The 270,564-nt window shown below is 39.3% G+C and overlaps 1 protein-coding gene across 4 annotated transcripts; it reads right to left on the reverse strand.

The window, feature by feature from the left end:
- Nucleotides 1-3,313: 3,313 nt before the first annotated feature.
- MGAT5 (alpha-1,6-mannosylglycoprotein 6-beta-N-acetylglucosaminyltransferase) lies at nt 3,314-139,739 on the reverse strand. Of its 4 annotated transcripts, none has more exons than XM_064514625.1 (17): nt 139,441-139,739; nt 88,294-88,682; nt 82,359-82,526; nt 68,371-68,447; nt 66,926-67,015; nt 55,943-56,014; nt 55,228-55,389; nt 53,286-53,455; nt 52,285-52,419; nt 45,510-45,643; nt 41,427-41,560; nt 29,653-29,802; nt 21,576-21,722; nt 17,584-17,700; nt 16,674-16,748; nt 12,313-12,470; nt 3,314-10,780 (listed from the first exon to the last, which is right to left on the reverse strand). In XM_064514625.1, exons 2-17 carry the CDS (start codon nt 88,529-88,531, stop codon nt 10,582-10,584), a joined length of 2,226 nt encoding a protein of 741 aa, XP_064370695.1. In that variant the 5' UTR covers nt 88,532-88,682; nt 139,441-139,739; the 3' UTR covers nt 3,314-10,581. The 4 variants fall into 4 exon arrangements, with proteins under 4 accessions (XP_064370695.1, XP_064370696.1, XP_064370698.1 ...); XM_064514626.1 differs by lacking the exon at nt 139,441-139,739 and adding an exon at nt 138,887-139,132; XM_064514628.1 differs by lacking the exon at nt 139,441-139,739 and adding an exon at nt 138,763-138,783.
- Between the last annotated feature and the right edge of the window lie 130,825 nt (nt 139,740-270,564).

The following is a 270,564-nucleotide window of genomic DNA, read 5'->3' on the forward strand; positions in this document are numbered from 1 at the left end:
TTATTGAGTACCGGTAACTAAGCAGGAGTAGCACACACAAACACATTCCTGCGGCCTGGCATGTGGGGCGAGGGGGTTATGCAACTGAAGAGCATAATTAAATAGCAGACAACCAAGGGATATTTCCCTCCCACATTTGGGAGCTGGATGTTTTATTTTTCCTTTCAGCCACAATATCAGTATTTGAGGAAGCACTTAGCAGTTCTTGAATTTCACCCATTTGGTGCTGCTGCTTACCCGCTCTGGTCAGCAGAGGTGCTCCTCCAGCAGCCTCCAGCCCGCTCGCTGGGAGCACAGGAGACGTGAACAGCTCACGTGCAGCAAGCACAGAAGTGGGCACCAACAAAGGCAATCAAAAGTAGGAAGCCTAAAAGTATATTCCATATAAAGCCTTACATAAAGGCTGCTACTCTTCTAAACTTGTTTTGCAAGTAGCTAAAAAAAAAAAAACCATTTTGTCGGCTAACACTGTTGCCACTAACACCAGTATTTTTCTGAACTTGAGTCTTTAAATGCCAAGACTGTACAGGATTGTCACCCTTCCCCTCACCATGCAGCAAGTAGTAAAGTGACACTTGTCTAAATTGGTCAAGTGACAGGAAATAGCCACCTTTCTTTTACAAGGCCTGATTGATATGGATGGCAATGAGAATTGAAGTCTGCAGCGTGGCCCTGGGCCAGTCACATTCAGTCCTCCCAGCTATAGGGTGGGGACAGAGCTAAAGGGGGGGAGGGGTGTTGAAGTGACTTAGCTCTGGGTTTTACTTCAGAGATACGCTGTACGGATTACTTACAGTGCAAGCAACAGTTGTTACTTGCTGAAAGGCTCATACCTTGCTCCATTTGCTTTAAAGACGGTGTTACTGTTGCAGCATTTGTCCACCAGTTTTTGCATTGAAAGTTCCCGTCACAGATGTGCGTGAGGCAGAGGCCTGCAGTTAGCCAGCATGTCTGTGAGGACCTGCAACATATCTGGAGATCATAGACCTCCAAGTCCAGGTCCGCAAGACAAAGCAGGACATACAAGTGAGACTTTCAGTCTGGAGCCTGTTCAGTGCAAACAGTATCTGATTTTTTGGCAATAAAGATTTCCTAAGAGGATTTAAGTCAAATGCAACACTCATAATCAGTCAAATAATACAATATGCAAGGCCAGGCAGATATCACCCTAAACAACAAGCATCATCAAGTAGTACGCTGGGATGCTCCATTGGTTGCCCAGGGAAGAGGAAGCTGTCAAGTTGAGGTGAGGCTTGTAAGAGTGGCACAAAGGAGTTACAACAGAGGTGTCCAGCTGTGGATTTCCTACCAGACGGAGTTTGGCTGAAACTAGTCTGTGTGTGCGAGTGTTGAAGTATTCAGTATTTAAGCTCCACCCCCCCCCCAATGATTTTCTTTCCAATACAGCTGTATGCTGTGTGTATTTTTTTATTCCAAGTTCCAGTTCCTGTACATTTTTTTCCCATTATGTGACTGCAGCACAGCCCACATCTGACTTCAGCTGCTCACCATTTCACTGAATTCTCCTTATAATGTCAAAGCTGCACAATAGCTATGGGGACGAAGCTGGAAAGAAAACGTTTCCAAAAATAACCAGAACAAGGCACTGAACAAGTAGTGTCCTCTGATAATTTGTTCTGATGCTAGAAAACACTTCAGACTCCTGGTTTGTTGAATGGCAACACTGAACTAACTAGTTTTTCACCCGTTTTAATCTGAGGTGAAGCATGCCAAAGAAAGGTCCATAAAAGGGGTGAGTGGCGAGGAATATTCACATACTTTGCTTTACTGAATTGGTAATAAAAGGCTCTTTGAGTAGCACAGGCAGAATGCTGCAGCAAAAAAAACCCCGCCTATGTAGCCATGATGCAGTGCACTCAATCCTAGCTAGTGAATAGAGCGTGCAACTGGACATCCAAGCCCAAACGGCAGTCCCTCTCCTGACTTGCAGGCCTTTCACATTCCTACTTCAGTTTTACATTTTTAGCTTATTTATGCTTTTGCTTACTAGTGTTGTGTGTCATTAATCAGAATGGAAAAGAAGAAACCCAAGTCAGTATTTACTGATTTTTGTAATATTCTGGATTCTCCATTACTCACTCATGTACAACCAAATTAAAAATAAAAACCGAAACATGTACGAGCTTGGAAAAAGGTGTTAGTTGTTACAAAATGACCAGTTGCTTCTCTCCCATGTAGCATTAAAGAGGATACAGCAGATGTGTTACAGATGGACATTTTTTTACCAGATAAAAAAGGGCCTTTGCTTTAACCACCCATTTTAATACACAATAATGCTGCCACGTAGATGGCTCTATTGCTTTTGGACACCTCCACCAAACCTGTCAACATTCACAAGTGGAAGCTGACAACAAAGGGCCTATTCCTCCACCTCAGCTGGGATGAGAAAAAACCAAATGGACAGAAATGGCCTTTCAGCAGAATGGGTGCAACTGCAACAAATTGCAAGTTTAGTGTAAGAAATTTCACTTTGTAGACATTTATAGTGTATCTGCTTTTTAGATGCTTTGGCTTAAAACCTCCAAGGTGATTTAATGTGGCACCTATCAAATGCATTGAATTCACATTTCAACCCCCTTAAGACATAAGTTACTCTCTCATACACAGATCTGGGCAAAATGCTCTCGGCACCTCCTGGGCGGTCACTGCTGCCGTCCCAGCTGCTGGTGGCTGCAGAAACTCCAGGCGGGCCTCAGGGGCGATGCCAAGAGAAGCAATGCAGATGCGCAAAGTTTCATGCTTGATCTCTTGTTCCACATGAGGATATTTCATAAACACTCAAGCTCTTTGCATTTAAGCTTGGATCTTAAAAGATAACGTTCCTTACAGCTGCTATTTTAACATGACATAGTTTTATTTTGGACTACATGGTGTATTGTGCCGGTAAGTCTTGTGTATCAGTGTCTCACTGTGCAATTCCAATGTCTTGCTTGTGTGTCCAGAATCCAAGAATCCCTAACTGTTGCTGTAGCAAAACTGCCCCCCTAAAATGAAGCTCGATATTTTCCCCATTTGTTTTTTTATCTTGTTTTGCAGGGATTAAAACTGCTAGATTTTCTATCATTAAATCAGCATAACCCACCTACATTAAAACAAAACAAAGTAAAATCACTTGCCTGTTTTCTTTATGGCCAAGATGTGGGTACATGGGCCTGTTTGTGCCATGGTTTACTCACCTCTAGAGAGAGGCACTGGTGACAGAAATGTTCTGCAGCTGGGCAAGCCGCACTAATACAATTTTTGATAAATGGCAGCTCATGAACTTCCCATTTAAGCACAAAGCAATCATAAATCCAAATCACACAAGAAAAAAGTTTATTGAAAAATAAAGTTCTCCCTAGTTTTTTCTACAACAGTGAAAACAAAGCATTGTTCTATGCCATTAAAGTACAGACATTTACTTTTCTAAAAAAAACAAAACAAAAAAAAATCAACCCCCATTCTGTTGAACCCCAGTAACTTGACGATGTATGAACCACTGTGTTCTGTTCTTTCTGAATCAAACTGCTTGAACTTAATATAGTGGAACACAACCATTTAAATAAAACAAAGACTCAAACTTCAGGAGAGATTTCAAACCAAACACATACAGTCCGAGCCTGACCCTGAAGTTCTCACGTACATATAAAACCTCCTATTGAGTTCAAATTTTAATCTGCAAAAAGAGGCAATTTTTTAAACCCTCTTTCCCCCCGCCCCCAAATTTACAGTTACAGGGAGTATTCACAGAGTTTGATCCCTCTTGCCCATGGAGGGAGAGGCTCCTCTAGGGAATGGTTCAGACCAGAAACCTACATTAAATTGCCCTCTGGAGGACCTCCCCTGCATGGGCAACCAAGCAAGCTTGGGGAGATAAAAAATCCTCTAGCTCAAACTGGCCTAGTGAATATTCCTCTATTTTTAGTCTTCTAGTTCTCTTGGAATCTTCAGGGCAACTTTCCTGTTCTTACAGAAATTACTCTTTTTTTCCTGTGGTAAAAAACTGCCATTTCCTCCTCCTCTGCTGTATTCCTTTATTCCTTTGGGAAAACAAAATGAATTGTGACTTCTTAAAAATATTCTTCACTGTTGCTGCATTGCAACAGACTTGCTAATGAACGTAACAGATTAGTTAAGGGTACGACCCTATTAAAATTAACTGCCTTCAGACAACAATTTAGCTTGATTTATTTTGCATCTATTTGATATTTCAAAATACTTGAAACTGCTGGAATCGGAGCCAAGAAGCATAGCAAGCACTTTGCCAAGTGCTCCAGTAAATGCAATGGGGCTATTTACACGCTCGCCTTAAAGCCAAGGGCTGGGCCAGCTCCTGCAGGACTCTGCCTTTACGGTGTGACCAGGCATGAGTGGATCAGCCCTGACTTAGGGCTAGTATTTTTTATTTTATTCTGTTTTTTTAAACAAGGCTGACAGTGTGGTACAGATGCACTTGCCTATTGCAGAGACCCAGCAGCGCATTATTGTTAGTGTGAAACCTGAAGACAGCAGGGTCCACGGCGCTTCAGTTCTGCAAGCGCATAGGCAACGCGACAAACTGCATTCCCACAAATAACGTGCCTTAATAAAATGGACACAGAGTTTCGGTGCAAGACATCTGTACTGATCTCCCCAGCAGACAGCAGAGAAGGCCATGACTTTACTACAATTGAGTTTTTTTAAAAGCAGTTTCTGTGTGTGGAAGGTGGAGTTTTATTACCCATCACCAAAACTTTGAGGACCTGCCTTTATTTATCCATTTAACAAACAGGTGGCTTCATGCTGTTGAGAGTCCTATTGAATTAAAACATACTACCGTTCTTAACTGTATGACTATGTAAAGGATTAAACTAAAAGCAAGGCATTTTTTAAAAGATGCATTGGCAATGGTTGCAGTTTGTCAGGTTCTTTTGCTCTGGAAGCAAGAGCGATACCTCAGATCGGAGGCATCCTGGGGTTCAGCCGCTGGTATTTTCACCACATTCCTATAGTAAACATTTCACACTTGATACATGGAGCTTGCTGTTTACACATTCTGTTTATATATAATATTCAGAAATTACAAACTAACTTAAAAAACTATATACTGCTTAAAAATATGAAGACAAGATTTAAGTCACTGCCCATAAAACGACATTTCCATGTTACATTTACAGCAATATTATTAAAGCATGTCTAAATGAAACTGTATCTGTCCCCGGCCTTTTTAGCCTGAATGAAAGCATACATCTGTCAGTGCATTATTCTCCTTGACTTTACAGTGGTCCCTAAAATGACAGGGCCAAAGGAGAACTACAAATGAAAACAGATAACAAGTCAAAAGTTGAAGGCATAGCAGCGGTAGGGCAAACATCACAACAAAACAGCCATGCCAGAAAAGTTAGCACCCCTTTAAAAAAAAAAAAAAAAAAAAAAAAAAAAAAAAGACTGAAATTGGGAAGTGATAACTAATACTCTCTTAAAAAAAAAAGTTCAGAGCAGACATATTTATTCAAGATTTCAGCTGACACTTTTATAGTAAGTTACATCAGTTCAGTGAGTGATGACATGCTATAGCAGCAAGCAAACCTGGTTACTGGTATGTGCTCAATATAACCTGTGAGTGTTTGGTCTTTATCCTGCAAGATACAGTGCTTTATATTTATTAAAAAGGGAGAGCTGCTTTTTTAAATTTCAACAAAAATTAATGCAGGAGCTCTATCATCACGGAAGCCAGTGGGAGTCATGAAGTTAATTAGACTTGGATGGGATTGTTCCCAGCCTGATTCATCCCATTTAATTTATTTTACTAGGAGCAAAATCTGGTCCTGAAATGTACTTTGAGCAAAATATGTACCTGAGAAAGCAATTTGGATTTTGTTTATGTTAAAAGAAAAAGTGCTGCAAGCTTGTAAATCATCCTTCTAATTTAGAGGAGCCAGTCATTTTTGAAAGGGGAGGGCATGTCTTTAATATCAAGGATAAACTAAGGACGCTGAGTAGGATTCTGAAGGATAGTAGCAAAACAGCATGATTATGTGAGGAAAAAAGACATTGCCTAACAACCTGATTTGCAGCTGAAGTCAACAGCAACTTTCGCAGCTCTGCAAGCTTGGCAATAAGCAACTTTCAAAGTTGGATACTCGTGGTCGGGGGGAGCTCAACGGGCACCGCGGAGGATCCTGGCTCCCTGCACAACACCGTTGTGCCATCTCCCACTGAACCCTGAGCAACAGGTAGTAAGCCGAGTAGTTTTCTTGCAGAAAAGTAGTATCATTAAAAACAAAAACCTGCACTATGCTGAATATCCAGATTTCCCTCTCCACTGGGAGTCATCAATTCAGATATCATAAAAGGATTGTATTCCTCTAGTAATCGCCCAGCGCACTTCCACGCACAGACATCTATCTGCAAAACTGAGCATCTCACAAACGTTAATGTGTATCTTCCGTTTCCCTGCTGATCACACAAGATCTGGCTACGTCTCCCTGTGGAATATAGCGGGGTTATCCTGGGTTGCTCTGCTCGTTAAACTGACACTCCATCCCAACCGGAGCCCTTGCGTTAAATTACAGTTATTCAGTAAAGGGCATTTTGCTTACAGAAACGACCTTTTGCAAGGATCATTCATGTTGCAGTATCTTGTATGTTCTTAACCCTCACCTTATATTTTTAGAACAGATTTCCCCACTATTTAAAAACATTCAAAATTCACACTGTTAATATAGGTAGCCATGAGGTGTTATTTTTACCTGGAATTAGTGTTCCATTATACTTGTTCAGACAGTGTTCATATTCCAGACACCCATCCAACACACCAAAAGAAAGTGAAAAAGGCACATAAACATTAAATATTTGTAGGAGGAACATTAATCTGATATTAACAAGCAAACACACAACTGCAACTATAAATTACAAAAAGAAACAAAGAAACTAAGCAAAAAATGCAAAAAGCAACTCTATTTATACATGTGCAAATCAACTTGCATATATGAAATAAATGAGGTTTTTATTGGCATTTTTAAACAGTGTGTATTTACCAACTTTACCTTTCAAAGGCAAGCCTTTTATGTTAGTTTTAATAAATATGTAAATGTTTCTCTCAAGTTTTCTAATCTCGTAGGAACAAGACTTTTGAAAAAACTAGGTCACATACAAAAATACAAAATTTTAAAACAAAGAATGTCTTGATATGAGAGATACGTTTAAAAGCTTGTAAAATGTTTTTACGCTCAACTTTTGCCATTTTTTCCCGTAATCACTGATCAATGTATTCAAATGCAAGTCTTGCAAAAACCTGAATTCTGAAGCTGCAAGCTATACTGTTAGACTGAAAAAAACATACAGTAACACAGTCCCATCTCTAATATCCTTGTTTAAGTGCAATATTTGGACTACATGATTATGCTTTAATTAGGAAGGAAAATAGTTACGGAACTTGGACAGAAGGCTAATCTCTATCCTGAAATGTGGATATAATACAGGTTGTAGTAAATCATTCAAACTTTTAAATAGCCCACACAGATTTGCCTGAATGTTTATCTGTGGAAGGATTCACTCGTTCATAAATGCACGAAAAATTACTGCTTTAGGATGGGGGCGGGGTGCTCTCTCCGAGGCAATGAGTAACGTTTACAATGTTGACCCACTTACAGGTCTCATATGATATTTTCCTTTTACAGAAATTTAGGCTGAAGCTATATTTCATAAAAAGTATTATTCCTTCTGCAAGGAGAGCCAAGCTACTAAGTTCAAAATTAATAACACAAGACGATGAAGTCACAGGGTTTGATCCTTTTTCTTTAAGGTTAATGACTCATTTCCTATAGATTTCAGTTGAAATAGGATCAGACCCAACCGATTTGGAAGCCAATTTACATGCTCTGTCCCTGGCTGAAATGCAAGTGGAGTTGGTGCTCGTTGCTTCACCTTTGCCAGTGTGCAGTAATTCAGTTCAGTAGACTAAAAAGAAACAATGCTGCAGCATGAAAAGAAACAGAGCTTATAATAGACTCTCCCCGCTGTCGTAAAGGCAGACTTACCATTGAGCAAAGCGCTAGACCATAAAATGTTAAAATAACAAATATCACCCCCCTCCCATCTTTAAAGTTTTAGAGGCAAAACAAAAGGCAGTATATGCCAGGTGGTCCATATAGTAGTGGTAGCTAACAAGCAAGTATCTATTTACAGCGAAGGATTACACTACAGCAAAAACTACGTGTTTTGCATTCTTTAAGTGCACACACACAAATCTTTGTTGCCAATGCAATTCTGTAATATCTCATTCTAAATTATTAAATTCCTGCCTGAAGAGCCTCAGGCTGAATTGTCAAAGATAAGTTCTGTTGTTGCCTTTACTTCCAGCACCAGGCAGAAGTGTAAATACTTTCTTTAAAACACAGGATTTTCCAGTTGCACAAATATGCACAAGTAGGTGGGAAACACTTTAAATAAATAAAAAATGAACTGTTGTGCCTGCTCACCTCCATTTCCAAGCCTCCTCCCCCAGCTCCTCCTGGATATTAAAACTATTACAAACTGCATTTGTGCTGACTGAAGAAAATGCCTAGATATGCTGACAGCAAGGGCATCGTACTAGCCGGTGTTTGTTTTCTTGTTGCACAGAAAGTTCGCTTCCCACTAAATAACCCAACTGTTCTGTTTTTGGAAAATTACTCTTAAAATACAGCAGATTTTATTCTTATCACAACCTGGTCACTGGTGACAACCCTGCTGTTCAATGTTCCTATATATTCTTTTTGGATGCTGAAAAAAATCTTTCAGGAGGAAGTTTCTGTGCAGCTCCCCGGACTGTTGGGGCTGTTACAGTATAACACCATCAGGAACGGTGAGGCAGGAAACAAGCAAACTTGAAAAAGCAAATTCATTGCTTTTAAATTGAAATTTTAAATTTCTACTTTTCTTTTATCTTGTCTTGAGGATTGATCCAGAATTCAGTAGCATTTCGCTTGTTTGGTTTTTGTTGGTCACGAGATGCAGCAATACGCACACACAGGTAATGAATGCCGGTTATGAGAAAAACATGAACCAATCAGATATATCCAAGAAAAAAAAATTTAAAGTTTGTGTTTTTCATTAGTCAAAATACCTAGCAACTTTCTTTAATTGTCATGAAAAAACCCTTCATGCCAATTTGAGTTTTCTTCCAGTTTGATCACAGTACATACAAATTCTCTGCTTTCGAAATACACTGCAGATTTCTCTCTCACCCGTTCGTTTCCTGACTACAAAGGGTGCTGTCATGCATGCCTCCTCATACTGAAAAAAACCCAAATCACCCCGATAAAAAGAGAAGGCATTTCAGAAGATCTAACTTGCTGTGCTAAGTAAGAGCTGTTTCAAGGTCCAAACTCCTGAACTGTTTTTTCTAAACAAGTAACTGGCATGCCGGTTAAAAACCACCCTGGCCCCCAAAACAAAGAACCACCAGAGACCCCATAAGGCTCACCAATACTCTTCCGAGCAGTGGTTTGTCTTAACTGCTCTTCAGAACAGATTTGTCTTTAAAAACCTAGCTAGTTACGAAGACATTTTACATTTCTACCATACAATAACTATAGTTAGCTTAGTTCAACCTTTCTATGTCATTCAGCAACACTTTAACTACTGGAAGGCGTAGCAAACTGAGGCTCTAACGACAATATTGCTCCAACGATGCTGAACACTTTTTGCTTCACACAGTATTTCTAGTAGACAGACTACAACAGAAGCACGGGCAAATCCCAAGGATTACTCTCTACTTGGGTCCAGTAAACTGTGACAAGTCCATTCGGAAAATGGCAGTATGTTTCTGTAGCTTTTCCATAGCGAAAAGTGCCACAACCCTAGTCAGCTGTCAAATTATCAAGATGTGTCAAACACTGTCAACTGCCTATCTGCTCATTCAGGATACTCTGTTGAGACTGCTCTGGTAGAGCAGCTGTGATGCAGACAATACTCGTTGTATACAAAGTTTAAAAAAAAGAAAAGGAAAGGAAAGGAAAAAGAAAAGAACTGGGCCCAGATAACCCAGTAGCAAGATATAGAGCTACCGTATGAGTCCAAGTGCTTGTGAAGTAAACCGCTTCATAGCCATTCAAGCTAAAGCAGTACCCAAAACAGTGCACCTATACTGAATTTTAGTCCTCCCCCCGTAGTCCCCTCCCTCAAACACACTTTTTTCAGTTTTCTACTGGAATGAAGTTGAGATCCTTTAGCTAACCATGATGGGGGATGTTCTAACTCATTAAAAAATAGAAAACGCTCGCTTCACCCAAACAATAAGAGAAGTTTGGTGGGTCTGGGAAATCCCTACAACTATTCTGTGCAGTCATCTTCAAATCGCCGTAGAACACGAAACTCATCTCTCTTCTCAAACAGATGAAGGGATTTGAAGAGTTACACTGTGAATGTTCTCGTAGGGAAAAAAAAAAATGAGTTAGCTGTTCATTATGAATCCCTCCTCTCTTAGTAGGTAATTCTGCCCAGCAATGATAGCTCTGCCTGCAGCAAGAAACCTGGACAAAAGTGCAGGAAGTAATAAGTAGCTTCTCTCAAAACTACTTACATTTTGTCCCCAACTGAAAAGGAGCTCTGCGGCTGCTATAGGCAGTCTTTACAAAGCGCAACCTGTCCTTTAATATAGTCTCTGCAGGGGCAGATCCTTCTGTGCGTTGGGTGGGATCCGGCACAGCTGAACAGCAGGAGGTCACCTTGGAAAACACAGTGCTTCCTTCTTCCATCAAAAGAGGGGACCACAATATCATTTGCAGACTCGACGGTATGACATTCAATATTATACCTAAAAAGCAAAGCGCACAATCTAAATCACAGCGGAGTTTATAGGAGTTCAGTACAGTTTTTATCTTCCTCACTAAAAGTACAATAAAATGCTATATTACATGCTAAATCAAGTACATTTAGAACTGCACTTTCTCAGAATACTCACCTCATTTCTTTTTACCTGTGCAGAGTCTGCAGAAGGCAGCACAGCCTTTTTAGCCTTATTCTGTTTGCTAAAGATTAATAAGGGAAATTAAAAAGAAAAAATGCTTCCGACTGCTCCCCAAAGCCTAATATTTTAATATAATCTGGATTTCTAGCAAGACAAAACCCAAAGAACCTGAGATCAAAAGAGAGTCTCGCCCAGCAGCAAAAATCTCTCCCAGGCAACCCCACGGGGCTGGGCGTCTCCGGGCAGCCCGGTGCGGGGCCAGCTGAGCCACGAGGCTGAGGCCACGGTGCTCTCCTGCACCGGAGCCACATCCCTCACCGGCGCTCAGTATTCAAAGGAAGCAGCTAGCCCCAGCCAGCTGAAAAAGGAAAAAAAAAATCAAATTGCCATTTCCTGACCACAAAGCTCAAGCATGGAGGCAGCGATTCCAACCAAGATTTGTTTGTTTGTTTGTTTTTAACAACTTATTCTGGAAACATTGCTAGCTTTCAGAATTCAGCAAATTTTTCCCCCAGAAATGTAACTTTGTTTGGACAGCTAAAAAAGCTAAAAGCCTGAAAAAATTATATTTATGAGAGCTGCTTCTGAATTCCACTGGAAATTACAGTATTTATAACCAAAGATGAAAACTCCAAACCCAACCTTTATAGATTTGTTTGTTTGTTTCTTTCACTAAAAGTTAGAAAACCTAGAAAACAGGTTCCCTAGCAGTCATTTGTTGGTGCCTAGCTTTCAAGTGCTTTATTTTCCTACTGAAATGAACACAGACATATTCTGAAAGAAGCAGCACCTAGAAGCAACATTAATTTCCTTAATGCGTAGCTAGTAAGCATTATAAATAGGTGCTAACACAGCCAATGCAAAAGGCTTTAGGAATCTGTATCTAGGACACTACTTAGACAAAAGGTCTGCAGAAACTGACTGCCAATTGCCAATGAATTGCCACGCAAGTTCACGAACGCTTGGGAAGGCACGGCGAAAGCTACGGAACAGCCAAGGCAGCAAAGTGCCTCCAGTTTTACATGTCCATCCAAACAGTTATAGTCCGGGCAGCTCCGACCCTCCAGCCCAAGCACCTTGATAGGTGCAAGCGACCCCCTGTCAAAGGGCCCCGCGTAGGAGGAGGAGCGGGAAGGAACGGTGGTAATTTTTGCACCCCTCGCTGCGCAAACACGCGCCAAGTGGAACAGAGCTTCCCGCACAGCGGCGACTTCTGTCATCCGTCGCTGCAAGGGGCCGAGCGCCGAGCTCGCAGCTGCCAAAGCAGGCAGCATTTCCCCCCGCACCGCCCCTGCTCGCAGCATTCCTACGTGAAACCTTGTGTGTGCGCGACAAAAACCAGTGTAACACAAAGAGACCAAACTCTTTTAAGTACTTACTTAAGCAGAGCTTTGTCCTTGTTAAGATGCTGGAAGAAGGAAGGCTCACAGATGAGCTGGTTTTCCTGACAAACTTGTTTACAGGATTTTCCAGGTTCAGCAATTTTTACTTGAAGGGCACTTAATGGGGGCCACATCACCTGCCCGTGACAGAAATCCTACAGTGACAGAACAGATTTTGTTACGATGCATCCAGTCCTTGCTAGCAACTTTTCCCATTGCTAAAATAACAGTGATGACCATCAACCCAAGCACTCATCCTGCAACTCGTCTTGCTTATATTAAAATAACTTAAGCACAATATTTTTTATTATGTTTTTAGCACAGGGGAATTATCACCTTTGATGACCAGTTCAAATATGGTATTGTCTTTATTCACAAAGAAGGTTCTTCCCCACTTCTGACTTTTTTCAATACATAATTAGCAACTCTAGAAACTCTCATTACCCACAAACATCCAGCCCTGTTTTGGTTTCCTCAGTGACATCCTGTTTCACTAATTCACTGCCACAGGGACTATTTCTGTCACAGCACGAATCTCACGAGGAGGTTGTGGGAGGAGGAGGATGCCAGAGGCCAGTCACCCTGCGGGAGGAAACGTCGCCCGCGGCCCCTGCAGCAGTCATCTGCAAAGGACCAGGGCACCCAGCGCGCTCCAGAGCGAGCTGCCCTCGTAAAAGACTCAGGATCTGTACAAAGCAAGGGGGATTCAGAAGAGCGTGTCTGCTCTTTCTGGTTGAGCTGCTAGTAAAAGGCCTCTGTCTACACTGGAAAGAAATACAACTAGTCAAGCATTGCATGCGACAGGAGGGAGGAAGGAAGGAACAGTATCTAAACACACCTGCTAGCGAAAACTATTCAAATACAATTTCTTACTGTCTTGACATTTAAAATGAGAAAAATTGAACCTAAAATATGAATCAGTGGCTTTATTTAACATCCCATGATACTCAACCAGTACTTTCATATTCTGCAATTCGCCTCAAAAGCTAACAAAAAATGTGGGCCCAGTCCAGCATGGTTTCCTTTTGTCTGACAAAACCAATATTTGTATCATATAGGTCCTAAAATGTGACCTAAAGCAAAAAAAGACTGAACTACTTGAAATTTTAATGAAGCTGAGATCCAAAATCGTTTAGCAATTCTCATTATTATTTTTTTCCTCCGTTTGGATTTTCTCTGCCAAAGGAAATTTTTGTACTCCCAGGTCTAACCATAAATTTAATACTCAAATTTAATTTTTGATAGCACACAGCAGAAGTTCGCGGTTAAATCCTATTAATCTACAACGTTTTATGGATATGAGTATTGCTCAGATAAACACTTTTCATATAATGACAAAACATGAACTACTACTTTGTTGAGTTGCTTTCTCAGTATAATAGCAGTTTGATTAACCAAAGTAATATGATACATACATATAGATAATCTAAATATGAATGTCACAGAAACAAAAGTGCTTCAGGCATAAACTGCAAAGAAAAATTCAGAGAGATAATAAACTGGCTTTTCACAAAGTCACAATGCAAATGAATTCATTCTTTAATCACACACATTTTCATTAATAGGTGGCATTGATTTATTAGGGTTAGCACGTTCTGTAACAAAAAAGAAACAATTTCAGATTTGAAAAAAGAAACGAGTAATTTATGACAGTATTTATGGTAAAGTACTTTTTAACAGCACCTACAAAGACAGGTTAACAATAGATGGTTAGAGGTTTTTTTAATGAGGTTGTTTCAATAGGTTGCTTTGCTAGTTGGAGTTAGGCGCCCTGCTTACTATGCACTTTTATAAATCAATATTTAAAATACTACTTGGGGGAGGAAATCCATCAGTGTTCAAACATTACTCCACCGCGAATCTTTAAAAAGATTTCAATTTCAGAGGCACACTGCATCCATTTAACAGATACCAAAGAACAGATGATGGTCAATTATTAAACCAATACTGCAGTTCTGAATTAATATGCTCATCTGTTACTAGCATGCTATCAGCATGTTGGGGGTCTCGGCTTTTTTATAGTTCTTTTGAAATGCCCCAAATTGGGCACGAGGTAACAAGGCCTCCCATTTCTGGTCCGTGGCTTGGTGGGAGCCTCCCTCGGCATTTGGTGCCTTTAAGGACGCCCCAGAGCGCATCGCCTTCGCGGGCACCAGCACGCAGCACCGTGCTCCAGTTTGCTGTTGCACGCTGGTTTTGCTACCAATCACTAAAGGCAACCTGAATTTGGTAACTTCACTCCAAATCTATCCTGCCCCACATTATATGCTGCAAGTATAACGTAAAGATCTTATGTAAAACCGAAGATTAAGCTTCACCCAAGACTGGGTTTATGTTTGTCTTACCTACAACCTCAACTTCAGGGCGAGACAGGCTGAGCCCATTTAACAGCTTGCTGCTGAGAAAGGAGGTGTCCTGCCCTGCCCTTCCCTCCGGCTTTCCCTGCTCAGCTGAGCGTCCTGCCCCCAGGCCCTCTCCTGGCGGCACCCAAGTCCCTCTGCTGACCCCGCAGAGCCCAGGCTACACTGGTTTCTGCTGGGGTGGGGAAACCACAGCTCACGGCAACTCCCGTACTTCAGACCCCAAAGATCTGAAGTTTAGCCCAGCTGTTGGATCTGAAGATCCAGGGCGCTCACTCGACACTGCCCTCCATGCTGATCTGGAGCCCAGGCACCCGGACAGGGAGCTCCGGACAACTCCCTTACACCCCGCCGTTTCACCATCCCACAGGATGAGGTCTGCGCTAGCACATCTGCCCCATCCTCTTCACATTCAGAGTCCCCTGGGGGACCACGCTCGCTTGGTTAATGCACCCCGCAGCCTCCGAATAACACGATCAGCTCCAGTCATCTTTGCTCCTGGTCCAAACTTGTGCTCCTCTCTCCCTTCCGCCTGCCTCCAACTGCAAACTCTTCAAAGCAAGCTCTGAATCTTTGTTTTCTGCCTCATCCAGGGTACCGGGCACAGCGCTAAGCAAATGGAGCTAATAATAATACTCCAGCATCCTGGTGGCTGTGAAACAATAACGGCTTTTGACAATTAGTCAAAACAATGAACAAAATTATGCTCTATTTATTTCTGAGAAGCGCTCAGTAGAGTCTGGCACTCTTGGGGAGGAGGAAGGAACAGTTTTGCCCCAAAGACACTATCTCTGTATTGTTACTTTGTCTCCCTTATACTGAGCTCCATTTCTTCCTGTATTGACAAAAACTCTCAATTACAGCTAATGCAGAAGACTCAAAAGGAGCAGAGATACTTTTACAGGCTGTGTTATCAACACAGCAGCAAGAAGCATGAAGGTCTATTGGCAGGAAATTGGAAATAGCTGTGTTATGTTAACTACACTTTTGAACTGAAGCTATTTATTCTTTATTACTGTCTGTAATACTGTCAGCTTTCAAAAATACAGGCTCAGGAGCCCATCCAGTGCTTTGGAAAGCTATCCTGGAAGTCAATCAGCACGAAAGAGAAACAGATTATTCCTGCTTTTCTGCAGAAGCCAGAACAAAAGGTGAAAAACAGGCCTTTGCAACAGCTCTGGCCTTGGGCAGAAGGCCAAGCAAACATATAGCTTCCAGAAATCAGGATCCCATTCAAATCTCTCCAGTTTATTACTCCAACTCAATACCCTCTGCTGAGCTGTGGTAATAACGCATGGGGACCAACAGTCTTTTAAATAACTGGTTTCCAAACCATGTAAAGCTTTATTGATAGAAGCTAAATACTTGAAAATCCACCCAGAGGCTTTAGTTTAAGTGCAGTTTTACAACGCAAGTATCTCTGTATTTACGTGATATTTCATGATCCAAATATTTTGTATGAAAACATAAAAAAGTCCACCGAGAAATTAGTTGGCCTTTCTGTTTTGACATAACATTAGAAGAAGGAAGGTTCTTTGCAAAAAGAAAAAAAAAATCCTAAAGCTCCTGAAATACAGATGAGTATATCCATTTTTGCAAAGAAGGATGATGACTCACAAGCTCACGGATGAATCGGAATCCAGAGTCAAAATGAGCAGCGGAACCAGAATGAATATTCTGGCACTCAGCGCTATATTTTAACTGCTAGACAGTGTCCAGTGAATTTTTATCACATGCACTGAAACACCCCCCACCAGAGCAGTCCCTGGTAGGAGGCTCATGAGCCCCACGTTGTCCAGTCCACAGAAGTGACTCTCTGCGTGCACACAGGTCACCAGCTGGACTTGCTCTGAGCAAACAGCAGCCTCGCCAGGGACCGCACAGTTTAGTTATTTCTATTTAAGCAGCAACAATATCAAGAAGCTTTAAAGCGGAGGGAGTCCTCCCTTCTCAACATAGCACAAAAAACGCATCAACACCCTCGCTAGAAGTTCATACCTGTCTTTCGATAAATGCGTTCATCCTCTGCAGCATTCCCTCACATGTAAATTCATAGGGTAAGTAAGGGTCAATCTGTTGAAACAACGTGTGCTTAGGTTAGATGGCTTTTGTTTAAACAAACTTTGTGGTGCACTGTAGTAGCAGCTCGTATAGAATATAACACATAATAGCCTAAGCAGCAAAAATAAATGCAAATATAGTCATTAGAAATCACTATTTTACAAAGCCAACAGTGTAAGCTGATTTCTTCTCCTTTGCAGAGGCAATGAAAAAATTGCTCAGTGATTATCTTTGAGGAGATGTTAAATGATGGAAATTTATGGTTTACTCCAAAGTAACAAAGCTAGCCTGAGACACTACTGGATCCAAAAACCTCCGTTTTAACTAAGTGCCAATTCTGGATTTGAAATAAAAACATTATGACAAAAAAAAATCTGATACCTTTGAAAATGCTTTCAAGCTGGTTTCCAAAATTTTTTTCCTTTTTAAAGTGTATTCATTAGAATTGCATGCCATAAGTGCATGAGCACTTAAGTGGCGGTTATGTTAAGGCTAGAAAATCAGTCAAAAGAGTTGAGCATATATTTGGACAGCGTGCAGTGCTCTGGAATCAACAAGGAAACTTCCTCACTGAATGCACAGAAAATACAGATTGCTCTATAATTTACATATGAAATTCCCATTTCTTTATATATCCACAGATTCTTTTTTCATGTAAAAATTTGACATATCCAGTAGTAAATCATGACAATCAGATCCAGAGAGATGAAACAGCAAAATTTTTTTCTAATAACCTTCCGAAGCGCAGCACTCTGCTCTAATTAGACTAACGCTATCAGGTACTTTACATCCAGTACACGACACACTCTCAAGTGTTGATTGCAGATTGAGAGAACACTTTTCTCACCTTTTGATTCAAAATGGCTTTCACTGCTTTCTCGACTTCCGAATGATCATTGATGTCTACAGTCCAGACGTGAGGCTTCCCAATGTAAACTTCGGCATAGGGATGCTGAGATGTCAGCTGAAAGGAAGAAATGATATCAGTAAAAATAAGTGGCAAGATATCCTTCCCTGTCTCTCTCTCCACCAGATTTGTTGGATGAAGTACACAAAGATAATGCAGGAATTCAGCATCATTCCTCCTAAGCTATCTTTCAGATTTTCTGTGTCTAGAGAGTGAATTTAGTCAGCAAAGTGGAAATCAGAAAATAACGCAGATCACAAGTAACATTTGTGTTACTTTGTGGCTTTGATCTTCACCGCGGCAAACCCAGCACAGTATTTGCTGCTTACTGGAATTACTTTTACAGTGTGGCCCTGCTTCCTCACAGAGCTGGACTGAAACGCATTCACGGAGCAACCCTCAGTTTCCACAGCTTGTAATTGCTGCCAGTCCTGGTTAGACCTGTACGAGAGATGTAAAGGGAAGTCATCCTTGCCCTGTGTCACCTTCACCTTGCCCCATCTCTGCTTCAAAATTCAAACCTTTCTAAACTTCTACAAAGAGAAGTGCGTAAAGCACCGTTTCCAACACTTTGGATGAATTCTGATTCTCACTGCTGACAGCAAGAGAGTGATCTGACCTCAATGACAGCTCTAAAACTTAACCAATAACTTGCTCACTGCTTTGTCAGAAAACAGTTTCAATAATCAATCAATTAGATTAACTGAGAGCAAGTTATATCAGAGACTGCTTGCTAGAAACTCTGTAACTAACAGAACAATACTGAAAACAAGATTTTGTGACAGCTGTCACAGAAATAAAAGAAATATGCAAATGGACACACTAAAAGGAAGCAAAAACTGCAGGAGAGAAGTACATTTCACACTGACCTCAGAAGAAAACTGCTTTTTAAATAAATAAAAAGATAGGAAAATCACTTTTTTTTTTTTTAATGCAGCTGTCTCTTTATGCATGAGTTAAAAAAAACTAGACAGTAGAAAAGCTCTGAGGCAGAAAACTGCATGTGCTGGAAAGACTCTTCTCTTGAACTAGGTATATACCATACTTGCTCTCTTGTGTAAAGGAATGCAAACCTAAAGTGCAAGAACTATTTAAATAAAAAATTGCCTGTCCTATTTTGTTTACGGACAGAAGCAGCCTGTCCTGTAATTGCGCGTGGGATCAGCTAGCGCGAATCTGCACAGCGGCACAGGCAGCCCGGGAGGCTGCGGCCGCCGCGCCCTACATTCGGGGCAGCCCACGCAGCTGCCTACGCTCACCGGCAGCCCACCGCGCTGTGCCTGCCTCTGCGGGTTTTAAATTCCTCCAAAAAGGCCAATCCTTCCATGAGACCTACACACTTTAACCCTTTTTGATAGTACTTCTGCCACCATTAAATCTCTACATACTTAAAAATCTGGGTTGCCAAGACCGTCCGAGTTCAAGGGTGCAAGGTCTGAACTTTAGATTACAGAAGCTACAGCCCTAATGCTTTGCAGAGCAACAAAAAACTTCTCCAGCACCTTAAAAATATGAACGTAGGTGGCATTTTAAATTCCACAAGGAATTATGCTTTAGACCAGACTTTCTCTGACCATCTCAGACAGCAACACTAAAGCCAGATTTGGAGGGTGAACAATTCAACCTCTCAGGCTATTAGCTGCTTAAGTATTAAGGGTAATTAGCAATGTATTTTTATTGCACCAGCTATTCTGCACATATACTCTCAAAAAACATTAGGACTCTTCCCTCATACTGAAACGCTTTAATTAGCCAGAGCTTAATATTTTAAATACTCGTGAGACACTCCCTCGGTCTATAATTAAAGCCTATAAAAATTCCTATAAATTTTGAACTAATTTATAATTTCAAGTCTTTTTCTTCCTAAAAGCAGAAAATAATTTCTGTGGGAAAAGACACCCACATGTTTTAACTAGATTTAGCACACACTGTTTTATTTCATTTTTTTAAGAAGTGGAGATGAAACACCAGTACAAAACAAGCTGTTTGATGGTGATTAGTTTCCTTTTTTCTACTTGTCTCTTTCCCCAGCAGAATGATGCTCCAAGACAAAACAACTGTTGATCTAAAATGAAAATTTGCAATTTTCCTGCAGAGTTTTTGCTGGAGGATCTACCTTGAGGGTAGGGGGGGAAAAACAGTTAACTTTTTTTTTTTTTTTTCCCTCTCTCTCTCTCTCTCTCTCTCTCTCTCTAAACAAGAGAGAAATAGCGACTTACTTACAAAGGCTACTTTGCAGAAGTTGCAAACTTGGCAGACTTTATCCTCAAACTGATCTTTGGATAATCAATCAATTCTCAGAACTGCACAAACTTTTGTGCTCCTTTTCCACTTGAAGCAAATTGACAGGGGGGTTTCAGAACTTTCTTAATTCCAAGGAACCAGCGCCTGGTAATGGGATCTAAATGCAGTTGTGGGAACCAGTTACAGAAAAGGCTGCTCTTAGGAGTAGGTCAACTAAGCACATTAACAGAGCAAACAGCATTCATGGTGAATGCCCATGACATTGTATTAAGCAGTCAATAGTGGTTATTTCTCCCTGGCAGCCAGGTGCACAGTATTTCTGCTAGTGCTGACACATGCCAGCAGGATTTAGCCTGGCACTCCCCACGCTAATATTCCCAGGGAAGAGTTGGGGGGTGATTTACTGAGCCCAACTGGTTACTGCGCCAGGGCACAGAGGAACTGGAGAAGGGACAAACGAGCGAGCAGCCCAGAGAAGAAAAGCTACAAAAGATGCCAAGCCCAAGCTTAAACTGGCTCGTTTTTTTTTCATTGCTCTCTGTTGTTACTAATGTCAAACTATGAGAAAGGGCAAGTCTGGACTCAGCAACCTGTACCTACCGTTTGTGTAACAAGCTGAAAGGCAATTACAGGCATGGCTCGCCAAATCCTAACTAATTTATACTCGTGGTTTAAAATGGGAAACTGTCCTTTGCTTATCAACTAGCTGGAGCTGCTCCATACACAATTCGGACAGCTGAAGCATCTCCGCAATGGGGAAATACTGCTGTGCAAGATTCCCTTTCTCCAAATATTACCACAGAGCTTTCCTTCAGGGAGGTAAGAAAATATATATAAGCATTCAGTAATATACATGTGCAATAATAATACGTGCACACATACCCCTATGAACAAGTCACGGTTATCAGCAAAAGTGTTCATGTCAAAAATGACTACATGCCTGCTAAATACCTACAAGTGTTGCAGGCCCAATTTTATTACCTCCAGTGAAGATAAATATTCCCAAGTCAGTGCCAGGATGAGGGGCTAGTTTACTTAGCCTCATTTTTCTCTTAACAGAGTCTAAATGTCCTGGCTGTTTGGAAACCTTGAGTTTTGGTTTTCCTGTTCTCTTAAAAAGTCAGTTCTCCAAATGTATTTAGTATTCAACCACACACACAGTGGGTTGTTAGCATTAATACCAGAGCTCAACAGTGCCTGGAGCAGATCTTTTCCAGAGGGGGAAAAACTAAAAACATACACAAAAACCCACAGACAACTTTTTTTATAATTTACTTAAACACCTCTTCACTTATCGCACAGTACACAGTAATGTTTGTTTCTTCAACAAAATAAAAAATCCTTTCAAACTGACAAATCATGTATGTATAACATGGCACGATCTGTTCCTGGGCAGAATATCAGGTTTTCAAGTGAAACCTAAGTATATGATCTGTCAATAAGAACTAGCAGAATGTACATACAGATATGTAGAGCTAAAGCTTAACAGTATGTGAATGAAAAGTTTTGCTTGTCCTATAAAAATAAGGATTGAAAATCCCATCAAGAGCTAAAGGAAATAACAGTTTCGCACTCTTTGCAATGAACTGTGAGCTATACGTTGGTTTTTTTGGTACCTTTATACCAACACAAAAAAGAAATCCATAATTGTATGTAATACAAAAATAATCAACATTAGTAAAGCTTACCTCTCGGAGTGTAGGCTTGCCTTTGAAAAATTCTGTATTCTTGCTACTTTTTGGTGGGCTGAATCTTAAATTTAGAAAAGCACAGCCATTAGCAATAGCCTCTAAAGGAGCAGGCCCTTCATACGGGAATCCGAGACCAACAAACAGCTGAAAAATAGAAAATTACCACTGTCTTAATTTTTGTTCTTTACAAAAATTGAAAGCTAAGAGCTAACCTCAAATAAACAACGACGCATTTCTAGAGGTACAAGCCTACAAAATGTAACATTAGGAAGAAAAGGACTCAGTAATGTTCTATTATATTCTATAACAAAATCATTAAGAAAATCATCATGCTCAATGCTGTGAGGGATTCGGCTGCTGCCCCCTCCTTCCCCTCACCTCCAGCCCAAGCAGCACTGGAATGTCCTGTAAAACAGATTTGACAATAATCTTCTGTAATGAGCTGAGAAGGTTTTTCATGTAGCTGAGGCAACAACAGACCCTTTCAGGTCCTTTTTGGGGAAAATCTCATTCAGTGGTTTGATTGCCGTTCAAACGAAATTGCTGGGGCTTTCTTGTCGGCGAGCAGGTACAGGTTTTCCAGCAGTTACCTCCCGGAACAGCTACACCACTGTACTCCGCTCTCCCCCACATCAGTTAATTTGTTGGTTTTGCCAATATGAACACGTTCCTGCCAAATTGCTTAAGCCTTCTAATTAAAACGGCAGATGGCAGCAAACATCAGCTGAAGACACTGTACCTCCTCAGCAAGAGCTTGCACAAGATTAAGCGGATTCAATGCCTCCAAGGGAAATTGAAGGAGAAAAAAATGCATCACGAAGCTATTCTTGTTACCAGCTGAGATTACAGGTGCTCTAGAAAAGGCAGTGGTTTTTTTCCAATGTAAAGAAATTTCATATTTTGTCACAGTTGCACAGCAATTATTTAGATCTCTGCCTCTTTCCTACCCTAGCACAATTAAAAACACTGAATTAAATGCAGGGTTCTTTATTTTTACCTTAAAATCTGAGTATAACGAGAGAATGAAGAGCTCTGATTCATAACAGCTATGACTGCCACAAATTTCTCAGCACCTCTTCAAATAAATATATATAGCTACTACTTTTTTTCCCCCAGAAAATAAAGAGCAAGCTTCATAACGATTAGGATCATGTATTCAGGACATATGTAGCTGAGGAGGCCAAACTGTACTATTTAACATTAAGTTTTCCACAACATGGAAGTGAATCCTAGTAACGAGAAATCAAAAACCAATGTTTTTTTTTCCCCAGTAGCTTAGGTAAGGCTGCATAAAAATTAAAATAATCTTAATGTTGATGCATAAAATGGTAGTCAATCTTGTTGAGTACAGGTGTTGCAGCATTAATCCTCTGACTGATGGCAACAGTGAGCTGTGAGTTGGCTGACTTCAAAGAGAACGGTGGAAACCTCTGAAGGGTTAAAACCTCTCAGCTTATTTGAGGACATACAATTTACTGCATGAAGATAAATATTAATATTTATACGAAAACAAATCTTCAGGTTAAAAAAAGAGTCACCTATTTGCAGAACGTATCTCAGTTATCTTACAGATTTAAATCTTACAGGAAACTCTCCAGTGCCTAATAGAAAAAGATCTGAAACACTATCTCAACAAAAGATTAACTGCATTTGCTAGATATGGCTAAAGATACATTATCTTCTAATCAGAACAAGTACATATTAATTCTCATCTTGAAAGAAGCTTAATTTCAAGAAATGTAATCTCTTGAAAGCAATGACTTACGGACATGAAATCGTTTCATACAATTTGCACACGGGATGCTACTTTTTTAAAATGCCCCTTAGTTCAGGCAGAAAACCAGCAGAGAACCAGCAGTTAAAGACATCTGAGGTATCAATTCTCCTATGATCTTGGGGTGTCTGTTATGTAGAGAGTGCTAGTTTCTTTGTTTTGTTTTTCCCTTTTCTTTTTTAATAAACCGCTGCTGTGCACTGCCAAACAGGTTTTTGTCTGTTCTGACTGGTGCATTTATTTAGGAGGAAGCTCCATGGGGAAAGGAACGGGTTTCTGGGTAGCGACAGCACAGAGCACACCATCAGCTCTTAATCTACAATAAATAGCCTGCACCTGCTTCGCATCCATTTTAAAACCTTACCTCTAAGCAGCACCATACCTTTGAAGAAAGAAAGAGCGGTGCATGCGATTCCTACAACAGTGCGTTGGCCCGCAGTGCCTGCCGGGCCCTGGCCCGCGGTTGTGGCCCGGCTCGCGCTCAGCTCCTTCCTCCCGCAGCCTCCCATCGCTCTCCACCACACCACCATCACCGGCCCAGCCAGCACCCCCCAGCGCAATCCTGACCCTGCTCCCCAAAGCTGCCCTTGTAAAAGTTTCTTGGCTAAGGAGCTAGTATTTTTTTATGGCCTAAACAGCAAAACTGAGGAGTATCTTGATTGACTCGAGACAGTCACATTCACTACGATTTGAAAGCAAAGCATCAGCGAATGCAGGACATATCTGTTAATCTAGCCACAGGATGCTCTAATTTACTAATCCTTTGAATTACGTGCAGCTTGTTATTTCTCAAAAGGGTAAAACAATCTGTTCCTAAAAGTGTAAGATGGAAACACTGAATGTCACTAATTGAAAAAGAAAGAAAAAAATCAAAATAGAAACGATAAAGGATAGAAAACTGACAACTATTTTCAAGTAGCACTGAATCAAACACCCTTCCCCGGGGTAGTCCCAGGCTCTGTGGAAGGCAGCTCCCTCCCACAAAACACGAGAGGTCAAGCACAGACTGCTTCTCAACTATTTAGTGATATAAAAATGCACACTTAGCACGCGTGCTGCCTCCACGATGGCTTTTAGGGTGTTCTCTTAGTCGATGTTGTGCCGGACACCACAGTCTGTAGCTGCTGCTACAGTACAGTTTAAGACCTACGTTGCAAAACTCCAACTGTGAACGTGCCGACAACATAACCGCGGTACCCACGGTTCAAAACGTTAGCCCTTATCTCGCACCATTAGCCGCAGTGGTATCGCTATGCAGGGCAGCAATCCTTTATACTCTACTGGCAGATGACTGCTTGCAACTGTTCCGTTCAGTATGTGAGCACTTTGCTCAACTTAAAAGTGTTTCTGAAAGCCAGAGCCATTATTTTTCATACAGTGTTTTAAGTGTGCACACGCCACAGTAGCTTCTGCATGCTAAAGCCACATATAGCAACATTGCTGCCAGGAGGAGCTTAGAGTATAAAAGTGTATCTACAGTAGATAACAGCAAATACATACAGATGTAAAATGGTTATTGGTAACAGCCTTGCTTTTTAAAGCCACTTTCCTGTTTGTATGGTCTACTACCCTGGTGTCTTTGCGTCTGCAGGTCTGCACGAACCAAAAAAGGGTTTTCACATCAGCAGTCTCACATGCCTAACTTAAATAAATAAATAAAGCTGGTATTGAAACCCATAAGCAGGAATACTTCAGTTTTCATAAGAAAGGTTCCTGGGAACCTTTTCTACCTTGACAGTGAACTGAACCCCTGCTATGGAAGTGCAGGTTTTAGAGGTGGCCACCCAGCATCGCACCAGCGAAACGGAAATGTCTCTGAAACGACAACCGCTTTACCACCACGTTTTGGGGCTGTGTTTCCCCCCCCCGGAAAACCACCGACTTTCAGCCAACACTAAGCAATTTATTTGTGGAATTTGTGGCACCAGATCAGGCTGCTAATAAAAATGAGTACTTGAACAAATAGTCTTTACAAATTACAGCCAAAAGTACAAAATAAGGAGTAAAAGTTTTACTTCACCGATGGAATAGTTCTTACTGGCTGAATATTCAAGAGGAAGTTTCACATTCCAGAGACTGTTCGAAGCGCTATTGTCCCCTAAACTCCTGGGTTTATCTTTTCATCTGGCCTTTCTTACATTAGTGCACTTTATCTAATTTATTCTTTAGGGTTGGTAGTTTTATCATCATTTTTGTATGCCTCCTTACTGAACTATTTTATATATTCTTTTCCTAACTACAGAAAGAAGAGGGTGGCAAAGACTATTGGGAACAATTTTGATAGATTTTCCTCATGAATATAAAATGTTTTTTGAAAAAGTCAATCCTTTCGTGACTGAAACATCTGTAGAATAGATTCACTCCAGTTAAATGACTATTCAGCTGCTCTTGTGAAGTGTGTGGAATTAAAAAGTATATTACTTTATAAAAGACAATATGAAAAAAATTCAGAAGTTCATTTTCCTATTTCTGCTTATCCAGCATTGGAATAGGATTTGTGTGAAACTACCTAATCCAGATATTGCACCTAGTTTTATTAACCGCCATCCAGAAACTGTAAATTCCATTTACTAGCAAAAAATAGACTCCCTCAAAAATTGACTGTGAATTGAAGTAAAAAGCTCTACCTGAACTTTCTCTAAAGAAGGAGTATTTCTCGAAAGTTCAGAACCAGTGTTTCCAAGGTAGCCTGGTGCAAGTCCTCCAGCTGCCCTCCCGGCAAGAAGCCAAGGAGGATGGCCGGAGGGCTGCCAGCTTGCCAACCCTATTTGCCTCTCCTGCGATGAACGGGTTCACATCTCCTCATTGGGAACTGTTCACATGTCCAGTCTCTGTCACGCACTACCCAGCTGAACTAGCCGTGATGAATATAAAACAGCCCCCTCCTGTTCGGAAAACACACGTACTCCGAAACGCACTGCTTCATATATACACGAGGACAAAATTGCGCCTCCACGGTTTTGAGATTAATTGTGCCCAGTATCAACTGCTTCAGGGAGATCAAAGGCATTTTGGCAGTGCAAAGCTCTGATGAAGAATCACCGTTTAGCTGTTACCTATGGCTATTTTGCTGTCTTAGGGCAAAACAGAGCAGCGTAAGGTAAACCAATGCCTGGGAGCACCTCGCAATGGGTGAGCTGGTAACCACCATTTAGCTCCGACTTTCTAAGAACGAGATATCCCTTGTCAGCTGACCTGGCAAAAGCTTGCTGATACAATGCTGAAATCACAGGCAATGGAAGACAATCCCTGCCCTTGAGTCTGAAAACATTTGTTTAGAAAAAGAAAAATCTGAACGTTTCTGGAAGCTTAAAGACACGGTTTGTTGCTTAGAGACAGCAAACAGCAGGCCCGGATGGTTCAAGGGAGCCCTGCAGACACAGATGTTACCATCAGGGAGCTGCGGCTCCTACTATCCACATACTTTCATCAGGACACCGATTGTCTAGTGACCAAAAAACCCCATAACTAAATTCATTAAAGGGATCTGATCATGTTGCCTAGTGATTAAAGTGATTATGATTAAAAAAAAGTTATCTTTTTAAAATTTTCTACCAGTGTCCTTGAACATCACGGATGTATGTGTGCACACACACAAAGCTGCTCTGGCTACAAAGCTCCCATTCAAGCCAGCTTGATTCTTGTGGAAAATTGCATTTATTTTTGCAGTTCAATCTCAGGAATTGTTCTTTCATGATTGACTCAGTATAAACACAATCAATCCACACATGCGCCAGCTGTCTAAGGGAGACAGGTGAATGATAAAGAGGTGGTGTTTTATGCTCAGCTATGTTAAAATATTCTCCCTTAAAGGACACCAGAACCAAAAACTGTGAATGCACAGGCAACAAGAATACTTAGAGCAAGTATGTGCATGAAACGAGATTAACACTGAGAGTCAATCATATGGCTAAGGCAGAACAGCCACTGTACCTATGAGATACTAAGCATCAACTCAGTAAAATAAAAAATATTCAGTTCCAAATGAAAAAAAAAGCCAATATTAATTAGATGGTAAGTCTCAGTTTCCCCTTTCAATCTTGGGATGCTGCGGTTTTAATTTTTCTGTTAAATTAAATATACCGGAACAATTAGGCATTAGACAGTAAAAATAACTCACGGTGCAACAAGCCATATTTCATTTCATTTGGTTGCAACATCAGAAATACATTTCACTCTGATCTGCCTGACAATGAAAGACAACAAAATATTAGAAGGGGACGGACTCTTAGCTGCTTATCATGAGGTTATAATTTTGTTAGCCTGACTGCATCATAATTGAATACATAAAGGAAGCAACTTTGGTCATTTGCAAATCTGCTAAAAAAATTCAAAAAAGCTATATGAAAATATTATTTATAAATCTATTGTAAAATAATAAAAAGAAGGCTTATTAAGAAAGTGCATCAAAGAGGTTATTTGATAAAAACACTAGCTTTCTGATATGGGGGTCTGAAACACATTGACGTGTTTCTTAGTGCCATCTGCTAAGAAATACAGCAAGTTCTAAAAGGATTTTCCCCAGTGTTAGAAAGAAAAAAAATATATATAAACGATGCACAGCAGTAGTACGGAAAATTACTAAAAATCACAAATGTTTTTAGGACACTGAGTGCAGCAGAGCAGAGATTCATGTTTTTTACAAAAATACAAACTATGGAAAATATAGCAACTTTCTGATCTCATGAATACTTCACCATCACAAGCTAGTATCTTCTATCTGTCATTGAAAGACTGGGTTTATTAGTGCAAGTGTGGCGTTAAACTAGTATGGCTGCTTGCTCTGTCATAAAATCCACGCAACTCTGCAAGCACTGTGCTGAGCTGCATAATGTGTACGTATCAACTTCTACTTGTCCTAAACTAAGTACATCTGTACACTGCATCCTGGAGCACAGCAAATATGACCAACAACCACCACATGAGCTAGCTACTTAATACGGAAAACCAAGATGTTTGGTATAATAAGAGAGCTGATAAAGAATTAGAGATGAAGAATGTTATTCAAACATAACCAGTATTACAAGCCATACTTTGCAAATTATAAAGGCGTCAGCAATTTTATAGGAAGTTCATCAGCTTATTTTACTATTCCAGTGAATAAAATGCATTTTCTCAGAAAGTAGTCACTGTTTGTACTAGGGGTTCTTACAATGTCAATATTCTACCCACGTCAGTACTAAGATTAACACAGTGATTTCATTCTCCACAAAGGCAAAAGCTGGGTAGTCTCAGTTATTATCTATGATAAAAGTAAATGTTGACCTTTTTAATCTGCAACATTATGTGCACCTGTATGTGTCAAGTACATACACACCGTGGTCGCCTTTAAAAAGTCATAATTTGCCAACAGCTGTCACACAGACTTCAAATTACCATTTTTCCCCCAAATATTAAAAAAAAAAAAAATCTCTGCAGCAGTGTTGGATAAGTGGGAGGTGCTTCCTTTCTTCTTCTTTTTTTTTTAATAGGTTCTTATATAGAAGTGCACAGCAAGAAATCCATCAACAACAGGGAGTAAGTGGTAAGGTTCCATACATTTTGCTAATTTTAAACACGCAAACCATTTATTTCACCAACTGGAAATTAAACATTTTATTTAAATGCAATCTACTGAAATGTTTCAATGCTGTAAATTGTTCCACAAAGGTTAGGGAATGGCACAGAAAAGCCCACAAAGCATTCTAACTACAGGAACAAAAGTTCATTTATTTAAACGTACATGCTGCCCCTTATCTTGAGTTCCCTTGACTATGGGGCTACAGGCAAAGTGCTCTTTCTCTGTCCCTTGCTGCACAACTGGAGCAGAGGAAGGAGATGAACAGAGAATGAAGTGCCTGCCTTTCATCTTTTCTCTCCTTGAGAGTAGGGTCACTCTAGGTTAAAGTCATCAGTAGGGCAGAGCAAGCATACCCATTGAACAGCTGTCAGACAACACCTAACCTCCAATTTATGGAGCTAAAACAAAAGCACATTCTCAGATGGCAATCTCTGAGCTGAGTATCACATCTAGGAAAAGAAAAAAAGCATTTATTTATGCTTTTCAAGCTGGTTGTAAAATGTCTCTCCTAGATTGTAGGTTGTGGTCTCAATTTTCTAGGAATAGCTGTCAATCCACAAAACATGGACATGGTGAAGAATGCATTCTCAGTACTCAGAAGCAATTTAAACTCCTTTTTATTTGGCTGTTTTTCCAATGTATTAAAATTAGGAACTCAATCATAGGTGGTGAAATGCATGCATTTCAGATACTATCTGTTTTTAGCTATTTTAACCATTTCTCTGTCTTGCCAAACTTACTTTGGTCTCTCTCAGTAGAAACTGCAAATCACGCCCACTGAGTATACCATGGTTTTTTACGTAGCCGGGCATATGAATAGTGCTGGTCGCATGAACAGTTCCATGGACTTCCATATAGGTGTGAATGATGTCCAGATAAGCCTTCTTATCCTGTAATAGCAACAACAAATTAAGTTTGTTTCAGTCTTTACACATTTCAAGTAGTAGTGTTTTATCAGAACTGGTTTTCATCTCCTCTACCAGAGATACCTCCTGTGCCAGAAAGGGAAGATGTTCACTGGTTCTTCTATTTTATTTTTTTGATTCCTATAGTACTTGATCTCTTATTACACTATTAGTTTTGCTTTTTACTAGATTGGAAGAAAGCTGCAGCTTGCTTTATTTATAGCAGATGCAGAAATAAATCAGTATCAAAAGTACCATTAATTTCTAATGGGACAGAAAAAACAGGCTCTCGGATAGCTGCAATCTCAGCACTGCTTAAACATACTTCTCCTAAAAATACTAAAAAACTCATTCTGAAACATCAAATGCATAACTGTATGAGCATTATTAAAGGTGACAGGCATATACACCACTTCAATGCTATTACTTATGCAAATTCTCAGTACTTATATAGAGCTGGGCAAATAAGTGCATAGTTAGTCCTTAAAAAAAGTTTTCTGCACGCTAGCTAGAGTTGTCACTCTGTTTTTGTCAGGGATGCAACATAATTATTGCTTACTTTGTTTGGGAAGAAAAGGCTTAATCTCACCTTAATAGAGCTGTGCTCTTGCCAACTGAATACACATCTTTACCTAAATACCTGACAAGTCCCGTATGAATATTTCACTTACCTGAAATTTCAAAAGGATTTGGAAAAGATTAGTAAAGACAATCAGAAAAGAATAGTAATGGATTTTGTTTTGCCATTAAAAAAAAAAAGTACACCATCCTAGTATGCAAACAAGAATTACCTCAATTTTCAATGCCATATGGGGTTTTTTTTTTGAGTTTTGAAAACTACTGACACTCCAAAACCAATTAGCTAAAGATTGTATTTACAGCCAGTATGCAGCACCGATCAGAGACTTTCCCTCAATATTTGCACATAGTCTCAGTAATAACTCTAAAATCAGGCAACAAGTTTCTTTACTTTTTGGCAGGAAGAGAGTTTTTAAGAATTCTACTTTCAGTCACTATTTTTGTCCCATAATTCTGTACTGCTCCCTCACAGCCTTATGTGAAAACTGGCCAACAATTTTAATGAAGTTCATTCAAAGGGCAAGTAGACTGGCAAAATCCTGTTGTTTCAGATCTTGCAGCAGTAAGATACCAGGCCTAGGTAAATAAATGTTTCTTTGCTAAATGGACTGTTGATACACATTTGCACATGCAGGGTATTTAATGACAGATACAACTGGCTTTTAGCTTTAGCTTCCTCTGCTGGTGATAACGTTTGTGATGAAGTGGATTGCCTGCTCCATTATTAAATCGCTCTGTTCTGGAAGCTATGCCCAAGATTACACTACACAGAGAACGTCCCGGCCTAAACACTATATAAAATAGCCAACAAATGGAGACAAATGTGCTTTCCTGTTTGACGAGAGTATCTGCTATCCGGCATGTCCATGTACAGGCTGCAGAGTAAAAGAAGCTTTTTCTAGCCTGGAGGAGGTAAAAGGACAAGGATGAGGGAGCTATCTCATTGGTTCAACAAAACCTTTAATCCACAGAAAACAAAAATTTATTGACTAAGACAATGATTTTGGAGTCTGTCTCAGGAATTAGTATAACTTTCACACAGTTAAATATTATTTCTTCTCACCCCCTCAACTCAAACACATTTTCTGCGGGTGGAAGGTGCAAAAAGGCAAGGCACAAACAAGCTTTTGCACCTTGTACTTCAATGGCTGCAGTACAGTGGAGCTGATATCCTGGAAAATAGGTGAGAGAGCTCTAAGAGGCTGTGTATGAACGCAGCTGTCTGCAAAGTGAGTTTTCACATCTGACAGCCGCTTGTAGCTGCTGATGCAATTTTCATTTTATCAAATTGCCTAAATACCTGAACCATCACCTCTCATATCTAAATAGAATAAACCAAGCATAAAGAGGTGAAGTGATTTTTCTCTCTCTCATGATCTTTTAGCAAACTAATCAGAGAGATCCTGAATCCAAAGTCAACTGTTCTCAGAGCGTGCAGTCCTAAACTCAGCACACTAAGACCAACTCAAAATTTGGTTATGAAACCAGGAAAAGCAGTTAGGAGGTCAACTCATCATTACATGTAAATAAAAAATGAAGTCAAGCCTAATACAAATGGCTGCTTGAAATGATGGGGGATTAGAATACATGATCCACAAGATTGTTCTCCATCCTATTTTTTTTTTTAAGTGAAATATTAACCCTGCAAATAAAGAATGAAAAACAGTCTCTCTACAAATGCCACACTATCGCCCTTTTACTTTCCTATTTTTATCTTTAATTTAGAGCACCATATTTTTTATAGCTCATGTTATGTGTCGTCTCCAGAAATGGTGGCTTTGGGTAAATTGTGTCTTTTACATAGGGGTCTCCAGCCACAGTTTGCCAAAACAATTAATTGGATCAATAGCATCTTGCTGGCCACCTCCTTTCCTGGAAAAGAAAATGCTGTGAAAGCTAGAGGATTCATGCTGGTAACTGCAGATTGCTCTGAACTAATGTCTTTCATGAAGGCCACTGATAAACGTGAAGGACATACCTGTGTACATGCCACGTGCAGAGCAAGAGCCAAACATCTCCAGCAACTGAGAGAGAGACTGCTCTTGCGCAAACCTATTGTGCATGTGCTGTAGGCACCGTGGCAGGGCAGAGGAGAGGCTGCACAACTCGGCTTTCCCCTGCCACCAGAAAAATCTTTACGGGATGCACTCCTCAGGAGAAATAGTGCGTCACTGCTTTAAAGTACTGTAAATGACAGCCGCTTCAATTAGACACAAAAACACCACCTTCGGATACACACACACCTAGAGCTGCCAGACTATTCGGAGGCCGTGGAAAGGATATTTCTTCCTTCCAATTGTAGGTGCTTTACAAACTTCACCAAACCTGCATGGGAGAGATATGGCCCTCACTGCCTCTATTCAGAGACAAAAAATGTTAGGGGGCTTGCTGGAGACCACGTAGTAAGCCAAAGGAAAATATAAAGCAGACATTGTTGCTGTTATTGTTATTTAATATAGATTACTTTAGAAAGGAAAAGCTTGTCCAATTTTTTATTTTTCTTTTTACTTCAGATTTGAATGACTGAAAAAGCTTTCTCCTAGCATTTGTACAGCAACATAATTAGAAACTGCGGAGAAGCTCTTGTTTTGTTACCATTGCAGCCTTTTTTTCCTTATGAGAGTTCGGGAGAAATATAAACGGGGCAGCCTGCTCTTGTTTCCAGCATGCAGCCGTGGTCTACTGCTAGAGGCGTACCATCACGCTGCCTGCCAAAGCCGATGGGTCACGCTCCAGCCTTCTACATGTGAAAACAGAGAAGGCTCGGAAGCACAGGTACCAACGACAATGTGATCTGCCTACCCTAAGAACTATAAAACACCACCTTGAACCTTAGCGGCTAATGGCACACACCCTGATAGCACAAATGCACTTTAACTCAAGAAAAATGAGAAGCAAGGAACTAGACAGAATAAAATCAGGATTACATACAATTGCAACTACTTATTTTAATGATTTAAATGTCAAAATTACTAACCTCTGTTATAAAAAATTAAGCAGTTTTAAAATAAAATTATTATAAAACTTATTATAAAAATTATCCAGTCTTCACCAGCTTTCTGACGGTTCCTGTGGAACTGCACTTCTGGGCATATCACTCTTCAAAAGTCACTCAGATTCAAAAGGCAATTTTGGAAGAAAAATCCATGAATCACTACTGAATACAGAGACATTCCCTTTGGCCCAAGAAGCCCATGAACCGCTTGTCTCCAGTGGCTGCAAAGTGTCCCTGATTTTGCATTCTTCCTTGCACATCAAGTCTCGGCTACTGATGGAGTCAGAACACTGGACTTGGTAAGTTTTTGATTTGACCTGGCCTTGCTGCTGCCTTATCATCTTAAGTATTGTCTTAGTTTCAAAGATGAACATATATATACACCATCTTGTCCTCTACACTACCACTTGTTTTCCACAAAATAGGGGATACTTAATTAAAAAAGAATGAAGCAGCATACCAAGATATGGTAGATAGATATAGACTTCTATTCTTTACTTATAGCAGCACTTCTGGAGGCAGAGGGAGGGTTTAGGTAACAAAACCATGTAAGAAATATTTCATAATAAATTCAAATTATATGAGCAGCTGCATGAACTATATTCAAAATTCAACATACAATCAATCAACACAATTTAGGAAAACACAGCAAAAGCAGTGACAAAATGGTACATTTTAAGCATTTCTGCAAGCACATGCAAAACAATAAATTAACTATCCATAACCACGACTGAGAACATTATTTAAGCATGCAACTGATTTCTTTCCTGATTCATAGTCTGAAACCACAGATTAAAAAAATCAGTATCCAAAGTAGCATCGATTTTTCCATCCATAATATTTAGAACAATAATGGGACATTTACATGGTGTAGCTGTGTTTCCATCTCCATAAGAGAGGGGAACTACCGCAGAAGACTGCACTATAAAGGCTTTTTCCTCACACAGAAGAGAAGATAAACAGGGAGAAGATAAACAGGTGTAAGCAAGGGAACCTATTTGTAAAAATTTTATGAATTGATTTTGAAGCCACAGAATAACAATAACAACAAAAATGCACAAAAGCTGAGAAAAATCTCTTATCCCCAAAAGAGCAACCCTCTTTCTTTTAATCAAATGAAAATTTTAAAGAACAGTTGGTACCAATAGCAGTCTTTCCTTTGTTCGCTGCATGCAAAAAAGTCTTTAATTTCTTCACAAATCTTCCTTTCTCACACAAAAAACTCAGAAAGCACAATCCCTTCTTTATCCTCTTTTTTACTTAGTGAAAAACTATTGCTTTCATAATCATCTATAAAGTACCATAAAAACAACATTGCCATTTTATACCTGACAGAAATCTCACTAAAATGTGTCCTTTTGCATTTCAAAAGATCTTGAATTGGCAATTCTGTCTAGAAAAGAGTAATTTCAGCTCATAAAAGTATATATTGTAATAAACCAGTTCACAAGAATAATCGTGGTAAATTTTTCCACTCCAAACATTACAAAATTTGAATTAAAAACTTGACAGAATCTAAATACAGCATTTATAAATAGAAAGGCTACAAGTAAGCAAATCAAGAAATGTGCTTTGAAAACAAATGTTTTATCAACACTCCTTCAACTCCGTCTCCTGAGCTTACTTGCTTGGGTGGGGTATAAATAGAAAGGCTACAAGTAAGCAAATCAAGAAATGTGCTTTGAAAACAAATGTTTTATCAACACTCCTTCAACTCCGTCTCCTGAGCTTACTTGCTTGGGTGGGGTATAAATATTCCTTATTCTAAATCATTTGACATTATGTCCCAAATTTTTAGTTTCTCCAAAATGAATTCAAAGAGAAAAGATTATGGGCTACAAGCTAGTAATACAAAATCAACAGAGTTTGGACCAGACCATGCCACTCACCCCGTATCTGCTGTCCATAGTGCAAATCGAGACTTAGAGCATGAAAGTTCACCACATCAAAGATGAGCCAATTACTTCTCAGACTCAAAATGAAAGAGTAACAGCAACAGTCATACAAGTCTTTTCTGAAGCATTTTTCCAGCAGCAAAAATAAGCTTGCCATTCAAGAAAGACATTTCTGTTGATCACTGACTGCAGAACTGTTATTACTGTATGTCAATTATTTCCACCTACTTTTAAAAGCTTCACTATTAGGCCTTTCTCATCAAAGACATCAAATGACAACAGTCTGACAAGTCTTTCCCTAAGACAATGTTGACAGGAAGGCACAGCCTGAAGTGCTGAAGTTTTAAGTTCAGTAGATGTAAGTGTAAGAAGTATAAATGCTACAATAATACATGGCAGAAAAGCATGATGCGCGAAGAACTGAACTCTGCTTTTACTTTTCTTGATGTGGTACAGGGTGGGCACCAACAACTTTGCTTTAACCTCAGACTGCCAAACTGCTGGGTTACATATTTTTGCAATTTTAGACCAGATACCTTCAAGAACACCAGATATTCAGCAGAGGAGGAAACCACATGTGCAGAGCTACAGGCCAATGACATTACAGAAGAGTCTGAGTCTCAAGCTGGTTTATGGGGCTGAAGCTCAAACTGCAAAGTACACGTAAAACAGCTCATATACGCAGTCTCACCTCACACTAAAAGAGTCAAAACACAATGATTGTATAAAGCCTGACGAATGTTTTTCAGAAAAATAAGAACTACTGCTATAGACCTTTGTGTATTTCCTAAACAGGCAGTGTTCAGTCTAGAAGTCCTAACACCTGGAGGATTATTTGTCAAAACATCAAGGCCAAAGTAAGCCAAAGTCCAGTGGTATATAGTATACAACAACTGTAACTCTAAAATGAGATTATGACACAAATATTGCGTAAACTTGGAAAATCTCTCTTTTCAAGAAGTGTCATGCTCTCAAAGACTTTTCAAGACATCCTTGAATAATGGAGTTCCTGTTCTACAGGGGAAGCTGAACGAGCGCACAAGTGCTGGGAAATTCAGTGTAAAACAGTATTAATAGAGCTAAATGTATAGTGATAAGTCACTAAGAACAGACGATGTCTCTTGGAGCTCAAATATAAAACTGTCCAACTGTTAACCATGGAGCACTTAATGCAGAACACTGAATTAAAAATGGATTTGGTGAAGATTCAGTAATTATAGACTAGCAGTTATTTTACAGTCAACAAATTAGCTGAAACGTAGAACACAGAATTCTGTCTATATAACCATATTAAAAATAATAGAATAAGAATACGCAGTTCTTTTTGCAGAAGGAAATTCTCTCTCAGATTGTTAGAGTTCTCTGAGGAAGCCAATCAGTGTATAGAAAAGGGTGATTCGGTTTGTGTAGTATACTTGATCTTCAAAAAAAAATTTGTTTTTAAGGTTCTTAAAAACTAAGTCTTATTGGGACAGAAGGGAATCACTCTCTTGAGCGAATACTCAGTATGTAAATGGGAATAGGGAAGTGATATACACCACTCTGAGTAGTAATGTAGTAGTAAAATAAAACCAACTTCAAAACACAGCATGCAGAAGGACATCAACGCTGAATGCTTGGGGTTCCCAAGCTCTTGAAGAAGACCCCTCAGTGGGAGACTTCTTCAGTAGAAGTAGCAACTTCCCAAGAAGTTACCAACAAGAAGTACTCCCTTCAGTAACCTAAGAGACTGAGTGACTAGGAAATAAAACAGCAGACAAATTCAGTGTAAATAAATGTAGAGTGATGCATGTGAGGAAAAACAATCCTAGCTTCACAAAGGAATGATGAACCTGAGCTGACTACTACTACTCAGGAATGAAGATTTTTCATTATGATACAGCGCTCAATGGAAAAAATCAGTCCAATAGTCTAAAGAGAATATCATTGCACCTTTCTATAAATGCACAGTCCTCTCTGTCCTTGAATACTGCATACGTTTCTGGTCCTTCTCAAAAAGAACCCAAGAGACCCAAAAGAGGGGCAACAAGAATCCAAGCTAGAGAATGGCTTCTATTGTTAACTCCAGAAATCTGTAACTAATTAAGCCAGGATTCTTCAGCTTGGAAAAGGCAACTTAGCAGAATATAAAAGAGGTTTACAAAACCACGACGTACATAAAGCACGTGGATAGAGACGAATTATTCCTAATCTCTTCCAACACAAGAGAGGCCCAAACAAAGCTAGCAGGAGGCAGGTTTGGAAAAAACAAAAGTTAATGGCTTTTCCTGCAACAGGTCAGAGGCTTGTGGGACTCCATGACAAAGCATGCTGTGGAGGCAAGAAAGTTTGCACAGGTCCCAGATTAGACAAGTCCTTTGAAGAGCCCTCTAATTGAGCTCTCAAAAGTTTGTCAACAGAGAGTTTGTCAATAGACAACTAGACTCAGGAAATTCCCTATAGTAAAAACAGCTGGAAGGAGAGAGAATATGCAAGGGAAGTATTAGGTAAACTTGACATGCTCTTGCTCTTTCCTGAATGTCCATTTATGACCTTTTTGTTACATACCTACCAAATACATTTGTACAAAATATACCTTAGCATATACATAGTATTTATTTGCACAAAAATAATCTTTGTCTATAAAAAGAATAAAATGTCTCAATAAAGACTAGTGTTCTTCACAATCTGCTGGAATTCCTGCTCATTCAGTTCCCTCTCCTCATCTTTAGCTATTTGAACACTTCTTGCAGTTTTTCCACCCACGAAGCTTTCTCCAGTGCTTTGTCCGAACTATGGTTTTTGAAAGCTTTAACAATTTCATTTATATCGAATGCTCGCTAATGTACATATACGGTAGAAAAGGCCACAGTGCTGCTGAAAATTTGGAGGAAGATGAAATGAGAAGACGCCAAGACAAGTTTGTGTGCGCACTGACTGTACAGGGGAGAAACAGTGAGGATTTTTTCTCCCCTCCCTTCTGTATCTTCTGGCTTCAAACAGGAAAGGAAATGTTTAAAGCACGTTGCTAATGATGAGCTGCAAAACCCAGTCAGAAGGAAGGGAAAGGTAACACTGCAGGTAATCATCTTATGACTGTGTATTACATATTCAGGGCTATTTTCTGATACAGGCAAAATCCTGTCTTCTCTCCTGGCATTCCGCAAAACAAAACACAGCAAATAATTTAAAATGAATCCTGACTCACTCTTCTATCAAGGACTGAGGGTAGAAATAACAGAATAGTATGATGTGGAGTTGCACAAAGAAGAACAAAGAAAAGACTTCTACCTAAACAGGAGTGAAGACAACATGAAAGGCTTCAAACATTTCCTTTTAATTGAAATGTTCTGTAATTAAAGCCAATTTTGATAATGGAGAGTATTATGGGTTTCACTCGCATTTTATTCATTCCATTTCATTCAGGCAGAGAGAGGTCACTAGTCATTAGTACTGCCAGAAATCCCAGACAAAAACTCAAACCTTTGATTACAACAAACACATTCAAAGCTTGGCAAATGTTGTCTTTGATAGCTTACCTGTAAGGACAACCTTTAGAAATGTACTTAGTGCCTCCTGTTTGTACTCCCCAACCCACTTAAGACCAATTTAGTTAACAGAGCAAAATGATCAAGACAATCTAGGTTTCTTGCAGTCTCTGCAGCATACATGCTTCATGATTTCCATCAAAACTTATCTGGGCATCCCCTTGGTAAAATGGGGTTAATGCCACTAGTCTCAGGCCATGGGCTGACATCTTTTTCTGTATCCAGAACCGTCAGAAGAGCTCCCTGTATTCCTCTGCCCATTACTCATCACCTTCACATCAGAGCTTAACTCCCCTCAAATGACGTGCCAAGGCAGAATGTTGCCTGTAAGCAATCCATAATTCTCTTTAGCTCTTAGTTTAAACAATTTAAACAGGTGGTACAAGCTAGCCCAGTTTGTCCAGTCATGCAGCCTATCATCAGAGCTGGGGACAAGAGGATTTCTAGCAAAGGTAAAATGACAAGCAATTTGGGACCTTTTTTCTACAGGCCGAGCTGGATGCAGAAAAAGAGACAGGTCCATAATTATAAGAATCCTTGATGGCAGTTAGCTATTCTGGTCCCCCCTCAGGGGGGAAAACAAAATCACTCTGAACTGACAGTCTGGTATCCTGTGTGTATCTCAGTTCCATTTCAGATCCGATTGGTTTAAAATTAAATGAGTTACTTGCAAGTGATATTCCTAAAAAGCCCCTCAGTCTGGGATTCAGAACATCCTCCCTTCCACATTGTGCTTCTCTTAATGACTGACTAGAAGCAGCAGTGACACACGTATTCTGTGAAGATTACACTTTTGTTAATTGGCCATATCCAACATAAAGAAAAGTAGCAGGATAAATAGATTAGTCTGGGTTCAGTACAAGCCATAGTGGCAGATGAAAAGAGCATTAAACTGGGGAAATGAAGGAAACATGAAATAAGCAAATTATACAGACACAAGATTAGTTCAAGCTTTCTGTTGATCAGAAGAATTGCATTTTTATCACTCTCAGTAAGACTTTCCACATTGTCACTCTTGCAAACCCTATCTGCAGTGATCATACCGGTGCACAGGAAACATGGGCAAGCCAGACTGCAAGCTGCAGTTATGATGTGCTTGATGTTACAAGCATACAACATATATTTTAATATGGCTAAATATTAAGTCATACATCTCAGAAGAAAAAAAGATAGGCAATATTTACAAAATGGAGCACTGTCTTGAAGAGCAGCAGCTCCAAAAAAGGACAGAAGAGTCTTGGTTGAGAAGTCATCTTAATATAAGTTCCCACTGGTGTAAAGGGGATATATGTAATAATGTATATAGTGCTACTTTTTCATTTGGTGCTGGTATGGCCAATGCGCCCCTTGCTAGTATTCACTTTTCAAGAAGAAAGCAAACAATCTTGAGAAGGTTCAGAGAAAAACACAAATACATGAGAATAAAGATTAGAAAGCACAAAGCTTTCAGTAGTTCAGTACAGGCTTTTCAGAAAGACAACTTTGACCTCAACCTATATATTCCTACAAGGTAACAGAAATGTTATCAGTCCTGTAGACAAAGTTTATAATTGATACAAAGCTTGGAAATTAAAGGTTTGGGAATTTGAATCAGAAATAATGCAGAAGTTTAAGAGAGAGGGCAGTTACTTAAGGAATTTACCAGGGGAAGTAGTGGGGTTTCCATTGTGTGCTATTTAAAAATCAACATTAGATATTCTTTCCCAAAAAGCCATGTTCTTGTCTGAATCAGCTCATGAATATCCTGTGTGTCATACAAAACCTCAGGCTAGACAATTACAAGGCTCTCCTCCAGGCATATAAGCTATTAATACATATTGCTGAATTAATGCAGACAGAATAAACTGGTAAAGATATATAATGTCAGCTAAAAAATCCTGGTGACTAAGCAACAACATTGTTCTCATATCCAACTACTACTCAACAGGTTGTTCTGCTGATATGTACTTCCTACCAACCAGGTCAGGAAATATAGATGATCATTACATCCAACTGTTCCTAAGAGACTGATAATGAGATCAGGAACTGAAAGTACCAGGGCCTCAACCACACGAAGACTTGGATTAAGGATCCCAGCTCTACTCCAGCATTCAGCAGACAGAGGAACAGACTGCAAATGGGGAGATACTAAGTCATTCTACAACATGAGCCAAACATGTACTCCTTCAAATTCCCATTACTTTAAACAGCTTCTGCATTTTCCAAAATTCTTCTGATATCAGCACTGTAAAAACTTGTATTATTTTATGGAGACAAAATAAGCATCCTAATTATCTGTACGCAAATCAAGCCCTTTGTCAAAGAAGGGAAATGGTACTCAACTCTCAAAATACCATGCATCTATACACAGCTACATACACTAGAAGCTTTTGTAGTTTTTCTTCTGTCAGTGAAGAGTGCATAAAAAACAGCAAAGGATCCATCTCGATTGAGGCAGGCAGATGTTTCCTCATCAGAAAAGCTCCAAACTGTGTAACTCAATTCTTTAAATGTTTATTTTCAAAAAAAAAAACTTCCTAGATTTTGAGAGCAGGGATGCTTTCAGTTATGAGTTATGCCTTATTATCTTGATCAAAGTAAATTTGACCACACAAACGAGGATGGAACACTCACCTTCCAGAAGCTATCCACTTTGCCATAAACTAGAGACTGATTCTGCCTTTTGATGTCATTAATGTGTTTAATGTCACTGGAATTCAGATGCTGCTCTACCACAAATCCAAGAAAGCTGTTATCCGGAGTATGAGCTGTAAGAAATAGAGCATATTCAAAGTCTTTTAAAGTATCACTTAATGTTATAAAAGCGTGGCCATTGTCAGAAAAGTAGTTGTAAGAAACATATTATTCAACAGATCGCTTCTTAACATACATACTGAAATACACATTTGCTTGCTGTATTATTATTAATAATTCTTATTAACTTTAAGTCCTGCTGCACACATCTACTGAAGTAAGCAGTTATTTTCTGGCTCATTTCCTGCCTGCAATAAAAATTCTGTATCTGGACCTAGGCCAACGATAATGATTTTCTGTGTGCTCAGCTTTATTATTGGAGATAAGAGAACCATAAGGAATCCAGCTTGACAGTCTCAGAGAGCACAGCAGCAACAGCTTAAAAACCACCAATGTTTCTATGCTTGAAAACAAAGCTGTAAGTTGCTGAACAGCATAAATAAACTTTAGTAACTTTTTTGGGTTCATCTCATATATTGGAAGGGCTAACCCCAAACATCCAACTCACTACACATTACACATCCACCCTAATTATTAGCCTATAAAGCCATACAAAACAAGAAATCAAAATACAGTTTTCACTGCTTAATTCACTCACAGATATCTATCATAAAATACTAAAAGGCAACAGCTAAAGAGGTTAGCAGAAGTTCTGCATTAATCTAGTTCCCAGACAAATAAAGCGCATGCAAAGGATATGCAGTTTACTCTGTCTACTGGTCTTTTTTCGGCAGTGACATCCAGTAATGCTAGCCACTGCTTTCCTCCTATGAGGAGGAGCTGTAGGCTCAGCACATAGCTGTAGGCTCAGTACAACTAAGTTTCCTTTTCTTTTTTTTGGACAGTGTGTTTAATTCTAGGGATGGTCCCCAGTGTTCAAGGCTTCAGTTAAGAGCCGTACCTACTGTAGGAAATCTGTCCCAAAATGGGGGGGGTTTTACAGATATCTAAAGAGTGTTATAGCCTCACAAGGCTACATAGAAATATGCTGCAATAAACTTTAGGAGCTCCTACATAAGCCTCCCCTTTTTCATTCTGGCACACAAGTCGAAAACTTTTTAGTAAGCACACTTGGCAAAGTAAAAAACAAAAGCAAAAAACAAAAGCAAAAGACCACCACCGCCACCACGCCCTCGGGCAGACATGACACATGCCATGTTGAACCTATATTCAAAGGTCTAAACGAAAAAAATCTGTTGAGATTATGATTTTTTTTTCTTGTTGATTCTTGAAAATCAGCCAACTGGAAAATGCAGTAGAACAGAGAAATCATACACAGCATACATTTTCCTCCGACATTAAATTTTGTCTTTCTAATGACAATTACTCTTTTTCACAAAAAATTGCTCAGCAACAGCCAGGCACTCACTCAGATCCAAGGACTTGTTAGAATTTAGCATAACGAATGGCACAGTGCAAATATGCCTCAGAAGAGCATTTTTCCATCCTTTCATGTTTTTGGATAACAGACTGCATTCAAAGGAGAAGCAAGGCAGTACATACTCAAAAGAAAAACAAACCTTTGTTAAGGTTAGCACTTATGATCAACTGGTGGTATTCACTGCCTCAAAGATCATTGACAGGAAGCATTCAGAAGGATATTTAAGCAAGATCATGCACTTTTAAAAGCACTAGTGCTGTTATTTTGCATAAAAGAACATAAACAAAAAACATGAAAAGGGAAAAAATTTGTGCTTCAGGAAGACTCAGAGAACATGCTGAAGCACTTTGCTAATATACCACAAGTTCGAATATGGTTTGCTTGTTGTTCACTAATAATCTTCAGCCATTATAACCAGAGTCCTCAAGACATGATAAGAGCCTGTGGATTTTGGGAAGCGGTTCAGGGTTCCAATCTAGGATAAAATCCTTACTGATGCATAAACAACTTTTTAACCCAATACAGACTGTGCTACCTCTGCAACAGAGAAAAACATCCCCAAACTTTAGACATCACAAAACATGCTGACTCTTTTGCACCTAGTACAAAAAGAAGAAAAACCCTTGAAAAAAATCTATTGCTCTGTAATCACTCTTGCTTCAGAATGAGTTTGCTTGTAATCTACTTACCACTTTTCCTGCAGGGGGAAAAATAGCAGTCATTTCTAGTATTAAAAACCTGAAATGGTTATTTCTTCAAGTTCCAACTTGAAGAAGTCCAGTCTTACTATTCTGATAATTCATGATGATCTGATTTGCTCTGAACAAGGGGATGTAACAGTCACCTATTACGGAGGCGACATAACAGAGAATTTCTCTATTGGAAAAGTTTACCTTCTTCCACATATCATGGAGGGGGGGTAGAGGAGAGCACACTCAGAGCACACACTTGGACCACAAGTAGTCATGCAACTACTTTTCTCAAGCGCACCATCACCTTGGGCACTATCTCGAGCAGAACCTCACACACAAGTTTCTGAACAACTGGACTACTTAAACACAGCACAATCGAGCCTAGGGCTCATCTTCCATTTAGGTCATAAACCAACAAATATCAGCTAAAGTCTCAGGAAGCAAAGAGCAAATTCTGTGGATGTGGAACACATTCTGTGGATGGTCTATTACCATCCAGGCAAAAACTCTGTAACCACTTCCAAGCCACATTTCCTCACCCTGCTTTTTGTTACTTCCTTTTAAACAAGTGTGAATGCAGTCTTTTATCTGCTGAACAACCTTCATTTATATTTCTCTGGAAAAACTTGCACAGAAAATATTGACAGACAAAATATGCCTCTTCCAAGAATTTTACAGGGCAACTAAATTCAAAGGTGTGTCAACCAGACATCCGTGTGTATGCTTCTGTTACGAAGAGTGAAAAGTTTGAAAGACTTGTGAGGTCTCTTCAGAGAGAACTGTACTTGCCTCACCCTGGTTTTAGATATGGAATCCCACCAAACCTCATGGGTCATGCTGGGCACTATCAAGAGTTTCTTTATAGACTTGGCCTGAGAGGCAGCTGCAGAAAACATGCTCTTTCCTTTTCCCTAAGCCTCACTCCCCTCAAGCTGGCTGGGCATGGTGAATCTTTTTGCACTTTCCAGAGAAAACAAACTTGAATAACCACTACTACTACATGCAGAGAAAGATCCTTCAATTCTAGAACCTAATCCCATAAAGTTAAAGACTAGGGCCAGAGTAGGTCACTGAAAACATTTAATCAGACCCAATTCATACACAATCCACAGAGTGTTTTTGTTGCATTTCTGTTTTAGTTCTTTTATTTGGAAGATGTTTAATGATGTTTCAAAAATGTACAGCAATAGTGAAATACACTAATCTACTTTTGAATTGATCAAGTATTTAGTTACTCTCACATTCTAATTTTTCAATAGCTTTGTACATCACTCGGATAAAAATCTGAATCAGTTCATCTCAGGATGAATACTCACAAAAGGAAAACAAGATAGATGATAATCTTGACAGTATCTGCCAAAAAACTACTGAGACAAAAATCATTTTTGCTGAGTAACAGTTTATAAATCTTGAAAGTAAAGAAATGGAAAAGGAAGCATGCTGCTTAGTTGTTGGGGAAAAAGGCAGAAATACAACAACGCAGTCATGATCTTCACTTTAATATGACTATAAATAAAGAACAATGAAGTTTATAAAAATGCAATCACTCTAGCAAGTACCTCAAAAACCTGTCACACTGCAGCAGGATTTGAGAAGCCAAAAGAAAGAAAAGCCGAACTCAGAGACACTTCAAAAAAAAGCCAGTCACCACTTTCTGCAGGGATCCTGAGATAAAACTTCCCTCCTATTACTTATATTAATCTCATATTGTGCTTTTCTGATCTCTGGATGAAAGTACTGTAGAGACTTTGCAGTCTACAGGCAATTACAAATCAACCCATCTCCCTACATTTTTTTAAACCAGGAACTGGCCTTCAATAATACAAAAAAACTCCTCAATGAGAACATTACTTTACGTACCAAATTATTTTTGAATCCAGGGATACTTACGGAACATTGTATAAAACTGCTGTGGATTAAGGTTCCATTTTCCCCATGGTGTCTTGTGGCCTTTAGATTGGGCATAATGGGCATGGTTAAACTCTGGTTCAGTTCCAAAGGAATCCAGAACTCTTAACATGCACCTGAAAGAAAAGAAAAAAATTCTCTAGGTATATATACATATGTATACAAATGAATAAGTGTAGTTACAATTATTAGTAAAATTTGTTTTGTTTGGGTTTGCAACTATGTATGATGTATAAACAAGTTACTTTTTAATTTCAAATCTTTCTGTTCATATTACATTCACAAAGACATTATAAAGATCAGAAAATTCAAAGATATATCAGACATTCAAATAGCAACCCTGGGGCTTATTTTGGGTTTCTTTGTTCCTACAGAAAGCAGTCATGCTTGAACACCTGAGTAGATGTTATGGGAACGCTACAGTGATCATCCGTGTTTCTGAAGCTCTGCAAGAGAATTTAGGCAGGAAAAGGAGGACTCGCCTTCATCCGTTTCCTACTGTTCTCATGCAGTACTACAAAACCAGTGCAACAGCCAAGGGTCATGTGCCAGGAAGATCACAGCAGAATAGTACTGTCTTTAGACAACTGTATTTTGTCTCCTGATTCTGACCTTTGGGTCAGTTAGACCTACTGCAGAAGCACTGAGGAGTTTAATTTGCTGAACACTTGCAGTCAGATAGGGCATTTATTTGTTTATAGATCATTTTATCACATTTCTGAAGAAACAATACAGAAGCCAAATGTCTACAACAAGCTGACCGAAAAACAGAAAGCTTGGCAGTGGATTATGAAGAGTCTAGATAAGAAACTCAAATTAAATCCTTTACTTAAATCCTATTAATTCCTTGAAAAAAAAAAAGAAAGTTTACTTCATTTATGATTTGTTCCTTTCAGAAAGGGCCAGAAGACATAAAAGGTGACAAAATTCTCAACATGCGAAAGAGGGCACACTGCAGCAGACAGGCTCTAGAACTGATGTTCCAAAAATGCAGCCCCCTAAACTTTTGATATTGCTTAGACGGGAACTTTTTTTGTGGCTGTCATACTGACCATTAGCTCCACTGCAAGTGATCTATATTGTGTGGATCCAAAGTTGTTGTTCCTACCATTTTTCAGCCCTCCACAAACAAAATTCTGGAAAGATATATATATATATATAGGATGTATAGGGTCATGTGTCACATTGCATTACGCCATGAAGACATGAACTCTATTACTGTGCATTGTGTCACAGGGCTTGTATATGCTAAGAAAGAGATACAACCACATGGGTGACAGGGAAGGGAGAGAGTTGCAGAAGTTTCTTTTAAAAATGGCTTTATTTCCCAGTCTTCAAAATTTCCCATATCTCAAGCCTATATACATTCTCTTAAGTAAAACACTATTTTTGTGGCTTCAAAATGTGAAAGAACTTAGTCCCAAAGATACATTTACAGTCTTCTTATATATTGTTGATCTTTTTTTTTTTTTTTCAATTTAACTGATACTTAAGTGAAAGGAACAGCAACTTTCAAACTTTAATATGAAATACCACCTTTGTGTTTGAGAATACAGAATAGAGCAAGTTTATTTTTTTAAATCTTTATGAAGATCTTTCAAGAAGAAAGAAAGTCAAAATACACAACACATTATGATTCACCAAACAAAGCTGACAGATCAGTTTCTGTGTTGTGTAATGCAATGTTTTATGTCAACTGTTCTCAGTGAAAATATTTTACAACAGTGGCAATTATCTCTGCATCATACAAAATACTCCAGCAAGACCAAAACAACTTCTGCAGTGATGAATCAGACAGTAATAAAAGTCCTCTTATTTCTTGGCTGGCCTTAAAACAGAAATCTTATCAAATACACAGCTTTTGGCCAGGTGCATGAGTGCAGACCAATGAGAAAATGGGCAAAGGCTACTGAAAAACTGCAACACTACTGGGTTTCTTAAATCATGTATATAAGAAGCATTAAGTTGCATGCTATCATCTCCACGTGCTTTGTTTCCTCTCTAATTTTTCCCCTGCATTGAGATGTAAGGTATGTAAAACTAACTGTTCCTAGCAATACGGGTAGCTACATCCAATACGCACTGGGTCTCCGAAGCAGCAGGACAGGAAACGTGGGGGAAGCTGCAACAGACAGTAAGCTAAAGCAGGAAGCAGGTAAAACAAAGCATGTGTTTAAGTGATTAGGGCATCAAGAAAGTCAGAAAGACAAGAGAAAAAGATCACAGCAGAAAGCATGTGTGCAGAAGTGGTATGAGACGTCAAAAGTTTAAAGCAATGAACCTAACTCCTGAAAAGCACAAGAACTGGGAAAGTAAAAACTAAACAAATAAGAAGTGAACATAAATGCCAGTTTGCTGAACTGACATTTTTAATGTACATAGGAGAGCCTCAACTGTCTGACCAAGTACCATATTCTCTTTTTGTTTCACTTAGCTGTTTAAATCTCTTTAAATTTAACACATATTTTAGTATTTCTGAAGTGAAATAATTCTTATTTCAAAAAAGAAAAGGCAGTGAAATATTTTAAATCCAAATGCAAATTCAGTGTAATTTTTACTTCAGTTTTTCCCTCAATTTCCCCTTCCTTCCCAAAATGTCACCCTGCTTTAGTAAGGAAGTTGCAGAGAATTACAGCGTGCCTTGGAACTGGTGTCAGACTGGTAAGACTATTCAGTAACATGCTTGATTGACTCAAAATAGATTTAACTTAAAAACCAGACAGTCACATACCTCCTCTTTAAAAAAATGCTTAACTGAACCATTCTTAAATTAACTAAAATGCTGAGAACTAATGTGTGTGTATATGTATATAAATATATATATATATATTTTGCTTAATCCACTAAAGCCAGGCAGTATTTAAAACTGAATGTGGAATCTCTCTCACACTCAACAGCTTGGAAGCCAGAGACTTCACCGTCACAGAATAGCGAGAGCTGCTCTTGGCCTCACATCACACTACACTGTGTGTACCAGAAAGCACTCTTCCCATCTACAAAAGATCTCTATAAACCATATGTGATTTCTTAAAAAATAATGGTAATAAAAAAAGATCATACGTAGCAAACTGCTTATAGAAACATCCACATTACTGTTCATCCACGTTATTTATTCTAACATTATAAGTGAAAATATTGGGGCCCATAAGAAGAAAAGGACGAAAGTAACCCAGGATTAGCACTGTTCTTGGAAGTAACTGATTTTCCATAAATGTTGGACATAAGCACAATCTTAATGGGCAGCCCTAGGGGAAGTACCTATACACATTCATTCATCTCCTCCTGCGGTTACAATTCTTCTCTACTTCTACATCCTCTCCACCTGCGCTAGCAACGCCATCCAGCCGCACTCGTCACTGTCAGCAACTAGCAGCTCTGCCAGGGTAAACCATAAAACAAAGGGTACGCGTATGCCAGGGGCTGCAGCAGGCCCAAGACATGTGCCTGGCAGCAAGTTGGTCAAACCCCAGCCAGCACCACGCTAGAAGCGCTGCGGCTGCACTGAGCGGAGGCACAGCACCGTGCCAGCACGGACACGCAGGCTCCAGGCTGTTCTGGCTTACGTCCAGCCCGTTCAGATCACGAGCAGCTCGCGTCTGCCGACGGCAATCTCCATGGACACGCACATTAACTTTCAGGCAACTCCGCACTTGAATTTCAAATACAAAACCTTAGTCAGAAAGCGTCCCTCTTAAAACAGATATATTCTACAGAACATATACGAAGCAGGAATGTTGCTCATTTTTCATGATACCTGTCATGTTAATTTATTTCAAAAATAAAGCCAGTTAGATTTTTGGCATATGGGAATGAGTCATTGCTAGAGAGACTGTAAAAAAATGAAAGAATGCCAGATTCTTATGTGCTGTATGGAGGATGCGGGTGCTAAGAAAGGCGATGAGCTGTACTTCTCAAACTATATTAAGCCACTAATTTTTATATTTCCTTGACAAGATCCTTCAGCATTTTTATAGGCCTGTTGCTTCATTGCACATAAATTGCTTTCAAATATCCAGACTTCAGAACTGCAGCCACGCATTCTTCTGTTTGAAAGCAAAGTGCACTCAAAAAATAAGGTCTGTTTTGGTGCACTCATGCTATTGACAGCACCAGTGATACCACAGATAAAGTACATACTACCCAGAGTCATCGGTGCTACAAACTTCAAATGTATAAAACAGTATTTTGGTCATTCAGAAATATTCACCTCTCTCAGCAGCTGGGTCATTCTTTCTGAGCTAGCATTTCTAAAAACCTGACTTGCAATCCCCAGCAATTTCCTCAGGGTTCAAGTTCTCCCATTAAGAATATATGGTACTTAATACCACAGAGACTGTTTTGAAGGCATAATTTTATTCTACCACTCTATTCCAGTATGAAGTGAATAAACAACAAGTTTTAATTTATTTACATTTGAGTCTGGCTTGCATAAAACTGACTGAGCTAAGCAGCACATTTGCTGAAAAAGTATATGGCATACAGGAAAGCACTTCTATCAGGAACAAAAGAATTATTCCTATTGATATTAAACATTACTGAGTGAAGCAAAGTTTGTAAAGAACAAAGGCTAGAAGGCAGCTATATTTATGATACTGTTTATTTTCCTGGAATGAAATCAACAAAATATGTAAACATGTTTTCTATGCTGGACTTCCTCATTCTAACTTGCAAATTCTTATTATTATGACGAAGTTCATGAGGTAACTCATGATGCTGAGAGGAAGATCACTGCAACAGGATCCTTAAATAGGAGATGGCTCGCACGAATCTAGGAGTTAGTTCTTGTGCTCTAATTGATTTTGGTAAAGTCTCTGCAAGAATACTGGACCCAGTTTTGCACCCTGAACTTCAAGAACGGTATCAGCTAATTAGAGAGAAGCCCTGTAAGTGCAACAAGTGTGATCAGAGGTCTACAAAACATGAAGCACAGGCAGCGATCCAAGACCCTGAATTTGTTTATTTTGAAGAAAATTAAGTTGAAAGAGAGGTACAACAGAAAACATTCTAAGGGTTGGTAGAGAAAGGGAATAATTTTTTCTTCAGACACCTGTGGGGGATGGAGAAAGTAAAAATGGGCTTAAACTGCAGTTTGCAAGAAATCAGGCCAAGAAAAACATTTTAAAGAAAAGTTTAACAGTGCAAAACAATGACCGGGGGATCTTTTGAAGTCTTCAACAAAAGATTCAGCAAACATCTCAATAAGGACAAAAACAGCTGATGCTACCTTTCAGCAGGGGTATGGGCTAGATGAGGTCCTTTCAACCCCTAGAAATCTAATGCTGTGGAGAAAAGGCATTAAGTCATTTTTTTTCCTTCTTCAAAAGCATAACAAAAACCCCTATACTACATAAAGTATTTGTTTACAGCTAAATTTAATTTTACTCTCTTAAACCAGAAAAAAGTCAGTCATTACTACAAATTAGAAATCAATGAAAACTACATTGACAGTTTAAGATTTAATGATTCATGAGATAAGCAAGAAAAATTGAACAACTAATCTAATAGTGTCAGGTCATGGCATTTTTCCATATCTTCATTACAGAATATACCAAACAGGAAACAAAGCAAAAGGGAAGAAACATTTTTAATTTATAAATATATTTTATATCCTTTCCACAGTACCGCATGTGGTCACCTACTGACAATTATATCTGGCAGACAGAAAACCAATTGTAGCTCAGTAGAAAATAGGATTAGATTTATTAGAAGGCTGCTAAAAACAGAATATCCATTTATTTCTCTGTTTCAAAAAAGAGACTAAGAGTAATCTCATCTGCAATGTCTATCATAGTAGTCCCATGTAAAATTACACTGAAAAGATGCAATGCTCTAGAAAATCCTGAGGCAGGGACAAAATAATTTTTCTGCCTTCACAGAACACCTTTCAATACCCTCCATCAAGCAGGATTTACTGGACTGTATGGGTCTCGGAACATCACTAATTTGATTATGTACAGAAAAATCAAAGCCAGTGAGCTAGATTTGTTTTCATTTGATATAGATGTATGTTAGAACAACATGTGAGGCTTGCTGATTTACAGTTACTAACAAAAAAAATGTGCCTGGAAAACTGCATTCAGTAAGAAGGCTATACAAACTAATTTCTACTGACCTCCATCTTTCATTCCTAATGAAAGGATGCTTAAAGATTATAGAAGCAACAACAACTGCAAATACCAGCAGGTTTATTTTTTAGACCTACCCCTGAAGATGAGCCCCTCTCAGCATTATATGGGAAGGGACAGAAAAAAATCACATTGTTACAGTTATTTAGTACCCATTATAATAGATACATCTCCACAGCCATCAATTTGTATTTCAGTATGGCTACAAGCACTGACAGATAAGCAAACATACATGTAGTATTTCAACTAAAAAAACTACATCTAATCATCTTTCAGCTCATCTATTAAATCAGGGAAAAAAAACCTGTGTGTGGGGGTGTAGTAAAGAAGTGAGGGAAAGAAAACAATGATGATGATTCAACAAGATAATGTAAAACAATAATATTAAAAATGCTTGAAAATACTATAGTGTCACCGGGCCACTGTCTTCCAAACTTGGCAGAGGGAGAGAAAGACGGTATGCAACAAAGAGAGCCCCTTTATTCCCGAGACTGAAGGACAACAGAGAGCTACATTTTTACTTTCAAATAAATTCGGATGTACTCACCTCAGTATTTTCTATACTTACACGTGTCATTCAAGAAAAGCTCTTTAACAAAGCAGTTAAGAGGTCAGATGAGTGTCATACTTACTGGTAATGTACCCATGATGGGCCAAGAGTTTTCTTAAACTGGGTAAGTCCCACGATATCAATGTAAATGAGTTCTACGACTTTATCCCCCTGGGTAGGGCAGCCAGATCTGTTACCTACAACCTTCTTCATAATTCTAAACAAAAACAGAGGAATATGTAAAAGTGTTACTTTCCAAATACCTTGAATTCATGCTATAACACTATTTACAGTGATAAATCACCTTTCAGAAAAAGCCTTATTCTAATTTTTTTTTTTAAATCAGGACCCCCTGTAAGAACATTCAAATGCTAAAGACCCTCAGCATTTATTAAAGAACTGTTTATGCATGAATACGATAATAATTTTCACTAAAAACCTCATCCAGTCTAAACAAGAGCATAATGTAGTTGGGATGCTTAAAAAGAATATATTTGGGAATAATCTGAAATAATCTCTGACTTCTATTGACAGCTCTATGATGTAAGTGCTCTCTATAAGATGATGCTGTCACATTTTTTGTTACAGAAAAAGGTGTATGTGCTCAAGCTTAAAACAGATATATTCTGCTGAACTAATAAGGAAGCAAGACAAAGACAACTGAGGTGGTAATTTGACCAAACATAAACAAATAAGTGTGTCAAAAGTAATGTGCTTAAAGGATTTACATTTTTAATTTAAAACTAGATACTGAGTGAAGAATAGCAGAAACTGAAGAAGAGGACACAGAATTAGGCTACCCTGTAATATCTCTTACTGCAGCTGCTTAAGCACCTGGTACGTTGCTTAGTTTGAATTTTACAGCATTCATTTACAAAGTCTCAGGAGCCTGAAGCTACAGTGAAAACATATGATCCTTTTCATACCTATATATTTAGCTCATGAAAATAATCTCATTGTCTTTTTAGTGAACTATCACTTTCATGTTATGCTTTAAGAAATTATATCCTGGGCTAATAGAGGCTTCAAGAGTTTACAATTTCTTTTGTACTCCAGTTTCAAAATTGAAAATAATCTCCTTACTCCTTGAGCTCTGCCAGGGAAGCTGAAATCCTGATGTCATGTCCCAGTAAGTAGAGAGATGTAATTAAATCACTCCACTGGACCAGTTCACCAAGTGGGCCACCACTAAATGCATTCTCTGCAATCTTGAACCCAGATTCTTTTGTCAAAAGTCCCAAATGAACAAGAATCTGAAAAAGAAAGTTGTACATGAGAGTTATTGACATTAAACATGCAACTAGTATACCTCACAGCATTTTCTCTCAAGTTTCAACTGTGGCCAGGCTCCCTTCTCCACCAAAAAAAACCCCACACCCAAAAACCCCTTTAAATGTGAGACCTTGTAATTTAATTGTGTGACAGATTTCTAGAACAGTAATTATAAGAACGTTTTCACATTGTTTTGGACTATTATATATCACTAGATCAGTAAGTAAACCAAAAAAACACAAAAAATGGAGTTATTAACAAAATGAATTGTTATGCTGCACAGAAAGTGATGGCTGATATTAGCTTATTCTGATATAATAACCACTTATATTCTCACATAGGATATACTTGCTCATGCAACAAGACAGAGCAGTTAAGGTTATGCTGTTGTGAACAAGCCATTATGAACTCAGAAAGACTAGAAAAGAGTACTGGGGCTTTCCCAACTTCTTCTCTTCGCTGCCAGGGGAGGAGGGTTTTTTCTGAGGTCCTTGAAGTCTGTGCTTGCCTTTGTAACACAACACACAAGCTGGGTTCCAAACACTTCACTACATACCTGGACCGTTATATATTAGAGTCGATACATATAGTGCCAAGCACAAAAAAAAAAACCAAAAAAAACCCACAAAAAAACACATACACCTTTTTCTTTCACTCTAAAGAAGAGACATCCAAAAAACATTTTATTCTAACCTTGTGCAGCTCCCAGGATAGAATTGGCCACTGGAAAATGAAATTACACTTTACAGAGCAACGTTAAATGGCTTTAAACAAAACCCAGTAAGTATTAGAGCATCCCTTCAAAACTGCCTGTGCAGGACAGTGCTGCTTCTCTTTATTCTTGAGTTCATTCATTCTCAGATATTACATTCCTTTAATAAGAAAAGGTTGGATGGCTGCTTGGATGTGGAGGGTTGCTCACTGAGAGGGGTTGAGCCTGCTCAAGGACAAAGTGTGGTATGTGATGAACACGACAGCACCAACCCAGGGCACAGATCTCCTGCAGGAGCTGAGAATTGAGCTGGGAGCCAAGCAGCAGCCAGCCAGGCTTAAGAAAAGGTGGAAACATGACTGTGCTCAGATTTGGCTCCTGTTAAGCACAAGGCAGGAAGAGAAACAGTTGTGTTTACAACTTTTGCTTTTGTTTTTATCTTACCTAGTTGAGGTTACTTAAAAAAAAAAAAAAAAAAAAAAAAAAAGGAAAAAAAAGAAAAGATTTTAAAAATTCAAATAAAACCGGACTTTTGAGTTCAAGGGTCTTAGGGTCTTTAAATTGGACTCATTACAGGAGAAGGTCTTCAAATAGATCCAACACAAAATTGTAGCCAACTTTTAAGTCTACTCAAAACAAAAAGAGAAAGACACTAACATATCAATTTTGAACATAGGAGATGTACAATTGTCATCTTTTATGAGTACATAAAACAGTCCACTTTCATCAGCTTGTAGTCGATTCTGAGACAAGTTTCTCCCTTTAGAAACTTCTGTATAGTCTCCCTTTTATGTGAAAATATGGAGGTTAGGAAACATTCAAAAATCGACTCTCTGAAAGTATATACAACTATTTATAAAGCAAGAGCCCATCGAAAGTGTTTTTAAATAGTAAAATGCTTCTTGAAAAGTGGCACAAGTACAAACACGAGCCTTTTAGACATATTTGATATTTCCACTCCAAAGTTACTTTTGGAAAAAGACACTTAAAGGAGTCTGAATAATTGCATGTGCCAGGAGTGAAAACAATGTTTTAACTTACCTTTTTTCGTTTTCTCTTCTCTAAATTTTGTTTTTCTGCAAGTGATTTAATTGATTCAATCCAGGCATCAGCCATCCGTCTGATGCGTAACATCATCCACCTGAATTCCTCATGCCTTGACATCATTTTGTAGAGATAATCGAAGTTTATACGAATTTCAGCCTTCAAGTAAAGCATTAAAGTTTATTGTTTAAATAGTGTACTTTCCGGAAGTGACAAAGCTTCCCAAATGAGAACTCTGTGCTTCACATTCCTCAATTTAAAAAATGAGGAAAAAGATAGGTTCCTTATGCTAAATTCGAGATTTCAGTGCAATTATTTAAGAAACCCTTGGCTAGAAATTTCTAAGCTCATTAATTACAGTTATTTTTATCATTAGCATGTGGTAGCGCCAGAATACATTTACATTGTTTTGTAAGAGATTTCTTTCTACAATATAAGATTTGGTTTTGGTCATATGTTTGCAAAATAAGGTTAAAGTATCTCTGAAACACAATATAAATTCAGAAAAATACACTGCAGACATCATACATATCATGAATCTTCATGAGTCTGCTACAATACCATTAAGAAAAAAAAACTTAAGAGAGTATAACTTTTAAAAGAAATGTCCCTTTAAAGCTAGACTGATCTAAGAACAATAGGTTCTACGAGATAAGATAGCCTGTATCTAAATTAGATAAGTAATGTTCAAATATGTTTTAATGCTGTTTACCATTGTTTTTTGATCAGCTTCTTCATTAGGATTTTTTGCTCTCCAAGGTAAACGAGGACACCAATTTTCAACCTGTAAAACAATGAAAGGAAAATCAACCATTCTGTTCTACTTTCAGTTGATCTATCAAACTCTCTTACTGCCTTTATGTTTCATCTTTTTATGCCTTGAATAAGGCACCAGATTAGCAAGTCACTGCAAGCAGAAGATAAAATCATTTTTTGCCATCTGTCTTCTAAGAAAAGTGTAAGAGACTTTTTGCAGTTCAGTACAATTTTGACCTTACAATTTGCAACCAAAAGTAGAATTTAGATATTCATTCATGACAATGAGTACAGGAGATAAACGCCTTTCAAGACATCAGTCAGCTGTTAAATGCCATAAATATGGTTTCTAAATGGTCTTGTTTTCAAAATGCAGTGAGCTTTTTATGCTTCCAGTTATTAAAAAATAATATATATTTTGCAACATTTCCTAGCTCCCTTTATAAGATACCTTTATAAAAAGGCAAAGACTAATGAAAACTAAGGATCAGAGTTCTACTTTGTAGATTTGATTTCTCTTTTTAGAAATCTAGACAAAAAGTTGAAAGAAGGAAGGCAAAAGCGTCAAAAAATCCTCTCTGGAAGGTTCTTATAAATAGCAGAATCCACAAGAACGAACAACAATAATTCTTAGAGACATATATTTGGTGCTACTGCAATATTTCTAATATTGCCTGCTACAAAAAACTACAATAACTAGTTAGGGTAGAAATAGCATATGACGCAAGTCCCAGAAAGTTCCTGCACTCTCCCTTCCTCTCCCTAGGAATCTCATTGTTCTCGCAGAAACTTAATTACTCATCTGCCTCAAGGAATTGGTCCATTCAATATTGGAAAGATGGAATCTCACTGTTAGAGGCCAGCGCATGCAAGCACAACACAAACACAAGTGGAAAGGGAGAAAAGCAAAAATCTATAGGTCAGCTAAGATATCCCATTGCTACCAATTAAGTTCACAACTTTCAGAGAATCAGGACTCAAGAATTGCTGTTACGGTCCCTCCAATCACAGACATGTCAAAACATAATTTTAGCTTAATTACGCTACAATAAGCCTAAGATATTAGACATTAAATGCTTAAGCATACCAACTGATTGCCTAGAAGACCAAACCCATGAGAAAAAAAATAGAAAACATAACTTCATTAAAGAGAAGCACCAAGCTTAGTTAGGTTCTTCAGACAAGTTGTATACAAGACATTAATTTGAATGCTAGGACTTAAGTTATCCAGCATATTTAATGCAACATTTGAAAGCAGTGACCTGATCAACCCCATTTGAAATGGGGCTCTTCACTGGTCTCCAACTCTTGAAAGACACTAGAAATTGCAGCAATTAATATGCATAATTAACTAGTATGAATCAAAAAATCACTAGTAGAAAAGAGCTGCAAGCTCCATACTACAAATCATGCACAGTCCCAGTCTTCATATTTTTTTTTAAATAGTATGAATAATGTTGAGTCTACAGGAAAGTGTTCTGAGCATTAAAATTGATCTGTATTAAGACATGACATTTCAAGCACTGCTGTACATCCCTCTTTTCTGGCTTCACATATTTCATATTGCACAATCATGGATCCTAAAGGAATAGGATATTTCTCAGAGCTACCAAGGACGGCCAACAGCATGTCTCACTGACAGAAAAACAAATAAAGTCTTTTGGTGCTTTCAGAAATATTCCCTATAGTCTAAATTAAATTACAGTAATTCTACCCACAAATAAAAACTTCAGGAGTGACTTGAAAGTAATAACATTGTACATAGTTGGTCTAGAATTCACTTTTCCTTATTGATGTATTAGTCAATTCCTCTTTTCATTTGCAAGACCAACAATAACTCACCAGAGGATTTTTAAACACATTCTCCAAAGTATGCTAGTTGTTTTATAATTTTCAGGACTGATAAATACAATAGGAAGGATGCATATGGTATTTGCTTATGGAAGAAGAAAAAAACTGCTCATCTGTATGAGCCAATGGCTCTCAATCTGAGAAGAGTTAAATGTGGAGATAACAATCAACATGAGCACCTGGAAAGCAAAGCTGAAGAATACAGGTCCAACATACAATGGGGAGGGGGGAAGATGACAAAAATCCTATTAAATTAACTTAGTGACTCAAAGGAAAATAGGGATGGAGAAGCAGAATACTGACTAACTAGCCAAACAGGGATTATTTTAATAGTGAACTTCAGGTACTCTTGAGCAATAAAGTTCAGGGACATGCATGCCTCCAGAAAGGAGAGGGTAGAAGGGAGAGGGGATTTCAAGCTTACAATTACACGATTTACCTAAGATTTCAGAGGTAGCTTTTGCCGAACTACTGAAAAAAGGAAGTGACAGAATCCAGAGCTTCCTCTATAGAATTAAAAAGCTTGTTGATTTGATCTTACTTACACAAGAGATCTAGCACGCCACTAAATTTTACAGCTGCTCCCCTCCAAAAACACAATTGTATTTTTATATATATTTCAATCATGGATGTTCTAAGTTGTAAAAATCATTCAGTTAACAGGCTTTTTGCACTGCATCGTGTAAAATTATGGTCTACAGCAGTATATAATAGATGTACAAAGCCTCAATGAAGACTGCCGTCTTAAAGAGCCTGTAAAGAAACTGCACTTAACATTTGGTGCCAGAGTTAGAGGTAACAGTTAACACTAACCCCAATGAGTAGCAAGCTGAACACCTCGGCATTCCTCTCTATTTAGCCTCATGTAATGATGTAGAGTAGTGCAATACACATACTCATTTTACTGCATCATCTCTGGAAGACAGGTAAAAATAACCTAAACAATCCTATCATTGGCCTGTGTCAAGAAAACCACTTTCTGTTCCTTCACTGCTTTGCCTCCCTCTCTTGCCCCGCTCCTTAACTCAGGCTGAACACATCAGCACTTCCTAGCCAGGACATGCAATCTCCCATCTCGGACCCTAGGAACTACGTCTAATTGCAGCTCTTGGCAGGGGCCACGAGACCTTCCTATGACCTAGGAAGTAGTCTTTTTCTTTTTTCTTAAAATCTGCATATTACCACTTATTCTTATGGCTTCAGGGTTTCTCATATAGAGCACCATGAGGATTCCCGTAACTAAACATGAAACCTAAGTGGTTAAGTTACGTCCCTGATTGCCTTGCATGGTCAAATACGGCCCATAGCAGGCACTGTAACTGTACTCATCATTTCTAAACAGCAAGTCCCATAGTAGTAGTTCTCAGATTTAGACTTTTGACCACTGTCATGGAAACTTCCTTGAAAGCAAAGGTGGGTGCTGTAGTTATTGAAAAAATACACGAGAACACTCATGAAATGACCTTTCTCCTAGCAAACATCAATGATAACTTAATTCATTTTACTTTGTTTTGCATTGATGCAAGACAAGTACAGGTTAGTGTTTATTTCAGCAGGTACTAACTTCCAACTACAGATATGGTGAAAAACGTGAGGAACTTCTAAAACTGCTAGGATATGCTTGAAGGGAGGTCTTCAAACAGTCTCCTTGGCCTTATGTGATAAAGCAGCACTAACAGTAACGCATGCTCTGTGAAAACACCTCCTGCTTGGAGCTTGCCTCCCTCCCTTGCTCCCAAAGTGCTTAAAAAGCTTGATCTGCTGGGCCTATCAGCTTCTGTTGAACCTCTAAGGGATGAGCTAAGGACATGGCAGGGAAGGTGAGGGGCAGAAAAGGGCACAGAAAAAATGTATACTGCCGATTTTATGTTGTACCATCCAATTAGTGACAAAACAGTTTGCAGGCAATGTGACAGCATTAGAGCATACCTTGCCCTGGATGCCAGGCATACTTATGATTAAATAAAATACACAGAGGAAAAAGGGTGTGCATATATATATGTGTGTGTATATGGTGATACACAGAAAGATGATATAGCATGGGCTTTAGGCTACAGTATGAAGTTACAAACATGGTGTTGCTCCATACTGTTATGGATGTTTTCCTTGTCATTGGCAATGATGACAGAAAGGATTATTTTAACAGTGAAGTGTGTCAGGATGAAATCTCTATAAGAAATGTAGAAATACTTCAGCCTTGTATTTGTCTAGGTAAGGAATATTCACACAGCAATGTCACAAGTTTGAGCAAGAGAGAGGACGAGAGCAGTGTTCATTTAGATCCTGCCCTTTAATTTGATTATGCATTTTATCTGAGGATTTAAGACAAAAGAGAGAACAGTCCCTGAAAAAGGAACCAGGACTCCTCTCCCCCCTTTCCAGGGGAACCTCCCTCCCCCTGGGTTAGCATCAGTTCTTTCCCTAGCAACCAACCATTATGCTGTTATCTGCATGATTTAACGTGAAGGATAGAGTACCCCATATGATTCTAGACTACAGACCAGCAGTTAACGAAGACTCTGACACAGCAGCAACTGCAGATTTGAAGACTGTCCATTTTTTGGAAGAGGGATCTAAAGGCTAAGCTATTATTCAGGATAGACTATATTTATCTTCCTCCTGCCATATTTTTGACTAAAGGCAGCCATGCCTGCTGTACCTAGTGTTGAATTCAATGGTAATCAAACACGAGGTAGGCTTTGATCACGCTCAAGAGCCTAGGTCCACGTGGAGACTCAGGTCTTCCCTGCCAGTTTTTTAATCACAGTAGACAGAGTGCTGTCTAGAGTATAGGTAGCAAAGGCCAGGTTGCATCGTACTTTGGAAGTCCAGAATTTAAGTGCTACATAACTCCAGATATTAGTGGAAAAGCAGAGGTACAGAGCTGCTTTGGCGTTCTGCCTACACTGAAATTAGCGTTCCTCTAGCCCCACACCAGAGACAAGCCACTCTCACAGCGCATTCACCTTTATGTAGCTTGCTGGTAAGTCAATTCACAACAGAAGAAAAACAAACAAAGAAAAACCCTCAACATCCACAAACAACCCCCCAAAACAAATGAATTAGAAGAGTATGGTTTATACAGGATTTGCAGCTTTTATCTGTTACAATAATTCTTTCTCAGAAATGCAGTAATAAAGATATTGCAAAAGCTGAAGGATACTGTCTCCTGTGACAGCCTTCATTTTGGCCTCTTTTGCCAGGCAGGTGCAGATCATACACAGAGAAACTGAAGCAACCTCCTTTGCACACCAGGTGAGCGGTGTTACTGGAGCAGCGGAATTTATCCATGGTGAAGTGCTGCTTTTAGGTATCCAATATCAACCCCAGAGTGGGAATTAAAAAACAAGGCTGTAACATCTTGTGAAAGAAGGTACAACCTTAAATTTATTAGGCAGCATGAAGGTACACAGAGAAGAGAACTAATGTTCACCTAGAAAATCCATTCAAGAAAGAATGAACTGCTTCCCTTAGGAAGGTGATTTTCTCAGTTCCTCCAGATGCTGGAATAATTTTGTGTAGCATTTGACCAGTGACAGGTACTCATTTTGATATGCAAGATGACTACCTGCCTGTTCAGTGAAATAAAGTGTGTACACGTAACTTTGGACTGCTTTTTTCCACAGGCAACCCCAAACATTGGGTGTTATGCACCCACAGTCTCAGCCACGGCGCAACATCAAATTTTATACATAATCATCATTCAACAGTCTAACTTCAGCATGAGAATCTATGCATTTCCCAATGAGATGGAAAAAAACCTAACTCCCTGTTTAGTGTCTGAGCTTAAAAAGAAAAAGAAGAGAGAGAAAGAGAGAGAACTGAGCCTTGACCTCTCAAATACAGGCCAATATGCTAACGGGAAGGAACAATGATTTGATGACAAAGTACTGAATATGGTTATCATTTCAATTTCTCAGGGACACACATTGAATGACTGAAGAATTTATGGTTCCAGCTTCCACTGCTTTATATTTCAGACAAAAACACTGCTTTTGTCGATTTGAGTAACTGTGTAGCATTCAAGGAAGCTGGTTTGATATGACATTACACTGAAGAAATGCAAATCACTAACTCATCTCAGTGCTAGCAATTAGCTTACACATGCAGAAGTAGTGCTGGAAATGGGACTTCCACATAAAAAACAAGTAAGCTGCAGCAAGCTAGCCATATTTCAAGGATTTGGGGAACCTATATAATTGTGATTTCCAGGCCTTTCTTTTTTTTATTTAAAAAAAAACAAAAAACAACTCTGCCCCAAACTACAGCCTATACTCTGAAAACAGAACGCGCTCAGAATTGTCTTCAGGTTGTATTTTTCTGCTTGATCCCTTCAGAATTGTCTTCAGGTTGTATTTTTCTGCTGGATCCCTCATAGAGAGAGTAACAGTGTAAAGAAAAATACTGCTGCAACCAAAGCATGCATTCTGCTTCCTTCAAGTCAGCAGAACTGAAAACACGAATTTTGTCCAGCAGTAGCCTAGGGAATATGCAAAAGCTACAGGAGCCTGGGAAGACTTGGCTCTAAAACAGTTTTAGTCCTCTGAAGTGTTATATCCACTTTCAAGACGGGTACCAACTGTTATGCTTGCATCTGAAATAGGAGCCAGGAGACCCAAACCCTGGGGTTTTAGTGAAATCTGCCCAGCTCCAGTGTTCACATAGCAATGTAATGGCCCGCGAGTGCAGCAGCGAGGGAGCTCCCGGCTGGCCTTGGAGCCCGGCAGCAGTCCTGCTCCTCTCGGAGAGAGCGAGCACACAGATGCAGAGAAAGGGAGCTGTAAGAACTTTTCTTTTTGGTTAAGCTAGGAAACAGCATGCAAATTAACATTTATTTTCCAGACGATATTTTTAAAAACATCATTTTTTGGCTGAAAACTGACATTTTGAAATGAAATAAATTTGGCCAGTCTAGAAATTCATTTATTCACGTTTCTCTCCCCAGAGGCAATGCCATCGATGAAAATAACTATGCCAATGGCAGTACAGTGTTAAGCAGCTGGCTTTTTCATAACTAAAAGTAAGTTAAAAAGAAAATAATTCTTCTCAACAGATAAATTTGTATCACAACTAAACGGTAACAAAGTCCCAACTACCTAGAAACTTCAGAGATAGTTTAACTTGCTTTTCGAATTTCCCCATGTCTCATCGCTGCCTTGCTCTGCCGTTTGAGAGCATGCAAGGCTGGTTTTGCTGTTCAGGGTATTTGTGTCTCCTCCAGTCTTTCAAAGGCTCCAGCACAGTTACAGTGCTGTGGAGGACTGCACAGCTGCGCATCATCCACCAGAAGCGATCTGGTGCCTGCAGCAAAGCAGCAGGATACAGCTGTGCGGATTTTGCACATCTGCAAGTCTGTACAGGTCACAGCTTTAATTTAAACTGCTCCTTGCTTTCCTTCTCCTGCCATGCTTGCCTCCCATTCTGCCCAAGCAGACAAGCTGCAAGGAGAAAGAGCAGAAAAGAGCTGTTCAGCTAGCTGTCATTGATCGTTATGCTCCTGCAAGGGTGCCATCAAACGCAAACCAGAGGCGGCAGAACTGCTAATGCTCATGCTGGTGCAGGGTCTGCAGAAAAGACCACCTGGGGCAGCCTCGATTTTGACTGTGCTGTTTCTATTCTGCAGACACACACGGCAACGATGCAAAGTAAAGAGGACATACGACAGACACGCAAAGATTGTTTTTTATTCCTAGCTTTGTTTCTAATGCTTTGCATAAACCTTGGGCAAATTATTTTGCCTCTCTGGAGTACTGCCACATTCTCTAAGATAATATGTGTTATTTTGGCTTTGTTGCTTACAAGTTTGAATTTGCTTGACAAAGAGTGCTAAACGAGTGTAACAAATACTATTTTAATTGAACGGCTTCTGGAAAAAAGTACATCCCAAAAGAGCATGGAAGAGCACAGGTGCTTGTCGCACTAGACTGTAGAAGTGATTTTAACAACAAAGGTAGATATAAGCATAAATTGCTTAATGCACACTTTATATTTTCAAACTGAGGATGTGTACACCATCATCTCATTACTATATTTTAATCTTAAAGTAAAATAGAAAAGTCTTAAACATTAATATCCTTCCTGTACCCAGATGCACTTTAATATTTTAAGCCATCGGTTTTCACTTGAGAGCTCTGTAGGCACATTTATCATTCAGCTGTGCAACCATACCATAAACTGTCAATTCTTCATCACTGTCCGCCCTGACAAATTACTCTTGAAACAGCATTTCCAAGCTACCCTTAGCAGCCAACACACCTCATAAATCCACATCATTGTAGTGTTATTAGAATTTCATTTCATGCTTGCATTGGCAAACATTTAAGCTTTCCAACCTCTGCTGCTGGGCATTAATCATGGCATTAATCACAGGATTAAGAACGCTGAATTTAAACTCAGGGTTAATAACATGCTCAACCAATATTAGTTTTACGTTCTGTCATGGGAGAACATTAAAAAAAGGCACAAGACCTTTGTTTGCAGTTCCCAAATATATGCATAGATGAAGTATTGTACCTTTGTTCCATCAAGAAACAAGAAATGGCACAAAGTCAGCATTGCTGCTTAAAGAAAAATTTCAAACCCCTAAACCCTTGAGTAATCAACCATTGCGTTTCTGTAAATTGAGGCAGCACTTACAATGGAAAAACAACCTTTTCTTTAATTAATGCATTAGATATTTTATCTGGTACAAGATATCCTGGCTTTGAGTTTAAAGAAATACTAATCTTCCAAAATATTTCACGTAATATATTAGACTACAAGGATAGACTGAAAAATTAAAAACATATTCTACAATATTTATGAAGATACTTGATACTGTCTTATTCAGAGTAGGCAATTTAAAAAAAATTACTCCAATAAAGACAAGCTTATTTCATAGCATTCTAAAAATGAAGCAGCCTAGTGAATCCTCCTATAACATTTAAGAATTACAAATATACTTCATTCACCAACAAGATGAAAATAAAGCTTCTTCACACTACTTCCTGCTAGTTGTAAACTTACAGTAGCAACCCCCACCCCCCCCAAACCTACGGCATTTCCTGAAAGGATAGCCGAATTGTTAAAATGCCAGTTTATTAAAATAGTTTTTTGTAAACTGTTGTGCAACTGACATATATGATATAGTATTTGAAGTTACTATGTAATAAAATTAGTCAACATAGAGCTTTTAATAGTAATTTTTCCCTGCTTCACCAAGATGCTGAAAAGTTTGATCAAAAATCCTCCTAAAAGCCTTTTAGTTGAACAAAAGAATTCGAACGCGATGCCTGTGCTCTGAGTTCCAGCCTAATAAAGTACTCAAATTATTCTGTATAAATATGAAGAAAGTTTAGAGCAGAATCTATCACTACACTTTAAAACTGGATCCCTTTCTCAAACAGATGAGAGTCCTTTGTCAATGCATAGAGTTTTGGTATTTCAGAAACTGCCTGCCCTCAGTTTTGGACTGGGAGAACATTATGTTATAACTGATGCACCTAAAAGGTGGTTATCAGTATCTACATTATCGACATCTGCATTCTGAAATACCAGACACATTAGGAGCAAGATCTGCTCGCATTTCACTAAGAGGTTGAACTGAAAAAATCAATTATGAAAAAACTAGTGGCATTTACCAAGTTTTCAAAATTAGTGATCAAATGCAGAAGGTTGTCACAGAAAACTGTGATTTAATAGCAACACAAAATAATAAGTGTATGTCACTTAAGAACAGTAAATTTTCACCTTCAGCTGACACTCCTCTGCATATAAATATCTGCATAAAAAAAGCTAGGGAACCAACTGCTTGACAGAATACTTCAGCACAAATATAACTGCACTGATGCCAAAACATAACTTTTTAGTAGAAACTGAGATCAACATCAAATGATCATGAAACCACATATCCAACTTCTATGACAAACAAGAGGGTAAATGGTATAGTCATCCTGTATTTTTTTTCCTTCCCAGCATTTTAGTCCATAAATAAATCAACACTAAGTGCTAGCAATGTAATGAGTCAAATTCATGATTAAAAATCTAATTTTCTATTTCTTCAGCTATGTATTATGGATATGCATTTAACTATTACTGCTTCTTAAAGCAATGCCCTGAAAAGTTTGACTAGTGCTAACTGAGTAAATTTTCTTTCATTACAACTGAGTTACCTAAGTAACAGACTTACTGTTTTAATCTCAAATATATAACTAAGAAACCCAGCTCCTCCCCCTAAATCATGTAAAAACTACAATTAGTATGACTTTGCAATTCTGCAACCTCTTTAGTTCTCAAAGCTCTTTGCAAGCAGTAAGTCATTAGTTACCGATACTGCTTCCAATATTGATTGCCATAAGTTATCACAATTTTACTAATAAGAAACAATAGGTCATATGTATAACCTTTCCTGGCACGCACCAGAAGCCAGTAGAAAAGCTCATAATGAAATCTGATTGACAAAATCTATTCCTGAAAAACAAGTGTTACTCAGGAAGCAGGAAAGCTGTACAAGAAAGGGCAAGCACTTGAGCTGCTTACAAATCTGGGCTTTGGTTCTGAGAGGTACCAGTAACTCTAGCCAATTTATCTGCAACTCCACTCAAAAAGGTGACTTTTGGGTGATATATTTATTTTGATAAGAGACCATACAACTCATGAACGGTCTCCAAGCAGGAAGTGGCCGTGCTTCCTAGGAGGACGTAGCAGCTAGCTTCACATTCTAACTACTTCCCAAACTTCCAACCACCTCCCCTAAAATTCCTCCTTCCTGCTGCTTCAGGAGTTGCACAGAAAGCAATCAAAAAAGTACCCCCAGAAAAGGATCTATGACTAAACATTGGCTTCACATTTAGAACAAACAGGATTTCTAATGTGGATTCACTGGTCAGTTGCTGTTCACATCAATTCAGTAACTAACATCAGAATTCCCCAGGCTGGAAATACCTGGGTAATTATAGCAAAACACTTGAGAACAATTCTGTTTAACAGTTTCTCCTCTTTACTGAATTCTAAGAAAATTATGATTTCTTCTGAGAAATGCTTGCAAGTAGCTGCCGATAAATACGGAGCACTATGATGTTCCCGTTTCGCAGATGAAAAGATTACTGACCTCACTGAGGTAAATAAAAAAGGAGCACGTGGACCCATCTACACCGTAACTTGCATAACAGGGATCTGATCGCCACATATCTTTCATCCACTGAAAGAAAACAAGAATGCAGTCTGTTAGGTTTAAGTACTAAAATACTATTTCACAATGAACTCAGGAATAACAGGGAAAAGCTGCAAGTCACCGTGTCTAACCAGCAAAAAACCCACAAATGACACAGAATTTTATGAACATTTTGCAGCATACTGCATCTCTGCATTCAGCTACACTGGGGATGTACAGAGCACAATTTACACAAACTGATAGCCAGGCTAATATCAAAAGGCAAATGTGATCAGGAATCACACATATGGGTGCAGCTGGAGTTGACTTCACTGTCTGCTCCCCCCACCCCCCAATTATTACAGTTGCTCTATTTTAGCAGATCATTTCAGTTACCAAGACTGTTAATTTGCCATTTCTGCAGAAACAAATAATTCACTTAAATTCATATCTTAACAGTCAAGTGATGTATTATGTAACCATTATGCAGTTTATCAAAACTGGTCAAAACACACACTAGAGATTTAACACTTGCAAGTTTGTTAAAATGCTTATTTCCAAGCACTTTAAAAAAAAGAATTCACATATATCTTAATACTTCAGTTATTTGTTTCCATGTTCAGAAATAAATCTTAATATTTGATAATCATGATATTTAAGTATCCAGCAATTTTAATTTTGTCCCCAACTACTGATGCAGTCTTATATACCTTGAAAAATAGTTCTCCATTTCTGCAAGTTTTTTTCCTTTCCAAACAAAATTTGACAGCTTTCAATGCTTAGCCTTTCCAATTGCATTATTAATAAATTATTTATATACAATAATTATTAATAAAATATAAAATTTATGTAGAATCAACTGTGAACATCAAATCCAAAGTTCTGGTTGCACACTTATTCACAGGTATAGAAGGGAAGGAGACAAAGCTGTTAACTAAGGAGGGGAAGGAAGCGTCCAGCGAAAGCAGAGACAGGGTTGGAGTGGACTGCACATAGAATCCCAGTTCTGGTGTAGGGGAACATCAAATGACTCATAGTGGGTAAGAAAGGAGACTGCACTTTTTGAAAATGAGGGAAACCCCCCCCCCCCCAAGTGTCTAGATAATGACAGCAAAATAATACTAAGGCATTTCTTCTATAATATAGCATTTATATGTATACACATTTAATATGATATGGTGTGTTATATCTGTCTTAATAGGATGCAACTATGTTTCTCTGCAGCAGGTGTATTATAAAGGCTTGAAGTGGGGAGTGCTGTAGTTACACACGCTCTCCAATACCCTCTTTTCGTCACCCAGTTGTTCTTATTCTACACCATTGTTTGACTAGTGACTTCTTGCAACCCTTACTCAATTTTTAACAGAATACATGTAACGAGATTAAGAACAGATTACGCTTACCTTTATTTTCCCTTCACAGTGAGGAAAACCATCCATAGGAGGCAATTCGCACTGTTCTTGGGCTCCATTTATAAGATCTAAAGAAAAACAGACCATAATTGAGTCCTGTCCTACAGTTCTGACAGATCGCCTAACGAATCCTTCCTCTTATTTTTGTGAATCCACATGCAGATTCCCTAGAGTCCTACTGTGTAACATTTGTTACAACATTTAAAACTGTGCTTTTTTTTTTTTGACTATAGAAGAAAAAGGTTGTAGAGCTTTCAACTCCGACTTGCAGTAGAAGTGCTGAATTATAAAAAGTGGTCTATGCAGACTGAAATAAAAATTAAGCTAACTCATACCGAAAATAATATTAGGCAAAATACTTTCCTGATCTAAGTGTGCTTAAAACTACTAAATTGCAATAATTCGTTTCTGATTGACAAACATTTCTAAGAGGTAAGCTGTTCTTAAATATGAACACTAGATTTTCAAGGGTTATCATTTTATCAAATGCACATCACTAGCAACTTGGCACCAGGTATGTGACCTAATTAATAAACACTGTAATCTGATCTAAATTTAAAACGCTACATCCCATCTCATTAGAAAAACTTCTTATGGTCTCTCAAGAATTTTTGTAAGTGATTCACGTTATTTTTGCATATTTTGTTAAGATTTCATCATGTCAGGTTTTTAAAACATGCTAAGAATATAAAATGGAACAAGAACCCTTCTAGCCCATGAGCCAAGCAAAAACGCTAGGAGCAGTTTTAGAGGTCATTACCACACCAGTCCCAGGATGGGCCTGTCTTCTGAGAACTCTCTAACACAAACCTTTAGGCAGGAAAATTGACTGATGTGGTAGAGAGATTCTTGCTACAAGCAGTAGAGGTTTTTAATTTAGGTAGTCTGTCCCAGAGTTATCTAAATTATACCTGCACTATTCTGGCTTTTCCCATAGGCAAAAATCAAGATTATTAAAACCAAGGAGCATGTCATGCTATGGCATTTTTGCAGTTATAGTACAAAACTTTTTACTGAGATCTGAAATCCTGGGTAAAGAGCTGCAGCATTAGGACAGTGTAGGGATACAAGACCAGTGGTTTGGAGTTGGAACATTTCGTTATATACAAAACTCTTCCTGATTTAGCTGAATATTTTCCATTCTTCTCCAAATAGCTTCTTTTAAAACTTGAAATGTGAGACACTGCAAAATAGAGTTGATGGGAAAGTAGTATGCCAGGAGGAAGACGCTGATTTGGCAGTCACTGCATCAGCAGCAGTAATTTGACAAACTGAGCTTTACTGCCAATGACAATATGCTGAAGCAAAGTAGTTTTTAAGATGACTTTGAAATCAGTAAGCACTTTCAAAATATTCTCTCTTCCTATCCTTTTTCCTCCTTTTCTATCCTCTCTTCTTATCAATGATAGATATTCTGTCACTTACTAAATTACCAACTCATGAGCCTGAATAGAAAGCAAGTACAGAGCTTTTCATAAAGCATGTCAAATTGGGATCTTCCTAAAACGTAAAAGATTTCCTAAATGTATTAGAAAAACATCAGAGATGCAGTAGGAGGCACACTTCCTTTTAATTCAAAAATTGGTTCAGTGATGCAACTAAATCTTATAGATGACAAATCAAGTGAAAAAAAACCCCACAAAAATCTTACGTTGACCATTTGCAACTTCTGGATAAAGTAGCATCTCAAAAAGACAGACAAGGATCAACTTTTGACATCCTACTGAAAACAGGGTTGAAAACACTGAATGTTTGGGCAATTATGTTCAATACAAAAGTCTTCCTATCAAATTCAGATGCATCTGGACAAGTTACATTTGTCTTACCCAAAGTTTCCTGTTTTTGTAGCTGCAAAATCTATAGACCATCTGACTCTAACGATTAATTTTCAGAAAGATTTTCAGAAAGGACCATTAGACATTAAGCTCTTGAAGAGAAGGGATTATTAATGGTATTCAGCATGAATTCCAAATACCTTTTCCTCTGCAACAGGGCTTTGTTAAGAAGCATCCTTCCTCAGCCACTATCACCTCACTGTGCCAGCACTACCGTTCACTTGACCCTTGGTTAGATCATTGATACATCAGTTAAAAATAGTCCTTGCCCAGCAGAAATACTTGCAAAAACCAGAAACAATTTGTTGATCGGCACTAGTGAGGAAGAAAAGCAGAAGTGGGAATGGCAGTGCCTCCAGTGGCTACAGCTGCCAGGGGTGCCACTGGCAGAGCCCACCATGGCTGCTGAAGAAAACGTAACACTCAACAACAGTGTTTCCTCTGGGCTAAACAATCCTTCTCTGCAAGACAGTCGTTCCTGCTTAGACTTGGTGCTTACTCCTTCAGTTCCTCATCTGTCTCGAACAGGAGAGTACTCAAAAGCTGCTAGTCATCCTGCTGATTGGAAGGTATGGCTAACCTCGCCATTACAAACTGCAGAGATAGAACACGAATGATCCACGAACTTCACTGTTTAAAAAAAGAACAGTCTATCTCACACTTCTGTATGCTGCTATATGATTGCTTCCCACTTCACAGAGGGTTAGTTGAGGAAAACTTCTCTTCTTGTGAAGTCCCTTGAAGTACAGGGTAGTACATAAACACAAAACGTAATTATTTTACAGCATAAGCTTTCAGCATGCCAGGTTGATCACTTGCATCATATTGTATTTAAATGGGTATGTTGAAGCGCCAAAGAATGGGAAGAAAGGAGAGGAACACAAGATATAGAGAAATGACTCTGGTACATACACAACTGTAGTCTAGATATTTGTTTGCTTTTGTCACAAGTAAACATTTTCTGAACACAGAGTATGTCTTCATGAACAGGCTGTGATCTGAACAGAGATGACAATGAAGACTACTTAGAAAGAGGTCATAGCACACCAATCCCATTTGCAAACATTGCAACTGTCCTTTGTCCCAGAGGTGTTCCAGGGTTCCTGTAAAAGACTATTTGCGAGAATGAAAGCTGCCTTTATCTAACTGTTGCATATTTTGTATGCATCATACACTTCAACAGCTCAAATCAGCTTTGGCAATACTACATGCAGATACTTTCCAAGCAGCACGCCAGCCCTCCCAGCTCTCTGTTCCTGCCCCAAGCCAACCAGGAGAAAGGACGAGAGGCACGTACATCAGCACGCGCCACGGATTCGCAGGCTTCCGCTCTCCCCTGCAGCCAGCTGCACCAAAGCTTTTCCAGAGCAGCTCCCACACCTGCTCTTCCACTGCGATGATTTACATCCATATTGCACACTGTACTATGGTGTCCCCAGGATAATCTACACACGTAGGACACTAACACCCACAGTTATCACCTCTAACCACCTAAAAATGCTTGAAGTATTAGTGTCTCTACTAGAATTTCCAAGAACGGGTGGCATCATTTTCCCTCCTTGCCAGCAACAAGCTACACTTCACTTCCACCTAAGCTAGGATTTATTTTCCTCAATATTTAACACCTTTTCCCACCCTCCACTACAGACTCAGATGAGGCTTAACTTACCTGCCAGCTTCTCATTCAGTATCCAGTTCCCCTTACACCGTGGATCACCAGACACCTATATCAAGTTTCACTTCGCTTCATTCACAACTCCTAACCACGTAAGGGTGTAGTGACAGCAATTCCATGAAGCTTAGATAAAAACTGTCCCATGAAGCCATTTACATAAAATACTATCCAGAGCAGAACAAAATGTAGCAATATATGCATACATGATGGAATGAGTGTGAAAGAAGAGGAGCAATAATACAGAAAAGCAACTCAGTTCCATCTAGACACTCCCTAGACAAGCTACAGCTTCCCTTCTTTTCTGCAAACAGGAAACTAGATAACAGACTGGAAATACATATATATCAAGGAAGGCTGTATGAAGTGACACAGTGCCAGCAGAAATGGTTAGGTTTTGAACACGCTGGTTTCCAAACACATACCTGAGAATTAAATATAAAAGGCTGAATACATTTGTGAAAAATAAAATTTTAAGGTTCAGGTCAACTATTACTTGCACTGAAGCAATACCCTGTCACCTTCCCCACAGTCAGTGCAAGTTCTAGCGTGAAAAACATCCCTTGTCAACTTCGTTGCTTCTTACTGTCCAGAATCTATATGAAGAATCATATTTCAGCTCTAGCTGCGCACTATGCACAGAGGGTTTGCTAAAGCCTGTATTAGAGCTATTAGCCTGTGGCAACAGAAAGGCTCCTTTCCCCATCCTTGACCAAGCTAGCAGTACTAAACTATATAGCTCTGAGCAGAGGAGACATTCTTGTAAAATCTCTGAAGTCGAGGAAGCTGTCACCAATGAACCTTTTCAAATATGAAGATTCATGTTAAAACACCCAGACAGAACTATTATGCTCTTACCAAATTCACACTGGATAGTTCTTTCTTGGAGGGGAAGAATACGTTACTAGGCCAGACATTAAAGTTACTTTTGTTGGAAAACAGTATTTCAGAACTATTTAGATTTTTTTAAATCCTTAATTAGGGTTTATGTCTTTTTAAATGTAAGTAGAGATCTCTTCTCCCAGCCAAAACATCGTACTTTAAAGCCAAAAAAGCTAAAAATATAGTAACTGTCAAGTCAGTACAAAGCAACATTAGCTCACACACACTCACTCTCCTTTTTCTCTATGAGCACTCTATGAGTAATGATACTATTTTCTATTCTACAGATACCTAAGTGTTTTTGAAGTTAGGCACAACTTTCATTTTGAATGCTATTATATGAATATGACCACATTATAAACCTAAGAGCACACAGGGCTTACAGGTTATCCCATGGAAGTAGAAAATCCTGACAAAACTAACGAATTCAAGATTTTAAAAACCTTTTTAAATGCAGTGTTTCATTTGTGAGGTCCGGGACATTCAATATAAAAATAACTAAAATTAAATCCCCATGTTTAGAAAGCACTCATGCTTTGTAAGTGCCTTTAGCTGTTTAAAGATGTTACAGCTCTGCATCAGAAATCTTTAGAGCACAGCAGAGCAGGTGAAATCGAGGTTGCGAACAATCATCAGCTATTTCAGTGCGAAGTCTGGCACATCAGCATGAATGACTTGGCACACAGGATTAAGCCAAGCCACCTGACCTTGCACTGGAACAGATACACATACACAGCAACAAAGGAGAAGAACAAACAGATTGGGTAAAGTCACATGTCTTTGACCATGCACTCCTTAAACACCTTTTCAGAGACACAGCTCCTGCAATTAAACAGTGTCAGGAGCTTTTCTGTTTGTTTGTTTTAGCAAAGCTCTATAAACCCCAGGAGAGAACTATGTAGTCCAAAGCATAACCTGTGATAGGGATTTTTTTTTTTTTGCTTGCTTCCAAGTTACTCATTAACAAAACAGTTAAATATTAGCAAGTGCTATATGCATATTTTGCCCTTTGCTTTATGCACATCCTTCAAATGTGCTTCATGACAGACTCCAACATTCTGCTTCAACTCTTCCCCATCAGACAGTTACAAACTCTAGAAATAATCCACTACAAAAGACAGTAAGCTGAATAACAGTTATAACTACAGACAAGAGACGCTATTGCATAACCATTCAATAGTGGTGGTGGTTCAATAGGTATTCTATTTGTCATAGAACTTTTAAAATAGCAATATTGGTTAAAGCCATGATACTATGGAAATAGCACACTTTGACATACATTAGCAGCCTTTGCAGTCTGCCAAGGACCAACTCTTATTTCTTCAGAAAATGTAAGCATCTTGCAGAGTTTAACATTACCTAAAAGGTCATACAATCTTGAACCTTGAGGCTAAAAAGCATAGATTTTTAGACTGAGGCAAAAAATTATATTAGAATACCTTGCAATGACATATAGGACAGATAACAGCCCAATTCAAAGTGTTTCCTATGGGCAGGTCCTATAACATCAGGAACCTCCTTAATGTCAATAGGATGAAGTAAACATATCTGACTGATCTATATAATAGCTTTATCTCTATCTGTTCTCTCACTGGCTGTGATTGTTAAATAAAAGGAATATTCCTACTTTAATTCATGGAACCCTTTGCTTGTTGTTTCTATTTCAGTTCTGAAATCAGGTAGCTAAGGTTAGACACAACATTCTAGCTAAGGCTATTTTAGTTTCTGTAAGGGCTCCTTTCTCTTCCCCCACTTATTAATACATCTGCAATTTAATTCACATTTTTCCTCTCCAGCAGGTAATACTTCTTTAAAGACAGAATTTGCAGTGTGAGCTGAAAGCACTATCAACATATTCGAAGAAGTGAGCTGAAGGTTAAAAGATTTTAAATGCAGAGGACAAAATACTTTCTGCTAATGTTTTAGAAACTTCAGTAGCAAACCATTAATATGATTTAGAGAAAATGAACTTTGCTGCTGCTGGTCCATCTTCACACCAGCTGTGCTGCTGTGTTCCATTAACACTGCTGAGATCAGTGCAATGTTAGGAGGATTCAAGTAGTAGTTACGTGGTTAATCAAAATGCAGCCCAGGGGACCACTTACAGCCCCCTTCAGCATTCCTAATACAACTCAGCACTGCAGTGGAAAATGTTCACATGCAGTCTTCTGCACCATCGTTATGCTGTGCCGCAACAAGAGGCTTGGAAACACCCGATTCTCCTCAGCTCCACACTACTACCTTTACAGGAGGCAGAGAGAGCAAAATAGAAAAAGCTGCTTGATATTACATAGTGTGGAAACAAATACACTGGATAAGTAACAATAAATATGAGTCAAAGCAAAGCACTACCCTGAGAAAATTTTAATCTGGGCTATCAGAATCAGCACGGTCCTCATCCTGCTGTATCACAGTGATGTTCTGCTAGGACAATTAGTTTGTCTTTTAAGGCATGACCATAGAGCAGATCGCACATACTATTTTAACTGAATAAAAACCAGCTGCAGTACTCCTAGGACAGGAGAACAGCTCTGGAAGTCCTAAATAATCTGCAATTGTTTCACTTTTTGTCAAGCAAACCTTACCCTGCAAGTACTGAAAGAGCAAGGTAAACTATACTGAAGACTCTTTAACAAGTCTGTTACACATATAACAAAGTTCATGGGAAAGACAGCCACAGAAACAAATCAACTGATGGTGAAGTTACCTTAGTCTTCCTCTCCACCTAAGAGGTTTCAGCAAGTCAGCTTAACCTCTGCAGGAAGCAGTACATGGACAAAGGTCCTTCTTATCATAGTAACATTAAAATAAACGCCTGTTTGCTGCATTGCCAAAGCCAATTTGTCAACCTGCCTTGGTACATATCCCTGAAGGATGCCAAATACCAGACAGTAATCCAAGCCATCATCTCCTAGATGACAAATAAATATCTAAGTCTGCATCATAACGAGTGACTTTTAAAGTGTGGGGTTTTTGGGTTTTTTTGTTTTTTGTTTTTTTTTTTTTGGAAGTCTGTTCATTGTAGTTTAGATCTACTGAAGGAAACAACCCAAAAGCAATTTTTTAAAAATGCAAATATTATTAAAACATGTTAAAACCAAAGTCATTACACGAAAAGACAGCTCAACATCCAATACAGCAGAACAAGCTAATATATGAAGTAGAAAAGCTATGGATGCTATGAATAGTTATGCCCAAAATATCCCCCCTTTCTGAGTAGTACTAAATACAGCATCCTGATATTTAACTGTTCTTAGTCTTTGAAAAAAGGAGTTCTTCAAGTACCAAGTACGTATGGGCAGGGGGGAAGGAGGGGAGGGAAATCACCTGACATGCCTTCATTTGCTCACTTTTATGGGATCAAAGGTATGCAATTAAAATCTTCCCAAGTGACACTTTGAGGTAAAAGAACATTTTTGTAAACAACCAGTCTGGCAGTTTTCAGTGCAATTTTACTATCTAAAAATGTTAGATAGTTATGTTCATCAAAAATTTAGTTTTTCATTCAAAAAGCACAGAAGTACAGTGATGACAATGGCTTCTGAGTATCTTGGGCCTTGCTTTAAATCAACTTTTTTATCAGGAAATACTGTTTGGCAACATGCATATTCATAATTTTAACAACACTATTGTTGAGGAGTGTGTTAAAGACAGAGGAATTGCAACAGTTCCCTTCGGTTTCATTAAATCAAGTTTTCCCATAGCTGCCTGAAGAACACAGCAACAGTGAGTGATTAAAAAACAAACAAAAAACCTGCTTATCAAATAATCATGTGAATCAAACAGAAGGCAGATTCTTGGATTATTTTTTGTGCAAGAGACTGTCCTATCTGATGAACTATGCTTAGTGGAATACTGCCCCACAAAAATCAGCATGGACTTCTTCTACGGTTATCTTAGAAAAACATAACTTTTAAAAGCCAAGCTGCCTAAATTAAGCCAATCTCATGCCTGTCACATGGAGCCAAAGATTCAGCTGCAACAGAAGCAGCACTGTAGACAAAATCTGCCTGAAAGTGCCATGGTTTCAAGTTTCCCAAATCCTGCCTAATCCTCCCCAAAACAGCAAGTTAAGATTTACCTCGTGTGTTACTAGTGGCAATGGCTTGAAACTTTCTTTTCTAAAAGAAGTTTCCTTATCTGCCGGACACTCAAGGCTCAGATTAGTCCTTTCTTGTGTGTATTAGTGTGCTATTTCTCACAAATCCAGAGAAGATGGCTACTGAACCTCTTAAGATCTTTTAAAATACAACTTGGACAAGTAAAAACAGAGGAAAGACTTTCAAACCAGCTAGCTGAAGCTCTATAAGCACCTTTATTAAGAATTTACTCTTTCACAAACCAAATGGAGGTTCTGAAAAAGCAGTTGAAAATATCATCAATATCACAAAAGGGTTGTTCAAGGTTTTTGAGAAGGAAAGAGAGGAGAGTAAGTTTTATAATTTTACTCATGCCTTCTAAAGAAAAAAAATAAGAAAAGAAAAAAAAGAATATCTGGTGTCCTACTCAAGCTATCCAAGGCGCTTCTTGGCTTTGATTCTTAACGCAACCTACACAGTCCATTAGCTCACCTCATCCTTCAGGGGTCCCATCCTCTACTTCAGTGGGATTGGGGTTAGAGATATTTGTTACACTAAAAGCCCATGCTCTCTTATCCTTTCATAGTATCCAAAAGGAGAGAAGCTATTTTTAGGCTTCTCAGTGAAAGATCCTGCAGAACTAAATTCAGAGGAAGAAACCAGGTATAGCAACACATTGCAAATGTTAAACTTAAACACAATGGGGATATGAATACATGTTACAGTCTGCAAATAAACCAACAGTGTTAGTTGTCTGAGTGTCTGATGAGCAATAAACAGATTTCTGGTCTCAAAATGGAAAGTAAAAAATGAATCAATTAAAAGTTTTAGTTTACATACTTCAAGGAGAGTTGAGTCACAGTCCTTGCTAAATCCTCAACATCTCCTCCTACCAACTGTTATCACCTTCTTATCATGAATGAGCTTAATCCAGATGGATTTTCTTCAGATCCCTTTATCTGCCAAAGGCTCTATACACCACTAGAGTGATATATTCCCATACATATATCACCAGCGCTGTCTCAATTCTATACCATGTTTGACAGCCAGATGGCATAACTAAAAAAATGCCATTTTTATCCATGTCCTGCCAAATGAGGAGCATAACTGATGAAGAGACCATTGGAAAACAATGAATAACTTTAGTCTAACATGGCCCCTAAATTTTATGTAAGAATTTAATAGTGAACATTTGTACTCCAGCTCCAAATACGATTCTATTCTAAGTCTTGGCCAAAGAACGCTTTTCACTTATTCTAGGGAGACCTCAAATAGCAGCATATCTTAGGTTGCAGTAGATAATGAAGAGGCTACTCTACCAAAAGAAAAAAAAAATGTCACGGGCTCTGTAACAAGAGATACGTATCAGACATAAACCGCTTGTGCCCTTTAGGCTACTGTGTTCAAAGCACAGACTAAGGGATTGATCAGAACCGGTTTTAAGACGCCATAAACATTTCTATTAGGCTGTTATAAGAAGTAGATATAAATAGTCATGAGAGCTATTGGCATCCCCTAAGTTTATTCAACTTACGGGTGTATTAATAATCCTAAAAGAAAGGTAGATAAAATTTTCCAAATTATCAAGACAGTTTGATTATTTCCCATGCCAGTGCCTGCTTTTTCCCTTCATTAAGAGGCTCTTCTAGAGAGAGTACTGCTCATTCCTTTATGATATAATTTATAAAGGATTATTTTAGCACAGCAGTACAGGTTATAAAACCTCCCATCCAACACTCATCTGGATCTTCCCAAACTTTGTGGCTCACCTTACCTAACTGCTGTTGAACACCATCTTAAAAGAAAATCTTTGACAGCCAGGAACCTCCCAGAGGGGTTTTTATTTTCCTCACGAAACTTAATCTTTCTGCCACTGATTTATTCATCAAGAAATCCTACAGAAGTTATTGATTAAGGTTTTGGATGACATTGGATAATCTTCCAAATGACATTCTGACTGCAAGCAGTAGTTGATGGTTTCGCAGCTCCTTTTAATAAAGAGCGTTAGGTCTTTCCTCATTCATAAGGTACAGAGGAAATTCTGCATCTGCTTTCACATTGTGAAGACTGTAAAGGCTGTGTATCCCTTCATTAGCGCTGTCATTGAGTTACAGGCAACTGCTGCCCACTAACACACACAGAATATAGGTCTGTTCCTTAGGGAGACATGAACTACTTGATTTGCCTAGGCAGCTGCAATGACCATTCTCAAAGTTTGGATACATATGTCCATAAAAGAGTAGGCAAACAGGACTGGGCTGGTCATGGAAGAGAGGGTATTTTGGGTAGCAAAAAGTACACAGAAGATTTTTGTTGTTATTTTTCCTTTATTAAGGAAAAAGGATGATAGGTTCCATGTTGTGGTATCAAGGGAAAGTGGTAACTGAAATTTATCTTAGCTTGTATGCACATTCGAAGATGTGATCTTACAAGTTTATTACAAATAAGAGCTTGCTTAGACTAGCAGATATTTTACTATAAAAATGTATACGGGGCAAAACTTATATACCTCTAACCTTGGTTTATTGAGAAACATGTCAGCATTTTTAAACATACTGGCCTGTTAATTTTTCATCACTTTTTCAGCAACTGGAGTTGACAACCATTTCTCAAAATACACTCTCTGCATTATTTCCTGGATTACTTCTGCAGTCAAACGTGATCTCACACCTGGGCCATGCTGAAATGCAATGTATATATGACTTATGAAACCATCCTTAGATTCTAATATTATAAATGCTCCTCTTTCACTGTAGTATTTTAATTGTCTAGGCAGACAAGGTGAGCAGAAGCAAACAAAACAACAAAACACTCCGTGTCTGCTCCAATGGCCAGTGTCCTTAATCTCACAGATGGGAATTTTGCAATCCATGAGTTTTAGTCACGGATACATCAATTGTGCTCATTAAGTCTGATAGAAACCATGCAGATCATGACCTGGATTGAATTCACCAGCTTGACCTCTAGGATCAGTCCAGGGTTCCTGAATTACTGTGATCCTCCACCTGTGACATATGGATACTGTTCTTGGGATTACTTTCCGAGTACAGTAATGTACCTAATAAAAAAAAATCCCATTTGCAGAGAGGCTTTTGAAGTTGAAATGCTGAGATCATAATAATGTTGACATCATAATCATAATCATTTTGGTTTCTCCTAGATTGCAGATTAACTGTATTTTTCTTTTAATGAAAAATGTTACTAATACTGAAAATAAGCAATGAAGAAAAACTCATGGCACATTCAAACTGACAAATCTGGCCTAATACGATACTCGGTTTCAAACTGTAACAAAAATGTTTTGCTCTTGAGCAACACATCTTGAGCTACGGCTCAACACTACAGCTGCTACTGTAATCACAAGGTTTGCTCACCTGACTTACTTTCTGAACAACAGAGAGAATGTTTATGTCATGATTTTACCTCAATAACTATATGGCTTCCAGAGTTTGCTACTGTCAGGAAAATGCCACGAAGGCAGGAGCAGAAACAAGTTTTTCACTTCCATTTGATCATTTCTGCTAAGATGAATCTCCACCTGATTGCTTCAAATGGAAGAATAGTAGGCATTTTAACTAGCAAGTATGTGAGCATTATTACCATACATTATTACCATCCCACCTGGATACCTGAACATTTACATCCCCCAAACAGGGACCTGGCAAACTCCAAGAACAAGCAAAATTCATTTACCCTAAGAACTGAAAAAGAGATGTTTCCTGGCCAGGTTAAATTGTCTGAACAATGGCCCTTTGCCTCTAAAGATAATATGCAAGTACATGAGTTTACTTTTTTGTTCTAGGGGATCTTGGTTTTTGTCCCAAGATTTTTTTTAATCAAGAGAAAAGCTAATTTTGACAACTGCTTCTTTCAATTGATCTGCAAATCTATTGAAATTACAGCATCAAGTCTCCTTTTTCTTCAGCTATAAAAGGAAAACATACAGGACTGTTTTTAATTTTAAAGCTAACCCAGAAACTGTAAAATACTATACTAGCTCACCTTCCACCTGCAACTAAGATGTCACGTTGCATCCTTTCTGGAAGTAATATGGCCCACTAGACTGCAAGTGCTATATATCTACAGTAACTCATTTCTAATCTGCTTTCAATCTAAGGCCAGAAATACGATGAAAAAAAAGTTACCACAAGGTGAGCAGTAGTATATCACATGAGCAAAACACTGTGGTACCTGCCTATGAGTACACTTTTATTATGGGGTAAAAGAGGGACAAACATCCCTCTCGGCAAGAGATAATACACTTCAGATTTCCTTATATGGATAAATACAGTTACTACAGAGCAGCTGACATACAGTAACTCAGTTGTTACGCTGTAATCAGGTAATCACATGCATACCACACTCCCCGCTTCCTTTCATTGGCATCAGTTTACCAAAGGTTGCATCTGCTTCTTTATCTTGACCTATTTATTAAAAACATAATATTCGCAGAGATACTGATTTTGCTAGAAACCGAAGCACATGCAAGACTCAGGAGTACAGCTATACTCCTATTTAATCAGCTTGGCCTAGATATGCTGCTTTGCTCCCTTTTTGAGGGCTGCAGAGATCAGCTGCAGGGCACAGGCAGACTTTCCTCTGGGTCAGAGCAGTCAGTATCTTTTTGACTCGGTGGCAGAGAAAGGGGCAGGGCAAAAGACAAGGCAGTGCAAATGGCAAGATCTATTCAGAGCACACAACATTTGGAATAATAAAGGACCGAGACACGCAGGTAAAGAGGTCAGTGAGGCATTCTGCCACCACTAGGTGATAACTCAAACGCTTTGAGAGGCTGTAAGGATAGCAAACAGTCGATTCACTGAAAACAAAATTACACATGATGATTTCAAGTGACATTTTAAAAAAACGCATCTACTTAAGCTGAGGATACCAGTTAGATCATCTCTATGTATTGAATTGTAAGAGCTACAGGGCAGAAGAGGCAAGGAAATTTTTACATGGTAATTACGGTTGCACTACTAAGTGCTTTCTTTGGGCAGAGGAAAGGACATTTTTACATCATAACTAGTAATATAATAAAAATTAATAAACATTTTCTTTCGGGTAACAACAAAAAAAATTGCATATGCAATCTAAATATCTGCAGAGAGTGGATTCTTACTGACCAAGTGATTAGGCTTAGAGAGAAAGTATCTGCCTAAGCTTCACCTTTCTAACGTGTGACCACTAAAAGTATGAAACATATACTAAATTAGTAGATGTAGAAAGATGTAAAAATATCTAAAACACATGCAAGGTGGACTATTCCCCTTTGGCAGAGGATGCTTTCTTCAACATGTTCAAGTTGCCATAGTAGAAAGACTTCCTTTGAGCTTGTAAAAGACCAATGGACTTATAATTGCTATTGATATAGGTTAGCCTTTCAATTTTGTTTTCAAAGACATTTCAATCTTTGCAACTGTAAAACCACATTATGGCATAGAAAAGAGCACACAGAGAGAAAAAACAGATTAAACAGCCCACAAGTGTTCTAAACATTGCCATACTCACCTGCTACATTAAGCTTTTCAACTGCTCCTAGGCTGGGAGCAGGAGTGGTAGTATTGTTGGTAGAGTTTGCTGCTGTTCCATTAAGTACAAGATTTTCTACCTTTGACTCTAGCTTCCCAATGCGCTGCAAGATATTATCCAATAAGACAGCAAGTGTTTTCTTCAGATCTGCAAATCAAAAGTTAAATTGCTTAATAATGCAATGTACACTGTCAGAGAGAGTCACAAAATAGATACAAGAACGAGACTGGAACACATACAAACACTTAGTGCAAATCCTGGTCATTAACAGTTGTTTGCACAAACATGCCCTACATCATCCAACCTCACATACAAGCTCCTCTGGACATGGGACTGGTCTTCATAGGTATTTTATAACACACATAGCAAACAGCGGCTTTTACGTATCTTACATCCAAACTGAAGAAATAAAAAAAAAAATGCATGCTTTGTAATTGCTCAAGTAGTCATACACTGCTAAAATAATAATGACTGCATGTCCACTACATGCACCTACCACCAACAGTTTTGGGGATATATTACAATAAAACTAAAAGAGCTTTTATCCTGACTCTAGCACAAAATACAAAAGACAAAAATTCCTTCTTCGTGAAACTGTCGAACTACGAGAATCAGCTGGATTGATCAAATCAAGCGCGTGTGTGTTTGCATATCGAGCAACAGCTCAAGAAGGCTAAGTTGCCTGGTATTTTTTCTTCTCTTGTTCTTTTTTTAGTTTTCTTAGAGTAATGAAGACAGCTGGGTAAGCTAAAACAAACACACACAACAAAACAAAACAAAACCCCCCAAAACAAGATGCACAAAACCCACACCCACACTGTAGACCAGAGGGGAAAGAAACCAGACCATTATCAAACTAAACTGTAAAATTAAAGTGGCATCAAGCAAAGCAAGATGAAAGAAAGTATTGTTCTTTGTTCATTTACAGTTGTCTCAAGATAAAAGTATTTGGTATGTTGAATTCACACTGTTTTTACATTTAATTACATAAAATAATTATGTATCTATAATACTTTTTCTGCTTTTCACAACTCTAGAACCAAACAAATTTTCTGATCTGTAACAGAAAATTCTTCTATACAGCTGAAGAAATTCATCTGCCCAAACATCAGTTGTAGTTTTGCCACATGCTATTTTACATCTCTAATTTTTTTTTTAAATGAGTACCCCAATTCTTGTGCAAATGAGAGAGTAAATAAGAAAAGGACATTATATTTAGAAATCTTATGATCTTTTTCTCCAAAAAAGGAGAGTTATTTATTCAAAGGAGCCATAAAGTAGATACTTTTAACTGTGTATTTTTCTTTGTCCTATAAAGACAAGATGATGAAATCTTCAGTACTAATGATATATACTGCTTTAATATATTTTGATATATATTTAAATATAGGTATGGTGCAATGGAGTGAGGGATAAAAGAAGTATTTATCAAAACAAGATGATTCACAAATGGTATCCAGAAGTCAAAGGCAAAGTGGAACAGGAATTTAATAACAGATCCAAAGCCTCAATGTAGAAGGAGGAAAATCAAGAAAAAAAGTTATGGAATAAAATAGGAATGGCAAAAGAATAAAAGACTCAGGAAACAGCAAGAGGAAGAAATATAGCGTACGTTAGGGCATACACAGACTACCAGGAAAAAAAACCCAGCTAAATATTGTAGTCTTGTAATACTGATACTAACACACTGATATCAAGAGACATCTTACCAGAATGAAAAAGCACTTGGAAGCCAGTTTGGGAAGGGGAGGGTGGGGACACAGATTCACGGTAATTTTTGCAAAGCAGCTGTTTATTGCTATAAAAATCTAATAGCCACTCTGTGTATTTGGACTACAACTTCTAAACAGAAAGTATTTGATCCACCTACGTGACAGATCAATATAAGGTAGAAAGAACATAAAAACAATCAATACCACTAAGTGAAAACGTGGACAAGGTATGTAATCAAGATTATGAATAACTGAAGCCCTTCTGAGTGGGTAAAAGGCAGACAAATCAAGGAAACTTAATAGTTATTCTTGAATGCAGAAATCATGATTGTGCATGTTAACCATAATCAGAAGATAAGATTAAGAGAAGTAAAAAGGCTAAATAGCACGGGCAGTTTTCATAGAACAACCAACCAACCTTTTCCAGCCACTGTCATTAATATTAGTCATTAACAAGTTTATTACTGAATAGCCAACCCAAATGGCTTGTTGCTAGTAAGCTATCGGAAATGCCAAACTGGGCAGACTGATGGTTTTCTCAATTTCTGAAGACAGTATTATTTCACATGGTATTATTTGCTTATCGTAACACTTGTCCCGCTACCATTTTAAGTAAACACATTACCATCATTTTGCACCCTTCAAAACACCTTAATTTGAGAATACCTATCCAAACTTGTCTTTAAACTGGAAAGGCTATGGACCTTGAAAATTCCCATAGAAAAAACTTAGTTGGCCTTAACCTGACAGAAGTGTTACAAAGTTATTTCATCCACCTGCAAAATGCCGTTTAACATGTCCCGGGGAACTTGACCACGGTTTGGCACCAAGTCAGCTTATTCCCAAGCTGGATTTGGAACAGAAATGAATGTCACGGGCAAACTGCAGGGGAAACTCAGTGAAGGATACCCTGTCATCTCGAACCTCGCCAGGGCACAGATTACTGCAGCTCCCCTTCAATTTCTGAAGACAGTCTTTTTTTTTTTTAATTTAACTTAACTTCAAGTACTCTCAAAAGACAACTTTTTTAAGCCCATGCCCACAATTTTCTGGCCTACTGTACTGAGTTTGTGTTATGTCATAAGATTACGATACCAATGCAGTTCACTGCGTAGTCACGGACCAGCAGAAATTACAGAATAAGGACAGCTTGTTATTTAAGCAACAAAGCAACATAATAGTTAGTGACACTACAGATATTAGCGTCAGCCTTATAGACAAGCACTTTCATATGAACACCAAAATTTAATCAGGAAGAGAGAAAAAGCAGCAATAGAAACAAGACGACATCCCAACATGCTTTGTTAAAAAGAGGTACTTTTAATCCATGCACCAAAGGAGAAAAAAAGTGCAGCCATATAATCTGCTGTATCCTAAACTTCATTGTCTAAGCCTGTAAAAGATATCTATCCAATTTATTTAAAGTATTATGAAAACTAATACGAAACAACTCTATTTTGCAATTAATTTTCCAAATAGCCTAAAAGTGAGTAGGTAAGTAGAAAAGAAAGCAAGCAGAAAAAAAATGCCAAACAAGTTAGGAGTACGATAGGATCTTGCCAATTTAAAAGGAGGTACATCTCACTTGAAATTGCACCATATTTTTATTTTAGAAATATTTTCTGGTAATATGCTCTGTTCGTTTTTGTACTCTTTCGCACATGCACATCCCCCCTAATTCTCATGTTGAATGAAATGAAAGTGAAGAAGAATCAAAACTTACTATGCAGAAATAACTGCCAAACAAAGCAAACTGATAAAATCGCAAAAAAAGTTCTCTACTTTGAGATAAATATGGTATAACTAAAGTTAAACTTAAGCTTGGACCAGATGCATAATCTTAACATTAGGTAATTTGACTGAACAAAAAAGTGCATCGGAAAAAGCAAGAAACGTGAACATAGTAAGTCTCTGCTTTATCAATGCATCAAGTTATTTTTCCACAGGAATTTCTCAGAAGCCTGACATATGAACTGAAACACCTGCAAATTTTCCCCTACCCCCAAAAATACATTTAAATCAAGTTCTAACAAATAACCAGAGGCACAACAGATAAAACTACCGGACAGATGCTATAAAAATTAGCAGCCAACTTCATAATACTGGATTCAAGGCAGTATGACTGCTCTCACGAAGGCAAGTGCTGAAGAACACAGGCCAGTTCTGGCTCTTGACTAAACATTTGGAGTATATCAGTTTTTCACATTTGGGCACTTCTGCAAGTTCAAAGTACATTCTTTGGCTTTTTTCAAAGCAAAACAAAGGAATACAAACATTCTTAGCAAATCCATACTAGTCAGTACTCATAACTGTGCTAATTGCAGGAGTAAATTCACCCTAGCCCATCTGCAAGATTAGGGAGGATATATTGTCCTCATTCCTGATGGAAGGTTGAATGCTATTTCAGCTGTGTACACTGCCTTTCCTCACAAATAATCAACTACACCAATACTAACGCAAGATATTTTTTCATCTATCCAAGTTCTTAGACATATAAACACAACAAGCACTCTTTCCAAGTACATTCTGGTCACTTAAGCCAGCTGTAAGATATAGATACCTGCTGTCCTAACCCCTTCCGATAGCAGCCCAGGAAGGTCCCTGACCAAGCCATTCCGCATGCTAGACAGCTCCACAAGCTTCGTGGAGCTCTTGTTAGGGTTTGCTATCATTTGGATCTTCATTTTGAGACTAACTAACTTGGTGTGACTTACATATACCTATTTATAGTTTGATGGAAATTATTTTCAAAAATTAGCTATAACAATCAACAGAAAAAAAATGGTATTTTCTGAAAGTTAGAACTAGGACTTTGAAATTCTTGCTCTGAAAAATGAACTAGAACTGAATTGTAACATGGAGAACAACATAAAATTTGGATCAGTCATTAATATTGAAATCATTCAGCATAATACCATTCAATGTTTCCTCCCTTGCAGTGGAAGAAAGCTAAACCACAGATGACAAAGTGACAGGTAGGATCCTCTTATTCCCACTGTGGGTGAACAGTGAAGTAGTGTTTCTTTCAAGACAGATACAGCTGACCAGACTACTTCATAAACTGCTTATGGCAATCACAAATATAAAAACATCTTCTCTCTCCCCCTGCCAATTGTATACCACAGTATCAAAATTAGGATCACTATAAAAATCAACAGATCACAGGAGTTTCACTACGCTGGCAAAAGGTTTTGATTTCCTTGCAAGCCACCCCCTCTTTGCACAGTCAGTCATTTAACAGCAGGCTACATAGAACCTTTCCCATATAGCCCATGGTAATGAGTTTAATGGGGTGTGTACACAAAAGCTCATTTGCAAGCTTCTTGCAAGACAGTACTGATGGATATCGTAACAGAACTGTATTTTTTTCTGCTGTTTCTACCCTCTTTAGGGCAATTCAATTAGTGTACCTCTTCATTTATCATGACATGATTCATGTCTTTCTGGCAATTAATGTCTATTTCTTCCGTGTATGTTCAAATGTTCCAGTAGTCTCCTTATATAACTGAAGAATTTCCAGTTATTTTCCTCATTTCTTCATTGTCTACAGCACCATATCTGCCATTTATTCCAGTTCAATAGATGTTACATTAGAATATTTTTGTGAAAACGCTCCCTAAGAGCACACACTGAAGAAAAAGAACTGGTCTCTGGCTGGAAGAAAAGAGGACCAAAATTGTCAATCTGGTCACTGACAAGCATAGTTACTTTGAGCTGAAATCTAAAAATTCCCAAGTGCTGCCTTCAAGTCACAGAGAAAGTTATCTTCATAGTGGAAATCCTCAAACAGCTGGTAATTCATGTGCCAATTACTTTATTATCCTTAGGGAAGGTACACTGGGTTCTGTTAGCTGGGTAGAAGTGCTCCAGGAAAGCCAATTAACCTGGATTAGTAAATGCTACTTTAAAAAGAGAAACCAGCATAGTTCTGAAGGAAGAGAAGGGTTTACCAGATAACACACTTGAAATAGCGTTGCTGAGTCACTAAATCAAGAGCTAACCTGACTATACTTTACCCTCTTATTCCTCCTCCCATTCCCAGGGTGTAACACTGACATTCTGTGGTGACAGAGACAGAGGTTGTGATCAAGAGACTGGAATCTGGAAGTACAGTCAACTGAGCAGCATTTTGAAGTATAATGTTTGTACCACTTAGAAAAAGCCGTAATCAAATTGTCACATAATCTAGAAGAGGCACTTACCGTATGCTGTCACTGTCCCAACATAAGGCCCATCTACAACATTTCTATTTTCTTCAGCTAATGCTTTGATGTATCTTTTGCTGAGATCCAAAATTTGTTCACGCAGGACTGAACTGCTTTCATGTTGTGTTTGCTGCTGAATAGTAAAATGCAGAAGCATCATTCCCCAAATGAAACCAAAAGTCACCAAAAAAAAGCCGAGTTTCTGGGAGGACAGCTTCCATGGAGAGAAAGCCATGATTTCCAACAGCTTCACGGAGTTACTACAAAGGTTTCTAAAGCATGAAGCCAAAGAGCAAGTTCATGGTCCAGGTATAGAAAGGTCAGAGAGCAGGACTCAGTCTTATTCTGACTCTTTAGTCAGCGTATAACCGCATTTCAGTTCCATCCTGTTAAGAGAAGAAAGAAAAGGAGTAAAGTTACCACAAAACATTAGAAGTTTTTACTAGCTGCATGAGGTCTCCACTGTAACTGCTACAAAATAGGAGTAGACAATATGGTTTCTTTGTAAATGTTTAATTTGTATGTATCAATATTGTACTGTACTACTCAAAGCACCAACAAACCGAGAAAAGCACTGGAAAGAGAACAAGGAGCAACGCGCCTGAACAGGTGCCGAACACCTCGCAATAGCTGGATCAAATTCAACACTTGAAGCATAGTTTCCAATCCAAATTTCAAGGTAAAGCTGCTTTAATGTATTTTTTGTGTTTGCATACAAAAACTTCGCGATGTTGCCAACGTAGCAATTTAAGACAATTGTCAACATAATTCAGTTCTCAGAAGACAAGTAATTTTAGCTGGCAATGACACTGCGAGGAGTTCCTGGCAAGAGCTACGGCATATGGCTAGATAGGTGATCAGGAAATCAGATTCCCTCAGGGGTAAAGAGGCAAAAAAGAAGTCTACATTATTTAAGCCAATACACTCTCCTGGCTTATGCTGCAAGCACTGAAGGCTGAAATAATCTTGTCTTGCTCCCCTGTGGCCTCTGCCATGCACTGTTACTCCTTCCTCATAAAACCATTCAGCGAGTCTGCACTTTACACCTAAATTCAAAACACGTACTTCTAGTTGCCACGTTATTGTCTTTTGTATCTAAAATTAATATTTGCAGACCTTTTACCATACTAGGAAAAAATGAGTTAGAATGTAAGTGCCTTCAAGACAAACAATAGCACTATCTTTTCATTATAATCCCCCTCCCAAAAAAACAAGCATAAACTACCCAAAGGCAGGAAGAGCTCTGTGATGAGGGCTAAAAGTAGGGTCCTTAGCATAAAACCCTGCAACAGAAGAAAGGTAATTTAAAAGGTAATTAAGTGTAACCTATCGTATTAAAACACAGATTTAGTAAAATGTTATCCTTTTTACTCCATAATGCTCCCAGAAAGGATTAGAGGACACAATGTTCTCCTCCATACTGCACCGGCACAGATAATGCAGACGTTACTCTGTTTTAATAGGATAATTACACAGATGCCTGCTAGCACTGCTCTCTGTTTGCTAAAAGTCCCTTCAAAACTTCTACTCTCAGTTGGGCAAACAGTCCTGCAGAGGGACGTAAACAGCTTTGGACAACTTATCTTCCAGCGTCTTGTGCATACATTTAGCATTATTTGATTGTGGTAGTCAATGTACATTAAGCAGCAAACTAAAAAAGAAAATAACTGCACTGTGTGCCTGTGCTGATGAGAAGAACAGTTAGTTTGGCTTTGTAGCCATCTCGTGTTTAGGGAAGAACGGCACAGAGCGAGTTTAGCGAGAAAGGTTACAAAGCCACTAAGTTAACTTTTCCCATGTTTAAAATGTCTGGACAGAGAAAATGAACGACCCCGTTTAACAGCATTCTCCATAAACTTAAGTTAGTTTTCCAAGAATTGGCAGAGGGAAATTTCACGTCTTTCAGTTTTTTGAACTATACTCCCAGGACGATCCCTCTTGGGCCGACTAAAGAGCAGCGTATTGTTATTTCATTAAAAATGGAATGCTTTGCTATTCTTTAGCAATAGCTGACGTGAAAAACATAGACATTCGATAATGTAAAACAACACAGCAATTTAAAAAAAGAAATCAGAAGCATCCAAGATTAACTCCCTCAGTGGCTTAACTTCATGTAAGAACTGACAGTCTCCTCTACGGCGATAAGATCTGTGGTTGTAACGGTCCATTTTTCTTCCTCAATTACTAGCCGTACATCAGATGGAAAGCACTCAACGAGAAAGTAAACCTATCACCATCACGTTTTGCCAGACAAGTGCTAACAATTCTTTAAGGGCAGTTGTTTATGGGAAACCCACAGAACATAGCTAACTAACAGGAAATTAAAAAAAAAAAAAAAAAAAAGCATTTCGCAATTTTAAAAACTTTAGATCAGAAACAAGAGTGATTACAAGAGAGCCATTTTTACATGATAGTGTATTTCTAACCTATTAGAATGATTTACTTGAACTGTTGACTTTCCTCTTCTGTTTAGCGATTAAAAAAATAAGAGTGCCTTAATTCAACTCAAAATTTGTAAGAAGGTGAATAGGAAATATTAATGTTTATCCATAAGAAAGGATTAAAATACACTGGCAGATGGAAGAATGGTCCCCACTAATCCAAGCGATAAAAACAAAATAAGTGTTTCAGCTCTTAGATCATAGATAAAACAAATAGGTCAACATGATCAGTCCCTATGTTCACTCCCACGGCTAGCAACTTGAAGAATGCCCAACAATATGTACTCAACTAATTAACTTCCCAGCAATGCTGGTGGTCATGGAGGTTCGTAAAACACACGGGACAAGAACCTGTGGGCCCTGACTGCCTCCAAGGCTGGCCAGCCGGCCCGCCTGCCGGCGCAGACTTTGGTACGTGTTAATTCTAGCTGTGATGGTTGCCAGTGCCTGCAACACAACTGCTCCGCTGTTGATGCTCGCCACACAGCTGTACCTAAATGGACAGTGGTCAGAAGACACCAAGGGGATATGCAGAGTGCATGAAGACAGCAGCACAGAAACACACCTACAATATTTCAGTTTTGGCAGCAAATTAACCGAACTGTGTGACAGCTGAATAAAGTTGATAGATGCACGTTTGCCTATTTTAATCCATCGTGGACTTCATGGTGCCTGCTGACTATAGAGTTTTCTGCCCATACACATTCCCAAACTTCAGGTGGTAGACTACTTCCCCAGTTCTCCCCCTCCCCTTACAAATCTTCTTAAAGGATCCGATCCTGGTAACTGTTAAGGCCTTTTCCTAGTCCAGTCTCCAAAATGCACAGAAGAAGTCATATTCTAAGAGGATAGGAAGACATCTTTGTACATACCTCTGTAAAGAATGACAGACATTTCTAAGCTTAAAAAAAGAAGAGAAGAGAAAAAGAAGAAAAAAGTAGTCTCACTCTAAAATAACTCTTGAAATAATTCCAGCACTCCTCTGGAAACTGGATTTGTCACAGTTGTGAAGTTGTTTATGAAACTGTCAGGAAGATAGTTCTTCTTGATTTACTGAGACTAGTTAGTGTACCTCATCTAAAAACCAAGCACAAAAAAAGGTAAAAGTGAAGAGACATACAAGGCAAGAAAACCTTTAATAAAGAACAGCTTTGTTATGTTCTTCCCTAAATTCAGCTCTAAACAACCAAAACTTCACCACAACTTAATCAACACACTCAAGCTGAGCATGTTTTTTCATGTTTCCACAGATACATAAAAAAAAAAAGACGTTTAACTTTTTGATAAACATATCACAATTCAAAACAGAACTGCCACTATCCTTAACAAAATGGTTAACACTTTTTTATTAAAAGGCATAACCTTACATCCATTTTACACAGGCATAAGCATTTTAGTAGTCTTTGCATTTTTAGTATTTCAGTTTCATTAACACACAAAGTTTCTATTCTAAACGTAATGAAATGCTGCCCAACAGCTGGACAATTCATCAGTTGCACTGTATGACATTACCATGCCTATATCATCACAACAGAAAACCTCACACTTTATTTAGAACAGCATCAGGAAATTATCCTAATGCTAAAGTGATCCCCTACATCAGGAATGCAAATCACACATTTCACAGCATTTTAAGCCCTTACTATTTTTTTTTTAATGCTCAAAATAGAGTACAGTTAATCTTCATGTGAGGAGAATTTGGTGACAAATAGCCATGCATCCCTCCTCTTCTTCTTCTTCTTTCTTTTTAAGGAGGTTTTATCATCTACAAGACAGCTACAGAAGATTAAACTTTGTATGTACACATACTTTTAAAGAGACTTTGTTTAATGCTCCCTGTCCAATCTACACCAATATAAGAAATTAAATCAGTGTGAACTTGCAACAGTACTACCCTTAGTCAGGATTCAAGAAGAAATTCGGTGCTGTCCACCAACAGCTCCACTTATAAAGCCTTAACTGTCTGTACCCAAAGCAGAGATAGCTGCACCCATAAAAGTAGAAGTCCACTAAGCAGCATTTAAATATTATTAGCTTGCTATAAACTCAAACATAAGCAGTTACATAGCAAGACTAGTAAATAATGAATATACATGTTGTACAAAGCGGCTCAGTAAAAACAGTATCGCTGCTGCTAAGAACAAGCCCTCAGGCCTTATTCCGTGTCCTACGCCAGCTGCGCAAGGCCCTGGTCCTGGCCTGATAGGCTTATCAGTTGTTATGAGAACTTGCTGTGCGACAGAGACAGGCACTGGCTTCTCATAACATACAGGTTAAGTGTGCTATAACAGCAAGGGCCTTGAAAATTTGGGCACAGACTTACAGCAGAAGCCCCAGCACTATAAGCAACTCTGTGATGGTCAATTACTGGTCACTGAAGGAGTGCAACCTCGAGAGCTGGGAAAAGACTGCTTCTGTTTCAAGAAAAGCAGCAGCAGCCAAACAAGAGGAATAAACAGCTAAGCAACTGGAAAAGGCACCTGCCGCAGCCCGTGAAAGTAACCCCCCCTCCCCACTTCCCTCCCGCCCCTACCAGCATCAAACATTTCTTGCATGAGAGAAGTCATGAAGACAGTCCTCCTGGCACACGTTTCTGGGCACATGGGAAGATTGATTCAGGACAGTTGGTGCAGATTTACCACATTGCCCTCTGTGGAGATGGTCCTGGGTCCTTGTGGGGAGCAAGCCAAACACGAGACAGAAGTGTGCCCTGGCAGCAAAGGCGGCCAGCAGCATCCCAGGCTGACCCAACAGAAGCAGAGCTAGGAAATTGAGACAAGCAATTATCCACCTCTACTCAGCACCCATCACACTGCATCTAAATACCTCATCCAATTTTGGGCCCTCCAGTACAGTACAAGACAGTCATCAATAAACTGGAACAAGTTCAGCAGAGGCCAACCAAGGTCAGAGACAACTGTGAGGCGGGGTTGAGGGCACACAGCTCGCTAAGCATGGAGAAGAGACTGCTTTGGGGAGAGCTAATAAAATCCTTGTAGAACAGAGTGATGCATGGCAGGGGGAAGAGAGACAATGGGCATAAATTGAAACACAAAGGGTTCAAACTGGATATAAGGAAAAACTTCACCATGTGGATGGTCAGCAGAACACAGAATGGACTACAGGCACAGACAGATTGAGAAGTCAACATCCTTGGAGGCTTTCAAGACCTGACTGGATAAAGCCTTGAGCAATCTGATCTCAAAGATGAGGGGTGGCTGGACTAGGGACCTTCTGAGGTCCCTCCCAGCCTAAGGTATTCCATGACTTTGAGCCTATAAAAGCAAAGGAGTCTGAATTTAAGGCTCCTGACCAGCTCTCAGAAGCAGTCACCTGGATACCTGAGACAAAAATTATAGCCAGCGCTAACTCTGAGGCTTCCGTTCAGTGGTATTGTATGTTCACACCTAATTTAGGATGGGGTTGTTACAGGCTAATTGCTTTGAATATGTACTGATAATGATTAGTAATGAGTAAGAACTAGCCATTAGCAATGTGTATTGTTAATGAAAATCTAGCAACATTTTGTTTTAAAGTTTAAAATCAGTCCAATTTATTGGCCTAAACCTTCAATGACAGCTACTTCTACTTCTCTTCCTATAGACACACATACACAAACACATTCAGTTGCAACATGCTATCATGCCTGGCGCACATGATATGTTTTTGTATCATAACTAATTCAAATAAGGTCTCTTAAAAACCCACATATTAGGATCCTAATGCATATATTGGTCTATTTTCCAGGTTGTTTTCTGAAGAAGGCACACTGCACTTCTACATAAACAACTGGAAACAGAACAACTTGTTAGCGTCTTACAGAACACACAGACTGACAACAAACAAGTGATGACATGTTAAGTTCCCCTATTCTTATAAAGGGTGTGTTACTCTAAAAGCTAATGATAATTCAAGTGTCCAACCAGTGGGCTGCCAAACACACCAGAGCCACAGCCAGGAAACACAGTGGTGAGTGGAAACACCTGCCATATCCCAGCACTCCTCAGCAAAGGGATGGCAGGAGTCATACTTCATTGCACTAGCTAACATAATACATCTTAAAAGGGACAGGCAATCCTCTAAAACCTCCCCTCTAGACGTAATGAATTCAACTGGGACAATTAGGTTTTAATACTTTAAAACAGGCATGCTGTGTATATGTGTACGTGTATACGTGTGTATGTACATTACACACACACGAATTCCAGGGTAATGCTCACCACTGTCTCCTACTAGCAGCTGCATGGTCTGAACAGATGTGCACTATACCCCACTGAATGCAAATTACTGGATTTCCCAGTACTGCAGTTTTTTATTCCTGCAGGAATATCTCAGCAGATGTCCTACCCAAGTTGGCCAATCTGCATTCAGAAATAGTTCAATCTGTGCTGCAGACTGAATCCTCCCCGCCCCTTGGATTTTACTTACTGCAAGATGCTGGCTTTCTTTACTCTTTCTGGAGGCTGAATTCACCTTTCTTTCTTTCAAGACATAGCACTAACAACAGGATAAGCTACTGCTTACTACTTGACATGGTCAAGTGAAATCAAAAGAGTGGTTCTGTGATGGTAGAAAACAGAAAAGGATAAACTAGGTCAGAGAAGAAAAAAATAATCTTGGTTTCTGATAGGAATACTATCTTGCATTTGAGCACAACCGTTGATCATACCATCTCAGTTATCTTTGTACCACATACATTTTAAGGACTCCAGTTCTGTCACAGAAGTTAAACAATCAAACTTTGCAAATACACTCTATCATAAAACCATCCACACATCTAAATAAATCTCAGAGCATTCAGTTATGTTGATAGTTCCGAAACAGTTTAGTCACTGACAACTCTTTGGGCTATCTCAAATGCACGAAGCAGTGGGCAGACAGTAGATACGGTTGAAGAGGCTTGCTCCATACCTGCTTTGTGTGGAAAGGGCTGTACGCTGCCCCCAAGCCCGAAAGTCACAGAAACAAAGGAGCAGAACTACAAAGTGGCAACCCTCTGCGAACTTACAGTAGCTATTTTTTCGTCCAATAGGTAAATTCATCGATGTGACATTTTACAAGACTTCAGAAGAAACTAAATACCTTGCACTAACCTATTCAAACCAACCTGGTGCTTACTCTAAATGGAGGGAAAAAACAGCCAGATCAGAGTTAGTTTACAACCAAGTCTGGAAGACTCCATTGACTTCAACAATTAATAATTAACAGTTAATTGATTTCTATTTATAAGCTCACAAATTTTAAGCTACCTCAAAACATTTTGTTAGTCTTAAATTAAATTTTCAACATTTGGTTGTGATCAGTCTTATGGAGGACGTGATTCACAATAAAAAGTTCTGCAAGCTACAGATACATGCTAGAGAAGTCTGTAATATTAAGCAAATCCAAGGTCTAGGTGAAGTTCCCAGGTAGATAAAGTTGCACCCATTCCCTGCATACCTCAAAGGAAATCTCCATTCCCAGCTCCCCAGGAGGGAGAGGTAGCTGAGGAGTCATGCAACTACACCAGACTTGTACAGTGATATGTGCTCACTCACACTTTTGCTAAGTGCACATTTTATAATTCAAGTTCCTTAGGAGATAAAATAAATGTATAAAGCCATTTCCTTAGCTGCATTATGGAGTCTTAGTTTTGTTCTTCCTTCTACTGCTCAATTTTATTTTCAGCAACACTTCTGCCAACAGCTTCTTTTCTTCTAGCTGACAGATGTCACTACTGCTTCTCTCTCCTCTCACCCCCATCTACAGTTGAAATGGCACCATGTACTGTTACTGAAGTGGCAATTCAGGATGCAATTTTTGAGAAAAGCAGAACAACACCGGGTCACAACAGCAGAAGCAGGACAGATGGACTGAGGGAGAGTAAGAGTATAAATACTCTCGGTTTGTTTGTTGAGTTTCTTTTTCTATTTCTTTTTTTAATGTAATAGAAATTGGCAGGAGGTGGTGGGATGTAAATTGAAGGAGAGAAAAGCAGCCTTTGATAAGGTGCCATAAAAATAAGTAAATTTTCATTTGAACAAGCAGCTTGCCTTCACTTTCAGAAATAAAATTTTCACTTGGAAGCAGGTTGAGAGGCAACCCAACCAGAAGTTCCATGTGCGAATCCATGATTTCACAGAGCACTCTGAGATGTTTCCAATTTTCTATCAAGCATACTATTTTCTGCAATTTATTCCTACAGAAATTAAACCACTGGGAGATGTTCTTCTTTCCATGCTGTTTGCTTACACTGAGATTTCAGGGAGGAAAAAGAGAAGAGGGAAGGAAGTTTGCACATAAGAGATAACAATGGCAAATTTCTCTGCAAATCCATAGTGATATAGATTCAGGATACAAAAAAGTTTTCTCCTCCCCAAAACTGTGCAGTAGGATCAATCCACAGTACTTTAATAAGAGTAAAACAACTGTCATGTATCATATCAGAAACAGTACTTTTAACTGTGTCACACTTACGACTAACTGTTAAATACTTCACATTACTCCAGCTAAAACCATTTTGGAACTCACTAATTCTACAAGGGTTTTTTTTTTTCTTTTTTTTCCCCCTGCTTAAACTATTTCTGAACAGCTACATATGCTGATAACTTTTGCCAGCCCCTACCCTCTTATCCTGCTTCATTCAGCATTTTACTGTACTAGCTGGGTCATTAAAGAATTTGCAAAGGAGTTTTAATAAGTCTGCATAGACCATTTGGAAGTGCATTACATAGGCTTCCAGTACAAGAATCACACACAGTGACGTGACTGCGTTAAACCTGTGCATTCGAGCACAAATCTTAAGGCTATTAAAGTTAATCCTGGCAGCATGGGCATGCTTGGTCAGCAAAAATACAAATACAAAAACAGGTTAAAATATCAATTCTTTGGACTTGCAATCTGAGACTGCTTTCCTGCATCACAGTCATGAAGGTAAAAAGCTTGTTTTATGTTTTATGCAAAAATGCATGTCAAGTTAGGCATTTTGGAGCATGGCCTAGGTATAACTACATTCAAATATGCTTTATAAACAAGACACTGAAAGCATCTTGCTCAGCCAGTTGATTTACAGCTCAAAACTTTCTCAAGACTAACACCAAAGCAGCTCAGAATTGAGGATTTTATATGGAATAAAACATGACAAGGAATTTTGTTAGCTCCCGTTGTTTTTATTACAGAAGGATTTGTATTTATCTGTAGCATCCCAGATGATGTATTTTTTAAGGCCATAACCACAAGCTATTCTGATCTCCTTTTAATGACAGTGCTTGGAGAACAAAAAACTGAAATTAACTTCAGCACTGGAAATAGGAAGACTTCCTTGAACTTCAGAAAACTAGAAATATTCCTGACCTAGAACAAACAAAAGAGAGAAGCTATTTACAGGCAAAGTGCAGGGTATTAATAACCTTCTGTCTTGTTGCTGAATCAAAACAGGATGCCCAAGAGAGCATTTTCTCACTGAAAAAGAACATTCTGGGATATCAGCATGCTGATCAAGAGATTAGAGCATGCTAATCATGAGATTACGAAATGGTTATTTTTCATCTGATTTTACAAGAAAGTAACTTAAAAAGAGTTAGAGAGCTCCAGTCATCCTACGATTTAGAGAAAGGGATCTTCAAAAACCTTAAAGGTAGAGGAGAAAGCATGCATGTTCCTTCATAGCCGAACAAACTAAGCTTCAATTACTTCATTAATTTTGTTAAACTTTAAAAGTAAGAACTGTGGATAAGACGTTTTATCCTAGTTCCAGTGTGGCTAAAAGCACATACCTTTTTCTCACATCTACCCAAAGGTAGTGTCCAACTCAGTCAAAGGCTAATATACTACACCATCTTATTTTCCATTTGATTTGGCATTTGTCTACTAACAGCCATAAACATGGCACTGGCCGAGAAGCGTGGTCTCATACTTCTCAGACTATCTGAAAGTTTTCTAAAGAAGTGAGCAAAGTGCTGTTGGTCCTAACGGAGCAGTCCTGTGCATGTGGCTTGGTTCCAGGGGAATTCTCTCCTGTATTCTTAGGGCATAGCATAACTACAGTAACAACAGTTACAAAAAACTGTGATCAAATTATAAGGTTTATTTTTTAAAAACAGAAAAATTACACTGTTAACCTGAGCTTATAGTCAAAACAACCCGATTACTCAACACTTCGATAGGAAATAACTAAATCTGTTAACTTGTTTCATGCATCAGTCAGGCACTCCATGCCCCAGTCTCACCCACTGCTGTTAACCACAAATCAGCCTGTTCTAGCACATCTCGCAGTCTGTCCAAGAGAAAAACAAGTAACTTATCAGCACTGTCCAATCCACACAGGAAAGTCAAAAAGTGTTTTGTACTAAGCAAAGAAGCTCTCATCAGCATGGATGCCCAGTTATTATCCCTTGTCAACTTGGTGGTCAACACACACAAATGTAGTGTCTAGCAATTGTGCAGACTCCAGACAGATAAAAACAGAATGGTCAAGTTAAATTAGAACGAAATACATAGGAAATTTATATATATATATAAATATATAAATATATATATATATGCTGGTAACCAAGTGCTTATCAAATCATAGGGAGGAAAAAGCTATTTAGGCTGAACATTAAATAAGTCTGCAGAAATATTTATTTCTTGTTGGTTTAGAACGTCTTGAACCTGGGTCAAAGTATAACATTTCTTCCTACGGATTTGTTCTTGGCAAGCATTTTGAATACATTCCAGTTTATGCAGCTAGACAAATGGCTGAAAATAAGCTGCATCTCTAAAGTGCAAAATTTAATGGAATTAAAATTTCAACACTGTCGCCTGTTTGGAAGCAATTGTGTTGGTGCTTATTCTGTTGCTCTAATGTCTGCACTTAAGTCCTCTTCTGTATTATTGTAGAGGATGAAAATGGGATTTGCTTCAGGTCTAATTTGAAAGTTACTAGGATAGCAAAATATTTTAATGTTTCCTGCACTTTGTACACACTGATATTTATCAACAGCTCATAAACCAAAGATTAGAAGAGCATACTTCCTTTGAAATGAAAGTTGCTAATGTTTCTTATTTCTCTTTGCAAGTAACAACAACAATTTTGCTGCATACAGATCAGCTTTGCGTGCCATTAAGTAAGCATATCTATCCCATTGTAGCTGATGGGCGGCTATAGCCTTTACCGAGTTGGCAACAGCACCAGAGCTACTGAGCTCATTCGTTTTGCTGAACTGGTACAACCTCTCATCACAAGCACAATGCTCCTACTGTCAAAGTGTTTGCTTTTAAAGGGACATATATGTGCTTCCCTACATGTACAAGAAAACCCCACACTCCACAGTTGGAAACCTACAGTCACACGAGACAGAACTTTAAAGCAATAATAGGGCTGGAAAGTAATGCTTTTTCTCCAAAAGCATAAGACCAAACACTCGAGTGAAAGGAAGCCTCCAGGCAGATGTTGGAGGAAGAGTGAGCAGTTTGGTACGTGAGCAGTTCTGATCCATCCAGCCACAAACAGGGCCATAAATAGCAACAATATGAGTCTTCACGTAAAACCTCTGAAATAGAAATAATTTTCTCTGCACATGATTTGCACAATGCTCCTATGAAGTTTAAAGCTTTACCATAGGCTACAACAAATACTGAATGACTTGGCGAAGACCACAAAAGTATTTTCAAGCGAGCCAGGACCACATGAGGCACTAGGTCACATTCCAACTTGTTACCCATATATTACATGCATTATGCTGGTGGAAGGCCATAAGCTTTCCAGTTATCATCACGATTTAATAAGCTATACAAGTTTTCTTTGTGAAAACATGAGCTGTACTTAATACACTGTAGGGCACAAGTCTTACGAACTATTTTGAGTAGGTGGAAGACAGCCTCCCTTCTTCCTCCATCCCTAGACAGCTGCAGAACAGCTTGTCCTGGCAAACTCAGAGGAGCAGGTCTCTGTCAGCTGTGGCCCCTACAAAGCTAAATGAAAAAAAAGCTGAAGTGTAAAAGCAGCCAGCATAGGCAGCATAAGGAAAGTGAATCAGTAAAATCACTTTGTGGTTCTTTCAAATCTTGACTACTGCTGGGGAAGGGAAGAGAGGGGGAGGACAAAAACCCCCACAATCCAGGAAATAAGAAAAACTCTTAGCTTCTAAGAATAAAAGCTTCTAAGTTGATGCTCTGCATAATACATAACATTTCAGGAAGGTACCAGTACTTAAGGACAGACACAGAGCCTCACAAGTTCTCTTCATTGCCTGTACCCTATCAACAACAACGTACCTCCTTTCAGCTTCTCTCACTCCCAAATTTTCAGGTGCTGTAGGAAGCTATCATCTACTACTGCCTGAGAAAAAATATTTCATCTGCTAGTTTTGGCCCACAGAACAGTGGTGGTTTGGGTAGTGAACTTTCTTCTACTGCCTCAATGCATTTTGTAAATCATCTAAAATATTGGAAAGGATTCCCGTCCAAAACATGCTTTGTTGATGGCATTGTCTGGTCTTAATGACCAAACGCCAACATTTTGCAGACATCAGCTGCAATCCTGGCATGTATCTTCTGGAATATTTTCATTAAAAATGAATCCAGTTTTTGTGCTCCAAGAGTACTCCACAGTATAAACCAGTGCTGTAAGCTGGGCTATTCACTTCAGAAAGAATACTCCTCATCCAAACCTAAGACTGAAAAAATTCTAAGCTACTCTACACCAACTTCATTCATATCATAGATGCTCATCCCAGAAATCATTAAGAAAATAAAGTTAAATAAATCGATTACCTGCAGTTACCTTCAAGTAATGTAATGCAATCAACTTCAATGGGCAAAAAGAGTATATAAGAAAAAGTACGCCTTCCTGTTGATGTATTTTGGTTATACACTGGCATACAGTTGTAGATCTACTAAGACCAAACAGGCTTTAAAATCAGAATTGAGCTTAGGTCTGAATGATCTGTAACTATACTACAAAGGGTTTCATGAACTCCTATAGCATAGATAACATTCTAAAGCTGCCCAGATCACATACTGTCCACTTTAATCACTGTAAGACAGACTGAAATATGAAGCTGGTTAAGAAAGTGAAAGATAAGGCAGAGAGAAGAAAAACATGCCTTGAATGAGGAGATGAGGTAACAAAACATTTCAGTGCAAGTCAGAGAGAGAGTAAAACTAAAAGAACGTATGCCAAGCAGATGAAGAGGTAATAAAAAGAGTAGCCTGATTGATAAGGGCAGAACAAACTGAATGGCTAAACACACTAGGTCATGCACAGCTGAGGAAATGGATCAAAGAACATCAAATAATCCTAAATCAACATTATGTCTGATATGCCACAGATAAAACAGGAGATTACAGTGGCAACTGCTAATGCATGACTAATAAGTCTCCCATATACAAATAGGACTAACTATTGACAGAAGAAACATTTTGCTTGTCAAAAAGAGTTATTTGTACTTCCTGATATACTTAAGGTGACATAGCTTTCACCTTGAATGAGGAACAAGTATGGTTTTTGATTTCTATTGGCCTTTATGACAGGGTCAAACCTAGTGAATACAGCCTCCTATTTCAAGAGCTCCCTTAAACAAATTTTCCAAGATAACTGGAAACTCCTTCATAATTGCTACTCTTTCATATCACACTTAGTCTTATCAACATATCAACTTCGCCATAAAAAAAAAAAAAGGGTCAGATTTCCATGTAAATTATCTTCCAAGCACTTGCACTGATTTACACCATAAGGATTTGGCCCGTAGTGTGTAAATTAGAGCTGTTCCATCATACGCATATACATTTACAAGTGTAACATTTCTAGGGCTCTCAGCAGCTATCAGAGACAAAACGTAACACTATCACTGCACGAGATGTTACAGGCACACCTTAGGTTGCTGCAAAGATAGCAAGAGGATGCCTGCAGGCAGTAGTTGGAAGAAATGTTCTATGTTCTTGCCATGTCTCTTCAAGATGTATATACAGGATTATGAAATATTTGGTATAAATTTCATACTAAACATTTACAGTGCAGACTCCCTAAGGTCTAGTGTCACATTAATTACTTATGCAGATTAGTTAACATTATCTCCTTCCACACAATCAGTGAATATTCAGAGTTCCTTTAAATATATGTTTTTCAGAACTGTAAATAGGAGTTTCAAACGTTCCAAACCAGCCACCCTCTCCAAAGCCGTGTATGCACAGAGTTGCATAGGCGGAGAAATTCAGAAACGCTGTTTGCCCACAGCGCTAACCACAGGCGACAGAAGAGACGGAACAAACCATCCTTCATGGCCTTCAGCAACTTCCATGAGGTTCTCTGCACATATTCTGAGAATAAACTCCTCTCACTGGTCTGACAGCATGTAATTATTTAAGTATGCTTATTAATGCTGAGTTAGGGCACTAGTAAAGTATTTTTACATTAAATATCGCACAAGAGCATCAAGAGTTTTTTGATACTATTAAACCTGAAGACTGCCACAGAATATGACTCTTTTTTAAGCTCACCCTTGTTCACATTTGTAGTTTAAGTAGTACAGTGTAGGTGAAATATTCTACAGAATGAGTCACCTTGTTGGCCTGTCTGCGTTACTAGCACAACGTTATCTTCTAGCCTACGTATTAATTTCAAACCTCGTATGCATTCACTTTTTCAGGCTCTCAGATTCTGCTCTGATAACAACAGAATTTGCTTTCTAAAGGTTAGTAAACATACTTTATCACAAGCAGTAAAGCTTTCATATCTCTTACTGGGACTTATCCATACCATCATGTTGTAACAGGTGGCTGCGTAGTGAGTGTCAAGCAAAGAACTACTTACTTGCATGGCATCCTTTCTGCATTTTTATGTAAGCACAAACGAAGCAGCACGTTCTAGTACAGAAAGGAATGATTTTAGTACCTATCAGGGTTTTTTCAGGTTTCTTTATGAAGGAAGATTTAAATCTCACCCTTTCCTTCTTCCTTTTTGCTTATAATGGCATCTAGATTTCAACTCCTAAATTTAAGAAAAACAACCCTGCAAATATCTGCTTTTATAAATGCAACAAGTTTCGTGGATTCAGTTGAAAGGAAAGGTTCCAGTTCGTTAGGTCTGTCGCTCGTGAAGTCAAAGCCGTAGCTGTTTTGGGTTCCAAAGGAACTGAAGCTAAACACCGAGATGCAGAACCCACTTCCTCATGCTGTTTCTTTGGGCCTATAAAACAGGGAAAGCTCCTATAAGTCTGACTGAAAGAAAAAGAATCTATCCAAACATATCTATGTCATTAACCACAAAGACTAATATTTTTTTTCCAATATATGAATTTAAAGTTTTCAGCTGGCCTGCAACTCGCACAGTACTCAATGCACCGACTGCAATAGCTCTTGTGATTTATGACCAGAAAACAGAGGTCACTGAAGTTGAGAGAAACTGTCTTGCTCACCTCTAATACAGGTAGTTTCACCCATAGTAGCCACTCCAGTTAATGACAAAGCCACTGACCACGTGTGTATCCAAATAAATGTTTTTGCAGTCAGTACTTAATCTAGGTAATATAAAAATCCAAAGTGTCCATTTTAACTTCCCTCAAGTTTGCAGTACAGCAGAAAATCTGGACTGACAGGTCTGATTCTCTTATATTTTCCAGTCCTAGCAGACAGACTGTTTCCATTAGATTTAAATAGCAAAAAAACACCGTAGGCCACAAAAATCCCCTTGAAACTCCACTCAGATAACCTGGTTCCATGGCCAGGGAGGGAGAAAAACTGCAAAAATCCCTTCCAGCTCGAAAGTTTTATGGTGCGGTGGGGTCCTTCATTTCATCATATCCTTCATTTCATGAACCTTCAGATAATACTGTCTTCAAAGAATAGTTTATCACCTGCTTTCCCCCCCCGCCCATCACATGCCCATACTCTCGCAGGCTCTGCTCCCTGCCAGGCCTTACAAGAGGGAAATGCCCCAGTGCCTGGCCGCCCTCCTCACCCGCTTCGGGCATGCATGGAAGCCATTAAAGGCAAACACTACACACACGGTTGGTAGGAACATTTGTTCCTGTTGCCCTGAAAATCTCCTCCTACCAATTTCATCTATGTACCTAATATATATAGTACTGCTTAAATTATCTTATACTATTAAATACACTTTGTTTCCATCATATTACTGCCAAGTCCTTTGATATTTTCAGTTAAAACAGGAAAAAACCCTCATATTTTCTTCATAGAATTATTGCTTTTTTAAAACCTTTATCTCAAAACAAAGGACAAAATCTGACACAGTGCCAGTCTTTTAAAAAAAGAAACAAGTGGCAACTCTCATTATTTAGCATTTGAACATAACGCTAGATGTAAAGCTTCAGCAAAGGCATTTCATTCGCCACTGAAGGCCAGCCATCTCTGAGGCAACCGTCAACACTCCAACAGCAAGCAGCCTTTTAATCAATTTGCAGGGAGAAAAACATTACATTTTTGACAACGTGCACGACTTTGGCATGAGCACAAACAGTTTGCACATAAATGTATAGACATTTAAAGCACTGTACAGAACTTATTTTTGTAAAATGTGTTTTACAAAAACACAGAGGCAAGCCACCTTTAAGACTATTTGCTAATGAAAGAATACCCTGGTGGACAGGCATTCCCACCCCTCCCACTTCAGTTGGCCTGTCAGTCTTTCAGGGGACGAGGAAAGCGAAGGAGGAGCAGGAAGGGCAAGAGAGGACTTAAGAATAACAATGATCTAACATTAGCAGCAGGGAAGGATAAATGCCCAAAAAGTTTCATGAGCAAAACTGAAGTGACAGTGCAAACAAACATCGGGGAGTTTAAAAATGCAAACCAACCAAGCCTGAGAAAACTGTAACCAAAACCATTAAACCACCCCGCACTACAGCCAAATCCAACGAACCCGTTTCCCAGCACAAAAGCAGCCACAGACAGGTTTCCCCTTTCAAAAAAAGAATGTGGCCAAAATGTCCCACAATTTTTTTTCAAGAATCCTGACAAGAATTCATCTTGAAATTTAACATTATGTAATCACCAAAAAAGGCATCTGCAGAATTCAATTTAGTTTAAAAAATATTTATGCCTCCTCCACTGAAATTTTTCCATTTCAATGTGGCAAGAAAATTCCAGAATATTGTTTTTGGGAGGATGATTAACTTAAATGCCTGTTGTGCCATTTTCCAAGAGAAGCAAATCAGACTGGGGGGGGGGGGGGGGGAACCATACATACTAATTGAGCCAAAGTAGAAAAACAGCAACACATAGGCTTCAGATTGCTTAATCTAATGGACCGCTTCAAACAAGAAGAGAATTTAAAAAAAACTAATAAAATTTGTAAGAACATATGTCTGGTTACAAGTTCAAGTGAAAACAGATAATCCACTCACCTGCACCCGACCTAAACATCCCATTAAGATGGCTGGAGGAAGGAGTGTTGCAAAAGGCTAAGTACCTGAGTACTAAGTACTTTCGATCAATGTATGAAATGAAAGGACCCAGGACAAAACTGTGGATGCATATTTCTAAAAAAGACTGGTATACAAGAAGTAGGAAGAGCTAAGTACTAAACTTTCTTTTATTATTATATTTCAAATCTCAAAACTTGCCAGCATGAGGGGTAAATTTAGCCTTAAAAGTTAATAATCAGGTCAATAAATAAATAAATAAATAAAGCCAGGTCATCCCATCCTGGTGCTAGTGCTACCTGTAGCTGTCTGTATACCTGCTCAAATGCTACTAGAGAACATACCAGTACCTAGAACAAAAAACAGCAAGTCCCAACTCAGAAAAAAAATCCACAACTCTGACCATATTTTTCAAAGTTAAGTTGCAATTCTCATGTCTGTGTGTGTGTCTGGAACATTAAACTATAGATACCTTAATATATCAGGGCATACAATATAGTATAGCCGGGGGGCGGGGGGGATTATGTACTATCCGAGAAATGGCTGGATCTCACTGAGGACACAAGTGAGCATGTCATATTGCACACATGGTATTTTTCGAGTAAACCCTTACTCCTCCAATCTAGTATTTGCTTTACGGTAAAACCTTGATGTGAACTAGGAGATTTTGACTCGCATTGTATGACCATACAGAGGACAATCTCAAGTCTTGTCCCAAGCAGCAAGAAAAAGACAGAAGTAGTGGACAGGCTGGACAGTTTGAAACATGAGGAAACAAACGCTCCCAGGTAGTGCTGCTGAGCGCCACGGGCACTCCAGCCTCATGTTTTTCTGCAGACATCACAGCAAAGGAGAGTTTTCAGCAGAGGCTGAGGGGGGTAGCGGAGTGGCACCTTTTAGAGGGATTACATTACGTGGCAGGCTGAAAATGGCCATACCCCATAGAAAGTATGCTGAAACTCTGCAAGACTCAGTCGTGTTTTGGGCGTTTTTTTGCTTTTTTTTGTTTTGTTTTGTTTTGTTTTTTTCACGTCTTCACATTCAAAGTATGGAAGGAGTGGCTGGAACTGTGGTTAGAAAGGATTCAGAATGGAGATGAAAATGGCCTCACATACATGAGGTTTGATTCATTACCTTAATGGAAGTATACTGTGCAACATAGGAATTATATATAAGAATATAAGTGCAAAAGATTCATTTATAGTTTTTATTATTAAATAAGAAAAGCTGTGTTACTACCCACATTTAATCTCTATGACTATGGAGGAACAAGAACAAACTCAATCTCTGCCAACATTTTTCTTTACCTCAGAAGCGTGCCTTAAATGGAAGTAACACAAAGAAAAATTAGTGTTTTTGTTAGACAGTCATGCCAGGTGACTGTCAATAAAAATGCTCAAAACTTGCCAACAGCTTATAGCATTTTTCTTCTAAATTACAAAGAATACTTGTCTCACAAAAAGGTGTAATTAAGGATGCTTTTAAAATTTATTAATTTGGTTTTGATTTATTTTCAAGAACTTTTAAAGCAGAGGAAGTGCCTTTCCTGAATTTTAATAATTCAAATAGGTTAAAGAATCCCACAAAAATCCCTCATTTTATTTAAAGTACTGTCCTCAAAAGTTTCTTGTTTCTTTCCTTCAACCCACAGTATTAGGATTTCTTTTAATTAAGAACTACAAGGCAAGCCCTAAAAAGAAAAAAAACACAAAACAAAAAAACCCTTTAATTTGGCTCTGCTTTGGCAGTTGCTATAAGTCAAGAATTTTAAACAAACCTCAGCACAAAGATGCAAAAAAGCATCTAAAGGGATTTATGAACACACCCTGACATGCAACTGCCAACTTAATGGGACAGTCTTGACTGTCCCTGTAGGTGTTTAAACACCTTTTAAAAATCAGATTTCAAGGATATGTCTGAGCATACTTTGCACCCGTAGTTCTCATCAGTGTCAGCTTGGTATTGTGGGCTTTTAGCACCTCTAAAAATGCCTACACATTAAGTCACTTCTGATCATCTCCATCTGTGCACATTTACTCTTGTATAAGAGTACCTCATCCCTGTTTATAGTTTAAACCACAAGCCTGGACCTAGGGCTCACATGTGGAGTCAGGAATACTAACAATAGTTTATAAAAGAGTACGAGCAACGTCTGAGTTTTGCAGCGCTACCATTGCATTTTATTGGTTCAGTCCTCCTTAATGTATTAAAGGCAAAAAATAGAAAAGAAACTGAGAATTTCTTTAGCATTTGGTATATTATCACTTGCTACCATTAGAAAAAGAAAAAAAAACAAACAAACCCAAATTACTGATGCAACTCAAGAACTCACAAGGAAGAGGAAGAAAACTTTTCTTTAGTTATGAGAGCTGTGACCTGAAGACTTCATTTCATCTACTTCTCACGATTTCCTTAAATATTGGAAAACTAAGGTGTACGTCCCTTATGAAGTTAGGAATATGTAAAGCTCAACAAGATCATAAATTCATCCTCATTGTAAGAAATACTGGTTTACTGCTATTTTTATATTGCATCAGTTTTCTACCTGAATTTAATAATTATAGGTATAGAAAAACTTTTATGCATGTATTTACATACACACACAAACAATGAAAGCAAGACTTGTTCTAACATAGATCAACATCCCAAATGAATGAAGAATTTGAGTACAAAAAAGTACACGTGCAATGAAAGTCAAGGGAAGTCATTTTGCGTCCCTTCTCTTTTGAGAAGGTGGTCTAAAGCTACTTAATTTTGGTATCCACCAAAGCTTGATCAGTTCAAGGACCATCTACTCCAAGAAAAAGTGTATGTATAAAGTAAACTCTATCTTGTCATCATTTTCAGAACATCCATATAAACAGATGGAGTAAAAACACAGCTTATGGGTAGGAGAGACTGACCTTTCAGGACAGGGCTCATTTAACCCATATGTGGCAGCTAGCACTGCAGCATACTTTAAGGACACTACACTAAGGACACTAAAGAGCGTACAAATTTCTGACACCAGTTAGGTCAGCAAAAAAGTTAGCCTGGATCAGTCACTCAAACCTGAAGAGCTAACAGTGTCCCTGCATCGCTAAATTCTGCAGACTCTTACTGAAATCAATCAAGTATGTATTATAAACACGACACCTTAACCAAAATGCTAATTAGTTGCCCCCACAGGAGAATTTGTTGCTATTTCTACAGCTGACACTGAAGAGAAACGTGGCCTTCTTGAAAGCACGACAAGACTGACAAAGATTCTGCAGGGGTTGCAGCAGGCACAGGCTGCTGGTCCCTTGAACCTCATTAGCATTGCACAGCTGATGCTACCCTCAATAACACAATGCCAGCCCCAAGGGGTCTGACAAATACAGGTCACAGGCAAGGTAAGAAAAAGATAAGACGACCTTTTTGAAAAAAGGTTTTACCCTTTGCAAGCAGAAGCAGATTTGCTACAATGGCAGTAGGGAAATGTTTCCTTCTCTTGGTAAGTTCTCAGACAGGTCCACTTCTGAGGGCTGGAAGCATTATGAAATGACTCCCAAGAGCAACTGTACAGTAATTAAATTTCTTTAGAAAAGCCAAAGAATGAGAAGCAGCAAGATGGCTTGACTAAGTAGTTATGCTAGGTGAGGAGGCTATTTTCACTTTGAAGAAAATGCAAGAGCTCCCAATTACTTTAATGGGATAAAGTGCTACCCACACTGTTTTGATACAAATTCTCATCTATGTGCCAAGAGTATTAATTAGAAACAAACTGTTCATAAGTAATCCTGAAATACTACTACCCCTTACTGCTATCAGTCCTATTAAGGCAGTCACAAGTCTTACAGGTTAAAGTAAAGGACCTCGCGGGCGCGTTTCTTCAACCTCCAACCAAAACGTTCTGTGACCACAGCAGGCTAATCTTAGTCTTCTTGGTTTGGGAAATTAGTAGAATGGCTACCTATATCTCAGGAATAAAAAAAGTTATTCTCATTTTCTTCTGTGTATTCTATCAAAGAATATAAAACAAAAGCAGAAAGCTACCCAAAAGTGCAAAATATTATTTCAAAGATACTCAGATTTATTGTTTAATTACGTACAAAGAATTATGTATGTACAGTTGATTTCTGTAGCATGAAAAATTAAATATCTGTTCTTTTTCCAGTGTTCAGCTACTGTAGGATCAAAATAGAATTATAAGCCATTTGATCTCAAATAGAGAATTATCAAAGCTGGGTATATCAGGACAGAAAAAAAACATCTCTCTCTCTCTCTATATATATATATATGTGTATGTATGTATGTATGTATCTGGTTCAAGTAACAGACTCAGTCCTATACAGCTAGAAGCTTGTCTAAGGAAAACAATTACATTACATTGTTTAAAAACATGATTTTTTTAAAAATTTAAAAAGGAATAATTTCCATCATTTAGAAGTCTGGCTTAATGATGCTTCCCAACTTTAAAAACCGCATTTGTTTAAAATACTGAGAAAATAAGGACTGCTATAGAAATCATCTCTGTTCACGCATTCCTGTATCTTTCTTGGTTAAATAGTGAAAATAAGTTTCATTTAGAAAAATAAAAACACAATACATCGAGTGATCTACACTGATAGCACTTGAGAAGAAATTCCCACCACTGAACGCTCTTCAAGCTCATTTTATACAAGCTCATTAGCAATGTACTTCCTTGCAGTAGTTGAAAAGTAATGACTCAACAGCAGTAGCGCTCTCTCTACGTTTATGGTTTCAGAATTATGCCTGATGTCTCCTTCATCCTTTAACTCCTAGTGCCATGTCCGGTTAGGACACCCACTATTACATACTTGCAAAGTGACTGGGTGAATGTTTAAATTTTTTCTTTCCAGTCTTATTAAAAAAAAAAAAAAAAAAAAAAGAGAGAGAGAGAACTCCTTCCAACTTCTTTAATGCTCACCCATGTGGCTAAATATGAAGAAAGCTGCTTCTCATAACAAACAAACTGCTTGTTTCCCTACACCTGTTAAGTGGTAACTTACTTAAGCAAGATCACCTGTGGATCAAGGACAGTTGGGCCTTCTCCCCCTGCCCCTTTTAAACACTTAATTGTCATAATCTACTGATACTACAGAGCCATGTAAGAACTATTACATAAATCCCACACAACACACATTCATTACATCTACTTTAAGATTTTGATATTAAAACATAATGGGGATTTTTATCTGTGTTCTGATTTTAGATGTAGATCACGTTTTTGTCCACTGCTGCAAAGATTTTGTTTATATTTGAATGAGATCAAATCATTTATTTCAGGAGTTAAAATCCTCAAACAAGTCACATAAATACTACAAGACTTGTGACAGAACTCAGACTTCGATGTGCTGATATGTATGTATAATACACAAAAAACAGTTAGTGCACTAATGCTGCTTACAGTAGTTTTTAAACAGCGGAAATAGCCTGGACTGCCCTACTCACTTTTCTCTCCCACCCTCCTTAACACCTGACTGTATCAATATTAGTTGCCAAAACTAAGTTTGACAAAAACTATAAGCACAGCAGATCTACTGTTGGCATAATTCCTCCATTTCAGTACAGCAGCTTGTTGGTCAGCATTTTCATGGTTATGCCTTTGCATTGTACTCGGAACAGATCTAATTGCAGCGGTGGACTCTGCAGAGTCAGACCAGTCGAGGCCCCATTCAAACTGCTGCTGTCATTTGTTACTGTCACCTATGAATCAGCACTGTTGGTTGGGTAACTGTGAGGCTTTCAGTGGTTTTCTGTCTGGACCTTCGAACATGCCCTGTCTCAATACCAAACCCTGTGCTTTCTCGTATTAGACTGAACCCTCCTCCACCCTGTGCAACATCAGTCCCTACCTAGCAGATCTGACAGGGTTCAGCACCTGCACTGAACACAGCAATGAAACAGTCTCTTTAACGTCACTTACCTTCTAGCTTAACAGAACGTGGAATAAGACAAAAAGGATTCTAGAGCAAATTTATGTTAAAAACACTACATCTTGTTCAGAGGGATTAGGAAGGACTGCTTGCTCTAGTACTCTGGCGTAACGATGCCCAAGCAGCGAGGTGCATCCAGCAGTGACGCTCACTGGCATCTCACTTGAGGTTCATTACAGCCTTAACCTAGTAAGCTCTCCTGGACTTGTTCAGGGTCTGGACACAACCAGTTCAGGTGGAATGGCAGTGGCACTCGTGACAGCAGAAATACGGAGGTACCTGGGACAGGTACGTGCAAGTGGGTCTGGGGACTTAGCCAGGGAGTAAGCTCAGCCCACAGACTGATCCTGTCAGTCGGCAAAAGCTGTGCTGCTTGAGGGTGTACAAGGTGAGGATCACTGCCAATTTTCTTTGAGTGAGGCTTAGCTACAAAGATAGCATGATCTGTATGCAACAAGACTTCCAGGAGAGAATGCCTAAGCTTCAGACAAATCTGCAGTTGTCCAAATGTTAGGCATTCTTTATTGAAAAGAGGTTTCACACAGTTTATGGTCCTTTCTAACTGTTTACAGTTCATTTAATCTATTTATCCCCAAAAAGAAAGATACATAACTACCAGAGCCTGTCAGGTAAGTCTTGGTAAACAGCTCAAGCATGGCTTTTTAAAGCGCCCTAAAGAAATTACCAAGCATCATCTAAATCAGATGTCCTTATTTCCTGTCTTGACTTGGTCTTCCACTCCAACCCCAAAACAATCATCTTCCTCACCTGTGTCTTTCACCCAGTTCTGAAAATATTGGGATAGCTGTATTTATCTGTGCCAGGAAAAAACAAACAAACAAACAAACAAAAACCCTTTCCATGTCTCCTTAGAAAACATCAAATTACATAATGATGGAAGGAATTAAGTTTTACCATCTTATCCCTGCACACAAGGCAAAGAAATCTCTATCCAGTGTGCAGGAGACCTAAGCTATGTAGAAGAGAAGAGAACAGTCAGTAGTTGGAATCTCCAGCTATGTATCCACAACAGTTATCCGAGCACTTTGGAAGCAATTGGAAGCTATTTGGTTAACGCTCATGTTAGCATGGCTTCATGTCTGAAAAAATAATACTATTCTTAACGTTGAGATGGTACTTAAACGTACTACAATATGAGATATTAAGCATAAAATGACCCAAGGTTTGAAGACAATTTACAGCTTTAAGAAAAATTCCTATTTGTTAACTGTGAAAGACTTTTCAAAGACACTAGGTTTTTTAAGGCTGCTCACACTTACTGAGGAATCACATTGTTACTACTTTATGCCTATGTATTTGCCTATCTCAGAACCCTTGATTTACTGTAAGTGAAATACTTTTTTCAACAGAACTGTAAAGACTGAAGAACAGCATTAATTTTAATCTCTATGTAACCAGACTCTCAGTAACTCCAGCAGCAGTCAACACAAACCCATGTGAGAATATATACATATATACATCGGAGGCCCATTCAGAGGGACCAAACTGGCCTATTGTAGGGACTTTTAAAGTCCCTATTTAAAAAATAAATCAAGAAGTTTCACACTTCACTTTCACTCATTCAAGCCTCTCAGCCTTACAAAGAGTTGGCCTTTGCTAACAACCCATACAAATAAATAATTTTTGGAACCAAGAATACAACTCTTGCAATCACTTACTAGAAGAAGCCACTTGTTCTGGAACTTATGCTACAGAACAATTTTACAAACATTTTTTTCTTTTGGCAAGCAACAAGCATCCCCCAATGACCATGAATTTTTCCAAGTGTCAATTGCCTACAGAGTAAATGTAGCTTGGCCACAAATCTTAGCTGCATTTGGCCAAGTAAACAAAACAAACCTTCTGAATTTGCTTCTAAAGAACAGTACCCCAAGTATGAGAGAAAGGATAGTTATAGACACTCCACTCAACAGCTTTCCATAATGCATTTAGGCATTTCATCATGAAATTTCATGAAAGTTACTCCAAAACCTCTTCAGCTCTGTCTCAGACAGTCCTACAATATATTGTACAGTATCATTAAGCAACCTCTGGAAAAGCATCTACTTTCACCCTACGCAATTAAAGAGAAATTTGGTCCACTCACATATTTAAGCTTAGATGCACTATATTCTGTTGCTTTCTTTCACATTCCTTTTAAGCAGGAATCTTTCCACCGACTTCTTTCAGGTACCTTCTTCCTCATAGAGAAAGATTCTGTTTTTCCTGTGTTGCCTTGTGAATCAGACATCAAAATTCTGCTTTAAAATGTTTCTGTCTCCCCCCACCAAACCATCTGTACAACTATGCACTTTTCAGGAACACGCTGGAAATGAGAAAAACTTGGCTAGCAGATCTTAAAACAGATAGGAGAAGTTTCCCCTTGTGTAATGGATGTGCTTAATCCCACGTGTCCACATATAAATCAGGTCAGAACCATTCCCACAAACAAGCTCCTTTCATGCCTTACAATCTTGAGTTCTGTGACTGGGGGGGGGGAGGGAAGAATCCAGGTGATTTGGGTATCTAGGCAGCATATTTTTCTTCCAGGCAAACAAGAAAGGATACTGCCACTATATCCAAATCAGATCAGTAAAGAAGGGAAAGCTGAAGCGAATATTGCATAAATGCACAGAGAGGACCAGCTGCACATAGATAATTAAACAGATTTGCAAAATCTCTACAGCTTCAGTTTTCTCAGATTTAGAAATCTTTCATAAATTAATCAAGTCCTGCAGATATGTGGTATTACTTATGTTTATATTGAGAAGCAAATAAAAGGCACAGGTGATATCCAGTAAGTAGATAGGAAAGAAGAGGAAGAACATAGGAGGTAGAAATGAAGGAAGACAACTGTTACTACACAACTTTTAATCCTAATGGTGGTGGGAGGGGAAGTAGCGTTACATTCCCAAGTCTGCAGAGATCCTCCTGTAGCTGTTGCTCAGAAGTATGGCAACACAATACAAGCTGATTACATCTCTATTTTGAACACTAGATTCTCATCAGTTCCCTATTTCAATGTTCCAAAGTATTTCCAGAAGTCAGAATAGACAAATACTATTAACTCAGACAAACCTGGTGGGGTGGGAGACAGACAGACAGACACAAAAGAGAAGCTGAGGTAAAGCAGTAGGATGCCTGGGAAACAGCTTCAGTGAGAATTAGGGAATGTTCTATATACCCCAACAGCTGCTCGACAAGTGGTAGCTAAATCAGCTTCTTCCCTGAAAGCACCATAAATAGCTCTCAAGAGTTGGTGCGGAGGGAAAAAAAAGAGTTGCAGAAGTTGTCTTGACTTGTGCAGGAGGACCTCTTGAGAGTTAGTTGCCCTCTTTCACCACTAAGTGCCCACAGAACAGCAGTCTTTCCTCCTGCTGCTACCAGGAGACAAGAGCCTGATTCTAACCGTGTCTGCCAGGATGCAGAAGTGTCACACGAGGCACGATGTCACCCATACAAATGTGTCATCCTCCTACTCCCCTTTCACTTCAGCCCCCATTAGCAGTGAAATGAAGACCTCACCAAACCATCTTGGGAGTCCTCTGTGCAGCAGCAATAAAGAAGGTTTCAGTATACAAAGCATATACTGCAAAGGCTCTTCTGAAGGCAATAAAACCAGGGGGAGAGAGAAGTTAACTAAATCAAGCTCAGTCCAGTATCTGCCTGTTCATGAAAAAAGACAAATCCCATTCATATTAGCAAGCCAAACATGCAGCAAAAGCCCTCCATGATTTAATTTAAGTCATCAATTTGAGATAGAAGATTATTTTATAACTATTGCTTATATGGAAAAAAACAGTATTAGGTGCTTAGTATACTTTAATTATTGTTTAGCACCCTGAGGCAGGTGGAAAGGAGGAGGACACAGTCAAAAAGAGCTGCCACCACTGCAGAATGCAAGCTCAGAAGTAGCTCACGGGGAAAACCTCATCTGTAATCAGTCCTAAAAGACATGCTCACAATCTTAGGTCTGACTAAACAGTCCTTTTTCACTTAACGACCATGGCTCCTACCTCCTCCTAACTCGAATATTCTGGCTTCATCATTGAGAGATGTACAACAAAAAGGGAACAGAACAGCTACTATAATCCTGCATGTAACATTAACATTAAAGCTATAATGGCCTTGAGTTTTCTGCTTTTCACACTTCATTTAATAAAAAAAATTCACAAAGGCAACCACATATGTAAGACTGGTAAGCATTCTGCAATTAATCAGTAGAAGTAGGTGACAAAGCGTTTCATATGCTTACCCACAAAGCAGATGACAACCCAACACTAAGCATGGCATTAAAGAACAAGATTCTCTCTGCCATAGGTTATGAGCAGATTAAAGCTACTGCTCGCATGGAGAAAACATCTGGAAGGCAGTGTCACATACAGAATTTAATTTTTCACTAAGCAAACGTAACAGCGTGAATTTGCATTTATTAGTTTATCTGCAGTCTGGCTGCCTTGCAAACAGCCACTCACGAGGCAACATAGGAAGAAAAAAAGGAGGAATGGCTTGAAGTATTTTCATATGATTACTCCTCCGGAGTAACTTTAATGGAAGATTTTCCTTAAATATTAAAGAAAAATACCATTTTTTGGAACACAGAGAATCCTTATCTAGAAGGCAGCGTGAGACACTTTGAAATAAGCAACCAATTCTTCACATTTTCTGTGCAACTTCCAATTGTCATTGTAAAATGAAACAGGAAGAACTTGAAGATCTTGTCAGTTTTCAGATGAAAATCCTATTCCTGAAAAGGATTAATGGGTAACCTAAAAGTATCAGCCACTAATCTCCAAAAGTCTAAGCACAGCACCTCAGAAAGTCCTATACCAACCACTAAGAGAAATTAGTTCAGAACTCAAATCAGATCACACTGGAGTAACATCGATCTTCTTATTTCAGAGCTGTCACATTTTAAATCTTTTATACAGTTTCCACATAAATTATTAAAAGCAAAAGAGGTCTGTGCCTGAACAGAGACTAACCAAAAGTGACATTTCAGTTTAATGTTACGGTCTTAACAAGACTTTTAAAAAGTTCACCTTCAGTCGCTTAAGGTGCACGTCTCTAAAGGCACCCCAGGCAAACAAACAAACAAGAGATATGTACCAGACTGCTTAAGGGTTTCTATAAAATGATCCGGGATCAAGCAGCAGTACTTCTAACACTGCAATCTAACAACACAACTTCTTTCTTAATCAGTTTCTGTGCCTCACTCTAATTTCTAGCAGATTGACGTACTCTACCACATCAATCCCAGTAAAACCAAAGAAGCCGTTCCCATTTTAATTCTGCACATGTGTCATCTTGCAGCTAAACTGCACTCTGGAACCTGAGAGATGTATTCTCTATTTTGACTCTGCCAATGGCCTGTTGCATAGCTTGAATGAGTTGTACCTTGTTTCCCATACATAAAATAAATAGTACGTAATATCCCTAAATCTTTGAAATCCATTGATGCAGAGTCATACTGAGAAAATCACTGATATCTGTAAGACTGTCAGGACTAGAGCTTGCGCTACTTTATACTTAGAGATTTGGACCCTAGATCTGTTAAAATAAATCAGCAGGAAGCCTAAGCCTCAGAGACTTCACCTCTTCAGCTTTACTGGAATTTACCAGCAACATACACACTGTACAAAATCTTCAAGTGCCACTTACCAACTGACACATTAACTCTTTAATACTAATCTGCTATTGTAAAGCATTGAGACCTTTCATTACACTATTGATGCAATCACTTTCTATACTATACTATAACATAGATTATTTTTCACAATGGTAACAGTCCTCCAAGATGCAGACTACAGTACCTCCAGGTAAAATTTTTGAGCAAATTATAATAATTCGCTTCTGCAAGTTGTCAGCTGCACTATAAAGAAGGGGCCACTTCATCTTATGCTGTTATGCTCCAAATCTCCTTGAGCGACTGTGTAATTTACTAAAAGAATACAAAAACTGAATGAAGGCGTCTCAGTGGTAGTGCATTCCCAGAAGTGGTGGCATGGACTTAATCACAATTTTTACCATCGTATTTATTGCTTTTAAACTCAGCACAGTACACTGACTGACACTGCTGACAAAGCCAGGCAAGGACCAGAAAAGTGTCAGCTATAGCCTTTAGATACAGACTGTCTCTTTCCATAATGAGAAGCAGCACACTATCCATGTCCTATGACATCTTCCACTATAAAATTCCCACTTTATCTACAAACTTGTCACCAAAACTAAACCAACTGTATAACCACTGACAGCAAGACACAGTAACACTTATTTTATATAGTGTAATTTTACAGTGACATTTATGAGCTGTAACGAACTATATGAATCAATGGCATAAACTTACTTAACACATAATGAACTGGAGGGCAAAATAAGCAGTTTGACTGCTAAGTAATTAAACAATGCTCCAACTTTTTGCCATTCAGCATTAATCTCTTTTATTAAATAACATCATTTCTTGCTTGTTATATAACAAGTTTCTGTCTATCCCTGACTGAGTTACAATATCAGAGATCTACAGACTGGCAGTTCCTTTGGGACATTTATTGACTCTGGTTTGAAAAAATACAGAGAATACCATGAGAAAAGCCAAACAAAACCTTCACTCCGCACACAGAAACCCAACACACAATGATTTAACCAGCAACTTACTTTGCTTACGTGCTGAGCCCAGCAGAAACTAAATGGTGTTTGTCAGCAGAAACTGGAACATTAACAAATGCTGTGTAAACCCAGGGTGCCACCAAAGGAGCAGTCCCTCTTCCCTTGTTTGGGTCAAGATTTACTGCACAAGTCACATTGAATAATCAGGCTTTTTGTTTGGTTTTATTCTGTTTTCTTCCTCCATTGGATCAGCTTGCTTGCGATGGACCAGGTCTGCAAAGTTCAGCAGCAGTCCTCAGCCCAACCGGATCGACACAAATGCAGAAATCTTGTCAGAAGTCCATATTCACAGGGGTATAACAGTACACTGCTTTAGTTAACTCTGAGCAGGCAGACAAACTAATTCTGCATATTTCTGCAGCAGGAAACACAGAAAATCCACCAAGTTCTCTTTATATGTATACAAAAAAAGAAAGACCTCCAAACACAAGAGAAAAAAACAAGGTAACACATAATGGCTCCATGCTCCCTCGCAGCAGGGACAAAGCAAATGGCAAATACAGCTCATCTCAGCTTGAAGGCAAGGCACAGTGAAGGGCTGCAATAGACCCCACTCACACAGCCTGTCAAGGAAAGCAGACATGAGACGACTTCTTCCTAGCAAGATGGACTGATGGAAAGTTTTCTCAAGCCAGCTAAACCAATCAACTTTCTTGCTGCTGCAGCTGTAAAGACAACTCCTGCTTTACCTTCCTCTTGTCCTAATAAACTAAAAGGAGAAGTTCCATAGAAATAGTTAAACTGATTCCTCCTCTCCCCACCTCCTCCTGGCAGCAAATTAATCATAAAAGCTCAGGCAACTATAAAAGCCATCAACAAGAGAAAGGCAGCAGTAAGATTAAATAAAGTCAGTAATCTGCCCAAAGCGCAGGCAGGCAATTGAGCATGTTATTCCAAGGTTGATTTCCATATAAATTTGGTTGCAACAGCTTTATGTTACAATCTAAGCCTTAAAAGCAAGTTTTTCAGACCAGCATTTCAAAATGTTCAGTTTCTAAAGCAGGAAAAGAAAGCAGCCCGAAGTTCCAGCTGAAATATAACTGCTCTAGTAATCATCTAACCTTTATTCACTGTTAAAAGCTCAACCTGGACTGTTAATGCTAATAGTGTTACTAAGCTCTACGACTCCATGATGTGCTTAACTCCTCATTTTGAAATGGTTATGAGGATTGATGCTTCTCTTCAAAGAAAGAAGAAACCTTTTCCAAAATTTCACTTGTCAAGTTAACCTAAATAAGTGCTCTCCAAAAGGACTTTTCACAGACCTCTTCATTTAAGTTCCAGAACAGCAGTCCAGAAAACTGTATTTCTTTCCTGTTATCCTGGAGCTACTACATATGGGCTTATCCCAGAGGAAAACACTGCCAGTGACAACAGTTGAGTGGGATAACACTAGAACAACCCTAGTATTTCTTCAGTAATTTTATCTTATTTGTTATGAATCAAAACCTTGTTACTAGCCTTAATGTCAGAATTACTTTTGACACAGAACCCACAGAATTTTGTTGTCCTAACTATGAAGCATTAATTAGACCCTCGCTACTCTACATGGTTTCTGATTGACAATATTTGAACAAAAAGATATTTTTCTTATAAAGTACAAATGTTCTCCAATAAGAGGTCAAACAAGCCAACTTATACAGCCCATTTAATCAAGTATGTGCCAACACGCTGTGGACATTTTACCCTGAAGATATATTAATGGATGTGTACCAACCGTGCTTCAAAGAAAGATACTATACAAGTCATAACTAAGTCTTCTTTCTAATCACAAATATGCAGCTTTCTTGACTCTTGGAACTACAGGTATAGAACTGAAAGAGGAGGAGGGGGGAAGACAAGAAAAACCCACATGTATCTTTATTTTCTGCCAAGGGCAAACACATCAAGAGTTCTAAAATGCTCAGTCATCTTTGTCCTTTTTAGAGGAATATGTTCCAAGGCATGGTCAGCAAAAAATCCACTAAGAATTGAGAAATCAAAGGGAGCTTTCACAACGGTGATAAATGCTTTATGAAAAAAGGAAGGCACAGAGCAAGATAAGAATTGGTGGAATATCAAGATCTTTACATTCAAATTGGGAAATATATTCCCTTCATCCTCCTCACTCCCCATCTCAAATTCGTAACATATTTTGCATCTTTGTAGTACTTTTCTTTCAAAACCAACATTTAAAAATGGATCAGCAGCAGCAGAGATGTTCTGCTGGATGGGACCTTCTGTAAGGGAACTGCACTAGGTATCCACTTCTCTAGGAAGTAGAGTGTTTTCTGTCACGAAAATTAACTGCGATTTACCAAATGCTTTAAGTACATAAGTTCCAAAATAAAGTTAGTAGGTAGTTAAGATACATGTTTGTTGCTATCCTCAAAACTAAGATCTGAAACAAAGGCTTTTTTTGGTAACTAAAACACTAGCAGGGGTTTCTTCTACATATTTCCTTTAAGCTCATGATAATGTTCCATAACAACAGGATTTGGAACCACCTAGGTTAGAATCTGATGAATTGTAAATAAAGATCACAACTGCTTATATTTGAGCTGAAGTACTTATGCTGGAAACAAGTATACATCCACCATCTGGCACACCGTAATTATAGAAATTAAAACTTCATTTCTATGGCCTGCCTTTAACAATTTTTACTGATACAGTAATACCTGATCTTCTTAGGGAACATAATCCAGACTCATGCTGTTAAATGACCACAGGAATATACACTGTATGGCGTAAGCAGTTTATTAAGCTGGAATTAAAAAAAAAAAAAAAAAAAAAAAAAAAGCCTGCACCCTAGTAATAACAGAAACAGTTTCTGTAGTTTTACATCATGCCGTTAAACTTAATCCACAGTCAAGCAAGTTAATTTCACACCTGCTGAGTGATATCCTGATGGATGGCTCCACAGCAGGTCATTAATTTTCTTTCCTTTAGATTAATTTCCACACTATACACTGGACACAGTCTTTTGAGTTTCGATGTCTGAGTGCAATGCTTAATTCCTCTAAAGGACTAAATCAGTTTCTGACTGCATGCCAAAATGCAAAGGACCCAGATGTGATACAAATGAAAGGAAGTTTCAATAGGCCTGGCACTGTACTCTGCCCAGCCACACCTGTAACAGTGTCAGTCTCATTCAGCAGACTGCCAAATAACTTATGCATTCTTTTTAAGAATAGCCTCACAACTAAAATATTAGATACTCTTTACTTCTGAAGTATTTGTTTACAGAACAATTCAGGAGCATCAGTATTGCAGATTGCAGCAACTTTACTGAAACAATTGAGAAGTTACCTTTTTTGCCACAGAAGTCCTTCGCCATTTAGAGTTACTGACTTTATATCTAATAAGGTATAAAGGTTTACCAAGACCACCCTTCTTTTGAAAGGAAATCAAGATTACACGGAGTGAAAGAAGGGGAAGGAAAGGATAGCGTTCACAAACGTCAACAGCAGCCACTGTTGCCACCACAGCAGCAAGGGGAAGTTGTGGCTCATTTCCTCCCTCCACAGCTGATGAAAAGCAGCCGGGGGCCCTTGGAGGTCTATTGTGCAAGAGGGTCCAGTTCTAGTGGAGAGCTGAGCTGGGCCAAGCCAACAGCTCACAGCTGGGGAGCAGGCTCGTCTCACCCCGCACTTCTCGTCCCTTGCAAGCCCCTCACTCTCACTCCATCCTTTCTACTAGATGGGCCAAACCAACAGATCCCTCAATGAGCTGGGTTCAGATCATTAAAACAATAGAAACGTTTCTTACATTAGCTTTCTGCTTGCTTGATGTTCCAGGTTGTCTATCAGATGGGTAAGATTCATATCAGAGCTAGCACAAATGAAAAGGAGAAGCTCTATCTTCTGGTAGGGAAGAGTTGTTTACCATAGCCTTTCTTTCCCTTTTACAGAGTGATTCAAAGCAACAGCTTAAATAAGCCTTATCCTCTGTATTGACTATGGAGGGACCCAACCTTCCTAAATTCCAGTTAGTCTGTGCTTTCATCCATTTTTCTCCCTTTCCTGTCACTCCCCAATAACCTACAACATAGCTAACATTAAACAGCCATTAGCGCTTGTAACTCCTTCAGAATTTCCTATCTCTTGTTCTCACATCCCAATAACATAGTGAGAGCAAAGTGTAAGAAGAGAGAACTTCTTAATCCCTTTCTGACCACAAGGAATAATAACTGAGGGGGAGGGAGGGAGCAGTATGCTCATATGCTTACCAGCAGCCATTTTCAGTATCAGGAGCTATTACAGTGAAGACAAAATAGCGAAGAGAGTGAAGGGGAAAGTCGTTATGTGGTTTCATAAATCACACAGAAATGAATCACCGAATCACGTGTTCTAAGTATAATAGGCTGAGGCCAGGAAGCTGTGATCTCCTCTGGATCCATCTGTGCCAGCAGAAGTTGCTACTATATTCTCTCCGACCAGAAGGCATAGCTTCCTTGCATCTGCCCATGGAATTAGCCTGAATAAGTGCTCCCAAGACATCTCAGTCAAAACAAGTCAGACAAGCAGTTATTTGCTGTTTAAACTACAAAGCTAGTCTGGCTATTTTAATTAGAATAGTTCAGACTGTAATTATCCTGCCCCCTCCAAGATCGCAAAAATCTTTTCTATCATCATTCTGTTGTCCCCTTCTGGTCCAGCATACTGACATTATACCTTACTATCAAGTACTTGATCAACAGCTCTGCATGAAGCTTAAGTAGATGTTCATCTGACATGTACTATAATAACTACCTGTTTATTTGCCAACATGAGTTTTTCAATATGAATGGACAAATTTTACTGTCAACTCCTGTAAAGAATTTAAATGCAGGCTGAAGTAGAACCTGGATTAACAGGATTTAACTGTTGAATGAAAGTCAATGCAAATTATCTCAATCATTAGAGGTTGCAAGCTGCATTTTTTGGACACAACTCCCACTGCTGGCAATAGATCATGCCAATTTTGACCAGAGTCAAAACTATGCAAGAAACAGCTACAGTTTGAACACAATTTACCTTTTGGTCCTTTCTCCAATTACCCAAAACATAGTACAAAAGAGACCTTCAGAAATAACTAAGTTTCTGATGTCTGCATTTTTTGATATCTATGTGCACTTTTCTTTGTACCTCTCAGTTCTAAGAGCTGCTACAGAAGCCATTCTCTTTCTACTTAAGATCTCTCTGGCTGTTATCTCCCAGATCTCCTTCTCTTTCAGGGGCATACAATTCCTCTCCTCCTTCCTCAGCCTGGCCTTCTTTAGATGCTACTAGCTGGCACCTGAGCAGGCGGGGTTATAAAATAAGAACAAAGCCATAAAAACACACAAAAAAACTACACATGAAGATTGTGGCCTTCAAAAACTACCACCAACTTACCTTCCTTCCCTGAAATACTAATACTTCGAAAGAAAAGAAATTTCACCGTCCTACATATTTTAAGCTAGAAAACAAGAGAGCCCCAATTCTCATGCAGAGTCTTAAGCTGTTCTGTCTCCTCCTCATGCAGATAAAGAAATGAGATTTTCTGCAACTGCACAGACTAAAGCTTACAAAATCCCTTTAATTTTTATAGCACTTTGTAAACTAAAACCAAAGAACAAGAATGAATTTAAAATTGCTATGGGTTTGTATATATTCATTATGTACATAACCATATATCAGGCAGAATTTCTGAAAGCAAATCTAAAACAAGTGATTACCACTGAAGCAACATGATGGAGAATAAACTGGACAAGTGATATATTTAGCTTCATCCTATCTTTGTCCCTAGAGGAAAGCATTCCTTCTAGTGTGGGAAGGGGAGGAGGAAAAACCTTATTTGGTGTATTAAAAAAAAAAAAAAAAAGCACCTAGGAAATGAAGGCATGTTTTTTCTCAATCCTGATGACCTGCTTTGAATAGTCTTATATAACCATAAAATGAATGTATTTGCCTTGCCATGGATTTAAGCTTATATTTTTCAGTCTGAATGACAGAAGGTTCTTTTCTTCTCCTGCCCCCAACAGCTTTCTGAACTTACTCTGTTTAAATAATTCTGTCCTTCTCCATCTCTTCAAATCAATTTAAACTGATTGAGAAGAAGCTGGTGAGGTAATTTTGCTTTTGGCTGAACTGTACAGGGATTATATAATCCGAAACTACTTGTTACCCTGTCCTTTCATTTTCACCAGAACAGGAATGCCACCATGCCTGCTCTTTGGCACGTTCTCAAGTAGGCAGATTGAGCTTTTCTCCCCCCAGCTTTGGGAACACAAGTCAGTTCTTAGAAAACACTTATAAACTAAAGTATTTTCATCAAATGAAATGGTTTTCCAAAAACAAGCAAAAGTGGATCCACTTCAGTATTAAGTATTCTCTGGAAAGGCACATTAAGGCAAACTTCAGCAAAGCTTTTTGCCACTGCAACAGAAAGTAGTCTAGATATTGTTCATCAGTCATACAAATGGAAGGAAAGAGGAAGTAGAACAGGTCCCTTTTAGCAGAAAAGTCTTACAGTGTATCAGTTAGGAACTTCTTCACACACTACATAGGGATGAATATTGCCAACGTACTTCCTCAGTGAGAACACTGCACTTTTACAGCTAAGCATCCATACATACATCAGATATAATCTGAATCACAGGGACAAGATCTACAAGGCAGTTAGGAATCAGACTTCCATGGTCCATTCAAACACACTAGCTTAGCTAATCAGTTCAGTTCTCTACTGTATCAACAATACAGATGCACTGAGTAGTATTAGTATAAGCAGCAAGGCTTCCTTCCTCCTCCCTACATCAAGAAAAAAGCTTCTAAACAAACAGAAGAAATCTCTAGTTTTGCACCATGGATAGCAGAAGATTAGCTGCTGTGGCCATAATCTGGATAACAGTTTTCCATTGTACATGCATCCTAAACTCACAGCAACAACTATAATAGGACATGTCCTACTGCAAACCCTCTTCACTGTCCTAAAAACGAAAGAGCTTGCAGAATCAGAAAGGAAATTCAATAGGCAATATTGTCTGTCTCTAGAATGGTCAAAGCGAACAACATTATTTTGGACTAACTTGGAAAAAGTTAAAAAGATTTTTCAGGACAAAAACAGTGATATTCAAAGTGATATTCCTCAAAAGGAACTTCCATTAGTAACAAGGGGGGCATTTAGCTGCTCTGTGCTCTACCTAATGTTTAATTAGGTAGAGCATAGGTAATTAGTTAGGTAATTAGATAATGAAGAGCTCTAAGAAACCTGGCATAGAAGATGCAAATCCAGTGGAATTATTTCCATTTGCTGATTTTCTTCTGGATCTCCAGAGCAGGCTCAATGTCCATTCCCCCAGCCTGCTGTAGAAGTACACTATAACATACAGGACACATCAGTAAGTGCCTTCCCAGAACCAAGTTAACATTAGGTAGGTAAAGGCAGAGGCTGTGAAATAAACCCACAATTGTAAAGACATAAATACCCATCTATGAATACACACACAAACATCCTGCTTTCAGACAAGCCTTTTGAAAATTATTACAACCTTCACAGCAGTTATTCTAAAGGCACACACAAAGTTGTCAAAAGGATCATCATCTACATCTAAAACAGAATTTAAATGGTCTAGAAACAGTACTGTAGTACTAGCAGAGGGGATAAAAATGAGCCATTATACTGACACTACAGCAGCTGGATTTCTTTACCACTTAGTCATACCTAGTGAAGAGAAAGAGACAGAGACAGATTTTCTAATATTACGAAAATACTACTGCCTTTCTACTCACTGGGGAAGTACGTTGGCAAATGCATCTTTAAAAGATGGGTGGGTACAAAAAGTCTTTTTTCATTTAAACTGTGCCACCGGGCTACATGGATTTATCTTTTTAGCAGCTAGGATTTGACAGATAACCTGCAGATAACTGTTTAAGGCATTATTTTAATCACATTTAGTAGCATCTAAAGTAGTCCATTCTCTTTGTGAGCTACAACCACCAGGACTCAACATAGACTATTCTATCACTATCATATCTTAGCCTGCTGGTTTATACCTGTGTTCTACTGCAGAAAGCAGGAAAACAGTATTTGAGCCATGTGGAGGCAGAGTATAACAGTATCTCTAATTGGGGGGGGGGGGGGGGGAGAGGGGGAAGGGGAACCAAACACAACCATAGCCAATGATTCAGGTTCATTAGGTGTGCTCTTCGAGAGAAGAACTGTTCATACTAATAGCTTGACATAAGAAAGAATACATTTACTCAACATTTCCCGTTATATTTCAGGTGTATTTCATATTCCTTCCTACAGCTCCATGCCACTCAATAGCTTCCATCATTTACTCCAAGTTAGGCTGCTGTTATAACACTGGGTAAAGATGACTCTCATAGTCTGGATCTGACACATGACTTGAGTGGGGTGGTTGTTGTTTTAAGTCTGAAGAGTGTTTTAGAAATCCATTTATACATTCTTAAAACATCTATTTAAATCAAAATTTATTATTTAATAAGTGAAAAAAGTATTTTACATATTACTTTTAATGGCTTTCATTAGTTTTCCAAACCCAAGAAAAATTCTGATCTTCAAAGCAGTGAAGCAAGTAAGTTGCGTTTCCCATATGTAAGGTTTCATTTAACCCCTTATTTCTCTCCTAGCAAATTGTCCCTGCTCTCCTCACTCAGCCTGCTTTATCTGAAAGAGGGCACTGCTTGCCCAGTTAACTTAATGACTGCTTAACAGCAACTTAACAAAACAAACAGAAAAAGCAGATGGTCTTCTCTCTGTCATCCTGTAACATTCTTTAAAATTGGAAGGATTTGTTTTGTTCTGTAAAAAACAAACAAAAACCAAAACAAACAAAAACCAAAAAACCCTCCACACCACCACTGCTTTATGGCCACAGGTATCATTAGGCACGTAAAATCTGCATGAAATGAAATCACTCGAAAGAGTAATTCAAAAAACAGCCAGCTGACAAAAGGAGAAGCTTAATTATTAAGACAATAGCTAGCAGATTTACACAAAAAAATTTAAAACATAATATTTCAAAAGTTATCTAAACTCAGATTTATATTTGATGCCTTGCTCTGCTCAGCCTTCCTATGTTATAGCAGGCCATTGAGACAATATGAAGTAAAAATCCAACATTTTCACCTTAATATTTGTCATCTGTTTATCCTGATTGACTATTTTTGGTGTAAGGACAGTCTCGGTACAGATGCTTATACAAACATCTAGAATAATCAAGCTCAACATGTTACTGCAATAGCAGAAATCTGTAAGTCAGTTCTGGCACCAATAACCTACATGGAAAAAACCTGCAGGACCACAGAAACTACAGTACACTCACTGGTCACTCGCCTCTTCAACACACATTCAGAGCTTGTGCCACATGGGCAGAGAGACAGACCTTCAAGAAAAATGGCTTCAATTACAGACAGTTGCTCGAGGTCAGTTGAAAAAGCCACATCAGAAATAACACAAGCAAAGAGTTGTGGAAACAAGCAAGCAAATGCAAAATCAATTGCCCTTCTAAAGGCTCGCAATCCTTGCTTGAAACTAGCTGTTTGGACAGTTGGCTGGTAAATAATACAAGAGAGAGGTTCGAGTTCATCTCATATATATTATTAGCTGATTACAACAAAGATTCAGCATAGCTACACAAGCCCCATTCACAGAGTTCATTAACCTCTACTTAATTTTACAGAAAAAAAATAATTCTATCCAGGCTTGTCTGCCAGGGGTGTGGGTAAGCTGTTTTGCTGTGTCTGAGATCTAGAAGTCAATGAGTTCAGTAAATAAGAACATTTTCTAAGTTATATATTAAAGAAAGAGATTATGCAAATATAGGAAAACACTTCAGAAGTACATTTTGGGGTATGAGAAGTGCATGAGGTAAAGCTTAGATGCAAAGTGTATGAGAAACAAGATTTCAATACACACAGTATGGTGAAACTTCATCCCTAAAGATGTGAAGGAAAGGAAAGGGAAAAAGGCAAAAGCCATTCAGAAACCTGGATTTAGAAAGAGATTTTGCCTCTTTCTGAGCGCAAAGAACCAACAAACCACTTTTCAGACATAACTAAAATCCAGCTTGACTAAAAGCAGTGTGAACATTTTTACCTACTACTGAAAAAAGCTGAATTTGGACACATCTGCCGAACAAGAGACTTTATTCACTGAAGGCTTTGCACTTAGTCTAGTGGAAGGCTGCTTCCAGTAGAGGAAGCAGCCAGGCTGAGCAGAACACCAGATGCACATGCTGCCCACCTATCTCCTGAAGGCCAAATGAAGAGGAAGAATTACAGCCACTTCAGTCTTTCAGGATGTAGAACAGAAGGAGGCAGTAGTAATAGCAGTAGTTAAGTAGTAGTGACAAAGAAAACATGCTTCAAATTACAACAGATGTAATCAAATGGGGGAGAAAGGAGACGGAGCAAAGCCAAGGAGGAAAGGGAGGTATGACCAAAACCCTGAAAACTGTTATCCAGTGTTCTGGAGAATTTCTAACACTTCTCCCAATTATTATTACTTTTTCAACCGGTTTTACAGCTCAAACGCTAGTCTACCTTAAATGAGATTTTAAAGTGTTTTTTTTTAATAAAAAAACACAAGGAAAGATGGAAGTAGCACCATAATAACTGTACAACTGTCAGCAGTACACTCAACCACGTAAGCTAAGCTAAGAACATACTACCTCACTAATAATATTTGACAAGCTTGCGCTTCCATTTGTCAAATGAAAGGAAGGCAGAACTGGTTCTTATTATACACGGTAAAAAATAAGCAAAAGTTTCTACTCTTGCATTTTTGTGGACAGGACACACACTCTTATTCTGAGCAACAGGCTAGATCCCCATACTACAAGGAAGTTGAAAACTCTAAGCACTGTAAGGTTCCCAGAATAATTTTAATAAAATATCATTGTAGCTTGGTAGAAAAGGTTGCTGATGCAGCTTGTTTTAGTTATTTAAAGAATAAGGTGTGTGACATCTTTAAAAATATTCTGTAGTTTGGGAAAGGGCAAGAATGTACCTTCATTAAAAGAAATCTCTTTCCATAATATATTTCATGCTATTGATTTTGAATGTGTATGAGTTGTATTTCAGGCATTTTATACAATGAGAAGGATTTTTTTTAATAATTGGGATACACAAACACAAATAGGTATCAATAGTACTTTATACAGAGTGCAAATTTTAAGTATTTTCAGAATAAAGAACTCAGTCTTCTAAATGAGACTGATGCTTCAACACTTTAAATCAGGAGAACCAGCACTGCCACTGAAAGCAGCAGCTTTATCGCTTTCTACTTCCTTCCCCAGCTTACACAGTTAAAAGATGAAGACAAGGAGGGAACCGTTCCATTTTAAAACATGATTAGCCAAAGCCCAGAATGCCATTTACAGCCGCATCAGTTTCTCAGCCAGTTCACTGCTCTGCCACACAAACGCTGCTAGCAAATGGGCAGAGATTGATATGGGGACACAAATTACATCCAATTGCAGTCTTAGAGCTTGGTGAAGACCAGGAAGACTGATGACATTCCTATGTAAAAGCACCAGATAACTCTAGTGTTGATTTTCCTCTGATCCTCAGAGCACCACATAGAATATGAGTACAAAAAAAAAATTACAAATAATAAAACAGAGTACTGAAACCTCTAGGTTGCACGCAATATCTGAACACGATATTCTGAAGTACCAAATTATCAATGGGACAACAGAATTCAAGTGTGCCATATCCAATGGGCACAGTTCCTCAAGTCTGGTTCTACCCTTGAGCAAGAACAACAGTCTGAATAGAGGTCAAAAAAAAAAATTCTGGCAGAACAGAGTGCAAATGGCAGACAGAGACCAAAAAAACCATATTGCACAAATACATGGGATGCAGAAAATTTGTATTTCAAATGTAGAAAGAAAAGGGCAGAGCCTGATTTTCCCAAAAGATGAGAAATGAGATTCTCTGGGTCTCTGTTTAACCTTTCCTTTCAGGTATAAGAAATGCAAATTTTATGTAGAACACACTTTGCCATATATTTTAATTGCAATAATATTTTTCAAGTACAGCTTTTTTTTTTTTTTTAACAGTACCTGTTTTTTTCCATTTAAAGGGCTTGCTGTTTTCTTTGCTCTAGACATAGCCACATGCATGCTAATATCTCAGTATGTAAGAAAGTGTTCTTAGACATGTTTTAAGTAGTTTAATCAATACTGGCATTCTTCTGTAACATTACACAGTGCACCAGCTATGCAACTAGTACAATATGGAAGCCACTGTGTCAGGCAATGAATCAAGGTACAAGAACTTTAATAGAAGCTGCACAGGAGCTAAACCTGTTACAAGCCTTTGCTCCATATGAGCCACTACAGCCCTCAAAGGAAAATTTAAGAGCACACTTGGGCCTCATTGTACTAGTTTCCATATACAAAAACAGAGGTTTCAATAGCATTTATTCAAAAAGAGCTTAAGTAAACTGCTGCATGACTTTTACATCAGCACAGAACTTTACCCAGTACACTTAAACTCTCATTACAAAAATCCATTCCTTTTATTATAGGCCCATTGCTCACTGAATCACTGTTGGTAACACACCACGTTACAACTGTTCATTCACTGGATGTTCAGAAGACAGCTTGGATAAATTAGCAAACTAAATTTCCCAACTTCCAGAGGGCAAGTACAACTTTCACAGAACTTCACCTCAGCTGACAGTAAGTGGCAACTCTTAATGGAATCCAGCAGAGCTCAAAATCTGAATCTTTCATTTTCCAATCTGAAACTCTTCCTTGCTCCCTTAACTTATTTTGGTGAGAATTTTTGTAAGACAGGTGAGGTGAAAGTTACTGTAACCCTTTCCTCAAAGGAATCATAGTAAGTGCTATAATGTTATCAACTCAGAAGCTAAGTAGAATCATTTAAGAGATTCTAACAAAAATTAACATATAGGGCTGTAAACTGAGATCAATAAGCTTCCCTAGAAATCTCAAATCACTGAGATCTAGATTCAGAGGTATCAGTCAAACTGTAACAAATATTTGTGTAACTGTTTCATTTCTTACACATTAAATTGGATAATCAGTAAAGCAGAACTTCGGACTTTTTTTTTTAAATAAAATGACTGCTAAACTAGCGAACAAAATCTGGAAGAGTATTTGAACAAGAATTCTGGATTATCATCCTACTTACCTAAAAGCACAGTTTATATTTCTCTATCAAGACAAAGAAAAGATTATTTCTAGAACTGATTTACAAATAAACTCAGCTGGATCTAAGATAAAAATGATTATTAGAAACATGCATATAATTATTTTAAAGTGTAACCATAACATATCAGTTTAATTTGATGATAGGCTCTTAAAATTAGACAAAGTGTTTCATAGTAGTTGATTCTATCTATAGTAAAATAGCTGTTAGCTTCATCAGAAAAAACACAGGAGGCATTGCAGCATTCTACTCCTGCACGCTATGTTTTAGTCTAGTGATAGACAAGTATAACATAGATAGATGTTAAACGTAAACGGAGTGAAAATATATTTCACCATGTTCTTGGAAGACCGATAGTACCAACTAAGAAACTGCACTCCATGAAGAGAAATACAGGAAGGGAAACTGTTCATTTTAACAAGAACTTGCAAGAACATAATCAATGTGCTAAGAAACTGACTGGAATAATGTAGCTTTAACAATTTGATCAAGTATCTTGTCCAATCTAATCTAAATTGGAGTTTGAGTGGTACAAATTGAGAAATCCATCTTTTTTCTTTTCCCTTCCCTACACACAGTGCTTCACATCCTCTTCCTGTTCTGTCAGATCAGAAACACAAATACTGATTTTGCTGACAAAATCATACCAAAATACAGAAGAAGTAACAATTCTTAATTAAAAATCGGACAGAAAACCATTAACTACTCTAATGTGGTTTTACATCTGTTTAAAGTTCATGCCCAATTTCCAAATTTAGTTTGACTTTGACTTCCATACAAACAGTCTGAGCTCTTCAAAAACCCCTCTCGAACAAGTCATTTGATTCACTCCTCCAAATATTTTTTCAGATTCTCTCCTAATCTCTCTGCAGATTTTTCATAATCCTGGCAATAGAGCTATATATTTCAGCAATTCCCATCTTGAAGCCCATCCATATACAGGGACCAAAAAATAATTCCCTTTCTGCCTCTACTTGCCAGAATGCATCCAAAAACACCACTGCATCAGTTTGGAGCCTTATTTGGACTGCTTGCCACTTGTTTTTAAAACATCATACTGCTACCAAATGAATAGCTCTTCACTTGCAGCCCCTCTCCATCAAAATAATCGCCCAATCCACTGTATGCCTACCATTAGCCAAAGGTACCCTTGTCAGGATGAGGGGAGGATTTCAAAAGCAGAGTTGTTGGAGGGTTTTGTGGTATTTCTTGTTTGTTGTTTCTTTTTTTGGTTTTTTTTTGTTTTTTTTTTTTGTTTTTTTTTTATGGTGTGATAAGCAGATAGGAAAGTTTGTATCCGCATACAATTGTATTTGCAGTTTGTCAAATCAGTGTGAACGTTTCTATGTTAAGCTTATCACAGCTTTTTCCTGGACATGAAATACACCTGTCTATTTAGTTTCTCTTTTTCAGGGAGAAGGCTCCTCTACCAGGTGGCTTAGAGACTCCAAGATTAGGTAAACAAAAAGACGCAAGATAACTCAATTACATTTTAGGTAAAGGGGGCCAATTTTAATGTACAGTTCATACTGAAAGCAAAACAGGAAGGAAAAAAAAAACCCCACCAAACTCATCCCGAGATCTGAGGCTGACTAACATCTGGAGGCTGCTGTTCACCAAGTTCTTTTAAGTAGATTCTGTGTTTTCTGTATTTATTGGCATCTAAAGCATTAAAAAGCAGCCAGTTTTGACTGAATCTAGACAGAAATGGGCAATTCAAACCAACAGCAGGAGAAGTGAGCTACCTCATAGTTCACATTTCCAGCACTAACTCCTGTAAATATTACTTTAAGTAATAATTCTTTTAGGCAGAAACAGTCTCCACACTACAGTCTACTGAAACAATGTGGGACTTTCACTCTACAGTTAGGTCATGCAAACTGTTTCATTCAGCGTTCAATACAATCATGTTACAATGTGTTCATATAAGAATGAATAAATAAATAACTTCAACTCTGGATAACTTCCAGATTATAAACATTCCTGATGTTTATTCTAGTCTTCCATAAGCTCGTTAAAAAAAGTAATATATGACCTGGCATGTCTGATACAGAGGTCTAATATCACTGCATAAAACTTAAAGATAAATTGAAAGCTAGCATTTTCAACCTTTTTAGTCAACTACACATAACAGTACAGAAATATTACAAAACTAGTAAATGAAATCATTGCATGCACTGTATTCGTACAGGACCTATCAAGACAGACTCATGGGAGTTATTTAAAGTCTCGTTTTGGAGTAGAAACTGATCTGTTCAAAGATCTTAGCCATGAATATCATATCAAAAAGGCCCAGTTTCACTGAATGAAGGAGTTGTGTTTGTTTGTCCCAGCTCAAGGACCATATATAGAATGGTTTAATATCACATTTTTTATATGACATACCAGATAGATAATCTTCAATCAAAACACACAGCCATTTTCCATAAAAGGCCATTCCTAACAGCAGAGGAAACACAAATTTAGTCATGCAGGGCCTTTAATATGTGGAATTATCTTCCGTGTATATCACATGTGTATTGCAACCACCCTCTGCAGACTTTAAGAGAAACTTCCAAAAATTGCACTAAAGCAACTAAGAGGCATTTGCATTTTCATGCTGTCAACCATATCTGTGGTGGAAGAGAGGAACAGTACTCTGTACCAAAAAGAACAAACAGACAGAGCAAGGGAAAGGGTGGGGAAGACAGGGGTAAGACACAGTTCTGTTGGTTTCAAAAATGCTACTGGCCCAGTGAATATACGCAGATACTTTTGTACTAACAAGGATCTTAGGGAAGAATGTGTTACTCCACTTCGGTCACAGACATTATAGGAGAAGGGAACTATCGCATGATTTGGTCGAGTCCAAACGTTCAATATCTTGAGACATCACAAGTCTCATAGGACCTTCATATAACAAAATAATATTTTTGGCAGGAATGATCGTTCACCACAGCTTGTACCTTTTATGACAATTTGATTAACAGTTATCTGAAGATGCTTTGATAGGACCTCAAAACAGGTTGCCTAAAATGCTACGTACCAGTCACAATATACATATGACTTACCTGTTTCTTAGGGAAGGGTGCAATACAACCTTAACAGACCTTAACAGAAGGAAGCAGCAATAAGCTTCATTACCTAATTCTAACAGGAATGAGGAAAAGGTTTTAGTTATAAAACTACTCCAGGGAAATGTAACCAGAAGAAATACAATGTATATCAAAAGTTTATATACAGAGAAATCTGGCAAACTATGTTACCCATGAATGACAATTGATAACAGTGGAATCCGGTTTTCCTAGAAGTATGGATCCCTTTCTTTCTCATTTAAAGAAAAAAAAAGTCTGAACATTTCTTAAGTCACAGAAAAACAGCTTGCCTGTTATTTGTAAGTTATGAAAATTCCTTTGTCTACAGGACAAGCAGGTCAACAGAAGGGGTTGCTAATTTTCAAATATTACAGGTTTTTATTAGGAGGCGAAGAGCAGTAAGATAAACATCAGTAGGTTAGACTAATAATCAAGGTTAAACATTTTGGAATGCCTGTGGGATGCATGAAGAAATATGCTTAGCTAATAGGAATAACAGGCGTTTACAAGATTCATCATATAAAGAAGGGCCAAGTTCACAGCATTCTTAGCTCATGCAAACCATAAATAATAAATCAAATGAGCCACATCATTGACATAAACTTTCCTCGTGAAAGGGACTTTGCTACTTAGACTACATGAAGACAAAAGGAATCCCTGTCCCCGAAGCTAATTTTCTCTATTCTTTCTCGCAGTGTCTCCCTAGTTCGCAAGCAGCCATAGACATATGAAAAATGTCATCAATTTAGCAGAAGACCCTCAAGGGAGCTACATCCTGGCTTGAGCGCATGCATAGACCTCAGACTTCAAGCAGTCACCCATTAAAGCAGACAAGACTTCTCCCTGTTGCAAGGCAAGAACAAACCCCCACAACTTCATCACAAGCCAGCTTAATTATCCCAGCTTGAATAGAAGAATGAGGCCATCCACCCTGAAAAAAATTTGGTCCGACACAAAAAGCAGCTGTCTCAGATGTGAGAGTTGTGTCATCATTTCAGTGTCACTCGTTCTCCATAATGATATTGGCTCTTCTTCAAATAATGTCCTCCTCAAATAATGTCTGATCAGAGCATTTATCTCTATATCCAACCAATGTTAGCCTGCATAAAACTTTAGTCACTTCTCTGTGTGGCCATGACTTACAGTAACAGTAATTACACATACAAGCAAACAAGAGACTAACAAAAAGACTGGGTCGCAAGTGATGGAAACCAGGCCACTACCAATACAAGATCTGAATGATGACAGTTATTCCTCACATAAGTTATAGGCCATTGTGTAACTCTAGACTCTTCCAGAAATGAAAGCAAGACCCAGATAATGAAGCATTTACAGCTTCAGTGATGTATGCTAGCAACAGGAGTCTAAACAGAAAAATAAGAGGGTTTTGCACGTGCGCACACACACACATGCAAGCAAATAAAAAATTCAACTTTTTCTTCTGAAATGTGGAAGACAAAAGTTTTTTTGTTCTTTAAGTATGTAAGAAGTGCATGTATATGTGGTATATGGAATGCACAGATGCGAACTCTGCAAACGTGGAGAGGAATAAAGAATGGCATTGTATCACTCCAATCATTTAAGTGATTTTTGAAATTGAAGACACAATAATACTGAAACTGATCGATTGCAAAGAGAGCTTCCCCTTATCAGATTCCCCAGCTGATTAGCTCTGTGCAGCATGTTCATCTCTTCCAACAGATGCTTCTGCTGTTCATTACTAAGTTGCTGCTGGAGTACTGCTCTGACCTGGTTTGGATCTAGGATGAGCAAACAAGTTCTGCAGACACTTTGAGAATAACATACACAAACAAAAACAATATCAGAACCTGGCTTTTTTGACATTCATTATATTGGATTTCTTTCCACCACTTATTTAATGGACTAAGCATAGACTAAATTAGACAATCTGTCAGCAAATAGCTTTTAAGTAATGTTTGCCAGTGCATCTCCCATATAACTGCTTTTCCTAGAAATAAAACTGAGCCAAATCTCCCATTCTCTTATGAAACATTAAGTCTTCTTTAGAATTCAAACTGCTCAAAATATGAGCACTGTATTCACAAAAGCCTTCAAAACGCCTACCACACGGCTAATAATCAAGTTATTATATCACTGAAGGACACTTTGTGCCAACTACTCCTAATGTTTTCTTAAAATTTTAGAGCCAATATGAGCAAGAAAACTGTACATCAAGCTAATTTATTAAAACAGAAGAGCAGACTTGTTGGTTGATAGCAGCATACAATGCCATAAAGATAACCTCGCAAATAAAATAAAAAAAAATTTCAGACTTCAAGGGAAATGAGTGGTACTAATAAAATTCTACACGTTACTTGAAGTGCAGAAGTCAATGGTTTAAAGATTTTCTTCCCCCCTCCTTAAATCAGGCGAAGGGAAGCAAAGAGAAACTGGGTGGAGGGAGATGACTTAAAACCTTACATCAGCTGTCTTTATTCTAAGTCCTGTTAGGAATTCAGAGCACTTCATTATTTTGCCAGACTATTTTATGAAGCAGATTAAGGATTTTAGATAATTTGCACACAGCAAACACAGGCAGCTCAGTTGCAGGAGCTTAAACAACCAAGTCATCTTAAACCAAGTGGTCAGCCACTTTGCCTTTCAGCCCAGGCTGCGTGAGCCAGCTTCCTCCTGGGCAGCACGATGGATTTATTACACAGAAAAGATAAAAATGTGTATTCTCATTTAATCCTTTTTCTGCTTATATAAAGAAAACCATATTTTACAAGAGCGACAGAAAACAGTCTATATACATCAAATTATGAAGAGCAGAACCTTCCTTTCAGTACATACATAAATTATCACTCCATTGACCACCTCGAGACTGAATTATTCCCTACATTATCCCATACATGTAAAGAGCAGAAAGGAGTAGTGCAAGTTACCTTATACATAATAAAGAAAAAAAAACAGAAAAAAATTGAAGTTTATTTTTCCTACTATTAGGCTTGGTATAGCCACTTGTAACTACATCAGCTGTGGGTCTTGCAGCAAGCAGTTTCTCATGAAGAACAGTCAGAGTCATTACACAAAGATGAAGAAAGAAAAAAGTAAACCACCCATTTAAACTAAATTGGACTCAGTGTCCCCAGGCAAAATGTTTTCAACTATAAACAACAAGAACTAACAGGTTCTTCCTTTTTAAAAGAAGTTTCCAGTTTGTTCTGAAACAGCAAAACTATTTTGAATGAATGGAGGACTAAGGTGATCTTATTCATTTCAGAGTAAAGACACATCCCTAATCTGCAAACAACTTCAAATATCATGCTGCTGATGAGAAAGACTAATAGATACAGTAAGTGACATTCCCTCCACCCTATTTGTGTCAGCAAAATGCACGGCTGTTTGCAGAGGTAAAGCACTTGCACTGCACTTGATCAATATGCATTCCTGTACTTAGGAATATGAACTATGGCATTGAAAAACCTACCAGACTATTTGGGGGAGAGCAAGTGACAGAGCTTTTTAGATAAACATGCATATATACTCAAATACTTGACTCTCGGGAGTGAGTCTTCATTTAAGGAGTATTCTATTCTTACTGCGGTTATCAAGAGAGATCGATGTATCAAGATCTAATGCAATGATTAGCTCTCCAAAGTTTACTGGCCACAATACCAGAAAGAGAAACAGGCACTCAGAAGATCAGATTCACGGTGTGTCATATCTGGGAAAGGTGGAACCGGCACTGCCTATGCTAACAACGAAGAAAGCCTCCGCCACGATCTGAGTCTTCAGAACTGAGCGACGTCTATTTTCCACTAAATATATTCAAAAGCAAGTTTATCTCAGCAGCAAAAATCAAGACAGACCATAAAATGGCCCCAAAATTCTTACATAAGTTCAGACACACGTACGCGATCACATCAGGTCAAACACTGCTTCACACACAGAGACAAACTCTAACGATCCAGCCACAAGATGACGTTCCTGCGTGAGAAACGCCGAACCTGGCAGACGAAGAGCACTGTTATTTCCAACCTGAAGTTCAGCGCATCTCTGGCCAGAAGCAGCGGGCACGGCAGAGCACGGCCAGCCCCCAGGACCGCTCCTCTCGGGCTCGTTCCCTCGGGGTCTGCCGAGCCCTCGGCAGCCAGACCCAGCGGCGGGATTTCGACTAACTTTCGCCCCCGATTCGCCCTCCCACCCGCGGGCAGCCTTTCCGCGGCGCAGCCCCGCGCGGGGAAGCGCGTCCCGCCGGCACCGTCCTCCCGGGCTGCCGCCGCCGCCCCGCCCCGCCCGGCCCCCCGCGGCGCCGCCCGGCACGAGCCGCGCCCGCCCGCCCGCCTCCCCGCGGGGGCGGCAAGGTCGTTACACAAGGTGACGGCGCCGCCAACGGCCGCCGCAGCGGCCCCCCCGCCCCGCCCGGCGCGGTGAGACCCCCCACCAAGGGCGGCCGGGGAAGGGGCTGCGCCGGCCTGGCGCAGGGAGAGCCGCTCCCCCTCACGGCCCGGGGGGAGGGGGCAACGGTCGCACCCCGCTGCCGGGAGGGGGGGGGCCGAGCGCGGCAGCGGGGCCCCCGGCGCCGCCCTCACCTCCTCCGGCGCCGCCTGTGCGCCGCGCCCCGCGCCGGGAGGAGCGCATCGCCCATGGTCCCTCGGCGGAGGCCGGCGCGGGCTGAGGGGCGGCCGCCGCGCCCGCCGCGGGGGCCGGACCACCTGGAGGCGGGCGAGCGGGCGGGCGCAGGGAGCGTCGACAAACTGCCCGGCGCGGCCGCGAGCGTACGAACGAGCCGGGGCGCGCGCGCGCCCGGCGCAGCGGCGGCCCGTGCGCAAACGGCGGGGCCGGGCAGCCGCGCAGGGGGAGGGAGCGCGTGCAAACGGCCTCTGCCCGGCCGGAAGCGGCGCTGACAAGCCCGGGCCCAGCAAGGGAGCGTGTGCAAAGTGCCTGCCCGGCTGCGGAGCGTGCGCGCGCCGCCCGCCTGTGCGCGCGGGGGGAGGGGCGGGGCGGGCGCGCGACAGTCCTCCGGCGGCGCGAGACAGAACCCGCCGCCGGGCACGTTCGGTTGGGGCGGGCGGCGCGCGACAGCGGCGAGAAATGCGCCCGCGGCTGCCCCCCCCCAGGGGCCCCTCCCCCCCTCGGGGTCACCAACGGTCGCTCCCCTCACACCTGCCCCGCCGCGCGCGCCCCGCCGCCGTTGGCCGCGGAAGGCCCCGGGCGCCGGCGCTTCCCCCTCGTCCTAGCGGAGCCCACCGGCGGCAGCGTTGCAGCCAGAGGTCATGAAAGCGGGGACAAACAAGCGGAGCCGGCGGGCCCACCCCGCGCCGCCGCAACGGCGGCCTCGGAGCCCCCCTCAGCCTTTCGCTGGAGTCGGCCGCCAAAATCTCCACAGTCCCTACAAACGCGTAAGGTTAGGCCCACGTCTTGTCTTTGGTAGCAGTCGCATCTTTTGTTTGCGCTAGGTGGATTCCTTCCATCAGCTAACATTTTTTTCTTAAAGCCTTAGACACACACAGGTATTTGTACAGTGAGTTGCAGTATATTTGAGTTGATATTTCTTAGGTTGTCTCTAAAATACTTTCTAAAAGCTGCTAAAGCGTCAGTGTTTGGGAGCTGTTACAGCAAAGTAAGATAATACAGTTTTATAATGAGAAGACGACTATATTGCGTGAGTGGCGAGACAGTCTCTATTTAGCACAGCTTTTTTGGAGGATGGTTTGTTTTCCAAGCCTGCATACACGTACTTAGGGGGAGCTAATAGAAGATGGGTGACACCTGGTGGCCAGTCCTGCTCTCTGGTGTTGATACAGACTTCTTTCATAAGGAATAGGTCAAGATCAAAATAAAAAATGTTTCTGGTTAACTCTACAACCAAATATAAGTTACAGGAGAAATATGTATATAGTTTGTAATAAGCTGCAGAACTGAGATCAATATTCTACACATGCCATGAATCATCAGAAGATGGTTACACAAAAAAACGAAGTCAAATAAATGGATATACTTTTGGTGACAGCGCCCCAAAATCTTTGCTAATATTCAGTGCTATTCATTTTGGGTTTCCCTCCACAGAATAGAGCATTGTCATGTGTACAGTGCATGCTGAAGGACACTTTGTGCCCACAAGCACCTCTACAATATGCTGTGCGATTTGGAGTTTCACTTTTCACCCAGCATAGTTCTATGATCATGCATTCCCAGTTGGAAAGTCTCACTGGGATTTAATGAGAGGTTTGGGATTTGAAATTTTAGAAGGCATCAAGTGATCAAAGCCTTGAACCTCTTTCTGTGCAGCAGATGAGTAAATTTATGATCCGGTATGATTTGCACTGTTTGTGGAATAGGCTCTTGCTCCAGAGAAACAAAGCAGGTGAAATAATGACTCTACAGTGCTTTGATTCTTTTCCATTTATTGTGCTTGTAATTTAGGAAGCTCAAATGAAGTGGCTGAGCTAACATTGTAGTCATTTTTCGGTTCGATATGCTTTCTCAGCCCTGTCCCACACTCAGCACAAAGCTCACACTTTCAGATCTTCACCCATATGCTCTCCCAGCCTGGCTGTCGGGGAACAGCGAGGGCCAGTTGCTCCCTACAGGGCAGGGAGCCAGGTGTGACAACAAGGCCAGCAGAGGCAGCAGCCTCGCCAGCCAGGATGTGGCCCCACCTGTGGTCTCACACCTCCCAGGTGAGGTGAGCTGGGCAGGCCTGGGGTAGTGGTCAGGGTCAGCCCAGAGTCCAGATCAGACAAGTCTATGTCCACAGTCAAGCCAGGAATGCAAGTCAGGATCAGGTCCAGTGACAGTGACCAGGATCAGACGCATCCAGTGATTGCCAGGCAGGTCTGACATCAAGCTGAGAAATCAGTCCACACAGTGTGGTCTGAATCAACAGCATCCATGGCTAAGCACAGCTGCAACACAGCTGGAGAGACAGGCACAGCTATGACATATAGCTCAGGCAGAGTGAAGGCCTGGGCCTGGGCTGAAATGGGGCACCTGGGCCCATGGGCAGAGGGTGTGGGTGGAGGCCCCAGGTGAGGCTGGCCAGGGTCATTAAGACCAGTTAGTATGATCAGGGCCCTGACACTGGGGCGTCTCATCTTGCATGTTTGTATCAAGGAGCCACAGCCTTACTGCAGCTCCAGGATGCTCTGTGCTGATCCCCTGTGGCTGTGACCCATGGGTACAGGGGGAATGACATGCAAGTGCTATAATGTAATATAGGGTGCCTCCTAAGGGTGCCTTATCTGTGCCACGATCTGCCAGAAAGCACACTTTGCAGTGGGAGTCATGCTCCACCATGTGACACCACGCAGGCTTCCTGAATGTCGCCACATGTAGCACTGCATACAAACAAACACACCCTGTGAGCCAACACTCGGTGACCAAAGAAGATAAATTGCTAGGTCTGTGGGATGTGCGGGAACACCTAAGCACTGTTTTTTGAACTGGCCCACTGAATTTCCTGAATATATTAACTCCTGTCTGTAGTTTTTAATTTCAAGTGCTGTTCTGAGAGACAGCATTTTGTATTGAACTGTCATTTAGTGGAACAGTGATAATTGTTTATACAATTCTAAATTGTTTGTAAGAATCTGTATAAAGCTAGGACTGAGAGTCTTAGCTATACCCGTTGTTAAGGGAGATCTTTCAGCTTACTCTGAGGGCTGTCTTAATAATCAAGAAGAAAATTATATTCTGGTAGAGATGCTCACATCACCTCCTGATGCCGTTTTGCTGTTTGATTATGTGTCCAGAAGTTGCAGTTACAGCCCTGTCCTTAGTGGATAACAAAAGCTCCCTTTGTGTGATTGTGGGCCACGTCACAGACTCAGATTAGAGGAAGACTCAGGTAGACTAGGTTAAGAAAGTCACATCTGTACTAACTTTTGCTTGCGTGCTGTGAACTCATCATAAAGGACAGAAGTAATCCTTAAAAGACCATGGGTTCAGTGGGACTGTCTAAGGAATGTTTATGTTGTGAGACTATTCATTTGCATTTCTCCATACTGATTTTTGGTGAATTCTGATTATGGATCAGCAATGGGTGATGATCGAAAATGTAACTGCACAGAATTTACCAGTGCTAACTTCAGAATTACATGATGTCACCTTTAAAGTAGTCTACCTGTTGAATTTTCCATCCCTGTTTATTTGAATAATAAATTACTGTTTTATAGAGAAGAGAATAGCATTCATATTGCAAGAGCTTGTGATTACTCACAGACAGTACCCACATACATGTTTTCTTAGGGAGGTATGCTTAAGTGATGTCTCCATTTGGCTTGTAACACTGTATACAAAATTACAGCAGACATATTATCAAAAATTTTAGTTTGCCTTTCCTAATAGAAAAAAAATAGTATAAAATGTATCTTATATAGACAACATAAATATAAAAATAATTTTATATGAAAGTAAGTCTCTGTCTTCTGAGGCTGACTATATCTAATGTTCCTGCATTTCTCCTTCTTGTCTCAGATAGATACACACAGTATTGCATCATTTTATACTCCTGGAATGAGAATAGTAAGAAAGCACTTAGGACACTTAGGATAGGAACCGGAGAGAGTCTGCATTATAATCTGCATCTCATTTAAAGTCATATTACCTGGTCTCTGGAAGGTCTCCATCCCTTCTATGCAGGGATTCTGTACCTTCTTTTGTAAACCCCACATACTCTTCGCTGAATAATGTGTTGTTAGCTTTGCAGATACCAGATAAACCCTTTGGTGAAAGGCCGAGTATTGTGTTATTAATGTTCAACATGTCTTCAATAAAATGAAAAAAGAGAAGAAGAAAAAGGAAAAGGAAAAACTCTCTGAAATGTGAAACAGAGATAAAATAAAAAAAGACCTTCTTGAAAAGTATCTTTGTCTCTTCATTGCCAAACATAACAACTGTGTCTTGAGGCTTCCAACATATGCTTTTAAAGCTTTCTATTTGATGTCTCCCTCAGCTTTATTGATACAAATGAATTTACTGCAAAATGATAACCAACTCCAGCCTCTGTGCTGGAGATCAGAAAACTTATATAGACTTATTCAAGAATATATCTTGCTTTTTTGTTTGATTGCTTTGATTTTTCAGGACTTCATCTGTGTTTTGGAATTTTTTTGAAGTAGAGCACAATATAATTCCGAAGAGCAGTATTCTTCTCATATTCAACACTAATAATATTCTGATCACAAAGCAAGATCTTGAAGAACTCCTTTTCCATTTCTTTTGCTTCTTATTCACAACTTCAAGTTGCTATAGTATAATCTTGATTTAACCCTAAGTATATATCAAAGAGTAGGAAACAGAAAATGTTCCTGTCCTATGCCCATATTCAGGTAAAACTCCTGCTTTTAAACATGATTAAGACATTGCACTTAGCCTTTAACTGTATCTTCCCCCCTGGTTTTTATGGATATGAAGAATTCACATTTTTTAAAGGTATTATAACTGTGCCCAGTACAAAAGACCAAGCCCATAAAATATTAATTGACCCTTTTCTTTGAAGGCTTTATCGTGTCCTGTTCATAATTGTAACAACTGTCCTATAAAATTTTCCATCACTGGAAAATACTGATGTATATTCCAACAGATCTCCCCATTACCACAGTCATTCTAAACATAAATCTCAATTGTGCAAAAATTTCAAATAACTGCATTCAGTTATCAAAAAGGAAAGAAACCCTTGTTTTAGGTACCAAAACAGGCACAGATATTTCTAATAGGCATTTAGTACATGCAGTAAGAGTACTAAAGAACTCTCCACTTGCAGAAGAATTATTTGAGATTTGTTTTCAGAGATCACAGTGGCATTTCAGTGCAAAGTGGCATGATTAACAGAAATATAGTAATGTAATTGTAAAATTTCGTAGGCCTAGTCTAAATCTGATAGATCTTTTGTCTTGTTCCCTTTGTTGTTAGTAAGAGTGGTAATGTTTTACATCCACCTTGCACGGGTTTGAATGACTGCACAAGCTGCAAGAGATACTCCATGTTATCATTTGAGTGCAAAATAAATTGCACCATGATTTATTTTAGACATTTCTTTGGACCTGGAGGAATTAAAGACTTTACCAAGGTAGCAAGTTGCTGCCCACTTCAGGGGATGTGCCAGAAAGACTATGCAGCAGATAAATGATCAAGATATGAAACAAGTAAGACATGGAAAGAACAAAGGCAGTGAAGAAAATCTGGATGGGTTATTTGTGTTGCTGTTCACTATCGAGGAAGTCATCTTGGAAGTTCCCCACATCAGTATCATATTTATGGGGGATGAATCAGAGGAATTGTCTCAAAAAAGAATCAATAGAAGAGCTTTCAGAGTGAATCAATCAAATTAACAGTACCAGGGCTAGAATTTTAAAGGAGTTTGGGTAGGAAATTTCTGAGCAGTTGTCTCTGGTATACTGCCTAATCATCCTCTTCTTAATTATTAAGAGAAACACCTATTTTAGAGAGGGCTGTAGTGGTAACTGAAAATTTGGTATGGATGGGTTAGTCTGACTTCTGCCCCTTTTAACTTATAGGATATATATTTTTATATATATATACACATATAAATAGCATACATTTAATAGATACATATGATACTCTTTAGAGATAAGGGATAACCTCACAAGTCTGTTTGCTATTTAAAGGAGTCAATAATCATATCTCTGATCTGGTTAATACTGTGTATTCAGATATCCGTAAGCTTTTTAAAAAATCTTGAGCCAAAGGTTTACTGACTTAAATAAATGAAGTTGTCATAGAATATGTCATAGGATGCTTAAAAGATAGCAGTAGAAAAGAATAGAGAACAGAAATAGAAATATAGGATCACTTTGCACTGTGGAGACAGTTTATCTTTGTAATCCCTCAGGATTTTGTTTTGAGACCTTGCTTTTCCGCGTTTTTGTAAATAATCTAGAAAGGGAATGAACATTGAGGTGACAATTGCAGATGATGTAAAATTGCTCAGGATAGTAAAATGGTGCAAAAGGATACAGAGTTACTATGTGATAGGAAAATAAATTGACAGATGAAATTCAGTGTTGGTATTACTTGGCACAATAAATGCGAAATTAAACTGAAAAGTGACTCTGACTATATAACCAAATGGCCTTTTGAGATTATTAATCAGGAAAGAGATTGTGAAATTATTTTGAAGACTTGGTGAAAATGTCAGTTCTATGTTGAACAGTGATCAGAAAACCAAAATACTGGGAATTATTAAGAAAGGGTTTGAGAACAAAGCATAAAACAAGCTTGTGTCTGTATAATTTCACGGTACGGATTTGAATCGCATGGCAGTTCTCTTTCCCTACCTCAAAAAAGATACAGCAAAGCACGAAAGGAATAGGATGATGAGACTGCTCAGAGATTTTGGGTTACTTCATATGAGAAGAGACTAAGCTGATTAGGACTGTTTAACTTGGGAAAGAGGTGATAGAAGAGGAATAAAACAGAAAATTATGAAATCACAAGTCACACAAAGATGAATGGGGCAGTATTTCTCACTGCAAAAGACTCTGTGGCACCCTATGAAATTTTGAAAGAGAGGATTTCAAACAAACATAATGAAGTATTTGTCCAGGCAAAAGATAAGTAAAATTGTAGAATCCATAGGATTTTCTGGATGCCAAAAATATAAATGGATTCAAAAAAGAGTTAAACAGTTCAAGGATGATAGGTCCTTTGGCCTCTAAATTTCTGACTGTTGGAAGCTGGAAAAATATGCTCTGGGAGGGATCGTTCTGTATTTGTCCTGTTTCTTACACTCTTCACCAGACTATCCCCTTGTGTTCTTTGAGATCCTGAGCAGATGGGCCTTCATCTGACTCAGCACAGCTGTTACTATGTCCTTATGTCCTTCCTCTTGTTTGCTAACTGGTCTGGGTCTGAAGTGCTACTTTTCTAAGCTGTGACTGCCTCACCATAACAGAACTGGCCTGAACAGGATAGAGTGCTGTTTCCTCTACAGTGAAATTCAACCTCTTCAAAGTGCAGAACAACTCCAATACAAGGGGGCCTAAGAGCTTGCAGACCTGATTTCTCTTTCATACTTTCGTAGGTTTCCATGCAGCTCCTGGCTTATTCTAAACAGTGAACTGGAATGACTTAAGAACAACAGTTGTAAAAATATTCTGGGAATTTTCATGTCTTGTGTCCAAGATGAGCTTTGTCTCTATCCATGCCTTTACCCCCAGTGTATCCCTGATAATTTGTCGTTATCATACTGTACCTCATAGAAAAAATCTGGAAAATCTTGGCACTGAGGAACTGAATTTCTCCTTTTTAACTAATGTGCACCCTGAGTGCTATTGTGTGGTTGCAGCCAGTGTAATGGAGAGATGAGTTTGGAATAGAAAGTATCTAACTACATCCCTGCTACATAATCCCTAGTGTAACAAGGGACTGCAACACCAAAGCAACAACAACAGCAACAACAACAACAAAAGAAAATTAATTCTTTTCTAGCCTTAAATGTTAAATGTATCTTTATTTCTGTTATTTGATATCCAAAACAAATATTAGGAGCCAAATAAACCTTATTTTTGAATCTGATTTTAGCATTTGACTTGTATATAAATTGAGGTTTCAGGATCAGGCGCCAAATAAACCTTATTTTTGAATCTGATTTTAGCATTTGACTTGTATATAAATTGAGGTTTCAGGATCAGGCCTGAGTGCTTTAAAAGACCACACAATATCCTAGTTCCTATAAATCTCCAGAACTTTTGACAGACTTCATGATCTGTACAGTACTGTTGTATGTACCTGTAATTATTCTTAAGTGATTTTTTTTCTTAAAAAATTACCAGCTTGTCCATTTGAAACTCAGAAAGGATATTTAGATTCAGAATGTGTCTTATCAAGTTCACTCTTCACTAATGCTAAATGCATTACCGTACAAAAGCAAAGAAAACACATTGCATATCCCATCACTGACAATGACATCTTTTCTCTCTCAAGTACCCAGATGATATTTCACTTATGGGAATCATTAAACTAGGGTGTTAAAATAGATTTAGTTTACTTCCTATGTACTTATAAGGGAGCTCTTGTCACTATTTTGGCAGTTAAAGTTTGAAAATGGGAGGGGTTTGATATATAGAAAACACTGACCTGGACACTGCTTTATAAAGGTAAAAACAACTGATTCTAAAACTTCATGAAAGGAAACTGATGTTTTTGACAATTTGTGAACAGTGACAAAACAGACTTGCTTCAAGAGGAGGTGCATGAAACTCCTGTTATTATGAGAAACAAACTGAGGAATTTTGATTGGCAGCTTTGAACAACCTTTTCCCCTGTGCCCCCCAAAAGAAGGACATTTTATCTAGGGTACTGGTTCAGGTCAATCTCTGTAATGTATTCCATGTCAGAAAGCCTGGAATACTTTCAAACACTGGGAAATTATTGCAGTAGATCTTCTCTGTTAAATATGAGATAGGTAATAAAGACAGGGTGCCTGACTGAAGAATTGCCACATATGAGAGCATGCCTGTAGGCTTCCTGTTAGTTCAGCAGAGCCAGCAGGTCCCCTTAGCTCAAATTTCAAAGTCTAAAAGGCTGAGAAACCCATAGTCAGCAAATTTCAGGCTGAGCATATTGTTGTTTTGAGTTCACACACACACACACACACACACACACACACACACACGCACACGCAAATCCAGGTTGGCTAAAGTTTGGAGGACATTGAGCATGTGTTTGCACTGCATGGTGGACAGTGAAGGCACTTGTGGAGTTAAAGTTGCTAAATGATAACAACCAAATTTTTATAATGACCCTAAATGGCATCTGCCTAAAAGTGACTTGAAACTGTTAGCTACAGAGGTGCCACAAAATTTTTATCTGACATTGGTGAGACTCTTTTAGATGCTTGCAGTTCTCTGGAATGCTGACATTTTCCAATCCATAATCCTGCCAAATTTGTACAACAGAGACTATCTGTGCAATCTTTCAAGCACTGTAAAATCTTAGAGGAGCACTCATTCGTCTGGAATGTCATTGACCTCTGAGTTTCCTCATCTTCTTACTGAACACTCCTGAAAATTGAAAGTCTATGAATAGGTTTCCCACTGCAAGAAGAGAAAAAGCACCTTTACTTTTACAGTTTTCCGAGTGGAATGCTTGACTCTGCAAAGTTTTGCCCAAAATGAATGTTCTCCTAACACATTTAGAATTGAAAAAGTATGAAGGAGTTCCTGAATTGATTCTTGCAAGAATTTATCAAATTAAAAATGTATCTATCTTCACTACTTACTAGAAGAAATACGACGACTTCTCTCTCCTGTGACTGCCTTTCATCTTTTACCTTGCCCTTCCAATTCTCTTCTGTTACTTAAATAATACTCCACTGAGTGCTGAAGATCTTTTAACAAAGGACTGTTTCTTTTCTGCAGATATATAAAACAATATATAGTAAAAAAGTAATAAAATAATAAACATTTATGGCTTTATGGAAATGGACTGTACAAACTAAAGCATTTTAAACTTAGCAAGCAGACTTTCTCTGAGATATTTTTCTTGAAAAGGAACGTGTTATGCATGACAAAACATATTTGAAGTTAAATTCTTATGAGAAAGGAAGAATTCTGTACAAGGTCTCTTAAAATAATATGCTACATAGTGGTAAATGCATCCATTGGGTTTGCACCAAGTCACTTGACCTTGTGTATATGCCAGCCTATAATGCTGGAGGGAAAGAAGACATAGTAGAAGCATTTACAGCTGCTACGAGAGAAGTCTTGTGCTGGGAAGTCAGAAAGCATGGGCTTCCATTCATTAAGGGAAAATATTTTCTGCATCAGACAACCAATTTAAATGAACAGAGCTTTAACTGGAACCTGAGGGAGCTTTTACTTGCTTGGAATTGTACTTCTTTTACAAAAAATACAGAATAAACCTACAAATGTGAAAAATAACAACCCATCTTTATCATTTCACCCAAGTAATGTATAGACAGATAGACAGCTCAAAGGCCAAAGCTGTATCAGTTACATTTACTTTCTGCAACTGTGAAATTCTAGTTTTTCTGGATCATAGGAGAGAGTGAATTGCATATCTCTGTTATCCAATAGGAAGTACAAACAGAAAAGGCCTTAGAAGGGAGTATCAATCAACACCCCTAAAAGTTGGGGAAGTTCTAATTTAAATAACAGCTACTGACCTCATCTGCCAAAAGTCAGACTTTATAGAAAAAAAAGTGCAAATAAGAAGTGTTTTTTTCTTTGTCTTTACCCTCTAACTTCATTGAGTCATTTCAAAAACTAATTTTCCTTCTGTGTTCCGTCTTCAGCCATCACTTCTGCTGTTGCTGGGAATTGTCACCTTTGGAAGAAATTCTGTGCTTTAGATGGCTAATAAAACCAGTCAGTCCAGTGGAAGCTTGTATGGTTAGCTTTGTAAAACTTTCTAAAATAATAAGATCCCAGGCCATTCAAGGCTTTGTAAATATGATAAGAAACAAGCTGAACTGCAGCCAGAAAGGAACTGGGACCAAATGCAGAGCATGATGTAATGAACTCACAGCAGCTTGTCCATTTTAATGGACATTACTTTCCACATAAAAAATTTACTACAAGATGGGCAAATATTTCTTTTTCTGGAATTCAGAATATCTGGACAATCCATGGAATATCTGAATTCCAGTTCTTTTGTCACTCCAGTCTTTAGCACATACCGATCCCTATGGATAGGAAGCATTTAGACGTACCTGGTTGACCCTGGAGATAGATCCCACTGTTAGCAGATGCTGTCAAGCTTCTGAGCTTTCTAATATGGCTGAGAGCCTGGAATTTTAATGTACTCCTAATCAAGTTAGGTCCCTAGCTTCAGCTGATTTTCCACTCTCTGATTTCCTTAGACATTCTAGAATGTATTCCTCATAGGTAACTGTGTCTGCTTAGATGTATCTGTCTAACAAACATGAGAGACAAAGAAAGCTTGGATAGCTTCATCCAAAAGTATAGAACTGAATATAGACCAGTTTTACAGCTGAGATACTGTTTCAACATCTTCACAATACCTTTTGTTATTTATTGATAGAGAAAAATAATTGGAAAAAATCTTTTAATATAGACTCCATCAGTCCAGGTCAGAGAGGGGTGACAGACAGTTTCCGGTTATAACCCATTGGCCCTTAGCAGCCTTACATTTGCACACAGTATAGCACCTAGAGGGAACCATTCAAAGATCTTAAGAAGCAGGAAAATGTGTCTGTCAAGTGGTGGCAATGGATTAGCATTAACTCATTGTCTGCAACCAAATTGTATATTTTTAGGTTGCCTATATAGTTTAGGAAAGATAAACAACACCCACTCCTACAAATGTAGACATTTGTGGGCAGTTCCCTTTTAGATGGTATGTTTGTCTTAGAAATACATACATACTGCAGAGAACTCAGTGAACATCTTATTTAGATTTTTTATTTTATATTTGCTTTCATGGAAATTATATGAACTCATTTATGTACATATAAATGTACTCTTTTATATGTACTCATTCCAAAAAAGTCAGAAACTTTTCATTCTCCTGTTCTAATGCTTACATGTCCAGACTCATAGCAGTTATAAATAGAAAAGAGCAGTCAGGGCATGTGTTCTATCTTGCTGTGAATGCAGGATCTTCTCCTCCCAAAGAGTGTATTTGCTAATTTTTTGTTTTATCTGTTTTTAAGAACTTTCAAAATTTCTACACTTTCTTGAGCTTGACACATCTAACTGGTATTCTGAAGAGCAGCAACTCTCTCTGCTTTTATCTTTTATTTTTTTTTCAGTTTCATGTAATTACTCCCAGTTGTACCCATTTATAGAACTCGAAACAATTCCTCTCCTGTATTTTTTGATCTTTCAAATGTCTTGGGAAATAACATATTTTAGTATAAATTACAACACTAATAGTCTTCAATTGGTTGCTAATTTGTCCCTGAAAATACACCTGTTTTTTTCTATCTGACTCTATACAAGTTACTTTTTCCCAACTGTTCTCTGGATATTCTTTCCATTTTTCCAGTTCTGCTGCTTTCTCTTCCTACTGATTAAGTCCAAACTTCAGCAGGGATTAATAACTGACTGCCTTCAAGGGAAAAGATGTAAGATTTTTGACAGTAATAAGGGTTGCAAAGAATGGAAATATGAATAACCATTAATAGAAAGGAAATCTGAACTCACAGTCATCTGACTTGCATCTTAATGATTTTTATCAGAGCTATGGAGAGTTCAGATGGATTGCTGATCTCTGTGGGATAGTCTGCAAAATCGGCTATAAAATATGGAAAGTAACTAAAGAATAGACTTAGGGAAGTTACATGAGTTTTTCCAAACTCAGCAAATTGTTGAATAGTAGGTCCAGAAATGCTGGAATCAAAGAATGACAGAATCATAGGCTTTGATTCATTTCAGTGATACATTACTGCTATGCTTTTGGATACTGCCTGTCAGGGCAGCAATTGCTGACACGTGAAATACTACCAGGAAACAGAAATAAAAGCAATACCTTTACATTAGTGATTGCTGCAATTAAAAGCTGATCCTCAAAGTTTCCTATAGGACAGCAGATAAATCCAGGTCAGTTTCCATGACTGTGTTCCAAATGGTTCTTGATATAACTATCCTAAATTTATTTTACGTTCCTCACTAGTCATACGTGAATCTGAAATCCTCAGATGGCCTGCACACAGAACGTTAGCACAGTTAATGCCACAGAATCCAGCTCTTTCCCAGTGTTTCTGTCTTAATTTTGAGAGAGTTTTACTGCTAATCTTGCTTTTTAGTCTTGTTCTTCTTTGGTCAAATTAAATTTTGAGCCTATTAACTGTGACAGTGTCCTGTTGAATGTCAATCATGATGGAAGGGAGTTTGTCATGCACAACATAGGAAACTATTTAAAGGATAATAGCATCTTTTGCTTCTGGGTAGAAGCTGATTGTCAAAGTGGTTGGAAAGAAATGTTGCCTGTATGGGTAGCGTTGCATAATTGCTTATTGCATTATGAGGATTTTCAGCTTCCTCTGAGATACAGTAAGGACAGAATACCACACTTGATGGACCACTACTCTGATCTGCCATGACAACTCTTATGTTCTTATACATGTGACCTGTCAGTGTCTATATTGAAAGATAAAAAATGAAGTTATTGGTGAGTGAAGGTTAAGGCACGTGGAAAGAGATTTCTAAAGGAACAGTTATCAGTTGTCAGTATGCAGTGAACTACCGTTGGGGAAATGAAGCAATATATGGCAGCAATTTACCTAGAACAATTTACCACAGCCACCGGAATTCAGTTATTTATTTATTTTTTATTTAATTACACAAGAAAGTACTGCTATATGAAGTAAAGAAATAGCCGCTATTTTAGTGAGCCAAAAATTTTAAATTGAGAAACTGTTTGGTGTTTTTGATTGTAATTGATAATAATGTCTCTCTAGTCCCTAGAAAAAATTTAGAATCCAGAAAAATTGATTTGCAGGTCCTCGATTATGCATTTTCTCAGGGAAATTCATGTAGATATGTATTAAACTTAGTCATGTCGGTGAACTCTGGTGGACATGGCTGTTTTCCTCTGTATATGAACTGATAAGGGCCTTTGTAATTTGGATGTAATTGTTTGCATAAATGTACTTTTAGATGACTTATCTATCTGAAGAGCTCAGTTCTGTGACATGCTGAGTGATGTCAGATCCTGTCAACTCTTAGAACAGAGGTGCTCAGCATTTTGCAGGGCTCTGTAGGATTTGCATCGGCTATATTGTACTATCTAGGATAAAAGGATATATTTCATATAACAGCCTCCTTCCCTCAATAAAAAGCAAAGGGTTCCACATCCTTATCTGGGTATATTCTTTCTTGCATGCAGGATCTAACACTGTGGAGGCAAATCGAGCTCCAGCGTTTTAAACAGAACAAATTAAACAAAACAAAAGACATCACTGTTATAGCTGATTTCAGTTTCCAAGTGATCAATTTTTGTTCTATACAGAATAAAATAAATCCAGCATCAGATGCTGCATCATTTACTACATTGCTTAAGGACTCAACTCCTGCTAACTACATGATTTGAGGAAGAATGAAGATAAAGTCTCCTCAACAGCAAAAATAAATGTCTGAAAAACACTACATATGCAAGGACTGCAGAATAGTCAATCTTATTTAGGGCAGTATTTGCTACCCACTTTTCAGAAACTACAGATATTCTGATTTGTCACAAGATGTTTCCCTAAGATATCTCCTGTTTGATGTGAGGGTCTGTTATTTCCTTTTGCATTTTAGTTGACTCAGTCAAATAGTTCATACTATGTCCTGTCATGTTGTCCATCCACAAGTTTGGCTACTTCAGAAATGCAACATGCAGCTGCCTGTTTTAGGAAAGAATATATCTTGAATATATTGCTTAAGAAGGAGGATTTGATTTTAACTTGTTCTAGCTTGATTAAGAAAAAAAGGATAGCCCTTTTCTGAAATAAAGAATATTACCATATTTCTTACAAGCATGTATGTTTAAAATGACAGTAAATGAGGCATTTTCACAGTATTTATTTGAAAATGAATGGCCTTACACATTATAAATGGTATAGATATACAAATAATAGATAATAGATGTTATCAAGTAATCTGACCTTATCACTTTTATTCTTTCTAGGTTTATCCCATCATCTAAATTAATAGAAAAGTCCTTCCATGTATTATTAGATCTTGTTTATTATTCTTAATCTTTTTGATTGGTTTGCAATGATACAATGAAACTGTTGTTACAGAAAAAAATGTGCATAGCATGTTATTGCCTGGATTTGGAGTAGCAAGATTAATCATCTGGAGCTGAATTGATGTAGCTGATCTTATGGTTCAGCAGGTAGCTTGGATCTTAAAATAATTGGATTCAATGCTTAAGTCTTCCACAGAAATCATATATGGCTTTGGTCAAGTCAGTTTGGCCCAGATCCAGCAAAGAACTTAAGCACTTATGCAATAAGAAACGAAGCTTCATATACTTGAAGTTCTGTGTGTCTTTTGTATCCTGGCATCAAGGCATTAATTGCACTGTACTACTGTTCCTCTTTCCTCTTACCGTAGCTTTTTATCTTTTTAGATAAAGCCCAGAAGACCTTTCAAAGTGTATAAACTATATCTAACTATATCTAGCACAACAGAGTTCCTCATCCCTGTTGATTCCACTGTACTCCCACTGACTCTAGTGGAACTGTTTGCGTGACTAATGTGAGCTCTGTATATGTATTCATACAGGAAAATGATATTGCCCTGGGAAAAATGAATGGGTCCTCCTTTCCTTCCTAGATATGTCTCCTTCATTGTGGTAGGCGTGGTCCCTCAGTGTAGTTTTTTATTCCTTGACCTCAGTATCAAAGAGCATCTTTTCTGCTGTTGATTTTTTTCCTTTTTCCCAGATGTCTGATGCAACCAATGTCAATAAAAGAAGTAAAATAAAGAAGTTTAAAATACTATTAAAAGCCACAGAAATAATTCCCTGAACTGTCCATTGGCTTATACAGCTGTGTAAGTAATTTGCCAAAAGGCATTTAATGGACTGCTTTAAAAGTAAAATCAGTTACAACAGTGGTGTCTTTTTTGTTTGTTTTTCCTGCCTCATTGTCTTAAAAGATACATTGTTTTTAGTTTTAGTGCTTTCTTGTGTTATTGATGAATGTGCAGCTCAGGTCTCCATAAACCTTAAAGTATCAATTATTAAAGAATGAGTACATATGTTCTCAGCATTTTGAGTATGTACTGTAAAATGGTATAGAGGCACTACAAATTATTATTATAAATGTAAAAGAAGAGGGAAAATCAAGGAGTACAAAACAATTTCAAACTCATTTAAAATGAGAAGATGTCAACAAAATCTTGACAGTTCATGTTTGCAAGCTTGAATTCTGTTAATGGATTCTATTTTTTTATACTATCTATACTGAAAGTACCACTAAGAACATGCCTGAAATTGGTGCAGTCAACTTCTATCGCTAAAGCATATCTCAGTTAAAAGTACCCATTAGTAAAAATCATTTGCACACTTACCCACATTCAAATGCCTGTGCATTGATATATATTTATGTCTTTGGAAGAACAGTGAGACAAAAGGCACTTATGAAATCAGGCTAGGTCAGAACAAGAAAGAAATTCTTCATACCTCAGCAATAATTTGCCTTTGGGCACCATCACACTGGTTTTGTACCTTTCTCTTGGGCGTCTTTGTAAATAGTTCTGTAACAGGACAGACAGTTGAAACACTATTCTCCATTCTTCGAAGGGGGATTCCCTTGCATAAATTGGTTCCATTGGTTCCATCGGCTCTTTGTCACTGTCCCAAGTGGATAGGGACAAGGGAGTGCTTCTGGGTGGGACATCCTGAAGTAAGTGTACATATATATGGCGAAGGTGAGTGAATGTTCCCTGAATTAGATTTGTAGAGCAGAGAGTGGATAGTCTCCAAGATCCTGTGTACTGAGCTTTCATTTAGTTCCATATGGTTGTGCATCAATGCCCTGGATGCTTTCCCTTTAAAAGCAAAACAATTCCAATGGAGAAAATAATGGATTGAAGAACCTGCTAACTAGAAGTGAACATGGCTCCTTCTCTTCTTCATCTGCAGCTTGAAAACTTTGGCTGTTGCTTTGGAAAGGGGGGTAGGAAGGCAGAGGTAAAGGAGTGGGGGACGGAAGGAGGGTCCTCATTATTAAAAAATTGTAGACTCTATGTACTGCACGGGAATGCCCATATGGATAGTCTTCCATGACAATAATACAATGAAACATAGTTGACTATTACTGTATTATTTACAAGAAGAACTTTGTTATGGCGTTCAGCAGGAGACTTTCTGGGCCAGAATTACTCTGTTTTCCTGGAATTCTTTCTTCGGGGCAGCATAGGCAGTTACCAAAGAGAGAGGAAGTTTCTAGGAAACAATCATGGTTTCAAAGAAACCTGCAATGTTGAGCAGAGCAATCTGAAACTCTTCTCAGTACAGATGGAGGCTAGCTCACAGTCATTTTCAGTAATCCTCTTAATGTGCAGAAAAGCGTGGCTGAATGGAGGTAAAATCACTCTGGGCACCATTTTTGTGGTTTGTGTTTTGGCAGTGTCTCCTAAGAAATGCAATAATATCCAGTAGGAAGCAAAGTATATGAACAGCTTTGTTGCAGACCAGGGACAGGCAAAAAGAGCATATTATATTTCTATAAACTAACCAAATGGATGATTAAAAAAATTGGTATTAGTGCAAGAATTATAAAGATGCTTGAAAAATAGCCTAAAGGACCACAATTAATATTAAGAGAATGTTATGCTGAGAGGAGAAATACACACTGGAGAAGGAATATTAATGGAGTTTCACAACAGAGATAAGGAACAATTTTATTTCATATTTTCACGAAGGATCAAGGAATAGAATGATACCCCGAAGACGGAAAAGATTGTCTTCGCCAAAGGGACATAAATATGTATGAGAAGAACTGTATTACCTTGTATGAATGGGTTTCAATTTAGTAATGCAAGGTCCTAATTTAAAGAGATAAAAACAAGAATGTCTACTATAAACTGGGAGATTAGCAGTCCGAGATGACAGTAACAGAGAAGACTCAAATATTAGTAATAATTTGACAGTGAGCTGACTGCATGATGCAGCTGTGAAAAAAAATCTTTGGTGAGTTGGGTGGATAGAGATAAGGAAGCGTGGATCCATCCTACAAGATCCAGATGAAGTACTATATACTGTTATCCCTATGTATAATTGTTGCTCTTTATGAAAGGGAAGTTGAAACTGGAATACAAACCAGAAAAAGGCTACAGACAGTCTCAAATGAAATATTTTCCTCCTAAGAAAGAAGGAATAAAATAACTTAATTGCTTTAGCCTAACGAAGGCTTAGAGGAAATACAGTTGCTCCCTACAGATGCCTCAGTCAAAAAACACCAAAGAAGGAAAACAACTGTTTCCTAAAGGAAAATATGGCATAAGAACAATTTGGGTCATGACTACATTTAGGCAGGAAATCAGAAGTTTCTAACTGTCAGAATTTTGAGGTTCTACAATGTCCTTCCAGGAAAAATAGTGTGAGCAAAAATACCTGTCCCCTCTCCCCTCGGCTAATTTTGGAGATGTTCTTTAATCAGCTTATGAACAGGATTGTGACATAGCTGGCTGGTAGCAAGGGACTCAACTTGTTAATTTAGGAAGTCCAGTCTAGTATCTCATTCTAGGTATTGATAGTTTCTTCTCACTGCCAGAGGCAGGTAAGCACACTTTATTAGCTGCGTAGCAGGTGTTTATGCTGACTCACAGAGAGCTGTCGTGCTGTCAGGATTATCAGGGATGAAACCACTCACCACTTAGAAATTTTAGCGGTGGCAATTGTTATTGTTATAACTCAATATTCAATTTTCCACTGCTGGAAACTGTGTCTTATTACTTAGCACTTAGAAGTTTTTAGCCTAATCAGCAGGCTTAAATAAAGTATAATTTCCTTTTCAGTTTTCCCATTTTTCTGGCCCACTGGACATTTCAACTATAAAAGAGTCTGAGACAAACAATGACAATTGTGGAGTCCATATAACCAAGAAGGTAACTGCAGCTTTTCCTTTTAGTGTTTTAGTCAGAGTTGTCCTTGGAAGGTGCAGTCCATCTTAGAAAGCACAAGATAAATACCCAATGTCGGAATAACTTTTTAAAAAAACTTTTTATGTAGCAGGCTCTTCCCTGTAGCACCAATACTCAGTGAAGTTCCCAAAGCAACATCAGCTTAAACATACAGAGAGGGATTAACTTAAAAATCCCTAAAAATCCAAGGTGAGTAAACACAAATACTCTTGACTTACTGTACTGCATGTTTGCTAAGTTCAGTTATTTTTGCTAAATGCCTTTTAGAGGGCACTACATGCTAGACATCTTTAGTATGAGAGAGAGTGTTCCAGAACAGACAGTATGTCTGGCCAAAGATCTTAGTCACGTAGCACTCTGAATATCTTTAGAAATGATCTTCCCTTCAATTATATAGGGAAATCAGGGAAAGCTGTGTGGCTATGCAAGCAAATTTTATTGTCTCAGTTCTTTCTCCTTTCTCTAAAATATAAGGTAGATTTTTTAATAGAATCTTCTTCATTGTCTATTAAGATTTGCTGAAGGGAAGCACAGTTCAGTGTCCTAAAGTGTTTTGTAACAGATGGAGCAGATATCTGAGGAATATAGAAGTTGTCTTTGTAGGTCCTTGTCATGAGACTCCACAATTTTTTACTCTATTGTCTTCTACCCTAGGAAATCCCTTATGAATCAAGCAGGGTTTTTTGCTTTTTGTTTAGGTTGAGCATATGGATATCAGTGACTCATCCACTGGGATAACTTGCTTATTAGGTTAAGTTACTAATGGTGGCTTTTCTTAAGAGAGAGAAGCTTATTTAAATAAGTAGTGTAGTTTAGATAAGGGGAGAAAGAACAGTTAACAGATACATACATCAGACAGATGAGGTTATTTAAAATATGAGCATTATTGTGATGTAAGAAAATATTATCAGTGGCTGTAGTCATAAAGCACAATGCTGAACAGAAAGAAAAAATTGTCTGTTGTAAATAGGTCTTTGGGAGGTCATAACTCAAGTTACATACATTATTCATGTAGTAATAAAGTCTGCAATCTCCATTTCAAGATAAATATTTCATTGTGCAAGGCACTGTACAGGTAAAATAGAGACGGGGGGAGGGGTCTCTTTGCCAACCACCCTTCAATCTAATGAGAAAATGTATAGAACAAAGAAACAATGGGACCCCACCATAACAGCATTTTGAGATTATAGTTTATGGTTTCTGAATACCAGTCTGTAGCTTTGGAATTTTAGTTTCTACACCTTAACAGGACATATGTCCCACTAGTGAAGCATGTCTTTATTTTACAGGAACTAAATAAAATGTACCTCAAAGGATGGACAGCTGCAAGCATAATGGGGAGTTTTCAGCTAGGTCATCTGCAGAATGCCTATTGCTTTTAGATCTGATCTGTTAGATGATCAAAGTCCATATCTGTCCGCTTTCATTTAGTTCAATATTTAGCATTCATTTAGATGGGTGATGTTTTTTTCTGAATCTTCCTAAAATCAGGCAGCAGCTACAACAGTGAGAGTCAGGTGTGCAGTGACCCTGCAGAGTCTGATTCACCTGCTCACATCCTGATCTTTCAATGGTTTGCACAGATATTCTGCTAAGAGCTGCCACTGAGATAATCTGGCAGCCAAAGAATTTAATCCTTGTCATTCATTTTGTGGCCTGCTGGATGTTAAAAGGACAGGAAAAAATAAGAATGAAAGGAGATAAAAGCTCTGTGGTTTGGTTGCTTCTTTTTATTTCTTTCAGCTTTTGTTTTAAGTACCTTATTCAGCCTAGGTAGTTGGAACATGTAATTTAGGACACACATAAAAATGAAAGATAGATAATTACATAAGAAACACAGGGCATCACCTTATGTGCATTTTATACTAATTAATACAGGAAAAATTAGCAAGAAGCAGACTGTCATTTCAGCTTTGCCTCAAGTTTTTCACAGAAAAGACCTATCAATAACCTAGTGTTTCAATGGACCATCTCTTTCTATTAGTGGACTTTACCAGATAGCTTTGGGGCATAATTTGAAATTATTAAAACACAGAAGAAATGTTCTCTCTTTCACCGGTCTGTGGACATGGTTCAGGTGAGTTACTTAAATATTTATATTTGAGTGAAGTGAGACTGCAGTCCTGCTATCCTCTTGCTAGGACTGGAGGCTGGGGAAGGGTGAATGCCGTTCACAGTACAAGGTGGCATTAATGCATTCCTTCCTTTGAACGGCTTAGGATGCAGGGATTACTTGGACAGGAAAATGAACTCCTCTCTTGATTGCTGCACTCTCTTGGGCATTTATTACACTAGAAAAAACAAACCATAATCCAGGAAATACAGAGATATAAATAAATCCCCGGAGAAAGATTTTGCTGCTGTCGTCTGCAAATGGTGCTATTATCCATAAATGGAGGCAGGAGATAGAGAATGCCTGAGTGAAGTACTTCGTGGTTATTTGGTTTTAGTACCATTTATGCCTGTCTTTCCCTAATCTTTGCCAAGATATTTGCAAGGTATTAATATGAATGAATCAGTAGTTACTGGGTATGACTGGATGTTACCAGAGTAGGGAGCAATGTTAAGTATTGATCATTTGTGTATCAGGTGCTTAGTGGCAGTATGAGAGTGTGGAGAGAAAAAGGGGGGCTTTTTTTCCTGATACAGGACAAAGATAGTTGATACAAGGTATAGCATTAATTACTCAAGTGTCATAGTACCTTTGTAAGCTCTCATTTAAAGATCTCCTGCTTGCACTTCTATGATATGCAGCTAGCATTTGTTAATGAACTTTTCCAGATATGCAGTTACTTTATTCTTTTCACTTTTTTTTTCAGGAAGAGGCATAACCACATGCCTGTAAGAGGTTTATTTTGCTATGCTGATGGCTCATACAATGCTGCAAATTGTTTGATTTGACAAAGCATCTCTGACCTCTGCGCATGTGGGCTTCTCTCGCCAATTGGCTGCACGAAATGCACCAGAGTGATAACATCAGACTTTCCCTCATTGTTTTTAATTTGGAAGCAGAGCTCACTTGTACTTGCAAATGTCCTGTAACATTTACACCTACTCACAACTGTAAAAGTTGCTTTCAGCTACATTAGAAATGCTAGGATAACTAAGATTGGCATAGTTTTTTGGATCCCGTCTTTTGAAACTACTTCCAAGTTGTTTTCTGTAACAAACAAAAAACATAGCTAACAGCTTCCAAGTTCTGTGCTCTAAATGCAGCAAGGCCATCTGTTGACTTCAGAAATGACCATAGCAACGGTAATGTCTTTTCTGTTGTTTCTCCTGGAACTACAGAACACTTAAAGGGCTTTTTAATTTTATTTCAAGAGAATTCTAATATCTTTCTTTTGGTTTTGAATACATGTCAAGTGGCAATTCTAACTGCCGTTTTTGCTGGGTCTAGAAAAGAACGTAGAGATTGCAAAAGGGGGAGATGGAGTTAGGCAGGGAAAAAGCAGGATTACATTGTCACTATTCTGGTCTGTAAAAATCTCCAGTCAATGACTATTTCTTGTCTTCATCTCTCATGGTAAATGTCACTATGCAGACACTGTGCAGACTCTTAAAATGCATAGTAGTTTATTTTGAGTTAATGGGCTGGTGGAACTGTAAGTCGAAACTGCGCAACATGATTAAGAAAGATATCTTTCTTTGCAGAAACATCAATTATTCACAGCTTAGTCACACCTTGGGAAACGCGGAAGAGAAATTGAGTCAAATTATGGGAAGCTCCTATACAAAGTTGCCAGGAACGAGGAGGGAAAGGAAAACAACCGTAACCTCTATTTGCAAAAATGTGTCTTGGCATACATTTTGTACCACAAAGACTGTAGCTCCATACAGAAGTGATTCACATCATACATTTGAAAAGTAAGCCCTAGAGAGTAGGTACACGTTTTATGGGCCAAACGTCACAGAACACTGTTGATAAGAGACTTGGAAAAAAATCCTATAGACATCCTGTCATGCTACAGACGTATCAATGAGGATATATTGCAGCAAAAACACAATGTCTTGAAAGGAAAAAGAATCTTTCACTGAAAGCCTGTAAGATCTCTTCACTACTAAAATTCAGCACACTTTCAGAAAACAGACTGAAGGAGGAATCAAACAGAGTTTTATGACTTCATAACTTTTACCAGTCTCTTTAAAGCTCTCCATTATTATTCAGTCTTCAAAGAAAGTTTGTGGCATTGCAGAGTATCAAAGGAGCAGTGTGAAAAAGCAAGCTTTGAGAACCAATTACTAGAAAATGATAATACAAAATGTGTTTATTGGTTAGCTTATCAAGACTCTTGATTCGGAAAGGAGTGAAGTACCTTCATGACATTTGCTGATGATAATTCACCTGTCAGAATTCCTTGGGGAAAATCTGTGTAACTAAAGCTAGTATATGTGTTCTAGTGCAGAAGATGTCTATGGCTAAAGCTGGTGGAAAATAGTGTACTTACATTGCTACATCTTCAGAGTAATTAAGGGTAAGTAATATCTGGCTTCATACCTTGGAATTGCAGGTTGCCTCTGAACAGTGTAATCTCTGAATGATGTTGTCTTGTAATTTACCCAGCTGAAGAAGTCCCTAAGTGGACTTCATGGTATCTTTCTGTTTCTCCCTTTTTAGGGGCTGCAGTACTGCATAAGAAATTACTGTGGGATTTGATTTTACTCTCAGTTTTTAACCATTTCAATATAGCTTATGTGCTTTAATGTAATGTTCTAATGTTTCTATTGAAAAAGTACGTATTTACTTGGTTCCCCCTCCACACACACACGCCTTAGTTATCCCTTGCTATAGAAGTGCTAGTGTCTGGGAAGCAGGGATTGGTCAGTATTGTGAGAGTCATTCTTGTCATGGGAAGACTTATTTAAAGGAAAGGTCGCCATCTTCTCTAAAGTTGTGTAGGCTCTGAAATCATTTGATCTCCTCTGCAATATTGGTAGCTATGTTCTTCTGACTAACAATGATCTAGCTTCAGCTCTCACATATACTTCACGCTGACCTCTGAAATCTGTATTATCAGTCACCAAGTGCAATACCTTTAGAAGAAAGTTTCTAATAGTCAGAGGAGTGAGGTAAGAGTATGTATGCATATGCATGCAAGCGTTGTGGCACATAAGCATCAAAGGAATTAAGTGATATCCTGTTCCCTGTCATCGCAAACAAGCTCTGCATGGCTCAGGAGCTACCTTCCAGCCCTTTCCATATTCCTAGTTTGGACAGCAGCCACACATTACAGTCCTTTTAGAAAAACAAAGATTGGCGTAAGATTATGTTTTTTAGGACTAACATATTAAGTAGCAACAATCATAGTAGCACCTGAGTCAGGGGTATGTAGCAATCTCTATTGCAGAAGGAGTCAGTATGGTCAGTATTTGCTGCAGTGACTGACAAATGGATTGACTGAAAAAAGGAAGAAATAGATTGAGAATAAAGAATGTGTGACAGGCTTTTTGATCCGCCTTTACTGTATATCAGTAAGGCATTAACATTCTCTGTTATAGTGTATGCTGGTGGGGTGGGGAAGGGAGAAACAAGATGAGATTGGCCCCAATATGTACAGGTAACAAAGCAATAAAGTGCTAGTTGCTAAAACGTGGCATATAACTTCCCAGAGAAGTTTTGTCCCTCGAATCAGAGCTAAGGCCCTTGGAATGCTTCTAGGTGAGTGTGGTTGAACTCGTGGCCTGTGTGATGCTTTCATCTGGCTTCCCACCGCTTCCTGGAGGAGAAAGGGAGCAGCTGTGCAAGGGATGAACGTATCCCACATGTCTGAATCAGCCCCCCTGGGCCCACAGTGGAGAGACCGGCAGTAGTGGCTGTTGTTGGTGCTAAAGGTGGGAGACTGCCAGCCTTAACCCTGGCTTTCTGGATGAGGGCTGCGGCAGGAACAGGACAGTGCTTTTGACAACCACTGCTAAGAGCACTGGGGAGGTCGAAGACTGGGGGGTTCTTGAAGCTCAGGGACAGACATGGCTGCTGGTAAGTAGGTGGGGAGAGGAGAGTCTTCCTTCCCAAAGCCAAAATCTGGCCCCCGTGGCTCCAAAGGCTGGAATCCTCTTTCCAATATCCTGCCAAATGTGCCGGATGGGACAGTGTCATTGTCCTCCTCTCCTCTGCATCACATGAGCCTGCCAGACCAACAGTCTACTCAAGCAGAAAGAGGCTCCAGGAGGTAAGTCTTGTATGAACTTTGACTGCATTGGACTCTGCCCCTGTATGCACACCCTGTGTGAAATTAGTCGGAATCAGTGAAGGTTTGACTGTACATGATTAGTTTTCCAAGCTTTCTACTTTACTACAATGTGGCTGAGCTTGGATAATCTGCTGCCAAAATGGCTTCTGGAAGGAAGAGCTTACATCACTCATGGAGATTTCTTCCTTGTCTTCTGAGAGTATTTTTTGATGTCCTGCTTTGCTCCACTCATAGATGCTAAATGATAGGCTATAACTTTAACAGGAGGCTGAGACCTGAATTTGAGTGATTCACTGTGGATTTTCTAAGTTCTTGCAGAAGACATGCACATCCTGAAGCTAGGCACTGAGGTAGATAATAACAGTCACTGTTAATTAAAAATATGAATCCAAGGCACGAATGGACTTTTCTCATCTTCTGTTTACAATCTTGACTGGGAAACTAAAAATATTGAAAAAGAGGCAATATTCTTCCTTTTCCACTTAGCAACAGGACAAAATAACTTTATTTTTTTATGCTAGACTCTTGGCTATTTGACATAATTATTGAGGGTTTTTTTCTTAGTATCTCCCAGATATTTCTAAACCTTTGAACAAAGGGTTTGCTGGCAGACGAGTTTCAATAAAGCTCTGCATTTTAAAAACACAGAGCTCAAGAACTGCTCAGATAAAAAATAAAAAGCTGAGCTCTCCACCTGCTTTAGATTTATATAGCTGTATTTGCATGGTCAGCCCTGATCCTTCCCTGTGTGCATGTGTCTGCACACAAACACATTATATGTGCACAGATTATATGAGGTTAAATCTGTCAACTTTCATCAGAACAGGGCTGAACCAACAATGAGATGCTGTGCTAATGGTAGCAACTTCAGTCTTTTTTAAAGGGTATTATAAAAGATTTGAAAGGCCTGATCTTTAGAGCTATGAAGCAAGGAATTAAAATTATCTTTTGTTTCTCCCCCACTTTTTCCCCCTCTATCCTCTCTGCCACTTTCCAAGGATTTATATTCAGATTGGAACCATAAGTTGTAACTTCTTTTCTGCCTTCAGATCACCCTGCCCTAGAAATAAAGACAGTGGCAACTCAGAAAACCCTGAAATAGAGTGCTTGCATTAAATAATGCTATAAATTAGTGATACATTGTGGTAATAAAAAATAAGGGATGTAGAAGTGCATGTTTTAAAAGCACAAAGCATAGATCTGATAAAAACCATTGCCCTATAACAGCACCCACTCTGATCTTCCCTGTTTGAAAAACAATAAAGCTGAGTCCTTTTGCTTTGTAATTATTTTTTGTCTAAACTGAAATTGTTGCAGTTGTTTATTTCATGACCAGAATGTTTCAGTCTCATGTATGATTCACACCACTAACAAAACAGCCAAATATTAACTTCAGGATTACTCCCTACCTTATTAAATAATTTAGAAGTCATTTTATTAACTTTATAAATTAAACAGTAACAGTGCCTTCTGCAAACAGCAAAATCTCTTTAAATTGCCTTTGAGAATATTTCCTTAAAGTTATCTGTGTTAGCCATTCCATACAAAAAATGATCATCAGTAATTTCAGTCTTTTCCTTGTAGCCAGCTTCCACATAGAATAATACTGAAAGCTTCTTCTGAAGTTTCCCAAGATTTTTTATATAGCAATGACTGAAAAGAAATGCTGTTTCCTTAACAGAGATCAAACATTATGTGGCTATGTCAAAACCCCATTTTTGATCATGTAGACAACATATTTTTTTTACATAATAAAGATATATGTGACTATGTCACATTGTTTTAGGGTTCAAAGATAGTCATTTCTCTCCCATATTTGCAAAAGGAAAACTTTGTCTAAATCTTATGATTTAGACAGAAGTGATATGTCTTGTAAGTTCTGGGTCATGAAGGTATTAAGAGTAAGCATGTGAACAGTCCCTGTAAATTTTATATGTATAATGGTCTTAAATGTCTTACAGAATAATTTCATGGTATTCATTTTTATATGCATTAACACTACGTGCAATGCATTCTTAAGGTCTTCAGGACTGTTGTTTATCTCTTCTTCTGTTTAATATATAGCAAGAATTTTCTTTCCACCAAATCAAAAGGAAGTTTACATGGAATACTGGCAGTGAAATCCAAATTTTCCAAGGTCTGTAGCTTTAAGGCAGACCTGCCAGGTAAACTGCTTCAGGCTTGTGAACTCTGAGAATCTACGGAGACAGTTTTTCCAGAGATCTGAGGATTTACACTGAGAAGTATGGAGCTTGAGAGCCCACTTCTAAGTAGCTGGTAGCATAATGCCGCTGGGGGCAGATAGCGTATTTCATATCTGTAACGTGTTTTTTGTATTCCTTCTGAAACAAAATTACAGCCAAACTTCCATTCTTGTAAATTCTTGAGTTTGGTCCCACTGGATTGAAGTCTTGTTTCAGAAAACGAATCCATCCTAAAACTTTGTATGAAACAGAAACTTTCCCTTTCAGCCTGCTGTATTTCTTGGTAGGTGCTGCTTCAGAAGGAAGTTCTGCTGCATTATTTAAGTCTTTTTAATCTCCTGCTACTAAATTAATTGCATCATCCAAACTAGACATACATTTCTTTCTTCAGATTTTTCATTAAATGCCTAGTGAATTTCTTTTCAGTGGCTTGAATGCCTACATTTAAGCAGTCTGTTTAATTTAGTACCAGAGACCCAAATGCTGGACAGTGACTCCATGGAAGAGGCTTTGTGTAGCTCTGCATGTATGATTCTTCTGTTTTCACATTTGTAGTTTGCTCATGCATACAGTTATATGTTTCCTCTCTTCCCTCCCCATTGCAGTAACCCCTGCGTACTCACTCTGAGATCCAGAAATGTCAGCTTGTTTTTTTTATTTCTATCTCAAACATCATATTTAATTCTACTGACAATATGTAAACCAAAACAGAGTTTAGCTTGCTGTGCTAGCCTTGAAGGTCTGACAAAGGTTACCAGTGAAAATTAGGGTCCTTATCTGAAAGCTGGCTATTCACAGGCTTCTGTGGAGGAATTCTGTCTGCTTAATATACCAGGCTTTATTGGGTGTCATGATAATACAGTTCAAAAAAGCAACAGGTGATTTAGTCTGCCAATTTTCCTCAGCTGTCAGTCAGAGGTGAGACTTGCTATACTATCACTGGTGAGAAATAGTCCTGACATGAAGACTAAGCCAGCCAGCTATGGTGTTTAAATTACGTACTCGAACAGTCTTATACCTCCATTCCCCAGTTATGAAGTGGAGAGAAATATACTTCCTGTAGATTTTATTTGTGTTTTGGAGACTGTATCCCTTAATGCCTATGAATTGCACAGGCACCACTTGCTGAACTCAATAGAAAAGTCTGCAAATGGAAAAGATCATTTGCGAAGTCTTCTAAACTAAGTTTTAAAACATTTTCCACATACATAGTGTGTAGATAAGAATTAAGAACTACAGTGTGAGTTGTCATTTATTTTTTTAAATTCTGGGATCAGTCCTGAGGCCCTCATGCAGGCAGACTTCTAATGGTTTCTGTTCACAGGTGGAAATTCAAGTTCACCACAGGTGAAATGATCCTACCATATAAATTTAACTCAGGTTTTTTAGGAAGATAAAGCTGCCTTTCCCACTTTTCTGTTTAGTACTGTCACTGCAAGCTCATGTGGCTTTTAATAATATTTTGAAGTGACTTAGGAAAGAGCAGGGAAAAAGAACATTAAAATGTACATTAAAAAGTACATGAAAGTATTTAAAGTACAAGCAAGTTAAAAGATATATTCAAATTTATATAGAGAATGATTATTTCATCATGGAAATAGAACAGTGTGTTTTTGTAACATGAGACCTGTCAAAAATACAATCACAGATCAGGAATCACAAAACTATTCATTCATTAAATTCACTATGAATGAGCAGCTAAGTCACAATTAACTAGTCAGAATTATTGCAGATGATTTTGTTAAATAATTTAGACAGATCCAGAAATGGAAGCCCTTGTTCCATTCTTTTCCAGTGGTGTGTGTCTAGAAGAAGTCCTAGTATTGCTGAGACCAATGGGAATTTTACTTTTGATTGCAGCACAGCCAGGGATTTCCTCCTGATTCTTGCTGCTGTGAAAGGAGTATCAGTATTAGTGTGCTGAGATGTTGGAACTGCCTGTACAGTAGTGATCACATGGGTAAGGCAATTTCTGGATGTTTGAAGTAGTTGAATGAGAGCAGCCAACAAGGAGGAAGGTCTGGCAGAGAAACTATCAGCCATTATTTGAGTAGTCGGCATGCATGAGAAGGGATGGAGAAACAAATGCATTTTCATAAGAACAGAGCCTCTTCAACAATTGGTGGGGAAACAGGAAGAACAGATTTGCAAGGAAAATCAAACAGTAATTCATACCTTCTATAGAAAGAGGAGAAGTTAAAGTGTGGAGGGAGAAGTAGAAGAAGGCATAGTATTTTCTAAACTCATTAGAAGCAAGAAAAGACAGAAAAGTAGCTGCAGTGTTACCTAGATGGTGTTTAAAGATTCCAGGTTCTAAGGGGAATAGGAGGGAGGGAGCAAGGGAGGGACGGAGGAAAAAAGTTTAATTGCCATAACTTGCCATGATGTGCATGTGACACAAGTGATTATGTTGTAACTGCTACTGAGCATTCTTGCTAGGAGAAAGTTTAATCACTTAAAAAGATCCAGTTCCAACAATGCCTTTTATGGTGCTTCGAATCAAATACACGTGGCAAAATGGCCAATGACGACATGCTGTAAATGTAGAGTGAAACTCAAACATTTTAATATGGAGCATGTGAGCCATCCTTGGCACGTTGTTTTGTTCTGTTTCCTGTTAACGCTCAACATCTCGAATGTTGAAATTCTAGCAAGTTTGAGATCTGCATTCAGTGCCCAGAACCTTCAATGCCTAAATATTTTAATGAACATCTGATCCTGGGATTCATCTACCCTTTTGGCTAAGGCTTTGAGATTTGCTGGTGCTCGATCTGAAGGCAGAATGCACTCTCCTCGTTGGGAGCTCCTGAGAGGTGTTGGCCATGTTTGCTGACAAATGTTTTCCTCCTCTGTTGTTTGACGCATTTTACAGTGACATCTAGTGACCAGTTTTGTTAAATGCAGGTATGTACTTCACATGCCTCTTCAAGCCTCACTTGAGTCATTCAGTTAGCTCTCTCTGCTTTACCCCCACCGTGATAAAAGCCCGTAATCTGAAGCCACAGGACTTGGCACAGATGCAGTAAAAATCCTGCTGTAGTGTTCTCCATTTCTGGAATCTCGGGGCCTTCTTCCTTCTGTCCCCAGCTGCACGCCCTGCAGCATGGGTGTAGCAGGCTGAGCTAGAGCTGCTTCAGGTTTTCCGTAGTCAATGCTTAAGTCTCTACATATACTATAGTTCATCACTTGTAGTACCTGTCTGCGTAACCAGATGTACTGCAGTGTAAATACACTTGAGAGGGAGAGGAAAATCCCTGAACAGTTGTTATAATCCTCCTGTTTACTTTTAGTTTATACTGGGATGCTTGGAAATAGCAACCTACTCATGGCTTATTCTGGTAAGCACAACAGGGACAGACTATTGCTAATTTCTGAACTCAAGAACAAATCTAATGAAAAGGATGAAAAAAATCAGAGTGAGTAGGCTGGGAGAGCAGTGTTACATTACAGTCTGGTATACAGATGTACCTTCCAGAAGGCTGCTCACAGGACAGGGAGAATGCGAGTGAAGCATAAGCAGATTAGTAGCAACCTTTGCATTCAGTTGAGAAGGAATGAACACACCTTCCCAGGCTGTTCAAAGGCTGCATGCAGTAGCGCTCTTGACAGCTCCTGCTCACTCACTCACCCGCCTGCTTCTCAAATAAGGGTTGAGAAGGAAATCTTGCCCTTCTGTAAGCCTAGTCAATAAAGTAAACTGTTCATGCAGTACAAGAATGGAGCAGTATGTACTTTGTGTCCTACTTCATGTTGTTTCTCATTTTGTAAGATGAAAAAAACAGTTCTAGAAATACAAGCCTGGACTCTAGCATCAGATCTGAATGTTTCTGAACTTGGATTTGATATCTGGGCTTAAACTCAAGCATTCCTAAAGTTTGAATTCATCCCGATATGAAAATGAGTTTGTTTTTCAAATCAAGATTTTAGTCTGTCTCTGTCCTTGTCAATTGGTACTCTAGTTTGTAAACTTGCAATCGGATATTGTTTATCATTTTTGCACATTAACAGATAGGGCTGAGGGCTTAAATCCAGCAACTTTGCCTACCTTTTTGACTATTTCCAAGTGTAAATAAACAGAGGAGCCCTGGTGATCCCTGGAGGTAACTGGTTTGGCAGCACATGGTTATCTTACCATTAGCCATACACCTTTGGCTGTTTTCTTTGCTGTTCCTCCTAAATGAAGAGGCCCAGCCTTTAGTAACAAAATGCTTGTTGATATATGCAGGTCTTTGCATTACTGAATTGCATCCCATCTCTGGGACTCTACACCATGGGGCTGGCCAATTCTTTTTCCATGAAAACTTGTTCTCAGTATCGGCACTACCTCCCTACTCCGTGTTACCTGCAGCTTCAGTACGACACACGTTGTTCTTGGACCACAATTTTTATTGAAATACTAGGCAAAACTGGGCTCAGCACTCATTTCAGAAAGAAACCCCTTTTCTTCCCAATTGTGTAAACAGTTGTAATCTCTTCTTATCTACTTAATATATTCTCATGATCTCCATCTTTTCCACTTTAATAATCTCCTTTGAGGCAGTGAAAGAAATACATGGTTTAAATCTGTAAAGATTAGGTCCAATGCATTGACCTTGTCTAAGAAGTCAGTTATGTTATCAAAGAGAGATATTATAGGCTGCCACAATCTAGCTTTGTTAAAACCGTGTGGCATTTTATCACAGTTTTCATTTACCTCTCTGTCCTAGATGTACACATTCCTCCAGTAATGGTACTGAAGTCTTGCAAAATGTCAATTCTCCCTCGCTGCTTTCTTCTTTTAAAAGCATACATAACATGTTTTTTATTCTAGTCATAGGGTATGACCGTCAAAGTAGAAGGATAACTATCCTATTTACCGGACTGGTACTGAGGTGTCTGTTTAGCCAGGTTTTCCTTTCTCTTGAGATATCCCCATTTCATTTCAATTTCTTGCATTGTTCACATACTTGAGTTACTCTGTTCAGACAATATTGCTAACTAGTTTCCAGACAATATTGCTAACTAGTTTCCTTGGTTTCTCAACGTTTGTATTTCAGAGGACAAAAATGTAATAATAGACCTACTTTTCCTTAAAGTGAAACCTTAAAATGAATTGAATCAGTGCATGATTGCTCCAGTTCTAAGGAATGTAAAAGCACTTGGAAACAGAACCAGTGTCCTCGGAAGTGCTTTTGAATTGTTTGAATTGCTTTTGACAGCTCATTCCTCATTAGAACTGGACTATATAATTTGCGTTTTCAGGTCAGGGACAACATAGAGAGCTGTTCAGGCCTCACCCCTCCCTTCTCTCTTTGTTGGTATCATGGACTGTACTGTGGTTGTCGCAGGGCACAAGGACTGATTTACAGACTCTAAAAGCAGTGGAAGCAGTTTAGGGCCTAGGGTAGTAATCACAAGGCATACTGCGTGTTTAAGAGCCAGATGTGTTATAAAAGAAGAGGGGACAACCCTCAAAACAAAGTAAAAGTATAATTGAGCGTAATATCTCATATGTGAGAACTTTGTGAATGCAGAAAGACTTGAAGTAGCCCAAAGGAGGTGCTAAGTGCTATATCTGAAAATTTTTCTCTTGTTTAGGGGAGATTATGGCATCTGAGGCAGACACTTTGAGAACTGATGCTCTAAAGCACTCACCCCTCTCCCAAATATAACTGTCAATGCCTTGAATGGCTGTAAATTCACATTTCTGCTTCACCAGAGAATCCCTCTGCATTACGCTATAAATGGAGGAAGAGGTCTCTTGCACACAGTCTGATTTTCCACAGTTAAAAAGTGGGTCACTATGCAGTATTCCTGGGGCCAAAGGAGATCAAACAGGGAAGAAAATAATTGTGGTGTCTAGTGTTCAAGGTGCTTGGCTGGAAGGTCCTGTGTCTAGTCTCCGCTCCAAGGCTTATTTGTTTTTTATCTAGTGCTTGTTTAATGTAAATTGCATATGTAGTATTGAGACCAGGGACTGGAATCAAGTGAAAGTTGTGTTCCTTCTGTCTTGCGGTTTGACCACTAGCAAGTGCTGAGCTGCTCAGGGCAGGAGGGTCCTGAGTGTTTCCCTGGCACAGAACCCTAGACAATCAATTATTGCTTGAAAAAAGGTGGTTTGTGATCCTGATTGTTGAGAAGGCTGTTCTGTATTGGAGTTCTGGTTTTGAGGAGGTAAAACCTCTCTTTTATGGACTAAAATCTGGCCGCTTGCCTTGTTAAAGACATATATGTTATATATAGTTGCTTTGATTCAAATACATTTTTAACCACCCAGGGTTATCCCTGTTCAACCAGTAGACAGCATGCCAAATCCATGTTTTTTTAAACAGCTAAACACTGTAAAAGTACAAACCAAGCAAAGGAGAAGGATGTTTTGACGACAACTTCCTAGGCTTCATGAAAACTTCATTAACTTACTATGGACTCTTACTTCACTGAAACCCTCAGGCATAATACTAATTAAGATAATGCACTGTGGGTTTTGACAAATACTGAAGTTTCAAAATAATTAAGAATGCAGACAACTGATTAAAGACTTTTTGAAATGCTATATCAGTTTATGAATCATCTGCCCATTGGTCATAATATACAGTCAAATTAAAAATTAGCTGTAGGATACTAATTAAAGAAGATTAAAAGAAAGATGCTACTTACCATGCAAGAGAATGGAATGCACTCTTTGTTGAAGTGAACCTCTAACACTTTAATATGTATATAAGCTTATGATGTCTGTTCCACTCATTATTGCAATATGTGGAATTTGAAATGAGCAGAATGTACTCCAGAATTAGGAATTTCTTACAGGATTGAGATTCCTCTTCCAGCCACCTCTTTTTGAAGTGGCCAGTCAAATGCAGAGCCAGGCAAAAGCTGAAGATGGATTCTTCAGCTCAAGATTTTGAAAAACAAAAGTTCTTTTGTGAAAATCGTTACTCTTCGCCAAATGTCTAGCTTTAGTAACCCAGACACCTACAATGATCCCGTAATAGGGCTTTGGTCTGACCATAAAGTAAAACTTGCATTTATACCATTCTTGGTGACATAATTTCCTTAATTTGAGGCCCAAATTCTGCTAGCAAATAGACCTTCTTTAGATGCCAGACACATTTTTATTAATGTACTAGGGTAAATTTTAGCAAAATGTGTTAAAGACATGTGAGAGAATACTGAGCATATAGATGTTATGTAATATCTCAGCTATTTTCTGCAACAACATGGTAGATGCTGACTGCTGGTGACCTTTTTGGAAGTCTAGCTTTCCTTTAATGAAAACAGAATTACATTATTAAGAAACCAATATTGTAATGTTGTTTCTATTTCCAATATATGTGCTTAGTAGACAGCTGTACACATATACTTATAAGCTAGCATATTATTGTGTTTTGTTACACATGTTTATATTTTATGTGTTATATATGCAAGTCTCCTTGGGGCTTGCTTGCTTTCTTGTAAAAATTTCACTGACTTTGCCTTACGACCGTTATGGCATTTTCACCATCTGTATTGTTAAGTCTTAAGTTATATATTGTTTTCCATTGCTGATCACCAGTATGTTCTGAAGAAGCTTGTTATTTAAGGCTGTGCACAGCAGAAGAGGCTTTTATAAGGTTCCTGTAGGAAGAGATCTGCCTCCAAACAATATCTCTGTAAACCAGTAATGAACATGAGGAAACTGATTTTTGACTCCTAAATTCTCAAGTAGTGGATCTGTCTGTATATGCAGTCCATTCGAGAGAGCTGTCGATAATGGTGAGAGTAGAGATTTTTTTTAAAATGAACTCTTAAATACTGTATTTGGAAGTTTTCTGTTTTACAATAGCAAAAACAACTGTGGTTTAGTGGCTAGGATTAGAAAATCCTGGATGTTGTGGGCAAATATCCATTTGATTTTGGATGGTCAAACAGAAAATCATTTGATCTCTCTGTTCCTGTGTTTTGTCATTTCTAAAGTGGCATGGTAATGTTTGGAGCATGTAGCAAAGGTGTCCTGGATTTACAATTGCACAATAATCCACGCATGAAAGTGTTATCTTCTGTTAAAGTATCTTTCATTAAAGCTCCAGATTGTTTCTGGGAAGCAGAATCATTTTGGGGAGCCCTTTTGGAGGAGTGGGAGAAAGGAGCAGATAAATTCTCTGCAGGAATTCTCCTTCTAACAGTGTTGCTGGAAACTTTTCTTTCTGAGGAGAAAAAGATTCCCATTTGCTTTCCATTTGTTTTCCATTCAGATACTTTAGCATGTTTGGAAAGGTAAATATCCCCTACTGACAAAATATAATGTCTACTATGTCCATATTTCGGTGTAACAGAATCAAACTCAAATCTTGGGTGCACTAGCTAATGAAGGAAGAAGCCGTGACATATCGCAAAGACCAGTTTTTCTACCCAGTATTCTGGCACATAATGACATCTTGTTCATCTAAAATGTACAAATCAGTATGCACACATAGCGGGTGGCCAGGTCAAGCCCTGTAGCTTCAATACTGCTGAGACTCTAACATCAGAACATCTTCACACCAGTGGGAAATCTAGTGAAGAAGGCAGCCCTGGCACTCTGACTTCAGTTTGCCTATCTGTGCTGGAGCAACTAGGAGTGCATGCAGAGAGCTGGAGTGTATGGAGTGTATATGAGCGTATGCACAGAGTCGTGTAGCGAAGAAGATTCAGCAACTGAATGAAGCAAGCTTGGCTGAGGCCAGTGTTAGCGCATGACCCACTGCAGCAGAAACCTCTGGCTTCAAGAAGGCCAAACAGTCTTGTCTATTTATTTTCCACTTATGTGACAACACTGGTCACAGCAGTGCACAGGGGAGAAAGCTAGTGGAAAGCAGCCATTTCTTTGCTCAGCCATAACATCCTGCAGCTGTTCACCACAGAAAAAATGTTTGCAGAGAGGGCTGGATGCCACTGCAGTGTGGATAAAGGATAGGCTGCCACGCAGGGCTGCTTGTTTCTGTGTCATGTGACCTACTTTATATGTCGTACTGTGAAGTGCTGGATATGGTAGTAGGTTTTATTGCCTGTAAAATGTGTTTTTTAACAGACTGTATTATGCAGAAACGCATGCCAGACAGATATCACTCCTTGTACTGGATGCCTATCTCATCCACTTCTGTCCCAATATACATCTGTCCTGGGTTCCTAAACACTTCTACAGCAGGCATGACATTGCCTAGGGGAGGAACTGAGGCAAACAGAAACTGAATGAATTGTACAAGGTCATACAAGAACTTGTCTTTAAACAGGCAGTTGAGCCTAAATTTCCTATGTTCCAGGCTAATGGTCTCGCCAGTGCCCATGCTGGCTCTCTGGAAGGAAAACTTCCTCAGTGCCATCTCCCTCTGCAGCTTATGAGGGAGGCACATCCATAAGATTGACACCTCTGTAACTGGAGCTGATTCAAATCAGGGAACTCATTTCCTCCAACTGATGACCCCTTGCAGAGTGCAGATTGCCAGCAATATCCTGATTTGCACTCAAGGAGCACTATTTTCTGGACTCCTGCAGATTTTACCTGCAGCAGTGTATAGAGACAATAGAAGAGCTATATGTATTTGTCTTTTCCTCTGGTAATAAAGGGCTGAGAAGTGCAGTGAATTAAAAGTTTAGCTACAACCACACAACTTTCACAGTGAATTATTCTTCTGTATTCTGCCTCACTGACATTTCTTTGTGTTTGAAGAACGAGTTGTGATGTGCAGGGGCAGGTAAAGTGTGTTGTTGCTTCAGAATAAATGAATGTGAGAAAGTGTGCATATGCATGATTTGGACACACTTCCTGGATTGCCAGGGAAAGCACCAAATGAGTGGTGAAGGACATCTTTTCTAGAATATTCTTGGTAGCTTGGAGAATTCCTCTTTGGGGAGGTTCTTGGCATAATTTGGTATCAACTGTAGTTGCTGTGACCTAGAGCTGGTTGAGCATTTATCCTGCTGTAATGTTTTAGCATTGAAAAATGCCGATTTCTGCAGTCAAGAAATATCTCATCTTGTAAACTTGTCTGTGAAATTTCCTTGCAGTTATTCATTTTGATAAGATCAGAAACATGTAAAAATAAAATTATTCAACTATTGGAATACAGATACTCTCTATGGAATATTAGGAATGATAAAGATATTTACGCCAATGAGATAAAAGTGAAATATTTAGCACAGTATTCTGAGATTTCTGCTTAGCCTGTGTGGGATAAAATGATATCCTGCAATGTCCAAATTTTTCTGTGGATGTTGAGCTCTACATTTAGATGACATCACTCTGTCAGCTCTCTAGTGAGAAAATGAGCACAGAAAATACCAGGCTCTTCCCATCCTGGTCCAGTCTTGGCCGTGACCTCTGTGGGGCTCAGTTCTCTGTAGTGCTGCTGTGTTGCTGGGCTTCTGACAGCTTTGTGACAGTGTGAATCTGAGACTGTTTTTGGATGTCGAGTTTGTTTTGCAGTGAGATACTCCATCTCACCTCCCCTCACCAGAAGGACTTGTTATTGTCTTGTTGAGTACAGAAGGATGTACATGAGTAAAAATTTTGCACAGTACAGGTTGTCCTGACATTTCCTCTCTCCAATCATTAAAAAAATTCAGCTTTGACATCCAATTTTGATCCAGCTTCTCTTTATGATAAACATGTATCGTCAGTCTCTGCTTCTTACATTTAGAATTTATCTCTGGAATAGCACTAGGGTATGTTTACATGATTACACAAAAGAGCTAGTGATTGCAAGCTCAGCCACACATACTTACCTGCATACCTATGTATTTGATGATAATGTGTATTAGTCTGTCTGCAGTATTAGTCAGGAACTGGTCTCAGATGAAAGTCTGTCATTTCTTTAAATACATATAAGTTGCCTTTGAATCTCTGAACCACTTTGTTTCCTTCTAGTTCAAAGAAAAGCTGGTTGCTTTTAACCACTTAAGGCTTGTACTAAAAAGAGCAGAGGAAGAGGTCACTAATCATGCAAGGATTTCCTCTAAGTAGCAGCAATCACTTGTCCACATGACAGGAAAACATACCAAATGTGTGGTCACAGTATCCTGGAAGAAGCTGCTAAACTTGCTTGTGACTACTAAAGCCAGACAATTTTTGGTTAGAGGCAGGTGTTGTAAAGGCGCCCCACTCATACAAACATTCTCATTTCGGTGTTCAGTACCTCTGTGCTTTCTAAAGAGTTTTTTTACTGTATTATCTGGAAAGTTGTAGCCCTTCAGCGTGCTGGAGCTGCTGTAACTGCTGTCTGTTACATTAGTTACAATCTTCTGTCACCTTGTGCTTCTCTCTTGCTGATTGCCTTTCTCTGTATAGTTCAGCTGAGAGCGCAATCAAACTGCAATTTATGGGTGCCTTTCCCAATAAGGTGTCAATCTAACTCCCACTTGCCCCTCTTTCTGTAGTGCTTCAATATAAATGTTATGAAGTCACATCAATGCCTAAATAGTTTTCACTACTGAAAATGTTTTGCTGGTTTTGAAATGTGTTTCCTCCCTCTCAGGAGGAACCATCCAAGGTTTAAAAGTTTTAGGAGAAGCCTGGATCCAGTTGCTATCTAGCTTGAAAGAAGCATGGTATAACAGCAGTGGATTCTGTTCAATCATGTACCAGACTTAATTCAACTATGCTTCTTTTAGATTTGAATGTTGAATTCTCAGCTGGATCAACCTCAGTCAATCCTGATTTTAAATAATGTGAGGCACAATCTAGCTTCTTAATGGGAATTTTAGGGTTTCTTTAGTTATTCTAATGCCTTTTCTCATTGTATCTCATATTCTTCTAGCTAAATGAAGGTGAAAAGAGTGTCAGTACGGCAGGGAGAAGTTAGGTTTCCTACATGTCTTACCTGATCAATAACAAGGTTCTAAGATAGGTCTTAGTGCAAACACTCCACGGTAGAAAAAACTCGCATGGCATGTTAGATGACACCACACAGGTGGTTTTGGATAAAAAAAAGCTTACATCCTTTTGTTCCAGATGAGGCTGAGGCTCGCTGCCTTAAGTGCAAAAACCCTTTATTAAATGTAGCTACATTTAATAAGGAAGGAAGGTTCCCTTCCTTCCTGAGCTTCACCAGCTAGATCACTCACAGTTAAACTTACTCACCCAGCCGCAGGGACTAGTCCCAGTACAGAGTTACCATAATGTTGCAACAAGTGAGAAATTTGTTAGCCTGCTAACACCCACGGCAAAACTTAAATGTGACTTCACTGGGCTAAGACCTTCATCTGAGATCTTTTCTGCAAAGAAGGTGTGAAGTAAAAATAGACTCTGGTTAGCCTCGAGGGGCAGATTATAAACCCAGGTGCCTCTCTTTGCAAGCCCTTTCGAAGAACTGTGGAGCTGTCTAAGGCCTATCACAAAAATTGTTTCTCCTGTGCTCCAGTGAGGGTGTATGCACCTCTTAAAGGCTATAGGTGAGGTACTACATGGTACTGGGTAGTCCTGTTCTGCAGTTCCCTTGGTCCTCTCTCTCTGAAAGTGCATTGACTTCTGGAGAACATACTGCGCAGCTCTGAGCTGTGCTGTAAAGACACACTGTACTATTCAAGTAAATAGAGAGCTGAAGTGCAGCAAAAGCAGAATGGGCAAAATAAGTAAAAAAGACCTGTTAAGTACAGAGGTCTTTTTACTTAATCTCCTGCCAACCCATTGGAGTGCAGGAACTGAGTTATTGCCTTGCATGGATTTTTTTCCTTCTGTACGTCTGTCAGTATGGACAATCACAGAAATGCTAGTGAGAGGTACACAAGCAGTGGGAATGAAGCAGGAAGACTTTGAAAAGAGACAAAAATCAGAAGGGGTGTGGTGTACAGCTTGTAGAAAGAGGAAAACAATGGTAGTGGGAGAGAACAGTAAAGCTGCAAGTAGGGAAAAGAAAGATTAATAGAACATATCAGTGATTATAGATAAAGGGAGAAAAATAGACCAGAGAAGTAAGAGCAGAACAGAGCTTAAAGGAGAGAACTATTCCTTTTAGGTGAGGTTTCAGAAATTACCTATTATTTGACAAATCTGATATCTGAAACAGTCACATTTTTATTATTTTCCATTGCATTCAGAGTGAGTGCCACTTGCTCTGGCAGGGAAATCAGCATGTAACTTCAATCTCTGCATTTGGCTTTGGTGAAGATCCAAAATAAAATGAATGAAATGCTGAAGTATGGAAACTGGTGTACTATTGAATATGTCTCTTTGCACTTAGCAGCTTTCCAGTACTTCTGTTCTAGCACTTCTGCATTGATTTCTTGGATGTTAAGAATTTTCACAACAATAAGAAGGGCACAAACTTGGAGGCAGCACTGATAGCTGCAGTCCTAAAGTGAGCAATATACTTCATAGTGAAACATGACCAGCTGGCATAGCCATATGAATCTGGTGAGTCTTCATAAGCTTGTTTTGACTAATTTTGAAGGTGTCTCTGATGAAGTGCCAAAGTAAAGACAGACTTTACTACAAAAGAATTATCATCACCTTTTTCTTTCTTGGTTACTGCCTCTAACTATAGCCACCTGAACTCAGAACAAGACAGCTGTTTACACCTCTAACTGGAAACTTGAGCAGAGTCATTTGCTTGAGGTCAATCATGCCTGTGTTGTGTAGTGATATGAGCCAACTTCCAGGTAGGCTGGGCAGTCATTCCGCTGTAGAAACACCAGGAAATAATAAGTTTAGGTAAGATACTTATCTAACATTGCAGGTGCTATTTATTTCTTCTACAGAGCACCTCCCTTTGTTTCAGCATTGCTATTTTGACAAAATTTTATGCGAGCACTTGTTTTATGTGTGCGCCAACAGCAACAGAAGATGGATTACATCATATTTTTATTTCAACAGAAAATGCCTTTTAAAATCTTTCTAGAGAGTTTTCACTTTGTTCCAAATACCTTTTCCCCCAATGAGATGCACAGGAAAGATCCTCTTATTTTAACCCATTCCCCTCTCCCGTAAAATGGATTTTGAAAGTTGAAACTCCTTGTTTGTCCATTTCCTCTAGTGTGCCTGCACAGCACTTTACTTTATCTGAAAGTAATGTGCTATTTTCCTGTGTTGAATGTTCTGAAATGCTTCTTTTCAGCCCTGATCTGTACCTTGCCTTAACAAAATTGCCATTAAGAGCCTACTGCTCCTTTTTGTCCTAATGGGTCAAACTATGAAAAATGCCGCAGCAGGATGCTGCGATGTTGAAGGTGCATTAGATGAGGGTGTCAGTTGTGGCTCCCATCAGGCTGTGGGGTGCTTTAGACAAACAGCAAGAGCGCAGGGACAGACTGACCGTAGCTCTATTCTGGAAGTAGTGTGTGCTTATCCAGCTAATCTGAGATTCCCAGAAACAGATGTCAGATTCCTCTTCCCGCCAAACTCACAATCGCTGTTTCCATGAGGTTTTTCTCAGGCCAACTGTGAGAATTGCAGTTCTGCAGGAATGTGGCCCAAAGAGAAATATGGATGTTGAAACTACCAGTCACTGAAGGTGGAGTGTTTGGGGGGGGGAGAAGGGCTTGCAGTTTCATATTGTGTTGATATGCTCTGAAATGAAATATTTAGGGATAATCCAAAAAAATGGAACATGTTTTGGAGTAGTTTTCTTTTAATAAAATAAAGATCTTCTGTTAGAAAATAGGAATTTAATACAGCTGGAAATTCTAGTGTTTGGCTGGACTTGTTAATTAATCTCATGTTAATTAGTTTGCCTTCTTTTATAGATTTCAAATATTTTAGCCCTCCCAATACCAAAACCATACCACTAGTTTTTAAAATTTCTTTCCTGTTCTTTTGATGTTTAGGAAAAATCCTTCACTTCTTTGGTTTGGGATATACCCAAAGAATATAGAAACAAGACAAAACTGCCCTCCCTTATCCTGACATTGCTAGAGCTCCCGTTTGCTTCCATGCGGTACTGCGGAGTCAGTCGGAGCGTACTTACAACGCTACTCCCTTGAGCTGCTTTGTGAGTCACTTCTTGGAAAACCCCTGCCATTTCTCATGCAGTAACAGTAGGCGCAGAGGAATGGAAAGATAGAAAAGCAAAGTGTGATTAGTTTTAAAGGATAGCACAAACAATGAATGAAAATTATGACTGGTTGTGAACAGGAGAAGCGTGAAGGACTGAGATGAATTTACACCCTCCCAGCTCTCTCCTAAGTGAAAAATGGACATAAAGTCTCCTATGCGCTGATTTGCATGCATGAGAAAAGGGGCTGGCTAAGTGAAAAATAGCCTGTGGTTCCCATCCTTCACTTGCTAAATAATCTAGATAAAGAATAGGAGAGAGATTCATTGTCAGTGTGTTTCTACCTGAGTGATTTCAGTGCCGTTCTCCCTGCTGGATTAGGACCCAGGTTTTCTTGCTTCTGAGCTGTTTCAGCTTTGCTTATGGCACCAGGAAGCATCTGACAGTCCAGCATATGAGGATGTCTGTTCTCAGTAGGCAGCGGGGTCGTGCTCCACACTGGTAAGCGTGCAGGGAAGCATGCCTGCCTGTGCACTGTCCTTAAAGTAATACCGAGGCAATCTGGAAATGCAAGTTAAGCCTGGTTTAATACCATTGTTTCACAGCAACTGGCTGTATATTAATGGACCCTCTCCCCCAAACAGTCTTGCTGGTCAAAATTATGGAAGAAAAACGGTGTTACTGTAGACTCCGTGTTCACCAATGGAACCCATCGTATGGGAGTGACTGTTACGAGCTATATCATAATATGACGTAACGCGCTTTATATCATGTAACATTTATATGATAGGATTTCTATCATAATATGAAGCTGAAATGTTTCTCCACGCTCACGGGCGGCCCCTCTTTGTGGAGGACCAGCCACACCGCGGGGGCAGACGCTCCCAGGCACCTGCGTGGGGCCCTGAAGCCCCGCGAGCGGGGCGAGCGCCGGCCCTGGCGTGGCGGCCGCTGCCCGGCAGGTGGCAGCAAAGGGCCGGGCACGGCCGCGCTCTCCCCGCGCCGCCGCCTCCTGCAGCGCTCCCGGGGCTGCTGCTGCCGCCGCTGCCACTGCCACTGCGCCCGGCGAGGGGCGGCCGCCAGCCTGCAGGCGTTGGTGGGCAGCAAAAACGCCGGCCCGCTGCAGTGGAAACCCTGAGTATCGGGTACGGTAATGTGCGCCGCTGGTGTTTCGTGGATGAGCTCCTTCTGCTTTGGGAAGAGTTAAAAAGGAATGCAAAATCAATGCAGTACTGAGTAATTGCAGTGGAATACATGTAATATTTTAGGTGTTAATAAGTTGTGGTTATGGAGTGGCTCCACCCTTACTTCAGAGCACATTTATACCTGCTGTAAGTGAGAAATCTTTAAAATTTCCTGGTAGTCTTCCTCACACAGTAAGAAATACTGTGAGCTCTTAAAAGTGGCTGTTTAACATTTCCCTACCCAGTTATTCCTAATGAAATGCATGATTTCATAATGCATGTTAAAATAACATTAAGATTTGTATCCTAAAGCAAGAAAAAGTAGAATGGCAAATACTTGGTCTTCGCTGATAGCTTCATTAGTTTCACAGGGAAGGTCAAAATTCATATGCTTTGCAATGAATTTCTGGCAATTTTCAGCTCCTTCCCAAGACCTCCTGTCACTCTACTTACACGTGATTTTTATGCTTAACATCCACATTAAAGAATTTATGAGAGTTCTAAATCTTTCTCTCTTAACCGTGGGTGAAGGTGTTCTATCTTACAGCCCTTTAATCCTTACATATCAATCTATGCTTTTTAAAGTTGCATAGATAGTTATCGATTAGCCTAAATGTGCCTGGTCACCTTCTCTGATCTGTTTAGAGCATTTTGGGGAGGCTGGAGTGAAACTAAGACATTTTTTAAGAGCTGTTCTAACATGCAGCTCAAGCATGTGTTTACAAATGGTTTTAAAAGATGCTGTTGTTTTTCTTTTTAACAAGCAGAGCAATAGTGCCACCCACCATGTATTAATCAAAATTGTTGAAAATATTTTCAGAAAATTCCTAGGTGTCTAGAAAGCTGTCTTATTTTTAGCAGGCAAGGGTGAAGTATAACCATCGTCTCCTGCATATCTACTTTTGTGCCATAGCACTTTTCATTCAATGATCTCAAAATGCTTTTTATTCAAGGACTCGGGCACCTCTATGATTCATATCTTTTATAGACAGGTATGTCAGAAGAATTACTTGTTGCTATCGACTAACAGAGGTAGTGGGAAATCCCCTTCATGATACCCTAGAGTTTAGGTAGCCAAATTTATCTCCTTTGAGATGAAAATGCATCTATCTTGCCTTTGCCCTTAATGGGGCGCTTATTCTTACAATGTGTTCCTCTACAGTAAATTCTTTTATTTTCAAGGAGCAGAGGCAGGATTTAGCTGCTTGCTCCCTGAAATAATGAGAACCTTTGAAGGTCATTGGCTCAGGCAGATCCTAGGTTTGTAGGGTTGTTACTCGACCTGAAGTGCTGTATGACAAACCGTGGGCTAAAAAAATGACTTTGGGACACGGATGAACCAGGTGAGTCAGTCTTTACTATGATGCTTGTTTGTTTTCAAGAGAGGACATTTCCCAGCTGTGAATGTCCAAGCCAGTGCTCTTTGGTGTTGTAATGTACTGTAATGTGTTTCTAAATGTTTTGGTGAACCAATATATGACAGGACTGTGAGGGATAAGCCTATAAAATCCATGCAGGTTGGAATGGTTTGGCAAAGCCACTTAACCCAGCAGGTTGTCGTACAGAGTTACTGGGCAGGGATCTGGGAGCTGTATGGGTTTATGAGCATGGTGCTGACTAGCTCTCAGCTGGGCTGATTAGCCTGAGCACTAACCTGCTGCAGCCACAGCTTTTCCTGTCCCAGTGCTAGTTTGTTTAGGTTTATCTCACAGCTGACTTGTGTGGGGAGATATTGACCTTTGCCTGTCTGGAGTGATGTAGAAGAACGTAGCACAGCTCTTGGATGTTACAATGCACTGCCGTTCTTTTCCTGTTTTGTCCGGTTGTCTTCATACATGGGTCAATATGTTACTGTACAGTACCTAGCTGTGTGTCCCTAAATGAAAGGTCTTTCCTAGTGGCCTACTCCTCAGTGAGTGGGGGGTGAGAGGAGCTGATGTGCTGCCCACCACCGTGTGCCCTTGCCCTCCCTGCAGGGCTTCCTTTCGGTGGGAAATGTATCGGAGATTGCTTTGATACTGAGGTTTTCATGCATTAATCTCAAACTAGAGCAACAAAAGAATATGGTCATCTTTATATGAACAGCAGGAACAGGACCATAGTTTCACAGACTCCTGTCTAGTTTCTATATCTGTTCCAATTTAGTAGCACAACCAAGCGTAATCTCATTTACCTTTTGTACATAATTTTCAATATTTTTTCTTAAGTGCTTTGCTTATCAATATTTGCAAACAGGGAGTTAGTACTTCAGCTGATCACTTAATTGATCTTTCTCCAAAAGATATTTTGCCACTTAAAGTTGATTGAATTTTACTGAAGTGGCAGAAGAATTGGAAACAAGATGTAGTTAGGTCTCAACCTTTTATCTCCCCCCCTCAAGTTTTATTCACTAACATCCTAATAGCGAGAGCATAAGCAAGAGAAAGCAGGATAGACAGAAAAGGGATACAATGCCATAGTATTAGTTTCAACTTCTTTTGTGTAGCATATATTGATCAATTTGGCATCTTGCTGTGTATGTTTGGAGGATGGAGTAGCCAAGGTGAGCTTTTTCCCTTTCACATCACTTCAGTAGGCTTCTACATAACCTATCACCTGGCCAAAAGCACATTACTATATTAAGTGGGTCAGCTGGTATAAGCAGTTCTCCTGCTAGAAAGGCAGATCCTGTGAAGCTATAAGTGATTTTAAATCTTCCTTGGTTTTAGCCCAGGGACATCGGGAAGCATATGTAACTTTTGTGGGATCGTGCACTTCTTGAGGTTCACAGTTTATGCAAATCAAAACAGAAGGGCAAGCACAGCCTTCACTTCTTTCTGAATCATTTGCTGTATCTGCTTGTGTCAAGGGAGGAGGAGAGGAACAGCAACAAATATCCCAAGAGCACAGAGAAGAGGGGGAGTCTTAGCAGTGGTGGTAGATATACAAGCACAAAGTTAAGCTGGAACAGCAAAGGGCAAGTAATCTGCCCCCAAAACAGACTTGGCCTAGCTTGCTTCCCTAGTGAGGCAGGGGCAGATGGGGCTCAGCCCTAGTGGTGTTGCTTGCTAAGTCTGGCTGCCCTTCGGAGGCATGTAAGGACCTGTGTGCCCGGGCACATCTGGCATTTTAGTAGACATCTGGCACGTCTAGTTAGGCTCTTGAAGGGCTGCTTGTCTGGTGGCCCTGCACGCAGGAGGCTGGCTAGAAGGGCAGACGTGCCCATGGCAGTGCTGCAGCCTGCCTTTTCTGGTCAGGCCCAGGCCAGTTCCCGCTATGCTTCTCGAGCAACGTGCATCCCATCTTTGGGACCTGCCTGCAAGCTGAGTAACGTGAAAGGAATGGTGAGGCAGTGCCATGCCTATGCATCAAAGGTCCTGTAACCAACTTTAAAAAGGGCTTCCTACTGCTTCTCTCATAGATAACAGATAATGCGTGATGATGTATTGGATTTAACAGGGTTGTGAGGTAGATCTTCTATTGCTCAGAGACTCTTCTGTTCACTTCTATACGGAATAATGTACACTTTAGCTGCCCTTCAGTCAAAAAATTTTGGTGGAAAACTGCACAGATGATACATAGACTTGTGCCATTGAAAAATTGTGCAAGTTTGCCAGGTATGCTGCATAGGGTAATGACATTTTACAGTTTTGAAACTTAGTGTAATGGTTGCTAGCAATGAAATCTGACTAGTGCATTCAAATGATATTAAATGGTATTCTTCGGTAAATGCTTGTCCTAAGCAAAGTTGCAGCTAGGGGTCTCTGTTTACATGTTGGAGGCAGCAAAATGGGAGACTAAAATGTGTATCAGAACTCTTGTTTGTCACTCTCAGAAGTTTGTCTGATAGTGTTTTGGGAAGGATTTTCTTATTCCAGATAGGTAAAATACAGGCTTTGTGTTTCTATGGCACGTACACTTAGGCTTACTCCCAGTAACTCCTTTCCCTTGTGTGTCTCTGCATTATGCATCTACCAGCACATAAAGGAGTGTCACATCATGTCTTTCATTTGTTTCTCTGGGATCCTTCACAGGTTGCTTGGCAAGGAAGGACAGAGTACGACTCAGCTGCATAATCGAGTTTCCTGTGTGGCTGCCAACAACAGCTACTGCCCTTCGCTGCTTTGCCTAGGAGTGTTTTACCAGAAAGTACCACTTAATCCTAGGAAAAGAGCTCAGAATTTACCCACTGTTAGTGGTGTAGGCTTTTTTTTTTTTCTTTTTCCCCCCCTCCTTCCCTGCAGGTTACCGTATCTTTCCTGCTGCAGAGAATTTGCAGGTATTGTTATGACAGCATATCAGTTTTTGGCTAGAAGTAGTGATGCTTTCTGTCAGAAAGGGATTATCTCTTAAAAAAAAAAAAAAGTTTGGCTTATCAAAGCACAGTATTACTGACTTGGAACGTTTTCAGCAATGAAACGTGGTGTAACAAACAGTATGTGCTTGTGTAAGAGTGAGGTACGTGCGACCTGAGTAATTTGCATGAATCTGTGGCACAGCCAGGAACAGATTCTCTGTTCTCCTAATGCCCAGGTCGGTGGAGGTGTGAGAGGGATGGTCTCCCCTGCTAATGCATGTTCCATAATAGCATCTATATTTTCCAAACTGAAATTAAAATTGTTAAAAAGTGCCTGCAGCAGAAAATGTTATGATCAGTACCCAAGAGTGAAGGGAGAAGCCATGTAAATCTCCTGGACTGGGTTAGCCCCCAGTGGTTGAGATTTTCAGATCAAAGAAATGGAAAAGAACATAGAAATAGGAACATGACATCTCCCAAAATGCAACTGCTCCAGGTTACTTTTTTTTGTAGGGGAGTTGACTCACAACAGAGTGATTTCTTTTTTTCTCCCCCCCCGCCCTTGCATTCTTTCCAAAGATTGTTCACTTCTCTTTGAAGAGTTTGCTTTGTAGCTTCATGATGAGCTGCAGGTGGCTTGTGGAATCAGGGTGACAATCCATCATTTGTTATGACACTTTTTGCTGACTGAGGGTGTCTTTTAAAAATGAATTGGTTGATTAATGCACATTTTTATTAACTTTATTAATTCTCAGCCTAGTTTGTATGTGGAACTGACCTGGAAGAAACTTGCTCAAAAAAGCATCTAAAGTTCCATAACAGCATAAGCTGAAGGAGCAGTCTTCAATCCGCTATGTGTAATCTAGTGCAAAGGAACCGTAAAACTCAGCAGAACTAAGTATTTGTCATTCTAAAATTAACAGCGTAGTCTTTACTGAAATAGGTTTGTGAGAGGAAAAAATGTTTTACATGGTATATGTGATTTAAACAGAATAACTATGGGAAAAGTAATGCCTCTTTCTGATACTGTATGCACATGAGAAAGTGCTGAAAGAGTAAATGAAGACATGCCTGTTGTAACTGACCACCTCTTGCAAATTGTGTAGTACTTGCCTTTCTTACAGCAGTCAGTGGGAGTTGAAGGCATGCTGCACTTTGCAAAAGGCACTTAGCATATCCAATCTAATCCATTTTTAATGTGGCTTTCACTTTGAAGCATCATGCTTTATAGGAAGACCAGCTACAGCAATGTGATGTTATTGCTAGTATTTTAGATGCAGTGAGGTCAGAAAATAGAGCTATGGGTCTCATTGCATCTACCTTCTTTGTTGGCTCCTGATTGACAACTATATACGTTAGCAAGGTAAGCAAATTTGCTTCATAGCTTTCAGCATGTTAGTATAGTTTCAAATATTCACATTTCCAGTTTCCCCAGCAGCACAGAATAGGCTTGACCCTTCTTACATCAACATTTGGTCCTTGACTTTGCTGGGGGAATTTTGAGCCTTGCCTCTGGTCTTTCTGAAAGATGAAACCAAGGGACATAAATTTACAGATTTTAAAGCTCACAGGGGAAGATTGTAGTCATCCAGTTGGATCTCTTCTGTTCATACACCAAAGTACATTTACAGCCTTATGTAACTGTAGTTCATCTGTAGTCAAACTCTGCCTGTGTTTGTCGTGGTAGTTGGTGTATGTCAAGTATGAGCATCTCTGAAGGTCCATAATTATTTTGGGGAGGGGGTTATTCAGAAGTGAGAATAGCAAATACAACCAAAGATGGACTTCTCACTATGATTCAGTCCTGCTGCTTGCTGGTTAAGAAGTTTCATGTGTCAAAGGTTTCATGTGTAGTGAGTGATACACCAGAGGCATGTAGTTCCCTGACATTTAGGTGGCATGGCTTAATCCTGTGGAGTTCCCACTCCAAACATGGTTTTCCCCACAGCTTTATGATGCCCTGGAGAAAAAGGAGAATGGAAACTTGGGTAATTATGGAAGACCTTGTCCTTCCTTGGTTGCCAATGATGCTTTGAATAACCTTCCCTCTGCTTTCTCTATTGGTTGAAAAAGTTTGGGTTCACCCTCCATTAACTACAGTGACCGTGATCATTCCTTGATTTGCAGGCTGGCTCCACAGGGAAGAGAGGGCCTGTCTTCCTTTCTTACATTAAAGCACATTAACCTTCTTGTCTGTGCCTCATCAAAGGGATGGTTTCAGCACATGTCTTCCTAGAAATGACATCAGGAACTAGGAAACACAACTGAAATGAAACACTAATTTAAAAGCAAACAGGCATCCTAATTTGAGTTTTACTTCAACAGGTTTTCTCTGTGTCTGAAAAATGATGGCTGGGAGCATAATCAGGCTTTCAGCAGGCACCATCTCTGAGTTGTTCATAATAACTCTTAAATCCTTTCACTGCAATTTTAAAATGAATTTAGAAGCCATCATCTGCGTGGGTAATCTGAGGGACCACATCTTGATCTTTTGCACAAGAAAGATGTATTCATTAAAAGTACTGAAAACAACAGAGAACAGAAGGCATGTCAAGGTCACAGTGATGTTCTGGTTCTGAAATTACTGCAATAGTCTATACAGCATATATATAAAAGTCACATCTGGGCCAACTAAGCACCACTGACTCAGCTAACATTACACCAGGGATGAAATGGCACAAGGTATCAGTGCTTTCTGTGGGAAACCAAATAAAATGTGTTTCTAAACCATGTTCATCTCATAGAGTTAGAAAATCATTGCAAAAGTGAACATCCCAAGTCCTCACTGCTCAGGAGTCACTGTCTTGCAGCTGAGGAGTAAACTGCCACCATGCAATTAGCTGAGAGAAGCTGCCTATATGTCCTTCATAAAGAAAATAATTCTCGTTAATCTTAACAAAAAATACCTGGTCACATTTGTCAGGTTAAATTCAAGAATGTATAGCAAATGTTTGAATATATTACAGTTTAGATGTGCAGAGGCATCCAGTACTAATTCTTTAAGAATAACCTGATGATGGATTTTGAGGGTTTATAGGCAAGGGATTAGAAAAGCCACATGTTGAGAGTGACAAGGAGACAGACACAGAAACAGTGTCTGGGATGGTAGAGCGTTTATTAATAAAGACAGACATGCATACAGCGCTGACTGCTAGCAAGTGATGCACTCCCATGGAGTGGGTGGGAGTTTCCCATGGAAATAAATTAAGTTCCATTTAATCCTGTTTATTATTTAATTAAAAGACAGGGTAGCAGGAGACCTGCATCTCCTTCATTGGAGCCCTTCACTTTTTTGTGCTTGGCTCTTTATTGTGAAGTATAGGGTGCAAAGAAGCTGAGTAATCCTTGTGCTGTGTTTCAGGGCACTGTGACACTACAGTGTGTTCATAGAAAGGATGTTTATTATTGCGTATTGTTGCTTCATTACTAATGCTCAGGAGAAGGGAATAGGGAAGGCAGATGAAGGACTTTTGGATAAGCTGGACAGATAGCTCACTCAGAATGGTATTCACACCGGAGGGCTGCTTCCAAAAATCTCTGCTCTCACTTTCCTCTTTTAGGCTTATACTATGCCTTGGTCCAGGTTGACTGCTAGTTCCAGATCCCCTTTGTCTGAAATGCTGGCTCCAGCAGGGGCTAAATTCAGCTCCTAATTACATTAGGAACATGGAGATAAACGAACCTAGACTCTACAAGAGAAATACTGGAACCTGTTCTAGGCCTCTTAAGATAGACAATAGGTGATGTCATGATAACAATGTTTTACCTAGCATTAAAGGTCATGATACTTCTTCTTAGACTTTATCTATTTTCTTTTGAATCTCTGCATTTCCTTCAGCATAATAAAATGTCTGTGGTCAGGTTTCTGATAAACTCACGGTCTGAGGAAGGCCAAATGGAATTCAAAAATTTCAGTGGAAGATGTTAAGGAATCTGCTTGTGTATTTATCACTACTTCTGCAAGGACTTTGGGAAGATAATCTTTACATTAGTTTTCCAGGTGTTCGAGCTTAGTTAGTTACCAAAATGATTACTTCCTAGTTTAGTTCTTTAATATGCAAGGCAGCTTGTTGGACTACCTCTGTGTGCATACTATGTGTGCATGAGACAGTTCGTAAATATATACCTACAAAATGTCTGGTAGACTGGAGATCTTGCTGCTGACTGTTTTTTTTTTTTTAGGTACAACTGCAATGCAAGTAGTGATAGGCTGCTACAGTAGACAATGAGGTATGTGGCTGGACAGCTTGGTACTCCGATTTGTAGTGTTCACTTAAATCACAGCACAATGACACCGTCTCGTTGCTTCCTCAGCATCTGATTTAGGGACTTGCCTAAAAACAAGCTTTTCCAAAGATTAAGTCAGGTTAGGCTGAAACGATGCAAGAGGGTATGAAAATGTGGTGAAAGGAGTATATTCCTCCAGATGAAATCACCTCTGTTAATGAAGCTAGCAGTCCAAGAGGTGTTTTCTGTTTGGGGGTGGTGGGAGGGTGCAGACTTCTAATGTAGCAGAGGTAGCTGGAGCAATTGGTTTGAATTTTGTGTGTCTTGGAATTTGCAGCTTTTTCAATGTAGACCATGTGACAGCTGTCTGTGTTCTTTTTGACCTCAGGATTGAAGATACTCTGGATGATCGCTTTTTGTGTGGTATGTTTCTTTGCTTCCCATCCTGTGCTAGCTGTCTTTTCATTTTCAAACGCAGTGGAAAATGATGACTAATCAGCAAAGCTGAGGCTACCTTACAGGCTCTCTCTCCTTCTATTCACCCTCTTGAAAGAACATCTGGGACTCTTCTTCCAACAGTGCTTTGATTTCAGCTCAGGAGGGATGGGAGCAGGATGTTCTCTGTGAGGCAACCCTAACCCCTGTTGGTCTGACAAAGCAAAACCCAAGTTTCTTGACCTTGTTGGCAAGTCTTTTCTGTTTATTCATGAATTTTACTGTGGTCAGGACATGGGAAAGATTTTGGCTTTACATGTTTGAGCTGGAAAATGCTCCTGCTTTTGTTCATTCAAATGGAGAAAAGGTTTTTGTTCCACTCCTTGTCCTTCCGAGTATAAGAGCAAACTGCCTGTATTTCCATTGCTGCTTCTGCATTGCCATGGGAACAGATTTGGAGTGCTGCATCCATTAAGTCATTTAATTGAAAAATGGCACAGCTTATCCATTCAAACTGCACTTTTGCCACTGCTTTGTGTATGTCTACATGGCACAATGCAGTGTTTGAGCTAGCTTGGTACCAGAAGCAGTATAGCTGCATTAGTTGCAGTTGGATATGATAGCTTGACCTGGGATAAGCAGCAAAGGCAGGGCATTGTGCTAACGTAACATAGCTACGGTGCCAGGTCAGGCTAGTGTGCGATGATTCAACGTTAGTTTAGGTATCTCTGATAACATTACATTTCATCGTGCAGAACTTCCTTGTAAAGCTTCACCTAACCCTTAGTTTGCATTCAGTTACTGTTTACTCGTGCAAAAATTTCACGTCCTACCTCGTTTTTGTTCATTTTGAGGTTAGTTTCTGGTTCTGTAATGCTAAATCAGACCTAGCGTTACTGGAATACAGATTTCAAATATAACTCTTCTGTAGTCTAGTAATTACTGCTTGTTGGGCATGGAAGAATTGGGAGTGAATGAGGGGTAAGTGAAGAGAGGCAGACCTTCTCCTGAACAGCCCACAGTGCTGGTATTCTTGACTGCACAATACTTAATTTGCCAAAGAATTTTTAAGTGTGTGTTAATATGCTAAAAGCTATCAAAACTCTCCATGAGTTTACGTACTCTTACATAGTGTTGTTTTTTGCCTCTTAAAACCTCCTTCAAGAGTGAGGAACAGCAGGAATCTTTGAGTACATTAACATTCACGATTCATAGTCTTTTAATCTCATCTGCAGAATCTGCCAGTATGGGTATTTTCTATGAGGAATGGCATTACCGTTTTGCATTCTCTGTTTGATCAGACCCAGAACGTAGAACATTGATTATAGCTGTTTAGAGGGAGTTACAGGTAATGGGTTAATGCTGTTAGTGTTCTACTGCTTTGTGTTTGCCGTGCTTGGTACTTCAAGTGAGGCTGTTAGCTGAGTTCGAAAGGACAGTAATTCTGCAGCAACGTTGGAGAAGGTGGGCTCTTAGCAAATCATACTGAAGTCATAGGAGAAGCAAGGGGAGAAAAAGAGCAAAAGAGCTGAATTCAGGACTTTTTTTTTTTTTTTTTCCTGCTGCAGGCCTATTGACAGCTCCCTCTTTAGTATTGCCAGCTTTCTCTAGCAGTCAGTAAAATGTTACGTCTCTTTATCTTTGGCATAGAGATGTCTAGGCTAATTTTCAGATGCCTGCCAATGATAAATAATTTAAAACTCTGCAGAGAATTTATGATTTAAAAAAAAAAAAACCAACAAACCTGTTTAAGCAGTTGCTTGACAACTTATGAAGAGGGAGCTATATAGAGGTGAGAAATCCTATGGTGGTAGCTGAGTATTGGAAAAAACTGAAGAAAGTTCACAATGATCTTAAAAGGCAAGAAATTAAAATAGACTAACCTCGAAGCAGCTGTTTAAGCACTTCTATACTCCATTCAGATCTGCAGTAGAAATCACTCATACTGATTCTAGAGAGCCCAGCATGGTATAAAGCACAAGGAAGGGACCGCTTAAGTCTGAGCTTGTGGTTTTAACAATAGGCTGCAAGTTTGTGTGAGTTCTGCTCTGCATCTTGAAATGCAATGCAAATGTTTCCTTTGACAGCACTCTGCAGTGAGTTCTGCGTAGAAGGAGTTATATTTGGTAGCGGATGAACTGCCCTTCCCATAGAATCTATTTGAATCAAGCTGATCCACAGCAGATGTTTATCAGTAACACATGCCAGAGATAGAGACCTTGTTTGGGACATGTATGGATTAAAATGAGAATTACCCAGTCTTGGGTAAGTCTTATTTGGTGGGATGAGTCCTGTGTGTTTTGCTTGGCAAGGGATATTAAAAACAACCAAAGTGGGTTCTATTAATATATTAAGAATAAGGGGGAAAAAACAAAGGAAAATGTAAATTCCTTACTAAATGAGGAAAGAGAGCAAATAAAGGGTGAGGCAGACAGGACTGGAGTATTCAATGCCTTCTTTGTTTTGGTCTTCACCAAACAGTTAATTGTGATCAGATGCTTAATGAAATTAATTTTAATAAGGGGATAGGAGTGCAGGCCAATGCAGGGAAAGAGTAAGTTTTGTGCTCTGTAGTTAAAGGGCTTGATGAACTTCAGTCTTGTCCTGGAGTACATAAGGAGTCAACTGAAGTGATCTCTCAGCCATTAGCATTTATCTAAAAGATTTCATGAATAATGTCCCAGAGGAGAGGAGGAAAACCAAATATGATAATTACCTTTACAATGGAAAAAAAAAAGGAAGATCTAGTGGACTTCAGAGCATTTGGTCAAATTTTGGTTCCTTAAAGATTGTGAACACAGGTAATATAGTCAATCTGCAAATATTTAGAAGACAACTTGGTTTTGTGTTGACAGTCAGTGTAATTTTATGGTAAAATAACTGGACTACCAACAGGGCAGAAGCAGTAGCTTTGATGTCTGTACTTTTAAGTAGTTTTTAGGTGAGACTTTTTTGGCAGTCCCAAATGCCATTTCTCATAAGTAGGATATGTAAGTTGGTCTTTGTCATAACACAGCTATGCAGAAGTCTTCCCCCCCCCCCTTTTTTTTCCCCTCAACCAGCTGTTCACCAGTCTCAGAGTGGTGAGCCGTGGCTTGCTATGAAACTGGGAGGGCTTATGGAATTGGAGCACACCCAATCTGTTTTACACTCGGTTATGGTTAGCATTTTCCTTTAGCAGCTTAGATGATGGAGTAGCAAATGCAGTTAAAAAACTTGTTGTGACTCAAAGCAAAGAAGAAAAGGGGAATCAAATGCTCTGGAGGATGGCATCAGAACAGAGGCTAAACTGGAAATAAAGTTAAGTTCTACTTTTGGAAATCAAGTGCATATGTACAACAAGACTTTGGCTACTCTGCGTGCCTCAGAAGAGGTACAATAGCTATACAGCTATAAGCCAACTACATGATACCGTTGCAAAAAGGCAAATGTTCTAGGATGCTGTAGGAGGAGTGTCAGATGTAGTTATTCTGCTCACCTCGGTGCTGGTAAAGGCTCAGCTGGATTTCTGCCTTCAGGTCTAGGCACTGCACTTCAAGAAAGAGTTAAAAAGAGATGAGAGAAGAGTAATGAGAACAGCAGGTGGTTTAGAAGACATGACATAGGAGATAGATGATGATTATTTCTCCCCCCCCCCCCCCCCCAAGAAGAAAGGAATCACTTAAGTTGCAGCAAAGATTTGGCAGGATTTTAGGGTTCTAATTGGATTTCTAATTGCTGTATGAGAGAAGTTTTTAGGCAGAGCTTAGATGGTAGAGGTTGCAACCACAGCTTCACTGCAGAATAGCTGAACTGCTCATGGGGTAACTTATACCATGCTTTTAAGGAAATTGTGATTGGTGTTAGTTTCCCTGAATATGCTGGGCTAAAGTTTCTGTGGTCCAGAAGCTGCTTGCTAAGCCATCAGGCTATGCAGATGGGGCAGCTGCCTCAACCGGCCTAACCGAAGAGGGTCCTGCTTCTGCACCTGAGCCGTTGAGCCGGGAACGGCCTGCGGAGCCCTGACGCTGCCCCGGTGGGTTTCTCAGTTCTGCGCCCCTGGAAATGGAAATGGGATTCTCAGTGTTATCCATGGTCCTTTTGGAGCTTTTTTCCCTCCAAGTGTTCTCTTTTTTTAAAATCCTTCTAATGTCATTTTACTCTTTCCTTTAATACCTTTCAAACTATTTTGTTTTGTTTTGTCTGGTTTTGCCAGCCGTGCCATCAGCCTTTCCTTATTGTCCATGATTCTTGGAACCACGGGGCTTTCTCATGATGCTAGTGCAATGGGTGTTGGTGTGTGATGCCAGGATCTGTTTCCTCACTAGCAGTGGCAAAATAATGGCTTAGACCTTTTAAGTCAACCATTTACATGCTGAAACAGAATGTGAGATGGTAGAATGCAAGGAACTCTGTTTCTTTGAACTGTCTGATTTGGTGGACCTGTTAAATTACACAAGACTTAAGCAATTTACCTAGAGAAGACAGAGTAATGTCTCCATCTTCTTTTCCCTGTGGAAAGATGCTAGGCTTTTCTCAGAAAACATTTTTTCTCCTAAATGGTACTGTACAGTGTAAAACGAATGTTCTTTTACTGTTTGAATTAGACATATAGGATTCATAATATCTATAATGTTCAGGCAGTACCTAAATTCAAATTTATGTGTTTAAACTGAACAAGAACCTTGAAGGTATTTATCTTACATACATATTTTAGTCTCACTTACCTATCCCTCTAGGCTAGGTAGACTGTTACTGTTAGCTGAAGAGTTGCCATGGAAACAGTTTTATACTCTCCTTCCTTTTCAGTCTATTTCTCTTAGTATCTATCTCTTTAAAACCTTGGCCCTGCTAAAATAAAAGTAAAGCTTGAATAATTAAGTACTGAGAGTTACCTCTCTAGCTGATTTTGAGTGGTGTAAATTTGTTAAAAATCAATGAAGTAGTGTCAAAGGAAAAGGTGACAATCTGTCCCTGGATTTTTCAATCCTTCCTCTCTTCTTTTTGCCCTTGAATTAAATATAAAACTGCTTTGAGGCCAAAGCCAGGTATTTGTGAGGCAGAAGTTTTTCAAGTAATGAATGGGCTCTTTTCAACTGCAATAGGTACACTGTCTTCACCTTGTTGTTGTCGCTGGGTAATGGCAATGGTTTATGCAGACATAACTCACAGTAGGTATTAATGATTTAAATTTTCCAAGATTTCTCAGTGAAGTCTCCAAAAGGAAGATGTTCCAGCCTGGATAGCATTTAAGTACAGGCATATGTATGCAATTCCATATGGCAACCTGATATAAACATTGCTCAGTAAATTGAAAAAATGTATCAGAAACGTGGGTTTATAATTTGCAGACATCAAAGCGATAATGCAGAGCAAAACTCATTGAAGGGGAAGTGGCTTGTCTCATCATTACAGCTCAGATTTCAGTGGGGAAATTGGTTGGAGCTAAAATGAAAGAATCAAGAAAGCTTGTATTCATATGATCCTTTATCTTTTAGGTGAACTTTTATCAGTGTCTGATGAAAGCAGCTCAGCAACACCCCAGCAAAAGGTTGGGATTATATGTTTGCAAAGTGAACTCCTAACTTTAAAGACTTTGGCAGAAAGCAGCTGTAGTCAAGGTAACCAAACAGACCGTGACTGCCATCAGTTCAGTCTGTATTCAGTCTCAGGAGGGCTGATATCCTTGCCTTGAGTTTACTGATCAGGTAGTGGTAGCATGGTAGATAGGTTTTAGAATATAGTGGTTGCTCTGTTTGTTTCAAATTGATCTAATCATGGCCAGATACTACATCAACATGATTTTAAAGCAGTGCTCCATGCATCTATTACATAACTTAAAGAAAGTGGAGACACCACAAAGAATTTTCTGACACCTTTAAAAAGGAGCGCTTGATGTAAGTAAGGGCTTAGGACATGGAACATGGTCTAGAGTAGGCGGAGGAAGAATAAGAGCTGTGAGCTGTTGCAGAGCTGCAGGTCAGAAGGGCTGAGGAACTGGGGGGTGTTGGGGTAGATACAGGGCAGATGCTGGCAACAATCACCTGTTTAGATTTCTATGGCTGGCAGGGTCAATGGGTTAGGATTAAGAACAGAATACGAACTGGCAGAGACTGATGAGATAAGTTTATTGGTGGGTACAGAAGGGACCGAGGGCTTGCAGGGTTCTTCAGTTATGGCATGAATTGCTGCGGGTCCAGGATGGGCCTCTGCTCTGATTTTTAGGGCTGTTCCTTGTTTATCTGGACCACAGGTTTAGGTCTTGGTTATGAAGAATTACTGGGGTAGATAAAGGCAAAGGTTGGGCTGGGTCTGGGACTGCAGATAGGGTTGTTACTAGGTTCGGAAAGGTTGCTAGGTTGAGTTAAAAATCTTTGGTTCATACAGCCTTTTATAGGGACAATATTTCATGTGGTCTAATCCCTGTGATGCATCCTGAGAGAGGCAGAAGTTCACCGTATCTTTTGGTGTCCTCTCAGCTGCCTTGTCGTGATTTTACAGAAGAGGTTATAAAAAATCTCTGCCATCAGGTATTTATTTCCTTTATAAATCCTCTAATTAAAATGTGACCATTAGAGGTGGTATGACTGCATGAACATCTGAGCTGCCCTGAAATCTATTCATTTCAACCTATCTCTAGTTCTATAGTTAGAGTTGACTTAATTTCTACAAAAAAATCATTCTGCCATACCAAATCTTGTAGTGAGACTGCAATGAAATGGTGGTAGAAGCATTCCCACACTCCATATGATATAATGAACTAAACTTCTGTTGAATTTCAGCAGGTGTAGAATTGTGTTGGAGTAACACAATTTTTAAAGCAAGATAATACAAGTTTTAAGGCCATGCTATGTATTCCTCTAAAAAGAGGAATTAAAAATGACTAGTACAATTAAACCTTGTCAAAATAATTACAATACCAATTGCAAATATGAGAATTTATCAGCTTATGCATAATATAAATTACAAGAATAGGTAAGAAAATCAGCAAATGCAAGAATTAGAGAATTAATGCTCTTAAAAAATCAGGGAGTCTATCATTAAAGAAGGCTTCTTTCATATTCTACTGGCTGTGTCTGTTCATTTAAACCTGTATTGTATTACACAAACTTCTTTGTATGGTTCAGTGTATCTCAATTAAGATTTTACTGCCTGTCATAAAGCTTATTGCCGGCTAAAAGTTTTCTTTTATTCCTCTTTCTGTGAAGCCTGCCAAGTTCTGTATAAGCTGTCACTCACTGTGGTGCACTCAGTGGCTGAATAGAAGTTTGTTCACAATGAAGTTGTCCCAAATTTCTCAGGGTTTTTTTAGACCATTTACAGTCTGTCCTATCTTCCCAAATCCTCTGCACAGCCCTTTTGAGCCAGACTGATATCACTACAGTGCACCAAAACAGCATCAGACAATGGACTTGAAAACACAGCAAGAACATCTACCATTTAATAGATATTTCTAGCAGAGGCTTCATTTTGGTCTCTTTTGTGCATGTGGTTTATAATCAAAATACATGGTACATTAATGACTGAACACAGAAGAACTGATTCACTACTTTGAACTGTAAATATTAAATGACAGGGTTGTTTCTAAGTGTGGTATCTCTGTGATCCAAGACAAAAGCAAGAGTTGTAAGAAGTCAGTAATAGTTTCAGATTATACCGGTTGTCATGTCACTGCAGTCTTATAATATGCATGTGAAACCTGGCACAGAGGTGTTAGTGATCCACGTAAGGGATGGATGGGCATGTATGCAACCACCAAACGTGCCTGCTTGCTCATCTGTGCATACGTAGGTACCTTGCAGAAAAGTTCACATCAGGAAATAAGTCTTTCTAGTGTCTATATTTCTGAGGTAAATAGCATTCAATAATGAACTATGGGATTCTGTGATCAGTTCTAAATGCATAATGGAAGCATGTCTGGTGCTAAACTGCACAAAGACATTAAGCATGAGAAACAATTGAGAGTATTCCTGGGGAGTCTGCATATTTATAAATGCATAAAAGGTCAGGGGGAGGTTTTCACAAAAGGCTTATGAATGAAGACTGGTCACGTGCTCAATTTTTGTTCTGTTTCAATGGGATGTGAGTGCCCTGGTCCCATTTCTGCTTCTTAACATTTTTTGTCTTTAAATGAAGATGCAGAAATAGATGTAAAACAAAATTATCTTTCAGTGAGGAAGCATTCAACGCTCAAGGAGGAAGAATTTGTGAAAGTGTAATCTGTATCTTTTCTGTGCTGTCCTGCCCTCTGTTTAGGATGATCAGAATATAAGAAATTTAAATGTTACTTAAAAGGGATAGCAGTCTTACTCCTAATGCTACAGTGCCTTACCCCCCTTTATCTTGAAATAAATCTTGTCATGTGGACAAATAATTCATCTGATACATTTAGTTTTTGACCTGGGTTTTGTTGTTTTTGAGCTATGGACTATAGGGTGCCCATATACCATGGGGTGAAATTAATGCATACACAGTCTAAATAAGTTAAGCCATTTACAGTATTTCTTTTCATTAGTTCTCTTTTCCTGGAAGTATGCAGAACGATGAAGAAGAATTATTATTGGGATGTATTTCAAACTGGTTATGAATGAACAAATTAAAACGTGTTTTGTAATTACTAAGTAACAAGCTTGCATGTACCTTTAAGCAGTACAGCAGGGAAGAAAAGGAATGCTGCGAGGAGCATTGCTAAGCTTTTCTGAAGCTTCCCTGACATCCGCGTCGTGTCTGGATTGGATATTTTGATGTAATCCATTCCAAGTGCTATGCCTCTTTCATCTGTAGGGTATTGATCTTATTCATTTTTAATGCTGTAAATCAACGGGTTTTAGTTACGTATGGATTTTTTTTTTTTTTCTGGATGACATTGGTTTTGTGTCAGCGTCTCAATGAGAGATACAAGCTAGAGTTCTGGCCCTTATGAAGTTAAATCGGAGTTTTGCCATTGACTTCAATGTATCTGTTATTTCCACGTGGTGTTTTGTGACCGTCCTTCTCTCCTCAGACATAAATGTTGTGATGCAGTCAGATCTCAGCTAAGAGCGGTCATTTCTGTTGGAATTTAGTAGTATGATTCTCAAATTGAAAAGGAAAATGTTTCAATTTTGAGGCCTACCTATTCTTTTTCTTTACAAGGAAAGCTATGACTATAATGTTATGCATATGCTGCTATATGCATACATGCAGACAGCTTTACCACCTGTATGAGTCATTGATGAGGTGTCCAGGAGCTGGGATAATTTTTGTACCCTGAATAAGAAAACAGAAGAGGGTGCACCTTCTTCCTTCTTCTACGTTTGCATGATGATCTGTCAGAGTACGTCTCATGGCAAGTTCTGCAGCAAATTGCTGCACGTGGCAATTAAGACATACTAAAAAAGCAAATGTTTATTTCTACACTGCAAGACTGTAATCCCTGCTTTCACTGACATACCACACTGAGATACAGAAAACTCCACCAATATTCATAAGCGTTTCACATCTCATGATTATGTTGAACAAATATTCTCAGCAGAAGTAGCCTAGTTAAAAAGCAAGCAGGCAGCTGTAGCATTTCACACAGGCTCTTCCCAAACAAGACCATTGCTCTGTTAAATTGCATCTCCTACTTCCAGTTTTAAATTCTTCAATCTCTTCTGTCTGTGGATTGCTAGTGGAAGAATTATTGGACAATTTATCATCATTCTTGTATTATTTCCCATGTGAAAAATCAAATGCCTGGTCAGGGCCATAAAACCTGAGTGCCTTATTTCTAAAACAGACAGACACTTACCCAGGAATGTGAGCTTGAAATCAGCTGGAAAGCGTTCTCTATCCGGTCCTCAGCACTGGAGCCTGCAGTGAGCTGCCCAAAGCAACACGCAGGGAGCCGTGCACCGAGGGTAGGCTCCCAGGATGTTTGGGTTGAACTGGACGGTTGGGCTGTGCAGGCATCTAGGTTAGAGTGAAACCCAAACCGTTAAAACTGCCTGCGTGAGGGAGGTAGGTTCATGTAGGTGAAGGCATATTAATGCTTTGAGCTTAGGCATTGGCGTGGTTGTGATTTCCTTTCCTGGAAACAAGTGGCCAAGTAGGCAGTCCATGCTTAGTGCTGTCAGGGTTATCTCAGTGTTAAAGATCTCAGGAGATGGACTTACTGTCCAGCTCAGGCTCTGATTACCACACATGATGCTCTGAGACTTTAATCCTGGTCTCAGTCTGGGGAGAAAGTGCTGTTTACTGTTTGGGTTTGGGTCCAGGCAGACCAGTCAAGTCTAAGGGGGAAAGATCTCATTTGATTAGGATAGGAAAAGGCTTGTGAACTGAAAAATATGCAGACAAAAAACCGAGAGATTTACAATTACATGTACTAGCATTTTACTGATTTGAGTGTTATGCAGGGGAATGGCAAATCATTGCTTCTCCTGTCCTGCAAGCGAGCTGTTAATGACTTGAATGGATGTTAGGTACCAAGGAATCTGTCTCTTGCATGCAGTAACTAGAGGCTTACATCAGTGCAGTCATTTTTATTTCAATTAGTGACAATGATAAATGAGAGGTCTGTCTTAATTCTTATTTTCTTTTGGCTTTTATGCTTCTTGATTTACTTGTTTAATAGCACTGAAGTAGCTAGAGGAAAATTGCAATGGGTTTCAATCCACGAATTGATTGATACAACTGACGAAAATATTTTAAGCTATATTTCTTTGGAGGATAAATATTTTCAAAAGAGAAGATTTGGTGAAAATTCTTGATCTCGTGTATCCATGACTTCATTCTAATTTCTCAATTTGAAAAATGTGCTTTTTTAATATTTCAACAAATATAACTTAATAGTAATTTTAATGGATTTTATATTGATTTTTATTCATTCTTACAAGTTTTTAATGAAACTTTAAAAGAACAAACACAGAAAAAAAGCTTTCAAAACTAAAAAATATATAATGACCTACTCCTGGAAATTTCAAAAAAAAATGTTTCCACATCTCAGATCTCTTAATGAAAAAAGGTTTAACTTTTATGACATCCAACTCTTCTGTGGAAAAATATTAGACTGCAGTAGCACTGGCTTTATCCTAATAATCTTCGTGATAGATATGGCATGCTTTGTCTTTGTAGACTTTACTAACAACTGTAGTTCTAAAAGTGATTGCATTCACGTAATGGCAACAACAGCAACAGATAAGAACCTTCTGAATCACATAAGGAATGATGGAAATGGTTATAGAATCATTAGTCGTTATCTTTCAACACTGAATTTCATTAGTAACAATTCTTTGTGCTGAAAATGAGGCCGAAAATGGACATACAATTAAGAGTCAAAATTGTATTTGAATATACTTGTAAGGTGCATTTCTGTATTATTTGCCTACTTACAAAATGACTGAGGGTTGAAAGTGCACTCTTTGAGGTCAACTGTGAATAGGTTTTCAATATATTATTGTATATTTTTAAAGTTCTGAGATGAGAAAGATGATGTATCTTAAATTGATTAGAGAACATCTTTTACAGTTAGAGATGCTGCACGACCGCTAGGAGTTGTGCATAAATCTTTCTTTTTGGTAATGATTTTCATATGTTGGTTCATTTATATTGTAGGATGGATGCCAAGACACTAGCAAAATAAATCATGGGAATAGAACAGCATAATATGCAATAGCTAGTTACAAAATTCATACTTGGTATTAGACAAAATAAAGTGCAAATACACAGAAGATGGAGTGCATTAATCGACACAGTTAATCTGACTGTCCGTGTAGCAACTTGATGAGGTGTCTGTGCAGGTTTCTTCTGGCCTTTGGGACCTCTGGGTGAAGTCTTACCTCCTTTGATGTTGATGGCCCTTTGACCTGAATGATGCCAAAATTTCATCTTGGACCGTGATCATTCCCAGTAAATTCAAAACACTTTTATAGGAGGAGCAGAGAGATGTTTCAATCCAAGTGCCTAGTGGAGAACAGAGCCTTAGGAAGGTTGTCTGTGGAAGGGAACTGTTACGTTGTATGGTGACACGAGCTCGTAGCAGTTAGTAGTCTGCAGAGTCCCTCTCTGGAATATATTACAAGAACGTTTTTGCTAGCAGGTTTGGCACCGGCTTCCTGCCTGTGTCCCCAGATTAAATTTATTAGGGAGCTGCTGGAGGGAGAAGGTTTTAAAAATCCAACAGGCTGTTCTCTGGAAGTCCAGCAACTAGGACAAGCCAGCAAGTATTTATTGGTGAAAGTTTCTATGAGCATTTTAGTGTCCAGATAAGTGAAAAGGGGGCATCTCCCCCTCCTCTTCTGGTAAAGATAAGAAAGATTGTAGTGGCAACTATAGGAAATCTCAGAAATGAAAACGTAGCATAGGCAAACCAGCTTACGGGGCATAGGATTTGTGGAATCCTATGGCAGCTGGTGTGAAAGAGTGCTTAATAAATCTTCTGGACAGAAAAATCTGCAGAATAGAAACGCAATCAAAGAAAGTCCTGGGATTTCTGATTGAATTTTTAAGAGTATATTTAGGAGGATGAGCCTCATTGTAAGCCTGGCAAGCTGCAGATAGCTGAGGGTCTAAATAGCAGACCCCTCTGTGAAGAGATTAATAAATGGAAGAATGTGAATGTAAGGAAGGGGGATGGAGAAATCAGCTAGTGAAGGAGCAAGCTATGCAAAATGTGAGGGGGAAAGACTACCTGTAGTAGGCAATGGATTGTCAACAAGGAGCAGCCAGCCAGTCTTGGACAAACAGAGAAAGAAATGATGGGATTTCTGAAAAAACCTCTGTGCTAATCATCTAATAGATTACTGGGAAAATAAATAAAATGGAAGGATTTAATTTCCCAGAAAGATTGGGGGGTTGGGAGGGGAAGGCAGGGCTGAGATGTTCCTGGGCATGATGACAGTTAAGTCTTAATATCAAATATTGGAACCAAGAAGAGGTGACAACCTTTAGGCTGGCCATTGATATCAGCCTGGATTGAATCATCATGGATGAGTTTTGTTCAGCTCTAAGAAAGACAAATGTAAGCATATATCTGAGGTTGGCATTTTAGAAAGACAAGTTCTGAGATGCTTACAGTTCTAGTGGTGTTAACAGCACTAAGGAGCACAAAGAATGACTATGGAGAGAGTCTGGAATTACTTCCAGCTAAAAATACAAACACATTCTGAAGCTTTAATTTCAGGGGGGATGAAAAGAAAGTGCTACGGCAAGGTGCAAGTCTCTTATGAGTGAGAATTTTAAGCAGGATATGAAGACTAAGCAAAGAAAGGAGAAGGAACTGATTAACAAGAACTTTGTCTTTGAGTTTGAGAGAATGGCTGAAAACCTGGTTTGGCTGGATCTTGCATGGGAAGCAGCAGTACAGGTAAGTAAACAAAAGAGCTAAGAGGGGCTGTTGCATACGGAAGCTCAAGGATAATCTATGTGCAGTCCAATTTTGAATGACCATTTGTCATAGTTTTCAAAAATGTTGATGATGTCATTTATGATAGCAGTAAGGCACCTGAAAAAATGAGGGTAGGAACAGAAATTTGGGTTTGAAGTAAAATTTCAGACAAAGAAAGGAGGGAAGTATCTGGACAAGCACAGGCCTGTTGATTTGGACTGTAAAGCTATGCAAAGTCTTAAAACACATTTTGAAAGAAAACTCTTCAATGACATGGAGGCAGATAGAAAATACAGCATATTTCAACATCAGCACAGGATCAAATATTAATAAATCTCTAATGGAATTTAGACTGGAAATCAGAAGACCTTGGCTTATTCTGGGAGAAAAGTAGAAATTATGTTGATCCATAATTATATGTAAGTGATATAAAATAGTCATTAGATAGATTTTTATAGCAATGACAAGGAGATACTAGCCTGGGTACTCTGCCTTTTTTAATATTTGGAAAGGCAGGGAACCCAACCCTTTGCGAACAGTTTAAATGAACTTTATTCACTATCTGTTGTAAAATGTATATCAACAAATATGAGACTTGAATTTGGAACAGCAGCCCAAGCAGTGTAGCTCTCTGGTGTCAGCCATATTTTTTCAAGGCGATCATTCATACTTAACTTTCTGATATATCCATGCTATCTCTAAATTTACTTGAGATGTTTCTGTTCGCAGAACACAGAAGATTAGCAAATGCTGTGTATTTACTGTTGTGTCACCATCACTTGGTCTGAGACACTTGTGAAGATAATGACATCACCATTACAAACACATTAGATCTTAGCACAAACAGAATTTGGATGTCTAAGATTTCAACACAGAAGCCCCCAGTAGCTTATACTCAATGTTAAGGCTGTCTTATCTTGAATACATACTGTGCAGTTTCTGTCTTCTGGATTCCTGCCAGCTGTCTTGTCACATCTTGCTCTCCATAGTATTTCAGCTCTTTGCAGGGCATAACCTGGAGACTAGTAGCAACTTGAAATACACCAGACACAAAAGAGTATTTGTAAGAGACAGAGAAGAGAGATTTTCTTTGAATGATGAGATTTCAAATGATAGGTGTGGGAAACATCTCTCTTTCTTTTTTTTTCTTTTATCTATAACTTTCATTCCTACTTCATCATTGGATTTGTGGGCTTTGTGCCAGTAGACATATATTTTAGATATAAACCATTGAAAGTGTCTTGGCCACTGAATGAATGAAAAACACACTGAGTAGTACTTGTGAACAGCTATAAGCATGCATTCTGTGTGTGGTTGTCTCTGGCTGACCTTGCTGCGGAGACCTGTTAGTCCGCATGGGAGCCATTTCGAAGGGCAAGAGACAAACAATTACAGGTCTATGTGCCTAACCTTAGTGGCAGGCAATATCCTGGAGACATTAATAAGATATGAGATCACAAAACATCTGGAGAAATACCAGCTGACAACAGCTAGCCATTATTGATTCATAAGGAATAAATTGTCTGCAAATCTGGAAATGAGAAAAGCAGGAAAAACAAGACAGTGGACTGGCACTTAGAAAAGGCAAGGGATTACAACATTGATGATACATGTAAGGATTTGCAAGTACATCTGTTTAAATGACTTTAATAGCCATGTTCAGATAAGAGGACAGGCAATTGGACAGGAGGCTTCTTTATGAACAATCTTTAATTAGCTTTTAATTAAATTAAGACTTTAATTCTTCTTTAATCCACAGCTGCTCTGTGCTCAGTGGGTTCTTACCACTTCATTTGAACTATAGGATTTCCAGGACTAGTTCTCTAAGAGGGCAGTATAAGAGAGCATAACAAGTTAAGGCAGAATGAAGACAGTATTTCTTTAGCTGAACAGAGGCCTTCATGGATAGGGGCTTTTTGTAGTTATTTGAACTTTACAAGACAGACCAATTTCCCCATCTGTGCCATGAACCTAAAGTGTGGTCATTCTTTGTGTCCCTTACTATAACAAAATATTTCTGAGCATGGCCACATCTCAGAGGAGATGTGACCTTATGTAACCCCCAAACTTCCTGTCTGAAGGAAAAATGTTATGGAACTAAGGAGAGGAGATCATTCTGCTCTTACACTATCAGATATTTGATTACTATTCTGCAGCCTGGAAATGATTTCATATAGGTGATCCATGTGTGCTTGTGTTTGCAACAGGGCTAAAATTAGCATTAAGTTATTCATTAGTTTAGATAAGTAGCTGATACTGTATGTGTTAAAGGGAATTAACTTTCACCATTTGCCTGCAATTTTATCTTTTTGGAGGAGGTCATGGGACTGGGAAGAAGGGTCGTAGGAGGAGAATAAAACTGATATTCTGTGTCTTGGAACCTGCAGCATGGTTGGCCACTTATTCTGTCTGCTTATCACAGGCTGCCATTTATTGAATGCTTTGGTGTCCATTGAGATTGAATCTGCTCTGCAAGTAGATGAATTTGTGTGATCTAGTTCATTTTGTAATTCTTCAGAGAATTATTATCTTGTGTATAAAACACTGACCTTCCTGCGCAGAATCCTTACACAGGAGCTAGAGAAATGACCTCTGAGTTTTATAAGAAACTGGTGTTTTCCTATACATTTTCACAGGTATGTTTATAATGTTGATTTCCTGATCTTGTACTAGTGACTTCTTTCCACAGCTAGCACAAGACTTCTAGCAAAACTTGATATAGCCAGATGATTTAGTATAAAAACTGAATAGGGGAAAAAGGGTGTATCTGCTTGTTTTCTCATTTCCCAATTGATAGACATTTTGGAGCCTGAGCTGATTCCCATGAGAAACTCTTAACTCTCGGCTATGGCCCTAAATCAGGAAATGACTCAAGCATGTATTTAGCCTCAGGTAGGTGCCTTAGTCCCACAGATTTTCACAAGTTGTAAGGTTGGTTTTAAACATATACCTTCTAAATAGAGTTGCTTTCCTCAAGCAACTTTATAAATCCTTAAGTTTGAGCTTCTACTCCACTTTCACTCCTGGAGGAGACTGGAGCTCCAATCTCAGTCTACAAATTTTATCTAACATTTGAGAGATGCCTCTTAATGTTAGCATCTGAAAAAAAGTGTTAGACTTCTTTTCTAGCTGTGAAATCTCTCCTGTAATGATGAAGTTTCTTCCCTAAATGATAGTAAATCTGTAGATTATCTCTCTTTTCCTGGAGAGTCTATTGCAGATGGCTAGCATAGTTTTTGACACAGGAAAAAGCTCATGATGATGCTATGCAGATAAAGGGCTACATGGTATAAAACTACTATATTTCTCCTTAGGAAAGCCCACTTTGCTTCAGTGTTGGAGAAAACAATTTTCCATATGTGCATCAGAAGGATTGTGTTTGAGGATGAATGTTTCCCAAAATGATTAAGAGCCAGTGTTTGCCCATCCAATGAAATGCCCATCTAATGAAATGCTTTGTAAAGATGCAAATTCAGAGTACTGATGATTATTTTGAAATACTTACCCCCAGCTATTGTACACAAATGTCATAAAGCAGTAAGTGGGTCTATCCTTCAGGTAAGGATGCAATTTAGGAAGATTCTTTTCAGATGAAGTCATCATTTATTTCTTCTCTTGGCAAAACCGCTCACATAGGATACAGCAGATCGCATATTAAAGCTATTTACTAGGTGTCAGATCTGACTGTATGAAGGCCCATCCTGCAAACAGTTACTGTCAAGCACAGTGTTTCCCACTGGCCCTGGCTTTATGTTGTGTCTGTGCACAAGCACTTGGCTTAATTGTTCTGTCTTTGAAATCTGTGGCACGATTCTTACCAGTTCTGAAGCTCATGTCCCTCCATTTCTTTTTTTGGTTTTATTCCTGGTTAAACTACTGCTTCTCTTCTTATTCTCAACTTCATTATCGTCTTATCTTTTCATGAGGGCAATGGGTATAACTTTGTGTTGTCAGTATACTTCCTCTCAAAAAGGCAGAACTGTATGTTCGTTATGTTGCAGGAATCTAATGTAGTTGTACAAAGCTATAGCCAGAATAATCATATGCTGATAAACAGAGACCTAAACCACATCACTGACAAATAACTCCAATCTGGAATCTTTCCCCAAAATGGGAAAGGCTCCAAAAGTGAGGGCAGGCAAAAATTATGTAATGAATTATAAATGTGAACTGTTAGCAAATCCTTCAGTAATGTGCTAAAATGGTAAACACATAAGATGTTAACATAAATGGTTACAGTTACTGATGTGCATACTTTTTGCTGTAAACTTTGTAACATTTGGCTCCTAAGTGTCGCTGCCCAAAAGGAGTTGTTCAGGACGACCTCCCTCCCCTTGGGGCCAAACGACCAAGTTCGTGATGCCCTTGGACTGAATTAAGGTGAAACGACACCAGCCAACCGGTTTTAAGATTTATTAACACAAAGATAAGGCATGTGGTCAAATAGGATAATTCAATGGCGAATACTGCAACTAACTAGACAAGTCCCGTGCCACACGTTTCAAACAGATCTTACCAACATTCAACAAAAGAGAGGGGAAAAGGGAGAGAGAGAGAGAGAGAGAGAGAGAAGGATATCACCACCCGTGGATCCAGTGGCATCCCGTTGGTCCCCTTCCTTTGGGAGTCTCGGCGGTGGGGGGGTTCCCGTCTGGTGGTAGGCAGGTCCTCTTCACCCTGGGTGTAAGTTTTGGCGATGCACGTGCAGTAATTACAACTCGAGCAGGGTCTGACCCTAGGTTCCCGCTGAAAAGCTCCGAGCCAAAATCAAGGCAAATTAAATAAATAAATTGTAATGGCACGCGTGCAGTGGTTACAGCTCGAGTTGGGTGCCTCCGAAGAGGGACCCTGAACAAAGAGATCCCTGGGCAATTATAGCTTTTTCAAATTAAGTTTCCCACCCCCACGTGGTAGTTCAGACCAATAGTAATTTTTGAGTCTGGGGTCTCCTGCTCCTTATTGGATCTCATCGTTGTTCCTAGGCAGGCTGTTTCTTTTCTCCCTTATCTTTTCTGTTGCAGTTTCTGCCAACAGGTGCGTCTTCCTTCCTCGGGTCCCGCCATCATCTCTCAAGGTCCTGACAAAGAGCTGGTAACTCTAGCAATTAGCACTGTGTCAGCAGTGCACAGGAATGCAAATTGCTGGTAACTCCCTTATCGTTCCCGCCTGCACCAGCTCTGAGGCCCTTTCTCACCGAACTAGGGAGTGTGGCCTAAGGCTTCAGCGAATTTAGCCACTCATGCCAAGCAAGTTTTATAGAAGTTGTGCTAAAAACGGACAATAATTTACAGTCCAGATCCCAAAGTCTCTGCCCAATTGTGGTCTCGTTCAGTGCTGGCTCGGTGTGTCCTGGGTGGTCACAGGGAGACCATCTCGGGGGTCGCAGCAGCCCAGTCCTGTTTCCGCCAGGGACAGATGGCTTGTTCGGGGTTGTGGCCTGCCTGCACCCCATGCACCAAGAAATGTTTAAGGCAAAAAGATTCATTCATCTGTCCGCCACACTAAGTTACTGATACGCTTGGTGTAATGCAAGTAGTGGCACTTAAGAGTCAAATACATTCCAGTGACATGTAGAATCGAAGTTGAGAGAGGGGTATTTTAGAAATACGAACACAAATACAAGTACAAGAACAAGGATAGCTCTTTCCCAGAAAGTATTTCCTATGATACACAAGGTAGTATTTCCACAGAGGTGAAAGCAAGGGAACTGCTGAATGGATTCTTCGTTTCTTGATGATCAAGGGTGGAGGACTGACTTTCTGGAAGATATTTGTTAACCAAACAAATTTGCTGACTGTATATAGAAGTGAGTGGGTGAAATTCTCCGTCTCTCTCTCTTTTTTTCTTTTTCTTTTTCTTTTTTCTTTCTGTCTTTAAATGCAGGTGTTAGATGAGATGATCTAATGGTCCCTTCTGGCCCTAAGGCGAAGTGCAGCCTCCATTTGACAGTATTCACGGAGCTCTTGCAAACCCTTTTTACCAGGCCTTTGGGGAAGGAGGTTCCTAATGGGGAAGAATTTTATAGAGGAGAAGTGTTTGCTAGTAGAAATATTTGCTGTTGGCAGTTGATTTTTTTGTGAGGGGGAGGGGAAAATTGCCAAGGTTTTCATTTGAAATGTCTTTTACATCTTCATTAAAAGTGCCTGTGGCAACACTCAGGCATGTCTTTGTGTATTTTTCCCTAGAAAAAATCAATACCATTCTTTTTCAAGGCAAAGAAACAAGAGTTCACATATTATTTCATAGCAGAGGTAAATCTGATCTCATATTTGTTTGTCTCAGGGAAACAAGAAGGGGAATACGACTAGTGTCTGTCTCATGTCACCTTTCTTGGAAGCAATGCCTTCCAACTTTGCTAAATTCATCCATCTCTTGAGCAAACTGTCAGAGATTTAGAGAATGAGAGTTGTACTTTTGTAGGGTCTGGTTCACCTAAGAGGCTGTGGACTGCTCACTTTTAGAAATCATGGCCATTATTTAAAAGCAGGCCTAGAGACACTTATAAAAGTAGCACAGTTTAATGGTGTGATTTGTAACCATGGATAAGTCATCAAATATACAACCTGCCAGACGAACAAGGTATTAGACAGTCCATTGTACAGGTTATTCACAGTTGCCAGCTGGCTCTGTATCTGTAAAGCAATCTGGAAAATTTAGGATGGCTTGTGGGTAGGAACACTGACATACAAAATGTTTGCAAGCCTCTTGCACAATTTTAACCATTTATAATTTAGAAATGATAATAGCTTTTTGGAAAATACTTTGCTTATGACCCACTCCATTCATTATGACACTTTGAGCAGAAGACAGTGCAAGGAGACATGCTGTGTCCCACAATCTGTCACTGAGCTGCCTGAATAGTGCCCACGTCAGCCTTTTGTCCCCGGCCACAACAGAGACAACTGGCCCTCCCGGGCATAGGTGCTGCTGGAGTGGCTTGTCCTCCGACGAGACAGATGTCATTAACAAATGATATACAGCAGCCAGTGTGGCTTCTTGAGCTTACAATGGCTGCAACATCCAAAGGCCATATGTAGCGATCTCATTAGTTTCTTGATTGCCTCCTGCACAGGCTGTTGGAAATGTTTAAAGTGCAAGTTCAAAAGGGAAAGTAATGTATCATGTTTTGATTTTCTCCTTCAGTCATGCAAAGCAAACAGAGAACCTGCTGAGTTTGGAAGCTAAAATTTTTAAAGGCTAGGGCAGATCTTAATTGTGGGTCTGTTAAGTGGCTTTGCTTCACTGTGTACTTTCACTAAAATGTCCAATGGTCAAAGAGTCCAAAAAGATACTGAAGACATCCAAAGGCCTTTGGGTATTTTCAACCTGAGATATTTTTCCATTTGGATCTACTTCAGCCCCCAGCAGATGTTTATCTTCTGCTAGGAATGTCAGGAAGACATCTGCAGAATTCTTGGGATGTTCAGCTCCGGATACAGCTGTGAAGAAAAACATATGATGTCGGTAATGTTTTATCATATTCCTCCTTTTATTTCCCTTCTTTGGTTTAGAATGAGTGTTATTGTCTCAGCCCCATTCTGCATGTTGGTATAGTGGGATCATTTATCTATATTATTTATCTATATATTGATCCTGGCATTCAGCAGCACTTCACATCGTCACCAATGGGAAGTTCCCTTCTAGTCCATTCCTTAGCACGTTATTTCATTTTAACTGCAGTTTCCCAGCTTCTTGGTAGAGGACTTTTCTGGTTGAACTGGGCAGTCCTTTTACAATGAACACCAAGCGAAGAATTTTTCCTGGGCAAGACATTTTACAGAGGCAACATCTTTGTTTTCAGCGGGTAGATTCAGTTGCAACTGGCAGTTTTGAAACCATGGTAGGCCATTTAAATTTTAATTGTTAAACCTGTGCAAACACAAGCTGTTATGTTTCTTAACTGCAACTGAATAGCTTTAAAAATGGTGCAAAGTAAAATTCACCCCATCCTTTGAAAAACAAAACCATTGATAAAATTCTTTCTAATCTTATCCTTACCACATAACTCACAAACTCTTTAGTGCAAATGGAAACTGTTGTTTAAAAAGCAAGATTACATATTCATTGATTAGTGATAATTACAGGCAATAATTAGTACGAATAGCATTCTGTAGGGATTCTTCTGTTTTATCTTCATTGTTCTGCTCTCTGGGATGGTTTTCTTACTGAGTGTAAAATTTAGTCTGCAAAACTGATGTTAGATTCAAAACTCAGCTGTTTCTGGAGGAGGAGAGTTGAATTATTGATGGCTGATGTCCAGTCCGGTTCAGCCTTTTTCCTGAGCTTTGCTGTCTCCACAGACCTGAGTTCAGAGTCACCGTGATCCTCACTGCTTCATGCGTAAAGTCTATTAGCATAGCTCTGAATTACTCTTTTTATTCTCAACAGACTGTCTTTCCAGAAGAGAGTATTAATCCCTTCCACCCCTTTTACAGTGTGCTGCATTCCCTCTATCTCCAAATGAAAACTTTTGAATAGACTAAGTTTAGGATTAGTACAGGAAACTGGTGTATTCGTTGTAAAATATGACAGATATTTGTCATATTAATTCACTCTGCCAGTATTATACCCATGAAACTAAACTGTGGCTGCAGGCCCCTCTTTGCAGTGGAGTGGCTTTGGAAACTGTTGCGCTGGTGGGAACTTGGGAAGTTTGTGTCTGACTGGCACCTGATGGGCAGCATCCCCACGCTCCTTCTCGCTAGTGGTGACACAGGCTGGGGTTGTATCCTGGGTGGGATATCCCAGTACATTAAAACAGGCTACAGTATTACTTTCTGGCTCCCTTTTCTCCTTACAGAACATGCAATCTACGCTAGTGCCATGAGATTAAATACTCTTAGGTAAATATTTTCCACATGGAATTACTCATTGCTAATTAGACAGTTCTGAAGGCAAATACAAACAACATGTGTCTGCAAAAACTTTGTTATTAAGGAATTCAGTCTGTAAATCACAAAATGATTCACAGAGCACCTGATAGACTTCTTTGCTTCTCAGTTTCTTTTTTCCTCTTCACTAAACATGAAATTGTCTTATGGGGCATATTTCCTCTAGTTATGGATCTGGCTGATATTATACCACTGGTTAACCAAAAGGCTCATGATGGTGTCTGATAAACTGGAAGCAGGGCCGCGAAACTCCTTGGGTAACAGGTCTGTCCAAATGTAGCAGTGGAGGAGAAATGGAGCAGACAACATCAGGCTATATAAACTGACCTAGAGCTACTCGAGGGACATCTGAAATGAAATGGTGGGATGGGATGAGGAGTCTAGCAGCATCTTTTTTTGCTATAAGGAAAGGTTGCAAGGCTGGTCTTCAGTGAAAACTAATTGAAGCCTGCACATTTTAGTACTTTCTGGAGCACAGCCTAGGCTGCCAGCACCTTGGGTTATATGGCACTTGGCATGCATGTAAGGCACTGGATCACTGTCTAGGATATTTCTGCAGTGAAAAGTTAGCCTAATTCTAATATGTTAAGTACAAGAAAGATGGTGAATACTATGGTTAAATGAAGTAGGTAAACAATCACAAAATAAAATTCTGGAATCCTCTCTAATTTTCACTGTACTGAGAAACTCTCTCACTGGGGAGGTTAGGGTTTTGTTGTAGCTCCGAATTTCCTTTCACTGGCAGAGGGATGGAGCAGGACTTCCTCCCGTTTAGCTGCAGTTGCTTTATTCTCACTGTGTGTCAAAGAGTAGTTTTCATCTTTTTTTTTCTTAAGAATACTTTGCATGGAATCACGTCCATATAGTAAAGGATTTTTACACTCTTTTGGGATGGAAGGTATATAATTAATTGCAAATAATCTTGTCTGTAATGTTTTAAGTAACTCAAATGTGTTTTCCACCAAATGAGTCTGTTACGGTCTGTGATACCTTCCTGCCTCAGGTCTTTGAAATCACAGCTGAATCCCTTTTATGAGGCCTAGGGGAAAGTCGAAGGTTATGTTCCTTGCTTTCTTTTGTAAATATGTTACAGTCCATTTCATCTAGAATCTGGCTCCTTTCACAGCTGGTTGTCGGGTCGGTTCTATAGCCTTTCATATGATTTAAATCACTTGATATCCTGGGTTTTTATAGTGTTTCTTTTTCAGTATGAAGAAGACTAGCATTCATAAAGATGTAGATTTAGAACAGTACTCTGTTTTTTCACTGGACATCTAAAACAATGTTTTATTTCCTTTTTAGATCTGGTATGTGCAAAATGAAAAAAATGTCCTCATCCTAATCCACATATTTTAAAAATGACTGCATAATCATGCTTAAGTAATAATCACATCAAATAATTCCTCCACTATTTAGTTTATATAAAAATACACCAAATTTTGAGATTCTTTTCCAATTTAAGTGAAGCAATGGTTCTGGTAGTTATGTTGTGATGAATCGTGTTCATTTTGGAGAAATGTATGACTGATACCCTCTTCATTGCCTGAGAGTCTTCATGTTCTCTTTTTTTGTTAAGTGATTTTCCCCTCTAGGTGTGCTCCCTCAGTGCTAATTGGTAAATCAGCTATCAGACCTCACAGAGAGACTCACAAAATAACTGCAGAATAATTTTACCATTCTGTTTCTGGTACAAACTTCGATTTGAGGAGTTCAGGAATTTTGTTTTGTTACTTCCATTTTTTTGGTGGAAATCATTGTTTCCACAAATTCCACATTTTATATAGAGAAACCTTTTTTTAAAATCTCTTTAGTTCAGTTTTGGGGAAAAATCACAGGCTATATCAATCTGAATTCAAGCATTTTGCTTACGGAGCTGAATCACAGCATGTTGTTTGAAATCAAGTGGATAGCTGAAGTTGGTAGAAGGAAACAATACCAGTCCACTTAATGGAGAGATCCCTAGCAGCATCCCCCTGTTGATCTGCAACTACTGCACGTCCGTCAGACGTGCACTGGAACCCTTACTGTTGTTTCAGTTTGCTATGGCTGCTTTAAGGTCCTGGACTCTTGGGCCAGGTTCAGAGGGTTATGGAGACAACTGAATTTCCCAGATGCAAGATGATGGTTTTGCCATTTGTAAAAGGGAGGAGAAGAGAAAGACACACTGAAAAGCACCATGGCACTGCTTGTAAGGTATTTATGAATGTTTACAGGGATGATCTAAACTTTGGATGCTTTGCTGGGTTTATCTAGGAAACCTGAATTAGGATCCTATTTTATCTGCAACTGAAGCTGACAGCTGGTGAAGGAGAATAGAAAAGCTTTAGGGTTCTGACCCATCCTTAGCTCCTTTATAGTGAAAGCTTCTAGGCGTCTGAGCTTAAAAATGCAGTGTGTCCTTCAGTAGTACATGTTTATTCTTGATTCTTACATCTTTCATTTTCTCGCCAGAGGGGTAGGTGGATTTGCTGTGCTGAGGAAAGATGACTAAACTTGGCCTGAAACTTAACAAATTGTACACTCTTTGCTTATAATTATTAAACCACAGATTAGCAGATCTGTCTTTAAATCAGTAGCAACCCCGAGAGTCTGCTTTCTGCACCAAGAGAAGACATGAGCAGGTGATGGAGCAGAACTCTTCATCATGCAGCTCTGAGAAGCCCATCCTCCCTCTTGTTCATCTATTAGAGGTCTAGTTTCTACTCACGCCAGAGCTCAGGTTGTTTTTTGCTAATGCTTTTTTGGCTAAGGCTTTGCTAAAGCTGAGACCTTTTGCTAAGGTCTTCTGGTGCTCCCATACAGTAGTCACCAGATCTTTTTCTATAAAACACTCCTTTTTCTCCTTTCTTCCCTCTAAAATCAGTTTTCCTGTTTTATGGCTTGGTCAGCTTTTCTGTATCTTTTTCCTCTGTGGAACAACTCTGAGTCCTGTGGCATTTTCCTGGATGGATATAACTCCCTATTCCCCTGAGACTTAACTTGTTGACAATACTAAGATGAATTCTCTCTACACTTCAATACAGCTTTTTTTTTTTTTTTTTTTTTTTTTTTTTTTTTTCTCCTCTCTCTCTCTCCTTGAGTGCTATCTGGCATTCCTAATCAGCTTCCATCTGGAGATTTTTAATTGGGAAGATAGAGGTGGCAAATTTTTCCAGTTAATTATAGCATGACAGTAGAATAAAAATAGGATATCAAATATGTTATATCTGCTAGTGTTGTTAAAGCTTGTAGTCTGGGTCTTCATTTGCAACCACTTTCTGGGCAATGAAAAGTGGGACTTGTAAATTTTTTTAAAGGAAAAGTAATGACCAGGACTTTGTTAATGATAGTTCAGGAAATAAGTAATATGATACTGTCGAGGGCCTGTGCAACCCAGTGCTGGTTACTGTGGGGAGTAAGTCCAGAGAATAGCGGCAGAACAACAATGACATGCTCCCCGCTGCTCCCATGGTACAGACAAGTCCATCCATCATGAGCACACAGCCTAGCATCTGGGAGATCCAGATGATACACACTGTAGTTTTCCTGTATCAGCAGTAGCGTCTCTATTGTTGCCTTTTAAAAGCACTTTTCTAGGGAGGCCTAGGGCATGATTGAAATGCTTGTTATTGCAATTGCTCTGACTCAATCAATCTTCATGTGTGATACAAGGCCAGCCTGGTCTCAGGCTCTTTATCCACCCCTTCTGCTTGCAATTGTTAAGAATGAGCATACTGACTTAAGAGCTAACAATTTCTTTTATGTGATCCATATGCACGTACTACATAGTACAGAGAACACTTTTTAGTTGTATTTCTATTTGCTCAGTGCAAAAATATTTGTTTTAACTGACTAAATCCTAGTCAAATGTTCATCTTGGTATGTTTATGGTTGTTTTCTAACGTACATTCCTGTGGATTGTTTTGCAAGGCCATCCCATGGGTGTGTTGAGCATCCAGACATCCTTGCAAACAGTTACTGCAGATGTATAGCTATAATTCAGGTGAATCATCATTCCCCTTGTTAAAATTTTACAGCAAGATATTTAGCTAAATACAAATGGAAGACGTCCATTTGGGGATCAGAATAAAAGCAACCTATGTTTGTTATGCAAGGAAGAAAACTATCTCAAAGAGGCAGTAAATTTAGATGTAATAAGTCCACAGCTGGACAGTATATTTGAAAGTTAAATGCTGTGCTACTGTCAAAATACGCAGGGCCTGATTCACTGTCAGTGAAGACCCTTAAATAGGATTCCTGGAACTGAAAGTTGGTCGAAGCAATCACTTGCATGATCTGCTGTGTTTGAATCTTTGTTGCAATTGCAGAAGAGATAATGTGTCCTAGCCATACGTGCTCCTGACCTGGGTGGCAAGAGGATGCATTGATTCAGAGCGTCACTGCTGTGGTTCTCTAGAAACTCCAGCTATAGACAAAAACCATATTTATTCCTGCAGACATCCAGCTGTCCTTTCTCAGTCTGAATCCTCAGTCCTGTACTACGGAATCAATCATGTAACTGTTAATCCTGGAATATGCTTACAAGTGCTTTGTCATCAAGAGACGCTTTAAGTAATCCATTGAAATATTTTGAACTTAGATAAACCCCATCTGTGAAAAGTTATATTTGGGCTCTGTGGTCAAGAAGGTATTGAATTCTCCACTGGGGAGAAAAGTCTCGTCTCAAATCTCATTTGAGCTGGTGAATGCTTATTGTTGCCTTGGAAATATAAAACAGAACAGAAAATCCAGCTCCCCATATTATAGCACCTAAGGGCCTCAGAAAAAGCACAAGTGATGTGAGGGAGGAAAAAATTTCTAAATCTGAATTTCATGTCTGGAAAGTTTGCTGCTTCCTCCCAGACTGCAGCTGTTTTATCCTCTTGTCCTTGTTTGTCAGCTCTTTTGCCTTTTTCTGTCTGTATTTTGCTGGTTTACTGACCAGAAGGCTCTTGTTCTGGTCAGAGTGTTTGTATATGCTCATTTCCACTAATTCGAGTAATTGTAAGTATACCACTATCCTGCAATCCTCTCAGCCTGTTCAAAATTCAGCCACATAATTACTTGGTGCAGGATGATTGACCATATCGCTCTCTAATGTGTTGAGAGAGCTTCGTTGGCTTTTGGAGGATAAGTGAATCAATTGGAAGTTCTTACAGCTGAAGTACAGAGCTCTCTCTGTCCTGCTTTATTTTTTCATGACCTTAGAGCAACTTGGACTTGTTGACTAGTCACACTGTAACTCTTTATCCCACTCTTTTTCCCATGCACACTACAAACAAAGAAAATCCTGTTAAAATATTACTTATGCTCAGGAAAATTTAGTACAGGATTGTGAGTAGAATAGATTTTTTAAGAGTGTTATTTCCAATGTAATAATACAGTTTTGAGCTTCTGTAACTGATTCTAGCAGAGGATTTTGTATATAATTTCCTCAATATAACTAAACAAGGTTTGTCTTTTGCCACCACAGTCTTTCGAGGAAAAGTTTATCCCCATTCTGCAGAGCAAGGAACTGAAAGGCAGAAGAGAGAATAACAGTAAATCTCTGGCAGAGTCTGATGGATGTCAGTTCTCTCATTTCCACACTGTGCAACTAGCTGTGATTCCTGGCTTATGTTTTTCTGTAATTTCACTATATACATTTATACTTTAACCCAAACAGGCTAATTTTCAAAAGGAGATTTCCTCCTTTGTTTTAGGCCCTTCCTTAGTCCAAATGAATAATTGTACTGCAGCCCCGAGGTGGATGTAAAATAAGCAGCTCCCAGTATTTGCACAGCCCAGCTGCCTTGGTTATATCTCTCCGGCAAACCCTGGGCTGCCTTCCCCCCACAATGACGGTTTTGCCTGGCCGGGCTGGAGCAGGACCCGGAGCAGGTGAGCCACCTGTCCCAGCCTGCCCTGCCGTGGAGGCAGGGGCTGCAGAGAGGGTCTCTGCTCACCCACGTGTGGCTCCCACTCCACAGCCAGCCAGAAGCTCGGAGTTTAGGGACTCGTGCCCCGAGCGGGAGCCCTCCATCTGTCCGTCCCAGCTAAGCAGGAGGGTCTCTCCTGTAGAAGCCATGCTGTGAGGTAAGCGCATGCTGCTGGCTCACTGCTGATGTAGAAAATACTCACTGGTGGCTCCTTTCTCCAGCTTAAACTTTATTGTCAACTTTATTGTCAACTGGTATTTGGAAAGCACAAAGTTTCCCTTTTTCCCCCCTTCTGAAAACCATATAAGGTTTTTCAGAGAACTGTAATTGCCAAATTACCTTTAGGAGATGGAGCCACAGGCTGGAATAAAAGTGGGCAGATAGATTTCTATACAGCCCTGAATAGGTGCTTAAATTAGGAGGAGGGACTGAAGTTTATTATGTATCTGACTTCACCACGGGCTGCTGTTTCTTTTTGTTTTGTTTTGTTTTTAATTTCTCCCCATGCACCATACTGGACGCAGCAGTCAACCACCATCTCAGAGTTTTCACTGCAAACATAAAGCGACCAACGCTTGGTTTATATCATGTTCAGTAATGTGGTGCCTGATGCTCCCTTTGGGGTTGACCTCCTGCCCCTACAGGCAGTACGTGGTGAGTGCTGCCATCAAGAAAGCCTGTTGTTAGCTGAGGAAGTTGAGTAACTCACCCAGGGACACACTTTCAAGTGGCTGGGTCCACACAGGTGGATCTTTGTGGTGCACCATCATGAGCAGAAGGGGTTACCTACATAATCTTGTAGCAGTGTGCTACAAGCATCAAGTTTTCTATATTACGCAGAGTAAATCCTGACTGCTTTGTTTCAAGGGATTAGAAATTAGTCCAGACTGAAAAGGGTGCAGCTGGAAGCAGAGCATAGTCCCAACTATTACTGTATTTCTCCTTTGTTGTATAGTAAAACTAAAGTTGTATAATCTTGAAGACAATTTTAGACTCTCTTGTGCTCAGTAATACAGTAAGTTATGTTTTACCTGTCCATCTCTGGAGAAGAAAAGCTTTAATTAAGTCTCACTTTAATTATGTCCCATTTATACAGTACCTAAATTCATTATGAGTGTGACACTTGCTACTTGTCTGCCTTCTGAGAAGGTTTAGATGATGAATACCATATAAAGTTCTGAGTATTTTTATTAAAAGAATATGTGAAACAAAATTCCTAATATATACGTTGTTGTAATAATTGCTAAGTGGTGGTGAAAAAAATGAGTGATTAAAATATGATCTGGAACTTTCTTCTGAAATAATTTCTATGTTCATGTAATACCTCCCCAAAACCAGTGGAGCTGTGCAGGCCAAGATGATTTGCTAGTGAGGTTGGTCTCCTGGATCACAACAGTCAGCATTTTACTGGTCTCGTTGACAACGCTGTGCGTTACTGTTTTGTGCTGTTACGATATATAGTTTAACAGAAAACAATCTTTGCCGGTTGTCCTATCTTAATTAGGCTAATGAAGACATAGTTTCTTATTTATTGAAAATACTGTCCTTGAGGTGACCTTCTGAGCATGAATTTATTACAAGCTATGAGTGTTGATGCCCAAGAGATTGATAGGAAATGGAATAAACAGAGCATTCAGCTTTTCTAGAGGTTCTTAGTCTCCCATGCTGAGTATCCATTGATCCTCCTCTACCTAGCTGTATGCATAATAGCAATTTAAGGTGCTAAAAGGTCACAAAAATAAGCAGCTGTGGACTTCTCTTTGTCTACTCTGACTTCTGTAACTGTAAGCACACTGAATTTTTCACTTAGCTGTTAGTGAGAAGGCCTGTGAGAACAGCAATAGGTGTTTTTAGATATTTTTAAACATCTACCGTGGGATGCTATATGTTTTCTACCACGGAGGAGCAATACATTGATAGTTTTTCTCTCTCCCTTTATAGTTTTTCTATATTCTTTTAAAAATGTTTTTGAGTTGTCACAGCCTGATGTGTGAATCTGTTTGGTTATAAGGTAAGCCAGCATGCAGCAACTGAAAATGACATTTGTCATGATGCATCAAAGTAAATATTGTTCACTTGGAGATGACGCATCTCGCCAGGGCAGCAGACTGACTCCCCTGGAGGGGAATGTGCATCCACACAAGATGCGTAATTTGGTTTGTTTTTGCTCCTCCCCGTTTCCTTTTGCCCTCCAGTAAGTTATGTTGTCCAGACCTGTTTGTAGTCAATTAAATTATCCTGCAACCTTTGGTATCCTCTACATGCTCCTAATCTTCTACCTTCTGCCTTGAAAACATGAACTCTCAGACATGCCCTCACAAAAGAAAGGTCTGAAGGTGCAAATTTTTCATATCCACTTTGTTTGGTCTTATGCTTCTCTTCATGAGCAGGTTAACATCTTCTCTGACAGCAGCTATTTGCATGGCATATGGTTGCAGTAATTCTGAACACGCTCATATTTTAAATACTTTTTTCCTTTTCAACTGATGTGAGGGAACCAGAAAGTGATTACAAATTGAGTTATTTTTTGCAGGGAAAAATTAGAAGTCATGCTAATAAGTCCATGGGCCCTGATACTACAGTAAGCTTCTAAATTGACATTAATGCTGAGCAATAGGACTTTGTGTCTAGCCAGGTATGCTGAGGGTATGAATTTGGCCTTAGATACAAACTAACTGTTTTTTTTTTTTTTTTTCTTTTTTTGAAAAAGCTTTTCCATACCTAACACACAGTTTGGGGCCTACTTAGGAGAATTGAATAGTGCTACAAACACCAAGTCACAGGACCGTGTGTAACAGGTAACGTAACAACAGTGTGTGCAGCTTAGCTTTAGGAAATGGATCTGTCAAGGGGTGTCTATCAGCTCAGCGCTTGGTATTTCAGTAACATGCGCTGTGTTGCAGTTCCACTATTGGAGATTTTGTCCCTTGAAAGTAGGTACAGATGACATTTGAACTCCCAGCAGACTGACAACATGGAAACTTTTCTCGGAGTGCTGCTTCCTCTGTCCAGAGAGTCACCACCACCCAAAAGAAATTCAGATACACTTTTTTCCTTTTTTTTTTTTTTTTTTTAAAACTTTTCTATACATTCTTCTGTTTACAAGGCCTCAACTTTGCTGTTTTGAAGTGTAAGACACATTAATACCTGGTCATCTTGCTTTTGTTGAATGCTGTTTCCTCTGTGGATATGTCAACATTAGTAAATAGCGCAATGCGACTGGAGTGGTGTAGTAGACTAAAACTGTTAGTGAACCTGGCATTCAGGCAGGTTGTACAGGGCTTTTATGAAGATGTGCCCTATGTGTAAGCATAGGAGGGCTGGATTGGATGTAGTTCCTTCATGAGCGAGGGCTGCAGAACCAGATTTCAAAAGAAGCTCAGAGGAGATGTCTTTTCATAAATACGTATCCTTCCCCAAACACCACAGCAGGGAGGAGATGTGCGTATGCTGTGCTACCTTTTGGATGATGTCTAGGAAAGTACTATAGGCTGGTGGGGCCTTAAAGCTGCTGTTACCCTATACTTGCCTGCTCAGGTTTGAAAAGCTTTTAAGTGTGTAGGAGGAAGATGGGGAGGCAGAAAGGGATGTAGAATGTATAGAAGGATTAATTCCACTTCCCTGAGCCCAATAGCTGGGATTTGTCCTCTGCTCTCCTTCTGCCTGTCCAGCTCAGTTAGTGCCAGGGAGAGTTTGATCATCAATTATGTACCGTCCCAGCACTTCAAATGGGCAATCTCTGGGTAAAAAATATAATTGAACGGTCAGTACTGTCACCTAGTTCTAAAAAGCCTGTAATAAGCCTTGCTTTAATGCTTCCACCTTCTGGTTTCTGGCACACTGGCCAGATGACACATTCTTTCTAATGTCCTCGTTAGAGACATTATTATTCTTGTCTTGCCACTTGTTTTGCTGGAACTCTGCTGAGCTGCTGTTTTTAGTAATTCCTATGCGCTTGCATTCTCATCCAGTTCTCCTCTTTCATTTTTAACCAGCTATCAGTTATACTAATAGCCTTACCTACCTCCTCAAGATGGTTCTGTTAGGATAGAAACCGTTTCACTGATGTGTAATGTTTGCACAGGAGAAAACTAGCTTTTCATTCACTCAGGGTTTTTTCCTTCGCCATAGTTCCTTTTAACTTGTGCGTAGTCCTGTAATGTTTTTTTTTTCTCATCCAGCTGAATGCCAACAGCAGTTAGAGAAGGAAGGCAAGCAAAGAATTCCCATTAGGTATGGTAAAAGTATTCTTTGCTTCTTGATGTCTCTGCTTTTGAAGGATTGATTATCTTTCTTTTGATAGCACCCATATTTCTCTCTGTCTTCTTTTTTAAATACTTTCTGAAATTTCAAAGTAATGCTTTTCCTTTTCACTGTGCTCAGGGCTATTAACTGTCTTAATAGTAAATGTTTCGTGTGCTTAAGTTTTGTCAGTGCATGGGTTTTCTTGTGTAACAGTCACCAGAAAATCAGTGTAGCGTACAGCTTTTCTGAGGCTTATTGTGGCTGACTTGAATCTCCTAAGTCTGGAAAATAAATCGGTGCCCCTCTTTTGAAAAAACCATGGGTACTGTTTCTTTGGAAACATTTGCTAGTGTCTCAGATTTAGATAATTGTAATGATAAATATTGAAGGTAAATAATGGCAATTGTCTTCAGTATTCTGTGACAATCAATGGCACCTCAAGGCGTCATGGCTGTCATCATGCTGCCCGTGACAATGAGCGGGATTCCCAGAGCGACAGCATGAATAGAGCTCTGATCTTTCTCTTTCTGAAGTTTGGTACTTGCCACTTAGCAGAGGTGGCAGGACTGGAGCAGGCTGTTACACATCTGCCGTCAGCCATCCTGTCTGCAATTCCTCTCCATCCACCAAGTTCATATTAATTTTTCCGTAGAAATTTGCAGTATGTCAGTTCTGAGGAATGTTTTTTATTTTTTTTTAAATAAATATATAGTCATGTAAGCAAAAGTGTACAGTTTTCAATGATGCATGAATGAGGATTTAAATGTGTTTTATTTTGGTTGCTTATGATGCTCTAGGATTTTCTTTTCATTTATGGCTGAGGTCACAAATAATTCTGCAGTTCTCCCTCACTTCTGTCATCCATACTACCTTTTGGGCTCTTTGGGAGTTTTGCCATATGTTTTGGTCAGCTACAGATTAGTAGTCACCTAGTCACCTTTATCTCATCTTCCATTTCCGCTTGAATGAGAGTGAAAGAAGTCTAGATTTAAGCCTCTGCTTCTGTTCCCTTTGGCTTCCAAAGATCTAAGGATTCTTGCTAGCTGCTTTCAGCTGTTAAGCGAAGTCAGCTGTAATCTGTGCTGTAGCCACAAGTGTCCCTACATGGGACAATTGTAAGCGCATGGCCTAATGAAGGAAGGAGGGCTTGGAGGAGCTGGATTCACGTCCCAGCTCGGTCATAGGCAGTGTGATCACCTATAGCAAATTGTCTCGTCTGCCGCTTGCCTTTAGTTCGTTCTGCTTTGTTTAGGAAGGCGGAAAGCAAGAATGTTTCTTCATATCATGTATATATTTGAGGGGGAAATACATTAACTGACTGTGATGCACTGGGTTACTGTAATACACAGTCTAGGTAGCTGACTGCTAAATCCTGCGGGAGACCCTTGACCAGGTCTTTTCAGTTACTCCTCCTTTCAGACTCCTCCTTTTGTTAGTCAGGAGCAGAACACTGTAGAGATGCTTTTATAGCTCTCTGCTGTCTAGAAAAAAGCCTCTAGGGTTTAGTAATTGATAGGGGCAGCTTTTAAATGTTTGTTAGTCTTCTCTCAGTGAAATATCATAAGGTGGCTAAAAGTTAACAAAAGATTGGGCTCCTCATAATTTATCATCTATTTGGATCATTTCTGCATTTTATTTTTTTTCAAGTGGTATTTCCAGTGCATTCCCTTAAGACCTCAGTACACTGAGGTTTCACAGTTCTTAGGAGTATAAGCCAGTTAACTATGGAAATTTCCAGTGCTGGTCAGAGTCAAATTATTAAAATATGCATCTCTTCGGTAGAATAATGGTCTCTTTCTGTGGCATTAATCCTTCTCCTTTTCATACAATGCTCTTGAAATGCTGCTTTTCTCTGTAGGCGGCAAGTATTGTCATAACTGCATTTGAAGAACTATTCACCTTTTAAATGTAGAAAACAGTTCTCATTGTACTTAAGCTAGAGAATAATCCCTTTTCTTTAGCTCCTTCATCCTCTGCGGTACCCTGATGATAAGTGAACTCTCAAGCAGTTACGATTTCACAGGAGCTTTCATGGGTTGCAGAACTCTGCAAATACCATGCGTTCAGTCAGAATCACTTGAAATGTCTCTATTTTAAAATCTGACTTGTTGACGTTGCTACGTTCATCCTAAATATTGTATTTTACAGTGTCAATTCTTGTGTTTCTCTTGTTAATGTCGACTCTCTCTCTTTTTTTCTTTTTCTCCCCCCCTGCCCCTCCCTGAGCAGCTGTTGGTAGCTCTCCCTGCTGCTGTCAGCTCTTAAACCTCTGCATTACAAACTGCCGAGTAGGATGAACTTACTACCTTAAATTAAGGGTATGCAAATTTTATAGTGGCTTATAATACACATGCAAATGGGTTATAATACACATTAGGAAGCCCAAAATAAAGAGAAATGGTTAAAGTGAGCTATTATTAATGTAGAAACAAACTTATTTTATACTTTCATTTAGCACCTTAGAAGCTTTTAAAATAATATTATATACAAAAATCCAATAGATAACATTGAAACAGTAATACAGTTATTACTTCTGCATAGTTTAGATCAGAAAGAGAAGCACAAGGAAGGCCTCTTCAGGAACCTAATGATGTTGGAAAACTAATGCCGAGCACTGTAAGTCTGCAGACCACCGTAAATTGGTAATCAGTTTGTAATACTTTTTTGCTTCCAATATAATCAGGAATTTAACAGATAATTATTAATTACATCATCGCACCTATATAATGGAGTTCAGTGTCATTATGTAGGAGTCAGTGGTATTCAAACCGTTTCTTTTGATGAAGTAATGGGGCTGCTTCTGGGGCCTGGTTCAGCTGCTCGGGGCGTGCTGCACATGGCAATGACTGCCGAAGGGATTCCTTCGCAGTTGCAGCCAATTAAAGTGCCGTTAAAGTGCAGCTGGTGGAAAGCGCAAGGCTTGGAGCTGCGCAGGAAACGCTCGGCCCGGAACAAATCCCCCAAGTTGGGTGAACGAGATTATTAAATAACGCGCTTCTGTAGAAGTGAAGCGACCGAACAAAGCGCTTTCCTGAACTGCAGTCAGCAGCAGAGATGACACTTTTAGCACCACCTTAAAGGAGACAAAGCGAGGAGTGTGTTTGTTAGGGTGTCAGTTTTCCACCCTTGGCTCTTTAAGCCCCGCGAGCTTGGCAGCGTGCCCTATGTGGTGCTGCATACAAATATTGACAGAACACTGGGGTGTTTGTTAAAGCCCTTCTTGGGAAGCGAATGATTAAAACTCTGAAGGAAGATCTGAGAACCTCAGACATCATATTTTTTTCTCAGTAGCACTATAATATTTACAGAATGAAACAGAAAATAATGAATGGGGTGTAATGAATGACCTTCCTTTTCTGCTTTGTCTTGTAAGTAAGGACAGATTTTTTGTTTAATGCTTTAAATGTTGTTATAAAAGAGGTTTACAGTTAGCACTAGAAGATGCTGTTAACACTTTTGATTTAACCTCATGTTTTGAGAAAAAGCTAAACTGTTAAAACAGCCCATGTGAATAGGTGGAAGGCATTACCCAGGAAGTAACTGTATACAGTCACTGCCGATACCACGTCCGTTAGATGCACAAACCTTTATAGACCTTCTTTGATACACATCTATATTTGAATGTTGGTACTTTCCTGACATGTTATGGTCATGCCTGCATCTGTCCAACTAAGTCAAAAAGGCAATTTCAAAACTTGTAGCTTTTATTTTACCTTTGTAAAATTTAACTTTGCTGGTTAGAAGATCATTCTGTTGATTTTAGAGATGCAAGCAGAAGGATTTTTATAAACAGTTCAGAGTGCTTTTTTTCTATTTAATATTTTATCAAGAATACTCTCTTTACTCATTTGGTTTTAAACAGTTGAAATGAAATGGATGAAAGGTATATGCTATGTTATTTCAATTTTTTCTTAACCATTTAACAAAATAATAAATGAAGTTGGAGGAATAACTTCCAGAACTAACAAGTATTTGTTTCTACCTACTGTTCTATCCTACCTCTCTAAAATCATATGAAATTCCTGATGCTTTCTATTTCATTGTATTATGGTCAGTCAGTCTCTTTTGGCCTCACTTTTGTTAACTGTGAGTAACCACTCCTGCAAATTTTGTAGGGACAGATCATATTGCAGCAGTAGAGGTTCAGTTAAATGTGCCTTGTTGATTGTTAATGTGTAAGTAGCGCAGAGCATATGCCAAAGTGACTCTTTTCGGAAATAAGCCTGTTGCTAAAATAAATACCAATTAAATTATAAAATAATATTTTAAGGCATTTTTCAAGATACTTTAACATGAGTTTCTGAAAATGACTGTAACACATTTAAAAACAAGAAAACTCAAGAGAATCAATACTAAAAAACTCTAAACTGAGGCTTGGTTTTCTGTTTCAAATGTGCTCACATTAAATGGCAGTTATTCATGGAGAGAAACCTGTTGCATAGATTGAAACTACTTTGGAAAAGTCCTGCCCATCTACAATTATGGGGTATTTAATTATAATATGTATTATGGAAATACATATGTGTGCGTATAGAATATACAGTACACACATAAGATAATAAAAATCTACATTCTTTGTCACTTAGGCACATGATTCACGCCACAAAAGTTTTAACAACACTTGGTCTATAGTAGCATGAAAGACTTGGTACAGAATGGCAGTAAGAGTATAGAAGAAAGTGCAAAGAACAGTTAGTTGATTGTAGGGAAATGAGATAGCTAGCAAACCACCTAATACTGTAGCAGCTTGCTAATGCTAGTAAAAATTACTACTTTTGTGTTATCAGGATGTAATAAAGTGCCTATTTAGGGTATTTTTGAGATCTGCAGATGAATAGTGCTATGTAAATAAATAAATATTACAAAAGGCCAAATAACCTTTTCTAAAGCAAGTTAGAGAGTAAATGAACTGGGAAATGAGGAAACCAATACTCGAATAGAGACTAAAAAGCAGGTTTTTGGGTTTTTTTTTTTTTTTTGATGGACCCTCAATGCTAGTGATGACAAAGCTTGTTTCAAACTAAGCCTCTGTCTTAAACAGGCTTGATTCAGTCAGTGTAAATCAAAAGATGAATGTAGTTTCTCCTGCATACTAGCATTTTTCATTTCCTGTGCTTTTTCCCTTACGCATATGTGCAATGATGGATGCATCTCCTATGTCCAGTGATTCAGCTAATATACCGCTTCCTTCAAGGAAAATGAGTGAGGTGGTTATAAAGTACACCAGGAAACAGGTGTACAGGCTGTACTTCTGTGTCACTTTCTTCCTCTCCCTGTACCGATGCTGGGCTGGGGTTTAGCTGTTTGCAGCTTGGAGCCTCTATTCCTGCGCAGTTAAACAGTGAGCAAATATCTCCTCCCGACCTGCAGGCGCTGCTGCCTCGTCTGTGTCTTGGTGGGGCTTAGGTGGAGCTGCGGATGAGACGCTCCAAACGAGAGTGCTCCTCTGCACAGGTGTTAGTTAAGGAAATACATAGAGAATATTAAAAAAAAAAAAAAAAAAAAAAAAAAAAAGTTAGGTGTCCCCAAGGTTAAATATCCTTTGGAAAGCTGGCTTTCTGGATTGTTTCCCTGGATGCTAGCGCTAAACTTCTGCCAAAACACAGGCAGATTTCAATTGGGATTTTCCCCAAAATGGCTTGCTGAAAAGTTACACAGCTTTGGTTTGACTCCATGGGGAGAATCACATCAGTCCAACTGAAGGGTCAGCATAATTTAAAATGGCAAACAGATGAGAACTTTCCTGGAGTTTTCCCCTGGGCAGTATTACTTAGTGATTCTGCTACAGTTAAAGCCACTACTACTTCGTGTCTTTGGCAGGTCGAGCTCTGAAGTCTTTGGATATCTGAACACATACCCTCCTTTATTAAAGGGCTCTTTTGGAGTCTGTGGTGATTACACTGCCCATAGGACCAGAGAACGGCTGCTCTGCTGGTTTCCTGAAAAGCAAAATGTTCTTTAGTTTCTTCATTAAAAATCTATTAATGTTAGTTAGGATTTACTTTTCCCTCTATAATTTGGCTGGTGCTCTGGGGAACTCAAGAGGACAGAACCTGTCCACATACTTACAGTAAAGGATACAGCAGCAGAGAGATATCAAGCTAATTAGTAGATAAAGATGAAAGGTGCTTCACCCAACCTGAAGCAAAACTCTTTTTACTTGGGCAGAGAGGGGGATTTTTCGAAAGTGTGTGGTATTCTCAGTAGCTCAGAGGATAGAGATGCCTCTGCTTTTTATGTTGTGCCACATTCAGATCCTTGATGGTGACTCACACAGGAGGCTCCAGAGTTGACATATGAGTGAAGGTACGGGCCTAAGGGAGCTGTTGCCATGTCAGCCCTGATAACTCTGACTTTTGGCACTGGTTTCTGTTACAGGTGCTGCATGGCCTATGCATCCCAACCACTGCTCTGTCTCCCACCATTGCCATTGCATCTGCTCCTGAGGTGCACAGTCCTGCTTGCACAGGGACAGAAAGAGGCAGTATGAAATGTAAATGTGTGGCTCGGAAACGTGTTAGCTTGAGGTACATTTGGTACATCTTTAATAGTTGCTTCTCAAGTTTGTTATCACTCCAGAGCATTTGGATACCATTGTGTCTGTCCTCGGATAAGAGGCAGTAATGTGTTGCAGACATTGAACTGGGATTTGAACGTTGGCATTTTGCTTCAAAATGGGCTAATGACCTTTATAGGGATTTGCCAAACACTGGAACTTTCTTGAGCTGACTTTGCTCTCTGAGCAGGTGACAAGCACACCTGGCCATGCTGAAAACAGAACTGATGCCACAGGTCTAGCCTGGGAAAGGTCAAACCCTATTCGTGAGTCAGTTCAGGATTAGGAAATCTTGGGGGAAGCAGAAGAGAAGGGGTTAGAAATGAGTGTGCCTCTTTAAGAGTGGTAGAGAGCAAAGGGAAGTGAGATCCTCAAGTCCAGTTCCACTTCCCAAATGTGGAACCCAAATGTGTCCGTGAGATATGGATGTTCAGCTGTGAATATCTAGCAGATCATTAGGTGAATTATGCAGGGTCAGAAAGATGTAAGAAATACGTAGCTACGTGCTTGATTTTTCTGTTCATTTTTGTTAACAGTGGAATTCTGTTGCCTGTATTTAGAGTTTTGGAAATGAATTCTTAATTTTACCTTTATTCTTACTAGAGTTCAGATTCCAGTAATTTCAGAGTGATTGGTAAACATGATGCCAGCCTGTTCTAATAAGCATAGTGAACATTAAATTTCCGTGAGTGTCACATTCCAGAGTCCTGGAAAGCTCTGGCGGGGCCCATCATGCTGGTAGTTTTTAGTGAACCTTGGAAGGTAATTGCATGGTTCTGCATGGGCTGGTTTGAGTCATCCTCCATGCCAAAGCCTGCATCACCAGGTGTTGTCCATTGATCAGTGTTAGCCAGAAAAACACCACTGTGGCAATGTGCAACATGGTGGTGGTGGAGAGATCTCTTGAGACTCCAGGGTGGTGAAAGTGATATTCAGAGAATGAACAAGTTGCAACAAAATGTCTCTATAAAGCCAGAAGAACAGTGCTTGTTTTTCAGATTAAAAGTGAAAATCTCAGATGTTTGTTACAAAGTAGAATTTGTCATTTTCAACAAACTGCATCTGAGAGTTTGTTCATAATCTTGGGCCTCTGCCCAAGAAAGTGCAATTACTGCAATGTATATTTATAGGCAGATTGCTGGAGGAAACCTGTGTTTCTTCAGCTTCATCAGGCAGTAGGATTTAGTCCCCAGTGAGGAGACCAGTTCTTTCCTTATTCTTCTCTTACTACTCATTTGCCTGTAGAGGGCAAAAAGAAAACATTTCATGTCCCTTGCTGGTGGTATCTTAAAGCCACAACACAGATTGCTATTGCGCTTTTGGTGTGTTTGTTATTGTAAAATAAAGCCCATTAGTGTGTCAGTTCTAGGATTTTTGTTTCCATGGTATTTTTAAAAAATGTTTGGTCATTTGGTCAATTATTGATTTTGGTTAATATTTTCTATGGATCCCCTGAAGGGAAGATGGGGGAAAAGGTGTTGAAAGTGTAGATAATTATTTCCAAACATAAAGTTGTGCAGTATGTAGGGGAAGAGAAGAAATACCAAGGTAATACAAATGGTATAATGCCTTGTAACATGGATAGTGAGAAACCTAAAGGAAAGAGTAATGTATACCAGATATGTATATCACAAGGAGTATCAGTTTGATTAGAATATTTTCCAACAAGGTATAGTAAAAAGTAAGTAGGGCAAAGCAGAATATATTGCAGATCCTCTCTCTTACTGGTAGGGCTGGTACCCTCTTCTTAATCTAGTATTTGTGCAGCTAGTTCTTCAGTAAACTTAGTTTTTCCTGTTATGTTTTTATGTCAAAGGATAAGGTGGGTGATCAGTAGTTATGACAAAATGTGAACTCTAAAAGAGTGATGCAACTTAGAGCTACCCTCTAATTACTCAAATTATGTGATGAGCAAGGCTGGTTCGGGCTGGCCTTCAATATCTGGCAGCTGTAAGAGGCTTTCCTGGCAGCCCTCTCTCTGTGCAGAATGGCACGGCAATGATGAATCTCACTATTAATCTATAGACTTCGAAGTGGTCATTTAAAATCTCATGTTATCCACCTGAGACCCTATGGATAAACTGAGAAGCTTAACCTTCTCAAAGTTGCTTACACAGGATGTCGGTGGCAGAATAGGATGCTCCTCTGCCTCTCACCTAAGCCATAAAAATCATTGTGCGTACCATGAAGTTGCTGACCATCCTTTCCTCTCTAGAAAACAGTTCTAATGAAAACAGTATTTTAGTCATCCAGAGTTGGACAGATCCGTGCAGCAGTCCGGAACTTTAATCTTGGTGCAGTAACTAGAGTTGATAAATGAGGGTGTCACAGTTGAATGAGATTCGTAAGGCCTTGGTGATCAGTGCAGATAGCTGTGGTACATAAAATGGATCTCGGGCCTTCATGGAATTATTATTTTGAACATATGTCCTACCCACAGGAGCAAAGTCATTTTTCCTGTCCAAAGTCAAGGAATCCCCTCCACCCCATCTTCTGCAGCAGAAACCACTAAACAGGAATTCAGGATAACGTGAAGATGGCTTCTTCTGTGGTAACCCTCGTGAACGTTGCGTTTGTCACGCCAGCCCAGGAGAGTCCTCCCTGGACAGGCAGCTGGACTTGCTCTGTGAGCTTTGCTTCTGTGGGTTAGGCTCTGTCTCTACACTGACTTGTATGGATGGGACTGCTTCAAGGAAGGAACTGCTATTTCCTTAATTTGTCAGAAGAGAAATAATTTATTTCTCTTTTCCAGCTTCTCACCCACACTGGCTCAGTTTTGTGGTTGGTCCTAAAGGAAAAGCCAATTCTCTGTTTTTCAAGTCACCCTTCCAGAAAAAAATAAAAACAACTGTGTAGTTCCTGCTCCATCCCCTCTATGCCTATAGTGGCTGTATGCTGGGGCACTATTGAAAAAATGCCTATGTTTAGAGCCTTTCTTTTTTTTACAATCTGAAAAGGCTCTGTATAGCTAAGAAAGGATCTGACCCATTGCAAGGGATTGTATACAGGAGGCTGTTGAAATGGGGAACAAAATGTGTTCCTGGAACCACAGATACTGTCAAAGGAGCACTTTTAACTTCTGCAGCCACTCTCTGACATTACAATATGCAAAGAGCAGCTGTTAAGCTTGCTACTGCAAATTAACTTTTAAAGGTTATTTTACACCTGCTTAATACTCTTGTGGAGAAATGTAGAACTATTTTTTTCCTGTTTTGGTTGCTAACGCCTTAGTTTCAACGTATGTGATATGCCTCTAGCTTTTCAAAAAGGCCTGAATTCTAACTGTTATGCACTCTTGTAACGTAGAAATACAAATAAGGAATACTTATGTACGGTATTTCATGGCTTACAAAATCCTATAGAGAATAATATAAACTTACTGTCTTTTGCAGTCTAAATCTGGTTGGGCTGGGCAAGTACAGGACTGGGAGATTTGAAGGAGTGCCTGGGCCGTGCAGGTAACAGAGACGGTGATCAGGCGACACGCTCTCCGTCTCTGCTCGGAGTCAATGCTGCAGGGCTTTAATTGTATGGGTAGGATGCGCGTTTACAGCTGTTCCACGAAATAAGGAATTGCAAAGTGCTTTGTGATCCTCCGGCTTGATGTGTGTGATGCAAACATAATGTATCACTATTGACAGTAAAAAAATGAAGGAGTGTTTTATTGACTAGCTCTCAACCACAGGGCTTTATGAGAACAGAAGGCAAGTCCCCCTGTGCCATACTTGTTTCCCCCAGGAGACTGTGATGAAGTGCCAAAACTGAGCAATTTTGAAACTAAGTATCTGTAAATGGATTCTTTGTTCATTTAAAGGAGATGGAGGGGAAAAGTATGGAGGCTTGTCTGGGGAGCGTCACAGCTTTGTTGGGCAACACAACGATTGTGCTTGGATCAAGCGTGCTGGAAAGGATCTTGTTAAAATACTCGCTCTGCGAGGCATACTCTGCAGTTTCTCCAGTGCCTAATTTGTAACCCTGAAGTTTGTATTAGCTGTGAGATTGCCTTCCAACTTTGGCTTTGCACATTTTCCCTCATAACAAGTGCGCCCAAAAGGTTATTTGTTATTTCTATTTTTGAGATATTTCTTTCACTGATTACTAGGTTTTACGCAGATTATACTGTGAGCAAAGACACATTTTCTTTAATGGTAAAACTGTGAGTTACTGAGCAGGCTTTTGGCCTTTCTGCCAGGCAGCGGGCTGATCTATGTGTCAGGATATTTAATAGGTGTGTTCCCCCCCACCCCCCCAAAGCTATTCCCTTCATGCAGGAGGTGGGGAGTGGAGAGAAGGGGAGGAGAGACCAGAGCAAGCATGATCAGCTCGTTGGAATGGATCCTAAGATGCGATTTATTGTCATGTCTATGTTGAACTTGCTTGCAGAATCTCAGTGCAACTATGACAACTGATGTCATCCAACAATATGCTTCACCGACATGCTGAGGTGGCTTTGGAGAGCAACTTATTCTTCTGTATGAATTAAGGCATCCGAACCTAGGTGCAGCTTCATTTGGACTTTGATACTACTGTGAGGTGCCAACCTCATGTGCTAGATGCTGGATAGCACAAGAAATCCTGTGATGATACCCCGGCCTTGTTAATATCTTACTCTGCAGGGCATCTCACTCATTCCAGAGTCACCGCTCCTCCTGCTGCCCTGCTACTGCCTGCACCAGGAGCTTGACGGTCAGAATTAACAAGGTTGGAAAAAAGGCTATTTAAAAGGGAGAAAGGTGTAGAATGAGACAGAAATGCAGGCAGGTAAGTGGCTGGCCAAGTCATGCAAGTGACAGGTGGCAAAGGAGAGGAAAAAAAATCATCCTAGTTCAGTGCTTTAACAACCACATCATCCTTCCTCTGACTATGAAAGCTCTTAACTAATTTTGTTCATCGCAATGAGTCTTTGTCACAGAACTTCTTAAAAAGCTGAATGTATTCTTGCCTTTTCACAGTTGTTCAGTTTGGGGTTTTTTTTTTTTTTTTTTTTTTTTTTTTTTTTGATCTTCCTAGAGCAATTTTCATGTACCTTATCTTTGCTTTGCAAGAAAGGATGCTGATTGTTTGGGGCTGCTGCTCTGTGCCTCCCATGGGCTAGCAAGACACAGCAGCAGCTCATGGAGTGCGTGCTGAAGTCTGAGTCAACAGCTTATGACATTGCTTATGTCTGGTGTCAAGTGCTTCTCTTAATAAAGAAAAGGGTATAAAAAGTCATTTTGTTTGATATTGCTCGCTAGGCAGACAGCTACCTAACACATTCTGCTGTGAAATCCTCCTGGTACTCCACAGTCAGTACATAGGTTATGCATTCAGTCTTAAAGGCCTAAATTACCCTCTGCAATAGGATTAAGTTCGTCGAAGATGTTAGTGTTTTTGATTTTAGAGGATGACGGTCAGGATCTCCAGGACTGAGGAGGGGGAATACTTCTGCTGTCTGCTGCAAGATCAGGATATCATGCCAAAAACAGACTGACAGTGATCTGAAAAGATGTCTGCTACAAAACCAGGTGAGTCCAAGTGCTTGGCTCCAGTTCTCCCTCCAACCTGGAGAAGCTCCAAGAATCAAACCAAGTGTGAGAGCCCTTGCTGTGGGCATAGGGACAGACACTGCACCACCCTTGCTCTGTGTGTATTGCAAGACAGACACATGGTGGTGGGGCTACAGAAAATAGAAATAAGAAGTAAACATTTGGGTGCACCTGTTATGAGGGAAAATGTGCAAAGCCACAATGAATTATGTAAACACAAAGCGCAAAGTATCACTGCAAAAAATAAAGGGAAAATAGTCTTGAATGGAGTATTAGGATGCAGTTAAAAAATGAAGGGCAAATTATACTGGCACAAACTTGTGCAGTCCATTTGGATCAGTGGAGATGATTTATACCAGAAAAGAGGTGGCATGTATATATATGAGTATATGCTGAAGGCAAGTACATTTAATGGATGTGGTTTAAAAATAAATTAAAGCCATTTTTTTCCCCAATGAAATATGTACTAGAGAACTCTTACTTTGTGGCTGCAGTTATCAAATGTCATTTTTCTTGGCCTGTCATAGCATTGCATATAAAGAATATTAGGGTTTCTTTATCTGTAAAATGTTACTTCCTTGAAGCAGAGAGAATGGTAGAAGTACAGGACTGGAAAAACATCCACTTCATGTGAGTCAACCTGTATTAAGAAAGGTTTCTTATTGTGATGGAGGCCTTGATACTTTTGGAGTAACTGGTCACAATGCGACAAGGTGCAGTAGCTCACCAACTTCACACATGTTTTCTTTTCTCCTGTTCCCTTTAAAATGGACAACAGAATTCCTTGCAAGGGAGCTGTTGATTCACTTGTTAATGAAACTGTGGTATAATAAATCATTCATATGAAAAATTTAACTTGCTGAGTGGAAGTTCATCCTCCCCGTTTCTACTCAGCAAATGGAGCATACAGAGTCTTGTTCTGGAATGGAGAACACCTCTATATCTCCAGGTTTATTTCAGAGCAAAGATTTGTCGCATGGATCAGAGACCTTTACTAGTGCAGTCCAAAGCTCTCCCTGTTCTATAGTGGAGAAGAAGAGAATAAGTGATCTTCCCTAGAGATTTATCATAAAATCCCACCACGTTGGCTTTTTTTTTTTTCCTCCAAATTTCCCCTACACTTTCTATTTTGCTTACCATGATCTTGAGGAAAATCTCATGGACTGTTTCTCTGCAGAACCTTGGTACTTACTGCTCACTTTTTTTGAACTGTGTTTTTGGCTGTTGAAGAGGATTGTTTGAACCTTCATGATCCAGGAATAATAGTCCTGAGAATAGTCTGCTGAGAGCTCATGGGCAATTTTATTTTATGCAGCAGAGGTGGAGGCTTCAAGCCCTTGGCAAGTGCTACTACATATCTCAATAGGGTCATTCTGCTGCCTTGCTCTTGAGAGAAGACAATAAAATAATTATTCAGGAAAAATATTTGAGAGCTTGAAACACTTTTTCTTTATGTACACCAGAGCCACAACTTGCCAAACAATAAACAATGGGAAATTTTGTCTCAGTAACAAAACTAAACTGAATAAAAAAAAAAAGCTGGAATTCTTTCAACAAAGTATATTTTATTCTTCTCAGATATTATGAAAACTGATGTCACTTGTAATTCCTTAGGAAAAAAAAAGTCCCCACAGTTTGCAGTACCTCAATGCAGTCATTTTTTCCCCTCAGTAATCTATAAAAAGACATTGTATATGAGTGTTATTTTCTCTGCCAGAAATGCATTCCTGGAACATAATAAAGGCTTTTTTTGTTGTTGTTCAGTAATTTGGATAATAGTTTCTCCATGAAATTTCATAACATTTATTTACTACCATAAACGATTGGTCCAAATAGTTTCGGCAGTCAAAACCGGAATCCCTCAGCAGTAATCTTTCTTATTGAATTTATTTTATAAATACTATGCTTAAAATAATTTGGAGTGACAACTTTATATGAGTAACATGACATGGATATGAAGTGAATCCTTAGAGCTCCGTTCATAAAGCACAAGAAATTTTAATAGAGGAGGCATAGGCTGTGTAGATTCAACAAGCAAAAATTCTGAAATCGCTGATGACCTTGGGTAGTCACAAGTATCTCTTCTTTGGATTAATTAGCTTGCAGTAGCTGTGGCCAGCAGCACTTTTTTTGCTGTATATTTGTAGCACCTCAAGAGCTTCTCTTCCCACACAATGAGGATTCAAGTATCTGAAAAGTCTTCCTAGACGGCGACGAGGCAAACCCCGCGCCTTCCCGCCGCGGCCGAGAGCAGGCAGCCAGCTCGCGGGTGGAGCAGCTGTGGGAAGTCCCCCTCGTTATGCACGGACTCGCACATGTGCCAGCCCTGTAATTTGGGGTTATCGGAGGGGGGGAAATGCCTCAGCTGCATACCAGGCATAGCTGCTGGCAGCGTGGCCCCGTGCGCTCGCAGAGCAGGAGGGAAGTGGCATTTTGCTGGAGCTCCATGGCCATCCTCGTTGCGTAGTGCATCGTAGGAAGTAAGTCTGAGGGTTGTACTGTCATACGGTTAGGGATACGTGGGAAAGAAAGGGAGACGTGGGCCCCGTAATATTGCTTACCAGGTAAAACATCTTGTGCCAGATAACGTAAAACTGAGGGGTGCGATATTAGCCAGACTAACAACTCCGAGTTGGAATTGGGGCTTCCACAGGCTGCCTTTGCATGAAACGTGCAGCCCGGTTTGTGTGCATCTGCTGTAATTGCTGTTTACAAGGATACTTAAACTTTGCTCTGCTAGTCCTCATTTGTGTAGAACCCATGGGATTTGTATAGATCCGATGGGATGATGGAGGTGTAGTGAGTAATGCTGTGCCCTCCTGTCTTTACTCATGTACTTGAAAGGAAATCAATCAGAACTCATCCTATCTCTCAGTCTAGTCATGCATCTCTGAAGAAAAGTGCTTGTGCATGTCAGTCTAGCTGAAATTATCCTTACTTTTTGATATACTTTATTTCCTTGCTACCTTGCCTTCACATGCTGGTTATGGTTTACCTTGCTCTCATTGCATGCAGTAAGTAGTAATTGCTGCAGGTGACTGGAACAGTGTAAAGTGTTGTATTTAAATCAAAGACAATGCTTGCCTGTTTTGTTTCTCATGGTCTTTGCTGTACTGCACAGTTGTTGTATTCCAGTATTTTGTGGTGGTGCTCATTTCATCTGAAAGATGAATCACTTGCAGGTGGGTTTAACAGTCTTCATTTTTTTCACAGAGGTGCTAAACATCAACCGCCTTCAATTGACTGAAGTTTGGAGTTTAAATTGGGTTCAGGGAGCACAATGAAGAAAGGTGGTGGCCTTAAAAAGTAGTGTATTACATACTCTTGGGGCCTGCCTAGTGTTAGGCGAGTAAAAGTTAAAAAATACCCAGAAGTTATACTGTCTGTGGGGGCATCACTGAAGCAGGAGTGCACGGGGTTGTGGCTGCCTCTTCAGAACACTTCTCTGTTCTGCCATTACTGCTTCAGAGCTGGAATTCAGATAAATAAGAGTAAACTAGATTGTTTCTGTTTTTCCAAATGCCTAATACAGCTTGTAGCTTACAAGTATAATCATGTATCTCACACAATGATAGCTTTCCTGGCTGGAAGCCTGACTGATTTCAAAGTTATCAGAGGATGAATGTGTCATTTCAGGTTTTTCTTTGAATAAAAGTTTTGGTTTATTCTCATCTGTATGCATAGTTGCTATAATTTTGGGGTTTGTGTTAGTTCAGTAATATGGTCTCCCAAAGAATTTGCCTTTTTCCTTAAGCCAAATCTTGATTTTAAATAACCTTGCTGGCGTTTCATTCCACTACCTTGAGTGGCCTTTAGGCCTACCTGGCCCCGTGGGTCTGCGCTGCACCAGATCCCGCCGGGCTCCTTGGAATCCTCCGTTGACGTCACCGGGGGTCGGGTTGGGCTCTCTGTACAGAAGTACTCTGCTGAGTCCTGAGAGCAAGTTAGGCTGCATTTTTTCATGAGCCCGGGAGGGAGCTTTAAATGTGCAAGACCCAGTGAAGTCATCTCAGTGAGATGTCAGTGAATGACTCCCTTTGCTTCCTGTTGGAAACTTCTGGAAATTAGAAAAGGCTCTGTAGTGTCAAGGGAGGTCAGAGTGCTTGCGTAAACCATTACTGTATGCACATGTTGCTCAGTGGTATTCCTTAAATTTCCACTTGAACAACACAACATGTTATATAACTAAAAAAGGAGGTATATTGCAGTTCAGCTTGCAGTTCCTGGGCAATTAGTATATGAAATAGAATGTCATCTAAATAAGGCTCACTTTTAATTTCTTAGATAATATTCTGCGTGGGAAGAATCACATACTGACTCTTGTTATGATAGAGAGGGCTGACCACTAGTTTATAATCTTTCCCAGAGTATGGCAACAGATGAGTCTGGCCTGCACGGGCAGCTGTATTGCGTTCAACTTGGTGCTACTGCATTTAGTGAACAAAATGTTTCTTATATTTTTCATATGAAGAAAATAAAGATTTTGAGAAAAGTGACATGATAACAAAGAAGTTTTTGTGAGATTTCTGTTGAATCAGGTCTCTGATCTAATGGTAATGTAAATAATTGGAAAATTTTAGGGATTTCAAATTGGGCATTGGATCTTGTTCGTAATAGCCAGGAAAACCCATAGACCCATATACTTAGAGAGGCTCAGATGCCCTAATTCTCACCTAAATACTTTTCCTCCTGTATGCTAATTGTACTCAATTATATGAACAGATTTCAACTCTTCCTTCATACTGGTGATGTAGAGTTAGATGTTTTTTTCTGTTGTAGTTTTCATTTAAAGTTACTTCTGAATTGAAAAATTGCCATTTCTCTGGTTTAGGCTTGTTTAATGTGTAATTATCTGAAGAGAAACAGCTTGAGAAATGCCATCAAATGGTACATTTCCACAAATAACCAAAACCCCTCCCTTTTTCAATTGAAGGAAGTCTTGTTGGAGAGAGTGACGAAAAGTTTTAGTCGCTGAAAGTTTTCAGACCTTTTGACATGTCATGTCAGGGTCTCACTGCAACCAGCCGCGCAAGGACTCGGTTGCTGTAGATGTGCGCTGTTGTAAATGTGCAGTGTGTTGTCAATGCCCTCTTCCTGTTCTGTATTCAGTCAGTCTGACCTGTGGTGTGCAGGCGTTTGTACGTGCATGCTTATTTCTGTGGCTGGTCAGAATCTAGAGAAATACTGGAGAAATATTCTTTTAAATAGGAATGGTATATTGTTTCATTCTCCACAGACAAAATATTGTCATGAAACATACCTTTTGTCAGTTTTTTCAAGCTACATTTTAAAAATTTTCAGGACTATCGGTCACCTGGGCTTGCAAAAAAAAAGGTGTTGCCTGTGTAAACCTGGTAGCCTAAAGGAAAATACGCTTGCTGTGAGGCCCCATGTACAGTAGGCCTCACTTTCCGACTGCTTCAGAAGAACATTGTCCACATGGTACTCACTTGTGATTTCCTATCTACTCTGTAAATGTCAGAGCCAGTGGGGCTACAGACCTGAAAAGCAGTGTTCAAAGGAAAGCCCCCTGGTGCTGCGGTGTCTAGGGTCTGTCTTCGAGCAGCTACAAAGGGGCGTTAGCACCAGAACATCGTTCTGTTTCACAATTCTGCAACTAATTGTAATGGGGCATCAGTCTACTTTTATTTACTGTTCCTTTTGAAAATAATGTGCTGGTATGGTCAGTTAAACAGCATCCTCCTCCAACCCTCCTGCAACGCAAAACAGAAAAAAAACCCCTTTAAAATAATTTTTTATAGCTGAACCTCACCAGTTTTGTTGCATTTTCTAACTACAAGATCAGAGTACAAAAACATTATTAATAGACTAAATGCTGACTAACTTCACTGAGCTAAGTAGCATTCAGCTAAAGGTTGGTCTGGCTGTTCTCACTGAGAGCTTTTGGGTAATGAGACCTTTGGGAAAAGATCTGATCTTTTCCTGCCTGAATGGGCATTGAGGTATTTTGATAAACAGTCCTTCATGTCCATCCTAGTCTTCTGTGTCCTGTAAGCACAATGTGAGACATAACACATTTTTTTGTCCAGTTTCTTTAAAAATGGATTTTGCCTTTAAAAACAGATTTTGCTTCAGTTTGAAAAGTTATATTGCAGTTTAATTTCCATTGACAGAGGCTTTCATTATCACAGCTTCCTATAACATCAGTTTATTCTGCATGTAGTTCAGTTACATTATGGAAAATTACAGTAGTAAATATCTACTAGGTATCCAGGTTTTTATAATCAGTCCCTGACAACATCTGTCAAAACAATATGGGAGAATCCTGGCTTGCTTTGTCATTACAGAATGGGACTGTTTGTTTATTCAATAGAAGAAATAAAGCATATTGAGAGGAGGCCAAAAAAGAGACACTGACTCAGTGACTGAGACTTCCAGCTACAGGATATTTTGGTTCCAACATTTCACATCAATAATAAACAATCTTTATGGGAACCATCAAATGATAAAAATGAGAACATGATTTGAGAGCTAGGCTATATATTTTTTAATCTGCTGTATGCTGTAGTTTACATTAGGGTCGACCTAGAGATTGGAAAGAAACAGGTTCTGTATCACAGGAGTCTGATTTTCAAATAAATGTTTGCCAGCTATGTGAGATACTATCAATAATTCATCACTGTAGTTCTTCTGAGATGGTCTGTTGATGCAAACTGTCAGAGCACATAGTAGTAATATGAGCATTTATGTGATTTACAGATCTACAAAATAGCAAATAACTAGAAATTTCTTCAGCTGACAGTATGCATAGGCACTTGAACATCAGAAATAGTATGTGTGACAGCTGCAGCACGTATAAATCATGCTAGGCTGTTTAAAAGTGGTCTCTGGATATAAGTACATGCACTTATACTGGCATCTTCATAGTCCATTTCCAATATCTGATTGACAGATTGTATTTTATATAATTCTGCATTTTCTTGTGTTTTTATTAACTCTTTACTCCCTTGAGGTGTTCAATAGTTGCTGTAGTATATCATGGCGAATAGGATTTGTATAGCTCAAGAAATGTTTCCCCTGCCAAGCACTGTCACTTGGGCCTGTGCTTTTTATAATTTGGGTCTTTGGCAACCTGCTGGAAATCACGATGCATGAAGGGGTCCATAAAATTTTTGCACGTGCTCTTCTTCAGTAGGAAACTTAGAAACGGGAACTCCTCTGGTAACTTATTTTTATGTCTTGCGAATTTGGGTGAGAGTCATTCCTTGGTTAGATCTACATTGGCGAGTGCCAGTAGAGAGGGGAAAGACTTGATCATGTTGCAGCTGAATTCCTGTCTTAGTACCAGCTCTGCTCTTCTGGGGCATCGTGTATGATCAGAGCTGAGCTTAATTCACCTTTCTAGCACCAGTATGGGTGCTGAGTGCTGTGGAGGGAGAGGACCTGTCCCTTGATCTGGACACCTGGTGTGAATGCTGGCTGGGTTTGTGACAGTGCACAGGTGGCCCAAGATTTTAAAGCCAATCTGTGCGAAAGAATTGCTTGCTATAACCCTCTTCAGTGGATATCAGCAGAGTTGTAACATTGATATGCTTGGCTTAGTATAGATACAGAAATCAAATTTGTAATGGGAAAGTTTAATAGCTTTATCTCTTTCATTACAGTAGGGAAGAAAAACAAAATGCCAGAGATTGGAGGTATTTTCTGCGAGCCCAGCTCAGAACACCGAGCCGGATGATGTGCAGTAGCGTGTCACTTTGCAGCCTTTTCCCCAGCAGCTCACCTGTGTGTGTGTGTGTGTGTGTGTGTGTGTGTGATGATTTCCATCTGCGAGCCGAGCTGGCTCACCCTACGGCTGTGTGATTCGCCACAGGAGAGGAGGCGAGAGGGTATTACTGGCATGGGGAGAGGGACTGTCCCTTTTGGCAGCTGCCCACGCTGCGCTGCAACCGGGGTAATGCGAAGCGACACCCTTGCTCTGTGCCGTGAGTGACTGAGGATTTGTAAAATCGCTGCCAGGCTTCATTGTCTCTGCGGTTTTGTCCTCAAACAAAACCGGTTTTGTGTGCCCTCCGCGGTGTGCCATGACTAAAGTGTTTGTCTGCCGTTCCCGGGAGGCTGGAAGATTTGCCGTGCGAGACGCGGCTGTGTGGTACGGCTCGGCCGCAGACGGGGTACGACATGCCCCTGCGGTTTTCGCTCGTTTGGGAATGCTCCTTGTCGAGCAGTGCTCCTCAGCAGGGCTTAGTGCGGGGTCGCTTGCTTTAAACTCCCCCAAAGCGGACCCAAGCTAACAGCTTCCCCTTGACATGAGCGGGCTTTGGATCAGGCTTTTAATCTTGATGCTAAGTGTATGGATCAGAGCCAGTTTCTGCGTGGCCGTGACACAGGCTGGTGAAGGCGGCTCTGCACAGCTCGGCTGGGCCTTGCCACCGAGCGAAAGGCTGTCAGCGTTCTGTGAAATTCGAGGTCAGCAGCCTCACGCTTTTTGAGAGGGAGGTTTCACCTATTTAAATGTAGAAATGCATACTTTTGGGAAAACTCCACTAAACAGATCCATTATGTTGTCGTTAAATTCAATTTATTGTAGTCTGTCAATATCTTGTTTTTCAAAATGCTTTTAAATTTTGATTAGGAAAAAACGCAGGCTTCTTTTTGAGAAGGCTGGGAGGGAGGCTGCGAAGCTGGCGGTAGAGCGCCCTTTGGCAGGGGTGGTGAGGAACCCCCGAAACACCCCTTACGATTAAAATAGCTGGTGTCAGTGAGGCTGCCTCTACAAAATGTTGCTATTTCATTTCAACGCTGTTCTAACGAGAACAGGAGACTCTCTCACGGACTTCATCTCAGGCTTTATATAGGTTGAAGTTTTTTCTTCTACCTATGTTTTGACAAATCTTCCTTCCAGGCATAAGGTGTAGAAACTTATAATTAAAGCTTAATTTCTAGAGCAAGGGCTAAACTTTGTGGTGAGGTGCAGATGTTTGGTAGTTATGTAACCCCAGGGCCAGGAAAAAAAAAGGTAACCATAAAGTTGGTGTCCAGCTGAAATGGCCAGTTAGGCCTCTCACGTGTTCATTTGTACTCAGGTGAAAAATATTCCACATAAATATCTGTCTCTGAGAGGCATCTCTGACATTGTCTTGCCCCCCCAGCTGTGTTGTTTTCCTCAGAAGTATTTCCAGACTACTTGGAGGCAGCTCTTTTCCGTAGTTGTCCGTAGACTCTGAATACTTAATAATGGGAAGGTGCTGAATTAATGATGCCGAAGTGGCTTCCTGGCGCTTTTGCGAGAAGCGGGGTGTTAGCTGGTACCCAGGCAAGAAGCTGGTGAAAAGTAGCAGCAATGACAGCAAGTGTCACATGTGAACTATGGTTTTGGAAATGATGGTTTTCTAGCTCATAGTGCCAGTGAACAGTGCTACTGCCGTGGAAATGCGGACATATGTTTTTATTTATATACAAATATAAAAATAGGAAGTATATAATGCCGGTCGCCGTTGGGCAGGGAGCAGTCGGGCAGCGGCGCGGCAGCAGACTTCGCTGCATCGTGGGCAGCCCCGTGCCCCGTGGAGTGCCCCATCCCAGCCAGCCGCTTTGGGAGCAAGCAGTTGCCGCTGCAGTTCCTAAGCACCCAGCGCTCCCCAGCAAACGCAGCTCCGCTGCTCTCGGCTCCAGCGGAGCACTCCTTTACGCTCGCTGTTTGCAGCAGTGGTTTAAAGTCAGTTCATCTCCCCCATAAGGTTTGACTCTATGCTCAATTTTGGGAAAATTAAGCCTGAGTCAGGGCTGTAGGAACGGGCTAAAATCAAAACTTTCTTCTTCTCTTGAAAACTGATGATAGTATTGTAAGAACTGTACAGAGAGGCTGAATATGTAGACTAATTTGCAAGAGGTATGTAAAATGTATGTCATCTTCAAGGGACTTAATGGACCCTGTCGCTTGCTAAGTTTATCATACTAGATGATAATATCAGATGAGTGCATATGTGTAGTTTAAAAAATTGTTGTGGCTGCAGGGAAAATATTGGAGCAATGAGGACATTCTCACTAACTTGGAAATTAGAGGCCTTTTTGGCAGGAAGAAAATATAGTTTGCTTATAGCACCTGCTTATACTTGCATGTCTATGACTTGATTTTGATCTTCCAGTTTTTACAGCCTTTGATGTCTATTCTTTCCTTGATATATTTGCAAAACTCATATGAACATTGCTTCTTTTGGGTGTGGGGGGAAGTACAGTCCCTAGTACAAACAGTTCCCTGCGAATGCTGCATTCTTACAGTTATCTGTCATTTGGAAAAAATGCAACTCAATAACCTATTTTTAGCAGTTTCTGACAGTAGTAATTAAATATCTTTTTAAAAATCATAGCATGTAATATTAAACCAACTCCTGCCATTATATTTGTGATTTCTGCTTTGTATATACATAGTCCCCATCAAGTTACAAGGCATTTACTGTTTATCTTGCCAACCATCTTGTTGTTGTTATCTTGTTGTCATTGACTCTTCCTAAGGAAAGGAGGAGAGGAAAGGGAAGAACATATCAAGCTTGCTTGTGTGCAGTTTACTTGTGTTTTAATAGCATTGGTTCTGCTTTTTCCTGGTTGTAAAGTATTTCTTTTTTGTAGTGTATCTGGGCATCCTAATAAAATATTTCCCAATCTACATAGAGTATGGTGGCCAGGATCCTGAGGTTGTTGGAAGTTTCCAGGTATGTTGGGTAGCAGCTAGAAACTGCAGTTAGTGGATGGATCTCACTGGATCAAGCAAAGGTGTGGAGCCTTAATTCAGAACATTTCTAGGGTGCTGCAGGTGGAAGAAAAAAAAAAAGAAGTACAAAGTTAATTAGGAGGAAGTCTCTTCTTACCACTTGCCCAGAATTGCTTGGTTTTAAAAGAGTAAATAATCACAGCAAAATTTTCATGAATGAGACCCAGTTGAAGAATTACTATGGGCATATGAAGCATTCATGAACTGACTTTTTAAGGAGGGAGTGGTAATCCTGGAGGTCCTGACAGCTATAATCAAGTTATTCACCTGTTATGTTTTATAAATAGTGTTTTTCGTTAGTATCACTTCATGTAAAAGCTTTTGAAAGGAACGAACTTGAAAAATAGAAACCTAGTTTTAGGGCTTCGTCCACATGGAGAAGTTACTGCAAAATTAGCTGATGTGGCTTTACCACAGAGTAGTTCTTCCACACTGATTCCCTGTGCAGATATTTCTAATTCCCTCCATGTGGGAAGATTGCACAGAGCGACAACTGCACTGTCCCATTTTCTTTTGCAGCAAAATCTTCGCGGAAGCTAGCCCTAAGGTTATCTAGCTCAATGATATTACTCTAATTTGGAAATCGCTAAGGTGTAATGCTGTATATGCAATGGGAGAAGGAAAAGTCTTGCTCATGAGTCTTTTATACTACTTTATGCTAGCAATTTTTTGAATATAGCAGAACAACAAAGTTTCTTATAGAGTAAGAATGACTATTGTTACTTACATTGCTATTGGTGTAGATAATTACAACTAGGTTATATCATAGAAACACAAATCAGCATTACAGTTCTGGCTGTTATTCTGGTATCTTGAAATCCTTTGAGTGGCACAAATTTGTAGGTATTAATTGCACCTCGTTACAGAAACAAGAAGAGATCTGGATGTATCCTAAGGCTGCATAATAATAATTTCCATCTGCTTTAAGACACATGCCAGAGCCAGAGCACTGGAGAAATTATTCACGTCCAAGCTTCGGGGATGTCTGGAAGAGCTCTGAAAGGAAATTGTCCTTGATATTGTGGGCATTGAACAAAACATATTGGGCCTCATTAAAATTCATGGCTGTTGTCCATTTACCTGTGGCATCATATAAGCAATACTGACTAATGATGCTAACTCGTACAGAGTAAGGTGTACTTCTGCATTTTGGGAACTGCTGTGTCTGTGATGTTGAACAAGTGAGAAAGCAGCAGCAGGGCAGGTGAGAGCGGTGGCCAGCTGGAGAGATGTCAGAGAAACTGTTGCATGTCTGTGATGACTGACCTCTTGGTCAACACTCAAGAGTTGATTCATGTAGTTTGGTAAAGCAGCCTGGAACATAAATTAGGACAAGAATCCCTATGTGAAAACTGTAAAGGGTTCGTATTTTCAGGACATGCTAAATATACTAAGCAGGTGGTTCTGGCTAGTGACGGCTAATCCCTTTGGTGAATACATATATTCATGAGTATATGAAAACAAAGTGTATGGCAGTCAGCATTTGAAATGAGGTTGGAGCTGCTCATCTGAATTGCTAAGATTGAATTTAAAATCAAGGGAGCAGGCACTAGCAGTGCTGGTCAGTATGTACTGAAGTTTCTTTATCTTTAGCAGATATAACAACACAGTTAACTAGCCTGAGACCTAGCCCTTCATTTGATCAGGAAGCAAGGGTGAGTCTTGCTTCATATTATCACAGTGTTTCAAAGTTGGTGCTCAACCTCACAGCCACTTTTATTCCTTCGGTGAAGAAAGTTATTTAAGGATGAGTTGAATGAGCTCACTGCCATGACTAGGAAAGCCTTTTCAGGTTGTGGCTTGCATTGTGAAGATAAAGCATTTTTATGCTTTCTCTCTATAAAAGCAATACGAACACTTTCGATACTTCTAGCAGTCATAATATGGTGCCATGCAGAGATAAATGAGCTAGCTCTGAATCTGGTAGCTTAGCTGCAGGAAGGACGGTGACCACATTAGCACAGTCCGCTGTTGAGTAGTGTTTACTGCATTCTGCTCCTTGAGGGGAGCTAACACGGTTAAGTTGCTTCCTATAACCAAAGTAGCTCATTAAAAGCCACCTCAGAGGCGTCTGCGAGCCATTGCATCGCACTGTGTATCGTGTAGTGCCATTTTCAGCACTTCTTTGTACTTTGCATAGTCACATATGTTTGCACAAATGAGTGTAATACGCTGCTACTTTGACTTGCTAGCGTGTTGCCCAGCGTTGTCCTCTGTTTAATTCCAGAGTGATACAACGTTATCATGGATCTGCTGTTGTCTGTTAGTCATGTTTGTGTTTATTCTAACGTCACTGAGGAAAATGTGGATCATGGGATTAAACTACAGTGAATACTGTATATGCAGGGACTTGTTGAAGGACTGGAGAAAAGTGCAGTGTGAAATACGTGAGACCAAAAGTTGGACAGTCATTTTATTTAGACCTAATTTATATGGAAGTTAGCAGCAACTGATTGCATTTATTGTAGTTGTTTCTTTTAACCGTGGTTTTGCAATAAAAGAGCTCTTTGACATCAGAATTATTCAGTCATTTTATTTTAATGTGTGGCATTAAGTAAGCTGGGTGGCAAATTGTCTTCTCAAACAGATTGACTTGTTTTACCTGTGGGGAAGGAACAGCTGAAGAGCCAGGAGGGAAATCTGCCAGTTCAGGAAATTTATTGCAACTTGCGTAGCCGAGACGGGATTGTTTGTTTTTGAATGTTAGTTTGCGTTTGATGGTTCTAATCTAACTGAAGTCTTTATCACGCCATTTGAATTTATCCTCAGGGCCTGAGGTTATCACTGAAACTTGCACAAGTAATTGATACTTATTCGGTGTTGCTCACTGTGTTTATATGATTACAAGATGAGTTTTTCCTCTCTTTATAGCATGCAATAAAATCTTCAGTACTGTAGTAGAGAAGGCAATGGGATAAACCAGAGCAGCCTTCATTTGCTGTACCTGCCCTTTTCTACCCAGGCAAAGAGAATGGAGAGTCTTTTTGGCAGATAGACTCGGGAAATTTTCTCCTCACAAAAATAATTTTGGGTTGATTCATCATCCTTTTTGTAAAGACACACTTTGGTCTCCTTCCCAGAAAAGTGTCGAGCTAGCTGTTATGAGTTGTTATATTTCACAGATTTAAAGTAACCATGGCATATTGTTGAAATCCTGTTAGGTGTACAATTTATTACTGTATACTATGACAACTCAGGATTTTTCAGGAGGACAGCAGGGAGGGACCTGAGGCTTTGAAGTACTTCTTGGTAAAATGTAGTTGTATTGTCCAGTGATCTGTATGCAGCATTGGGAGCAGTAATTCCTACACTTTAATTTGCTGGTGGCTCCATTTTGGCTTTAAGCAAGCGACTTCACCCCAATGTATTTTACATGGAACAACTTTCCATGTGTCTTAGGGGTGTTATGAGACTAGCCTACTTGCAGGCTGTTTCAGCTAGGATGTTGTTTACGATAGCCATTCAGTAAAATAGGATGCTTTTATCAGCCCAGCAGTATGTCACAATACGGAATTGTGTGGCACTCAAATGAGGCATGTTGTTGCTGCTGTTTCATTTAATCAGCCATGTGCTGGTACTGGCTCCTCACTGTCCTGCTTTGAAGACAGAAGTGAAAGGTCCAAAAGAGAATTTTGAATGATACTTGTCTGTCTTGAACAGTTTTGGGATTGCTGTTTTCCTGGAGCCTTTGAGAAAGGATGGTGCTGAGGGCCTGATGTCGGTCACTTGATTTGGCTACGCTGGGCGCAGTGTGATCAGGATCCACAGTGACATTGATGGATTGCTTTCACCGGCGTCATTCTGGCCAGTGACCAGAGCTACTTGTGGGTACTGATTAACTCTGTGTGCGTGCCTTGGTAAATAGAGTGGGTGATATGCCTGATCAGATTGTTACTAAGGCCTCATCATGGAATCAATAAAACACAGGACAGTAGATAACGTGGCGGGCTTGTTCCCTCGGCAAGATCACTGTGTGGCAGAAGCGAGAACTGGCCTGCTTGTCCAGGTCCTCTCTTCTATCAAAGGTAGGAGTAACAGTAGTCCCACCCCAGAAAGTGGGGCATGTGGCAAACACAAGAGGAACCTAGAGTAAAAGTCTGGCAAGGGAGAAAGTAGTCTGCACAAGTTAGTTTTCTTATTTTTCTTATTTCTTACTTTTTTTCTTATTTTTCCTCCACCAACAAGGTGATAGATATGTAGGGTAAAAAAGAGGACATGATCTATTAGAGAGAGACAAAGACTTTTGTTTGGAGAGAAAGGGTAGAGAGGGTCTTACAAATGGATGAGAGGTGGATGACGGCTTTTCATGTTCTTGATATCTCTGTGAGAACTGCTTTTTAATGTTGTGTTATCACAGTCAGTGTTGAGTGGTATGCGCCTGTTTGTTTGGGGGAAGTGCTTGGAGTGGCTTGTTATATTATGGATTTGCATAATATGTTTACAGGCAATTTAAATAAAATTTAATTCCAATTTGTGTAGTCTACCCTTCTCTGAAGAATTTTTTCCCCATAACATGTTGATGTGCTGTTACCTCTGTGCTGCGCAGTGCAAAGCGAAAGCTTCCAGCCAGATTCTTACCCCATCTGGTGCATGTGTGTGGGAGGGCCGTTTATAAAGCTGTCTGAAATAAATAAATTGTCTTCCTTATTTATGCTCTTTGGTCTGATAGCCATCTCCTTAGTAAAACAGCAGCTATGAAGCCTGTGATTGAGGGACGAAGGAAGGTATTCTAGTCCTTGCTCTCGCTTTGGGAAGGTGCCACTGCCGTGGCAGGTAAAGGTGTTGAGATGGAGCAGCATGAGTTGCACTGTGGCTCTGGGAGAGCAGGGCTCGATAGCTGGCAGTCCCTGGGCAGGACTCTCCTCTGACATGTGTGAAAATGTAACTGATCACTCCAATCCAACGGCCAGTTCATTGATTAAAACGGCGAATGGGCTTTCATCCAGGAGTGCAGCAGAAAACAAACAGCGAGGTTGAAAACCGGGACTGTTTAACCATCTGAAAGGACGTGGAGCCATCACAGCTGCTGCAGAACCTGTTGCGACTTGGTTGCCAAGAAGCCAGATGCTCGCGTTGGAGGAATGTGCGTTTCACAAGCGGATACCTCTGCTTCCTGACACACGGCAATGTGTCCGAAAAGCAGGAGGAGAGCCCAAATTAGTCAGCCTCCCAATTCGGTGCCAACCTTGCTAGAACACCGACACCTGTAGAAGCACACATTCTCATCAGAAGTAGATTTATGGAAACAACCTCCTCCTTTCGGTAGAGACTGCTTTCAATAGCCAGAGGGGGACCACTGTCCATATGTGAAGTTAAACACTGCATAACTGATTTAATGATCAGACCCACTGGAATCTAAATTTGCAAAGACTTACTCGTGTGATTAAGGATATGCAAAAGCCCTTGAATGCACATTGTTTTTGGGCCTGCTCCATAATCCACTAATGCCATTGATTTCAATTAACTGTGGATAAGGTCACTGGTGGCTGAACCAGATTGATGATTCCAGAAACAACAGGAAAGGCAAAGGAAGAATAATCACTTAAACCGTGAAGTTAATGAAAGCCAGTCCTAGGTATTTATATTTAGTAATCATATTTAAAATATTTCTGAGTTCTATTGTAAGTTAAAAACCCAGTTTCTGCCTCTCTCTCCTGGTGTCAAATGGCAACACTCAAAATGGACTTAGTGTGATTTGCTTAAAATTGTATTTTACAACGACGCAATTTATAGTGAAAGCCAACGTCCTTTAAAGACACCATAGTTCACATCAATTTTTGCCTATGAATGTTTCCCATGGAATTCTATTGAAGCAAGGATTATGGAAAAGAAAAAGATTTAGAAATTGATTTCAAATCATTGGTGCAGCTGGAAGAATGGTGTATGCTCCTTTTAGGTTCTCTGCTCATCTAAACATGTAAGATAAAATACTTCATTTTAGCCATTCTTTTTCTTTTGTCAGTACGTGGCATCAAAGTTTCATCCTGATGCTTAAGCATAAGATTTCCTCTGCTGTAGGATGGGAGTTAGAGTAAATGTTTCTTTATAAGTGTCCTCTTGCAGGATGCCGAATATCAGCTTTTCAGCTGCAGGAGTTTTAGGTGCTGGGGAACGCACCGGTCATTACATAAAACTGTCTGTGAGACACTGGGAAGAGTCCGGCAGTACCGTGCTTTGAGTGCAATTGCAGAGGGCAAACCAGATTTATAATGTCCTGTCACCCCATATAGAGTGGAGCAGCCAATCGGAAGGTGGTTATTATTGTTATATGTTACTTGCTGCTTTCTCTCAAGCTTAAATTCGTAAATGTGGCAAAAGAGAGATCTACAGTTTGTTCCAGCAATAAAACCTTCCTTTGCTAAAGACCCTTTGCCTATTCTTGACATGCGAGGGAGGTAAAAAGCTTTGAAAAATCACCTAGTAAGGTGAAAAACCAAACTGTCTTAGTGATCAAAAGCTTACAAGCTTGATCGAACTGCTTCAAGTGGAGACCCTTTTTTGACGGTATCTGAGGAGATTCATACATCACCCCCACATGCTTCCTTTTTTTCTCTCTGCATGCTTTTACTCTGCTCGCTTGTTTAGCCTGTCTGCCAGCTATGCCAAGTTTATAAAAGTGTTTGCTGTGCTAACATGTAAGGAACCCACATGCTTTTAGGTATTTGCTTTATCAGACTGATATTTTGTTGTGTTGGTAAAGTGAGAATAACAGTGATTTTCCAAGGGCATTTTGCTCTTCAGTATCATGGTGTGTCATTCTGGAGTAATTTCTTTAATATTTTAAGAATCAGCTCAAGATTTCCAACCACGTGCAGCTCTGAGGAGGGCAAATTCTGCAGGCTGTGATTTATTTTACTATTTTTTAAATTTGCCCTCCAATGAACTGAATATTTATTGTGGACTAAAAATATAATAGTTGGGATTATATTATTTTCATATTATAATATTACATTATAATCCTTTGGGATGGTAATGTCCCGCTATTTAGTCCTTCTAGATTGAATTGCTCTTCAGTCTGTCAGCTTGTCTCTGCTTGCCCCAGGAATAGTATCAAAGGGTAAAAGAAGGCTTTTAGGTGACCTGCAGACCAGCCATTTGAAGCTTTACTGAATCACATAGGACCTACTGCACAGTTAAATATCCCTTACTGGAAATACTCTTAGCTCTTACCACCTCACTTTTAACTTGATGGGCTGTGAGGCTGCTCACCTTACACCTCAGCTTTATGGATTTGTAATGCCAGAGAAAGTGGGCTCTGCAGCAACAAGGAGCCGTTCCATTTTCTCATCTTGTGCCTTGTAAGGGGTGAACCCATCCATCTAGTGCGTACGAGTGCGGGGATTTCTATAATGCTTCTGGGAAAATTCTGTGTAGTTTAAATGACTTGTCTCATCTTCTTGTTGCATACTGTAAGAAGATCAGGTCTTTATTTTGGCTTCTTCAGTGAGAAGGAACTTCCTCTGTTAATAACATAATAAAGAAAATCAAATGTGGACAATGAGATATTGAAGATACTGTGGATTTTGTATTCATATGAGAAACTGGCTTTTTAACAGATGCTGGCTATACTGTGATAAGTTACTTGAAAAGGACTTGCTAATATCTGTGTGTACTTAGTTCGGTTCATTGCTTCTCATCTGCTTGCCCATCAAAAAAGAGGCAGTGTGAAGCTGAATTAGTTCCTCAAATGCATGACTCATTTCTGCCTACTGTATATTGGTCCAGGAGCAACCACTGTAGCTCATGACTTCAAATTATTTATCTTTTGTCAGTCAACCTGTAGCTAGTCAAGGACTGAATTTGATTGTGAATTTTGCTCTAAGAAAAGTCATGGCATTCTTTCCAAAAATAGGCTGTATCTGCACAGCCAGTAGCTATATCTTTTGATGACTTAGAATAGAAAATAGATGGATAAATGCACTTACAGGGTCATTTAATGGCCACTTCCTTAATAAGGGTTGTAATTTGAAGAATGCAGAATCTGTATGTTCACCTGCATAGGAATTCTCACCTAGGAAAGAATAAGCTATTAGTTGTACCCACACATTTCAATACTTGTTTCTTGGCACATTTATATTTACGAGGTCCACCAGTTTTGAAAGGGGTCGAGGTAGAATTTCTTAAGATGGAAGACTGCAAAAAAATGTCTCCAGGCAATTGGTGTCGCTGCCTCTACAGTGGTGGGTAAGCAGAGAGATCTGAGCAGCGTATCTGCTGTCCTGATCCTCTTCAGCTAGGTGCAATTGGCCTGGAAATGCACCAGAATTTTCTAGGAAGTTTGTACATACCAAATTTTACTAAATTGTACAAATACTTGCTGAGAACAAGCTGCAGTTTTTCTTAAGGATTGTCCTTCTTTATTTTGTGAAGTATTTGGCATTTTCTATTAAATCAATGGTTTCCTTATTTTATGAATCTATACACTCTTCCTTGCTTCTACATGTGTGCGTCCACATTAGTGACAAGTTACAAGTCAGTTCTGTTACTAAGACAGCAAGAATTTAACTTGTGTTTTGCAGTTAGTTAATGTATGTAAATCCTTGTAATAGCAAGTGAAAATACATCTTATCCTTAGTTTGAGAAAGCATACCGTAAATTAGCGTCAGGTTTAAACAAAATCTAACCCTTCCACTGATCTTATGGATGGGCTCGTTGCTGTTGGGATGATCGAAGTCTTGGCTAATGGCCCTGTAAATGTGAGTACTCGTTCATGTTTGCTTAATAGCTGCGCTACTGCACTTGTGAAGCTGGGATGGAAGCTGTATGTTTAGAAATTCATGTTGTTGCATGTTTTATGTTAGAACTTATCACTCCCGTAGCCCACTTTGTCCTCAAAGTATTTTGGAGACTTCCTGGATCAGAAGATCAAGCTCTGAACGGCAAGGTGAAGCCTTGCTGAGTGCAACGGAAGGTAGAACGCAACCCTGGGTGTTGGAGTCAGGGCAGGAAATACAGCTCATGGTTACGCTGGGCGGTCTGCCGTGTGTGTGAAAGGCTGATTAGCCACAGAATAAATGCAGGAGGAGGAGGATTTATAACGTATCTCCTTCAAAGGCCCAAACGTGTTTTAGAGACAGCAAGCAGCAGAGGTAGTGCATGACAGTGTGAGCTGATCCACTGAATTCAGTGACGCTGCAGCTGCAGGGAGTTGCTGCCTCTCAGGTAAGCAGTGGGAAAATTAGGTACTCTAGTCATTAAGGCTGCAGATCTTTTTAAATGAAACTCTTACAGGCATGAGCGAGACCTTCCACTGGTACTTACTGCTGTTGTGTCAGCTGTGTCAGTTGTGTGCAGCTAGCTTGATTTACATCGGCTAAGGATCTGACCCAAGAGTGATTTGCTCTCTGTAAAGACAGGCAGAAATTTGGGTTGATGTTCTCAGATGTAGCAGTTGAAAACACTGTAAAAACTTGGCTTCAGCTCACCTCTGAGCTTAAGTTTCTGTTGTTTTGCTGTTTGTGGAACGTGCAATCTAGGGTTTTTGGATTTGAGTGGCAAGGTGTTTCCCAGTATTGAAGTTCTTTGTGTGGAAGTGTGCACAGATAACAGACAGGTCCGTCCGTCACAGCCCTTGGTGGTGTCCGCCCCGTGTTTGAAGTTCTGACTTGAAAGGACTGACTTCTGAGAAATCAAGGCACAGACTCCCGGCCCTTCTCTTTAGCAGGAACTCTCAGTGACTGTGGGTCGATTTGGATTCGGGCTGTGCTGGTCCGCAGATGAGCACTCTGCCTCACTGGCAGGGAGCATGTTTCAGCTCCAAAACACTATCTAGTCTTGGACTTCCAGCTCCAAGAGGGAAAGGCCAGTATTTTTGCCCTTATCACCTAGCAAATAACTGTTTGACACTGTTTCCTGCTTTCTTATACTTTCATCTTCTGAAAGTGGCAGGATTTTCTTCAAAACATACTGTAAATGTAACTGAAGTTGAACAGTCTTAAATCTTGCTAAGACCAAGGTTATTAATTAACGTTGTGACTTTAGGAATTAGTTGAAACTTTCGTGTCCACTTGCTAAAGTCCTCTGCTCTGTGCTTTAAAATCCACGCATATATATACCTCTAGTTACATACTTTTTAAATAAATACAAGAATTAGGAGAATGCAGGGGAAAATTCTGATAAAGGCACTGCTGGCAGTTTTAATTTTTCTTTTTTTGCCTGCGCTCTTTCCATTTTGAAACTGGTTAGGTTGTTCTTAATTTTATGTTTTCCCTGCAAACACTGTTTATTCATTCTAAGAAAACATCAGTTGGGTCAACAGAAGTATTTATATGTGTAGCACTGCAACTCCTACTAAGATGCAAATTGTGCTGCGGGGAGGATAGTTTGTGCTTTTCTCTCCTCTCCTCTTTTCTTTTTTTTGACAGTCAGTTAATAAAGGCTCAACAATAAGCAGCTGCCTGTGATGTCATTTGGGACTTTGTCCACACAGCTTGTATTTACAAGTACTGAGCAACTACATAGCAGCAGAAAACCCAACTATCAGCAAACTTCAGGTCTGCTGTTACTGGAGGACTTCAGTAGTGCTGTGGATATTGCAGAAAGCTAACTCTGTCCTTCTAACCACAGACTTTTAAATCTTGGTAAATAAACACTGGATAAACTCAAGAGAGTTTCTGGACTGCAAAGACTTTTTACGGTTCTGCGTTCTCCAGGGCTGGCATGTTTTGACTGAACTGCTGCAAGTAAGACTTTTGCTGTTTTGGTGTTTTTATCATCTCTGTAAAGCTTATTTTCTCTAACAGGGTGTCAGTATTGCTGTTTATAGTTTAGTTTTAATTAAATGAGCAGCAAGTATGTAGTTGCAAGGGGTAATTACAGCCATGCATCTGAGTGTGTTTCAGTAACAGAAAAAAGGATGAATGAAAACTTGATTCTGGCTTTTGTTTGCATGAGATTACACTGAAGTGACTCTGTTGGTATAAGTGATGAAAATCTAAGATTCTTAAAATATCATGTGTATTATCATTATCTGAACAAAAAACTAGTCTTTCTTAAGATTTTTAGTTTAGCAGTTCATGGTATGTATTTAAAAACTCAAAGTTGATTTTAATTTTTAATATCATTTCCTTGTAGTTTTCAATATAGTTTTCTTTAAAAATTGTTTTGTTGTTCATGCAGATGTAGAGCTTTAAGCAAAACTTTAATATTTCTACTTTTAGTCCCTGCTCAAGCTCTAGAGGTACCTTAGGTTTAAAAGAAAAAAATCATACAGTGCTTTGAAACCTGTCACCTTTAGGATAAAATGAGTTGTCAATTATATGAGAAACAGTGATTTTTGTTTCATTTTGTGTATTTATGTTAGAAATCCATCAAATAATGAAAAAATGAGAGCAGAAACATTCCTACACTGATAATTGCTGTGAAAAAACCTTCCATTTCTGTACTGCCCGCTCCTTGAGAGACAGAATTGTGTTTATAACCACTAATGAACTCATTTTCACAACAACTAGGTGAGATTGCCTTAGTGGTATTCCCATTTTACAGAGGGGCAAACTGACCTATGGACATGCCTTATTAAGTTTTGGGTTTACCCGCTTCAAAAGCTGGTAAGAAAGCACAGATCTCTGGCTTCTCATTCAAATGCTTGATCAGAAGCCTTTTCTAAATTACTACAATTTCAGATGCACTGCCTAGTCCAGAGAGTAACCTGATCACAGTACTGCAATGTGTACTACACAGTACACATTACTATTTTCTTCTATTTAATGATCTGTCTTTGTGGAGATAAAGCAAGTTTCTGAAGAACGCAGTCAGAAATCTAAGACTCTCATTGGCAACTCTATGAGGGTAAGTCAGCACAAATCAATAAAACAGAATTAGAGGATTCCCACTTAATTATGAGCACTATCAATTTGCTTTTGTTTCTCTTGCTGCTGACTTTGTTTACAAGCCCTCTCAGTCCTACTCAGCAGTAGATTATTAGGGCTTCCTACTAAGGTCTGGGTGGCTATGACTGCAGACCCCACTCTTAAGTGACCTTATTTCTATAGTAGATCAAAACCTGCCTGTCTTTTGTTGTTGTTTTTGGTGGTGGTGTTATCATGTGGTTTGGCATGTCAAAATACTGGTGCAACTTGGGACCTGTTCTGTCTGTCTTTGGAATTGAAGCATACCTTCTTAAAAAAGAACAAAAGAGAAAAACAGGAAAAATGGATCCATAAATTTAGCTCTGCCTTGATACCATGCCATGAGAATGGCAAAGGCCTTTTCAATAGGGTTTTAAATAGGGGCTTAAATAAGAGCTGTGTGTCTTACTCTTGAGGTGTCCATCCTGCTCCTTCAGAAATAGTGTGAGCAAAAAGTGTAGTCCTTTAAAAGCTGGTCGCTCTTTTCAAAGACCTTTTTGTAGTTCAGAAGCTTCCAGTGAATTTAAAGGTCAAGAACAGAATCATGACAGAGCCTTTCCTTGGGGAGAAGGAATGGGTTTGAGGTTGAAACAGTGGACCTTAGGCAACTCCTACTGCACTGGCTCCTGTGGGTCAGTCTTTCTGCCCCTCTGTCAGCTTGTGGCCAGTAATGGTGATCTTCTACTGTGAGCTGATAAGTGTATTTACACTGGCAAAGTATTCAGATATCATGTTGGCAAGTGCCTACAAAATCTTCAAAATAATTAAAGTGAAATTTAAACAAAAAAATCAGGTTCCACTTATCTTTCTCACTTAAATAGGAATTTTACACCTGTTTCAGAAAACTTCATGGACTTCTCTGCTGTTATTGTTGTACATAAAATGACCTGCTTGTACTTGTTTAGAAGCTTAAAGCTCAAACAAGTAGAAATCCTGCCTCATTAGATGTAAAGCGGTAGGGTATGATTCTGCTTCTACTTTAGTCAAGAGCAAATCTTCAGCTAACTTCTGTAAGAGCAGGCGGAGACTCTCAAACCTGGTGAGTTTGAGGCCATCTGATTTTCATTTTCCATTCTTAAAATTTTTTTCTTACATTTTCTTTTTTACATTGTATTACAACATAGCAGATTAGGATATAGACCGAGATCCCTGTTCAGCAGAGTGATCGCTGCCCTAGCTGCATTTTTCCTGGGTAAAAGCTTCAGGCCTGAGAAATAGGCCCAAGGATGCCACACACAATGTGATAACATTCTCCTGCGGCGCTAAAGGGGACAATTGCCAGCAGACTGTCAATTCCTCGGGCTTTCTTGCAATCTGAAAAGAAACAGAATCAGTGCAGACTCCAGCCTGTCATCATCTGACAAGTGGGACTGACGTTGGGATAAAAACCACCAAACAATAGTGCCAAAGGGAAGCACAGTTGGCTAAAGAGCTTAGCACAGCTCATCCAGGGCCAAATGCAGCGAGATGCTCTGCAGTCCTGGTTGCGTTCTGCATGTGTTCAGCTCCTGGCAGGATTGGAGTTACGCTTAAGTAAAATCCGTAGCAAAGCTGCTAATAGACTTTTGGAAGTTTTAGCATCTAAAATGTGTTTTTATTACTAAAATAGGATAACTGTAGAGTGTAAACAGAACATGAACCATTAACACTCGTAATACTCTTTTCTGTTCTTGTCTAATGATACCCTCCATGTAGCATGCAGAAACCACAATTACGTTAGGTATTTCTGTATGGTTCCATAAATTAGTCATGATGTTTGGGGGATGAAAAGTTAGATAGCTGTTATCTGAAAGATACTTGGAAATCTTTTATGATTCCATCGATGGGCATTCAGGTGAATTACGTAAATGTGCTTTGCGCTGCAGCAGTGGCTTCTGAAAACTGTCACTCACATTGAGTGTAGGCTATGAATGAGGTAGACTCTGAAAAGCAGATTGGATAATAAAACAGTGGATAAAAAATATGTTACTGAAAAATGGTCTATTAGTATTGACACACAGCGAGAACAAATGCTACTGTTAAACTGCGTGTTTGATAAGCTTTCCACAAAAGGGCACTATTTGTTTTCCAGAGCCAAACTAGCCTTGGATAGTGTGCACGCACAATAGGTCTGTGCAGAGCCAAACCTGTGCCACAAATTATTTTCTTTGACTGTGCTAATTGATTATTATAATTCATCCTTATCTAAATTGTTAAATTCAACAATTTACCATATCCTTTTGTTTCTTTGTTACTGAGACATAATGCAAATAACAAGAGTTAATTACTGCATGCAACTACAGAGGCAAATTTCATTGTCCGCTTTACTTTGATTGTAGCTATGTTGAATCACCACTGTGGATTTTCAGTAATGATGGGGAAAAGAGAGATGCAGGGACTTTTTTGTAGTGGAGTTGCTTTTTGATGGTAATTAGCATTTTTGTTTTGAACATGACGCGTTTTGCAGCTAGGCTATATCATGCTTACTTCACTCGTACTAAGTATTACCTGACTGTACAAACTGAAATCACTTGTGTGCATTGATCCTATCTGGAATCGGTGGTGCTGCTCGAGGAGCCCAGCACAACTTGGCACCTGAGTGAAGGGGCTGCGTCTGCCTCCGAGCTGAGCTGCTCCACCACACATCAGCGCTGGGTTCTGCCCTTCAGTGCTCAAGCCATGGCCAGAGCTGCATCTGCTGGGGAAAAGGAAGTGTAGTGCTCCTGACATGGGAACTTTAGAAATGAGATTAAGTAATGGCTTAATTTATGAAAATTCCTAACGCTCTGATCTATACTGCTGTTTTCTAAGATATGGTATACATTTGCTGTAAAAAGTATGAACTTTTCAGCTACTCAGCTCACTGCATCTGACAAAATGGGGGGTTATTTTGCCAGTAGAGGGCCACGTTAAACTGGATAAATCTCTTCTGAACTCACTTTTTCAGTGAGTAACAGCTTACAGCATATGGTTGTTTTCAAGGGCAAAATGAGTAAATAATTGGATTTTTAAAGAAGCTCCTGAATGATTAATTATTTAAAGCAAGAATCACATTGCTTTTACAGCACACCACAGTGCTATATCCATCTAATTAGACTGAATTCTGGTCTCTAAAATACATCATATCTACCTGTTTATTCTGAACTGTTCAAGGTTGATAGATACAGCTCTAATAAGTCATTAAGCTGACATGATATACAGCAACAGCATGTGCTTTTGCTATAATGACACAAATGAGAAAAGAATTGTTTTTCAGAGGTACAATCACGTTTGTTTTTGATGTGGCCTCTAAACTAGCAGTCATTATTCAGGCTCTAGTGCTGCAGGAGTTGACCTTTGGCAAAATATTTTGTTATCCTCAATCTTTTATACAGGCCTTCTGTGAACTCTGTGCAGCTCTCATTTTACTGATTGCATTTAAAGTCATTTATTGCACAGTCTTTGCCCTTCCAGCAGATGTTAAAGGATTCCCTACCTCCCCCCTTAAAGGCTACTCCTCCGCAGCATCTAATTATAACCTACACAAAAGATTAACAGATGTTATAATTGTCTTTACTCATTGATTAAATAGTTTCTGCATGATTTGCTTTCTCTTCTCCCTCACTGCTGCTTTGTGAGGCCTTTCTGGATAAGTCTCATGCATCTGCAATTTATTAATGGCTGTCTTCACAGTTTTTTAACTTTTTGGTTTTGTGGTTCAGTTAGAGCTGAATATATATCCATATTTATATACATTTTTATATATATATATATATGTGTTCTTCTGGACGATGTGACAAACCTGTTAAAAAGGGGTGCCTGAATGCTTGCACTGATTCCACACACTTCTATTTCCCTCTGCCTTTTAACTCTTTATTCCAAAATGTAAGAAACATGCTAGTCCTAATGCACGTAAATTGGGGAATGGATGGGTAAATGATGAGATTTCTTTAGCAGTATGTTTGTCCCTATGTCAATTGGCACTTGCAAAGGAAATTAGTGGTTGAGGAAACCAATTTAAGGAGATAATTCCTAATAGGAGAAAATAGGAATTTTCTAATAGGACTTGGTAGGTCCCTAACAGGACCATTAGAAAACTTTGTGGGTTTTTTTTTGATGGTTTTCTTTTTTTCCCTTTTCATCTTCTCACAAAATTAACATCACTCGATCCTTGAGTTAACTGATCTCCTCTCTGTTGTGTTCTCTCACAGATAGGAGGGCTCCTTTCTCAGGTGGGTCCATAGTCCTCCCCCTACTGTGTAGCAGTGCCAAGGTTAGCAACTGGTGTTTTATCTTGTTATAAATCTTTTAACTTCTTGAACTAGGTCAGGCCAAACCATGTGTTCTCTTCAGAGAGGTGAAACATCTTGGACATGTATTCACTACTGGGGATTGACATGTATGTAACCGTCCTTCCCTATTGTTTGTATTCCATACAACATATTCCTTATTTCTTTCATTGACACAGATGTGAGTCATTGCTGAGCCCACAAAGATTTCCATGATAGTCTCCAAACATCCCACGATACTGTGTGGTTGCATCTGTCATACAACTTCAACCCGAAGTGTTCTGCCCTGTTTAGTTGACAATTAGTGTATGAAGAAAGCTAAGAAGATGGAGATCACCTTGTTGCACATTTTCTGAGAAAACCTCTGTTTGAACCTCTGCTTTTAAAGAACAGGTTAAAGCCTTGAGGCTTTGAATTATGGGCCTGGTTATTCAAAGGCTGTTAAATATTGTGCTCTTTTCCCTATCCCTTCCCCAAATCCTGCTAAAACATAGGGCTGTTGCCTTGATTCCTAGTCAGAGAAACCAGCTCCCATGAAGAATGGGTATATCTTCTCCGATCAAGTCCTTCTGTGTATTTTTGGCAACAAAAGCTATTCCAGTCCTGTGTGGTTTTCTGGGAATATCAACTTAATTAATACAGATTCATGGATATATAAGACAGTCTCTGTGATTCTGCTGGTTTTCTGGGAATATCAACTTAATTAATACAGATTCATGGATATATAAGACAGTCTCTGTGATTCTGCTTTGCTGATACTGTGTGGAACTTTTTTATAGTGAGCACTGTAAATACTACTTGCTGTGAGATTTTGCAGTACAACCTACAGGGCTATGGATTTTCATCAGGTTTTAAAGATGATCTTTTTACATATAATTCATGTTTTTTATTAGCCTGTATAATAATCTGTGCAGTACACAAAAGCATTTGTCTAGGGATTCGAAACAGCTATCGAAACAGTGGTACTTTGTTTATGGGATTAACAAAGAACACTGTATCCTCCTTGTTTTTAAATGACATCTCAGCGCTCCTAAATACTTTCCATTTATGAGGTGGGGGGAGTAGATTAGTTCATAAAAAGAAAATTCCAGGGTGCCAACTGTGCTTGCGAAGTGTATTTTAATTATATAGACACCTGTCCACTACCAACTTGCAGTATTTCATAGAGGTCTCTGAACAGCCAGCTGATGGAAATGACTTTTGTTCAATACCAGCTCGGTCTGAGTTTGAACAGGATCCAGAGGTGAAAGGCTAAAATCCCAATTAACAGTAATCAGATCTATCCAATCCCAATATTAAGCTGGTGCTAAAAGTCCTAGGTGCTCACTACAGTTACACATGCGAAACACTTCTAAATTAATGACTTACTGAAAGTTCAGCTAAATCATTAAGGATTTTTAGCATCTACTAGTAACAGCTACTGAAGGAAACTATTAAAATAAAACTTGGTCTACCATATGTTAATAAACAGTTCCCTGTTATGTCGCTGGCTGCTAGCCTTAGCATTTGAGACTAATATCTTCTCCACCTTTATGTTAAAATTGCACAAGTAAATGCAAGACAGCACCAAATGAATGGAAAGAAACAGGCACCAGCAGAGCAATTCGAAAGGTCTCGGGCTGGCCATTCTCCGTGTCTCTCTGCTTGAGAATCTTCAGAGTTGTCTGGTATTTAATTTTGTGCTTTTGCTAAAACTAATAACTTCTCTCCCTTAAGCACCAATTCTCTCATGGTGTTACTGATCGGGAATGTATCATGATGTTCATAGGAAGCCATTTCTGTCATTTATATTTACCAGTCTTTAATCAAGTGAATTGCTTTTCTTCTCGATTACTGTAAAAATCTTCTGTCAGGAGGAAAAAGCTTTAAGAAGACATTGATAAGAATTTATAGGCTAGATTATGATTTTAGGCACAGCCTTGAGAAAGGAATGGTTCATAAGATACCCAAGCACAGCCATAGGCAGCATGGCAGTGGATCCTATTCAGTGCTTTCCTTGCTCTTGGCAGGGAGGTAATTTTACTGATGGGTTCTGCCTCACTAGTAAAGCATGAAAGTCTTGCTTTCACGCACTGGCTAGTGTGTGCTGTGGAAGCAAGTTTTTCTTTACTCTTGTTCCTCTGTACCTGGGCTCCAGGTTTGTATACTGTGCAGTACAGGGGCATTCAGAGGTTGGCTGCATAGTTCAAGAACTGGTAACTGGGGAGTGTACTTGCGATCCCTCTGGAGTATTTAGCTTAACCAGCAACATTAGGAGGAGAGATTCCCTTAGCTGCCCTCTCAGGCAGCTGGGAGGGGTTGGCTCACCCAGGGGTGAGGCAAAGCAGAAATTAACCCCAACTCAAAGGGTCTTCACCCAAGAGGAGAGTCATGTCCCATGATGCTTTTGTGTGGGCTTAGGACATATCCGTGGGGCCCTGAAGACTCCCCCGGCTTTCTCCCTTCTTTCCTCTTCCTCTTTCTCAAGTCCCATTTATAAGTTCTGTTCTCTCTGGTAGCTACACGTAGCATCACTGTGAGCTGACAGAGAAAACCAAGGTGAACAGGACTAAGGGCTGCGGCATCCTGCTTCAGGCCCCAACTATTACAGAAAAAGGGGCCTATTATAAAATTTTTGAAATGTGCTGCTTTAATGGCTCCTATTTTGTCCTCTAGGGGAGCCTATTTTTTCTCAGTAGAGGGAGCCTGGGATATCTGGCTTGCTTGGCTAGATAGGGGCTTTCAGTTGGATGGTGACGGACTCCTCTCTGCCTCATTGGTTTGGGTTAAATTCTGTTCTAGCTGCATTTGTACAATCGGATTAATTTTCACAGGACACGGTGAATGAGAATGGAGTTTCTTTTGCTGCATCATGTGGAATTTGGAGGAAGTATCATTCTCCTATTTGGGCAAATACTGACGTACACATGCAGTAGGCAGAACACAGTAACAGTAGAGCAGCAGCACTAATAGAACGTTTCACTAGTGAAGTCATTGTCAGAGAGGAATTATTCTATAAAGGGCATACATACATATATCATGTATTACTACCTTCACAGGACAGTGGAGAAACTAAAACAGAGGAAGTTAGTGAATCAGCCTAAGCCACCCATAGAAGAATGGGGATCCAGCTCAAAATATGGGTTAACAATTAGGGTCTATCTGAAATGAGCCAAGTACTCTTTCTTCTCTCTTTGCCTATGTCCTAAACTATTTCCTCTAAAAAAAAAAAAAAAACCCTCATGCTGGACAAAGTTCCTAAAAAGGCTGCATTTAGTCTCAAAATGCACTTGAAAATTCAAAATGCATCATTTAAAACATGCTGAAGTGTATTAACTCTTTCCCCTTCCCTGCTAAAACTGTTATGGCTGTTTGGCCAGTAATTTTGGCTGATAAAAAAACCCATATCTATTAACTTCAGTTATTCCAAAAAGTCTTGAAGATGCATAAATTGCAATCTTAAAAGCTTTATCTAGGCCCAAACAGCATTATTTCCAAGAAATAACATTGGGAAAAGAATCCCATTTAAGTCATTAGCATGAATTCTAGAAGAAAAAGTGGAAGAATCCTGTGGCAACCTAATAGTTGCTACTGCATACAAAAATATTTTTCAAATTTTATGAATGAGGAACTTCTGAAATGTCAATTTTTGTGTGTGTGTCACTTTTGGTAGTTTAATGATTTTTAGTTTGCATTCTGAACAGGGAGACACTTGAGTGAGAGAGGTATGAGAGAATTTTACTATTTTGCCTCCTTTCTTTCTAATATGTTCTGGATATTGCTATATCCATAATCCCAATGTTACCCGTGATGGCAGACTATATGTTCTCTCACATTTCACTTGGTAGAACTGAGTGCAGATGAGTTAAAGATTGGTAGGATAACATAAAATATAGGAGAGTTATGAACCTTTTAAATGGGAGATTCACAAACTTTTTTTACATTTTTATGAAGCTTCTGGCAGATGGAAAAATTGGAAGTCAGTGTGTAACAGCCAGTCCTCACATTGAGAAACTGAAGTAAGCCACCCTAGGCAGCTGACTGCGTGGAGGGAAGGACCTTGTGCCTCCCCCTGCCAAAAGCCTCTCAGTCTAACAGTCCCTAATGTGGATCAACCACTGCAATGTATAAAGAGAGACACTAAGAAGAAAGGGAGAGGTGATTCTTTGTTTTTGCCTCATCAGAGCCTTCAGATCACTCATCCCTGGCAGCATCACTTGCAGTGTATTTTATTGAACTTTATCTAGCCTTATTTTTTATATGACAAGTGTTTCACTGGTTATCTAGGAATCAGTCTGTATTGGATTTCACTTTAGGTAATTTCTTCAGATACTCAACATTGTTTCCCCCTCTTGTTTTCTTTTCAGCCTATTGTCAATACCATAATCAATTCCTCACTGTCTCCGGTGTTAGCGTACATCCCTCAAACTTGTGTAGATGTTCATTCCTTCTCATCTTAGTTTCCTCTTGTCATTGTCTGAAACTAATATAAACAGATTTGTTAATCTTTCCCCACCAAGTCAATACTTTAATCATCTTTACTGCTGCTGTTTGAATCCCATCAAGTTTGTCTATATCCTTTGGCCTACAACAGAATTCAGCGTTTGAGATGAGCTCTCTCTAGAACGGCAGAGCAGAAAAGGTGACAGACTGTTCAGCATGCCAGGACTGTCCAGGGTTCTGTCACCGTCTGTGTGGGTATGAATGAGGACAGAATATCACTCATTTTTATGTTTTCACAATAGTTTTCTGGCCATAAGCTGAAGATAGAGTTTAGTCAATGTGTCTCTGTTCCTTTTAATTTTGCAGTCTTGATATTACACGGTTGTGCACACTGTGAGGAGAAGGAAGTGAATTTGAATTGGCCAGAGAAATCTCTCTGGAGTTTTTCCATATATATGTAGGAAATACATCCCACTACAAAACCAGATGTGGTAGAGCTGAGTTGTACTCTGTCATCTTTCTATTGCAAGCATTAAGGAGACAAGAAATGTCACTGAAGTATGTTGGGGAGCGCTGGAGCTGAGCTCCATCGAGTCTGATCCCTGGGTAATGTTAGGCTGGCTGAAATTAGAGTAGGCTTGTTCTAACTTCTGCAAGGGCTGAACAGCCAGGGAACCACATGAAGGGTGTTAGTGCCCAAAATTACATTAGCAAAGGACCAGAGCTTGTGGATTTCTTACTAGTTCTGGCACCTCCAAGCTCTGCTCTTGTATCACCACTTTCACATTTCACAGAAGACAGATGTGACTGCAGAGTAAACAGAGGTGACTGCTGGGGTAGTTCCAACTGGCCTAACTACAAATTAACAGCACTCAGCAGAGGTATTTGGGGCAGAAAAATGAGAAATGGCTGAAGAATTTTTCTAACAAAAATATGCATGGTGTCCTCTGCTGGAAGCACCTGGAGCTGCTCAGCCGGATGAGGCTGCATATTCTTGTTTCATTCCTGTGCCACAGTCCACACTCTGAAACTATGGGCTCAACTTTGTTTTTGCTGTCAGTGGAAGAGATTGTTACTGTCTTTCCCTTCCTGTTCTTACTCAGGGTTGACTTTAGCGTGGTGGTGTAGAGGGGCTATCTTCAGCATGCAGATATACAACATGAGCTCTTTCTCAATTACCCTTTTCCCAGATCATGGAGGGATCATGAATATTTCATTGTACTTTATCCTCCCATATTTTTCATATGACAGAAAGGGATTATGAGCTTGATTCAGTTTCTTTTCTGGGCTGTTCTTGAACTAATACCTTTGTTGTAAAGTTAATGCCTTTAACATAAAGTTAGGCCTTGGCCCATTGGGAGTGTCTGAACAGCAAGGTGAAATGTGAGACACTGTATAACAACCCACAAGGCCCCAGATTCATTAGAAACAAATTCTGCAGTCTAGACTTTGAAAAATTCCCTCTGATGCAAATGAGTTTGGCTATCTGAGGAGGACATGCACAGGTGGCTGCTGAAGATGCTACTAGTAACCAAGGAAAAGTTTTTATAATACTTGTTTTATGTTGAGAGTTTTCCTTTAAGCCACATGAACATTTTGCAATGTAGTCCAGTGCTCTGTAGAGTGAAAATAGATACCAACCATTGTCACTAAGTTAAGCTGATTATGATTATTCCTCATGTTCATGAGTTGGAATTCATCAGTAAATAAATGGCCTTTCATTGCCTTCAGCTCTGCTGCTGGGAGAACCAAACCAAGTAACACTCATTTGGGACACTTCATATGACAAAACTGCTTTCCTACACCAAAATTTACTATTAGACAATGCTCTTAGCAAAAGATGCATGGAGAGAGGCGATAGTGACAAAAAGCTCCTAAACATGTTCGCTCTTTAGTCTGTCTGATGGACTTGTATTCAAATCCCAGAGCCACCTTGTGACCCTTGCAGCTGCGATCCTTTTCAGCAATACTGTTGGAAAGGGCTGAACGTACACAAAGAATTAATGGTTTTTAGGGGTCCTGCTGGACTACAAGTAGAACACATGGGTAGGCAGAAGTGATGCATCTGTCTCGGAGAAGAAGGGGTCTTCACGAGCACCTTGTTCTGGTTTATTAGGTCTAGTTTCAAAAATTGAGCTGGTAGTCCACCTAAGTTTGCTGATGATAGAGATCCTGATACAGATCTTACTTGTCGGTTTGAAACTGTTAGACTGTAGGCTTTCTTGAGCCTTGATTTACACCAGTGAAAGAAAAGTGTGGAGGAAATAGTGAATCAAACTCAGTATGCAGGAATCTTGATTATATATTTTAAATTCTTCCTTCCACTTAGTTGCAGTTCAGGCTTTGGATTTAATGGAAGGCATTTATCTGAACCTAGCAAAATATTATATGAACATCTCTGAAGTTAGTACATTACCTTCATTGGCTTCTTGATCCAGATATGACTTCCTTTGATGAAGATTTTGGAATTCAGTGTGTGAAACGTAATGAGATTCCCATTTGGCACTCTGCTGCCAGCCAGCCATGATTCTTGGACAATAAGAATGTGACTGGAATGTGGACTATATAATCAATGTTGATCCTTTCAGTCTATGTCACTGATTGTATTAGACAAATTGTGACAAGAAAGTATTTTTTTCACAAAAACGTTTCTGAGGGTTTTGTCCAGGGGCTTCTTAGGTAGTTCATTTGTGTTAGAAATGGATTTGTTTAAAAACATAATTATGGGAAAGTGCTTGTTTATATGTCCAGGAAATTTGGTATATAATTTGAAACTTAGTATTGAAACTCTTTTAAACAAATATAGTTCAACTGCTGAGTTGCAATGTAATTTTCCCCATGCTATCCCATTATGTACTGACATTAAGGTATTGTGTGCTAAGACCTTCTCTTTAGTTTTTAACATTTCGATAAAACATTAACATTTGATAAAACATTAACATTTCGATAAAGTCAATATTTTGCCATAAGAGAAAGCTAGATCTAATAATGATGTGCTAAGT

The sequence above is a fragment of the Dromaius novaehollandiae genome, chromosome 7 (assembly GCF_036370855.1).
Source record: "Dromaius novaehollandiae isolate bDroNov1 chromosome 7, bDroNov1.hap1, whole genome shotgun sequence".
Classification (NCBI taxonomy): domain Eukaryota; kingdom Metazoa; phylum Chordata; class Aves; order Casuariiformes; family Dromaiidae; genus Dromaius; species Dromaius novaehollandiae.

What these genes read in the sequence shown, in the direction of transcription:
- MGAT5 (XM_064514625.1), bottom strand. Translation starts at nt 88,531, where the DNA reads ATGGCTTTCTCTCCATGGAAGCTGTCCTCCCAGAAACTCGGCTTTTTT. An exon ending in AGAAGAGAAAACGAAAAAAG is followed by an intron (nt 53,456 to 55,227) that starts GTAAGTTAAAAC and finishes TTTCTTTTTCAG; the next exon opens with ATTCTTGTTCATTTGGGACT. An exon ending in TCCCTGGCAGAGCTCAAGGA is followed by an intron (nt 52,420 to 53,285) that starts GTAAGGAGATTA and finishes GTTTTTGTTTAG; the next exon opens with AATTATGAAGAAGGTTGTAG.